Genomic DNA, 288,358 nt, shown 5'->3' with positions numbered 1-288,358 from the left:
TTCTAATATGTCGCTAGGGGTCCTAGTACCCCTAGGGACATATGTCATCATTTCATGGGTGAAATGGGGTCATAGGGTGACCTATGACCCCCTTTAACCTATATGAACTATTCTAATATGTCCTTAAGGGTCCCAGGACCCCTAGGAACATATCTCATCATTTAATGGGTCAAAGGGGGTACTAGGTCACCCTATGACCCCCTTTGACCCATATTAACCATTCAAATGTCCCTATGGGTCCTAGGATCCCTAGAGACATATTTCATCATTTAATGATTCGTGGGGGGCCATAGGTCAACCTATGACCCCCTTTCACACATATTAACCATTCTAATATGTCCCTAGGGGTCCTAGGACCCTTAAAAACATTTCTCATCATTTAATGCATCATGGGGGGTCATAGGTCAACCTATAACCCCCTTTGAACAAGATTAACCCTTCTAATATGTCCCTAGAGGTCTTAGGAGCCCAAGGGACATATGTCATCATTTCATGGACATAGGGTGACCTATGACCCCCTTAAACCCATATGAATGATTCTAATATGTCTTTAGGGATCCTAAGATCCGTAGGGACATATGTCGTCATTTAATGGGTCGTGGGGGGTCATAGGTCAACTTATGGCCCCCTTTCACACATATTAACCATTCTAATATATCCCTCGGGGACCCCTAGGGACATATGTCATCATTTAATAGGTCGTGGGGGGCCATAGGTCAACCTATGGCCCCCGCTCACACATATTAACCATTCTAATATGTCCCTAGAGGTCCTAAGACCCCTAGGGACATATCTCGTCATTTAATGGGTCGTGGGGGTCCATAGGTCAACCTATAACCCCCTTTGACTCATATTAACCATTCTAATATGTCCCTAGGTGTCTTAGGATCCCTAGGGACATATGTCATCATTTAATGGGTCAAAGTAGGTCATAGGTAACCTTATGACCCCCTTTGACCCATATTAACCATTCTAATATGTCCCTAGGGATCCTAAGATTCTTAAGGACATATATTGTTATTTCATGGGTCAAAAGGGGTCATAGGTCACCCTATGACCTCCTTTGACCCATATGAACGAATCTATTACATCCCTAACGGTCCTAGGACCCCTAGGGACATATCTTGTCATTTAATTGGTCAAAGGCGATCATAGGTCACCCTATGACCCCCTTTGACCCATATTAACCATTCAAATGTCCCTAGGGGTCCTAGGACCCCTAGTGACATATCTTGTCATTTAATGGGTCGTGGAGGGCCAAAGGCTAACCTATGACCTCTTTTCCCACATATTAACCATTCTAATATGTCCCTAGGGGTCTTAGGACCCCTAGGAACATTTCTCGTCATTTAATGCATCGTGGGGGGTCATAGGTCAACTTATGACCCCCTTTAACCCATATTAATCATTCTAATATGTCCATAGAGGTCCTAAGTCTCCTAAGGACATATGTCATCATTTCATGGGTAAAAGGAGGTCGTAGGTCACCCTATGACCTCCTTTGACCCATATAAATGATTCTAATATGTCTCTAGGGGTCCTAGGACCCCTAGGGACATATCTCATCATTTAGTTGGTCAAAGGGAGTCATAAGTTACCCTATGACCCGCTTTTACCCATATTAACCATTCTAAGATGTCCCTAGGGGTCCTAGGACCCCTAGGGACATATCTCGTCGTTTAATGGGTCGTGGGCGGTCATAGGTCAACCTATGACCTGCTTTCACACATATTAATCATTTTAATATGTCTCTAGGGGTCCTAGTGCCCCTAAGGACATATCTTGTTATTTAATGGGTCATGGGAGGTCATAAGTCAACCTATGACCCCCTTTCACACATATTAACCATTCTAATGTCCCTAGGGATCCTAGGACCCATAGGGACATATGTCATCATTTAATACGTAAAAGAGGGTTATAGGTCAACCTATGACCCCCTTTGACCCATATTAACTATTCTAATATGTCCCTAGGGGTCCTAGGACGCCTAGGGACACATGTGATTTAATGGGTCATGGGGGGTCATAGGTGAACCTATGACCCCCTTTGACCCATATTGACTATTATAATATGTCCCTAGGGGTCCTAGAACCCCTAGGGACATATCTTGTCATTTAATGAGTTGTGGGGGGTCATAGGTCAACCTATGACCCTCTTTGACCCATATTAACCATTCTAATATGTCCCTAGGACCCCTAGGGACATATGTCATCATTTAGTGGGTCAAAGGGGATCGTAGGTCACCCTATGACCCCCTTTGACCCATATGAATGATTCTAATATATCATGTCCTCATTTAATGGGTCAAAGGTAGTTATAGGTCACCTTATTACCCCTTTTGACCCATATATACCATTCTAATCTGTCTTTAGGTGTCTTAGGACGCCTAAGGACATACCTCGTCATTTAATGTGTCAAAGTTACCCATATTAACCATTCTAATGTGTCCCTAGGGGTCCTAGGACCCTTAGGGACATATCTCATCATTTAATAGGTCATGGGGGGTCATAGGTCAACCTATGACCCCCTTTGACACATATTAACCATTCTACTATGTCCCTAGGGGTCTTAAGACCCCTATGGACATATGTTGTCATTTAATGGGTCAAAGGGGGTCATAGGGTGACTCATATTAACCATTCTAATATGTCCCTAGGGGTCCTAGGACTCCTAAGAAGATATGTCATCATTTCATGGGTCAAAGGAGGTCATAGGTCACCCTATGACCCAGTTTGACCCATATGAAATATTCTAATATATCCCTAGGGGTCCTAGGACCTCTTGTTACACCCCGCCAAGGGATCCAAAAGAATTAACCTAAAGTTTCACTAAGTTTGCTAAACATTTTTTTTTTTTTAACGTAAGAAAGTATAACATACACATCAAACACATAGTAGCGGAAGCAATAACATGTAATCATCGACAAACATACATTGCAAGTTACATTTCTTAAAGATCCCAAGACGTTGAGTCATGTTTAAATTTAATTAAATTCTAAGTCTAACAACTATCACATACATATGAAAGAATAATCAGAAGTTCCATGTCCATAATATACATTTGTTCTGAATGCCTCTTGGCAAATTAATTCGGAATGGTCAATCATCCACTGTACAAGTCACAGGGTATGAAAGGCTTAAAAGAATATACATATGTAAAAATAGAAATGTATCAACCTCCATGAATCCATGATACAAAGTACAGTAAAAATATATGAAACTATTCACTATACATGATACATCCATACATCCATAATGATAAAACGTCTATCATAAAATCTATCTATCCATCATAATAATCCAAGAACATAGTGAAGGTAAATGCCAATCACGAAAACTCTAGCCACGGTGAGCATGGAACAGATCTCAATGGTAAGAGTAAAAAGCACTACCACTCGATCGCGTGGAACCTAAATGGTCCACTCCCACCACACTGAGGAGATAGTCCCAAGTCCCAAACAAGGTATCAAAACACAAAACACAAGTACTCTCTAAGTCTGGGAAATCCTAAAAGTATGCTAACTCAAGGGTTCCTAAAAAGATTGACATCTAAACCCAGAGGTACCACAAGACACGTAGGAAACCTAATATGCAAGCGGGAAAGTGTCATCGCAAAAGTCACGTAGAAGTTACCTAAGCAATCCCTTAGGAATCTCGGGTCCCTACTCATCCCTGCGGCCACTAGTATCCTCTCATAATGATGAGGCATACTATGGAATGCAAGGTCGTAACCAAGTGTTCTCTCTACCCCATCCTAGTCGTACTAGCACTCAAGGCATGGGAGAGAACATACAATTATCTTGTTAGGTTCATTTTCTCTCGTTTAGTGTAAATGTTTTCACTTATTAAAACAACTTACAATGGGTTACTCCAGGCAGCCTCTTAGGGCTCCGATCCCCATTGCAAGCCACTTCCTGACTCTACACATAGATAACCTACCCTAGGCTCATGAAATCACAAATCAAAAATCATAATAAAATCACCTCAGTCCTATACAAGCAACTGAAAAACATCATAAAAGATAAGTCACAAAATTACATCATTTCTTCATGAGCAACAGGTAAGCATCAAATAATAATCATATGATCATGATAGTTCTCTATCAGCAACTGAAGGTATCAATGATAAATCACAAAATCCAATGGTTCTCCAATGAGCAACCAGAAAGTATCTCAATAGTAAATTACAATACTGATCGAAGACTCCAAAATGGTCAAGTCAAAACATGACATCATCAAGAACATAACCAACACTTCAGTCCTCTCAAGCGACCGAAAAGCAATCCAAGTATAACTGATCGAGACTCAAAAATGGTTATCAAATATAATTGATCGAGACTTGAAAATGGTTAAGTCAGGTATCTTAAATACATACATCTCAGCTTCACACAAGGAAACTGGAAAGCAATAACAAACAGTAAATACAATCATGTCATAGAGCACTTCAACACATTACCATGGTCGGGTTAAGAAAAATTGAGACCAAATCATCATGACATCACATTCAAAACCACGAGCCTCTAGTAAAAATCCTAAACAAGTCAAGCTAAAACAACCCCCAACACCCACAAACACAAATAGCATAAACAAAACAATACAGTTTCATAGTTTTGGTTTGATTCCAAAATACACAATAGGGTTAAAAGTAAAGTTTTAGTTTGCATTTCAATATGCATTTCAAGTGTATACAATTCTCAATATTACCCTTATAATACACCCGTATATTTGTTTGAACGAAAATTAAGATTTTATCCCCATAATACTTGAAATCATTTCTTCTAAAATTACTAAGGGTAAAACTATATTAATATTCCAATGATTATCAATCAATTAGTAATTAATAAAATTAACACTAATTTCATTAATTATATTTAACTGCATTATTATTTAAGTTGTTTAATTAATAATAAAATTTATAAATAGCATTATCTAATAAGAAGTAATATTTAAATCTTATTAATACATATTATTAATAAAATACCATAATTATCAAAATATTACAAATTTATGATTAAAAATTGTTAATAACTATTAATTAAACTTTATAATAACTAAATTAATAATCAACTAAAAATCATCATTATTAATAATTAATATTAATAAACTTTATAATATAAAAATGTAACACATTTTTTTTTATTTAAAAAGGAAACAATATGCGATTTATATGGTATCGTTGTGTTTTAATAAAAAACAGCGTCAACCCTTTTAAAAGGGAGGCATGCGCTTTATTAAATGCAGTGCACGACTGCTGTCTTAATTAGCACGTCGTGCGACCTCCTTAAAAAGGACAGCCAGCAATAATGTCGCCTATGAATTACAGGTACGTTGGGTTAGTTTATTTATTTGTTTTTAATTTTATTTTCAATTTAAATAAAACTTCCCCCCCATAAATATACCATTTATTTTTAAATTCATTTAAAGTTTAACATAAATTATATATATTCACTTTATGTATTTTAATTTTAATTTATTAAAATTTAATAAGATTAATTCAAACGTTATAAAATTTAAATTTATATTAATTCAAACATTATATATATATATATATATAAAATTTTCTTTTTCTTTTTTGAAATTATTTTCATCAGTACTCTGATAGAGAAGATATTTTTAACTATCTAAATTTTCAATCTAAAATTTTCATTTAATTTAAAATTCAACCCTTCCCTGATTAAATCCTTGATTTCTTTAATCTAGTGAACGAGGATTCATGGTCACTTTTCTAATATCTACGTATGCTAAACATATTGACAAGCATTTAATAATTTACAATATTGAAATGTTTAAGCTTTCATCGCAAAGAATTTAGATTGACAATCCAAAGACACAAAGAAGACAAGAAAGGATAATTGCGTAATTAACCAGTGATTAAAACACAAGACCCTACCTGAGCCTGATGCTAATATGTAATCCCCAAAAACTGTGAGAGAACTCACTCCTCTTCAATAACTTTCTTCTGAAAATCTTTCTTAGAATTCTCCTTCTGAAATTCGCTTCCAAAAGTTGTCTCCAAAATTCACGATCCAAATTCGTGTACAATATCTGTTGTCCCTCTAAAATGAACCCCCAAGTTGTGATAAAGAGTTTTCTCCTCAAATCGGGGCACTAATTGTGCGTTCACCCGAGAAGACTCTTTGCACAACTGAGTTAACTCCAAAATTAACTTTTATTATCTTTGCTTTCTCTTTTAATGCACCTTAAATGAATTATTAAATAACTTTATTTAATATTTCACTCGACTTCTATTTTTAATCTTTATTACTTTTAATCTCATGCACACTTTATGAAATTAAAATAACATTATTATTTCCTATTATTTTATCTTTTAATTTATTTCTTTATTTTCAACACATGCTCGCATCATGCAATCTTACAACTTTTAATAATTAATATATTTTCACTTTTTAATTTATTTTAGAAACTTAATTGATAAAATATTTAATTAACTTAAATAGCAATAATATTTAGCATTTATTTAAAAATGAACTCTAAATATATTATTATTAAATTAAATAAATATTATAATGTTCTAAATTATCCTTAAACTTTTATCTCCAAATTTAATTCTTTTTATTTAATTAATTTCTCAATTAATTAAATATAATTAAATATTAAAATATCATAATAATTTTTTATTAAATTAAATCATTAATTAATCTTTTTAATTAATTAAACTTAATCAATAGAAAATACATCAAGGACTCATAAAGCAACATACGAAAACCCATCATAGAAAAATACATACTAAATCAAACAAAAAAGGGTTATAATCACGAAATTACATCATTTGATGTATTCGGAGGGTACATAACTCAGATACTTGCCCTAATTATCAATTAGGACAATTGGCTAAAGGGTTTAGGAATTGGACTTAAGAGTTTATCTCCCCTCTCTTACCATTGAGATAATGCGATGGGGTACGCTCATCCTGGCAATTCAGGGAAGTCGATACCCGGTACCTGCAACCTGCATAAAATCCACGCATGTATAGGCACAATATTCTAAGCTAAACAGACAATGGAAGGAAGTGGTGCATCGTGTAGATCCCAACTAGCAGGTGACTACGACTCCCTTCCTTAACCACATCAGAAACACCATACAGAAATAAAACAAACACGCACAACATACACATGTAGTATGGGGTAAGTATCCATAAGAAAGTACGTGTGATAATAAACCATCTAACTAATCGTCATCGATAACTGAAAATATTGAATAATCATCATACATGCATGAAATATAGAGTACCAAGTAATCTCATTATATAATAAACTGAGTGTAAACCAACATCTGATAATCTCTAAAATAATAATACTAATCATCCAACATAAATTGGCCTAAAAGAGTTTGGCAATGATGACAGAAATGCGACTTAGGGGCAGGCACTACACCTCTAGGGACATAACTCATTATTTAATGGGTCAAAGGTGGTCATAGGTCACCCTATGACCCTGTTTGACCCATATTAACTATTCTAATATGTCCCTAGGGGTCCTAGGACCCCTAAGGACATATCTTGTCATCTAATGGGTCGTGGGGGGTCATAGGTCAACCTATGACCCCCTTTGACACATATTAACCATTCACATATGTCCCTAGGGGTCCTAGGACCCCTAAGGACATATGTCATCATTTAATGTGTCAAAGGGGGTCATAGGTCAACCTATGACCCCATTTGATCCATATTAACCATTCTATTATGTCCCTAAGGGTCTTAGAATGACTAGGGACATATCTTGTCATTTAATGGGTCGTGGGGGGTCATAGGCTTTGACCCATATTAACCATTCTAATATGTCCTACATATGTCAATGGATCAAAGGGGTTCATAGATCACCCTATGACCCCCTTTGACCCATATGAACGATTCTTATATGTCCCTAGGAGTCGTAGGACCCCTAGGGACATATCTCATCATTTAATAGGTCAAAAGACCTATGACCCCCTTTGACCCATATAAACCGTTCTAATATGTCCCTAGGGGTCCTATTACCCTTAGGGACATATCTCATAATTTAATGTGTTCCTTTCACACACATTAACCATTCTAATATGTCCCTAGGGGTTCTAGGACCCCTAGGGACATATCCCGTCATTTAATGGGTCATGGGTGGTCATAGGTCAACCTATGACCCCCTTTCACACATATTAACCATTCTAATATGTTCCTAGGGGCCCAAAGACCCCTAGGGACATATGTCATCATTTAATGGGTCAATTGGGGTCATAGGTCACCCTATGACCCCCTTTGACCCATATTAACCATTCAAATATGTCCATGAGTCAAAGGGGGTTATAGATCACCCTATGACCGCCTTTGACCCATATTAACCATTCTAATATGTTCCTAGGGATCTTAGGATCCCTAGGGACATGCGTCGTTATTTAATGTGTCAAAGGGGGTCATAGGTCAACCTATAACCCCCTTTGACACATATTAACCATTCTAATATGCTCCTAGGGGTCTTAGAACCCCTAGGGACATATGTCATCATTTAATGGGTCAAAGGGGTTTATAGGTCACCCTATGACCCCCTTTGACCTATATGAACAATTCTAATATGTCCCTAGGGGTCCTAGGACCCCAAGGGACATATGTCATCATTTAATGGGTCAAAGGGGGTCATAGATCACCCTATGATCCCCTTTGACCCATATGAATGATTCTAATATGTCCCTAGGCATCCTAGGACTCCTAGGGACATATGTTATCCTTTAATGGCTCAAAGGCTGTCATAGGTCACCCTATGATCCCCTTTGACTAATATGAACAATTCTAATATGTCTCTAGGGGTCCTAGGACCCCTAGGGACATATGTCATCATTTAATGGGTCAAAAGGGTTCATAAGTCGCCCTATGACCCCCTTTGACCCATATTAACCATTGTAATATGTCACTAGGGGTCTAGGACCCCTAGGGACATATGTCATCATTTAATACGTCAAAGAGGGTCAATGGTTGACCTATGACCCCCTTTGACTCATATATATTAATAATATACATATATATTAATAACATATATATATATATGTATGTATGTATTACATTATTATATTTAATAAAAATATTACGTTATTATATATATGCTAATAACATACATATTAATATAATAATATATAATACATATTATATATTTATATATAATATATTACGTTATTATACATATATTATATTATTATATATATTAATATAATAATATATGATACATATTTTATCTAATGAAAATATTACGTTATTATATATATTAATAACATACATATTAATATAATAATATATAATACATATTATATATATATTACGTTATTATATTTAGTAAAAATAACAATAATATAAATTATATTTATAGATTGTAATAAGATTAACATAATATATTATTATATATTAATAGATTATATCTTATATCTTTACACTACGTTATTATATATATATAATATATTAATATACATCTTTACACAATAATATCAGTGAAATAATTTATAAATTATAAGCTATAACTTTTAAACGCAATTTTTCCTCCAAAATGGGTTGGGATTTGAAATTTTTCACTCAAATTCTGCTGAAGCATATCGGATATCCGATTAGGCTTGGTATTTACCAATCTTACCTGGTCAACCGAAAAGACGTGTTTGAAGAGGGTTTTAGTGATACTCAGACTTTGGGTAGCTGTCTGACAATGTTATTTTGATCAAAATTGAATGAAACGAAAAAGGTTTTTTAATATCGCTCTCATATTCCATCAATATGATTTCTGTCAAATTCTGAGTTCGATAAGTATTTATTAGTTAATTATCAATGAAGATTATTCTAAAGTGTTGATTGACATATTGATTGAAAAATAGCTATAACTTTCAAATGGTATAACATTTTTTAAATCTAAAAGTTGCGTCACATTCTATGCTTCGCCTAGTATAAGAAAAAAATAATAATAATAAATTTGGTAAAATTTTCTATTAGTTAAGGTGGTTAGACACGAGACTTTTTTTTTTCCAAAATTTTTTTGGTAAAAGATTCATATTTAGTTATTTATTTAAAATAAAAATACCAAAAAATATGTGTCACATCCGGGCATAAGTCTATTTCATATCTATAATTATATTTAAAAAATATTATGATTTAATTTTGATTATAGTGGTCAGACTTACACCTACTTTTTATTTTTGCCCTGAAATTTTTGTAGTACTGCATTAAAATTTAAACTTTTGACCAATCAATTATTTTTTTCTCTTGATAAGGCCTAGTATTTTAGAAACTACATTCAATTTCCTACAGATTATTTTCTTACAACTTTTTGATATAAAGTCCATAACCACTTCAAAATTATGTGTCAAGTTGACATAATCCTGATTTGTTGATTTTTCACTGCCACTTAAGGCCATAGTTTGGTACACCATGATCCTGCACATGCCCCTCTCCTCCAATTTTTTTAAAATTTAATCATGTTCCCTTTTATTTTTGGCATCAGACACTCATGGTATGAAATATTTTGTGAATATGAATTCACAAAATGAATTAGTCACTGATGATATTTTTCTTCTTCTTTCCCAACACTTAATTGGAACAAATTTTGGTTGCTAACAATACTCCTCTGCAATTAACTCTGTCCAGGTATAGATCTCTTCTTCATCCAATCTTGTAGGATCTAATGCACCTATAATAAACTCTATAATACCATACAAATAATATTTTTCATACCAAACATCACTAACAAAATCCGCATTGAAACCATCATCGTTTTCTTTCAAATCCATCCCAAATTCGACATGTCCCATGATCCTTAATAATTTATCTCTTCCATGGCTTCTTATTTATTTATTTTTTTCATGTCTTCAAAAGGGCACGTGAACACTTGACTTGTTTGACCTCCAACTAAGTATTGTACTCTTCCTCTATTGTTGTAGTCCTCAAATCATGTTCGTCTACTTTGGATTCACAAGTTTTGTCATCTTCATTCTCTTTCTCCTCACATGCATGACACTCTACTACGTCTTCTTTCTTTTCCATATCAATGATTATAAACATCTATTTTTTGATGAATGACTCCTCTCTTTTGCAATTTTGCTTCTAATTCATTCATTCGCTTCTGTAAATCCAAGAATGCAAATCGTAATGCTTCTTAATTTCTTTCTATAATTTTCTCAAGTCTAGGAATTTAAAGAATCCATCCAATCACAAAAGTCATCTTCTTCTTTGTCTTCCCCCATACTCAAGTCTTCATAAGACAAATGGTACCCAACGCAAGCACTTTTTACAAACTTCCTCATGCTCGACGATATATCTACATGTTCAAGAAACCCTTCTTTGAAAAAATTCACCCAACCCAAGGTTCTGGTGCAACTGCCTCACATTCCACGATATGTCTACACCCTCAGTAACTCCCACTTTAACACCACTTGACGAAGGGCCACACCACCCTTTCTAATAACTAACCAATAACATAACAATATGGACACAAAGAGAAGACAAAATATTTTACAAAGCATATATTAATACTTGAAATTCCTTACAAATTCTCCAAAATGAGAGAACTTTGTCTTCTTACAATATAAGAAAGCTTCCAAACTAATAGTTTCCACAAGAAGAGTCTTTACATGAAGAGATTCACCAAGAGAGCTTCCAAAAAGAAGATCTTACAATTAAAGAGCTCTCATCCCAAAAGATTACAATTGAAGATCATCTACTAGTACTAGACCTTCTATGTGAAGAGCTTCTTCAATAAGATCTTTCAACTAAGATCTTACACACCACAATCTTTCACCTCCATAGCTTTCTTATGAATGCTCATATTCATTGCTTATATAAGCACTTAAAATACAAGATATTAAAAACAAAACCAATGTGGGATAAAAGGTAAAATAAACTACCTTACAACAATTATTGAATACCCACTCAATGAAAACTAACCACCACCATGTGGCCCAATTAGAAAATTACATTGCCTTTGTCAATTACAACATTTATTAAATGCATGATTTAAGGAACTTTTCACAAACTTCTAAAATGCCACCTACACACCTTGATAAATGATAAATCATCTTTTTTATATTTTTTCTTTTTATTCTATCTATGCACCTTGGAAACAAAAATTCATTTTTTCCATTTTTTTCAATTTTAATTATTTTTCCTCCAATTTTTGTCACTTTATCTCTTCTTCACATTTTTTTATAATTTAATCATTCCCTCTTTTATTTTTTATCCAAGATGCTCCTACATCAATGGTATGCCTGTAAAAAATAGACATAATATAGCTAAAGATACTTTGAATAGATAGGGACATAATCTAAACTAGTATTGAATAATTATCCAAAACTGAATCCCCAACCACAAATTTATAACTAACTTGAACATTACTAGAAGGCATAGTAAAAGGGGCCTTGAAATTTCCTTTAGCTCAAGATACATCTCTAAATCACTTTGAAGAGGAACCAAAAAGTCAAAAGTATCTGAAGTTGAAGCTTTACCAAGGGCTACCAAAGGTTCATTAAGTTTATCTTTTCCTTTAAGATTTCCAACCTATCCGAACCAATCCTCATGAAAGTATTATTTAAGGAAGAGCATGACCCTTATGCTTGCACACAACATCTAATTTGACTTGGAAACTAGCCACTTGACTAGTCTTCAAAATAGTAGACTCTCTTAGTAAAGGTTGAGAAAACTACATAACGGGTTTCTAGGCCCAATGAAGATGATAATCTACCCACCTATCATGGTTGATGACCTATAGAAGAACAAAGTTGAAAGAAATGAGTGTAGCTTTTATATTCAATGTGTTGAGTCTAAGACTTCAACTCAATAGAAACAAGAAGTGTGGAGCCAAGAACCACTGAAGCACAAAATCTAGCGAAGGCACACCTTTCCCTATTCTTCATAATAGCATTAATACCCAAGGTCTTTCCAAATGAACTATAAATCCCTCTACTAATGTCTTCATTCCTAAATTCTAATGGGGGACCAAGAAGGAGAACCCAAGTTGGAATAGCCTTAAAAATATGAGAAAATAGATTAAAACTAAGCCACTATTTACACAGAAATGAAGGTTTCTTGCCAAAGAACTATGGCCTAGTAGATAAGATACAAATGTAGTTCTCCCATAATGAGATGGTGAAATAGAAACACCCTTTAAGAAGAGCTAAGAATGAAATAGAACCCTTCATAACCCATTTGGATGCAATACACATATTGTCCATGAGAACCCTTAAGCAAAAAACCCCCAAACTTATTAACCAAGTTTCACATCCTTACTAAGGACCTATCCAAGGAACAATGCAAAATTGGATGCAAGTTTCCATATTTAATTTTTCAACTGAGACATCCCCAAAGGAAACAAAGGGTCCCCAATATATATATAAAATATTCTAGGGCCTAGAAGGGCCTTTTTCAATCAAAGAAGACTTAGGAGAAGAGGACCTACTAACCTTGATATCCCACTCTGACACAATGTTTAATTTCATTCATGTTTCTAAACTTTGATTTGATAAGATTAGTTGAATGGAACATATTTTATAATATTGAGATAATTATTCATAATATATGCAAAATTAATTAGTATGAAAATAATTATGATATATATAAGTAAAAATTTGTCTCTATCTTAATGAACATAAATTAACTATAGTTTATAAATTCAAATGATATCATTTTAAATTTTTATATAATTTATAATGTTGAAAGATATTGTTCTATTTTATTAATTGAATGTAGGTAATAATTATTCTTTTTATTTGTTTTCTATTTTTGTCTTATGTTTGTAATGCACTTTCTTTATTGCTAGTTCCATATACCTATCTAGTTTCTAATTAAACTTTATGTGTTGATTTGTTGAACTTTATTCTTGTTCGTTTTACTTTCAAATTTTTGTATAAGAAGAAAATATAGATCTATTTTCTTTTATTTAGTAATAAATCCACTTTCTAAAATATTAATTACATAATTATAATTGTAATTATGATCTAACTTTATTAAATATATTTAACACAAATTTTCATTATAGATAAATAAAATTATAATAAAATATTATAGCTTCTAACTAGAAAATTGAAAAAATACAATTATTCATATTTGAAATTTTTATTTTAACTCTAATAATTAGATAAAATGTTTGAAACCAAGACAATTACGACTACTACAATACAACTATGCCTAGCACAAACAATAATTGATAAAAGTTAAACATCTCTTCATAAAGAAAAATGAAATTCATGCATGTGTTTAGATTCGAGATCACAAATATTACAAGCTATAATTTCATTCCTTGCCCTCTCCATATATTACATTAACGTGAAAGCATAATCACAACACTCCACAAATTCCTTTAATTTCAGGCTCACATGAACAAAATCTTCTTTACTATTTATATCATTGTTCATCTTAAACAATATAACCTTTCACAAAATGGCTCAATAATGGATAATAAAATTTGGATTTTATTATACTCCGTGCCAACCAAAGCATATCAATTATCTAATTATTTCTTCACTCAACATAACCCCAAAATCTTGAAAGTTTCTAGAGAACAACCAAAATCACATACTCAATCTCAAGATAAAAAATGAAATACATGGTAGATGGAGAATATTTATTGCAAAGCTTGTGACTATAAAACATTCCTTTAATTCTATCAATTAGTAAAATACATGGTATATAAACAATGCTCATATCTAAAAACTAGTAAATTTGTCCATATAATGACATTTTGTCTACTTGGGTAGTGACCAAAATGTGGATTTTAGGTACAAACAAACTCATAGGGAGTCGGCCAATTAAAAATCATAGTTCTCATTGAGCCCAATTAAAAATCTTAAAGAATCATCCACACATGGGTTTCCTTGGTTGTTTCATCACTTATCATAAATATATGAGTTGGCAGCATATTTTTATTACAATTTTTATGAAATTCAATTAATTTTGTATCTATTTTGAGGAACATGAAAAAGATTTACACATAATAATGAAAGTAATGTTATTTATCATCTAGCATGTTGAGCATAGAGAGGTTTAAATCATGATAAAAGATTGTTTTATTCTATTAATGATTCTCATCGAGAGGTTATAATATTCAGACAAGCACAATGTTTAGCTTGAAAATTTGTTGATTTATTCAATTCATCATAGAAACTAAAATTAATTGTTGATTGTTATTTTTACCAGCAATTCATTATTTGTTATTTTGTAATTTAGTGCTTAATGATCTCATTAACTCCTTGTTGGGTAAGGAAATTTTCTTTAGTTGTTTAGTCACATATTATACACCTTTCATATGTTCAATTATGTTTCTCTATTCAATTCATTTGTTCTCTCTAAGCAGATTATATATTCTTCATGTGTATATTTTGCCATCATCATGCTTTCTTTAGATAAGGATTCAAAATAGTATAGTAACAATTTGGATTGGTAGTTTTTATACAAAATTGTTAAATGTGTCTCTTAATAATATTGTGTTTTCTTTTTAAGTTGAAAACTAATACAATTATGATATGGGTTAATAATCTCGATAGAGAATCACCAATTTTGTCATCTTTGTGTTGTATTTGTAAGATATAAAATAGTTTAGTTATGATCTAAGTTAATAATTTCAATATAGAATCATAAAATTTGACTCTCTTGTATCACTGTACTTTTTTAATAAGATTCAAAATAGTACATTTATGATTTGGGTAAATAATCTCAAAAGAATTCATGCTTCCTTTATGCAATTCAGAATAATATAGTTATGATTTGGGTAAATAGTCTCAAAAGAAAACCATCAAATTGATTTGTCTCATGTTATCACCAAGCTTCTTAATATAATATAAAGCAACACATTTATGATTTCAGTTAGTAGGCTTATAGAGAATCATTAAATTTGTCTACCTCTTGTTATTACCATGCTTTTTTTCTAACAACATAGTTATGATTTGGGTTGATGGTCCTAATTGAGGATCATCAAATTATCTATCTCTTGTAAAAAAGAAATTATTATTTGGATTAATAGTCTATATTGAGGATCACGAAATTTTTGGATCTCTTATCATTTTTTTAATTTGGATTAATAGGCTCAATAGAAAATATTTACATTTGTCCATCTCCTTGTCATCACAATGCTTTCTTTAGAAGATATACAATAGCATAGTTATGATTTAGGTTAATAGTCTCAATAGAGAATCCCAATTTGTCTATCTCTTCTTTATCACCATATTTTCTTTATAGGATTTGAAATAGTAGACTTATAACTTGGGTTTGATAGAGAAAAATCAAACTTGCTTATTTGTTGTCATCACTGTTTTGATTCAACATAGTAGAGTTATTATTTGGGCACGAGAAGAAACATCAAACTTGTCAATCTTTTGTTATCATTGTGCTTCCTTTGTAGTATTTAGAACAACATAATTATGATTTGGATTCATAGTCTATATATATAGAATCATCAAATTTGTCTAGTTCTTGTTATCACTATGCTTTCTTTAAAAGAATTTTAAAACAATAAAGTTATGATTTGGTTAATAATTCCCATAAAGAACCACCAAATTTGTTCATTGACTTGAAATAACAAAGTTATAATATGGTTAATAATTTCCATAGAGAACCACCAAATTTGTTTATTTCTTATTACCCTCATGTTTTCTTATAAGATATATAACACAAAATTTTGTTATAATTTAAGTATTCTTTATAGGAAATCATCAAATTTGTCTATTTCTTTGTCATCACCATGCTTTCTTTATAGGATGTAAAACAACACAGTTATGTTTTGAGTTAGTAATCTCTACAGAGAATCATTTTTTTTGTCAATATCTTTTTCATTGCCATACTTTCTTTCTAGAGCATAAAACAACATGGTTATGATTTAAGTTAATAGCCTCTAGAGAGAATCATTGGATTTGTCTATAAGTAATAGGTCCTATATGCATATAGCTTAACAAATTAAATGATTTTTTTATAGTTTGTATAAATGAAATAAATATATTTTTAATATTTATGTGATTATTTTATTTTAACAATTTGTTTTTAAAATTACAATGAAAGGCTTAGGAATATGATTTTATTTATTTTACAAATAAATTTAATTTAATATTGTGTTTGTTTGGCTTATTAATCTTTTCATTTTGATAATGCATGATAGAATGTTATTTAAATGTACAAAATTCATTAATTAATAGATTACATATACACAAAACAATGATATTAAAACATAGAATAAGTAAATCAATAAAAGAGATTTTCTAATGTTTATGTGAATGTTCTTAAAATTGCACTAAGCTTTATTTTATGCTACATCAAGTATGTAAGGAAAGGTTTGTGGATATAATGTTTTTACTATATATAAAAGTTTTTTTCTTTTCTAATTATACTTGTTTTCTAAATATATTTTACAGATTTTTTATTAAGAAAGGGGTAAAATTTTATTAAAGCTCAAAGAAAATACAAAAAGAGCAAAGTGTCAAGAAAAGAGAGTACTATGAAAATTTATCCCTATCCACAAATCATGAGATAATTGCCCCTAATCCACTATATTCAAGTCCTACATTTGATCTAAAACTTGTTTGAACAAGAAATCAACAACACCATTCCACTCCATAGGAATGTGTGTACAAGAAATAGATTGCAATAAGCTATACAATTAAAGAAATTTTCTAATAACTAAAGCTATGTGCCAACTAAAGCTCTCAAGTTGTTGCCTAGTTAACAAAGTTGCCACAACTTGAGAATCAAACTCACAAATAATCCTCTAATAACCAAGTGCACAATAATGCTCAACATCATAAAAAATGGTATCAACTTCCATTAAATTAATTATAGGAAAACCCTTATAGACAAAAGAAGAAATTTAATATATCATAACTATCCTAACCAACTTCACCAATGCAAACATGCTCACGATTTGCCCAAGATGAACTATTAAAGTTGACTTTTAAAACTTCATGAGAGGGGAGTATCCAATATCCCTCCTAATAGATTTTCCACAGAGGATGTTTGTATCTACTACTTTATACCTAACCCACATACACTAAAGTGCCCCCTTGAAGAGGAAAGTTAAGACAATTAAAATTAATATCTCCAAAATCTACATCTTCAATAATTTCACACTTAGCCAAAATAGTCTCATGAAAAAAGTGAAGAAAATCATGTCACAAGTGCATAGCTACCATCCTAGTATCCTAAACAATTATTTTAATTTTCTTCAACCAAATGTGTCAAACATGAGCCTTTGCTCCCACAAGAGTAGTACTGAAATTAAATCTTAATGACTTCTGGTTGTGGGTGATCGAGATCGAGTTTCCTTTGGTTTTTCTTTAGTATCTAGACGGATGTTAATTCTTTTGCATTGTGTGTGTCTTAGCTTGAGAGATTCTTTTGGAAAAGCCCTAGTTTTTATCTTGATCCATTCCTTATTGTGGAATTCATTGGAATATCTTATGTGACCATTTTGTAAAAGGTTTTGCGCTTCTTCAAAACCTATTATCATTAATACAAAAATATGTCAAATGATAAAGGATGACCAATAGCTTATGATTTTCACACTTGAACGATAGATGATGTTATTAGGATTTTTTCTAATTTATAAATCCATTAAATAATAAGTTATATATACATAAGATTTAAACTAACATAGTATGAATTTTTTTTACATTATATATATATGAAAGATAGATATTGTCTTTATGCTAATATTTTCAAAATAGCATTAAGCTCTTTTTTGATATATTTTTCTGTAATAAAAGGTTAAAAAATATAATGTTTTTATATCTTAAGAAGTTTAATGGTATCTGTTTAGTGAATAAATATTATTGAATCTTTTTTTGTCTTTAAATAATTCTTATGATGGATGATAAAAAATGAATTCAAATATTATCTATCAATAAATATGTTAATATGTTAAGTCAAATGTTACACATACATACAACATAAAGTGACACATGCTATTTTCATATATAAATGAATCAAAGAGTGAATATTCTCAAAATTACACTAAGATTTATTATAACCTAAATCAAATTTCTTAAAATTAAAGATTAGTAAATATAAATTTACATCTTAATGATATTTTTTTTGTAAAGAAATTTGATATGGAGTTTTTTTTTTCTTTTTTCTTATGACTTATTTTCATTTTTATGATGGAAGATCAAATATGTAATCTACAATCTTGTCTAATGTATAAATAAGTTAAATAATAGATTGCATATTTATATAATTTAAAGTTTTATTATGCATTTTTTTTTAATTTTAAAAAATAAATGGAAGAACTTTTTTAATATTTATATAAATGTTTTAAAAACCATATTAGGAATTTTATTATTTTATTTTACTAAACAATACATAAGATAATTATAGTAGTGTTTATATGAATTTAAAATATGTAATTCTAAATAGATTTTGGCTGATAATTGAAACTATACTCATATATTCCTTCTATTATATTCTAAAAAATAATCCCTAATCAAAATTCCTCCCCACATAGTAGCTCAATAGAAATTGTGCTCGCTATCTATATAATAGACATTCATAGGATAAGCGGGTTATGATAGATTTTACCTTTAACAACACTATACTTAAATATGCCACTTACATATTACACCAACCTATGATACATACTCAACCCTAGTATGCATAATAAAGTAGGTATTCAAAAAAAGTATCAAAAAATTTATCCTTATTTGTTTACAAGTGTTGTCCTTTATTGAATGCTGCAAGCCTTGCCAAGCTATCAATGCTCCTTTGATTGAATATTGTTGAGTTGCATTGCCACATCCATTGACACATCCCTTATTTCTCTATCAAATTACTATTCATCCTCCTCAATTTCCTCAACATGCTTAAGAGTCTAAATGTATTTACTGCTTTCCTTCATCTTTGACACTATATGTTTTTGTAAAAACTCTACATTGATCCTAATTATTGGTTTCATAAATTCAATGGCCCCCATGTCCCATATAAAATCATAAGCCACTTTGGAAATGGTCTACTTCCTCCCCTCACCATGAAGTAATCTTTTGGGCTATGGATTCTCAATTATTTTGTATTCAACCTATATTTGTGACCCACAAATATGAATTCTCCACCCAAGATTCTTTTCATAGTATGACCTATCAACTTGTGCAAATAATTCTTAATTGCATTAATTTTCTTCACATTAATTTCCTTCATGAAATACATTTGTCTTGTATTCAACACAAGTCAAATATGACAGTCTACACATACAAATCATAAAGGAGAAGCTCTAGCTATGAAGAGAGAGTCAAAAATAAGTGTGCTTGTATCTTGTTTGAGGGGTCATTTATAGAAATATGTCTCATTTTCTCTCCCATTTTTTGGGTAGTGGTTTCATCAATGTGATATCCATCAGAGGCAAATATATATCCCTCCCACTCATTAGTCTTCATAACTTTTAATGTTAGTTGGGTGGCCTTCTTTAGCAAAGTCTGTAGTGTATATGTCATTCTTTAATTTCTCTTTCACGACTAAGTATTTTCGCCAACCAGAGGGTTTTGAACCTAAGTCATAGCATGTGCATTTGTATAATATTACATAATATTCTCATTTTCAAAAAATATTTCCCAAAACTCCTTTTTTCACATCCATCCACTACCCACCTAGTACACCCAACACTCTTTTCCCTCTATAAAACCTCCCCACCTCCCCCCCAACCCTCTAGAACCTTGGAAAAATACCCCCTTGTATAGATAATAGATTTCCCTACTCTTGTCCAATTTAAACCCCCTAATTTGAATGCATGTGATATAATATTGCTCTATCAATAAAGTCCTCATGTCTCCATCATGACTCTACAACATACCTTTATCGTTATTAGCCATAGTGCTCTAGAATTGAGATTTTTTGGTGATACAACTTCAATTTTTTGTTATTATTGTTTAGAATTTAGTTGGTTTATTCATTTTCAAACTACACTATATTATTATATTTACTTTAAGTCATGCTATGAAGGATATTCATGCTATGATGCCAATCAAATTTATGCACCTATTGAGTCCATATTGTTTGGTATTAGATAATCTATTGTAAAGTACATTTTTCTCCTTATTCACCTATTATAGATATGATAATTGTATAAATTTAAAATAAAATAAAAAGATATAAAGATGGTGTGGTTTTATTGAGAGTATTTTGAGGAAGTTAAAGAGTCTTTGTGCAACTTATTAAGGGTGTTTTTCCTATAATGGCAAGGGTTCTTTTGGTGAATAGGGATTAGTTATTCTCTTTTTCCTTTGTCTGTGCATCTGATTCTCATTGTTTTATTATTTCAAACCTAGTTATGTTTTGGGTTTTTGTAGTGGGTGTTTTGTTTCATTGGTTCGGTGTTTTCTCTCTTGGGATACCTAGTGTGGGAAAACCCTATGTTTACCTATTTCTTCTACATTTATTGCCAAGGGTCTAGATAGTCCAAAGGCCACATCACTATGGAGATTGAAGGTTTATATTAATGAAGACCCCATTGGGTCAAAGGCTAATACTAATAATAATGCCAACTTGGAGAATGAGTTAGAGAAATCGAATAGAAGATTTCAAGAGTTCTATCGTGTGGTCTTAATTTTAATGGTGGACTCTTGGTAGTAAACTCAATGGAACCAAGGTGGTTTTTGGGAACCATAATGAATGCCTAGATGGAGATCAAAGAGATCTTTGAATTGGAGACACTAGAAAAGGAATAGAAGGCAACATGCATCTCCCTTAATCAAAAATTCTCTCCCCTAATGATGATATGTTTTGTTAGAAATGTTTACAATAACTAAGAGTGGTGGGGGGAGGGGGTGGGTGTGAATCAGTTACTCAAGTTCTATATGTACCACAACAATAATTAAACATTAAACAACTCATTGTTCTACTTATCATGTTGTTTCTCGGTCTCTACTCTAAACTATCATAAACATAACTTACATTGCATAATTAAAACATTATCAAATGTAAACATTCATAAAAAATTCATCATAGTTTGACACTAGAAGTTTACATGGAAACCCAATTTGGGAAAAAACACCAGCAATATGTTACTCTTTTTCACTCTTTTGAAGTGAGTTCTGTTAGGAGCCAACCTTATTAAAGGTTACAAAATACTCTATTTAATGTGACCTAGTTAGAGGATATAATAAACCTATTAGGAGTGGCCTTGTAAGAGGACTTTGATCATTCCATTTAGAATGTCACCTAGTTAAAGGATTTACATAGACTATTAAGTCTTCAAATGACTGTTAGGTCAACCTCTATTAAAAATATTTCAATACAAACTAATTACAATGATAAGAAAGAAAATAGTAGGTTTGATTTGTGTGATTACAACTCACTTTTTCTAGTTCAATTATTTGTTTGTTCCTTATGTCGGTTCACTGATAAGCCTTTCACTATCATGTTTGATCTTGATATACTTGGTCACCCTTCAAGAAATCAATCCACTTTTCTCATCAACCTTTAAGCCTTCTTCTCTAATTCTCTTAGATCAACAACATCATTATGTCTACAAGATTTCTCCTTTAGCTTTGCATTCAAACACTTCATGCTTCGTATCAACCTTGCTCTATATGTCTCTCTACATACAAACTTTCTTATACACATATTGGCTAGGCTTGACTAGACACAGATGGACATGACACCAAACGATCAATTATGTGTCTATTTATATAGAAAATTGGTACTTTACCATTTTCTACATCCATTGTAGATCTTAGGGTTTACGATCAGATTCAACTTGATCCAATGTATCTATTCATCTTCTTGATCATCCTCTAGAAACTTTTCTTGAATCCATCTATTAGGTCTTTACCTAATTACCTTCTTGAATTTAATGATCCAACTCATCAATCTTATCTTCAACATGTTTTACATCTCCCAAGAAATCAACTGAGTTGGCTTGATCTTGCAATCTCTTTGAATTTTTTTCTCTTACTGTCACTCGGTAATCTCTAAATTCTTATACTCAATCAACACTAAAATACTTATTCTCTATAAAGTTTCTTGGCCCAACATTAACTAACTTTCTTTGTCAATGCTAATGCTCAGTCAATACTAGATTTTCTTATTATTAACTATATCTCGGTTAACACTAGCATTACTTGGCACTCCTTAGTAGTTTACTCTTTTGCTCGACTTAGCTTAGCTTTCTTGACATAAACAATTACTTTGATTTATCAAATTCTATCTAATCAAATGTCCATTGTAACTTCATTTTCATAACTTCAACCTTCTCCTCTAGGTGCTATAGTTATGAGTAACTTCTCAAATCCTCTTCATCAATCAAATAGATATGATATTTAAATTAGGTAGTAATATGTCTCATCCACAGATTTGGCATCAATGAAAAAACAACAATTATTCCAATTGTAAGTTTCCAACAATCTCCATCTTTGGCATTTATGGAAACATCTCAAACATTTGAATACTAGTGGTAGCTAGGTTACCATACAATCCAAAGATATCACTACCATGAGTGACCAATAGCCTTAGTTTTATTTTGATTCTCATCCATGCAATTTCTAAAAACTCACTCTATCATCATTTTGTATTTTCAAATTGCTTTTACATGATTCTCTCCCTCTAAGTTGTATCATATGTCCTTTCTCAGTAACATATCCATTTTAATTATCTTAGTAATCTCTCCATCTTTTTGTAATCTCTCCCTCTTTAGTAATCTCTCCCTCTTTGACAACAATGCCAAAGATGTGTAACTCTCTCAATTTTAAAACTCTTCATACATCTGAATTATGTAGATTTTGCATGTCTGATTGATACTTGTCATATATCTATGACTGATTTTTTTATGTTGTACTGAAGTATTCTACCTTAGGCATGTCCCAAAGTAGATTTTTATTGTACCACAGTGTAGAATGTTCTGATTGGCACATGTGATGCAATGCACCTTGTCTTCTTAATAGCTTTATTTAGGGGAATCACCCGTAGTTTACCTCTAAGATATTTAGGAGCATCTCTGGGTAATATTTTTGTGAATATGTCAGTAAAATGTTCCTATATATTCACATATTATAACCTCACTTGTTTGTCTTGAACTAATTATCTCAAGTAGTGATACTTGATAGCAATGTGCTTTGTCTTAGTGTGCATCACTAGATTCTTTGAAATGTTGATAGCACTTGTGTTATCACAATAGATAACTATTGGATCTATAATCTTTTCTTTCATACCTTTCAACTATTTATTAATCCACATTATGTTTGAACAATTCACTTTAGCTACCACATACTCAACTTCAGTTATTGATTGGGAAATACAATTCTGCTTCTTGCTTGTCCATGACACCAATCTTTTTCCTAGAAAGAATGCACCTCCATGAGTATTTTTTCTATAATCAATATTTCCAACCCAATCTAAGTCAATGAAAACCTTGAGTTCAAATATATCACTTCTCTTGTAATATAATCCATAGTCTTTTGTACCTTTCAAATATTTGAACATCCTTTTACAACCATCATGTGATTCTCTTTAGGATTTTTTGAAAATCTAGCAACTATACCAACTACCAAAGCAATATCTAGCATTTTGTGAACAACATTTTATAATTTTCCTATCATGAATCTATATAAGGTCTGGTTCATATTAATGGAATCGTCAATCTTGGATAGCTTATTGTTAGAAATGTGATGCAAACTAGGTGAGTGAAACGTTGGGGGCGGGGTGGGGGTGGGGCGGTGAATGAGGAACCACTTAAACCACTTAATTATATTTTTCTAATCTACTTGCATGCATGAAACATTAAAGAATCAAAGTAACAACACCATAACATAATATTTGGTAACCCAAAAACCCTCCAGAGAGAAGGTAAAACTGGGTTAGGGATGATACCCACAATGCTTCACTACTGCATTAATAAAGTTGGTCAGTTAAGGATTAAAAATTATCACTCCTAGTGATCTTACCCTGTTAGGAGTAATAAGGATTGCTAGGTCCACCTTGTGAAAGGATTTATACAATATAGTTAAGTATGTACTCTATTCAGAGTTTCTAGAAGGACTTTTAGGTCTATCCTATTAAAGGATTTGGGACTGATGCACCTGTTAGAATGAATTAGTGGATTGGTCTCTGAAATGCAACTTCATTTCTAGTGAAGATCCTTTGAAGTAAATTGATCATTTGACTACGATAGATGAGTCCCTTCCTTTCCTTGTGATGCTTGTAGCCTTCAAGACAATTTTCCCTTTCATATTCGCTAATGCTTGAATAATGATACAATAAATAATATACTTTGGATAAACACATTATGTCATACTTATATCCATGAAAATAGTTGTTACATAGGTCTTCTACAATATAAATAGTTCCAAAAACAATCACCAAGTTGTTTCAGTGCAATAACTTGGGTCAATGTCTTACTCGAGCAATACTAGAAACACTTGGTCATCACTATCTCCTTGGCTAGCTCTGGCACTTGACATTTTCTAGGTGTTTGGTTCACACTGATCACTTGGTAGACACTTTTGACTTAGCTTGCACTATTCTACCATGTTGATTATTAGCTTGGAACAAGACTACTTTTCTAACTTGGTTCTCATTGGAGCTCGGTAGACATAGTCAACTTGGTTGACACTAGAGCTTGGTGTGAACTGTCAACTTAGTAGCCATGACAAATCAGTTGACACTACAACTTTCTACAAGGTTAAATTTTTTGCTTTGGTCCTCTATGTGCTCGATTAACACTACATACTAGTGACTCAATTGCAAATTTCTTTTCATTATGACTGAGTGTTTTGACACTAATTGACAATATATCTTGTCGTGTGATTAACAATCTCCCCCTCTAGCATTAGTGACAAAAACACTTATCAAAAAAAATTTCAATCAAACTCCCCCTTTGAATATGTTTGATCTGGTAGCTCAGTTTGTTCTAAAGACTCTACAACTTGTTATCATCTAAAAACTTTGTTTTTGGTTTTTCAAAAATTGTTTTTGTTTTTCTAGTTTTAACATATCTTTCATGTTTTTGTACATATTTTCTCCTTACATGTATACAAATATGTGCATATAGTTCCTCTATATTCTTTCTCCATTTTTACACTTTCTTTCCCCCTTATTTTTGTTATAAATGTCAAAATATTTACAAGGTTATGATTAAATGAGAAAGAATATCATGGTGTACCTTCAAAATCATAGATAAAGTCTTATTCCAATTATCTTGTAATACCTTCAAAATATGCATATCAATCTGAATCTTTGTTGATAACTCATACATATGATATGTAATGGATATATGTGTGTCCTTGACTAATGTCCTTGCATGATCCATCCTTTTCTGCATAATGTCCACATAAGGAAGTATTGCCAAGTTTTAGTCTTCCCCTTTTAAAGCTTGAGGTTATTGGTTCAAGTGAGTGTCTTTCTAGTGAGAGGTGTCTAAGTCTGATTTAGGTCACTTACTTCTCATCTTTCCTGAAGTACTATGCTATCTTTCTTTTTTGGGTCTCCCTTTGCCTTACCTTTACCCAATTTTTCTATGCAAGTTTCCTACTTTATTGGTCCACACAGGGATTAGGTAATTTAGGAATGGTTGGGGTGTGATATTGTGTCCTCCTGATGAGAACTAAGTGTTTTGTATTTTATTATCTACAATATTTCTTGAACATTCCATATCCTACAAATTCTAAGATTTTGAGTTGATTTTCCCCTTTTGATAACTACATCAAGTGTGAATCTGACGGATGAAGCTGTGATAGTGATTAATAAGCTAAGAATATGATTTTGTCTACACCCAATGTCTTAAAAAGTTGTGGATAGATGCCAAGGTGAGTTTCATTCTAATCTATGAAGATAAGATCAAGTATTACTAGGGAAGATGGTTCAATGGTTTTTCTACTACATATTCATGAAAATGAGGTTGTTTCATTTTGTTTCTGAGGCTATATGAACTTGATCCAAATCTCAATTGAAATGATCAAATAGTGTGAGCATAATGTTGAAAGAACTATTTAAAGGCTCATAACCAATAAGGCATGCTTCAGATTTAACTTCGAGGCCATCAGATTGAAATATAAGGTTGAATGTTGTTTGTTGTGCTTTAGTACAAGAAATGATGCTGAGAAAGGAGTTGTCCACCCCAAGGCAACAAAAAGGGCTACTTTTTTGGGGGCTTTGAGAATATAAACTCAAGCTACCCTAAAATGTAAATATCTTTCATAGATGCCCAAAAGATACTTCTAGAGAAGTAAGAGATGGAGATGTGAACCCATTATGAAGGAAAAGCAATGTTAAAATCCATCGGAGGAAAGTGGAAGAATGCAGTGTGCAAGCTTACAAAAGGATTACTTCTCATGTTACAATTCTGAATAAAAGGAAAATTGGTTTGCGGAAAAGCTATGTGTTTATCTCTCTCACACACAAATGTTAATATTGTTAAGATTATCTACATTCTGGATTTTGAAGAAAAATGAGGCACTTCCCACAAAGGTAAGAATTTGTGTTTTTTAATGACTTTTAGTCACATCACTTTACTTTGAGAAAAGTAAGAGTTCTTTCAGGAACTTAGTATTTTATGTGTGAATAAATGAAAAGTTTAAATAGTTGTTACTCATGGAATTAAATGCAAATTTGCCTATTATAATAATTGGGAAAACTTAATTTCATTCGTGTGGTGCCAACATTCTAATTCCTAAAGTTATTTCATCAGAACTGCATGTAGTTGGTTTCTACAAGAATACTTAGTGGCTATTTATTCAGAATTGTATCTTGTGCAATCATAGCGAATGGCAATAAGAGCTACAAGTTACAAAAAATTAATTGGCTTGGAGAGTGAGTTAAAAAAAATTATGGATATGTCCTTCAAGTTCTAAAATTTGGGTGATCTATATAAAAGGCTAAATTCCCAACCCATTCACCCAATCACTCTGAAGCTCAACGAGAGCAGATAGGTAGAAGCAATTGGCTTTCCAATGAAAGTTCATGCACCTAAGTTTGTAAAGGAGTGTATAGAGAGATACAACCCAAAAAAAAAAAGTAGATTTTGTTTCCTGATCAGTCCATTCTCATATCAATTAACAAGGCACTAATGCAGTTATAAGGAGAGAAATGGAGAAGTTCCAATAAAGGGTGGCCAAAATTGATGAAATGACAGAAATGCATGACTACCGGATGATCTAAGCTAACAATATCCTCATTATAGGTGTCGAAGATCTAGATAAAGTAATAAAATCCATGAAAGCTTATAGAGATAAGTTAGTTACTTCGAAGAAGGCATGGTGTTCTAATGCTTTTCTAGACATCTTTCATTCTTCTTCTTCTCTTTTCTAATTTTGGCCATTCTTGGCATTTTGCCAATCTTTGTAACAAACAATGACTCAAGCTTGTCTTGTTTTTAGTTTTATGTTTAGAGATGCTTTGCAAATATAATTATCCAATGTAATTGACCAATTTGAGAAGACTTATAAATGTAATCTTTGATGAAGTTAATAACATCGACAAAATTTACTTTGGGCAAACCCCTATAGTTGGAACTATTGTGTGTGACTCTGAGTTCATTTTAAGTTTTATTATTCATTTATTTTAGACTAGATTATGTGGAATGAATTTCTTAATGTTGAAATTTGAATGAAAGTGAATAAACTTGGCTTTATTTTCTTCATTCAATAGATTGTATGTCTTATTCTCTTCAGCATCAGCATGTCTTTTGTTCTCTTTGTTGTTATTGTGGTTTGTGTGTTTAGTTTAGTTCATTGCATAAGGAAGCTAGAAACTAATGTGTGGAGTATCTGAAGGATAAATAATCTAGATGTTGTCAAAACATTAGCTAATTGCATAATTTGGGAATTACTTCTTTCATCATCTCTTCCTGTTGTTGTAGTTAGTTTTGAATGTTTCCATCTCTCTGCATTGTTAGTCTAAGTAGATTGCATTTTGTGAGTTAATCCCTCTTCTCTTCTTAGGTTGTTTGAAGTGTTGAAGTACTTGGTTTTTACCTCTTCTACTCTCTGGTTAAGAGCATACCCCCAAAACCTAAAAGATAAATTCATTACATATATTGCACTCATAAGGGAGTTGTACCTTTCAATTCAGGGGTCTTTGATAGATTACTGCACTGACCTATTTTGTTGTTAACTTCTTTGTTTTCCATTAGCCATTGTTCAAGTCAAGAGTCAAGGTATAAACCAAAATATCAAGGAAGACAAATTGCTAACCAACAATTTTTGGTGACTCTACTGGGGAAGATACTCATACTTCCTAAGTTCTCTTAAGAAAGTTTGTCTATGGATTTAATGAGAAACTTAGAGATTATCTCTATGGCACTCAAATAGTTGAGTCATGCATAATAAATCTTAAGGAGAAATGGTGTTTCCTCATGAGGAACAAATCCAAATAGTAAAACCTAACCTTAGTTTCTAGGGCAAGCAAGAGGATACTATAAATTAGTTGAATACTCTCACCTAGAAAAGCCAAAAGTCCCTTGACAAATATAGAATAGTAAGCTTTAGCCTCGAAAGAGAGGAAGCCAATGTTGAATATTGGGAGGGAGTAATAAAAAAAAGAAGATTAAGAGAAGCACACCCATTGTGAGCTATGATAGTTCACCCTAGATTCTACATATACCTATAGCACTTATGGTAAGGGGCAAGTTGACCCTATGTTTGAAGAATTGCAGAAAGTTGAATTCCCTATATTAGAAGATCCAATAGGAAGAGAGAGAACACACTCTTGAGATCTAGTATATCAAGGTATTTGTGGTGATCTTTTTTGGCTCCTTTCCCTATTGCCTAGATACTTAGGCATTCCTATTCACCTCCTATTTTCCATGCTTAAATCCCATCTTTTTGCAACATCGTCACTGTTCACAGAATAGTTACCTCTACTACTATCACTTTTTGGCCTATACTAGTAATCCTCCCTGCCTCGATGAATAGTTACCTCTACTACTATCACTTTTTGGCCTATACTAGTAATGTTATTATCCCTCTTCACCTTGCTGCCAACAATGATCTTCCTAGAACTACTAGAAAGAAATTCCAAAAGTTCAATGGTGATGGGAAGATTTCTACTACTGAGCACACCATGGCTTTCTTTGCACATGTAGTGTTGTTTGTCCTTAACATGAAGATATAGTAGTGAGGATGTTCATGAAAACCTTGGTTTACAATGCCGCTAACTGGTTTCAACACCTCCTAGTGGGATGTATTACAACCTAGAATGACATGCGCACCTGATTTGAAGCACATTATAAGAGTACAATGGATGATCATACTCTCTTGACTCAACTTTCCAAAATCAAGAAAGAGTGTACAGTTCCTATGAGAGATTTTAATACTAAATTCAATAAGTTGGTCAATGTGATCCCTATTGCAAGTATACCTACTATTAATAACTAGAAGATGTTCTTCATTAGCTCCATGCCCCCTAACATAAGCTTTCAAATTAGACATGCACATGTGGCTAATTTATTGGCTACTTAGAACTTGGCAATTGAGCTAGAGGATGATCTAATAGTGGCTAGAAAATGGAAAAGAAAGATTCAAAGTGAAGCATCTACATGCTCTGTCCTTGGTGTAACTAACAATATTGAAGAAATTCTTCAGAAGCTCTCTAATGAAATGATTGTCATGAAGAGACAAATGGGAAAACTCAGCTTTTCACTCCATCAACCATATCAAGACATTCCTTGAAGGCAACACAAAGTTAGACCATTGTAGTTATAGTTTTCTCAGTAGAAGCTTGCTATTAATGCACCTCCCAAGAAGAAAAACATGTGCATATTGATCTACAATCTGATCATGATGGTTATTCTTGTCCAAAAATGAACAAATATAAGCAGTTCACTACTTCTAATGAGCTAACCATCGAGTATCCTAAAAGCAAAAATGATTCTACTCCACATGGCAACTTAGGAACATTCTTTTTGGAGTATGAATCAGATTTGGAGGTTGGATTTGACTACTTCACCATCTTAGATGGAATTTAGATGATTGTGGCTACAAGAATCCAAAGAGAGAAGAATTTGGTGAACTCTATTCCTTCCCAAAACATAGTTACGGGCCCTTCACTAGCTATAGCTGGAGCATCCACTTCCTCATCCTAGAGGAAATAGTAATCAAAGTTTGAATCAAGTGGTAAGCCTCATTCCTCATTTGATATTATATAATATTGAAAGGATGCTCATATCCAAGTGTCTCCTCTTCATTATCTTAAGACCCATCCTGTTGAATTACAAAAGGTAGTAGATTATTGTAAAAATGATGATAATGCTAGAACTCAGCCTAATGTCAACTTTACCATTAGCAATGACCAGCTTCAATTGGATAGTGGCCCCCTAGCTGGTGAAGTGCATTTTTTTCATGTGCTCTTCAAAGAGGAAGAATAATTAGTTTTAGCTACCTCCCCTAGTTAGAAGCCAAACCCATTCTATGTGTCCTTATATGTAAATGGTCATAAGCTTAGTAACTTCATTATTGATTCTAGAGCTTCTGATAATGGCATGCCTTCTTCATTCGCTCATACCCTTGGTTTGACCCTTACCAGAACCTTTAGACATTGCTATTCCATGGATGCAAAGAAAGTCCTTCTAATAGGTTAAGTGAAAGATGCACAGGTAGCATTGGTTTCTCACCCTACAAAGAGAATGAATCTAACCATCCTAGTAGCAGATATTCTAGCCAATTATGGGATGCTTTTGAGTAGAATATTTTGTAGAGACATAGGAGGCAAAATCAAGATGGATTGGTCTCATGTCATTATTCCCATGGGGAATTGATTTTCCTAGGGAATAATAAAATCAAGTTGGAACCTAAGGAGAAGGCCAAATTCATAGTTTTAAAGTCTCATGACCCTAAGGAATAGATCATATATCAAGAAATGGAGTTCAAAAACTACATGATATTATTTGACTCTAATCATTTAGAAGAACAACTAGATTCTCCTAGTAATTTGAGGATTTGGACCCTAGAGTTTGATGGCAGTTGTGCTACTATCAGATCTAGAGTTGGCATGGTACTTGTATCCCCAAGTGGAGATATAACTCAACTTACCTACAAGATGTAATTCAAAAATACCAATAACATAGCAGAGCATGAATCTATGTTGTTGGATATCATTGCTACAAAGTAGAGGGCAGTCAAGATCTTAAAAGGTCAAGGAGACGTTGACCTTATAGTGAAGAAAGTTTAAGCTCAGTATATTGTAAGGAATGCACAACTTAGGAATTATAAAAATAGGGTCTAGGATGAGATTGAGCATTTGGCCACCTTCTCAATTCAAGCTATTCCAAGGGAGTAGAATACAAGGGAATATTTATTATCTACATCCTGCTCACTACTACTTCCCCATCTAGATTTTGTAGATAATCAATACAAGGTTGAAGTCTTGTTCAAGCCTAACATTCCTAACAACATTGAGACATGGAAAGTGTTTAATGATGATAAGAAAATCCAATCCTTCCTAGAAGGATCTAATCCTTTCAATGACTAGTACTTTGAAGGGATTGAAAATTCTTGCAATGACTTCTCCCTTGACACCAAGAAGGAGTTGGAGCTAGGAGCTAAACAACTTAAAGGTAACAATATTCCTTGACACCTTATTTCCCCTAAGAAATTTTTTGATAGGCATGTTGCATTTATTCAAATGGAAAGAGGAAGGAAGGGTGGAACTTTCAGGGCATATGAAGGAATGAATATTGGCACCTAATATAAACCCAAGATGGTTAGTATCAGTAGCAGTTGCTCAAAGGAAGAAAGTAAAAAGGAAAAAGGATTGTTGATAGAGTACTAGGATGTGCTTGTCTAGGGATATGAGGACCTAAAGACATTTAATAATGGTGAGTTCAAGAATAAAATCCCCCTCAAGCCTGACACCACTCCCTTCAGGAAAAAGAAATGTAACTACAACCCTATGGTCTCTGATGTCATCTTTAGGGAGATGCACAAGATGCTAGAAGCCAAAATTATCTACCCCATACATCATTCAACGTGGATGGCTAATATTTTCCTAGTCTAGAAAAAGAGTGGGGAGATCAAAATTTGCATGAACTTCAAGAATTTGAGTCAAGCATCTCTAAAGGACAACTACACATTTCCTAACATGGATCATCGACTAAAAATAGTTGTCATCTCTGAAATGATGTCCATGCTAGATGGATTCTTTGGTTTCAAAAAAATTGAGGTAAACTTGGAAGATTAGTTCAAGAATGCATTCACCACTCCTAGGGGAATGTTTCCATATAACAGAATGTCCTTTGGGCTCATTAATGTTGGCACCATTTTTCAAAGGACTATTCCTATGAACTCATCCTTCACTAATCTAAAGGGTAAGAACATAGTTATCTACCTAGATGACTTGATAGTATTCTCCAAGTAAAGAGAAAATCATCTAAAGGATTGGAGAACATGTTGAAAAGATGCAAGATGCATGGGATTTCACTCAATCCCAAGAATTAGTCTTATGTATTATAGAAGGTAAACTACTGGGTCACATAGTTTCCTAGGAAGGTTCCAAGTTGAACTAAAGTGTGTTAGATCCATCCAACAGTTAAATTTGTCAGGAAAAAAATCCAGAGTTAAATCATTCTTTAGAGAGGTAAACTTTCTGAGATGCTTCATCCATAATTTCTCTGAAATCACCAAGTGCATTATTGATATGATGAAAGCAAGTCAAACTTTCAAGTAGAACAACTTTGGAAGAGTTCCTTTTGATCAAATTAAGGACACCATATCCAAATCTCCTATGTTGGTACATCCATGTTACACCAAGGATTTCATACTATACTATTATGCCCTAGCTCATACATTGTCTGCAATACTCATGCAAGAGAACAAGGAATGTGTCCAAGTGCCAATTGCTTTCATGATTACCCCCCTTAAGGATCATGAGTTGAGATATTTTCAAATGGAAAAGAATGCCTATCTAGTGGTAAGAGCTCTCAAAAAATGTAGATTATGTGTACTACACTCTCACTCTATTATGTTTGTACCTGATTTGACTCTCAAGAGCATATTGAATCAACAAGAGATAGTTTGTAACACTGGAGGTGCATGTATATCTAAGGTTCAAGAATATGACATTGACCTGAAGCCAACCAAGTTGGTGAGAGGAAGTAGCTTGTGCAATATGATAGCAAAAAATCAGGACTTCAGCCAAGAAGATGAATTAGCTAAGGCACTAATGGTCAGTCATCAAGACCCCAGTTCTCCAATGAGGTAAACTTTAAGAAAGTCGTATCCAAAAAAAAGATATAAAATATTGGTGAATCTTTCACTAATTTAAAAATATATATATTTCTATTGGTGAATATCTCAATTTTTTATTCTAAATATGATTAATATTGGCGATTATTTTTTAATCATAATTTTTTTGTATAAAATATTGATGAATCTCAATAATAATAGGAAGTTCATTAATCACCATGGAATATTAAAAATCAAAATTGAACCTTATTTTACCTCATGGAATATTATGAGATTTGTTACATATACTTTAAATCAATAGTGGAAACTTAATATTGGTGATATATCCCTAAAATAACTAATAATTAAGATAATTATTGGTTAGTTCAATTTAATTTCTCCAATAATATGTTATATTTAAATGACTCAAATCTAATCATATAATGAATATTGTGACGAATATCCAAGTTAAAAAATTTCAATAAAATAAATTATTGAATGATTTTAAATATTCTAGAACTAAATTTTTGCCAAAAAAACCTAAAATTAGCCAATTTGCGAATATTAGCCACTAAAATATACCTTGTTCTCAAACATTTCCTACTTTCTAACTTATAGAGATTGTCCTAGTGGACTGACATACAAGCAAAAACAAGACCTCAAAATCAAGTTAGCTAAGTATGTCATATATGATGACCAATTGTATAAGAGGGAAATAGATGGAACCTTCTTGACATATGTGGATAAGCTTGAGCAAGAAAGGTAGCTTTATAGCTTCCATAAGGAAGCCTATGGTGGTCCTTTTTCATCAATAGTTACAACATATAATATTTTGAGGTAATGTTATTATTGGCCTAGCATGTTCAAAGATGATTATAAGTGCGTGGGAAAGTGTGACAAGTGTAGAATTTTCTCTAACAAGCCTCAATTTGTTGCTCTACCTCTAAAGACATTTGTAATTGAAGTCCCTTTTCAGTAGTGGGGATTTGGTTTCATTAGACCAATTAGTCCACCCTCATATGTCAGTCACTTATATGTCATTACTGCTATAGACTACACCAAATGTGTGGAGGCCAAGCCAACTAAGAAGACTACTTCTAAGGTAGTCTCTGAATTCATTAAGGAGAACATCTTGATAAGGTTTGGAGTGCCAATAAAGCTTGTCATGGATAATGCTTCCTATTTTTCTTCTACAGAAATTACATAATTTTTCTATGACAATAGTATATATTTGAGTCATTCATTAGACTACTTCCCTCAAGGAAATGGTCAAGTAGAATCAAGAAATAAGAATTTGATAAATATCATGAAGAAGATGGTTTCTGAGAACCAGAAGAACTGGCACAAGAAATTGTATGATGCTCTTAAGGCAAACAAAGTTACACCTCAAAAGGCAATCAAGATTTCCATGTTTGAGTTGGTTTACGAAGTTGAACCTAGTCTTCCTCTTCCATTAGAGCTATCCATTTGTAAACCTTAGCGAGTGATAGTGGATCTAGAATTTCAAGATGGATTAGAGAAGTGCATTATGTATCTAACTAAATTAAAAGAAGAACATGAAAGGATGATTGATCATATCATAGAACATCAAAAGTGTGTGAAAACATTCTTTGATAAGAAGGCCAAACCAAGGAAGTTCATGGAAGGTGACATGGTCCTACTATGGGATGGAAGACATGAGCCTAAAGGCATGCATCACAATTTTGACTCCCTCTAGAAGGGTCATTTCAAGATTATGCAAGAAAACCAAAACAATTCCTTCATTCTAGCATATCCTTCTAGAGAGGTTCTTCCATTTTTCTATAATAGCTAGAATCTAGTGTTGTATCAAGTTCACAATTGAAAGTAGGTAACTCCTATAGTTAGCGTTAGTCTAGGTAGGTTTTCTTTGTTTTCCTACTTTCTTATATTAGTTTTCCTTTCTCTTTGCATGCTTAGTTTAGTTTCTCACAGTAGTTTTTTTGTTCTGGCTAATGCGAAACCAAAGATTTTGGGTCCCTTTTTAGACATTTTGCAATGCCTAAGTTGCTAGTCAAAGCTAGTTGTTTCAAAATTTTAGTCTTCCCCTTTTAAAGCTTGAGGTCATTGGTTCGAGTGAGCATCCTTCCAAGTGAGAGGTGTCTAAGTCTATTTTAGGTCACTTACTTCTCATCTTGGCCAAAGTACTACATTATGTTTGTTTTTCAGGTCTCCCTTTGCCTTACCTTTGCCTAATCTTTCTATGCAAGTTTCCTTCTTTACTAGTACACAAGGGGATTAGGTGATTTAGGCATGGTTGGGGTGTGATATTATGTCCTCCTAATGAGAAGTGTTTTGTATTTTGATATCTAAAATCTTGCTCTAGCAATCCATATCCTACAAAAAGTGAGCTTTTAAGTTGATTTTCCCCTTGTGCAAACTACATCAAGTGTGAATTCAATAGATCAAGCTGTGTCAATGAGTAATAAGCTAAGAATATGATTTTGTCTACATCCAAAGGCCAATCAAGCTATGGATAGATGCCAAGGTGAGTCTCATTCTGATCTGTGGAGATAAGATCAAATATTACTAGGGAAAATGGGTCCATGGTTTTTTCGCTACATATTCATGGAAATGAGATTGTTTTGTCCTATTTTTGAGGTTGTATGAACTTGAGCCAAATCTCAATTCAAATGATCAAATAGTGTGAGCATAATGTTGAAACAAACTATTTAAAGGCTCATAACTAGTAAGGCATGCTTGAGATTTAACTTTGAGGCCATCAGATTGAAGTATAAGGTTGAATGTTGTTTTTTGTGCTTTAGTCCAAGAAATGATGTTGAGAAAGGAATTTTTTGCCCCAAGGAAACAAAAAGGGCTAATTTTATGGGGGCTTTGAGAATATAAAGTCAAGTTACCCTAAGATGCAAATATCTTTCAAAGATGCCCAAAAGATACATTCAAAGAAGTAAGAGTTGGAGACGTGAACCTATTATGAAGGAAAAGTAGTGTTAAAAGCCTTAGGCGGAAAGTGGAAGAATGAAGTGTGCAAGGTAGCAAAAGGATTACTTCCCATGCTATGATTATAAATAAGAGAAAATTTGGTTTTTGGGAAAGCTATGTGTTTCTCTCTCTCCTGCACATGTTAATATTGTTAAAATTATCTACATTTTGGATTCTAAAGCAAAATGAGGCACTTCCCACAAAGCTAAGTATTTATGTTGTTTAATGACTTTTAGTCATATCACTTTACTTTAAGTAAAGTAAGAGTGCCTTTAGGAACTTAGTATTTTATGTGTGAATCAATGGAAAGTTTAAATAGTCGTTACTCATGGAATTAAATGAACATCTAACCATTATAATCATTGGTTGAACTTAATTTCATTCATGTGGAACCAATGCTCTAATTCCTAAAGCTATGTCATTAGAATTGCATGAAATTGGTTTCTGTGAGTATATTTAACAACTATTTTTTGAGAACTGCATCCTATGCAATCATAGCGAATGGAAATCAGAGTTGCAAGTTATGAAATATTAATTGTCTTGTAGCGTGAGTTAAAAGATTTTACAAATACATCCATCAAATTTTGTGATTTGGGTGATCTACATAGGTGGCTAAATTCTCAACCCATTGACCCAATCACTCTGAAACTCAAAGAGATCGGATTGGTAGAAGCAATGAACTTTCCAATGACAATTTATGCACTTGAGTTAGTACAAGAGTGCATAGAGAGATACAACCCAGAAACAAAGTAGATTTTGTTTCCTGATCAATCCATTCTCATATCAATTAACAAGGAAATGATGCAATCATAAGGAGAGAAATGGAGAAGTTCCAATCAAGGGTGGCCAAAATCAATGAATTGACAAAAATGCATTACTACTGGATGATCTGAGCTGACAATATCCTCATTCCAAGTGTCAAAGAGCTGGATAAAGTAACTCAAGCCATGAAATCTTATAGAGATAAGTTAGTTATTTCTAAGAAGACATGATGTTCTAATGCTTTTCCAAACATTTTTCATTCATCCTCTTCTCTTTTCTAATTTTAGCCATTCTTGGCATTTTGCTAATCTCTGTAATGGAAAATGATTCAAGCTTGTCCTATTTTTAGTCTTTCTATTCTGAGATGCTCTACAAATCTAATCATCCAATGTAATTAGGCATTTTGAGAAGGTCTATAAATATAATTTTTGACTAAATTAACAACATTGACAAAATTTACTTTGGGCAACTCCCTATAGCTAGGACTACTATGTGTGACTCTGAGTTCATTTAGTTTAGACTGGAGTATATGGAATAAATGTGTTAATGTTGAAAGTTGAATGAAAGTGAATGAACTTGGCTTTATTTTCTTTGTTCAATAGATTGTATGTCTTACTCTCTTTAGCATAAGCTTGTCTTTTTTTCTCTCTATTGTTCATCATGGTCTATTTTTTTTGTTTATTTAATTGAATAAGGAAGTCAAAAACTAATGTGTGGAGTAGAGAAGGATAGACAATCTAGGTATTGTCAAAACATTAGCTAACTATGTAATCTATGAATTACTTGTTTCATCATCCCTTCCTATCTTCCTATTGTTGTAGTTAGTTTTGCATGTTTCCATCTCTTTGCATTGTTAGTTTGAGTAGATTGCATTATGTGAGTTAATCCCCCTTCTCGACCTAGGTTGTTCAAAGTGTTGAGCAACTTGGTTTTTACCTCTTCTACTTGCTGGTTAAGAGCACACCCCAAAAACTTGAAAGACAAAATCATTGTATATATTGCACTCATAAGGGAGCTATACATTTCAAATTAGAGGTCCTTGATAGATTTCTATATTGATCCATTCTATTATTAACTTTTTTTTTTCCTTACTCCATTGGGAACGTCAAGAGTCAAGGTATAAACCAAAATATCAAGGAAGACAAACAACTAACCAACAAGAAGTAACGTACATTGAATGTCAATCAATATTTCCCTTATTATGGCCTCTTCCCTTAGCAATTCTACCTTTAGATCTATTCATAATCTGGATTTTGCAAAATGATTGGAACTAGAGCTTGGATTAAGTGCCAACTAATTTGCATTATCCGACAAGTCCTTGTCAATCTTGGCCAATTTTTCTTTTATTTTCTTGGTGAAATTAGTGGAATCACACAATGTTACAAAAAAAGATACAACATTATTTATAGGAGTTTCTAATATAGATATCAAAGTAGATAGTTCTACTTGATCAATTGTTATCTTTTTTACTACATTTTCTAGCACTTTATTTTCAAACTTTCTCTCAGCTTTTATGAGAAGTTTATGACACATGCAAAGAATGAATAACTAAGGTTCAAAGGCTCACCTAGCTATCCAAACCACCCTACAAGAATTAACACCACGGAAGCAAACACACGGAACAACAACTAAAGTAGGAAGAAGAGAAAAATACTTTTATTAATTCATCAAAACATCTTCATACATGCCCAGCTATAAGGCCTTCTGGGGTATGGCCAATTACAAATACATTCACATTCAAAGATCCAACTGCAAAATTACACTTTTAGTTCTTCTCTCCAGAATTCCTCTTCACAAAAATTTGCCTAACTCTAAGCCTAAACACTCTATATATACTTGCCAAAATGGCGTACAGATTATTCTAGAACATTACATAAGAGGAAGGCTGACCCAACAATGGTTTGGAAACATCCCAAGAAAAGATCTTAACATAAATCTCATGATCGAAATAAATCCTGCAAGTCACCTCGTAGAAATCATGTCCAAATGTTTACACTTGGCATACACTGGGTAACTAGGCACATCAAGAGTCACTTGACATACACTAGGTAACTTAGCACATGAAGGAATTGGTACAATAAATTAGCACATGAAGGAATTTTTGGTACATGAAGGAATTTCTATAATAACTCAGCACATGAAGGAATTTCTAGGCACATAAAGGAATTGCTAGGCACATGAAGGAATTGCTACAATAACTACGCACGTGAAGTAATTTCTAGGCACATGAAGTAATTTCTAGGCGCATGAAGGAATCACTACAGTAACTAGGCACCTAAAGTAATTTCTAGGCACATGAAGGAATTGCTATAGTAACTAGGCACATGAAGTAATTGCTAGGCACATGAAGGAATTGCTAGACACCAACTTAAGGAATGAACAAAAATGAGCAGGATAACAAGGCAACCCAGGATGCTCCTACATTAGACAATCGAGGTTGAAAGAAATAATTATCCTGAATCATTGAGATGTCACAACTTGAGCTAGATCCAACTCAATTTGAGAAATTCATGAAGCATCTTCAATAGGTTTTTTCTTCCACTTCACCAAATATTCATAGTAATATTTTCCTCGTGTGCTCTTGTCAACTCTCTAATCCAATATCTATTCAACTTCTTCAATCTACTTCTTAGGATAATCATCTAATACAATAACTTCATCCTCTGACTCATGATACTTATATAAATCAGCAATATTGAATATAGGAGATATATCCATGTCATCAGGTAACTCAACTTCATAAGCATTACCACTATCAAACTTCTTCAAGATCTTACAAGGTCCAAATTTCTTCATCTTGAGCTTATTGAATGTTCCAACTGGGAGTCTTCCTTTCTTCAGATGAACCATCACCTCATCACCAACTTGAAAATCATGGTGTCTTCTAGACTGATCAGCATTCTCCTTATACTTTTGACTACTTTGTTCCAACCTCAACTTCACTTCCTTATGCAAAGACTCCATAAAATCAAAAAATTCTTCTCCTGCAGCACTTCTCTTTTCTTCACCAACAACATCTCTCAAATCTGATATACCTCTAGGATGCATTCCAGTAACAATCTAAAAAGGTTTCTTCCCTGTACTCCTATTCACAGAATTATTGTATGCAAATTCAACTTCTGCCAATACCATCTCCCAATTACTTGGCTCATTCCCAAGTAAACATCTCAGCAAATTACTCAAGCTTCTATTCACAACCTCTGTCTATCCATCTGTCTATGGATGGAATCTAAAACTAAACTTTAGCTCAGTACCCATCTTTTTCCACAAAGTCTTCCAAAAATAACCAACAAAGTTACTATCTCTGTCAGAAATAATACTTCTTGGTAATCCATGCAATCTCACAATCTCTTTAAAGAAAATTTCAGCAACATGCTCAGCATCTGATGTCTTCTTACATGGTCTGAAATGAGGCATCTTAGAAAATCTATCCACTACAACAAATATGGAATCATACTCTTTCAATGTCTTACGAAATCTAAGAACAAAATCCATACTAATGTCAATCCAAGGTTTCTCAAGAACAGTAATAGGTGTATACAAACTAATACTTTGACTCACCCCTTTTGCAACTTGACAAACTCCACAACTCTTTACAAATTTCTAAACATCCTTATACAATTGTGGCCAATAATACTTCTCTTTTAGCAAACTCAATGTTTTATCAATTCCAAAATGTCTAGCTAATCCACCACTCTGCTTTTCCTTGATTAGATTCAACTTCATAGAACTTCTAGGAATACACAACTAAATACCTTTGAAAAATATACCTTCTTGAATGAAATATTCATCATACTTACGTATGTGATCTATCAGATTTGGTGCTCTACACTCTCTCTACACCTCAAAAAAATTAGAATCAGCATCATACAACTCTTTCATTTCATCAAAACCAAGAACTTCAACCTTCATTTCAGTAAAAAAAGAACATCTTCTACTCAATGCATTAGCAACTCTATTAGTAACTCCACTCATGCTTGATCACAAATGTAAAACTCTGCAAGTACTCAACCCACTTCATATGTCTTTGATTCAATTTATGTTGACTTCCCAAGTATTGTAAAACTTTATGATTAGTATACAGTACAAACTCTTTAGGAATTAAATAATGTCTCCAATTCTTCAATGCTTGGACAATAGCATAAAATTCTTAATCATACATAGAATATTTCCTTTTAGCATCATTCAACTTTTCACTAAAGAAAGCAATGCGTTTACCTTCTTAACTTAATACAACTACTATTGCATTACCACTTGCATCACATTCAACTTGAAATAATTTTTTGAAATTGGGTATAGCCAATATAGGTAATTCAGCAACCTTTTGCTTCAAAGTATCAAAACTCTTATCAGCTCCATGTGTCCACTTGAAGTCCTTTTTATCTCCCCTCATCATCTCAGTCATAGCATTACAAACAGAACTGAAATTATTTATAAACTTTCTATAAAAACTAGCCAAACCATGAAATGATCTTACCTCACCCAAATTCTTAGGTGTAGGCCATTCCAAGATTACTTTAAGCTTCTCAAGATCCATCTTCAAACCATCAGCTGAAATTACAAACCCTAAATACACAATTTCCTCTTGCATGAAAGAACACTTTTTTACATTACTCAGCAACTTTTCCTCTTTGAACCTCTGCAATACTTGTCTAATATGCTCAAGATGTTTTAGATTATGGTAAAAGCAAGTTTTGAAGGGGCCCCAAAACCCTTTAACAAAAACAAGAAAGATAGGCAATTAAGACTACCAGGAACAGTCCTGAAACCTACTGAAAAGCAGAAAGAAAATCAAGTTTTACAGGGACCTAAAACCACTAGCAAAGTTCAATAAAAGTATACAAGTTTTACAAGGACCTAGAACCTGAAACAAAATGTTACCAAAAAATAGGACCAGAACTAGAAACCAGAACCAAAAACATAGACCAGATAAAGGACCTATACATAAACAGAAACAACACAGAAGACCCAAAGCTTCTATTGCAGTTCTGTAATCATCTTGATAGCCTCCCTCCTAATTGTAATAGTGTTCTGAATGGAAGTGGCAGCCAAAGTTGTAGCAGCTTGCAAGGCTTTCTTCCTCAAACTCGGCCTTGTCCTCTTACTCGAGCCCTCTAAAGAAATAGTGTCTTCATTTACTCTTTTTCCAAGGCTAGCTGTAGCGGCACAAATGCTTGATGTTACCTACTCCATTTTTATACCACTTTCCTTGATGAGCATTCTAAGATTTAACTCATAATCTTTAAGTTTTTTAGGGATATCTCCCATTTGCACCTCCAAGTGATTAATTATGGCCTGAACAGCATCCTGGTTGTGTTGCATTATTCCACTTTCTTCTTTAGCCCTATAATATGCTCAAGATGTTCTTCCTTATTATTGTTGAATATCATAATATCATCCAAATAAACAATCACAAACTTACCCAAGAATCTTTTCAGAACTTCATTCATCAACCTCATGAAAGTACTAGGTGCATTAGTCAAACCAAAAAGCATAACCAACCATTCATACAAACCATCTTTTGTCTTGAAAGAAATCTTCCATTAATCACCTTCTTTGATTCTGATCTGATGATAGCCACTCTTCAAATCAATCTTGGTAAAATACTTTGCTCCACTCAAAAAATCCATTATGTCATCCATCCTCACCATAGGAAACCTATATTTCACTATGATCTTGTTAATGGCTTTGGAATCAGTACACATTCTCCATTCTCCATTCTTTTTAGGTGCTAATATAGCAAGCACATCACATGGACTCAAGCTTTCTCTGATCAAACTTTTCTAAACAACTCATGCACTTGTTTGTTAAGTTCTTCATTCTCTATAGGTGTCAATCTATATGGTGCTTTTTTTGGAAAACTAACTTCAAGAATCAAATCCATACAATGACTTATACTTCTTACTAGAGGTAAACCATCAGGAATATCATTAGTAATAATGTCTTTATACTCATTCAGCAATTCTATAATTTATATTGGTACTCAACTATCACTATCTAGTATCACTTAGTCATTACTAGCAACACTTGGTCCTTTAGAAACTATAGCAAAACAAACTTGATTCTTCTTTACTTCCTTTTCAAATTGTTTCCCATTAACCATGCAAACTTTTATTGTAGTGCAATTAACCTCATCTGGACTTTCAATCAAAGGCAACAATATTTACCTCTTCCCCTTCACCCAAAGAGTATATTAATTCAATCTTCCATCATGTATAGCATATATATCATATTGCCAAGGTCTACCCAACAAAATATGACAACAATCCATTAGCATAATATTGCACAAAACTTCATCAAAGTAATGTCCAATTTTGAACTTTACAAGGCATTGCTCATTTACCCATATCTTATACTCATCTTTGATCCATGAAACATGATAAGGTTTGGGATGTTTCAGCCTCTACAACTGCAACTTGGTAACTAGCTCTTCTGATGCCAGATTTGTAGAACTTCCATTGTCAATGATCACTTTGCAACATTTTCCAACCATCTTACATCTTGTCTTGAAAAGAATTCTCCTTAAAATAGGTTCCTCATCACTTCCCTTATTACATAAGGTTCTTCTCACAATCAAATTTTTTTTCAACCTCAGGTCCACTTGGTGAACCCTCATCATCTCCTTGAATCACATCATTTTTGTTACCTTGCCCACTTTTAGAGGATCTACATTCAAAAGATCTATGTCCCTCTTTACCACATCTGAAACAATTACCATGAAATCCACCTCTAGAATAAGAATTACCTCTTCCTCGGTAAGAATTAGTTCCTCCTTGGTAAGAATTATCACTTTTTCATTTGATCTTTCCTTTTTCGTCATTCTTCCATTCAGATTTTCCTTTATCCTACATAAAACTTTCAGATCTACCACCTTCACCATAAGATCTACCTTTGCCTCTCTAGAATCTACCACCTCTACCTCTTTGCCTTTGTTCATGCTTCTTTGCTAAGATCTCATCAGCTTTCAAGGCATATTGGTATGCTTCTTCTACACTTTCCGACTTCATAAAATTTATTTCATCTTGAATTCTAGATCTCAATCAATTTATGTACCTTGCAATTTTCTCAACATCATCATCCACATGTCTAGATCTGATGCCCAATCTATAGAATTCCTCAATATACTCTTTCACAGTCATGGCTTTTTGTTTCAAATTTTGCATCTTTCTCAACAAGCTAACTTGATAATCAATAGGAAGGAATTTGTTCTTTACCTTGTTCACCATCTTTGGCCATGTTCTGATCTTCTCCTTTCCTCTCCTTTGTCTATTAGTTTGCATGTGCTCCCACCATAGTGATGCATGACCTTTTAACCTAGTGACTACAATCTTCACCTTTCTATTAGTAAGAATTTTTTCATACTCAAAGAACTTCTCCATATTAGAGATCCAATCCAACACAGCATTGGTATCCAATTTTCCATCATAATGAACAACTTCTACAGCAGGCTTTGAATTTTCCCTAGACAACACTCGCAACAATCTTTCCTCATCTTGATCTTCTTTAGGTTCTAGATTATGGTTTGGTGTTGCTACTTCATCATCACTTACATCATCAAGATGTGCTCCTCTCCTCTGGGTTGTCTCCATAACATCTAGTCTAGCTCCAATTTGTCTCAATTGATCTAATATAGCATTATCAACATTATTTCCTGTACCACGAACCATCTTTACAAATTAGGTTCCTACAAAATTGTAACCCTTTGCAAGTTATAGGTCAAATCCACATATTTGTAACCCTACAACCAAATTTGAATCAGGGTTCTACATGATCCAATCTCCACAAGGATGAACCTCAAGCTTTGATACCAACTGACGTAGGAAAAGGATGAATAACTAAGGGCCAAAGGCTCACCCAACTATCCAAACCCCCCTGCAAGAGTTAACACAACAAAAATAAAACACAAGGAACAACAACCAAAGGAGGAAGAAGAGATAAATACTTTTATTGATTCATCAAAACATCTTCATACATGCCTAGCTATAAAGCCTTCTAGGTTATGACCAATTACAAATACATTCACATTCAAAGATTTAACTGCAAATTCACACTTTTAGTTTTTCTCTCTAGAATTTCTCTTTCCAAAAACTTACCTAACTCTAAGCCTAAACACTCTATATATATTTGCCAAAATGGCTTACATATTATTTTAGAACATTACATAAGAGGAAGGCCAACCCAACAATGGTCTAGACACATCCCAAGAAAATATCTTAACATAAATGTCATGATCGAAATAAATCTTGCAAGTTGGCTCACAGAAATCACATCCAAATGTTGACACTCAGCATACATAGGATAACTTGGCACATGAAGGAATTGCTATAGTAACTTGACACATGAAGGAAATGCTACAGTAACTCAACACATAAAGGAATTCTTATGCACATGAAGGAATTGCTAGGCACATGAAATAATTTCTAGGCACCAACTTGTAGAATGAACAAAAATGAGCAGGATAATAAGGCAACCTAGGATGCTCCTACATTAGTTTATCCTTCTAATTAGTATCCTCATTGAACTTGTGCATAATATCAATTAATTAATCAATGATGGGAAATTTTTCAATTACCTCTATAGATAGAGTGTCTATTAATATTTCTTTGATGTGTTCCAAGACTTGGCTCCTATCTCTCTTAGCTCTTAGTATTCTTTGCTTTGCCCTTTTCTTCCATAGCTCTCCTAAAATGTCCATTTCCTCTATTGATAGATTTGAATGATCCCAATTTGTGATTACAATCTCCTCATCAAGATCAATGTCATCAACTATGTTCTTTCTGCACTTGCTTTTGGCTACTAAAGAAGGAATCATAGCTTTTACTTTGTCAACAGAATCCTTATGTTGCTCTTGATGTTGTTGCTCGATTGAGACAGAGAGAGTGTGATGCTTGGTCAAGGCTAATGGAGCATGTTTCTTAGTCGATACTAATGGAACTTTTTTCTTTATCGAGACTAATGGTACCTATTCCTCAATTTCCTTTGTGATAAAACTTGGTGAAGGTGTGATTATCTACTCTTCATTGCTAGGTTGAACTAGGTTCAACTCAATTGATTGTTGCACAATTATTTCCTTATGTGGAGTGGACAAAAGTGATGTCATGACTTCTATTTCAATCTTCTCAACATCAAAGTCCTCAATTTTCTAGATCTCTAGAAGATCTCCTTATTCCTTGATGTCAAAAATGTTCTTCCATGTCTTTGTTGTGGACTGCACAACATCTTTTATCTTCTTCTACCATATTCTTGTCATTTTCAGCTTGATTATTTTGTTCCATGACTTCACATATTTTGACTGAGTGGATCTCTTGTTCCCTTTCAATTTTCTGACTTCTTCTTGAGGAATAAGGTTCCTTCCAAGTAGATCATCTATACTTGCATTTTCTTCATTTGAATTTATTTCTTTGCAAATATCTCCAATTTTCTCTTCTTTGTAGAGATTTCCATTCATTTGTGCTACCAATTATTTTCTTCTTCTCAAAGATTGAGAGAGTTGCTCCTTTAGTTTTTTATTTTCTCTATGGTCACATTTAAATATAACCAGGGTAAACTTTAAGAAAGCTACATCCAAAAAAAGATATAAAATATTGGTGAATCTTTCACTATTTTGAAAAAACAAAATTATTTCTATTGGTGAATATCTCAATTTTTTATTCTAAATATGATTAATATTGGCAATTTTTTTAATCATAATTTTTTTGTATAAAATATTGACGAATCTCAATAATTAAAGGAAGTTCATTAATCACCGTAGAATATTACAAATCAAAATCGAACATTATTTTACCTCATGGAATATTATGAGGATTGTTGCATATACTTTAAATCAATAGTGGAAACTAAATATTGGTGATATATCCGTAAAATAAATCATAATTATGATAATTATTGGTCAGTTCAATTTAATTTCTCCAATAATATGTTATATTTAGGTGACTCAAATCTAATCATATAACGAATATTGTGGCAAATATCCAAGTTAAAAAATTTCAATAAAATAAATTATTGAATGATTTTAAATATTCTAGAACTAAATTTTATAAAACTATGGTGATTTAGGTTGTATCAAATCTTAAATTACTAGCCAAATTACTAACCAAAAAAAACCTAAAATTTGCCAATTTTCTAATATTAGCCACTTAAATATACCTTGGATGTAACTTTTCATTCTCAATGGCCTTCTCTAGCTTGTACACCTCCATTGTATCTGATGTTTTCTTTCAAGTTGTTAAACTTTCTGATATGAGAACTTAGCTCTAATACCAATTGTTGGAAATGTAATGCAAACTAGGTGACTAAGAGGGAGGTGAATTAGGAACCACTTAAACTTATTCACTTGAACAACTTTTTATATTTGTCTAATCTACTTGCATACATGAAAAATTAAAGCATTAAAGTAACAACACCATAATATAATATTTGGTAACCCAGAAACCCTCCAAGTAGAAGGTAATAATGGGGTGGAGATGACACCCACAATACTTTGCTACTATAGTAATAAGGTTAGCTAGTTAAGGATTAAAAGTGATCGCTTTTGGTGATCTTACCTTGTTAGGAGTAATAAGGACTATAAGATCCACCTTGTGAAAGGATTTATACAATATAGTTAACTATGTACTCTATTAGGAATTTCTACAAGGACTGTTAGGTCCACCTTATTAAAGGATTTGGGATTGATGCACCTATTAGGATGAATCAATGGATTGATCTCTAAAATTCAACTTGATTGATGGTGAAGATCCTTTGAAGTAAATTGATCACCTGACTATAATAGATGAGTCTCTTCCTTTCCTTGTGATGCATGTAGCCCTCTAGAAAATCAACCCTTTCATATTTACTAATGCTTGAATGATGATACAATGAGTAATACACTTTGGATAAATAAAATATTTCATACTTATATCCATCCAATAGTTTTTATATAGGTCAACTACAATATGAATAGTTCCAAAAACAATCACCAATTCAGCTCAGTGCAATAACTTGGGTCAATGTTGTACTTGGGTGATACTAGAAACACTTGGTCACCACTGTCTCCTTGGCTAGCTCTGGTACCCAACATATCTTGGGTTATTGATTCACACTAATCACTCGATTGATGCTTATAACTTGGCTTGCACTATTCTACCATCTTGATTATTACCTTGGAATAAGAATACTTTACTAACTTGGTTCTCATTAGAGCTCGGTAGACATAGTCAACACAGTTGCCACTGCAACTTGATTGACACTGCAACTTTCTTCAAGGTTAACTTTTTTTCTTGGATCCTCAATAAGCTTGGTTAACACTGCATACTAGTGACTTGGTTGCAACTGTCTTTTCATTATGACTAAGTGTTTTGACACTAATTGATAATATATATTGTTATGTTATTAACACTTATGTCCTATAGACATAGGTGTACTCATTGACCTTGAATCTTCTAAACCAAAAGTCATTCATATTGCCTTGATGCATTTGGATTGTGAAATGAAAATACCAAACTTCATTTGACATACTTTTAATCCAACAAAGAATTTGATCTCACCAAACTTAAACATTTCAAATTCCTTTTTCATTTCATTAGCAAATGACTTACATAATGCTTCCCTTCCTCCAAATATTATATCATCAACAAATATCTCAGGTAACAGTACTTCATTATTCTTACCATTCTTTAAATATAAGTTTTTGTTATCATTTTTCCTTTCAAAACCAATTTTCACTAAGTAGTTATGTACTCTTTCATACCATGCTCTTGGGGCTTGCTTTAATCCACAAAGAGCTTTTGTTCGGTTTATATACCATGTTCCTTTTGTCTAGATCTAAAAATTCTTTAGGTTGTTCAATGTATACTTCTTCCTTGAATACCATTTAAAAATGTAGATTTGACATCTATTTGATATACCTTGAAATTCTTGTAAGCTGAGCATGGAAGTAGAGTTCTAACTCCTTCAATTTTTGCCATAAGAATAAAACTTTCTCCATAATCAACTCCTTCTTGTGCATGACTTTTGCATACAAGGCTTTCCTTGTTTCTTGTTACTTTTCCATTTTCATTGAGCTTGTTCCTAAAAATCAACTTTTTCCCAATGACATTTTTATCTTTAGGTCTTGGCACTAAATTCCAACTATTATTCTTCTCAATCTAGTCAATTTATCTATTCATTGCTTGTATCCAATCTTTATTTTCTAAAGAATCCTTTATTGACTTGGGCTCAAATTCACAAAGTAAGTATGTATTGTCTTTGAGTCTTCTTCTTGTCATTACACTTGATTCAAAATCTCCAATTATTTGTTCAAGTTTATGATGTCTTCTCACATATTTTTCTAACACAAGAAGTTTCCTTCTTGGTTTTTCTTCAAGTTCATTTGGAAAAATAATCTCAAGTTCATTTCCTCTTCTTTGTTCAAGTTTTGGTTTAGGTTTTCAATTCTTGGTGGTTACTATCTGATGGATGGCATTGCCTATCTATGGCTTGACATCTTCAGTCTATTGCTCAACATCCACTCTCTGTTGTTCAACAATTTGTATGTGTACTCCATCATTTCTTGTATGATGAGAACTTGTAGTTTGACTTATTTGTTCACTTTGAGCATTGGGAGCATCATCATCCACATAGATGAATGTATTATAGTGTTCAAGTTCTTTATTAAATGGAGCATCATCTCTTTCTGCAAACTCATCAACTCTCACATTTTCATTCCACAACTTTTTTGTTGTTGGAATTTAAACACTTATAATCTTTTATTTTAGTGGGATAACCTAGGAATATGCCTTCAACACTTTTTGCATCAAGTTTTTCATTCCTACTATCTTTCAGTATATAGCATCTACTGAAATATTTGACATTGGGAGCATAGCCATACCATAGTTTAAAAGGTGTAGCCTTTGTACCTTTCTTGACTTGAACTCTATTCAGGGTATAGATAGCAGTACTAATCACTACTCTCCAATATTTTTGAGGCATGTTCTTCTCCACCATTAGTGTTCTTGCATAGTCCATTATTGATATGTTTCTCCTTTCAGCTATCCCATTCTGAGGAGGGGTCCTTGGTGCTAACATCTATCTTTTCATTTCTCTATCATTGCAAAATGTATTGAGCTCATGTGAGATGAACTCACCACCTCTATCAGATCTCAAACACTTTAGACTCTTCCTTGTTTCTTTTTCAACTCTGGCTGAATACTACTTGAACAACTAAAAAGCATTATATTTATCTTTAAGAAACATCATAGTCATCATTCTAGAATAGTCGTCTACAAAAAGATTGAAATATTGACCTCCATAGTAACTTTTAACACCAATGGGTGCACATAGGTCATATGAACCAATTGCAAAATATCACTAGCAATATATCTTTTACTCTTGAAACTAGACTTTATCATCTTTCCCAATTGAAATTAATTACACATAGCATTTTCAGCCTTCTTTAGTTTAGGAAATCCTCTTACTTTCTTCATCTTGTTGATATTCATGAAATTGTCAAATTTCACATGACATAATCTTTTGTGCCATAATCAAATATCTTCTTGTTGTGCAAACATACATGTCTCACTTGATAGGTCTAGATAAAATAAGTTACCTCTAGTCTACACACTAGTTCCAATTAGCTTACCATCACCATCATGTATCTTGGCCTTTCTATTGTGAAATTCAACTCTGTAACCTATCTTGTTCATCTTTGAAACACTCAATAAATTGTAGTTAAGTCCTTCAACCCAGTAAACATTGTCACATGTTATCTTGTTAGTTAGTTGAATGATACCTTTACCTTTTATAGCACATGGGATATCATTACCAAATTTAACACATCCACCATTGTATGGACCAATATCTTCAAATTTGTCTTTAACACCAGTCATATGATTGGAACATCCACTATCAATTATCCATCTATCACTTTTCTTCACATAAGAAATTAATGCAGTTTTCTCATGTTCATCAGAATCTTCTTTCATATCAACATAGAAAACTTCATCATCATTACTCTTAGATTCATTATCATTCTATTCTTAACAATATAACAAGATTTCTTACCTTTTTCATCCTTGCTTATCCTATAGTCTTTTTGATCTCTTCTTCCTTTGTACTATTTTTCCTTTCTTTCATCCTTATCTTCTCTGTCAAGGCATCTAGTAGCAATATGACCAACTTTTTTGCATGAAAAAAATTTTATAGGTAATTTACCTTTTTATTTACCTTTTCCTCTTCCAAACTATTTTACAATAAGGGCTTCAAGTTCATCAATCTCATCATCCAAACTATCACTTTCACTCTTCACATGCTTTTTGTTCTTCTTGCTAAGAACAATTTGTGACTTGAAATAATATTCAATGGTAGCAGGTGTGGAGTTATCAAAATTAGACATTTCAAAAGTAGTAAGTCTACCAATTATACCTTCTAAGGTCAAGTTGTTACCTAGTGTGCATCTCAACTTTTGGTACACCCCACATATACCCATGATCCTTTAGTTCATTCCCTATGGAGACAAAGGTAGGAGAAAAGCATGCTAGAGTGGAGAAACCAGCAAAAGCCCCCATAGAATTACAAGGCAATTGATCAAGTTTTAGTAGCTACACCTCTTTCTCAAATAAAGTTCGTTGATCACCTGCATATCTAGATTCCCCTACTATTCTAAAGGGCAGTGTCCCTAGTAACAAATTGAGCAGTAGATCTAAATCCTATGCCTGAACCAGTAGCAAGAGTTTGCACCATAGAACTATAGCTTGGAGGGGGGGGGGAGTGGGTTTGATTTTAAGTTTCATATTCATGAAAAACTATCCTCAACTAAACCTGTCCCTGGCTTCTCGATGGAGGGAAGAACCTATCCTTGGATTACAGAGACTTTAATGGCATAGATAAGGAATAGAGTACTCAATACCTTACTTATCATTATTTCATCTTTGATTTCTCTATTTGCACCTCAAATAGCATTAAAAACCTCTTTAATTATTGTGCACTATTGTACTATGTTCTCACCTTCCATAATTCTCATGTAATCAAATTTTCCTCTCAGGATTTCTAAATTGGCTCTTGAAACATTGTCATTGCCTCCATATATGGTCCTGAATTTGTCCTACATCTTCTTTGTAGTATTGCAATATTTTAGGTCATCAAATTTGACATAGCTTAGGGCTGAGGAAATCTCCAACATTTCTTGATTATGATCTAACTTCTATCTTAGTTCTTCAATAGTTCAAGGAGTAGTTGTTACTTCTACATACTCATTGTTTAGAAACTTGATAGCAACATCACTAACACTAGATATGTGCAACTTCATCAGGGTCTGCCATGCAGGAAATCTCTCCTTATTTAGCTTAGGCACATCTCTCTTGTTCATCATGATCTTTAGCTTTAAGTACCTTCAAACATTTCTTTGTAAGCATTGCACTCTAATACCAATTGTTAGAAATGTTTAGAATAACTGAGACGGGGGGTGAATCAATTAATCAAGGTCTATATGTACCACTTGAATAATTAAGCATTAAATAGGTCACTATTTTTTTTATCCTTCTATTTCTCAATCTCTACTGTAAACTATCATAAACATAACTTGCATTACATAATGAAAACATTATCGAATGTAAACATTCATCATAGTTTGACACTAGAATTTTATGTGGAAATCTAGTTTGGGAAAAACCACTAGCAACATTTCACTCTTTTTCACTCTTTTGAAGTGAGCTCTGTTAGGAGCCAACCCTATTAAAGGTTACAAAACACACTATTAAATGTGACCTAGTTAGAGGATTTAATCACCCTATTAGAAGTGGCATTGTAAAAGGACTTTGATCATTCCATTTAGAATGTCACCCAGTTAAAGGATTTACACAAACTGTTAATTCTTTAAATGATTTTTAGGTCAACCTCTATTAAAAGGATTTCAATGCAAACTATTTACAATGATAAGAAAGAAAAAAATAGGTTTGAACTATGTGATTACAACTCACTTTTTTTAGTTTAGATCTCTATTCGATCTTTATGTTGGTTCACTGATAAGCCTTGCATTGTCATCTTTGATCTTGATTTGTTTGGTCACCCTTCAATCAATCAATCCACTCTTCTCATCAAAACTCAAACCATTTTATCTAATTTTCTTATCAACAACAATATCATATCTGCAAGCTTTGTCCTTTAGCTTCACATTCACACACTTATGTGTTTCTAATCAACCTTGCTCTATATGTCTCTCTATATACAAACTCATTCATACACACACTAGCTAGGCTCAACTTTTCTTGACTAGACAAGGCTAGACATGACACCAAATGATCAATTTTGTATCTCTTTATATAGGCAATTCATTCTTTACCATTTTCTACATCCATTGTAGATCTTATGGTTTACGATTAGATTCAACTTGATTCAATGTATATGTTCATCTTCTTGATCATCCTCTAGAAGCTTCTCTTAAATCTATCAATTAGATCTTTACCTAATCACCTCCTTGAATTTAGTAATCCAACTCATCAATCTTATGTTCAACACATTTTACATCTCCCAAAAAATCAACTGACTCGGCTTGATCTTAAGATCTCTTTGAATTTTGTTCTCTTACTATCACTCGGCAATCTCTAAATTCTAATACTCATTCAACACTAAAATATATGGTCACTATAAAGCTTCTTGGCTCGGCATCGACTAACTTTCTCGGTTAATGCTAATGCTCGGTCAAGAATTGATTTTATCGACACTAACTATGGCTCAGTTGACACTAGCATTACTCAACTCTCCTTAGTATTTTACTCTTTTTCTCATCTTAGCTTAGCTTTCTAGATGACATAAACAATTACTTTGCTTTATCAAATTCTATCTAATCAAATGTCCATTGTAACTTCCTTTTCATAACTTCAACCTTTCCTCTAGGTGCTATAGTTATGAGTAATTTATCAAATCCTCTTCATCAATCAAATCGATATGACATTTAGATTAGGTATCAATATGTCTCATCCATAGATTTGACATCAATGACAAAGCAAAAATTTCTCCAATTGTAAGTTTCCAACAATGTTGAAGGCTATCAAAATATATGTTGTAGTATTTTTCAATTAACTAGATATGAATGTGTTTCCATCCAGTAAATTCTTCAACAGCAATATTGCCAATATTTAGAGAAAGAAACTAGGATTCTATGTTACTTTTTTCCATGATGCAAAGAGATTCATTTTTATTTGTGGTCTAAAACCACATGCAAGAACAAGTATAAAGGCTTTTTGAATGTTAGGATATCCTTGTCTAGGGATTTCCCTTGGAAACCTGAAGGGAACCTTGATTATGTATTGGAAAGGTCTCCACCTAATTTAATAGAAATTAGAAATATTCTCACTGAATACTAATATTTTTTCTTGCAAATTTTGAAAAAATTGAGTGATCTTCTTCAATTTGAGGAATCTTGAGTGGTTTTATCACATTTCAAGGCTAGGGTGTTGATTTTTTTAAACTCCAATTCTATGATTCTATAAAAAAATGCATCAACTATTGAGAATTAAACCCTAAACTAGGATGTGGAATTGCTTTTGAATTGTGTTTATATTTTAAGAAAAATAGACATTTGAGAAGGCAATATCGCTCCATTAGGTATTAAAAAAATGGGTTTGTTGATATCCAAAGGCCGTAGTTGATAATAATGATATACATCTCTTTTAAGAGGACTTAAAGAGTACTAGTAAGGGAGTTGATAACATATTTCGTAAAGCTAGTAATGGGATAAATCGACGTAGCTTAAAAAGAAAGTACAAAAGGAAGAAAATCCAACTTCAAAAAAGGGTGAGAGAGATAGTTCTCAATTCTATTTCTCTCTCATTAAAAATATCTTTAAAGAGTTTACATCGATTATGGAAAATTCTACACATATATCCAAGTCTTTCTTTTAGTTACAAAGTTTTGATGCTATTACTTTAGGCATAATAAATTGAATTCTTGACAATTGGCCTTAGAACCTATACAAGCTAGAGTTTCTCAAATCGAGAGAAAGAACCAATTGAGGACGTTTGGCCATATGATCCAACCTCCTCCTAGGGGATGAACATTATGGTAAGAAATTGTTCTTGCTAATCCTAAGATTGAAATATGGGAGGCCAAGCCTTAGGAAGAATTTGAATAACTTAAGGTGGTACTAAAAAAAGGTGAAAATTTGACAAAGATGAATGATATACTATCTCTACTTCTTCTAAGCTCTAATAAAAATTCCATAGAGGAAGGGGAATAAACCCCAAAATTCTTTGATTGATTATCCAAGAATCAATACAACACCCAAGCCTGAAGAAAGAATCTGAATATTTCTAGGTAGAATGTGAGGGGATCATAGATAAGTGAAAATAAATATATGGTTAGATCTTGACATACAAATAATAGATACTTGGATTTCATGTTCCTTAAAGAGAGAAAAGTGGTTTAATATCACTGTTTGAGTGTTCTAAACTTAATCTGGAAAAATGTCAACACTTTTGTTACTAATCATGCTAAGGGGAAGAGAAGTACAACTATCTTAATTAACCATGAATAGGTTGACTAGATTAACCAAATCTAACTTCTCCCCATGAAATATGTTGTGTTGGGTGACAATTCTAATTCATGGTTACTCTATTGGAATTCACTCATTTTATGATTTTAGTGACTATAGAGGGAGTGCATTCTCTATAATTAGATGGTCACAGCTCTCCTAAGAGATCACTAAATTATCATTGGGGATTCCAACATGGTGTGATTCAAACAAGATAAGAAAGGTGGAAACAAGGATTTATGGAAGGGGAATGAATACTTCTTCTGGTCCAAGGCCAAAAGATTGGTTATTATCTTGACCCCTTAGAAAATGAAAACAAATTATCCTTTGGGGTTACTCCATAGTGTGACAAAAATTCACAAGCCCTATTATAAGGATGGTCAATTTCTTGAACCCTGACCTACCCAACCTCCATGTGTAAATGTCCATGTGATAGAAGATTCATACAGATATTTGACTAGGAGGACCATTATATGCACTTGGGAGGACCACAACATGAGTGTTGATGATATAGGACAAAGAAATGATGGCTAAGATCCTAGGTGATTTAGGAAAGACTAATTTTCATAATGTACCTAGTGATATATCAAATGTTACTACCCTTCCATGTTCTCCACCCAACCCATGATGGTGATTGTTCTTGAACCAACTCTTTTGTTTTACTTGATGTAACAGGTGTGTAAATAGACACACAAATTGTATAAGGTGATTTTCCCTGATTATGTGGAGGAATAAGGGGGAATTAATGGAGAGATAAGGATTTTTTTATTCAATTACTAGGAGAGATAATGTCATTCTAAACTACAAGATGGTTCCTTGATCAGTTAGAATATTGCATGGTTTTAATACCAATTAGAAAAAATCTAATCAAATTTGAATATGAGGACCCCAAAAAATGTGGCCTCTTTGGCTCATGGATCCAATCAAAATAATTTACTGATCTAGAAAAGAATAACTTCTACTTTATTTAGTATACTTGGTGAAACAACTAACCTTCTAGTCAAAGGATATATTTTAAACTTGGTCAAGTTTATGTTGATCCCTTTGTATCTATACATACCTGATCTCAAGGAGGAAATGTGATCTTTCTCACTCTTACTTCAATGTTTGACCTCTCTCCTACCTCAAATTTTATCTTGGTTGAATCTTCAATCCTTCCCCAAAATTTTATCTTAAATGTGACACTATAAGGTTAATGTGTCTCTTCTAAATGACACTAATTATCTTGAGGATATCAGGTCACTCCCTTATCTCTCCATATCTTGTAATAGAGATCCTATTTGATTGGGGCAGTGGTGTTTTTTGGTCCTATTGTGGGAGAAATATTTTAGTTTGTGTGAAAGAAGAAATGTATGGACAAAAACATGAATGGGGGAATTTTTCAACTTAATATCATTGAAATTGGAAAAAAAACTTCAAGATTGAGTGCATAATATGGATGTTGAATCCAAACTTATCAATAGAAAATCTTTATCTATGAAGATCCAAGAATACTATTTTTGGGGATAGATAGTTAGGGAAATGGTAAATGGGATAACTATTTTTTTTAATTTAATAATGCTTGGGAGGGTTAATTGGAGATCAAGGTGGTACCAAAGGTGCCTTCAAGAGCTAATATTAAGAACTTTTCACTTTGGATCATAGTCAAGATAACTAAAGTCATTGGAAAGATGTTTATAGATGATTCCTAAAAAAATTTAAATAAAATGCAAATAATTTGCATAGTGGTCTTTCATTACATGAAATTGATGAAACTATTAATCCTGTGGTTAGTGGTAATTCCTCAAGGATGAATGGTCTTCCTTGCTAGTTTTATTAAACCAACATTAAATGGTTAGTATTGAATTACTTGAATTATATGACCTATTTTGGACAAGGAACCTTAGGAAAATATATCATTATTGGGGTCATTAAGTTGGTTCATAAAGAGGGTGATAAGATGCTACTCAAAAAATGACAACCTATTACCCAGATGAATATTTATTATAATATTTTAGAAAATACTTTTGCAAGGATATTAACTAGTATTCTTGGTAGGATCATTACCACCCAAACTATCTCTATTAAAGGGAGGTACATAACTAAAATATTGATCACTAATTAGGAGGTCATGCATTTATCGAAGCTTGATTCTTGGAATATTGAAATGATTCTTCTTAATTTTGAAAAGGATTATGATGGGATTGAATGGACATTCTAGGGATGCTTAGTGCCTTCAATTTCCTAATCTACTTTGTAGATGGATTAAAATCATGTTCAAAGATGCATCTAAATTCATTGATGTGAATGGTGAAATATTATATCCTAATAACCTACAAAATTCTATCAAAAAAGAGTGCACAATTTTTCCTACTCTTTTTTTCATTACAGTTGGTGTCATTTATTATGAGCACATAGGCAATAAACTTGGCCTTCTTGTTAGATGTATGAGGTTTCCCAATAATGAAGAATTGAGAAATACCCAATTTGTTGATGTCATTTCTCTATTCACTAATTTGTACAAATGGGACTTCCATAATATTGATTATATGTTTAAATCATTTTATAAAGCATCTAGGTCTAATATTTTTCCACAAAAAACTTTAGTGATTTGTTGAGATTAGACACCCTCTAATAAGTTACTCTATAATGGAAAGGGTTAGTTTGGACCATCTAAAGTTTAGGTATTTGTGGATCCCATTTTTAATTTTCCTTTCGATAAAAGATATGTGGGACTAGATCTACAAGAAAGTTAAAATGAAACACCTTAAGCGGTAGACTCATAATCTTTATTTGACAAGGGGAATCCAAGTTGTATAGAAAGTTATTTCTTGTAATATTTTATATATTATTCTTAAACTTGGTTATTTTCCAAATTCCAAATTAATAAGTTATAAAGGATGTTGAGATATATTTTTTGGCTTGATTATAATTAGGGCATTAAAAAGAGACATAATATATCCTAAGAATGGTGGTGTATGCTTAGAAAGATTGGGGGACTTGGCATAAGGGGTCTAAGATCTATTGGTATCTCTTTGGCATCAAAATAGATATCTAAAGCTATTAATGGAGAGGAATCTTGAAAGATCTTTATTTAGAAAAATATTGCACTATTTAGACCTAAAAGAGGGAAGGTTTGGTTATTGTTTGTCTAATGGAAATTATTAAAGAAATATTTGAGGTTATAAATTTTGTCTTATTGCTCATCTCCTCTTATTGGAGAGTATAAGTTTAAGTTTTATATTTCTTATGTAATAGAGGTGTTATGAATTTATAGCCTTCTATCTCTATCCTAGATAGATTAAAGAAATTTTGGATTCCCTGTACTCATTAAGAGACATACAGATTGATTTCTAAATATGTGGAGACTTTTCTCCCAAGTTATAATATATAGCAGTGTTCAAGAAAAAATTAACGAAGAAAATGGAAGATAGCTTAATATTTTTGACATTTCTATCAACGATATTTATGATATGATAAAAGGCTTGACACTAGGATATTGATTTAGATTAATTGGGGCTAGGATCTTGACTAAATAGACTCTAAATGGCATATGAATCTTAATTATCTATGACATAGCCCCACTAAACTTATGAAATCTTGTTTTCACTAGATGGTCTTTCTAAAAAATATTTTTTACTAGGAATGTTCTTTGTTCCTTAGGAATATATTCACATACTCTCCTCAACTCTTTTAAACCTAGAACCATTGAACATTATTATTTGAATGTCAATATGCTTCTATTATTAGGTCTATGTTTTTTAATTTATACATTCAATGGAGTTCAAAAACTTTATTTTCCTAGTTTGATATTCTTGTTGGATATGCTAACAAGTTTGGTTCCAATTTGAATTGATTTTGGTCATTTTTTCTTGTGGAGTGTTATACTTTTTTTGAAAAAAGAGAAATGATGAAGTCTTTTGAGCCAAAAAGAGGCAATATACTAAGTCAATACTGAACTCACATACTTGTTGATTATGTTGTAAGTTTCAACAGTTATAGATATTTCTAAAGAGAGATCTATACTACTACTATATGGGGATGATCCTAGTATTTAAGGTAGCTACATTATCTACTCATTTCTTTGTTAAATCTAGAGAAACAAGAGGAAGTTGAGAAGCTAGACTAATTCCTAAGGGAGAAAATCACTACTAATTTAACAAATTGGTATTGCTAAAAATGCACCTAAGGAAGACACTAGCCAAGGACAAGATGTAATCAAAGACCCTAAGATTTATCGATCCCTCATTGGGGGTATATGACTATGGCATCATCAAATATGGTAGAAATAACATCAGGTCATTGGATTAAGATGACCTTTGAAGCCTTCTTTTGGATTTAATAGTATTGACTCCATTGATGACATATGTTTTAAGCTTTGTGTACCCTCCTTGTTATTGACAAACTTCCTATAGTCATAGTTCTTTATTCATTTATTTATTATTATTCAATACTTGATAAACTAATCAAGAAGACCCTACATATAGTGTGGCCCCTTTTTATATTCTATTTTCAAAATATTAAAAAATTAAGGATATCCTTCACTTGTAAATAAATTCTCCAAGTTTTTAGTTTGGTGTTTCATCCTTCCTCATAACATTTATTTCAAGCACTAAGTCTACCTCAATTTCAAATTTGTTTGTCTCCAAGTTCTTGTAAAAAGGTAATTCTTATATGAGAGTTGAAAGTTATACTATATAATATTGGTGCCTTATTCTAGGAGAACTATCAATCTTTCCACAAAATCCCCATTCCATAATCTGATAATGCATTGTGCATTAAATGGCCTTAGGTTTCTTTTGGTGTCTACATAAAAAATTAATTTGCACTATCCCCAAGCCAAGGGCTTATAATATGCTAGATCCCTCCCACTTTGTCTCACTATTCCTTTGTCCCTTATAAATGGGGGAACCTTCAACCCATTCCATCTTAGTTTGATCTTGTCTCCCATTCTAAAAGATTTCCTTTCTTTGGATGCATTGATGTCTTTCTATTTATAGTTTCTACTATATTTTCTCCATCCACACTTAGGAATGAATCTAAGTTTATTTATTTATAATCAAAAAATCATTTATTTTATCCCTTCCAAAGTCCCCAGAAAAGTATGAATGGGATAGTTATCAAATGGCTTCTTAGCGGATCTATTCATATTTTGATTGGTCAGCCTTTAAAATAGGATCATGATATCATTACGTTTCACTATCACCCAACCTAACTTGGTGCATAGACACATCCAACATTTTTGGGAGAAGAGGAAGCCCAACTATAGAGGATACACTAATTATTAATTATTTTTACATAAAATATATATGTGTTGTCCCTCATAACCTCTCTTTCTAAACCTATCTACAATTTTTATTCTCTTTTGTAATGCTACTCATATGAATACCCCTACTTTTGTATAAATTAACTTATTCCAAATAAATTGTGTTATAATATATGTAACCATTTTTTGGAAATCATTTTCCATCACCCTATATTAATCCTTTGTATCAAAATGAAAATTTTTAGCAACTCCCTAAAGAAAATTGTCTCTTACATTTCTAAAACTTGTTCTTTGTTTCTAAAAGCTCATTAATTTGTCATTTTTTTCCTTGGTAGAGGAATGGGGGGATATATCTTTCTTTTTTTGTCTAAGAGATGAATAATTAATAAAGATTTTCACCTTATCCCTAAGAGAATTACTTATATTGGGGGGAGGTGGAGTGAACCCTTTCTCTAATAAAGTTCTGGGGAATAATAGTCACAATTGCCTCAATTTTGTTTAAAGTATTATTTTGGTTTCTCTATTTCCACAATGTTGACTAGACTTGGATATCCACCACAACAAATCTTACAAAAGAGGATTGAGTTTTAATTAGCCACGTCACATGATAAATGGTATATTATTTTTGGTTTACATACCAACATTAAATTTCAAACTTTAGATTCCTCAGATGGATTATCTATTCTCAAAATGGAATTTGAGTATTGACATTCAAATAATTTTCGTACATCACATTTGACTCATTTTTATATGTTTTCTTATGCAATTTATATATGTTTTTTTTCTCAAATGGCCTTATTCTTCAATAATTGATTTCTCAACTCAATTAACCTACTTTGTTTGTGAACCTTTCCCCATGATATTAGATCTACCTTGTCTTCTTTGCATTCTATTTCTAGAAGAATATCCTCATTATTTGATTTAAGAATTGATTAACTCCAATAATTAGTTCTAGACGCAAGAGAAAATAAATTGGAATTGTAACGCTATACTAAACAAAAATAAATAAATATGAAACCATGAACAAGCATAAAGAGCCATAGAAATTTTTTATAACCAACTATTACAAGAACAAGAACAATGATTGAGTCACTCTCAATTCGAAGACCTCAAAATATAAGAAGATATCATCCAAATACATTTTTGTAATGATGTTAATACATAAAGAGTTCAGTACAATAATGAAGAACAATATCATTCTAAGACACCTATGTCCAACATATGGACTTTACAAGTATCAAATTCAGTTTCAAGAAGTGACTTCAACAATCTTCCATTGCTACTAGTTAATCAACTTGAAACGACTGAAAAACACACACATGCAACACAACACAAAAAGAGGGCTTAGTACATATTGAGTTAAAAAGCGTAGTCCACTTTCATACTTGTTAGAATAAACATATATAAAAACCATAATGTAGATTACTGAACCTCATAACATAGTGCAATTCTAAAACTAATATGCAAGAAGTAACCATCTTCTTAACAACGCAAAATTAAACTCGCACTAAGAATAACTAGAAAATGAATCATATATATGCTGAGGTGTCATCACTATGGTGCTAAGATACTGCATCCGTATATGGTAAGCTCATAGACAACACATAGTGGAATTCTCTATGGTACTCATGAAAAGATGCAATAGAGACTTGCCTTGTTCTCCATACTTAACCTTACTGGTTTAAGTCATAGGTAAGGCCAATTATCTTTTATTTATAATTAACCCTCCCAATTCATCTTAAAATTATCACTGAATTAATTAACTGAATAGGATAAATTGATATTTAGCCACCTCGATATATGTTCATAACAGCTATCCTTAAAATACACATCAAATAGATATTCTAAGAATGCACATGCAACGGATAACAGATAGTTTTCACATGATATTTCATTCTTTATCTTTTAAAACTCTCATCTTCTACTGTCAAATTTGAAAGTAAACTTAGGTTATTTTAACAACAAAAATAAATACTACAATATTACGATCTCGTAAATATAACTAAATTGTTACGTCAGTTTAATGATATTTACCAGTCGTAGTACTATACTACTTATTCCTATTGTTATAATAAACTAAACTTAACATTCAAAATGACCAGGATAATAAAACAATGTACATATGATATTCTTGCTTTTAAATGACATATCACCAACATATATCATAATCTATCTCATAACTTAAAATGACTTTCCATTTCATTTATGAATAGAAATACATCTTTATAAAACAAGATTCTATTTCAAACATCTTATTTCAAAACAATCTGTAAATGCTTATTAATACACTTCATAGTAAAATCCAACATTACTAAATCCAAGTGCAGCCAATGCTTAACAAAAGATTATCTACAATGTTACTGAATATCCAAGTGTCTATTGAAGTTTAACCACTGTTTAACAATAAGATACCACCCAGTTATAACTACAATCAGCATATAAAAATATAATATCTGAGAATAAATCAAAATGCACTTCACAAATATGCAAAGTAACTTGCATCATGCCAATAACCAGAAGTAATTAGGATGTAAATCCCTAAGCTATAAGAAGCACACAAACTGTTCACATAATGACCTTGTCGATATAACAACATCTATCTATGTCTATGCTTATGAAAATAATGCCTTATTCATTTGCGAACAATTCCATGAACAACACTTATTTATAACTCAATTTCCATTATAAATTATGGGTTAATTTATGCTGTCGCAAAGAATTTCCTGTTTGAATCGAGCTTCCTTTTAACTATTTGACAAAATGTCATTACTAATAAATGTCACATATTGTTTTCTATGCTACTGTTTTTAATATATATAAAATAACCAAGCTATAGGATTCAAACATACTATTTTCTTTTTAAAAAATGATATAACCCTCATTTTAATCATTTATATCATAAAATAGAGTAATTGTACCATTAATCATTCGTTAGACTGCAACCTAATATAAGCTTGTGACTGTGGCCGAACCGCTCATATCTATGAATTTCAAAATATGGTTCTCTCAGAGCTCGGCCCTGACAAAGCCGAATACCCATAAGCATATATTAAACACTTGCATACATACTGTCACAAATATGAAACCCCAATCGAGTTCAACTTGAAGAAAGAATGTATGGTTAGGGCAAAGCCCAAACAAATATATACGTATAGAAACACTCGATTTAATTTCTCCCTAAATCCACATTCAAAGGTGGATATATACAGAGCTAAGCATTGCACACAGTGCCATGCTCTGTATATACCCATCCTTGAATGTACATTCACAATATGTAAAACTAATAACCATTTACATTATGGTAAATGACATAACATTGCAATTTCAAATAGAGAGAGAGTAGGGTAATAAATTGCCCCTACATGAAAATTGAAGATGGAAAATGCTCTGCAATCCAACTCGATGCCAAAGCCCCAAATGCCGAATCAAATTGATAAAAATCTCCACACAGATGACACATAATAATTCACAAATGACTTCACAATGGGATGTAGCAAAAGAATCCCAACAATAACCAACATTATGTTGATACCTCAGCAACAAGATTACATATGTTAAGCCAAGGAGAGCAATGCAGCCCAGTCTCCGGCCCATATTCTACAAAAAAAACTTGACTCACAACAAGAAATGGCTAACCAAACCCTTAGTGCCATCAATCCTAATAAAAAAGCATTCAATTCAACTGCAACACTTCACAGGGCTGTGCACAAGACAGTTACAAAGCCACCACCATGTTTGGCTTCCATCAAAATGATTATGTTTTTCCTCCTTCATGGCAATCGATGCCCATTTAGGGTTACATAATGCTTAAGAGGTAATTAAACCCTTTTAAAACAAATAGAAATGTTTATGCCAATCACAACTTAGGGTATTTAGCGCCGCCCCCCCCTCCCTTTAATAACAAATATATATGCAATGCAAACTGTGATTCTCTTAAATAACAAGTTAATATGAGTCATGAAAACAAAACCATCTCAAAGTTATAAGTATTTAGAAAAAATCTAATCCTTTTAAGCATATGTCTATATGCTATACTGAAACAAATCTAATGCAATAATTCAGTCCCTTCTCAGTCGCACGTACATAAATACAATGACAAATTCTAAATATATTTATCCAACAGATTAACATTCAAATTAAACATACAATATATTTTTTCTTTCTTTCCAAAGCATTCAAACACAAAATGCAGTTTACAATGAGTTAAAAACATATTGAACATAATCGATATCCATTCAACATGCAAATATTTATATGCCAGTTCAAATCACAAAATCCTAAATCACATTCACTGCTAATAGCATAGTTCTAAATAGAAAATACGTTCAGCATCAGTCTCATCATTCAAAGATAGTAATATAACCAAGTTCTTATAGAAATAAAAACATAACAACAGCAAGGAACTTATAACAACAAGGTCCTAGAAGCAAAAAAACCCAAAATAGTGGCCAGGCATGACAGGAATTGAGAAGACACACTTTCAACATCACTATCCTTCATGCATGTTGAGTTGTCATTTTGCACAATGCTAAATGGTAGGAATCCTTTCAAATTCCTCTCTTGAAAATTTGATCAAAGATCAACTCCAATGTTCTAGATGAGTTTTACAACCCTATTGATTTCTTTGAATTGAAGATAAATGTGTATTTTCATGAGGAGGCCTTTACTAGTTTGAACCAATCTTGGACAATCTATTGTTGTTTGAAAAGTTTAACTAGAAAAGAGACATATTTTTTATTTATTTTTTTATAATGAATATAGTCTACCAATGCAATTATATCAATTTATATTTTAACCAAGTGTTTATAAAAGAAAATAACAAAGATAAGGTAACAAGAGATTAAAGCAAAAAACATGAAAAGGGAATTCCTAGTGGACATAAACCAAGATAAAAGTATGTCTGCAAATTAAATTATCAAAAGGAATTAGGTAGGAAACTGATGAAATTAGGAGTAGTGCTTCCTCAACTCCACTGATGCAATCATCGATAGGGAACTTCAATAATAACTTAAAGATGTTTCATGTTTTATTAAATTGCAAGCCCACAGAAAGTGAGCTCATGCGAGACAAGATGCTATGCAATAACAAAGATGATCCTTTCTTGAATTTATTACGTCAGTAGAATTCATTAACACAAGGAAAATCTAGAACTAAAAGGTCTCACAATCATAACAACACAATAAAACTATTGGCTCCATTATTATTCATGAAAATGCATTCACAAAAATAACACACTTCGAAAAAAATAACTACACTCAGAATGAGAGTACCAATAACATATATTATTGCATCAAAATAATGGCCTAGGGTACATATTACATCCATTTATTTATAAGAAATCATTTCCTCCCTTTGTGTTAGGAGTGAGAGCTCTTCTAATGCAAATTCATGCTAAAAACTAATAAATTAATCTAATTATATATAAATTGACTCTCTAAATGGTGTTAAGTAGGTCTCCACTCTTGTTTATATCTAGTAATTGTTGCATGAGCCTTTGCATGACTTAAAACAATAAAATAATAAGAATATAAGAAGAAGAAAGTTTCAAGATGATTTGGAAGTCTCTGGAAGCTCTAAAAATGGAAACTTGGCCTTCTCTAGGAATTTCTAGGAGTTGAATTTTTGTCAAAATGTGTTTCTAGTGCATGGAATGCTCTAAATTAGAAACTAGAAGTTAACTGTAGGTGCACTATTTCTTCAAAATTGTCAACACACCTGTGCACCTTGGTGATAAGATCCAAAAATCTTCTAAGTGTCAAAACTAAATTTCCAACATCCAGGTTTTCTTCCCCTTTAGACCAAAATGATGTCTAGAAGTTTATTCTTGAACTTCTCTATCATCTCAACCACTTGGCTAGCTTATAGTAAATCTAAATCCTCATACTTATTCTTCACTACTTTTTGGTAATTACTAGCCTCTATCATTATATCTACAAAATCTTCAAGCTTGGTGTCTAGTTCCAATAGTGCTTCTTCAATTTTGAATGTTTTCCTGATGTCATCTTCTGATGAAGCTTCTTCAAATGCCCCTCTAAACCATTGTACTACTAATTGCATTGCAAAAATATTGGTTTTGGACTCGTCCTCAAAAATCTCAAGGTAATCACCATTATAGTACTTCTCAACTTCCAAAAATTTCTCTTAAGCCTTTTCTTTAATTTGCTAGATCTCTTCATGCAATCCATGCATTAATTTATTACCTACCAATATTTTCTCAATCCAATCATTGAGCCTATCTAGCTCCTCTACATCATATATGTCCATTAGCATCTTGTACCTTTGACCTTGTATTGATCTTAATGCTTACAAGTGCTTGGCCCAAGTATGTACTTCATCCATCAACCAAAATCCTTGTTCACTATGGAAACCAACCTATTGGCATTTGATTGGATGTTGTGCAATAGGGTCAAATTACCCTATATTATTTGCATTCCTTTCTCTTCAAAACTATCATAGCATTGCTGACATGTCTACAAAAATGGGTCCAAATGTGTTCCTACTCCTTTTCTTCCTAGTGTCATCCAAGAGATATCTCTAGATTCTCCAGGTCAATATGGCCCACTACTTCATTCAGGTAGCCTGTGAGTAGCTGGTTCTTCTTATGCAGTGTTATCAGTTATGACTCATCATGATCCATGTGTCAAAACATCTCCTCCATGCTTGTGGAAATCATAATTTTGGTTGTTTCCACCATGGACCTTCCCAACATGACCTCCTTGATTTGGTAATCTTTCTTATTCAATTCTTCAATGTCAAAATGAGGAGGAGGAATAGAAACATGTGCTAGAAGGTCATGATCATATTTCTTCATTATGAAGGCCAATGTTCTTGCATCACCTTTAGATGGCTCGGGCCTCTTCACCACTTTAATTAGTTCTTTCATTATGTTCTCTATTTTTAGGTCCAACTTCTTTTTCTACCAAAACATAAGCTCCCTCTTCATCCATTCTAGTGTGGTGCCCATGGGTGAAATGTACTTGGCTAAAGCGGTTAGTTCTCTAGCATGATCCTTTCCCTTATCACTTCTCTTTGCAATTTTCTCATGTCTAAGATATGTAGTAGGAGTATTTGTACTCTATTGGGTTAAGAATCTAGCCTTTGTATCTCAAGGAATTTGCTAAATTTCTTCTAGTATTTGTCCCTCCTTGGATACTTCATTGGCATGAAGTTTTTGGTGTCCCCCTTCCTCTCTTTTTTTCTTGTACTTCTACTTGAGTGAGTGGAGGAAGTGGAGTTACTAACACCTTATCAAGAATGACCAAATCCTATGATAGTGATGGTGTAAATCCCAAAGGTCCTTGAGGTAGAGGAGGAAATTGACTCCAATCCTCTCCTAAGGGTTTAGTCATGGGAGTATATCTGATCTTTTCTCCCACTATCTTAGTGCCCACTTGCATTAAATCAAAGTTTGAGAGGTCAAAGACATCAGTTCTTCACTTTCCATCTCTACTATCCACTTCTATTGTTTATCTTCTAAAGTTGATAGTTAGATAGGCTCTCTTGGAGAAGATGGAGGTGTCTATGTGGAGATTCTTCTCCTCTCTTCTTGTACAGCTTTAGCTAAGTGGGTTATTTGTCTCAAGGGGACAGACTCGATTTTTTTTCTTTCCTTTTCATGCTCAACTTCTAGGATGGTTTCTGTAACCTATGGGGATGGTGTATTTTTTTCTTCAATCTTCTTCTCTGTGTAACCACCTTAGTTAGTTTTTTCCTCTCTCTCTTTGGAGCCAAGGGGGAGGCTTCTTCCTCTACAATAGCTAGCAATGGAACCCTTTGTTCCTCTATTTGTTCCTCCTCTTTCTATTTTTGATGTGCCTACTCTAGAGGTTTATCTGTTAGCTTTTCTTGATGCTCTTCTGTCTTAGCTTAAGGTTCATCTTGCTCTTGTTGAGCTGGTGTTTTTTTGGCCTTAATCGGTTCCCTCTTCCTCTTCATGCTCTTGTCAACCTCAAAATACTCAACCTCCCTCATTTTGATGCACCATTTCTAACCTTACTAGGGATTGAGTGGGGTGGGTTGGTATAGTGACCTTTGCACCTTTACCTTTGATAGGTCTAATTGTGGCTTGCAGGGTTATGACCTAAGGAATTGAATCCATCCACAATGGCTTTCGAACCTATTCCCTTGTTAATTTGACCATGTCTAGCCTAATGATCTATGTCATCTTTCTCATCTCTCCCTATCTCAGCATTCATGATAGGCTTATCATAGATTTTATCTTTGTTATAAAAAGGATCCATGACTTTTTTGGAATCCTTCTCTATGGCCTTAAGAGGAATCTTCATCGTCAATACATTTTTTTCCTGGTATAGACTCATCCTACAATAGTCCCTTATACATACATCATAGTCATCTATCGTATTCATCTAATCATCTTCTAGGGCATCAATGTGCACAAACTATTTCCTTGCCAACTGTTGCACCATCCCAATATTGTCAAAGAATGGGTGAGGGGAGTTGTATTCTTCCAATGGATATTGATCCCATTCCAAGTCGAAGGTGGAGATGTCTTGTTTCTACTTCACCTCAAATGCACATATTTTAATGGGTCAAACCCATGTCTTCTTATGTTGTTTCCTCACTCTATCATATGTAGAAGTGAGTTGGTGGGCTATCTCTAGGAGTATCAGCCTATCTGATGGGTATCTTGGGAGCTTCTTGGGGCATACAAGAGTACCAGCTACCTAAAGATATGTAATGACCTTGTTTTCCATTTACTTGATCTTTCAATTTTTTCCCATTTCTTTCTTTGATCCCCTATTTTTTGGTGTGTAATATTATTATATATCTTACTTAGAGAGGGAGTGTGTCGTTTCATTTAATTTGTTATATTTATTTATTAATATTAGTATTATAATTATTATTTACTATTAGTAATAATGTTTAATTAATATTTATATTATGAATATGTGTAATTTCTTAATCTTTGATTCATATATTTATATTTTAATATAACTATTATGTAAATTATATATTATAGAATTGATTATTATTTCATTATTAGAACATTACATTCTTATTATGTAATATATTGTATCATATTATAATATGATTTTAATTATATCATTATTTGGTATATTATCTCTCTTTGTGTAGTAATTATTGATTTAATTATATAGATCTTTACTAGCGGGGATATCACAATCCTCCCCTCTCAAATTTGCTTGTACTCAAGCAATTGATTTGATCCTCTTTAATTCATAGTTTGGATTCATTCTCTTTCATGTATATGTGTTAGACACTTTGCAAAGTAAACATGTTAATATATAATAGCATGTACAAGAACATATATATAAAGACACAAAGTAGACACATTAATGCATGAAGACACAATGCAAACACAAGGTAGACACACGAATGCATGAAGATACGAAGAAGACACAAAGCAAACATATTAATGCATGAAGACATGATGTAGACACATAGTATACATGTTATTATCTTGCTTACAATTTGAAATAAGAAAAAGGTAAGGAAACATTTTACCACTTTGATCATGAATGTCATGCTCCTTTCCCCTGTCTTGAAATCAAAAGTTCTTGAAGATGCATATTTTAAACAACTTTCCTATAGCTAGTACTATATTCAGATCTTAATCCATATTGGGGTTCTCTTTTCCCAACATAATCAATTTACTCCTCCCCCTGTGCACACTCCCTACCCATTGGGAACATGTTTAATTTTGATGTGGATGGTAGATTTACTGCTTCTCGAGTTTGGACATGCTCAGCTTGGGGCTCCCTCAGATTTTAATCCATATTGGGATTTTCTTGCCCCAATGTGACCATTTACTCCTCACTCTGTGCACACTCCCTACCCACTATGTACATGCTCTTAAAATCCATATTGGGATTCCTATGCCCTAATATGACCGATTTATTCCTCCCCCTATGCACACTCCCTATCCACTATACATTTGGTGAGAAAATTAAGTTACCTTCCATAAAGGTACTCTCTACGTATCAAGATGACTCTTTTGTGTAAGACTTTATCATTTTTTTAATTGTTGTTCTTCCTATATTCCATGGTGGATATATGGTGGATGTATTTCAATATCTTCTTTATGTTAGCCTTATCTTGCTGGATAGTAGGGTATTTGATTACCAAAAAATCTTCACACTAATTTGATTTGTGCGTAAATCCTTCAGTGTGTCTCTATTTCTATCGATCATTGTTCCCTTCACTATTATTTTTAATGGTCGATATACATATTCTTCAGCAACAATATATTATTCTCTTGAGTTTCCCTTTATTTGCTCGCTTAAGAGTTATGCAATTTTATACCTTCAATTCCAATACCATAATTCTTCCTAGTTTCAATGTTGCCATCAAGTCAGACCCATTCCATTTACCTCTAACCATAATTGATGACTCACTTAAGTTTCCTTATGACTCACATTTCAAGGTATCCATGTGAGTAGTCATGTCAAGATAGGTAACTTCATTCAAAGAATCTTCATAGATGGATCTCACTATCACTTTTAATGCCTCTACCTCTCTTGCTTTCATTACCTTTAGTGCCTCCTATAATTTAGGGATTTTTACTTCTTACTTTGATTATTACTTATTTCTTTTGACTTAACATATTGGTTGTATTACTTACCTTCACTCTCTTGGCACTTTGTTTGTACTAGAGATGATGAGTGTAAACATAACACTATTCCTTCTTTTCTTACATAGAACATAAATTCCTTACTTTGACCTAATCCTAAGGTCCAAGGATAACGTGTTGGGCTAGCTAGCTTATTATAATCATAATGTATGATTCTTGTTTGATTTCTAAAAACAAATGATGGTATTTTCTTTGATTGTTTATTTGGGCTTAAATGTTTGAATGTTTATTCCATATGATGTCATTACTTTATTTCCTACATATGATAGTCCTTTCTCTATCTACACTTCTTTTGTTGGTATTTCACAAAATATATGTTTTAAGTCAGTATTGAATGTATATATTTTAGTACAAATTATATCCTTTGTGCACGAATTCAAGCTTCTTATTATATCTACAATATGCATTTCACCACATGTATTATATAATTCACTATCAAATTGGACATTATTCACTATAGTTGCTAAGACTCTATATTAATGTAGGGTATAGTTTTTTTATGTACTCCTCAAGAAATTGTCTCAAATTTTGTTTACCAAAATGCTTCACAATAATATTTTTCTATATTAAAATGGTAGCACTGACTAGTGTCAAGTGTAATTTATAAAAAAATCTGGTGTCTATTTGTGAATCCCCAAATAAATACAAACTAATAAGCTTTCTGAAACCATTTCTTACTTGGTCTCTTTACTATTTATTGAATTTATCAATGATGTCATAATTTAAATTCTTTATTAATTTCAAATAATGGTATAGGCTTAGTGATTGGTTAGTATATATCTTATTTGTTGAGTATGCTTCTTGATAATTGATTTTTTATTTTCCCTTATTGGTTGCATCATGTTGGCTATAGGATTCAACAGTTTGACAATAACAAAATGGAGTCCTTGGCTATTTTGTCCTCATCACTTTGCTAGTTCAAGCAACTTAGTTTTTTTTATTCAATGTTTTGTAACATTTGTATATGTTCTTCTTCAAATATATAAATTTCTTATCAGCTTTCTTTCTTGCCTATTTGTATTCTTTTCTTTCTTTAAATTTATAAGTTCTCGTTGGAAATGTCTATGTCTGATAGGATTTAGAATGCTTTTTCTATTTGTAGCTCTCCTTTCTACTTTTATGTTACAGGATGATAGGATCAAGGCTCTAATACCATTTGTAATGACCCTTGTTTACCATTTACTTGATCTTTTCAATTTTTGCCGATTTCTTTCATTGATCCCCTATTTTTTAGTGTGTAATATTATTATATATCTTACTTAGAGAGAGGGTGTGTCCTTTCATTTAATTTGCTATATTTATTTATTAATATTAGTTTTATAATTAATATTTACTATTAGTAATAATGTTTAACTAATATTTATATTATGAATATATGTAATTTTTTAATCTTCGATTCATATATTTAGATTTTAATATAACTATTATGTAAATTATATATTATAGAATTGATTATTATTTCATTATTAGAACATTACATTGTTATTATGTAATATATTGTATCATATTATAATATGATTTTAATTATATCATTGTTTGGTATATTATCTCTCTTTATATAGTAATTATTGATTTAATTATATAGATCTTTACTTGCGGGGATATCATAAGATACATGAAGGTTTTTAATTTAATTTGGTAGGTGCCTATCTCTTTGATTATGGCTATGACCTCTACTGACATTCTCTTTGTGTAATCCCCTTCAATAAAGTAGATGATTGCAAAGATAAACCCATCATTGACCACTCTATAGTGGGAGCTTCTTTTTTATCAATTGTGGGTATACCACATAGGGCCAAGCATTTTCATCTTTCATGCTTTCCTTCCTATATAGGCCTAGATAATCTGTGGTTCTAGATGCTAGCAAGTACACCATGTCTGATGTCATGTAACAGTGAGGGTCTTATTTAACTACAACTAGCCACTGTTGGGCATTCATTTTGCATGAGGTCAACGGTAGGAATCCATTGTGTAATTCCTCTCTTGAAAAGCAAATCTTTTAAGGATCCACTCCAAGGTTCAGTGTTTGTCTTGCGACATACCAAAATCTGCTCAATAGAGGATAAATGTGAATGCTCACAAGGAGGACTTTGTTGGTTCTAAAAGACTCTTTTATCTCAGAATCAAAGTAAATTTGTTCACTGTCTCAAAATATCACACCAAAAGAACAATATTTTTGTATTTTTTTTTTTTAATGAATGCAATTCTAACAGTGCAACTAAAATGAGTTCCTATTCTAACAAGGGGTTAACAAAGAAAATAACGAAACTAAAAACAAATAACATGAAATTGAAATAACTTGAAATTGAAATCCTAAACAGACATAAGCTACAGAAAACAACATGCTACGAATTAAATTTTTGAAGAAATCGGTACGAAACCAATGAAAATAGGAGCAGCGCTTCCTAGAATCCACTAATGCAATCATCAGTGAGAAAATTTAACAATCATATGATATTTCACCTTTCATCAAATTGCAAGGCCATGAAAAGTGCGCTCATGCAAGAAAAAAGGCTATGCAGGCACAATTTGATGATCTCTTCTCAAGATCATTACATCAATAAAATCCGTAAATTTGTAACAAACACCAGAACTAAAAAATCGCACAACTAGAAACAACACAATAAACCTTTGGCTCAATCACCATCTCATGAATAAAATTCACAAAAATATGACACATTCAGTCAAGAATAACTACACTCCAAATGCGAGCACCAAAAGCATAATTTTATTGCATAATAACGGCAGCCTTTGTAACAATTTACAATGGGGTATTTATCTTCTACTAAGCAAATTTTGGTATGTCGCAAGACAAACACTAAACCTTGGAGTGGATCCTTAAAAGATTTTCTTTTCAAGAGAGGAATTATGCAATGGATTACTACCATTGACCTCATGCAAAATGAACGCCCAATAGAAGTGGGGCTAGAAGGAGGGCCACAAACTAAAGAACATACTCCCGAGAATGAAGAAAATTTGACAAATTTTTGAAATTTTTTGTACCCTTGCAATAATCTACACTTCATACAAGGTCAAAAAGTACTTCTAAAATTTTCAAAAATTTAGGTGTGCAGGTCCGCAGGTCCATAGCTCTGCAGGTCTGCAAGTACATAGCTCCGCATTTTCCTGCAGTTTCATAGGTCTGTAGCTCTGCAATTCAGAGGTGCACCGATAGTTAACTGCATGTTCCAAAAATAGCACTTTCCATGCATTAGGAGTGCATTCTGATGGAAAGCTAACTTTGACACATGCCTAGTGAAGGGCTAGCTTCTATTTTTGGTATCTCTATGCACTTCCACTTCGATTGATGGCTTCCTCCTACTTTCTATCTCATTTCTTCTTTGTTTTTTTCCATGTAAAGGGCTCATGCATCCAATTAATGAATAAAATATGGATGGAGTCCCTCTAAGCACCAAATTAGTTGATAGTCTATATATATTTAGTTTGTTTTATTAGTTAAAAGCATGTTATTGCAGGTCTCCAGGTACGTAGGTCCAAAAAACTCTATGGTGCGCAAATTTTAGATAGGTGAGAAAGTGTACTTCTGAAAGGGTGTGCTTTTTCTAGAATTGATGCAAGTTGGAGGATATTGATCCAAGATCCCCATTTCAGTGAGCATTAAGGTCTACACCAAGTGCACATGAGTTTCTTGAGCTTACCCACTTCCGTAAACCACATAGTGACAAAGGAACATCTCAAGTTCAACCACTTCCTTTCAAACTTTCATCATCTTCTTCAACTCCACCTCCACTCCAACCACCTAGTGAACCACCAAATACTTTGATAGCTACTCCCCAACAACCATTGTTAGGTCCAATAAACCCTCCAATGGCATTTTTCACAAACGTTGTAGACTCACCAATAAATTTGAGAGGCGCACTCCATGACCTCCCAAAGAATCTCGAGAAGTTTTGCCAAGGATTCATCTATGGTGAAACACGAAATACCAAAGATCATGTCAAGGTTTTCAAAGAAATTTGCAATCAAAAGCAAGTGGCTAATGAGGACGTGGTTCTTCATTTATTTCCCTAGCCTTTGGTGGAAATTGCCTTCCATTGGTACGTAAACTTGCCACCAGGATGTATTGGAGATTGGGATTCTTTCAAAAAACTATTCTTGGAACAATTCAAAACTTTCATCAATCCAGCTATGATACATAAACAATTCATATCAATAAAAAGGGACCCAGCTGAGATAGTTTCACACTTCAACCATCACTTTCATATGGCCTACCACAAGTTGGAAATGCCATACCCCATACCTATTGAAGTTGCTATTTAGATTAATTTGAATGCTATGGACCCTCTTACTGTGATCTTTCTGAGAAGACTTTCTGTCGCGAATATTGACACATTGGACAAAGTCTTTGCAAAAGTGATCATGTTCACGAAGCAAGCCAATCCTAATGGAGGAGGAATGATGCTTTCGACACAAGCAGTCCCTAAAATACCAACATAGCCCATGGGAGAACCCATCATGCCTAGCCAGTTCATACCTATGAACCCAATTCCATTGCAGTAGGCACCTGCTCCACAAACTCAAGCGATAACATATCCAGGGTATGAGCCTCCAAAAATAGCTTTCTTTGAATAGAAAGCAATGGTTCCTATAGAAGTAGATAACAATCTTCTTTCGAAAGTTGGTCAAATGAAGAAGACTATGTCACAAATGAACAATGAGCTGACACATCTTAGGTTGTCACAAGGACAAAATAACAACTTCCAAAGAAATAATGTTGGCCCCCTACAACAACAATTTTGGTCAGAATTACAATAGGAACTTCAATAATAATAGTAACAACAACAATGCAGGAAACAATAATAGCGGAGGAAACAACTTCAATCCTCCTAATCGCAACAATGGCTTCCAAAGGAAAAATTGATAATAGAATACTCGATGAAATAATGGAAGCATTCCTTCTGATAACAACAACAACAATGTTTAATATGCTGATATCAATTAGTATGATGATAGCCAAAATGTGCCTAGCAACAATGGTTCATACTACAATGGTAATCAGGAGGTGAATCAAAACTCACAAGTAAATGAAAATCCTCCTATTCAATTCAATGCTATGCTATTGGAATCGTATGATTCTATATAGAATACACAAGTGGAACAACAAGAAAATGAGGAATTCTCATTCTCGTTTAGCCAAGAAACTGACCTTCAACATGATGAGATGTTTGCCTTTTGAAATGACAATCGGAATACATACAATCTCATAAATAGAAAGGATCCCTTGACAGATGGGATTCCTCTAGGTTTGCAACCAACCCCACCTGATCCAAGAGAAAATAACTATCGACCACCTGTAAGACCAGTCCAGGAAGGACAACAGTATCAAAACCAAGTGAACATACCAAAAATACTGAAGAATCCCGCTTGGTCTACTAAAAAGTACAATGCAATAGAAGATCTAAAGAAAACTAAAGCCAATATGTCCATGTTTGACATGTTACAGAATTTTTCACAGCAAAGAGAAGCACTTATTAAGACATTGGACAATACAAAGGTTTCCCACAATATGAATGTTGTCCCTCAAAAGATAGTGTCGCAAAAAGTAAATGTTGCAGAAGCAATGCCTACTATGTTCAAGGATAAAGTTGAGGTGCCCTCATTTTGGCTGAGCATAAGGATATATGGGAAGAATCTTCACAATTGCCTCATTGATTTAGGAGCTTCATGTAACGTAATGCCACTATCAATAGCTCAAAGGCTAGGAGTTAATCCTCAACCCTCTAACTGAGTGGTGATATAGTTGGATAAAATAGAGGTAAAAGTCATTGGAGTATTGAAAGATGTGCTGATACAGTTAACAGTTGATCCTCGAATCTAGGATGTTATTGACATACATGTGGTTGATATCCTGGAGACATATGGATTACTTCTAAGTAGAGAATGGACGAAATGTCTGAGAGGATGGTTCTCTATAGAGTTCACCCAATTATGGTTGCCATGGAAAGGATTGAACAATCAAATCAAGATAGATGTTGAGCCCAAATTGAAAACAATGATCACAGATTACAATGCCCCAAATGAGATAGCATTCTTACAATCGGATTTGAGTTCATACAAACTGATGGTATTGGATATGGTTCCAAACCATACACCACAAGATCAAAATGAAGAACCTAAGGTTCCAGTACCCAAAATTGAAACTATGACACAGTTCATAGATAGTATGATAACTAATTTACAATGTTAGGAGAAGAAGTTGACCCCAGCATCCTCCTCCTTCTGGGATTTTGTCTATTACACAAAGTTAGTTACTCTAAATTTGAATGTTCATCATGCCAAGAAGCAGTTGCGAAGGTATTGACCCACATGATGGAAAACAAGGATACAATAACTTCAATAGATGAACTCATAGAAAGTCAAAATTTTGTGAACTCATCCCACCTTGTTGAAAAGATTGAAGAAGAAAGTGAAGATCTAAACGTATTGTATAGTGATACCTCTTCAGATGGTGGAGTTTTGTCTTCTCCTCCTCTAGGGATGATCAAAGTCCAAAGAATAAGATGATATGTGAAAGGTAAAGGATGGACTTTAGTAGTCATTCATCCTGGACCTAAAGTTGAGGAAATCAAAGAGTTGATAGGGGAAATTCAAGATAAACAAGAAAAACACACACTTCTTCTATCTATGAGATATGAAGGGACTCATCAAGTCCTGCATAAGGAAAGTTACAATGGGTTCCTAAGAAATAGTCATTCAAGGCTCAAGTAAAAGAAAAATTAAGGACAAATAAGCAAAAAGTTAGAAAACCCAAGGAAAATGTAGTTTAGACACTTCGCTTTGATGGTTCCAGATGCAAATTAGGAACCCGTGTAGGTATCGAACTAATCAACCCAAAAGGTAGGCCTTTCTATGCCACATATCAATTAAAATTTAGATGTACTAACAATGGTGCAAAATATGAAGTGTTGATTCGAGGACTTCTCTTTACATTGGAGAAAGGAGTCATCGCTCTCATAATCGAAGGGTATTCTCAACTAGTTATACGACAAGTAAAATCCATATACTCTTGCAACGAAAAAAGATTAATCGCTTAAAGGAAAAGGGTATGGGACATATTGGATGAATTTGAGGCCTTAAACATCAAGTTCATTCTAAAAAGAAAGAACATGGTAGCGGATGCTCTTGCCATCTCAGCTAGTGCATTGCAACCAGTTGAAAGAACCAAGTTGAAAATATTTTCAGTAGAATTGGTTGTTGTTCCATCCATCCCTGATAATATCACAAACTTTCAGGTCTTTCAAGATTATCAGCATATACTTGAGTTTATCATGTGTAGTCATCATTTTGAGGGACAAGAAATTGATGATACACCAGATGATAGACCTGAAGATGATGGACTTGAAGATAAAGATGGGATTCTAAATTTAAAAACTAACACTATTTTGAAAGGGATGGTTGAACTTGAATGCATCTTTGATCATGATGAATCGACACTCAATAGAAGGGAAACTCAAGAAAAGGGAATCGAAGAATGTGATTTGTACAATTTGGGTACTGACAAAGAATTGAAAATGGTACAGATAGGAAAAGCGCATAACTCACAAGAAAGGGATGACATGCTCAAGTTACTCATCGAGTATAAGGATTTCATTTCTTGGAGCTATGAAGAGTTGAAGAGTTACAATCCTAAGATTATCACACATGACATGCCACTGAAACTTGATGTTAAGTCATTTCTACAAAGACAAAGACCGGTAAATCCTCTCATTGAACCATTGATCATGAAGGAATTAAAAAACTTATTGGATGCTAAGATCATATTTCCTATCTTCCATTCCACATGGGTGACCAATTTGGTTCCCGTGCGGAAGAAGACAGGAGAGATTCATCTTTGTGTTGACTTTCATAACCTGAATCTAGCATCTCAAAAGGATAACTATCCTTTACCCTAACTAGATGAGGTCTTGCAAATTGTGAATGGTTTCAAGATGATGTCCTTCTTGGATGGTTACTCAAGATACAACCAAGTGATGATCGATGAAGAAGATCGATTGAAGACTACTTTCACAACCAAGTGGGGAACTTTCACTTATAGAAGGATGCCTTTCAAACTAATTAATGCAGGAGCTACATTTCAATGTGCAATAGATGAAGCTTTCAAAGGATTGATTAACAGATGTATAGTTATCTACATGGATGACTTGACTATCTTTTCAAAAGATTGAAGTACCCATATTGCTAATCTAAGGCAGGTATTCAATAGATGTCGTAAATAAAACATATCCCTCAATCCCAAAAAATGTTTGTTTGGCATTACTAGAGGAAATCTCTTGGGACATGTTATTTCCAAGGCTAGAATCTCCATTGATCCAGATAGAGTTGAGTCTATTTTGAAGTTAGCATCTCCACATAGTCAAAAGGAATTGAAGTCTTTCTTCAGAAAGATAAACTTTGTGCAAAAATTCATAAGTGGATTTGCAGATATCGTTTGTCCCCTTAATGACTTACTCAAGAAAGGGGCTAAGATGAAATGGGTGCCAGAGATAAAAAAGTCATTTGAAGATATTAAGGTTGCCATTTCAACAGCCCCAGTTTTGGTAAGTCTGGATTACAAGTTACCTTTCAAGATCTATTCCTTTGGTTCTGAACACTCTTGCACAGGGATCCTAACACAAAAAAGAGAGAAGGAAGATGAGAGACCAATTGCTTTTATGAGTTGTCCTTTGCAGAATATAAAGTTGAAATATTCAAACCTCGATAAAAAATCCTTTGCAATGATCAAGGCAGTAAAGAAGTTCTGTCACTACATACTCAGAAGTAAGGTGTATGCAATTGTACCTAATCCAGTAGTAAATACACTTTTGATGCAGAATGAACTTGGTGAAAGGAGACGAAAGTGGATGGCCATACTTCAAGAATTCAATCTTGAAATTCAATCTATGAGATTAGTCAGAGGTCAAGGGTTGTCAAAAATGATATCTAATAACCAAGATGGAAATGAAAAGGAATTCAAGTTTGACATTGAGACAAATGAAGATGATCAAAAGAAGATGGTTGTATCACAAGTTGATATTAACTAAGGAGTGGTGACAGATGTGTGGTACCAAGACATTGTTTATTATCTCTTACAAGACCAATGCCCCAAATGGATGAATAGTTCACAACGTAGGGGACTTAAGATGAAGTGTGCCTCTTACATGTTACTTGATAACAAGTTGTATAAAAGGAACTACGAAGGGATCTATCTAAAATGCTTAGGATGCGAAGAAGCTAAGGATGTCTTGGAACATTTCCATGACAAGTATGGTATAGGACATGGTTCAGCAAAAGCAACAGCTCGCATGATTTTAAGATCAGGTTATTTTTGGCCCTTGATATTCAAGGATACTTTTCACCATGTGCATTCTTTTCATATATGTCAAACTAGTGTTAACAAAGAAAGGCACCCAGTAATGCCCCTACAATCAGTGTACGAGGTGTGCCCCTTTGCAAAGTGGGGACTAGATTTCATAGGTCCAGTTAATCCACCATCATCAATTGGACATACATTCATCCTTACAGCTACAAATTATTGCACATAATGGATAGAGGCAAAGACATTCAAAAATTGCATTGCTAAGGTGGTGACTGACTTTTTGGAAGAACACATTATTACCAAATTTGGAATGCCATTCGCTCTTGTGTGTGATAATGGGTCTGCATTTGCATCTACATTCTTGACCCAATGGGCATTTGAAAATAAAGTCATTATCAAATTCTCTTCAAATTACTACCCACAAGGAAATGGAGTAGCAGAATCTACAAACAAGAACTTGATCACAGTGATAAAATGATCGTTGAAGGAGAATCCTAGGGATTGGCATATGCAACTGAAATATGCCTTGTGGACGGATCAAGTGAGAGTCAAAAATGCCTTGGGGACTTCTCCATATTTGCTTGTTTATGGACAAGAACCAATGTTCCCACTCAATCTTAGAATTCTAGTTATGAAATTCATGAGTGGGTATGCTAAAGATGCTGACAAAGTAAAAATTAGATTGATGAATCTCCTAGAAATGGACAAGAAACAAATAGCTGTATTGGAGCACATGGCTAAACATCAAGTTGTTGTAAAAAGATGGTTCGATAAGAGGGCCACGATCAAATCATTTAGGATTTTTGACCTTGTTCTACTCTTGGACAAGGCAAAAGAAAAGTCGGGCAGTCATATCAAGTTCCAACGCTTGTGGATAGGCCCTTATCAAATTGCAAAAATTTTGGGAGAGAACACTTTTAGGCTCAGTTCCTTACAGGGGGAATTTCTTCCCTTACCTATAAATGGGCAGTTTTTGAAGCATTATTTTGAAGCCTAAAATACAAAAAACAAAAAATAGTTAGATTTTATTTTTTCATTTAGCTTATATTTTCATTCTTGCAAGTATGTTTATTTCCGCAAGTGTGTTTGCTTTCATGTTGCGTGTTTGCTTTCAATTGTGTGTTTCTTTTCAAAGTTGTGTCAATCCTAGGGGATAAAGTGTACTTGAGATTTTCTCTTAATATTTCACTAACCACTCTTTGGTTCTGATTTTAGGAAGAGGTATTTCTTTGTCAAAAAATTTAGATGATTGTGTGTCTTATACCAACCAAGCAATGGATATTTCTTGTGGAAATAGAGGGTTTTCAATTTGGAAATCAGAGGCCTAGACCACCAAGTTCTCAACACTTTGCAAATTTAAATATTTGATTGTTTTAGGTGTGGTTGATTTGAAGTCAAAGATGGTGAGAGATGATCCAAATTTCAACTAGTTCAAAGAGGAGGGTCCTCCTTGAAAGGTTACTAAGATTAATGATTTGGCGTGAGAGTTTTTCAAAAGTTCTAAAAGAGGAATGCAAGGGATGTTCACAAGAGATCAAATCCAAGAAACGACATCAATGTTCTCACTACACAATCTAAGTGTAGTCAAGATATGAAAAAAAAATAGAAAATACAAAAATATTATTCTTTTGGTGTGATATTTTGAGACAACGAATAGATTTACTTCAATTTTGAGGTAAAAGAGTCTTTTAGAATCAGCAAAGGCCTCCTTGTGAACATTCACATTTATCTTTTACTGAGAAGATTTTGGTACGTTGCAAGACAAACACTAAACCTTGGAGTGGATCCTTAAAAGATTTTCTTTTCAAGAGAGGAATTATGCAATGGATTCCTGTCACTAACCTCATGCAAAATGAATGCCCAACAACTACTCATCCAAGTTGTCACTTAGGATGGTGGCCCAATAAATGGGCATCTTTGCGGTCCTTATGGTTTCAATGAACTGAACCATCCAAGTTTAAAGTTGACCTACTACTACAAGACGCATGACCCTTCTTAGGAGGACAATTGAGTATCTGATGTCATCTTTCATGTAGCCTCTGGTCATATCCACCTTGCCTACTCTACAGCCAACAAGCGTCATGTCAATGAGAAATGAGGTCTGCACAAGTTCCTTTTCCTCTTTCTCATTTTCTCTATACCATCATTATGACCTATCATATGAAATCTATAGGTATTGTTCTGCTCTTGGAAGGTGAAATGCTTTTTCTATGTTTTGGGGCTAGAGGTCCAAGACTATTTCTCTAGTTACACTTTTCATGACATTTTCCTTGGTCACATAATGCTTTGCTAGTGTCATAATCAATTCTAAATATTGAACTGATGTTGGGTGAGATATTTCATTCATTAGCCCTAACCAGATGAGTACAGATACCATAGTAGACCTTTCTTTGGGCTTATTTCTGATTATAAGGAATGTATTCCAATCTATATGTCCCTACTTTTTGTCTCGAATTTCTTTATGCCTATCCTCGAATCATGACTTCTTAGGGGCTCCTTGATATTTAAACATGATCTATTTTGGTGCCATTTTCTCCACCATGGAAGATGATAAGGATGCCATTCGATTTGTACTGAAGAGGCAAACATTAGTCATACATTATTAGAAGGCAGGAACTTAACATAGAAAGAGCCTAAGCTGACTTTGAAACATATCAAAAACCATTCAAAATACAAGAAAATGTAGTTCCCCCACCTTTAAAATACCTTATTATGCATTTTAGTGCACCTACTACACCCTTACAAGTGCATTGGTGTGTTGAATTAGCATTGAAAAAGGATAAATGTCCAGTTGCACACCAGTGCATGTGCAAACTACACTTGTGAAATGGGGGGAGGGATCCTTATCTCTTTTTATAGTGCAAAAGTGCACACATGCGCATCTCATGGGGGTGCACATGTGTGCACCTTCATAGAGTTCCTTAGGTATTAGCTTTTCTTATTTTTTTTTAGTTTCAATGTTTGGGAAAGTGCACATGTGTGCACCTCTTAAGTGGTGACCTAGGTGTTTTTTTTATTTGTAGGTGATCAGAGGGCATAGGAGCGCACTTGGTAGCTATGAAGAGGTGCAGTGTCAGGGAAGGAGGGAGTAGAATGAATGAAGGAAAGGGGGCTCAGGGTCTTATATAGACCTCAAGGGATGCACACCCAAGAGGGTTGCACATGTGCACACCTCTATAAAGTGCACAAGTGTGCAACTCCAGATGGTGTGCACCTCCAAACGGTGCACATATGTACACCTCTTAAAGGTGCACTTGTGCTCACCTATTACAGAGTGCATGTTCCCCTCAATTAAGACTTTTTCTCTATTTTTAATTGCCTTGACCTCCTAGTCAGAGACTAAAGTTTGATCTAGACTGATGGGAGGGTCCAAAATGACCAAGGCTCCAGACTAGGAGCATGATATAAGAATTTTTCAACTAGGGGGTCCCCATTTTCTACATGAAAAGGGGGTGTGTGTTGTGAAACCACAACAATGCTTATGACAACCACCGCCCTTTCCATGAAGTTAATCTCCTCACAAAAAATTTCAGAGGATACCATAGTTTGGTGGTTATTAGTCATTTATCTATTAGAAGATAATGGCATAGTCATGACATCTTTCCTTTTTCCAGATCTATTATCCAAAATATCCCCCCTTCCTTTCTTGGAGAAAAAAGGAAGTAGAAAAAAATGATTTGTCTTGATTGATTTCTCTAACTAAGACTATTAAGCATTCCTTTCGTAGTCTTTAAAATTGACTTTCTTCCTTCTTTGTTTTTACAAACACCATTTTCCATCTTTTAATTTTTTAATGAGACATCAGATCTAATGTGCCTACCACCTTGATTCCTCTAATTATTCAATTGCCTTCATAAATCTTCTACCATTATCATGAAAAGGAAAGGGGAGAGTGGATACCCCTATCTTAACCCTCTTGATATGGAAAAGACCTCCTTTGGCATACCATTTACCAATATTGGGTATCCTGGAGTAGAAACAAATGTAAAGTTTAGGTTGATCTCCATTTTTTTAAAATGCAAAGTTCACCAAAACCATATAGAGAAACCTCCAGTCTACTTTTTTGTATGTTGATATCTATCTCAATAATCATCTTAGGCTCATTATTGTTTGGAATGAATGGATAGCCCCATGTGCAATAATAACCACATATGATTTTGGTCTTCAAGGAAGAAACCATATTTATTCCTCTAGGATAATGCATAATGCCTACCCCTAGTTGACTTTTCTATTGTATTGTCAAACTCTTTTAGGTTAGTTTTATGATTAGTGGTACTTGGTTACCGGATTTGATTAGATGTATTTCATATTCAGTTGATATATATGTTGAGTTACTTAATTATTTCATGTATTCATGATTATTTTGATGATGATATATGTATGTTCATTTAGTGACTTTCAATTATCTCATGATATTAGATGAATGATTTATATGCAATTTCTATGGTTATTTGCCCCATACTTGCATGTGTATGGTGTACTTGTATATTTTACTTTATGTAAAATGTTTCTGATGTGCTTGAGGGAGGGAGTCGTAGCCACCTACTAGTCAAGATCTACACAATGCACCACTCCCTGCCATTGCCTATTTGGTTTAGACTATATGTGTAAGTACATGCTTGAATTTTATGCAAATTACAGGTATTAGGCATCAAATTCCTTGAATTGCCAGGATGAGTGTGCCATATCGCAATATCTTAATGGTAAAAGAGGGGAGATAATCATTGAGTCCAAATCATAACCCTAAGCCAATTGTCCTAGATAGTAGGGCAAGTATCTGAGTTTTACCCTTCTGAATTCGTCAAGTGACATGAATTCATGATTTTGACCCTTGAGTTTGTTTTAGTATTATGTTCTTTATAATGGGTTTTCGTATTTAGTCATGTGGGTCTGTGATGATTTTCAGTTATAATTAAATCAAAATAAAGTTAATTTAATGATTTAATTTAATAAAAAATTTATAAAGAAAATTCAATATTTAATTATATTTAATTAATTGAGAAATTAATTACATAAAAGATTTAAATTTAAAGATTTAATTAAAGTTCTAAGTTTGGTGTAATCATATTTATTTAATTTAATAATAATTTATTTAGGAGTTTCATTTTTATAATAAACTCTAAATAATATTATTAGTTAATTTAATAAATATCTTATTAAAAACGTCTAGGGATTTAATAAAAGAGAAAAATGAATTGATTTAATGGAGTTATTTTAATTAAATTGCAAAAAGGTTGCACATGAGAATTAAAATATAATAAAATAATAAAGGAAAAAGGATTTTGCATGATTGCAAAATTGAAGCCCTAATTTGGGGAACACTCTTTATTAAGAAATTAGAACTCATTTCTCTAGACATAGGTTTGGAAGAGTTGTTTTCCGAGAAGAGGGTTTCAAAAGAAAAGGAAATTTCTTGCGAGTTATGTACATTTGGTTGATTAGCATCAAATCCATGTAGGATCTTGTGGGTTTTGCGCAATGGTTTTGTTCTTTAAAATTCTTTGTCTTCTCGTACTTGTTGTGGATATGTATGCAAAATTTCAATTCAATTGAAACTCTTGTTTGTGAATTTAATTGTTTGTCATTTTCAAAAACATCTGTATATGAATTGAAAATTAGAAAACCCTCATTTTGTAAATTTAGAGATTGGTATTTTATTTTGGGTAGAGTTTGGAAAGAAATCAAACAAATTTGAGATGTGAAATTTGATTAGTTATTCATAATTTTCCTATCAGATCTATGGTGAAATCTTGATTTTATATATATATATATATATATATATATATATATATATATATATATATATATTACCATGGTAAATAAATTATTGTTGTAATATTTTATTTAAAATGTTAATTATATTCTGGTTTTCTTTTGAAAAGAATATATAATAAAAAAAAAATTTTAATGTGATTTCATTGCAGGGGGGTTACGTTATATATATATATATATATATATATATATTTTAAAATTTATTTATTTATATTTATATATATATATGGTAGGGGCCAACACCCCCTCACCCCCCTTCTCCATTTTTCCATTGGCACAGTTGCGATGGCAGCCAAGGCTATTGTGTAGTCCTTGACTATCACGACAACCAAGGCTGCCAAGGCAACCGGCCCCACACAGGCCTAGGGCTGCGTGGCGACTACCCCACTTTGGTGTTCAGGTAAGTAAAATTTAAATTGTTTTTTTAATGTTTTTTATTTTTATTATTATGTTTAATATGTGTAAAAAAATTTAATAGTTTTATTTTATATATATTAAATATTGTTAATTATTAAATGTTTGGTTATTATATATTATATATTATAAATATTAATAATAATAGTATTTTGTTAAGAGATTTGTAATTATGTTATTAATGATTTAATATAAATTATTAATAAGTAAATAATTATGATCATTAATAAATTATTTGATTATTGTTAGATTTTAATAATATTTAAATAAAAGATTGCTATTTAATAAAATATATTTGGAAAGTAAATTCAAAAATTGTAATTGGGAAAAATGATGATTTAGGTAAACTCGGATTTTGCTTAACAGTACAATTTGATATTAAAATGATTTATAAGACTAGGGAAATTTTATTATTTGAAAACATTAGTAATTATAATACTTTGAGAAGACAAAAAATTGGAACCCTATTTGCATATCAAATCTTATGTTTTTGAAAACTTAATGAACTATGAAAATACTTGTTTAAATACTTGATGAGATGTATGTTGTATTGTATGATTTGGGGTTCAAGTTTTGACTTATTATGTCAATCAATCAGGATGTTTACCAGAGACTTGGGGGGTTTTGTTCTATGATGATGTTATGTATACAATCTTTTATACCTAACCATGGTGATGTGTCATGTGTTTTCTATGATGATTTGTGACTAGTGTTTATTAGTGCTTTCCAATTGCTTGTATAGAACTGAGGTGATTATTGTGACTTTCTTGTTGTAACCTTTGATTTTTTATCAGTCATCTTTTGGTGCTTTCCAGTTGCTTACATAGGACTAAGGTGATTATTGCAATTGGTTTTAGGTACTTTCCAGTTGCTTGTAAAGGGCTAAGGTAAATATTATGTTTTATCTATAGGTTTTTTCCATTTGCTTGTAAAGGACTTAGGTGAAAATTATGATTTTATGAGTTGTACTTCTTATGAGCCTAGGGTAGGTAATCTTTATATACATTGGGAAGTGGCTTGCAATGGAGGTTGGAGCCCTAAGTGGGTGCTTGTGTAACCCATTGTCAATTGTTTTTAAGTGATAACATTTCATTAAATGGGTATAAAATGAATTAATAAGAGTCAATATTTTTCCTTGCTCATGCCTTGAGTGCTATTATAGGCTAGGATGAGAGTGGAGAGGATGCTTGGTTGTGACCTTGCTTCGTTAGTATGCCTTGTCTATACGAAAGGATATTGGTGCCGCATAGAGACACTAGGGGGTTGGAGTCCAGAGAGGCCACCATGGTAACCTTAGATTTGGCTCATGCGATGACACTTGCCCACTTACATAATAGATTTTCTACATGTCTTTGTTGCCTCTAGGATTAGATGATACTTGTGTCTCGGTACCCTTTGAGATAGATTTCTTTCAAGTGTTTCCTTGACCTAGATGTTGGTTATGACTTTTGGATTGATATGCATTTGGGACTTGAGATTATCTCCTCAGCATAGTGGGTGTGGGCCATTTAGGTTCCACAAGGCCAAGTAGTAGTGCATTTTACTTATACCTTTGAGACCCGACAACTAGATGTTGATGTTGGATGTCCTTGTGCAATTATTCATTTCTTTCTTATCTTGTATTTCTGATGGTCGTTATATTTTTTTGTCCTATAGTTGATTTATTAGAGATCTTATTGATGATGTATATTATTTTAGCTTTTCATACCTTGTGACTTGTATAGAGGATGATCATGCATTCTGGTTATGCCAGGAGACATCTTATGTAATTATATATTATTGGTTTGAAATTGTACTTGTAATAACTGTTTGATGTGGATTTGTTGTGTGTTGGATTTAGTATTAATAAAACTTATAAAAATTATTCAACGCCATGGAACCTTTAGGAGATGAAATATGCTTATGATGGTTCTATGTATGTGAGTTATTGCTTCCGCTATATTATTTGTTGATGTTATTATTTTTCAAGAAAAAAAATGTTTGGCAATCTTAGTGAAACTTTAGGTTAATTTCTTTTGGGTTCCCTAGTGGGGCATCACATAATTTGTAGAATTTATTTCCAATGATGTCATCATATTCCTTCATCAAACTTTTAGGAAAAATTCTTAATCCATTCCATTGGCTAATATTGTTGCATTCATATTTTCCAAGTTTTCTTCCCGTCTCATATTAATAATCTTCTTCAACTTTTACACAACGCACAACATCTTAGACTCTTCAATTTTTTCTTCCTCCCACCATGTCTCTATTAGTTTGAAGAAATTGCGATGATTCACCTACATATTTTCAACCTTAAAGGGGATCTAAATAGCTTTTTATTCCCCCTTTTTAACCAACTAAATGGGGATGTGATCTAAGAAAAATCAAGGAAAGATGGACTCATCCAAAAAAATAGGGAAGAGAGGTAGGTCACCTTTAAAATAAATGTATTCAAATTCCTTTCTATATTATTGAACCCTAGTTTCTTATTGTTCCAAGTGTATAAAACACCTCCAAGTTCTATATCCATTAGTTTATTTCTTTACACCTAGTAACTCAAATAATTTTTTTGTTGATTGGTTCTTGTTGTAAGTCATAAGTGATTAGATTATTAAGAGGGGGGTTAGTCAGTGATCAACACACAAGCAATATTTTCAACCTCCTTGACCTCTAACTCATAAACAACTTAATAGAGCCACTTTAAAGTGTGCATCACACAAATTCATCAACACGTTTGACACAAATATTTTGGTTACACATAAACCCAACTTGGATAAAAATTATGGTGGGGATTTGTACCCACAAATAATTTTACTCTTCTAAAGTATGCCATGGTAGGAACTTAATCTAATTAGGAGTTACAAACATATTGTTAGGTGTCACTCTGTTAGAGGATTTACTTCTATCTCTATTATGATATTTACCCTATTAGTTGTATATTTTTCAAAGGACTTTGAACAATAGCTCAAGTGTCACCATGTTAAAGAATTTAAATAAGGACATTTTAGGATCCACTTGATTAAGGTATTTCACCTATTGCAATTGTTTGGGAAAAAATAAAGAATGATCTATGTAACAACACTACCTCTATGTGACTAGATCCACTTAAGCTCAATCTTCTCAACACACACAATGTTTATGTGGTGTGATCATACTTTCCACTTCTTTAACCTCCTTACTTGATCATGATCAACAACATCAAACCTACTCACCTTTCACATGTTTATATTATTTATCCATTTCTACTTACTTAACCAAAACCTAAATGTATTTAATATTGTAAAATTAAAATATATTTCTCAAACCCAACTGTCATAATAAAATATCTTATGTTAAAAAATACTTTACATGACCACACTAACCAATTCATAGAATTGTGTGCTAGAGATTAAACACATTTTGATTTGTCATATGCTTCCTCTAGAACCTTCTTCATACATTCTTGATCATTTTAGTGTCTGAATATCACCTCCACATGTACATCCATGGCACTAGATCATGTCTAACTCATCCATATTCACCATGATTTTAACATCTATCATTGGTTACTAGTCAACTCATCAGTACTCAAGAACTCATTTTTCTTTATATGTCATAGCTTCACTAGTCAACTTTCCATCTGGGAAATGATTTACTTATAATTCTAATGAGTTGTCACCATATCCACATCATCTTTACTAACTTCTTCATCTCATCCTGTGATTGTTCCACTTCATTTAATGTAGATTTGTCAAACCAATTAAATCAAATATTGCTTGTCACTAACTATTCTAATAGCTGCACTATGTATTCACCAATCATCTCAATCTTCTCTTTAGAAGTAGTGGTCACCATAAATTATTGAAGATACATCCCCAATTATCTCTTGATGGTCACATTCACTGATCCTTAATAAAACACTCTTTCATCATCGTTATGCTCAAAAACACACTAGGTCAATAGTTGACATCAATGACAACCCAATAATTGATCATCATACAACTAAATATGTAACATGGCATTACTACCTATCACTCATTGCACCATGTTAACACATCATTAGCTATATCAGTTATGCCAACAATCCCTACATTTGACATTAATGCAAATACATGTTATTCTTTACTCGACTTCATGCACAAACCTTTTCACCAATAATCACTAGAAAAAAAAATCACTTTTGTCTTTACCACAACTTCTACAAATTCCTCCCCTTACATTGAAATTCTCCATATACTTATTCTCCCCCTTTGAAAAGAATGTCAAATTTGTTAGTATATACTTATTGCCTTGACTCTTGATTATGCAAACCCTTTGATTCTTTTGTACTTATCCTCTTGTCTCCAAAAACTCCCCCTAAGGAATAGCCTCCAAAAATCAATTCAACTCATAAAGATATTCAATGGATTCTCTTAAATCAATGCAAATCCATCTTCTTCTAACTCATTTCAAGTAAGGGAATTACTCCTGACCCACCCCTTAGGTATTCAAACATATCCTTAGGTAGTGGCTTTGTGAATATTTTTGCTACATGTTACTTACTTGGCACATACTTGAACCTTCTTTTTCCTGAACATGTTCTCTAAGATAATGATACTTAATAGCTATATGTTTGTTGTTAGAGTGCATTCTTGTATTCTTTGAGATATTTATGGCACTTGTATTATCACAACAGATAGCCACTAGTTCAGTTATCTTCTCTTGTATTATTTCTATAATTTTCTTAATCCATATCACCTCTATGCAATTAAATGTAACAAACACATACTTAGCTTTAATTGTTGATTGAGATGCATAATATTACTTTTCACTTTTCTATTAAACAAGTATATCACCCATAAATAATGTCCCACCACTTGTTCTCTTTATGTTATCTATATTCCCTACCCAATCGACATCAATGTATTCATTTAATGTGAAATCTCCTTTGTGTCCATACCATAACCCATACTCTTCCATTCTCTTGAGATATATGAATATTCTATTAACTCCAATCAAGTGATACTCTTTTGGATCAAAGAAAAACCTTACAAATAATCTAATTTACTATGTTATATCCAGTCTATTGTGCACCACATATTGTAGATTACCAATCATAGATATTAATAATGTCTCACCCATAACTTTAGAACCATATTCATTAGATAGTTTACAACATATTACCACTGCAATACCAATAGGTTTTGATTCCTCCAGTACAAAAGTCTTGAAATGTCTTTCACATATTTGGTATGACTTATGTAGATATCATCCTTGAGTTTATATATTTGCAGACCAATGAAGAAATTAATCTCACAGATCATACACATTTCAAATTATTTATACATTTATTTTGAGAAAGAAATGCTCATAACCTCATTTACTTTAAAGGTAATATCATCAACAAATATTTCTACAATCAAGAGCTTCTCATCTCTTTCTTCCTCTAATTATACATTATATTTGTCACTTGTTCTAGTGAACCTAATATGGATTAAGTATGAGTACAACCTTTCATACCATTCTTTGGGCGATTGTTTGAATCCACATAGAGCCTTTTGTAGCTTGCACTCCATGTTCTCTAAACCTGAATTGGAAAAAAATTCAAGTTATTCTATGTAAACCTCTTCTATTAAGATACCATTTAAAAATACTGACTTGACATCCATTTGATAGACTTTGAGTAAAATAAAAAAGTTCTATCACACTAAAGGATATCTGCCCATGGCTATATAGCCACGAAAATGCACTCCCTTTACAATGTTTTTTCTAACTTTTCAAAAAAAAATTCTAAGTCCTCTCCTTCATAAGGAAGTGCATTTTCGTGGCTGTATAGACGTTGCCAGGATATCTAAGGGGTTTTGGTCAAAGCATTTTCATTCAAATAGGGTATGATAAAAAAAATCCTATTGAACATATGTGGTGCTAGATGGGATTGATATGATGCAAACGTGGCAAAAATGGTTTAGTTGAACCTATTCTAATTGAACCCATAATTCAAAGAAAAAATTTATTTATGAGGCTAAGGGATCACTCTCTCTTGTAACCATGTCTAACCATCCTAGGAGGGGTTTGGTCAAACCCCATTCCACTGAAACCACTTACGTCGCATCCTATGTAGCAACAACACAAGCAAAAATTGCAACAACAAAAAAAAAAAATTTAATTCTAAGGCTAATTTCTCTATCAAAATTGAAGTTTCTTCGAAAACTAAAAATACACTTTTTGTAGATCTCGGAGTCAAGATCATGGTTATATAAATGTCATATTAATTTGATTAGTTATAATATACTATAATTTCAAATATTGCAAGTAGGTATTTAAATACTCAACAAAATGTCACTTCAAAAAATGAAAAAATAGTAAATTGTATCAAAAAAATTAAAACTTTATATATATATATATATATATATATATATATATATCACTAGAGGGGGGAGTCATCTTCAAAAATATGTAATTTGTTTTCAAAATGGTGTATATTTGAGAGGAAAACTTTGGCGGGACGAAAAATTGTCAATTTATGATAATTTCGAGTCTGAGCACTGATAATGAAGAAAATATACGTTGAAAAGCAATCTTTCTTTTCTTGTTCACTATCTATACATGTTAACTATATCATTTATTGAAATTAGAGAAATAAAAAGATCATTCACATAAACAAAACCCTGTATTTTTTAGCATTTTTGAAGAATTAAAAAATGGATTTCAATTTATTTTTTAAATGCATAATTTCTTACTCAATTGTTTTAAAAAAAAATTATAAAATTCATTAGTTTTACACATTTCATCAGTTTACATCAGCTTCAAATTCCAAACACAAATGTCTCTTTTATGTTGTTAAAGTTGAATAGTTTTCCTATTATCATCATTTTCTGTTATAGAAATGTGACATGGGTTTAAGATTTTACCCCATTAAATCATTTGTAAGAAGAAAATGCAAAAAGTATTCTTACCTCTTCAGGTCTAGCTACAAGTGCAAAAGTTTCTCAATAGTCTAGCCCTTCTTCTTGTACATAACCTTTAGAGATTAGTCTTTCCTTGTTCTTGACTAGTGCACATGTTTCACCCATCTTGTTTCTAAAAACCCAATTAGATCCAATTAAATTCTTACCCAATGGTCTAGCACTTATGTCAAAGTCTCATTATTTTCAATATATTTCAATTCCTCCTTTGTGGCTTGTATCCAATCTTCTTGCTTACATGCATCCTTTACTATCTTTGGTTCAAATGATCAAATTGTAAACAAGTACTTTCTCTTGTCATTCTTCTTGTTAGTACACTAGAATTATTATTATATAATCAAGAGATTAATTTAACTTGACATACCTTTGTAACATTGGTTCTTCTTTAAGAGCTTCTTCAGTTGCTCAAATTGGTTCCTTTTTATTTTCATATTCTCTCATTGAATTTATTGTAGCATTCTATTCAATAGGTTGCATGTAGACAAATTCAATGCATCTTTTGGTACCTTTTACTAGATTCATTTATTTTCATAAATTCTTAGGTTTTCACTTTCTATTTTATTTTTAATTCTCTTGTTGAAACACTTATAAGATTTTCTCTTACTAGAATAGCCTACGAATATTCCTTCATCATCTCTAGATTCAAACTTGCTTGAATAGTTATCTCTCTTTATATAGAATCTACTTCGAAACACTTTGAAATAACTTTCATAGGGTGTTCTACCACACCAAAATTCATAGGGTGTCTTATTCATACTTTTTTTTGAATTATACCTAGTTTAATGTGTATACTATAGTACTCATCATTTCTCTCAAAAATATATGAGAAACACTATTTTGTAAAATTAATCTTCTTGTACGGTCAATTTTTGACATATTTCTCCTTGCAAAAATTTCATATTGTTGAGGTGTCTGTGGAGTTGACATCTTCCTTATGATTCATTATTCTTCATAGTATGTAGTGAATTCACTTCCTCAATCCGATCAAAGATATTTCAACTTCTTATCATTTTCTCTTTCTATTCCTTTTTTGAAGATCTTGAAAATGTGAAAAGCATCAGATTTATACATCAAAAATACAACCCACATCATCCAAGAGTAATCATATACAAATGGCATGAAATACATGTCTCCATAATAACTCTAAGTTCTTATTGAACCACACAAAACATTGTGAACTATGTCTAGGATTATTTCATAATAATAACTCCAAATGATGAAGCTAGAACTATTTAATTTCCCAAGCTGACATTCTTTACACAATACACTATCTAGTTTCTCTAGGTTATGCAATCCTCTTACTTATTTCAACTTATTGACTTTGACCAAATTATCAAAGTTAACACGACATAACCTTTTATGCCATAACCACCTATCCCCAACTTTAACAATTACACAAATCCTTTCAATAGAATTTAGATGGAATAAGTTACCTCTAGTTTGTTCAAGGTACCAATCATATCTCCTAATTTTCCAATTATCATCCACATTACTTTGTTGAACTTTGATAGGTGTCTTTTTTATTTAATTAAGAAACACTTAATAAATTATATTTTAATCCTTCAATCAAATACACATTATTGTAGTTTGTTTCATTATTCAAAACAAACATATCTTTATCTCTCACAATAATGTGATTGTTATTTTCAAACTCCATTGGTCCTCCATCATATTATTCCATTCTAATTAGTTTTCTTTTATCACTAGTCATGTGATTTAAGAAATTATTGTTAGTTATCTACTTGTCATTATGACTTGAATTGGAGACCAAATCTTTCACATTACCACTGCAAGGATCTTCTTTGACTGCAACACATAATTTTTTCTTCCTCTCTTCCATCAAAATATTCATTAACTTAACACCTTCCTCTACAATGAAGCATGCCTTCTTGTTTTACATAGGTTTCTTTTCCTTTTCCTCATTTTGCTTGACAGTGCATCTAAAAGAAAGATGTCCAATATTCTTGCATGAGAAACACTTCAAAGGTAGTATACCTTTGTATTTGCTACTTCCTTTATGAAACCTCCTAGAAAGTAATACATCTAGTTCCTCATGTTCCTTCTCTTCAATTAAAATAGAACTACAACTATTAGAGACATAAATAAATGAACTACATAAAACATCCCTTTCTCTTCTTGGAGAAGCAAGAAACAAAGATGTCTTAAATGCATCTTCTATCTTAGTCAATAGACTATTGTCAAAGTTACTCAACTCAAAAGTTATCAACTTTCCTATCAATAAATCCAAAGTGACTACACCATGTTAGTTCTAGTATTTTTGAGTTGCCTTTTAGTCATTTATGGTATCTATCTAAACTGATGGCTTTGAAATGCTGATTCAAAACCAAGTCTTTGAAGACTTCAAGTCAATTATTGACCTTCCTTGAACTTTGTTAAAGAAGTCTCCAAAGGACAAGTCAGTCTTATTTTGGATCATGTTTGTATAAGAAAAAGTTTCCAATTGTAAAGTCCTGAACCTATGAACAATCTCAAACTTTTGAACCATTCTAGATTTTTCAACCATTTGAACCACTTTGAGCTTGGTTGAGAATAGTTTAAATGGGTTCAACAATACTATGTGTATTCAACATGTCGATGGATATGGACCTCGATATGATGAGTTGTCAGTCTAAAGGTTTTCCAACCCATCAAAGTATAAAGGAGTTTGAAACAACACATTAAGTGGGAAGTATGGTGGGTATGGCATGGCATAAGTAGAGGGACAAAGTATTGACAACAATAGTTTGGTACGATAATCATTTAAAGTTAAGATTAAGGGGAAAGGTACATGACAACTATCGGGGATAGGAGAGAGAATTTCACATGCAAACTAATCATGAAACAGTAAGGTCAAGGAGTAAAAAGACAATTAATTAATTGAACCTATTGTAAAATTCCAATTCAAGTTATCTTCATGGGATGTAAGTCTTTATTTCTTAATCTTTGACATTTTTTTTAACTACTCCACCAACCTTAAAAGTTACACTCCCAAGGTGGTAATTTAATCATCTTTCCCATGTATTGGTTGCAAAGGTGAAGTACAAAAGGTTAGAAAGGTTCTCTTTATCCAGTTTAAGTATGTTGAAGGTAATGTTTTGCACTTTCTCCAGTTATTTTTCTGCATTTTTTCCTTTATGTAAATATTAGGTTGTGGTTACATTTTTGTAAGAGGACTATGGGTTGTCCCTTCATTTATTTGGTAATACTAGTAGTTTAAGTTGTCGAGGACTAGTGATCACTGATACAAACCTAAGAGGTGTGAATATAGAGGATACAGATAGTAAGTTGTATGATAAGTTAGGGGATCCTTTTGTCAAAGAATATTTTTATAGTGGTTTTTTGTTGGTTGTGTCTTTTCCTCACATGACTATAAGCCTAGAGCTAATACAATAATGTGTGAACCATTATGATATCAAGTCAAAGTGTATAATAAAGAAGGATGAGGGACATACTGATGTCTTTTGATCGTGAAACTGTGTTGGTCTTCAAATTTCTTGAAATGGATTTTGAAAACTCTACCCCCACGCAATCTCTCACCAAATTTAATGAAGCCCCTAATAAATGTGAAAATTTCATAACTAGACATTGGACAAAGAATTTATATAGAGGTATTTTGTGGTTGCCTATAAATGTAAAAAATAATTATATAAAGCCCCACATACATGATCTTGTGGTTCTACATAGGATGAGAGGTTCCCTTGATGCTCATCTATTTGAAGAATGGATGTTCTTATACATAGACATCATCTTAGGGGGGAAGTATTACTTGGATTGGAGAGACAGCATCTTTATCTATGACTACTACCCCTCATTGCAGACAAATCACATCCTTGCATACTATAGGAAAGTTCATGATGTGTTTATGAGTTTATTATGTCTCAAACTAGCTAGTGTACCAGAGCAGGGGGTCTCACCTGAAGCTTTTGAACTAGTTTAGACCTATGGAAGTGTTTTTAATCAATTTCCTAAGTTCACCTACTTTAGATTAGGGGGTTTTGAAGAGGAACCCATAAGATATCCTAGGTTTTCCTTGGACTATTTTGTGCCAGTTGAAGTATGCAAACAATTAGTTGTCATGGTTAAAATATTTCTCCTTGAGAAGAAGTGGGATATAATGTTTCTTGTTAAGTTTAGAAAGCTTTCCAATAAAATTATTGAAGATGCTATCAACATTAGATAGGAATTGTGTAGTTTTGATTTCAAATTCTACCAAGAGAGAAGAGGATTTTATAATAAAGGATTTGTAAGAAAATCACTTAAACTAGTAGGTCAAATTATGCCCTCTTCTCACCTCAAGGATTATTGGGAAGACTTCCCCAATGAAAGAGAAGCTTCAAAAGATCACTCCATGTTCCTATTATCTCAAGTGACCTCACTCCAATTGAAGTTGAAGATAAATGGGGTATAAAATGATGGTTTGGATATTGTTGAACCAAGCTATCTGAACCTAGGGGGAATAACTCTACCCACTATTGATTAGACTCAGAATGAAGAATATGATATTATTCAGAGAACTAATGTTATTGCAGAGTACACTAAATGCTAGTTAAAATAGAAGAGAAAGGCGAAAATGCCCACGAACTAGTTAAAAGATACAAATAAAAATCCACAACATTCCATAATTTCTAACACAATTCTTTTGAGTGAGAATGCAAATAGAGAAAGAGGTTTGAGGGAACCAATTTCTAAACCAGTTGAAAACCAACCTATAGTGCAAAGGACTAGGTCCACGACTAAATCTCAGAGGAAAAGAAAGATGGAAACTTAAGAACATGGCAAGGCCAATCTAGATAAAGACAAGGAAAAAAATGTTGTGTTTGTGGATCATGAAAATCATGTTCAAGGAGTGATGGACAATGTTGTCCAAGTGGTCAATACAATGGTGACCCCATTTAAATACACAAAGATAAGAGAAGATTCATCATTGGTGTCGAATCAACTCACTAGTTCAGTAAGAAAAAAGTGCAACTTGGTTCTGGTATCAATACTAGTTGATGACATGGTAAGTAAGTATACCACAAGAGCTCCCAAGAAAAAAAGAGTGAAGAATCCATCAAAGGCTTGTTATAGATTCAAAAAAAGGGGTGGTGATTGAAGAAGTCACTCTTTACAAACCTAAAGAGGAATCTAATGAATTGGATGTCAACAATTTTGACATGACCAAAGTAAAATTGGGCAGTCTATATAGAGAGACCAAAGAGCATTGCTTGGAGAATTTGAGTCAACACATGCTCATGCAATCACAAAAAGATGCCAAAGAAAAGAGGGAACTCAAGCAAATAATAAGTTCCATGGCTGAATACATTGATTCTCTTTGAGGGTGTGGAGCATTTCCCTTTGTAAAAATGATATAAAATTATGATATAAATTCCTTGGATAGAAAAAGGTTATTGAACCAACTATAAAAAGGTAAATGGTGGCAACCATTGTGGATGATTGGATAGACAATACGATCAAAGATGGAGTGAAGTTCATCCAAGAAACTAACATGGTCTTCAATGATGTGGAATCTCTACTAGGTGAGGTTCAGACCTAGTTACCAATTTGGGAAGCTAAGGAAGCTAAGAGGATTGCAATAGTCATCTAGATTTTAATAATAGAAGAATATGTGTCACAAGGTTTATAATACAGAACCCCCTAAATATTTTTGATATGATCATGTTGTACATCTTGATAAAGAATATGAAGTAGATGTTCTTGTTATACAAGTATGTGATTTTAGGGGCCCAAACTATTGAGAGGGAAAAAAATTTTTAAAAAAATTGATAGCTTTATTAAAGACATGAAGATCACTAATCCAATTGGCATACCACAATTTGAAGAAAGCAACTAGGATCTAGAAATAATGTTGAATATCTTCAAGGAGGACATGAAGGCTACAAACTATGAAGAAAATCTTATAGCAGTGAACTTCACAAGGGTCTGTCAAGTGGAATCAATATTATCTCTTTGTATGGATCACCAATTTAATTACGTTGATCAAATTGCGAGGATGAAATGGAATAAAGATAGCTTGAAGATACAATTTTTGAGCCTAAAGAACCCTAAATAAAATGTTGTGAAAGATCTCATAAGCACCTACGAAATTGACACGTGATGCATTAGGTGATAATGAATAGGATGAAGAAATAGAACGAGGTCCTTCCACTTTTATTTTTCTTGATATAGTTTGAACTATGGGGATATGTGTCCTATAAACATTTGTTTAGCTATTATAACTATTTTGTTAACCACCAAAAGGTTAGGTTTTCTAGGGAGACCTCTTGGTGATCTAAAACTATATATGTTGAATGTAAAGTAGGTTAAAGGTTAGAAAAAAGGAGGGAAAAAGTCATATCTTAGTTTTTAATAGTTATTGTGATATTTTGTGTGGACAATTGAACTAAGATATTGTATCTATTTTGGGTAGTTTATCTAAAACTTTGAATTATGATAATAGAAGTTGGTTTATGGGAGGATTTGAAATTTTGAATCCTTGAGTTTAGATTTGTGAAATGAATGTTTCTTGGTGAATGTTTATTTTATATATCCTATGTCTTCTTATTATTAAGAGTGTTGATACTTGATTTTCAATTGTTGTTGAGTTTCATATGTGATTGGCAAGTTGTGAAAATTCGAAGACTTTGATCTTTTCTCTCTCTTGTTTTTGTTCCAAAACTATCTTATAACAACCCCTTATCTAAGAATAAAGAAGGTAGCCTTTGTACTTTTAGGAAAAAAGTACATTTGTTAAATTATATTAGGGATTCATTGAAAATCTAACAAGGAATTTTTACCCTATACAATTTAGAAGGAAGCAAATTATTAAATCTTACCCAACTGTAGTGGATACCTTTTTCTTCAATAGAGTCTCAAAAATCATGGTATGTGAGGAGACAAATTTTTTCACTACAACACCAACACCTAAAGATCTAACCTCTTGAATAGTTGAGACTCTAATAGAATATTGAGGCAATGAGGCTCTTAGCATCTTACTTACCACATCATCATTGGTAAGGGTTCCACTAGCACATCTGATAGAAGTAACCACATCTTTTATTCTCTGAATATACTGATCAATGTTCTTGTTCTCCATCATCCTCATTTCATTAAACCTTTATTTCAAACTATCCACCTTTTTCTTCTGCACATGTACATCTCCTACATAAATTGTCTTCAATTTCTCCCACTAGTCATGAGTGGTCTCTAGGTCTTTAACATCATTTAGTTTGCATCTAAAGAAGTGTTTTCAATTGCATCCATGGTAGTTGTGTGTTTTTTTCATGTCCTTAGTTGATATGAATCAAGAGTTCATGTAGGAGAAACACATTGTGTGACTACATGATTCCAATACTACTCTCCCATTCCTCTAAGATAGAGCTTCATACTTCCACAACATAATGGGTAGTTTCCTTTTTTTAACTTAGGAGTATCATTCATTGTCTTTGATCTTTCCCTCAAGATATTAAAATCTTACCACAACCAAGGACCATAGCTCTCATAGCAATTATAGAGACAAGGGGGGAGTGATGTTATTGAATCAATAATCAATTGCACAAACAAAATTGTCAACCTCTTTAACCTTTAACTAATTAACAAATCAATAGAAACATGACATTAAAGTGTCCATCACATGAAATAATTCACACATTTTTTGGTTATATAGAAACCCAATTTGGATTAAAAAAAACATGGTGGGTAGTAATACCCACAAACAATTGTAATCTTCTAAAGTACATGTTCATAAGAGCTTAACCCTATTAGAAGTTACAAAGGCATTTTTAGGTGTCACCATGTTAGGGGATTTACCTATAGCTTTGTTACGAGCTTTAACCTATTAGGGGTAGTCTTGTTAAAGGACATCAAACACTAGCTAAAATGTCACCATTTTAAAGGATTTACCAAAAGGACCTATTAAGTTACACCGAGTTAAGGGATTTTTCCTATAGCAACTATTAGGGAACAACATAAAGAATGATGTATGTAACATGTCTACCCCTACCTAATTAGATCCACTTAAGCTCAAACTTACTTCTGAATGCACTCGACTCTTCCTTGATTGGATCATGCTTTTCACTTCTTTGCTACATTTACTAGACCACAATCAACAACATCAAACATGTTCATCTTTCACCAGAGTATACTAGTTTTCCATTTTCATTGACTTAACCAAACCCTGAATGCATTACTATTGTGAATTTCAAATATCTCACTAAAAACTAACTTCCATAAGAAAATATCTTATGTTATAAACCTCTTTACATGATTGCACCAACTAATTCGCAGAGTTTTGTGTTATAGGTCAAACACATTTTGACCTATTATATGCTTCACCTAGAACCTTCTCCACATGATGTTCTCGATCATTGTAATGCTAGATCATCACCTCCACATGTACATCCACATTACGAGATCGTGACTTATTCATATGGATTCACCACAACCTTAACACATTTCATTAATTACTAGTTAACCAATCATTATTGAAGAACTCTTTCATCTTTAACAAATATTTCACAACTTCATTGTGCACCTTTCCACCCTAAAATTGTTCACCTTTCCATCCTGGAATTATTTACCTATAAGGATAATGAGTTTCTATCATAACCACATCATCTTTACTGACTTTTCATCTCAACCAATGGCTGCTCCATTTCATTCAATGTGGATTTGTCAAACCAATCAAATCACATATTTCTTATCACTAATTATTCTATTAGTTTCACTATGTATTCATTGATCATCTCAATCTTCTCTTCAACAATATTAATCGCCATAGATGTTTCAATACATCCCTACCTCTTGATGATCATAGTCACTAATAATTACGGAAACACTTTATTTTTCATGATTATGCTCGACAACATACTCAGAACATTGGGTAAATAGTTGAGATCAATGATAACACAATAACTAATCATTATGTAATCACATTTTCATTATGACATTACTATGCATCACTCATCACACCATGTTAACACATGATCAATTATGCTAACACTTGTGACTACCCCTCTTTTTTCTCTCTTATTCAATACGGATCTATCTATTATGTTTTGTGGCATTGGATGACATTCAATGAATGAATTATATTCCCACCACTTTTGTTTCTTATTTCCCCAAATTATCTGACCCATACACATTGATCAATTGAAATTTCAAAAAAAAGTTTAGTCTATTAACATTGCATAGATCTAATTTTCACTCTTACTTTTAAAAATTGCTTAGATAAGGAGTCTAATGTATAGTTATATGCCCCACCATGAGTTCAACCCACTTACATCTCCACCACTTTTGAATACTTGAACTGCTTAGTAAAGTTCTTTATTTGCTTTATTTCTAGCTTAGTTTCTTGTAGCATAATCACATTTGCCTTGTTCAAACTAATTATGTGTTTGAGAAATCACCTCTTTTTAGGAGAATTTAATTTTAACATTCTATAATAAGAGTTTCATGTTACTTTGGGAAGGGTATTACCCTACCCTAATCTCATTAACTTGGATTTTTTCTTTTATCTTCCACTTTTCCTACCTTAAGTATGAGATCTTGAAGGGGTTTCCCTCCTACTTATTTGCTATTTTTCCAAAATCTAGCTAAGAGAATGTTTTTTATTAAGGAAAAAATGGGGATTAAAGGGGCCTTGAAACCATGTAAATAATGTAAGATGAGAGAGAATGACCCCACAAAGATAAATTGTCTCCACAGATAGAACCCATACAGTCTAGGAGGCCACGACAAAGTAACAAACAACAACCTAGAAATAATAGATCATTAAAGATAATATGAAAAGATTCCACTTTTGATTATGTTTGTATTTTGAGAATCAACACTTTAGATCATCCTCTATGATCCATCATCACAATCGTCACATATCTTTGTTCTCTCATCCTAGTGATGGATCACGAAGTGTGATATGAAATATTGATGCTAAAAATACAATCACAGTCAAATTAGAAGCTTTTCATATTAATTTATAATGGATTTTGGAAATTTAATAACTTTGACATCACCAAAGCACCAACTACCCTAAAAACCAACAACCGATAGTGAAACAATGAGGCAAATAAACCCAAACTACCCCTAGAGGTTTGGAAAGTAGATTCCTGCAACTTGGAAAAATAGAGGACAAAAGGAACAATTTAAGATTTCCCTTTGGCTCCTTTCTTAAGGGAAAAAAGGGTAATTTCATAAGGAAAAGACTTCTTGGAATAGTTACCTATGATTGGAATCTAACCATCTTCCACCTTAGCAGCCTCATCTTGCTAGGCTAGCAAATCCAAAACAGAGTTCCCATTACCCTTGGGGAGTTCATCACACTACAAAGGACAAGTAGAGTGAAGGCCAAATAGGGGCTTAGTGACAACAAAAATCACTTGGGTAAAACTATAAAACTCATGAACAAGGGCCCTAACATCTACAAAAGTAGGAGAAGCAATAATAGATCCAACATAATAAGTCAAGACCACATTTGAAGCACCCATTGACCCAAGTGAAATCAACTTAGGACTTGCCACCAAGATAGTAGGAGGAGCTTCGCCATCAACTACAAATACAAAAGTAGAGCCAATAACCACATTTGGCCCCTATGAACCTTATATAGGAGGACCTTTCTCAACCACTTGGGAAGAGATTTTATATATCGTATAATGTTTAGAAGAGAGCACCTCTCCACCATGAAGAGGGCTTCTTCATTTTCATTTTCTCTAGATCACACTTAGTTGTCGTCAAGATTGGGACCAACCCAAGGTCCTCATGAGTAAAGCTAATAGCCACATCTGGCCCCTATGAACCTTATACAAGAGGACCTTTCTCAACCACTTGGGAAGATCTTTTAGACATCTTATAGTGTTCAGAAGAGGCACCTTTCCACCATGAAGAGGGCTCATTCATTTTCATTTTCTCTAGATCACACTTAGCCGCCACATGGCATGTCTTGAAACACCTTCTATATCTGAAGGGGATCTCTGTATAGTCTAGGGGTTGGATCCAAAAACCCTCAGGAGAAATAACTTTAATCTTCATAGGTAGTCCCTTAGAAGCATCAATATCTACCAAAATTTGAGCATAATTGGAGTTTAAAATATGAGAAGACTTTGTGTCCACCTTGATAAAATCTTAAAGAACATCACCTGCTTCCTCTAAGAACAATCATCCCACACATAAAGAGGGAGGCAGGGGAGTCTAACTCATATTAGCAACATGCAAAAATATCTTGAAGAGGATTAAAACCTCAGTGTCAAGGTTTGACCATCAATACGAAGTGATTCTCATGTGTGGAAAAACATTTACATTGAATAAACTTTCTATCATTTGCTTGATCAAATATGGCTATAAAGAAGCCCTTAGCCATAGAAAAAATCTAATTGGATATGAAATTATGGGTTCTCAATGCTTAGAAATCCAAGCATGGAGCCTCGTGAGACTAGGCCAATATCCCTTAAACTAACAAATGATATCATAAAAAGAGAGGTCAACAACACACTCGCCAATCTCCATAAGTGTCTCCTCGTCAATATCAATATGGACACAAATAGGAAATGGGTTGGTCTCTATTTTCTTTTAATTAGAGATAGGGGTAGATCCATTGCCACCACCTTTAGCCATAAATTTCAAAATTAGGAGCCCCAACATCCACAGAGGGCTTCCCATGCATCTTCAATCTAGTATTACAAGAAACTTTCCCCACCTCTAGACCAATAGAACCTGACTCTTAGACAAAGAGAAAAGAAATAGTCCTAGATGTTGCATCCACCCCCACCATAGGTGAACCAAAGTTACCTCCCATGGAGAGAACCTTGGACAAAGAGGTGAATGGAAGGGGAGAAACATATCAAACTGGAGGCACAAACAAGGAAACAACCACCCCACATCACATGAACTATCATCCTCTCCACCAGAAAGACCTTTGAAATACGCACAAACCAACTAAGAGATTGTTGACAATGTATGCATAATTTCTAATTTTGTGAGTTCTACATTCTTGCTTCCCTAGACAGAGAGTTCTCTCTCTTGTTTTAAAGAGTGCATCCTATTCAAGGTCTTCATCTGCACCCTCTTCCACTAGGCTTTGCAATAGCCTTTGCTTCTCTAAAATATTTTCTTTATTCAAGGGGTGCTAATGAATTCTCAACTATGCTTGCTCTTCAGTGATCCTATATGGAATCACATTTCTCATATCTATGTTATCAATTTTCAAATAAGCTTCACCTTTGTTCCTTCCACTATTTGTGTTTTTGTTGTTCTTTAATATTGTTCTTCTCCTATTTCACATTCCTCTATCTAGGGAGTCTGTCCATTTACATCCACCTCTGCTATTGCATTTTCTTCAAATCTTTGTATCATCTTGATTGCTAATGGTTGCCATTTATAGGATCTCTCTCTCTCTTAATTGTTGGCTTATATTTGTTTGTAGAGATAATGTATCTCCTAATAGAAGCATGACATCTTGTGAGTGTGTTGTGAACATTTCATCAGTAAATTCTTCATAAATGCATTTTCCATTCTCAAAGTGGTATCCCATCCTTCGAGTATTTTTCTTGCAACATATGATTATCTTTCTTTTTTTAACCTCTTCATTTGGTATTTCCCCTTCCTCTAGGGTATTGTTTGTTTCTATAAGATCTTCCCAATTTTTTAGATTTGGTTTTAATAAATCTATAATTTTTTTCTTATTTATGGATTGATTTTCTCTTTACCTCATTCTTTCCTTTATTTGAGAAAATTACAACAAATTGATGTCCCAAAGTGTCCTTACCCTCAAACCCTTTGTACCAGTATCAATTTTCTAAAGCTAATTTCCCTTCTTACTAATGATTTCTAAATTGTCTATAGGTCTCAAATGTGTGCTCATTTCTACCAATATTTTAGTATTTGTGCTTGGTTTCCCAAAGTAAAATACTTCCTCCACCCCAATGAAAGTACCTTAGCATTCCCCTATTTGGGAGGATGTCTAATTGGATTCATTTCGGGAATTTCTTTAGTGTGTTTTCGTAGGGGTCAAAGTTGGGCTCCAAGTCAATGAAATAAAAATGAAAGCCTTCAAAACATAAGAGTTTCTAAAACAAAATATTGTTCTTAAGTGATGTGTTAATGAAATTTATAACAAGGTAGCCTTCATGATGACACGTAGTGCTTACCCAACCTTCGAACTTTGTTGACCACCACTTAATGATTCTTTTATCTAGCTTCTTGGTCTGCTTAATTTAGCAAACAACCCAAAATGCTTAATATGTTCCCAAACTACATTCAAGGTCCTTATAGGCATGTCAAAGGCCTTTCTTTTGCACTCTTCAGGTGCCCACCATTTTCTCTTGTCTTCATTTTGTGATCCATTAATTTTCCTTTTACCTACCTTGGTATCCTCTTGGTCTTTACAACTAGTGCTTTTCCTTTCTACTTGTTCTTCCCTCTATTTTGCATTCCATCTATCATTAACTAAGTGGTATCTTGTTTACCCCGGTGGAGAATGTTTGAATATTCATGGTTTAACAGTAGTGTTGAATGTTAGAATATTCATGGTTTAACACTGGTGTTGAATGTTGGGGTATTCATGGTTTAACATATGTTATCTTCACATCCTTCAAAATCATGTCATTTAGCATTTTAGCTATCTGCCCATCTAAGCATTGATTGTCACATCTAAAACTATGGGCTCTACCACCTAGTTGAGTTGTGGAAATTTGTTTTGCCCATTTTTTTATTTGTTAAAAAAATTATTTCATAAAAAAATTTCCTAAGAGGCAAGAGCCTGCAACGCATCGATAAATTGTGAGCCTCTCATCAAGGAGGTCTTGGCTTTGAATCTACTCAAGATTAATACATATAATAATTAATCTAATAATTATAAAATGAATAATAAATAATCTAGGCCTCGGTCAATTACTTATCAAAAAAAATTCCTAAGAAAATTAGTAGTATGTAATTCTTAAGTAAATTTGATTAACAGTTTGTTTGGGTTATTTTTTTTATTTTGATAATGGATGATGGCATATAATATGAAAATTTTGTTCACTATGTAAAATGTTAAGTAATTGATGTAAACATAGTGTAAAGTAATGATGTGACTATCTTATAATTTATATAAATGAATTAAAGAACTCTTAAATTTTTTGTAAATATGTTTTAAAATTATATTAACTTTTGTTTTTGGTTTTTTATTAAATTGTTTATAACGAAAGGTTCACAAATGTAAACTTATATTTTAAGAATGTCAATGGTATTACTTTTGCAAATGAGTCTAATATAGAATTTGTTCGCTTTATAAATTTTCTCATACTCGTGGATATTGGAATGTGATTTGAAATTTTATATAATGTATAAACACGTTAACTAGTATTTGACATATACATGAAGTAATGATATGTTGTTTTTGTAATTTATATAAATGAATGAAAAGGATTTTCTAATGTTTGTGTTTATTTCCAAAATTACATTAAGATTTATTTTTGTATTATCATATGTTTTATCATGAAATCTTTGTAGATGCAATCACTTTATATATCTTGAGAGGGGGATCCCAAGATAGTGGTTCCGAAATTGGCAAAACCAAGAATTGCATGTAAGGGGAAAATAACTTTGTATTGACCTTCATTGAGAGGTCCTCCAAAGGCCTTTGTTTGAAGGTTCTCAAAGTGATGTCCTTCATTCAATGGGTTTTACATGTCACATTCAAAGGAGATGTCAATTTCATTTTTTTTAATGAAAAAAGGATGCTATCAAGTGAAGGTAGCCTTCATTCATACATGTTTTGTAGTGCCTTGCCAAGGAGCCTCCTAGGACACAAACCAAGAACCCTGTTTTTGTTTTTCTTCAAATATTTCAATAAAACTTTAACTACAATATTTCAAAAGAAATTTTAAGTCAAAAAAAGATACATCTTAACATAAATAAGAATTCATAGTTTCATCTATGTAGGTGTCCTTAATGCACACAAAAGCACAAGATGTGATGTATGACCTTCTAATCATCTAATCATTAATGGTAGATAAACACAAGGCATAAAAAAACAAGGTTGAGGTGCTTTACCACCCAACCATAAGTCTTACACTTCCTTGAGATATTTTAATTTCATTTATTAAATTGGATAGTAAAATTTGTAGCAATTAGAAAGATAGATTACTAGAAGGTAAAGTTAGTTATTTTATTTTATTAATTATTTTCTTAAATGATTGGGTTCCTTGCTAGATTTATTTTGTTTTAAGTAATAAGATGGTCTATTAGTTGTATTCAATTTTATAGGATTGGAGGGAAAATGTTATTTTATTGTAACCAAATGGTTAACTTAATTATAGCTTATTGTTGCATTTTACCTCATTTTTTATGATAGTAAAATAGTATCTCATCTTCATAAAATTAAAATTAGTAAAGTTAAATGTCAAAGTCATTTATCTAAAAGGATATTAAAAAAAAATCTTTTTATATGTTTTAATGATCTAGTAAATTAGTAAATTAGTTTTATTTTCATACTCAGATCTAAATTGATATCAATTAGAGTTATACTGCGAGAAAAATAGATATAATTCTTTTAAATATTTTCTAAATGTGAGGATAGATTTTACGTGACTATGTTAATGGAAATAAGATCTTTCTTTTCAGTCATTACCTGCAAAAATTATAATTGTGAATTTATCTACGATTAAGATGTTGAGCATAAATAAAAATCAATATAAGCTTTTTTAGATTGTTTGATTGAAGCATGATCTTTGATTGCTGAGCATTCTTCTTATATGCAACTTTATGATATGTGGGTAAGGGTGCAAGGGAGTGAATTTCTTTAACTATTTCGTATACCATGAGTGTAAGATTGATTGCATGTTGAGTTGTGATTGATTTCCTTACCTTGCTTGTAGTTGACTAGTTGTTACAACTACTTATAAAGTTACAACATTGTGCTTAAACCCTATCAAGCTATAGACTCAACATGAAGGATTAAATTGTTGGTTGTTGTTGTTGTTGTTGTTAGTGGGGTACTTGTACATTAAGTTGGATTGTAAGTTAAGACTACTTATAAAGTTACAACATTGTGCTTAAAGCCTATCAAGCTATAGACTCAACATGAAGGATTAAATTGTTGGCTGTTGTTGTTAGTGGGGTACTTGTACATTAAGTTGGATTGTAAGTTAAGATATATGTCAAAATGAAGTAAATGTTTAAATAGTGCATGCACTCTTTTTCCATGCTGAAATAGTGGTTCATAAGCAAATATTGTTTTTGTTGATTACCATGCATCTTAAGTACATTAAATGTCATATTAGATGGAATATATTATGATTTCTTGTGACACTTACTAATTTAGATATGTTCAATTATATGAATTGATCTCATTTGAAAGAGACATTTTGTGGTGCACAAATTCCATTATTTTCCTTTGTTTTTCTTATTTAGACTTCTAAAATGTTTGATCGGGCATTTCATGTCAGAAAAGATTTTGGGGAAGCTTAATAATTTAGTGGTAGGGTGGAAAAACACTCATACAACATTCTTGCCCTTTGTGTATCTTGAGCAAGTTATAGAGCTTCTATTAGAAAGGTCATCATGTTTAGCACATTTTAGCATTCTTCTGACTGACTAACATTCTCTTTGGTATATCAGAGAGTAAATATTTTTAACTTGATAAAACTGTCCTATTTCAAGTTTTGAAAATGTTGGTTTATCTTCTTATATTTATGTATTTATTTCAATTAAATTGAACATTATAAATGTTGATTAGTCAATGTATATTGACCTTGACTTTGACTACTGTTGACTTTTCCTCTTTTTATGGAGATTGCCGACGTGACTCCTGTTTTAAAGGTGCAGTCTTTATAGGTCATATGAAGACCAATCTGCAAGCTCAAATGTTTCAGAGAACCAAAGATTTCACGTTATAATCTTGGAAAGCATAACAATGCTAATGGATGTTGCAGTGAACTTGAGCATCTTATTTGACGCATCACGATAAATGAAATACTGAACTGTTGAATGAGACAAAGATGATATGGTATCTTCCTTCACTGACATATGCAACAATGATTTTCCGCATTAATCATACAAAATATTTCCCTGCACAAATTGGTACGAAGAAATTACAACTATGACAAATATCAAGACGCTGGACCCTCCAGAATCCAATAGGCACCGTCTGTTAAAAATCAAACCTCAATTAAAATTAGATAAATCAATTGGTGATAGTTAAGCGGTCAGATACACGTTACATGGTTTGTGCTATACTCCATCAGCGAGGATAATTTCCAAGAGCCGTTATAATTTACTACCTATTCTAACTGGTGAAGAAAGAGGATTGAAAAAAGTTCCCATGATTCTGGAAGTGTCCCAGACCATCTATAACGAACACCGAAAGACGGGAACATCAAGATGTGTCATTTTTCCTTTGACCACAATTTAACAATTTGTGTAGTCCTTTACCTGGATTAGGAAAGTGGGAGCTACTAAAGCAATTGCCAACTGTAACTCCGATTTTTTAGATTGCTCACTGGATGAATTCTCCTAAAATGCCAACCACTTTTTATAGTAGACACAAGTTTTGGGGGAAATCAAACCATCATCTGTGCACTCATGTATAACCTAGAGTACAAATTGAAACATATTAGATTTCTATATTATAGACATAAGTACAAAAATAATTACCTTGTAAGTTTGTATATTATACACATCTATATTCTAAAGACGGGAGTCTTATATTGCAGAATGCAGTTGACAGAGAAGGTAAGAACATACAGGACAAACTCCACAAGGAATATCTGTGAATGCCGATGACTCTTGAATTCGAGTTTGAGAAACCCTAAAACAAAACTCATTCTGCAAACAAAAAAAAAATTACAAAAAAAATAAAAAAAAGATTGCAACCAAATATTACTCTAAATACATAAACGACGAATTAAAAAGATTAGTTAGTAATTCTATTCAAAATCACAAGCGGACCTGAAGTCAAACTAGGAAGACAGAATTGCAACCTATGAGAGCTGCCTTACCACAGGAATGGCAATAAAGTCCCCAGTTCCAGTGCTTCTGACTTTTTCCACGCTGCCATCTAGCACCAGCATATCCAATATCTGTTTTAATGTTGACCAACATGATAATAGTCAGTGGAATTAGAACTTACAAAATAGCAGGTTTACATCTGTATATTAATTTATCCAAGACGAGCTCAGTCTATATAATCCTAAGTTAATAAATTCTAATTATCCTCATTGATCACAGTAGCCCTCTTGTCACAAAGTTTGGGTTTACCGAGTTCTTACCCAATCAGAGTCTGCCAACCATGTGTTTGAACTTTGACCATCAAATATTGCTGTATTTTGAACATAAATAAATCAATTTTCTTTATCTTTAGCATTTGACATTAAATTACCAATTAGTAGTTGTAACATTAGTTAATTATGTATCTTTTGTGCAAATTATGAATTTTTATTTTATTTTTGATATTTATAGAATATTTCTGAACTGCAACTGCCTTAGGGTAGAAGGTCAGCACTTCACAGTTATCCTCTTTCAATTCCCAGGGTAGGAGAGTAATTCTTGACAACTTCTTTCAATTCCCTACTTTTGATATTAATTCTCCCTAAAACCTTAGTTACCAGATTCGCAAGTCAAAGGCTGGATCCGGATTCAAGTCTGATCCGGATCCCGATCCGCGTGTGGATCCATGAGGATCTGGGTGGGATTCTTGATCCTGCCTGTGGTTCCGCGGGCCGCAGATCTTGACGGATGCATGAGAATCCAGCATGAATCCATGGCCAAGGAAGCAAAAAAACATAAAAAGGTGGGGCCAACATTATTTTTTTATTTTTTTTTTCTAAACCCTAAAAACGGCCCTTCAATTCATTATGCAAGTTCATTTGCTCTCTCATTTTGCTCTCTCATAGTTTTAGAATTTTGTATATTTCTCTTATTTTTTAGTATATATAATCCTTATATATATACACGAACCATTATTGGGGAAAAAAACCCCGAATCCACAGATCCGATTCACGTACCCGAATCAGATTCGTTTCACGAATCAGCAACTAAGCCTAAAACAATTTTAGGTCAATCTTGATTCATGCCTAATATGTCTTGCTTTTCTAATTACTAAGCCCCTAGTATTTTGTATGATATCCAAAAAAAGATCAAACCTGAGTAAGGAAATATCATTGAACTTGAACCCAAACCAACAACATAATTTTAAACAAAGTTGTTTTTACTTTCGGTTGGTTTATTCCAGACTCTGGTAACCATAGCCCTGTGTGGCATTATATGGTTTTTATTAAAACTCCTATTAACTCTGTAGGTTAGATGCTTACTGTCTTAATATGGTTAGAATTTCTATGGTTTTTTACAGAGGAAAGTTTAAGTTGCTGTCATTTTGCTAATAATTTGTTGACAGTTGTTATTCTGCTGATAATCTTCTGATGGACTGTGTAACGGGACAGCACCCTAGTTTTAACTGCTTTTAATATTAAAAACACATGCCAATGGAGAAGCAACTAAATCTAAAACATGTTTAACATATCTCCATTATTATAAACATAAGAAGCTTTTCAAATTTATGAGTGAAGTTACATGCAAGAAACAACATATTTGGGAAAAAAAAAAATCCTAAATGAGGTCACCACAAACAGGATACAATTAACATATTTCAGATATTAAATTCTTAGCTCACAATATAAGATATACTTCGAACCATATATGATACAGAGATGACAAAATCAATTTGGCTCAATCTCCAAGGAAAACATATTGACAAACTTAGGATTGCATTGATCAATGTTTAATAAAAAGTGACAAACAAAAATATGAAATTATGATACCTGCACGTTAACAAGGTCAAGTAACATTTAAATGTCACTAATCCTCACCGCTTGGGCATTGTACAAACTGCAGTGACAGACATTTGCTTTAAAAACCCTATGCCTATAATTCATATGTATGTTTTTTTGATTTTTTGCTGCTTGGTACTAAATCCTCGACTTGGTATTAGACAAAACCAATACCATGTTCCTGTGGGAAAGTGAAAAATTAACTAGGAATCAAGGCGGAAAGACAGTGGAAGAGTAAGGATCCAAGGATAAGGCCACTCAAAGGATCAAAGGAATGCTTTTAAAGGCCAGGGTACTATGGCAAGATGAAGTTATTTGAGATGGGTGCCAAATTCAAGTGAATGATGAAACTTTTGAGTTATTAGAAAATTAGGAACAATAATTGTCAAGTTCAAATATTTTATAAGATCAAATTTTGGAAAGACCATTAAAAAAGGCAGTTTTTGTTTTTCTAGCCTGTAAATCATTAGTTTTGTGCAGCTCAAGTTCGTAAATCTAAAATCTTACTGAAAGAAGTCAATTTTAATCCAAGTCAGAAAAACTGTAGGATGCTAAACATTCAAACCATTTTGGTGGAGATGTCCAAATACACATATTACACCGGGTATTCCAGGCACTATAATAGGATTCAAAGTACACAGCACCTCTTACCACAAAATTTTGCAGGCAAATGTTTCTAAAAATACTTGAATGGTAATCACAAATTTAGGATAGCAAATAGGAGAAAATATTTTCCAGAGATCATTCATGCAGATCAAAAGGTAGAGAAGATAAAGCACACTTGCAGGCAACCGATCAATCTATTGTAGATGCCAGGAATCAGAAGATGATGAAGACATACACCTGTCTGTAAACTTGTGAAGTTATGAAAGTGTGTGTCTGAGAACACAATCTCGTCTTACTTCTGATGTATGCTCTTGCTCTTTCAATGTGAACACTTCTGCTCTTGGAATAGCATTCTGAGAATGATATTAGCGGTTGAGAAATTTGTTTTGTTTATCAAGATTTCTTCAACTAGTTGAATTGGGTCTTTCTGTGTTTTCTGTCTTCCTTTGTTTCGCGTGCCCTTGCATGTGGTTGTATGAGTAAAGATCCTAGGATTTGGGGGCTTGGTCTCTTGAACTTAGTGATGTCTTATCTCTTCACAATCTTGCCCATGTCTTACTCTTTCTTTCTTCTACTTTACCATGAGTATGCATTTAGGTTCATACTCCAGCTAAGGTGAGGGTCAAAAGTAGTATCATAAGTTGCACCCCTATGAAATTTCTTGGTCACCAAGGCCCTATTTTAGCGTGTGTGACCTCCCTTATCTGATCCCATGAAGACAAAATCAGCTTCTATGGAAGCCCTCTCTAGAAAAGAAAAAAGAAACAGATGATGGGCCACAAGTGATTTTCTCCCCCATTTCTCTTGTTTTCTTATTTCAGACTGCCAAACAGGAAAATCCAAAAGACACCAGCCTTCTATACTGCAGATGAAGATCAACTGAAGAGAGCTTGAAGACTTTAATCACTTCAATATGTTATCACATAATATGCTTAAAGATGTTTTTAGGAGTTTGTGGCAGCTAAGATAGTCATTATAGAAAAATCAATCAAATTAAGCCTTTATTAAACTCAATAAAATGAAGAGAAAAAATTCATTCACTGAAAATTTGGTCAAGCCTCTTTAATTTGATGCAAAAAATGTTTGTTTATCTTAGCTAAATTATTAGTTATTTGTGGCCTAGAATACAGTTTAAATTGAATCCTTCATTGACCAGAGAGATTTGTTGAGCTTTAAGATTCTAGAATAGCCTTCTGCTTAAAACCCCATATTAGAAGGACAAATGTTTAAATAAACAATCTAGAAATGCTCATTAGCGACTGTTGAAGGTCAAAAGGGAAGGCACAGTGCTGTAAGGAAAAAGTAAAGCACTTCCCCTAGAATCTTTCCTAACAATCAATGCTAGTGTAATCCCCATAGTGGAGAAAAAAATCATTATGTTTTTACAGACAATTTCAACAGAATAGATCCATCTCATTGGGGAGTGAGACCACAATGACAAGAAGAAGGATTAAAATCCATGTTGAGGGGCAATAAGTAGAGGCATCTAAGTAGTATTGGTATGCTGGGAGAAATATGATCTCCAAAGTCTATTTACTTCCATGTGTGAAATAGAATAAGTACTGGTATGCTGGGAGAAATGTCATCCCATGGGTCTATTTACTTCCATGTTTCAAATAGTATCTACAGGGCAATAAGTGCCACTATTTGAATAAACCAGTAGTGAGAGGTGATTGGCATGGGTGAATTTGTGCCTATAACGACTCATTGCAAAAACCTATGTCAGTGAGTGACACCCTCTCAAAGTAAAGAGCAAAGCACTCCTAGTTTCAATATCTAAATAAAGTGGATAGAGTTCTGCTTGGAACTTTATAGAGGTAGTGATATATCCGCCATTAATGATAACTAAAGGGGAGATCTAAAAATGAAGTATCCTCAATCTGTACCTTGCGGAGGGAGCAATGGCAACAAATCTAATCCTAACAAAGAATATGATATTCAATTTATTGCTGGTTAGAGGACACCTCAATTGGTCAAAAGGAAAATTCAAACCATACGACCAATGGCCTTCGAGATAATGAGAATGAAGAATGATATCATCCACCACTTTTAGGATATGATATGAGTTAAAAGAAAGCTCGGGATTGAGTGGCTTAAAGAGAGGTCTAGGTGGCCTAGATGTATTGTCTAGAGACATTCACTCTAGCAACTTTAATGATGGCCACCTTCAAGGAAAGTAGTCAATTAGGAGCACTGAAGGAGTATATGAAAAAAACTTAGTTTACAATCAAGATACTAATACACAAAAGGAGAAAGCTTGTCTCAAAATAACAACAATGTTAGCATGTAGTGCGGCATATAGATGCAATTCTCTAAAGAACAAAGAGCCAATTGTTGCGTAGAGATAGTCTCGAGGGATAAAGTTGTGTTGGACAGTGCAATAGAGAACAATCCATTTGTGATGGATCATGCATTAATATGAAATCTTGGACCCTTACAATACAAGCCCAATCAAAAGCCCACAAACTAGGTCTCCAAAGACTGGGCCCATACAAAATTATAGGTTCCATGATTGTATCAAAAAGGTCGATCTACAAACATAGACTAAAAAGTGGAAACCCAAAGTGGGTATATGTTGATGTAATCTCCAAAGCCAACCCCTTGTAGAAGAACTACAATCTAGAAAGAAAGCATTTGGAGATTTTTAAAAGCATGAAAATAGTTTTACTAAGGTTGAATAGAACATAATTTAAGCTTGTAGAAATAAACAAGAGTATCAAGTTATCATTGTGGGCCCTTAATAGAATGGGAAGGGAGAATATCAACAAAGCACCCATATGAAAGACATCCATAATCAAAGTCAATATGTTTCCAAAGAAATTCCTTGAAATCATCAATGTAAATGCTAGAGAGGGTTAGTAAGAGAGTACATCACTATTTGATACATCTTCACAAAATCAAATAGATAGTGAGAAACACGCAAATATCTCATAGTCTACAAGCATGAGAGAATTTGGAATACCAACACTAATTAGTTTCTAGAAAAGTAGGTGTCATGCAACCAAGTCAAAGGCCTTCATGAGTTCTATGAAAAAGCAAGGACTTTGGAAGATTGCTGGCACACCTCCTCATAATAACCTAGAGTATAAAGATGTGAACAATAGCCTTGTAAACTCTCTTGAAGCCAGCTTGACCTAGTTTGCAATTAGCCATATCAAAGTGCCCTAAAGTCACATGTCTATCACCATGACATAAAATTTATCGAATGTATGCCCAATCATAATAACTCTATAGTTGTCAAGGTTGTAGACATATTTGGATTTATGAGTAGAACAAAATATCTATTGGGACTAGGAATAAGGAAAACCTAAACCAAAGAACTCACTAAAAAGCTTTTCTAAAGGGAAGAGGATTCCACACCATATTTGAGGATTTTATTTTGGATGACTTCAAATATATATTTCTTTGGTAGTACACAACTTGAAAATAACCCTCTTGATGGCACAAGTGGAGAAAACAATACAAGATATGTAGAAGAGACAATGAAAATAGGTTGAATTGGTACATCATAGAGAGAACTAGCATAAGAATTTCTCTACGACAATATTTTTTTACTAGATAAGTGTGCTAAAAGGTCTTTACATGAATGGTGGAGATTAGCATAGAGGGAAGTTTTCTTGATGCAAGAAACTCTTACGTTTTGCTTTGAAGCAAACAAGGATACTCTCCCAATAGAAGGCCGATCTTGGGCAAGTGAAAAACCAAAGTCTCTAATGAAGGGATTTATATTCATAATTGTACCACTAGTTCAAAGGGCATGATCTACGAGGGAAATGTGAGAAATATATAGTGTGAAAAGTGTGAGCTGGAGTAATGTACTTTGTGAAGCGTACAAAGTGGCATCCCAAAGGGCCCGACATGAACTAAAACAAGAACTTGGTGATGGGAAGAGGCAAGGAGTAGAATTAAAACAAATTAAAGGATTGGCAAGCATCATAGTCAATAAGAATCATTTGTACAGAAGATAATGGTGTGTCTAGTAACAAGTATGTGAGTTAGAAGAGGTTGGTGAAAATAGTGAAAATCAACAAGGGTGATGTCAAGGTAGCATGATCAATTAGTGGAAATTGTGGGAAAATAAGGTAATCAAAGATGCAAAGAATTGAGGGATCTACTAGCGATAACACAGTCCACTATGATTGAACACCTCCAAGGAAAGTAACAAACCTAGTAGATCAAGTAAGAGAGGGGACCCTTTGAAAATGTAAAGGTGTCCCCCATAGGTCATGAGTGCAATACTACCATCAATGAATGGTCTTTGGAAACTGAAATCTTCAAGATCCATCTCATGAAGGCATAACTCATCATACCCTAGATCATGGAGAGGCATCTATTGAGTACTTGAGTAGGTAATAAAATTGCTCAAAAGAACAAGATAACCAACAATGAAGTACATGATGTTGTATGGAAATAGGTCAATGTTAAATCCTTATCGACATGTATAATGAATAGAGAACTAATAAAGAGGAGTAACACACGACAAAATGAATACAATCTAGGTAGAGGATGGACCCCTTTGAGCCCACAACCACATCATCAAAAAAGGACAAATCGTACCAAAAAACTTTTAGACCAAAAGCTATATCATGAGTCCTTATAGTGACCTTCATGGACTTAAATTCCCACAATTCTTAGCATGTCCTTTTGGAGTGCTTGTACTTTCTTGATTTCTTGTCACTTCTCTATGCAGAGGAATCGTCATTGTCGGATGATGACCCATGCTTTATTTTATCCACCTCTCTCTTGCTTTTCAAGTCATTGCTCTATTGTGCGTATCGACGTATGACGGCGGAGGCACAATTTTCATTTTCTTCTTCATTGAGGGTCTCAATCCCTTAACAAACCACCATTTCTTTAGGCTATCCCCTAGTTGGCTATCCATTTCACCCAACAATTCTTTCAACCTTCGACTGCTCGCTCAAATGGTCTTATCCTTTGCCTCTTTGGTAATATAAGTTTTTGCTACAAATTCATTATCATCTTACAGCAGTCAAAACTACGTTTAAAACGTCTTCAAATCTGTCCACAAGGTGACTTTTGTTTTATCCACATCTGAGCACTAATCTATGGCTACTTGTTACATCCCCTATTTTGCTTAATTTCAAAATATTCTATATAGCCTTTCAGACTTCATGCAAAGTTGAGTCGAATGGTTAAATTAGTTATTCATTATGATTTCATGTGAAATTGAAGTGTAAATATTGGTTATCGTCATGACGTTATATGAATGGAAAATGGTTTAGCTAAACGATTATTTGATTTTGATTGAATGATTTGGAAATATGTTATTACCATGGTAAATTTATTTTGTGCAGGAACGCGACGTGGGCGAGAAAGCATTGTCTAAGAGGGAAATGAGCATGAGGGAACTAACCTACCATTGAGCAAATAGGTATGAGTCATAAACCACCATGGCTAAGGGAAAACAGACTAGGCAAGCAAGAGTATACCAAGTGATCACCATGAGCTAACCGGGTCAACACATTTATAAAAATAATAAAAGTATCCATTTGAGCATGAGTTGAACGAAGAACAATTGTTACCTTTACGAAATGGATTGGCAAACATGTTCTAGTATAATGAATAAACATGCACTTATACATACATATATACGTACATAAACGTATATTCAAATATGATGTACATGAATGAATACATTAATTAAAACATGACATATACACAAAAATACATATATTTAGAACACTACATATGTGTATGTATATGTGTACATACATATACAAATATACATAGATACATAATGTTGTCATTATAAACAAGAGCTCTGTTTGAGCTGGAGTCCATGCCTTCTGTGAGGATTGACCAGCAAGGTTGAAAATAGAAGAAATTATTTGCATAGCTAGTGCTGGAAAACTAGTTTAGTTTCCATAGCTCTTCATAATTTCTTGCCTTAACTATGAGTTAATTTAATTAGTTTCTTAAATTATCTCTTTCTTTATTAGCAATATATCATTTTGTTCTAAAATAAAGTGAACTTGACAATAATCAAATATCCTCTTCTTTTATATGAGCATGTTGTGGACATGATATTCTATCCTAAATGATATATTAATTGTTGATACATTATAACAATAAATAATCTATATTCTTTGAGGCATGCATTATAGACAAACATTTCAAAGATAGACTATTATATTATTTTTAATATAGATATTTTGGTATCTTATATATTATATTAGAATATTTTTAGATTTATTCACAAATATTTTTCAATAGAAATTCGAAATTGCAATCAATATTTTAAATCAAAATAAATAATCCAGCATAATAAAAATGGAATGATAGATTATACTTAATTAAATATATTTTTAATCTATATACAATCAATTTTTTAAAAAATCACTCTATTCAATATTCTTAATTTATCTTTAACAAATATATAGATATATATTTAATTACTAAAAATTAAACTCATTTAAACCCTTTAAAAAGTACAGTTGTCATTCAACCATTGGATGTTTGAATGTTTTTCCACATTATATGCAGCATCTAGAGAAAATGGAAAATATTGAAAATAGAGAATGAAAATGAAAAAACGATGTTGCAGGATGATTTGGACATGTAAAATACCTATTGTACAAGAGTGTAGCATATGATTTTATCACCGCCTTCTAGCAAATTTGATTTTGGGCATTTGCTGGTGCAATTTGACAGAGAAATTAATCCATCACATCCACCAACTAAACGAAGAGTAAATCCTTGTATAGTCGTTGTCATAAATGCATTTATGTCCACTGCACAGTTGTCCTCCATTCCATTTTTCTCTTCTAATTTAATTTTTTTAAATGCATTTAACCTCAACAAAATTCCCACTGTCTGATCGAAAAAATAGAATTTGTGGATCGAAATTATTTTTTAAATAAACAGTCCTCAAGCTTTAAAGTTGTACAATTTTTAGGTTTCAAAAATAAATGAGCATGGGAATCCGTGAACATTAGTTCCCTGCCTTATCTATAAGGCAGGGACTAATAAGACATGAGTAAAATTATGATATTGCTATCAGGATTTAACTGTGTGATTTTGAGTCAAACTCAATGACCCATGTTTCATGAGTAGTGATTCAACATGAATCCATCTCTCATGAGAATAAATGGAACACTTAGCACTCATTGGATCTAAGTGATGCTCACAGGGGTGAAGCACCGAGACTTCCCCAGAGGTCACCCATCCTAGTACTACTCCAACCTAAGTGCACTTAACTACAGAGTTTCCTCCATGGTTAAACCCAAAGCTTGCAACCCCATTTGCAAAACCTTCACCAAGTGTTGTGCCTTATGAACCATTCATTAGAAAGCCCCTTGAGCTCATCAATTGATAAGTAGGAGATAATTTCCATAGCAAGTCAAATTGTGATATTGCTATCAAGATTTAACTGTGTGATTTTGAGTCATGTTTCATGAGTAGTGATTCAGCATGAATCCATCTCTCATGAGAATAAATGGAACACTTAGCACTCATTGGATCTAGGTGATGCTCACAGGGGTGAAGCACCGGGACTTCCCGGGAGGTCACCCATCCCAATACTACTCCAGCCTAAGTGCGCTTAACTACGGAGTTTCCTCATGGTTAAACCCAAAGCAAACTCTCGGGAAGTCCCGGTGCTTCACCCCTGTGAGCATCACCTAGATCCAATGAGTGCTAAGTGTTCCATTTATTCTCATGAGAGATGGATTCATGTTGAATCACTATTCATGAAACATGGGTCAATGAGTTTGACTCAAAATCACACAGTTAAATCCTGATAGCAATATCACAATTTGACTTGCTGTGGAAATTATCTCCTACTTATCAATGAGTAAAATTATTATTACTTCCATCTTTTGTCAATGTTTTTATATTATCTCCATCAGTCCTTTAATATTATTTCTTCCATCATCATTTTGATATTATTGGCCCTTTATTTGTGGCTTTTTGGATATTCAAATAAAGAATGTAACTTATGTTTCACCACCTTTCAATTATCTTGTTCATAACTCCTTCCCGGAGAATTATAACTTGTAACCCAGGTATGCATGAGGAATGAGAGCCATTTTTCTATACTTTGCAATAAGCTTCAATACCTGCCACTCAATTCTTTGGCAACAGCCATATTTTTCAGCTCTCTATATTCTCTCTCTGTGATCTATTCCCTTACCAACTTCAAGCTAGTGCAAGCATTATTATACCCTGTCCATAATCAGCTATCTAAGCTATAACAAGAGATTGGATTGCACAAGGATTTGTGCTAGGCCAAGTCACAAGCTTATACCAGCAGACGAGGGCGCCCTACCTCTATTAATACAGCCAGTCGTGCATCAATCTGACCTTCCTTTTTCTCATTCATTAAGAATGAAGACTCTCAGTTTCAAGCTAGTAGCAAGAATGTTTGTTTGATAATATTATAGACAGAGTCAGACGAACTAGGATAGATGATTTGAATGAATTCATTATATATGTCACACCTATTTAGTAGGGGTGCTTATATGTGATCGGTTTCAAATAACTACCATTTATTTTCATGTTTTCATTTCAAAACATAAGTAATTGAGAAAGAAAACCAAATATGTGCATTCTTATACAAGGGTATAAGCCATATGCCTCTGAGATAAGAAGAGGCATCGTCATAGAGAGAGATGACATTGTTGTTTATGAATTGTCTTGAACCTTTTTGCAATATTTGTTAAAGGCCCATGCGTGGCAAATAAATATTGTCAAAAGTAAACAAAGTTAATCAAGAATCATGGACAACCAAAATGGGATTTGTCAAGGATGACCAACAAGGTTGAGATGAAGGGTGTAAGCTGAAAACAATTGATTATGGGAAATAACTTGCAAGACAAAAGGTGGAAAATCAGTACAAAACTAAATAATAAATGAATATAAGAAAATATACTAAACCGAGTCAGCTCATGGTGGTCAAAGGGTATAAGTCTTGTTGTCAATTCGAGCGGTGGGTGATTAAGCACATAGTGTCCATGTAAATCCTTGGCCAAGGTAGGTTTAGTGGCTCATCATGCTGCTATGATCTCTAGGGGTCAGGATAGCATGCAATAGGATGGATAGGTTGATGAAAAGAGTTCACAACCTAGCTAGCTTTGAAGTTGACATTCTAACACCAGGCTTCTCAATGGCAGGATAGAGGTGTTCCCATGCTTGATCTCGTGCAGGGAGAGCCTTTCTCAATTGAGATTGTGTTGGGATACTTAGGGTCCGTGGTTCAGAGGTTAAGCCTCTAAAAATGCTTCTCTCCACCTAATGCCAAGACTTGTTCAACACAGAAGAGTTTGAATTCATCTCTCCTTTCCTTACCAAGTATATTGCTTTTGTATATTTTATTTTCAAATTTCAGCTGAAGTTATGTTTAGTTAGTTGTCAATGCTATAATCTTAATCATGTTCTCAAGTAATTAATTAAGTAATCAAATTAAACTTCTTTTCATTCTGTTGATAAAAACAATTAACTAGAATTCAATAAATATATTATAACCGATAATCTCTTTCATATGAATATGTAAAATAGTTGTTATAACTATCGTTCATGCTTGTGAATATTGAAAGTAATGTATTTTCAATAATAACATAATTATTATTTATGGTTAGGAAAATAGCTTGTTACAGTACTCCCCTCAATGTGGCTGGGAATTACTTCATCAACTCCTCCTGGTTTGTCACCCCATTGGCAAACCAAACAATTTCACATGTCCTACAATGGCATGTGGGGTCTTCCTTCCTATTGCATGTGAATTTTGGTAGTTTTTGTTTTTGAGACATGACTGTGGCTTTTGTTACCACCAATGTTGTGTGGTTTCCGAAAACAGATATGTTAGAGCCAAATAGGTTACTTTGGACATTGTGCCCCTTCTGCATTCGTCACTTTCCTTTGTCTCCCTTTGCCTGTTCTCCTCGAACCTCTGTACGATTTTTTAGTGTTGGTTATCTTGGTTGACTTTCTGATGTGGGTTTTGCAACACCAAGAATGTATGTGCCAACAATCAAGGGAGCTTGCCTATCAACTAATCTACAAGACGACTTTAGACTGCCACACTACACTCTCAAGCACTTGTTCTTTTGCAACCTCTCTTCGCACATGGACATTTATGGACACTTGTAGCAATGAAATGAAGTCAAACGTCAATGCTCGTTCTCCCTCAAACAACTCCTGAAATGTATCATTTTTGTCGTGGCTACTTCCTTCATTGATGGGTTGTCTCATTATGCGTCCTTCACCATGTACCAGTCTATCATTCCCACATTCATTTTAAGGCAACGACGCCAAATGTTTATTGCTAAGAGAAAGGTTGAACACTACAAAATAGATAGTAATAGAAAGCAATATATAATGCATCACAACACTATTATTCAAAGAACTCACCAACGTCTATGCTAGTATCAACAAATGTTCACATTCATATGTTTCAAAGTCACAACAATAGCATTATTTCTTCATTCACAATGATGATGATTGAGCACAAGTACATAATAATATGAAGCGTCAAAGGGCAACAACGAACCATTGTGACCGACCAACTACCCAGCTACCTACCCTTTGGACATGCTAATCATACATTAACTCTTTTACCAACGACACATCTAGTTGTAAGTGCAAATGGAGCTTGTTCGAGGCCATTCACATGAAGAAGAGAAACAACTTCGCACAGAAATAACTCAATGACCTTGTCCGTGTGCAATATAACCTTCGAATGTGTGCAAGAAAGGCGGAGGAAACACTAGCTGGTCCACTTGATTTGGATGATATAGATCCTTGTTGTGATTGGACATCACAAGAGCAGCCTCCATTGTTTACAGAGGATGAGATCTACAACTTGAAGAGGCAAGCTATGGAGGGTGGATCCGCAGTGGGATTGAATGGCATTCAAAAGGATGAGGAGGATGAGAAGGATGAGGAGTCATTGCTAGCATCAACACCATCAACATCCAAAATGGAGGTCAAGTCACTACTATTTGAGAAAAGGGAGGACGCACAACCACAACGGTCTTCTAGGACCAAACTTCCTACCACTTTGATAGTATTTACTAGAACTAATAGGAAAGGGAAGAGGAAGATGTAGACTATTTTGATGTTGTACATGTATTTACTTATTTTACAAAGGCAATTTGCTATATTAGTTTGCTTCAAAGTTCATACTTTCAGACTATGGCTACCAACCATCAGCATTCCACATAAGGATGTAATTTTGTACCCTATTTGCATTTAAATATATCTAGACTCAGTTTGTTTGTTTTGTTTACTCATTTACTAACTCATTAGATGCATCTCCTCATTGAATTTTGCAAAATAAATGCATTTGAAATGAAATTTAAGCAATTTTGTAAGTTCTCAATTTTTTTACCAATAAGTTGCCAATTTATCTCTAATATTTTGCCAACATTTTTATTGCCCTTGGCAATAACTAGCTGATAATGATATTTTGAACGACACATGTGTGTGTGTGTATGAAGCATGATGAAAATATAATAACTCGTGTAAAACATCAAAGAATATTAATATATAATGCTATTGGTATAAATATGCACGTGTAATTTATTATGAATTGGTCTTTACATGTTGCATATATCAGTTCCCTCTTTTATTGCATCACACCAAGCTTGACTACATATGACAGCATACTAAACCTTACGCTTGGGTCAAGGTTTTTCTATCAACAAGAAACATCATAATTGTATTTATTCGATGAGGTGAATTTTTTCCCTATCTAGTAAACTATTGCTTCATTCCAAAATGTTCGACTATTAGTATGATACATAACCTGCAGGATAGTATGAAATTTGAATTGGAATTTACTCCCCAATGATCAACCAGTTATCATTGAATTCAATAGTTGATTAACATTCCCACCTATCATCTCAAAAGCTTACATGATATCTCTAATAGATTTTCTATGTTGCTTTATCTTGGAACATAGCACCCTTGATACAATATGATAACATGTATTTTTTTCCCTAATAATTTGACTCATGGTGTTTTAGGGATCTTGTACATAAACCAAGTCATTTTCATGGCCAATGTTTGAGTGAATAGTTAGATACTTCTAATGTGTAACCTCTTACATTCTTTTTTCAATGAGTTCCATTATATGAGTTGGTGAAATTTATTTTCAACTGCCATAGAAAATGATAAAATCTTAGTCCTGATGGGTCCTCTGCTACCTCTAAAATTTCCCTTACCAATTGTTGTCCAAAAATTTGCAATTTTCACATTTCCTCAAACAGTTTGCAGGCAATTGAATTGCAAATATAATTGGATATTGCCTTCATTCAATTTTCACAAAATAGATTGTTTACTCAATTTTTGTTTTTGATATCGAACTTATCTTGAAAAACATGAAACACTACTTACCATTGATACCACTTAATAAATATATTGAGATTAATGTTCAATAATTCCATCAGAAATTGACCAAAGATTAGTTCAAACCTTAGACACTGACCAAACAGCAACTTCCAAAATCCATCCAAGCTGGACAGCTTCCCCATGCATGTACAACTCCTTCCTTACAAGATATGGCAGCCTTTGGATTTGTACAGCAGAACACTAAGATGAATCAGCTCTCTTTATGAGTGGTGACTTTGCCTTAACAAGAGATGGCAAGGATTCTAGGCATAGTTTATATTTCATATGTGGTCACTACTCTTCACAAACCTGTACCCAATGTTTGAATGTTGTTATTGACTTCAAGAACTTCGACATCACCCCTGTAGCCTCCCTAAATCATACAACTCTCTTCTAAAATACATCAACCAGGGAGAATATTCCTTGAATAGATGTGTACAGGTCTTAAACTTCATAAACTGGGCTTTTGTTAACTGCTAGGATTGTCGTTGCACGAAAAGATCAACATGTCAATGTTTGATACAACCAATAGACTTATAGAAGACACAGGAATCTATTAAACCATGTCAAGAATCCAGCGCAGGATGCTGGCCCACTACCAACAAACCCATTCCTACCATTACTTGTCACGGCTTGCGGATTCAAACATGTGATCAAGTTTTAATACCGCTTGTTAACTGCTAGAGTTGTCGCTGCACCAAAAGATTGACTTGTCAATGCCCAATACCATAGTTGGAAAACTCGCCAAAGGAAAAAACTCGCCAAGCCCCCCAAAAGTTTAATCGGGAAAAACGCATAGTGTGTACAAAATTGCATTCTCATGCAGAATGCTCATGGTAGGAAGCAAAATAGTAAATAGTTTCAATCTGTCAAACTAGAAGTAAATACTAAAAGTCTAAATACATCAATACAATGTCAATGACTCAATCACATCTTCCTCTTTCCACTTGCACTAGCAGGAAAGCTAGGGGGTCTAGTCCAAGAAGAAGTGCACCACACTGGAATAGGGCGTGAGCTATATGACTGTGGACTCTGTGGCTATGAACTCTGTGGCTGTGCCCCCTCACTCAACGTCCCTACTGACTGGCTCGGCATCCTAGAAGAGGATGCATCTCCTCCTAATGGTAATGCCTGATCCTCGCCTGAATCATCCTCGTCGTCATCCTCGTCCTCATCCTCAATGTCATCCATAGTGAACTAAAAATCAGCGTCAACCTCCCCCTCCATGGCCTGCCTCTCCAAATCAGCGATCTCATTTGGTGCAAACAATGGACCTGGCTCCTGTGCTGTCCAATCAGAATAAAGATCTATCTCATCTAGATCAAGTGGACCAGGTAGTTCTAAGAGCTATGACTTTTTTATGCGCAACTTAAGATTATAGTGCACATAAACAAGGTCATTAACCCGTTTTTGAGTCATTCTGTTTCTTTTCTTTGTGTGGATGGACTCAAATAAGCTCCAATTGCGCTCACAATGGGATGAGCTACAAGGTTGGGATAGGACTCTGAGATCAAATTTCCTTAAATTGGGGGTATTGCCACCCCAACTTGCCCACCAAGCATCTCCAAAACAAAATAAAAAAAGTTATAAAGCAATAAAAAAAATAATCAAAAGCACAACTTATCAATTAGCAAAAGTTTTAAAGTTTGACGCTTTACCTGGTGCTTGAGTAAATCTTGCTCTCTTTGCTAGCATAGAAGAGAACAAAGGACCCCTCGATTCCACATAGATTTGTTGTTCGATCACAATAAAGTCTCTCTCCTCTTCACTTGATATCATTCTCTCAATGCATTTAGAGAGACCTTCCATGACCTCTCCATTAGGATCTGAATAGGAATCATCAGCCCTAAAACAAATAGAAAATGATATCAAGTCTTACTACACAACCTTAAAAAGTAAAGTAAAATAAAGTCTTAGTGAAATCCCAACTTCAAGGACAATCAATTATCATGATTCATAGTACCTGAATTTGGGATTGAGGAAGTAGCCTGCTGCATGAATAGGTTGGTGGAGCATATTGTTCCACCTCCTATCAACTATTTCCCAAATGGGGTCAAATCTGAGACTGTCCCCATGATAGTAACTTCTAACAACCTCTTTCGCCCTATCCATGGCCTCATAAAGACCTCCCATTGGGGATTGCTGCCCATCACATATGCGCAAGACTAGAACCAGGGGCAGAGACATCTACATTTGAAATTTGAAAAATAGAAATTAGTTAATAACATAGTAAGTTATGAATTGATAATGAAACTTGAATAAACTAAAAATATAATGTTTTGATTTTTGAAGTTACCTCCACAATCTCCTTAGCCTTTGCAAAAAAGCTATCATCAAAGACTATTTGTGCCATAGCCTCTCCTTCGGGCTTCTTTCAGTAAGGTGAAGCTACCCAATCAGCACACACAAACATTTGCTTCAAAGCCAATATGTGTTCAATAATACTTTGCAACGTCAAGAAGACCGTTGCAAATCTTGTCATAGCAGGTCTCATCAAATCTTTGCCTTTAGTGGCTTTTCTCATCAAACTGAGAACCCATGGGTGATTATAGATATATTTCGTGACTCGCCTAGCATCTTCCACAACTGGACTCACCCAATCAAGTTTTCTTATGTCCTCCAAAAGAAGGTCAAGGACATGTGCTGCACAAGGTGACCAAAAAAGTGTGGGATGCCTCTCTTGGAGGATTCTACCTAAAAGATTAGCAAAAAATCAATAATCAGTAACAAACTTTCCATATTTAGTATTTACAAATTACATCAAATATAAATTAAATAATACCATAGCATTACATTTATGAATCATATTGATTCGAATATAAAAAATTAAATTTACTTGCTGCCACATATGCTGTTGCATTATCCGTGATTATTTGGACCACATTCTCTATTCCCACCTCCATGACAACATTCTCCAACATTAAAGCCAATGTGGCTGCGTTTTTCACTTTGTTGGAGGCATCAACAGATTTCCAAAACACCACATCATCTTTGCAAGCAACCAAGAAATTAATAATGGTTCTACTTCTTCCATCTGTCCACCCATCAGATAAAATGGTGTAGCCATACTTCTTCCACTCTTTCTTTTGGTCTTCTATCAATAATGTTGCCCTACCAACCGCTTTGTCAAGCAACCTACAAAATTTAGGTGTAATATTAAATAAAGTGTAAGTGTTAGTAAAAAATAGGAAATAAGTTATAACAATTAAGATTTAAAATATAACAATAAACTAAAGTGAATCACAATTATTTACAATTACTAAAATTTAAATAGTAAAATACTAAGCTTCCACTCATATCCTTCCGATTAAGCGGCTTGTACCCTTTGCCTGATATTGTTATTGCATTGACCATATTGACCCAATAGGGGCTATCAGCGGCATTCATTGAGATATTGTTGAAAAACCAAAAATCAGATGCTGCAATATCAGTTTGCTCATGCACCTCCTTAAACCATGCAGTGCCCTCTAATGATGGCTGTGCTCCAGGTGTGTTCCTGGGCACAAAATAAGCCCTATCACTGATGGGCATCCGGATGGTAATGAAGAAGTAGGAGATGTAGAAGAAGTGGAACCGGTAAAAGAGAAATTTTGTTTGTGGATCCGTGGGCCATGAAGAGATCCTGGTATGTTCTCAAGTGCTTCTTCTTCCTCTTGCATATCAAAAGGAGCTCCTTCAGATTCAGCTATGGCTGCCCTCATAGCTAATTTTGCCCTCCCCCTATTCAATTTTTTCTCTTCAGCAGCTGCAAGTAGGGCATTGATGAATCTTTTTTCTTCATCAGTTACCTTGAGACAAGTTGAGACAAGGATTTGAATCATGTTTCTTTATGCCTACAAGGTGGTATTTGAGGCGGTTTATGCCTCCAGAAATAATTCTCTCACATGGAATGCATATCACTTTCCCAACATCATTTGGAGCTTCATAGGCAAACCGCCATGTCTTATCTCTTGCATTTTTAGGCCAAGTGCTTATATATCCAGAAGGGCATGGTGTTTGTGGCCATTCTTCTTGCGGATTTGTCATTTTTTTTAATGCTTGACCGCTGCTCTACACATAAATTTATTGAAAAATGAATAAACAAAGTTAGAACTTAGAAGCTAGGGTTTCAAATGATTCAAACTTCAAACTTCAACCATATCCTTAGCAAACAACAAACTTCAACCATATCCTTAGAAGCTATAGGGTTTCAAATGATTCAAAATGATTCAAACTTCAAACTTCAACCATATCCTTAGAAGCTAGGGTTTCAAATGATTGAAAAAGATCTTAAATGATTTGAAAACATTTACAAACAACAACAAAAACAAAAGAACATTTGTTATAAAACTATAAAAAGTTTTCAAACTATGATAAGATGAACATACCTGGAAAGAAATTTGTCTTCTAAAATCGGTTAGAATCCTCTACAATCCACTCAAATCTGCCTTGAATCACTTGCAATCAGCCAAGAATGCCTCCAAACCTTCTTCTCTTCACTCCTCAAGGCTCTAAACAATGCAAATACAAGAAAGAATGAGAAAAAACACTCACTGCCGCTTTAACACGTCACAGGCCACGGGCAAAACCTTCACTAATAAATCGCGAGTTTTTAATAAAAACTTGCTGAGTTTTTACCGATTACTCAGCGAGTTTTAACTAGACTACCGAGTTTTTAAATTGGCGAGTTAACTAGTGAAAAACTCACCGAGCTAGGAAACTCGCCGAGTACTCGGCGAGTTTTCCATCTATGCCCAATACAACCACTAGACTTATGGAAGACACAAAGACTATCAAACCATGTCATGAATCGAACGAGGGACACTAGCCCACTTCCAACAGCTTCGACCCTTCATAAAGTGCTTAACTAGCTTTAATTGAGTTTAAAGATTGCTACAGAAGATTATTTTAGGATTGAAGCCTCCTTTCCATCACATTGACCGTTGTTTGTCTTTAATAAATGGTATGGTAGATGCAATCTCATTCCAATGTTTTCTACGTTTAATGTTCTTCATGAGCCCTATGTGGTCTTCTAACCTACCACACCAGTTTGGTACACATTCCATGGTGTTGTGTGGGGATCTCAAAAGAACTTTTGAGAGTAAGGCATAAAGTATTGACCCCTTGGATATTATTTTGATTGGTACAACACTTTTATGTATAAATATGGTGTTCGGCCAAGAACCACTCCGCAATACAAACTTTAATTATTCTTTTTTTCCTCAAAATGTACACACAATAACCGCAAACTCTCTTTGTTCCCGCAAAATTTGTGAATTCAATAAATCCCACCATATTGGCTAGGAATCTTACACCAATGGAATCAATCTTACTCCACAGCTAAAGTTGTGAATGCCCAAAAGACTCCATGCTCCTTTTATATTATTCACACGAACTTTTTAGAAAAGTCACATTTAGATAATATTAATATTTATTTTCCCTTCACATACCTAACTTTTATATTATTTTATTTTTGGTCCCCAATCTAAAGTCACTTCAAAAATATTCCTGATAATATTTTTTCTATAGGAAGTTGATGTAAAATCATTGCAAATAAAAGAAGCTTCTAACCTGCCAAGCACAAGCAGAAAGAAACAAGGAGACATGAAGTAACCATTAGTGGATAAAAGGCTTGGAAGGACCAAGGAGAGAAGGAAGAGAAATATAGACTCCAATCCTTAGGATGGGTCTAATAAACTCTAAGTTGCCAATTCGGGTTCGGGGACAAATTCAAGTTCAAGGTTTAGGTTCGTGGGTTCGGGAAAAAAAAATTCCCATTTGGGTTCGTGTGTGTGTGTGTGTGTGTGTGTATATACACAAGAGAGACATGCATAGTTGCAAAACAAAGTCATTTCACAGTATGAATAATTGTTGCTTGATTATTGATCAATGTCAATGTCAACAATAGAAAATAAATACTCATTCATTAATCTATCTTCATGATTGTAAAGAAAATCACACATTGAATTATGAAATTGCAAAGCATAGACTAGTTCAACAAATAATAAAGTTTGAAACATAATGATAGATGACAAGTGTTTAGTTGTTTATCAATGATCATAGTATCAAATGCCCTTCAAGGGTCAAATGGATCATAAAAAAATGAGGGATCAATGACTTCATCCCCGGCTGCAACTATATTTAGATCCTCATCATTGGAACCCAAACTGGTTACACAAGTCCCAGATGTTGCTATATCATCATCCTCCTCAACATGAGAGATTACATGAGTAAAATGTTTTTTATTAGGTTCCTTTTAGAGATACATAAAGAAAAATATATAAAAACACTCTTTAAAGTTGTTTTATTTCACATTTTGGACCCTACTGCCCCGAGTCCTCTGGGGTTCACGGTGGGTTTGTTGTGGGTTTGCCTGAGTTTGCTCCAACAAGGACCCGGCTGAACCCACAGTCCAAAATAAGGACCTTGCCCGGACCCATAGCAAACCCAGACATGAATCCAAACTTGCGCAGATCCAGACCCGAATTTGGGCAGCATGGGAGGAATCTAGCTTCTTAGGATAAATTGATAACTGCAAGAAACAAATGACTTGACCAAAAGGCCAATATAAGTAAGCTTTATTCCTATCAATGAGAGAGGAGCATCCACAACACACTAAGAGCCCTCCCAAACAACTTTCTTGCCTTTAGTACAATTTTTTTCTACTTCTAACAAGTGCCCTTTCTACCTCTTTGATGGGCCACAATCTAGTTTGGATTTGCCACTCACAATTTGTACAATCAAACAATTCCTCAAGGAAGCCAGCACAATATCCTGATCAAAATAATTCAGTGGCACATTATCTAGATCCTTAGTTACACCAGTTCAGCTATATGCCCTCCGAACCAGGCCAAGGTTCAAATTGGTACCTGGTTCGACTAGAGTTCAAACAAAGTTCATCCAGAATTCATTTTTTGCCCCTAGTTCAAACTAGTCCCAAACAACATTGAACCTAAGTGAATTGGCATGCTACAGGTCAAACTTCTAACAAACTGCGTCAAATTAGGGCCCATGAAATTTTTTGAGTTCCTTAACCCTAAAAAGTGAATTTGAAAGCCTTATGATGGCTTCTAACACTCATTTGTGGTGTGCAAGTAGGTTATTTTGTCTTCAGCAAGAGTAAGTAGGTCGTTGAACACGAGTTTGTTTGTGCAAGGAGTTGGAAGATTGGTTTGTGATCTATCTCGAAGTGCTTGTCCCTCATTCCTACACCTTTGCAAGCATACAATGACAGCAAGAGGTAAGTCCTTGTTCCATTTTCTCTTTGTTTTGTTTAAGCTTTTTATTTTTTTCATTTATCTTTCATTGGCAATAAGATCTAAGCCATTGTTTTCCCTAAAATTTCATTCTCACTATGCATACAATTTCTTGCAATAGGAAAAGAAACTTCAATGGGATCTACCTCGTCGTCAGTAGGCAATACCAACACCCAACAAAGAATAGAACCCCATTTTGATTCTCCTTTGTGGAAGTATGTGGATATTGTACATCCTCTTCTAGGAGGTGGTGCTTTCCATTGGAAATGTCAAGGTTGTGATGTATAAAGAAATAGTTCATATTTTCATGCCGAGGGCCATTTGGTAGGTATCATGGAAGAGGAGTCAAGAAATGTCCTAGAAAAAGAAATGCAGCTAAGCCAAATTAATTAGAATTAAAATATATTCAAAAGCATGAGGAAGAAAAAGAGAGAACTTAAGAAAAATACCATTGATGCTAGTAGCAATAAAACTAAAAAAGAAAAAAGGGAATGAAATCCACTATAGATGTTGTGATAGAAGATCACCCCTTCTATACTACCTCAGATGCCCTTGATTCTCAGAATGAAACACTCCTTACACACAAAAGAAAAGGACCACTAGAAACTGCATTTCAAAATCAAAGTAGGGAAATTGCAGACAATGATGTAGAAAGATGCTTATATGCAAATGGGTTATCTTTTAATCTTGTTCGCTCACCATATTTCAAGACGATGTTGACAAGTGCTAATGAAGCTCTTGCAAGGTATTCAAGTCCCATTTTGAGAGAGTACAAAGCACCTTGTTGGATCAAGAGGTCAAGTTGATTAAAGAGTAATTGGCACCCATAAGGGATTCATGGATTGAGACAAGGATAACAATTGTTTTAGACGGGTGGAAAGATGCTAGAAATTGTACATTGATCAATGCTTTCATGGTGTACCATGAAGGGGCAATGTTTTTGAAAGTAGTGGATTATGAGGGGCAAGTAAAAGATGGGCAATTTAGTGCTAATATTCTCATCTCTGTCATTGAAGAAGTGGGTGCTAGAAACATTTTCTAAGTTGTAACAAACAATGCAAAGAATTGTAGAGTTCTGGTTTGTTGGTTATGGAGAGATACCATCATATCTTTTGGCCGCCTTGTGCAATTCATTCACTCAATCTTATGTTACAAAAGATTGGGAAGAGTATTGAGTGGAACAAGAAGGTGCATGCCGAACCTAAGGACATTGAGATGTACATCACAAACCACCACTTGACTCAAGGGATATTCCAAATGTTCTCACATTTAGAGTTGCTAAAGGTAAGTGAACTCAAATTAGTAATTTAATTATTAAAAATAATATCTTACAATTTCTGATTTTTTGATTATGTAATGTGTATTCTTTTTTGATGTATCTAATAATTGTATTTTTGTTTTGCTCTATTTTATGTTACAAGTTGTTGAGACACGTTTTGCATCAAATGTAATTGTCTTGAAATGACTTATGGAAGTGAAAGAGGTGCTTTCTAATATGGTAATCAACAAAAATTGGGCTATATGGAGGCAAAGCAATAGTGAGAGGGCATCCAAGATAAAGCTTAGGATATTGAATGACTTATGTTAGGAACATGTGTAGTATTGCATTAAGGTCACCGAGCCCATTATGATCATTCTTAGGTACTCTGACATGGATAGGCCTTGCCTTGGAGATCAGAAAGATCTATAATGGCATAGACTCAATGCTTAAAAGATCAAGCGAATTGTAAATGAAAAAGAGCAAGATCCTCAAAAATCCTTCTTCAAACAATTACCCCACAACTATTGCAGAATGATAGAACAAAATGACCACTCTACATTTTCTTGCCTATGCATTGACGCCCAAATACTATAGCACCCAATATACTGATCTACCACGAAGGCTGCCACCCTATAGAGATTTTCAAGTGTCTAATGGATATAAGGCAGCATCTGTCACTTGAGATGTCACTTCCACAACCCTTTTTTCCCACATCTCGGGAACCCAAATTGCTAGAAATTCTAAGATTTGAGATACATAATTTTAATTTAATTTTAATTTTTTACTTGGTCATGTCTTCATAGGTTGCTAGTTCATTGACTTTGGAAAGAAATTGGAGCACCTATTCCTTCTTCCACTCAATGAAGCACAATATTTTGCAATCAAAAAGAGCGGAGAACTTGGTATTTGTGTATTACAACTTGTGTCTCCTCTTGCACAAGACTAAAGAATACAAAGAAGGGGAGACAAAGAGATGGGATGTAAATGCAGAGTTGGCAAATTTGGATGGCTTTGCTTCTCGGCTTTCAATTGAAGATTTTGATGCCCATACTATTATTGCTGTCATTGATTCCATTGGCCATAGCTTTGTTGCTGAGTCAAATAATGTCGAAGAACTAGGAGGATGAGAAGAAGAAGATGATGAAGAAGAAGATAAAGAAGATCAATATTAATAAAAAATTTAACCATTAGTTGAAACTTGAACTTGAAACAATCATGCTTGATCTTGTTGTTATGAATCATGATTTAATTTTAATGTTTTGAATCTTTATGATGAACTTGAAATATGTGATGGTATAATCACAATTCGTGATGCTATGATTACAAGTTTAAAGTTTATATCTATGGTGTTTATGTTGTTTAAATGATTATTACATGATTTTATGATAGTAAGTGACATTCTAATTTTAACTTATGCTTCTAGGCTTCATAAATATGTATATATTTTTTTTTTACATGTTTTTGTATGAACGAACCTAAACAAAGCCAAACCCCTTTCCAAAATTTTGCAGTACCGGCAAACCAGTTCTTCAAACTCGTACTTCGAATTGAACTCAAACGAGTAACTAAATCTAGATCCTCCATAAAATTAAAGATACCCTCAGAATCAGAACCATCATCCTTCATTTTGGGACCAAAGTGGAGGGGTTAGTGTTTGAAATACATAGGATCAAGCCTTAAATCTATCTGAGATTCCAAGAACTTGATATGATTATGCCATATGAGAGCATAAAGAGACCTAGACTTCTTGATCAACTTTTTGAGATTATTTTTTTATCCATGTGTTCTTTTAGAAGTGCAAGCTCCCACTTTGTGAATCAATATATAGCAGCGAAATCATTCGAAGAGAAGACTGTTGAAGATTAATAAAAGTGAGACCATGTCTTGGAGGAATAAATACTAACAAAATGAGGTAGTGGTTTCAAGATTTCTACTGAGGCACAAATCCTGATGAATTTGCACTGACCCTCAACATATTGCTTGACAAAGGTTCCAACCTTGTTCATCAAGTTTTTGGTGAGATCAAAAGCACACATAATTGAACGAAGATTATAAAGCTTGATCTAGATAGGAATGACAATGATTTTGCAAGAAGTTGGATCAAAGAAAGAGGCTGATGGAGCAATAAAGATGCATGATTGTACAAAGAACTAGGATCCATCCTAAACCACAAGAATGTGTTTCGCAATACACTAGAAGCAAACAGGAAAGAATTTGAAATCCAAATATTCTAAAATAGGGGTAGATGAATTGCTCCAAGAAAAATTACCTCATACAAGAACTTGATCATAAGACGAGAGGACCAAAGGGAAGCTTCCCGCATCAGTTGTGATGTCGTCATCTTCAAATACTGAACCAGAAAGAGTGATTGTGCCTTGCAAAGCCAACAAGGGCTTGCTTTGGTTGGAGCAAATTGAATATCACTTCTAGTTATCTAGGAAATTATCTTCATCCCTCAACAAAAGCCAGACGATTGAGGGCAGCGTCTGTGTGTAGGCTCTTGATATTTGAAAAAGAAATTAAATGTCAAAATTTAGAAAATCAAAAACGAAATTATAGACAAAGACGAATTGACGATATCGTGGATTATAGTGACAAGATATGAAACACAAAAGGAACGAGTCCATGCACATGGTATGACAATCCACTAAAAGGACGAAATAATTCATTTCCAAAATAAAGTCTATGATTGTACGCAACATATAGAATTGAGACTATGTTCCATGTCATTGTTTAATGACAAGACTATAGATAGTGAAGGATTGGGAAATACAATCAGTCATTTAAACAATTAGGAAAAGGCACCCGAGGATGTTGGAAGTGATGAACAAAAGTAACGTGGCAAGTTGAAACTCATGACAATATTTCATTTGTGATACTCTGAAGTTGTGGCTGCACAAAGTCACCTTTCAATATTTTTTCTCTTTCGTATCTGTTCAGGGTACAAAGAGGGGTGATTAAATATCCAATGAAGGGTGAAAATTGATTCTTGCGTTATATTATCTATATGGGCTCACCTTATGAAAGGAAATATTTGAAACTCAAGGATGAAAGCATATGAAATTCAGATTCAAAGGGAGATTCAGAGAGAGTCTAGAATCTTCAAAGACGTCAAAATGTCGATGAACTCAGGCTTCAGAGGGAGCAGATGGATTCGGTCAACTTGTGACAATCTAGATCATAGTGATTGAGAGGGAGTTTCACTATTGAAGGTGAAACATTTATGAGGTAAACTTGATTTAATTGATTATTATCCTTATAAAATCATTGAATTTCTTATGGGCTTTGTGTAAATCATGAGGAAGTGACAACTTCCAAATGATTATCACTTGTATTTGTTGATGTTATTGGAAGATGACAATCTTACAATAACTTAATCTTCTATCATCATGTGATGGCTGTAACAAATCATGATAGATGATTTCTAGCATAGTGGATTCAATTCCTTAATCAGACCATGACTTTCTAGATTGTAATACACATCGTGTGATGGCCGAAACCGATCACAATAGATTATGAATCTTCCTATGGTAAGTACACATTACCTTTGAACATTTTTGAGTTATGGTGAATATCATGAGACTTCATATTCTTGATCGGACCATATCTCTGATATCACGTGTTAGGTGATATGTAAAACTAGGTATCACGTGTTAGGTGATTCCTCATATCACGTGTTAGGTGATTCCTCATATCACGTGTTAGGTGATTCCTCATATCATGTGTTAGGTGATATGTAAATCCAGGTATCATATATTAGATGATACTTCATATCATGTGTCGTATGATCACAAGATATGTAATATGATTATACCATTTATCTTCCCTAGCTAAGAGGGAGTGTTAAGAATTGGTAGCTTTAGTTGGATAAACTTTTAGTGCGAATATATATATATATATATATGAGATATTTATTTGTCATTATATTAATTACATTCTAATGAATAGACATGTCCCGTGAAGAGACATGTCTATCCATACTTTATCCTATATTAGAGAGATGGCTGCCATTTGGAAAGTATATACCAAATAGAATGGCAGTGCTATTACATTTGCAGCAAATCTGGAAAACACTAACACCTCGCATGCACCATCTGATCTTTAGGAATGCATCACGACCTTTGATCTGATCTAAGCAAGATATTGATCCTCCAACATAAGAAATATTAAACCCTTGATCTTTAGTCGAGCCAATGACTGCTAGGCAAAGATCAATAACTCCATGACCACAAAGGCTCAAATTGTGACTTAAGCAACTGGTGCTACCCAGTCAACAAGCAGATAAAAGAAAAGTAATCCACCCAAAACTGACACTTACGATTTTAGGGATATGGCAATATGAAAACCCTAGCCAAGCTAGAATGCTCGAGAAAATGAATTTAAAGCCAAAACTGTCTGATCCAACCAAACCAGAGTCTGTGACATCATGCCAACATCTTCATGCCTTGTTCTGAAAATGTGATAAGGGAACAACTTTCTGTGACGGTCAGAGCAGATCATGATGGCATTGCAACTTTGCATGACAACATTTGCAATTGCACCGCAAGCGAACCCCCCCCTCCCAATGAAGAAGACTTCATAACAATGACTGCCCACAATCTTCCTTCAGCTATGCAGACTTGGCATCAATGACAATGACTTTTAGCCACACAATATCTCCACCAAATGCCCACATACATGGTGTTTCTGTCCAGGGTATGTTTCCCATGAATCCGAATATAATGGCTTTTTTATTTAAAAATTATACATTTTCTATTGCATTCATGGTAAAGTGTATTTCTACAGGGCTTTTCAGTTTTAGATACCACTTTCTCTTCCTTTCTTTTAAGGAAAAATTGGCCTAATAGCATATTTCCATATATGCTGGTGCATATGTTTGTTGGGTTCTCTATAGAGACCTAATCAGATTCTTAAGAGACTACAGATCAGAATCTTGGTTAAGATTTGCTATGGAGAAGATAACCTCTTCTTAGGACTTTCAGGTCTATTCACACAGGATGTATTGATCTGTGCTTGCTGATGTCCAAATTGCAGTGGTGAAACTTGGCTGGAGGCATGGAGGTAAGGACGTGGTAGACTTACAAAGTTGTACGAGAATCGTTCTAACCCTCCTGGTTTATATAGTTCATTCACAGGAAAAATTGAAGCCAAAATTAGAAAATTTACACCACCACTCATGCATACTATAAATGCATAAAGTATGTATTCACCTGAAGAAATGTTATTGAAATGAAGAAGATTCAAAAGGTTGTTTGTTTCATACTTGCATCAGTTCATCACTCTTCAATTCCACGTTTGCTATCCCCAACTTTTTAATATAATCAGCAATGCTCCCAATAGTTGCTACAACCTGGCCCAAGAAACCATGAGTGTGTATTACTATAAATATCAAAACTTGATTTGACATCACAAAAAGCCTCTCCTATATACCTGCTGCCTGACAAAGCGCAAGCACTGTTGCTTAACAACATTAGTAAATTCTGCATCAAAAGTTTGTCCAGTGTACCATGCTCCTCCAGTTATTTCCTTTGAAGGTGTCAATTCTGCCAGCATATAAACCTTCTTTGCTTGATTCTGCAAAACATGGAAACATAATTGAAAAATATTAAAAATTGCAGTCCTTACATTCAGTTTCCATTTGTTGTAATATGTTAGCATTAAATGTTATCAAGCAGAGCACTATTTTTCGCAGGAACTCAGAAAACCCATTATAGGAAGATGGGTAGAATCGATCTCTCGATAACCACAATTTCAGGTGACTACATTTATATATAACATAGTCATTTCCTTATTCATTAACTCATGTACCTTAATTTGAATCACATCCTCTTTTTAATAGCTGCACCCCTACAACTCCGAGTAGCTGCATACTTTGTTTCATAATTATCACACAATCTATTTATTTAACCAGAAATATGAACAGAATTTGACCCATACAAGGTGGCCGTACTGGCATGCCGCTTAAAAATGGAGCAGTATCTTTTGTAGATAACAAATTCACATAATGCATATTGAACTTGCATATCTCAGACATTGGTTAAAAACAAAAACAAAATGTTAAAAAAGATTATGATTAAACAATGACTAATTTACTTAAACCTATTTACAGAAATTATTACTTGTGTCAAATATGGTTACATACAGATGTCTGTATCCAAGTGACCCTCATTTTAATCCATTCTATATGTTTTTGATCATTAGTTCACAAGTGTTCTTCACCAGAATGTAATGCTATTTTTATACAGAGAGCATAGAACAAAAACTTGGCGATGTACTCACTGGCTGGTAGATATTCACAAGACAAACAAAGCTAGTGAGTTGCACGAAAATTTACAGAAAAATCCTAACAAAAAAATAATTGAGTAGTTGAGGAAGCGCTGAAAGAATCCATCCACTAAATATTCAAATTTAGTTATTGTTCACACCATTTCAATTGACTTCTGACCCAATAGGAAAATTCACTAGGTTAAGAAAAAGGAACCAATCTGCCCATTAAGATAATCAAATCTGGTAACTTTTACATCATTTCATTTGAACTTTTGATATATTTAAGCAGGTAGCATTTGTTTGCAGGTGTTACTTAATAAGAGCTTGAAAGGGTTTTTGTCCAAACTTGATGAGAGCATGAAAGGGTTTTTGTCCTTCCAATTCTCATGAGCTTGGAAGAGATTTTGCCCTTCCTATTTGTAAGATCCTTCCTCAAAGCCAATATTGATGGCTTACTGTATTTGTAAATTTGTCTTTGAATGCCTTTGATGACTAATACTTCTTCATGGATTGACAGGTCAATGTTTGAATAATGCTTGAAAACTTTTATATATGATTGATAGTTCAATTTATTTTCTGAAATAATGAATTGATTCCCTGAATGAATCCTTCAAATGATCTCTCTTTTATACTTAATTGGTGAAAGAGTCGCCACCTTTAACAAGAACAGACTCACCGGGCTTGCTGCCTTTTAGAATAAAAATATAATTCTAAATTGATTTACTCATTCCAAATTGATGATTGATGGCTCAATAATCTTTCTTCATTAAAACAAATGTCCCTTTTATACCTTATGTTTGAGGGAGTCAAAACTTTTAACCACTATGGCCTTTGAAAGAGCTGCAACCTTTCATCCTCAAACAATATCAATCATGACTAGCTTAAATTTGATTTTAGTTAAATGCTTTCTTTTAAGAATTGCTACACATGCCAGCATTTCTTTGGCATCAGCTTCATTTTATTGTAATCAGCTCTGTTACAATTTCAAAGGGCTGCAATCTTGTTTTGGCACGGACATGACAGTACCATTCCCTGAGGCAGCCACTCAGTTTCTCTGACTCCAACTTAGACTCTGATTTTGTTCCAAACCTACCAGATGCATAAGTTGATTAGGGACAGCTATATATTTTTATGATATTATCATTTTTTAGTTAAACTATGCAGCTCTTGGGCATTTGTTGTGATTCTTATACAATATATATGCACGCTAACAATACATTTCATTAATTTCTCCATCTTTTCTCATGTGAAATATCCAATCAAGTCCAATGCCTTAATCAAACTTAAATCTGAAAACTGAAAGGAAGCAAAACTGAAATCAGAAAGTGATGCAACCACACAATAAAAACAATGCACCGGAAATACATGGACACCTAGGATAGGGAAACCCACAATGAGAAATTCTAGTAGCATCTACTGTCCTGATCCAACCTCTTAAATAAATTTGATTACAATGTTTAAGGGCAGCAAGCTCCTACTTTAAGAGCACCAATTTTTTTTATCTAAGCACCCACCCAGGAGCCTTTAGGCACCAACAACAGCATATTACAAAACAAGCTTTCACAAAATTTAAATCTGCAACTTCAACCCTTACAAAATGATGATGTACAATAATAAATTACTGCAAACTGAATTACTCAATCCTTTCAGATATTTTGATCTGAATTACAAAACACTAACTATTCCAATCTTCTTAACAATTTGCATTCTACATGTCCTGTTGAACTTGCTTGGTTAATTCCATCAAACAGAATATAGGCCACTGCACTATCACATCTTTTCACAAACAATATATGCTTTTAAACACTGTCAAAATAAATAAATTGCATATAAATAAACTGTATTATGCACGCAGTATTCTGTGCTTGATTAGACTCTTTGACTTTTCAAAAAAAATTGCAAACCACATCACAGCATTCTAAAAAGATATTTCTGTCACACCAATAGTTATAAACCATACTAATTTGGTAAAATAATCGATTGATTATTAACAAAGAACAATGCGTTCTTATTCAATTTCAGGAAATGATTTCTCATAAAAAGATCAACTAATAACAAGAGGAATAAATTAACAAGAGTCTACAACACAACGGTAAATTGTGAGCCTCTCGTCTGAGAGATCATGGGTATGAATCTAGTTGAGCTTAACACGTAATAAAAATTAATCTCAATAGATAATTATAATAAATAAATTACCTAGCAAAAACAAAACAAGAGGAATAAATTTATTGCAATTTAAAGAACCTGGAATAGATTTGCAGCTTCTATTTACTGCCTCAAAATGACTGCAGCTATGTCTATAGATAAATAACCTTGGGCAGCAGTGTAGAAATGAATCAAATGGCACTCAAAACCCAAAAACGTGTCTTGCGAGATACTAAATGTCACCTTCTACAACCCTCGTGACTTCTAAAGGATGGTGTGGCTATCCAAATGAATGCCAAACACTGAATTCCATGAGCTGCAATTTTGCTAATTAGCTGTTCCTTCAACCTCCACATACAATTTGAAATGAAGCTTTGATAGAAAACCCCAAATTCATTATCGATTATCACAAGCATGACTTGAATGAAACCATGGCCAATTTGCACAATATCATTGGTTTTTTCACCAGTTCAAAGTGCTACTAACCAGATGAGATAAAATTATTAGTGTCCAACAAAAGACGACAAAAGGTCTATGGGAATGAGAATTTACAATTAGATAGCTGACAATAGCAGGAGCACCAAATGGTGTCCAAGAAAAGCTAACAACAAGAACCAAGAAGAAAGAGACCAAGGAAAGACTAGGAGTCCTTTCTTGGTAAAAAGGAATCAGTCACAGAAGGATAGGAGTATGAGCAAAGAGGAGCCCTAAACTATCTCTGTGTACTCATGGAAGAGTGTCGCTGATGCAAGAAACCGCTGTGGGGTCTGGAAAATGTGGAATAGCTAGTAGAACTGGTAGAACTAAATGGCTTTTTCACACCCTGTAAAGGAGATAAGGGTGTGAAAAAAGGCACTAATAAACTGATCATAGGTATGTCAATGAGAAAGTAGTGACTATAAAGTACTATCATGGAGCAGAGTGGCCTCCTGAAGATAAAGCACTAGACACCACTGGTCACAATAACTGAAGAAGGCTGAAAGGGAAGAATAGTCCTGGAACAGACAATAGAATCTCCCTTTGATCTCATAAAAGATAGGGCAATGGAAAATAAAGGGAGTCTCTGTCTCGACCTCAACAAGATAACACAACTTACAAATACGTTCACCTCTGTCAATATGATGATCGGCCTTAGCACAAAGATGGTGAGAACCAACTCTGAAAGACCCCAGAGAGATACACAGGGCATGACACCACTGTCAAGAAAGGTAACTAGGATGAACAATAATCCCATCACAGATCTCCAGAAAGTGCTCCACATAGAAAGCCATCTTCGACCGTAAGCCACCATGAGGGTTAGTCCATGTAGTGGTAATATACTATCTATAGATATCAAGTTTGACATGCTCATTTAACTCCTGTTGAGAGGGGAGGAGATGAGTAGGGGCATTCAACAAGAACTAATAAGGAGGGAGACGATCAATATCAATCCCAATCGAGTTCGGCAGAGAAGATGCCTGAGCATACCAACAATGAGCACGAGATCTAGTATCAGAACTCACAGTAGCAACAGAAGAACAATACGCCAGGCAGAAGTATCTATCATGTTCACTAGCCAAATCCACAAAACCACGCAAGCGATGAAGGAACCAAATTAGATCAAATATGGTCACAAGACTGAAGGGATGAGCACCAAACTCAACAAAAATGATAATATGAGGAGTGAACCTGTGACATCTAATGATGTGGCATAAAAGCAATGTCTAAACCCACTCGATCGAGGCCCAGTTAGATCCAAGGAGAGAAGGCCCCCAAACCACTAAGCCATAAAGAACAATCAGCCAAACAAGAGAGTCCAAAAGGGATAACTTGGACGAGGTATCCTAGAAATGGTGTCTAAAACACTATTTCTCAAGCATAGCAAGAAAACCCATCCCCTTACTAATTTTGGACTATATCACTGGTCTCATACTGAAGCGGGGCCCCGAAAACTTCACTCCCAGACACATTTGGGATGAAGTGATCTCAATCTCCTGTCCCTGAAAAAAGAAGTGAAGATGAGAAGTCTTTAAGCAATTAAAGATCATAACTCGAGTCTTACCTAGGTTAACTACAAGTTGTCTCTAAACACAAAAGGAAGCCAAACCATCCAGAAGTCTTTGTAAACTCTCTGGAGAAGAAGCAAGAAGAACCACATCATCTGCGAAAAGAAGAATAGAGATCAAAACCTGGTGTAAGTAGCAACCATCTCCTGGGAGCAAAGATTTCAGAAGGAAATCCTCAAGCTCGTCAATATACAAACCGAACAAAGTGGGGGAGAGTGGACATCCTTGTTTAACCCCAATGGTGCTATGGATCAGAACTGAGAAGCCATAGGAGTTCTGAATCTACCCACCACAATTTCGTATAATCTCATGATAGCAGTTAGTAACATCTTTGAAATCCCCATCTCTTGAAGCCTCTGAAATAAAGCCATCCTAGGAACAGAATCAAAAGCCATGTGAAAATCAACAAAGCAATAGTAAACTTCTTCCGATTTGTGTCTAGCCTCCTAAATAATAGCTCGTAAAGTTAAAATGTGATCCACTGTTTGATAGTTAGCTCAGAAACCAGTCCTCTAGCTCTACAACCTTTCCTCTCAAACTCTCTAGATAACATAGAATTGAGGGTTGTAGCATACAGTTTGGCAAATGTGTGTCCGATCATAATAGTCTTATAATTCCTAAAGTCAGAAATAGGACCGGTCTTATGGAGTGGGTAAATCAGATGCCTGAACCAAGAAACCAAAAACCCAGTACAAACCACCTTATTAAAGAGTATAGAGAGATAGGGGCCTAGAATGGAGGCACCAAACTTCAAGAGTTCAGCCTGGAACCCCTCCTCATCCACCGCTCTATTGCATCTCATGGATCTGATGGCCTCATAAATGTAAGAGGGGGTGAACACATGAGAGAAAGGAGGTTGGATGGGATGAATAGAAGGCTGCCTGGTAATGTCATAAAGAGTCGTGATGTGAGTGGTAAGGGAGCAAAAGTCAAGGATGGAAGTCGGAGGAGTACAGCGAGGGAAAAGGGTGCACCAAAAAAGCTAGGGATTGTGGATCGACATGGAGCAAAGGGATTTACATTGGGAAACAGTAAAGGATCGTTTCTTGCAACGAAGAAAACGAAGGTAAGACAATCAAAGGTGAGTGAACTCAGGAGAGTGAGCCTCAAAAGTGGAAAGCACTTAGCGATGAAAAGCTCTGCAGTCCACATCGAACCATTTGTTCACAGGGCATGTATTACTGTAAGAACCCTATATGGTTTAGCTAAATCAAGCATCAATTTCTTTCACATTTCCGATTGTTTGACATTTTGTCAAACACTTGGCAAGCAACTTAATAGCACTGATATGAATTCCAAATGCTTTAGAGATAAAGGAAATTGCTAAATAACAATAATGATTGCCAAACCAATTCAGATTTCAATGAAATATTTTGCTAACTGTTTGCTAGGCCAAATGAATGCTAAAATTATGAAATTCTAAACGAACACTAGTTCTGAAATTTACTGCAAATATATTCTTCAAAATAATAATGAAATCAGAATTTCAACAGGAATTGCTTGGACTTGATGTTCACTACATACCAATTGCAAATTATTACACCACTATTAAATGAGCAGCAAATCTGAAAATTTCAAACCCCAAAGAAAAGAAAGCAGACCTCCACAATTTTGAACGCAGGTCTGCAATTAAGTTTGCAGATTTCAAAGATGCCCAGAATGTTGATTACTTGGGCTGCCAAATAACAGTGTTAATCTAGTGTCCAATGCCAAATCAGTCCACTCTCTGAATTATCAGAACCGAAACTTCAATCAGTAATTTCTTTAGCCAATAGCCACCTCTCAACAACAGCAAAACACAGATAAAGAGACGTCAAATGTATATAGATTCAATCGCCCAACGCAATTGAATTCAGCTTGACCAATCCACAGTATTACATCTGCCACAAACTCTCAGCACCAGCGATTTACAACACAAGAAAAAGGATTCTCAATCCAATGCAATCAAAGTCGAACTCCAATCTGCTATACCTCAGCAGCAGATGAAATGCAGAACTCAGAGATTCACAACCCTCTTAGGAGATATCAAGCAATAAACAATATCTCCCAACCATAGTATATACAGCAAGAGATATCGATAATAACTTTTAGAACTTTAATCCACAATACCTCAAATATAGATTAAAGGCACATCCCAACTTCAAAACCCTTATACCTCAGCAAGGGCATCAAAATTTAGAACTTCAGAAAAAGCCATAAAGGCAACAAAAGAAAATAAATTATTTAAGCGTGTTTTTCTCAACAAATGGCCTTGTATTTATAACCTCCAAATTCCCTTTTGTTGCCAAAATGTAACTTCACTCAAGAAGCTTCACTACACAACATTAATTAGAAGCTTCCTTTAGATTCTTTCCCATTAACAGACTCCCAGTAACAAAGGAATAGTAGACTCCCATTAACAAACTCAATCTCCAATACAGGTTCTCAGCAAAGGCGCAAATCTTCACACCTCCAAAATAATTTAGTACAATTTCTCCAAGCCACAGGAATACAGCAAGGAGACTCGGCAAATTGTTTATAACAACACAATTTGCAATGAAATTACCAGAACAATCTCCCAAACACAGGAAACACAAATAGGAGATTTAGATAGTAAAATCACTATACATCAGCAGTGACTTCGAACATCTGTGATGTCCCATGTTGGTTAAGCCAAGAAATCGAGACAACAATCTTGTAATCCAATCTGCAAGGCACTTCCTCTAAAAAATTTACTTATTTGCTGATATAGATTTTTGGCTTATGACTATGGAATGTAGATAATGATATAGGATGGGTGTTTGTTATTATCTCAAAGACATATAGATAGGGATCATTGATATGTCAAAATTATAGAATTTATTTTTTATTCGCACATCCAAAATATTAGTCTTGTCTGATATACCATGGAGATGCTTATCAACTTTGTCACTTATAGCATATGGACTGATGTTTGCTTTGATCCCTATTTGTACTTGGTTATATTGGTCCAACGGATATCTATTTGTTTGTAATCAATTGTGCAGAGTTGACAGGAGTATGGTGAGAGCCAGTACTATATACTTTTCAAACACCATATCTGCTTCAGATCTATACATACAACTAATTATTATTGAGGTATTCAAATCATGTCGCTGACTGATTAATCATATTCAATCTCTGTTGTAGATCATCGTTATCTTTTAGTATCTTGCTCGATGTTTGCTCTGTATAAATATATTGCTGAGTATATTCCCATTACTTAGTAAGAAATGTTTATATTGTATGCTGCAATATTTCTCTCATGTGTTTGATACCATGGAGGAATTCTACCCAAAATTATGCCATATCCTTATTCGATGCTTCCTCCTCCGTTTTCTTTGATGGTGATCAACGGATTGGAATGGAGATCTGAATGCTTCCCCTGTAATCAATATTATTATTTTATTTTTTTTCTGCTTCTGTTGGCTATCCCTGCTAGTATAGTTACAGACGTATATCCTGATTGCCATGTATATGGAGTTGATGATGCCAGCAACCATTGGCAGATGACATTAATGGGAGTGTTGATATGTAATAATAATATAGTCCACGCTCACTCTCTCAATGGAAATGATGATCATGTATCATTCTGAAGCAGTTGTTCTCTTCTGATATTGTTTATTGTTTATTCAGATATTTAATCAAAAATTGATAATCTCTTTAACTTCTGCAGTGATAATCCTCTTCGAACCTTTTTCTCAATCAACAATGGACCTTTGTCTTTGACGGCACAATTCTGGGATTTATTTGTTTCAACCCTTATATTGATTGCAGATGGAATGATATATGTAACGCTGACTGTCCTTCCCTCCCTTTTGTGCAAGATCTCCACCTTTATTTATATGGGTGTTTATATTTGCAAGAGACATGTCTCTTTACTCTTTACTCAAGCAATTAGGATTATATATTCCTTAAATAGAATATTATTATCTTTTCAACCATTATTATTAATTTTTGTTTTTTTTTTTTTTATCGATAAGAGGCCGAAGCCAAGATTCATCATGTAATTTATTAGTATTTATTAAGCTTGTGGAGAGTCGAACCCAAGACCTCTCGGATAAGAGGCTCACAAATTACCATTGTGTTGTAGGCTCTTGCCTCATTATTAATAATATATTACTATTTAAGATAAATTATTAATTATATTGTTTTATTTATTCATATTGATATTTTATTGTTCCTACTATAATGCAATGTCATATTATTTTATAATAATATTTTATCTAATATTATTATTATTCTTATATTACTTTCTTCATATTGTATCCTCTTGTCTTATTATATTTATAATATAGACAATTTGTTATTTATTTAATAATAAATTATATTATAATTTATTATTAAATTGATTCATTTATTTTATTATTAAATTCTACTAACAAAATAGGGGACATGACAACATTGGAAACTTCAAAGACCCTTATACATCAACAAGGGCGTACAGTTAAGAACCCAGGAAAAGCCACAAAGGCACAAAATCAAATATATAATCAATGCGTACTTTTCTCAACAAATGGGCTTGTATTTATAAGCTCCAAGTTCCCTTTTGTTGCCAAAATGTAACTTCACTAAAGAAGCTTCACCACACAACATTAATTAGAAGCTTCCTTTAGATTCTTTCACTTGACATGGCTTAACTAATTAATAAATGACACTTTCCATGATAACTCAAGTCTCAACTTAAGTGAAATTATAAAGTTAAATTATAACTTTATAATAAGCCATTTAATAATTAATAATAATTTGGCCATTGAAAATATAATAACTCCCAAAATATTCAACATTTAAATATGTCATCTGAAATAGGAGTCATACCTATTATTTCTCTATGTCACCAAATGCATTTTCGAAAAATAGAAAGGCTCCGTCTCAATCAACACCAACTTACCACAAATAGTAAGTACACAAAACTAAGCCCAAATGGAGTTCAATCTGAGCCAAACGAAGACCAACTTGTAGGTTATTGGATGCGGAGAAGATAAGACCCTCCCAAGCCAAACCACTACCACATAAGACCCTCTATCCACAATAATTAGCCTACGAGGATCACAATAATAGGCTAATCCCAAAAATTCCAATGCTGGAAAAAATGGGGACATTACAATTATGGCGCTTGCAACGGAGGGAGAGTGAAAGACTACGAGGTATGGAAAGGATGGCAGACATCCAAATGGCCATCACAAGCAAATCAAACATGGAGGAGGCCTCACAAGAATTAGTAAAACATGCAAGATTGAGGAGTCTCGAAAGATTAAAGGAAAAAAGCTCACTATCACCATCAAGGAAGCGGAAGCGAGCGAGCAATGGAAGAGAAGAGATGAGGCGATGAATGAGGAGAAGAATCCACAATACTTCAGGCAAATGTTGAAACCCTTAAAAACTCCAGAGACTTTACAAGGAAAAGAAGCAAATTCATTCACATGATAACAAATTGATTTTTCCCATTCAGCTTTTATAATTCCTCCATAACAAATAGATCCATTAGCCTTCAAAAATAAGATTCATTAATCACTCAATAGCATTGGCTTTTCATACAAGATTAATTTATGAAAAATTAATTAATCCCTTGACTTTGGCGTCAACCTCCATAATACAATTGATGCCCATTGATGAACACTTTGGCCTCACTAAACATATAAACTTAATAATATTGTTTAAAACAATTGATGCCAAATCTACTTGCGTTTGAGTTGTCTTTAAAACATTAAGTATTTTCCTTGATACCCCATGTTGACTTGGGGAAATGATAAATAAATAGGCCCCCTTACTCATTTAATGCACTTTATGTCTCAAGGGTGTCATTTAAATAAAAAGTTTATAATAGTCTTTATTAATTATTTATTAATAATAAGAATCTTGATCTTGAGCCAATAAACTTATTCCACTTAATCAACTAGTGAAGTCTACTAATACCAAGTCCAAGTGCACTACCAAAAATAGAAGAATGGGCATAATTTTGACTTACTATAACAGTACATCCCTCAAACTAAGGCAACTGACAAATGAGTGAATCATGGCGCATACCATGAGTTCGAGTGCCCCTTCTAGACATAACAATTCCACAACAATGACTTACTATGAATCGTAAGTCTCTAATTAACTGCTCTAGCTGTGGTAAGGTTTTCACACCATCGGTCCCCATTACAAATGGAGAATCCCTCCTTTTTCTTAGCAAGTAGGACTCATCTTAGGTGGTTTTAGTTGGGAGTATTTTCATGTCTCCAATCCTAAGGGTGAGTATGAAAATTTTTGGTCTGCTAAGAAGTAATATTTGTTAGGGGTTTGTGTGAGGGTTTTGACCGCCTTTTTGAGACAATCTTGCCACCTAACTGTTGGTAAAGGGATAGAGTTTTGGTCTACGTGAGAATGGTTTATAATGCTTGGAAAATGGAAGAAGAATTGTGAGCAAATTTGAAAAGTAGTAGAAATCCTCTAATCTAAGGATTTCCCCCATTGAAAATCCTATAACTCAAGAATTTCCACCAGCTATCGTCTCTGACCAAAACTTTTAATATTTCTCCTTAGGACAAAGGGATGTGGTGCAAACTTGGTTGTGGGATCCATAACAAGGGAACAAGTGGATTCAAATGCACTATTAAACAATGAAGAGAATGAAGAATGGCGATTTTCCCAAGGATAACTATTGTAATCATGCTTGGTGGAAATCCTTTGACCAGTGGATTCCCACCCTTGAAATCCTCTCTCCCTAGGATTTCTAACCTTCTCATCAACTCAAAATTGATCCAAAATCATGCTAAGGCATGGCAACTTCAAAATGAATAGCATGAGGGGTGCAAAACGGGAAGTTTTGGGAGTCTAAGTCGCAAAATCATGTTTGGTGGAAATCGTCTCTCAAAAGGATTCCCACCATGGAAATCCTTCCAAGACCGAAATTCCACCACCCTCTAAGGTGCTCAAATGTGGTCTAAGACATGAATCCAACCTCGTGAATAACAAAGGAGGAATAAATTGTCAAGGAGAGGTTGAAATGGCATAAGTTTTGGTAATGACATTTCAAGAAAATCACGTTTGGTGGAAATCCTCTGATCGGAGCATTCTCACCTGCTTAATCCTCTCAAACCCGAATTTCCCCATTTCCACTTTGCACCAAAATTGATTTCAAGCAAGTGTTAGAGATGAGGGGTGTTGAGTTGAAGTGAAATTGGTGGACAACGGTGAAGTTTTGGAAGTTATAAGGAAAAGAAGTGCTAAGTAAATTTGGTGGAAATCCTCTAACCAGAGGACCCCCACCATGGAAACCCTCTTTCTAGAAGATTATCACCACATAAATCCTCTTAACCCTAAATTTCCCCCATTTTTACATTCAACGAAAATTGACCCCAAGCAAGTGCTAGAGGTCAAGAATGATGATTTGAGAAAAATTAGATTGATAATAAGGGAAGTGTTGACAATTGATGAAGGGTAAGCTAAATCTTATTTGGTGGAAATCCTTTGACCAGATGATTTCCTCAATGGAAATCCTTTGACCAGAGGATTTCCTCAGTGGAAATCCTCTCTCCAGAGGATTCCTTCTAGAATAATCTTCCAAACTTGGAAATTCCCCCTTTCCCTTTTTTCTCATGCAAGAATGAAAAAAAAATATTAAAAGGGTAGATTGAAGAGTTGTAGAGGAAAAGAATTTTAGCAGTGAGTGAATAAATTTGAGATGATTTTTGTTATCATACTTGGTGCACTCGCTTTAGGATTTCCCTCAAGAACTTTGTCTTCCATGCCTCTAGAAACATCTAAGACATTGGTCATTACAAGACGATAAACCATTTTGTTCATTATTGATGTGATTTTATTTTCAGATTTCTTTCATGAACTTAATGAAGCTTTCTTTTTGCTTTGCAAGGCGAAAGATGGAGATGATATCAAGCTTGAGCTTGAGATTTCAAAAGGAGAACAAAGCAGATACTACAAGGAGATGGCTCAAGCTCGAGGACTCAAGTGAAAAGGAAAGATTCATGTTCAAGCTCTTAACCTGAAAATTCAGATTTAAATCGAGAGGAAATTAAGGAAAGCAAAGAAAATCCAGCCACATGAGAACATCTTCAAGAGGAATCAAGAATTACATCTAGCTTACATGTCCTAAGTACAAATTCAAGTCAAGACCATGAAAAAATTTCAGAGGGATGGAGGAGATTCAAGGGAAGTAATTTGAAAGCATACATCATCACTATCATCCTCAAAGAGTTGAAAATTTAATCAAAAGTTACTTTCTAACAATCAAGCAAGAAATGTTTGCAATTTTAACAAACACATTCTACAAGCCAAGAATCCAAACACAGGATACGGATGATAAGGCGGCAAGTGGTTGTCTCCTCCAATCAAAAAAATTTCAATTCCAAGCCAATGACTACATGTCAAGTGTCCTACTTTGTCATTGACTATCAAAATCAATGTAATTTTCTTATTGGCCCATGAATTAGTGGCCTCATGCAATTGGTTATAAGTTTGGCAACGTTAATTAGGGTTTGTAGTAATAAACCTTCGCCCTTGATCTTGAATCTATCTTGGCCCTTCATTGTAATAGAAATAGTTGATATCCATTGAATGAATAGCGTAAGTCCCTTTGTGATAACCAACATATCACATCATAAAACTAAGTGAAGTCCACGATTAAGAAGGAACCTTGGAGTCATTTCATGATCTCACTTTGCAAGCTTAGCATGAGAGATGACCTTATATCGTGAGAGTATTGAGTAGTTGATGTTTCATCTCGAAACATTAAGTATTCAATTTTGCATGTTGTAGTGGAATAAACCTCACATAAGCATCAGCCAACGATACTAATTCTCAACACTATCCCCAAGTTGTTCAAGTGCCCCCGCTAAAGATAGAAACCCTAACTTTCCTTCATTAGAAATTTACCATAAATTGTAAGTGTGCTAAACTGATCCAAACGAAGAGCAATATGAGCATCCCTGACCTCTAGAGTGGGAATTGACCTTTGGTTGTGACAACTGCAACCCTCTAATCAATTGGCTTAGCCTATGAGGGCCACTAATAGGCTAATTCGAACCACCAACTATGGTGAGCTTAAATGAAGACATTACACCTTGATTGTCGTAGAAGAGGGCTAATAGGCCTCCCTAAGACATGGATATCAGAAAGCATTCTTCAACGCCAAACTAGCTCACAACCTGCATTCACAGTTCCCTAATATTTAACTTCCATGGAGGAAACAGTTATTGTTTGTTGCTTCTTACTGGTCCAAGTGATAGCACATGTGCCCAAACTGAGTCGGGAACCTTTGGTTTGTCCATAAATGATACCAAAGTTTGGTGTGCCCTTGACATAGTATAGGATGCGCTTTGTTGCAGCCCAATGATCTAATGTAGGACTTGTCACGAAGTGAGATATGTAATTGCAAAGTTAAGATTAAGTCTAGTGGTGGTGAGATAGATCAAGCTACCCATTAATTGCTTAAATGTAGGAATCATTCTCAACAAGATAGCCAAATTTAGTTGGCAGTGTTAGACCGAACTTAATGGTGTAGATGTAGGTTTGCAGTCCTGAATTCTGAATTTGTCAAGCAAAGCTAGTGGATACTTAGACTGACAAATAAAGATGCCATGTGACTGTTGCCAAATCTTGATATCTAGGTCAATACTGTAGAAGTCCAAGGTCGGTCATGTCAACAAACTAGCATAAATTTTCTTTGGTTTCTTGAACCAAAGATGTTGAATTGTCAATAATGATCATATCATCAACATAAATAACCTGAAGGATGATGTCACTTCTACTAGTCTTGACATACAAATTAAAGATAGGACTCCTTAGGAAGCCATGATCTATAAGGTACCTATCAATTCTCATGTATTGTGCCCGAAGAACTTGTTTAAAGCCATAGAGTGCTCTCACCAATTTGAGTACCTGGTGTTCTTTACAGACAACCTTGAATCCAAGAGGTTGCATCATGTACACATCTTTCTGTAAATCATCATTTAGGAACGCACTTTTTATCTCCATTTGATAGACCTTCCAGTCATACTAAGCTGACATGGCTAGGCCTAATCTGGGTGCACATCTTTCTTATTGGAGAAAAGGTCTCCTCATAATCAATCCCTTCACGCTGAGGAAAGCCTTTGACAATGAGACGAGCCTTATCTAAAGTACCATCAACCTTGTATTTGACTTTGTAGACCCATTTGAATCCAATGGGTTTCTTCCCTAAAGGAAGATCTGATAGAACCCAAGTGTTATCTTTCAACAAATCACTTGGCTTGAGCAGCTAAGTGTTAACAACACTCCAACTTAATATGACCAAGCTTACGGCAGTAATTGAGCTGAATATTCTTCTTCTTCAACCTTGATGAAGACTAAGTAGAGGGATTCTGCTGAGAAGATTGAGAGAATTGATAGTTGCCTATGGATTTAGATGAGAAGGCTTCTGTGTTTAACAAATGAACTGGTACCATTGCCAAATCGTTGTTTCCAATGATCTTGTTATAAAAGCATGATGCAAAGATCAAAAAAAGAAACATCAAGATGAGTGGAAGCAATTTTGAGAGTACAATAAAGTTCTCATAGGAAGATGGAAGACTCTTCAGGGTAATCACCACCATGTCTTTTTCTTCCATTTTGCACTAATGGATTCCAACTGATCTTGAATGTCTTTGATTTTATTGAGATGATCTTGCAGAGACACCTAATCATCCATTATGATTGTGAAATGCATGTTAATTAGGAACACACAACTCTTATCAAAGGTTTCATGTAAACCTTTGAGATGCATCCAAATTTCAATAGCCTTTTAGCCAGAAGTACCCTACAAGAATTGACCATCAGTCACTAAAAGTTTGATGAGCAAACAAACTTCTTAGTCTTGATCATCTAATTTATCCTACTCTTTACCTTCTTCCTCGAGACTATTAGTCTTGTCCAACACACTTTTGTCAAGACATTTGTATTCACAAATCATCATTATACACTACTTCCAAGTACTATATTTTATACCATTGAATTTTTTACTCCCCCAAGCAAGATATTTGTCAATGTTTCCATTGTAGAAGACTGAGGTCAAAGGTGGTTGACTAAATGGTGGGAGTAAATGGTGGCATGAATATCAAGGCAGTGTATGTTCAACAAGTGAAAAATACTTGTAAAAGAGGACTAAGGCAAAAAACAAGAACTAATTTTGAGACTAAAAATGAGATTTTTGGGCACAGATACCAATGTAGAAATTTTAGGAAGACAATCTTTTGAAAGATACCCCATTATCCCCTTGAAAAACCCACCAAGAATCTATTAGCAAAAATTGAATCCAACTGGAATAGTAGAGGATTTTGAAATAACCCTAGTCAGTTGTGAAGAGGTCTCCATAAAAAAGGCAATTGGAGGAATGACATGTGAAAGAATGCCTTCTTATAGAGACTCAATTATAAGAAAAATGGTTGTCCATGCAAGAAAAAACGATCACTGGTCTCAGATAATGGCTGCAGGAAAAAAAAAGGACTAGAAGAATGGTCGAAATGCACAGGTCACATGCTGGAGAAAAAAAAGATTCTACCATTAAGGCAGAGAAAACCATGCCACAGGTGGAAGACGTTGTTGCATGGAGAAAGTGTTACAAGATTCAAGAAGAGTTGACAGATTAACGGATTTCCGGATGATTGATTGATTAACAGAGGAACAAATGTGTTCCTTATAAAGTATTACAAGGACGTTGTTTCTAAAAGAAACAATGTAGACTGAAGACGGAATTAGAAACAAAACTAGAGACAGGATAGGAAACATTCCTATCTGGACTGAAGAAAAATGAGACGGGATAGGAAACATTCCTATCTAGACTGAAAGACGGACTATAGACAAGTAGTTGACTATTATAAAAAGTATAAGATATTATCTTAATACCCTCCCTTAATGGTCAACGTACGAATGTCGGAACATTCTGGGATAATTGAGACCCTCCCTGGATCTACAGAATGTTGAAACCAAGAAGCTTTGCTAGAAGAGTGCTATGACTCAAAATAGGTGGCAATTACAAAACTTCATTTTTGTGGAAAAAATGGTAAAACCCAGAATCTCACGCAACCTTGCGTATTACAGGCAATTTGAAATGATTTTTGAGGAGAAAATCAACAAACCCATAATCTCAGAAACAAAATCAGAAGGTGAAAAATGCAGCTTCGCCTTGATCAAGAAGCTCGACAACTTGTGCTGTTGGCTGGGAAGCATTTTGCCTTGCTTGGGCAGCCAAACGTTTCCGGCACTCGAATTTCATATGGCCGAACTTGTGACAGTAATTACACTGTACATTTTGCTTCGTAGAGCCATCCAAAGATTGAGCAGAAGGTTGATGCTGGGAAGGCTGAGAAGACTGATGGTTGCCAATGTTTTGTTGAAAGGATTTCGCAGCAAAGGCTTGCTCAGTGGAGGTGGAACTGGAGCTGCTACCAAACTGTTGTTTCCACCGATCTTGCCGAAGCAGCAGGGTGCAGAGATCAGTGAACTTTAGATCAACACCAGTAGATGTGATGTTGAGAGTCTCGATAAAATGCTTATAGGATTTTGGTAAACTCCGAAGAGTGATTACCACAATATCCTCTTCCTCCATCTTGCGACCGATGGCAAGTAACTGATCACGGATTTCCTGAATCCGATTCAGGTGTGCCTGGAGCGAGGTGCGCTCATCCATGACAATAGAAAACAGAGTGTTTTTCAGAAAGAAGGCTCTGCTCTTGTCGGAAGTCTCATGAAGACCTTTTAGATGTGTCCAGATTTCGGCAGCTGTCTTGCCGGATGGAATCTGAGAAAGCTGGTCATCAGCTACGGATAGTTTGAGAAGCATTACTGCCTCTCGATTATTCAGATCCCATGTATCTTGATCAGGACCCGAAGAAGTCGGACGCTGCTTAACACCCAGAACAAGTTGATCGGTGTTTCGATATTCGAAGATTGCGATGATGCGCTGCTTCCAGGTTCCATAATTGCAACCATTGAATTTAGAATTATGTTCGAGCAGAATATTTGTCAGAGATGCCATGGCACGTTTTTCAATGAAAAACTGTGAAAATCCGTGAAGGCACGTTCTTCGACGCAAAAATACGAAAGACCCAAAAGAATCAGAGAATGACCCAGAAGAGAACTCGAAAAACCCAAAAGGACTCTGCTTTCATTTTCTAGATCCGCTGGCTCGAAAATCGAGGCACCCAGAAAAAACGAACGACAACCCAGTTGAGCTCTCGAAAAACCCACCAACAATTTGCAAACAAAATATTTTTTCGAAGTCAAAAAATTAGGGTTTCGAGCAGAAATAACTGTCAGCGGCCAGGGAGGTCGGATTTGCAGAAAAAAATGGCGGATTTGGATAAATGAACACCCGAAACGCTGGCAAAGATAGGCGAAAGGGCTGGATAGATAAAAACGACCCTTCAGCAATGATTATAGCAGACGAAATACCAGTTTTTTCAAGCATTTTTCGGCTCCAAAAAAACGATTTGCAAAAAACGTGAGACGTTTTTGTTTGCAGAAAACGTGAGACGTTTTTGTTTGCAGAAAACATGAGACGTTTTTGTTTGCAGAAAATGTGAGACATTTTTGTTTGCAGAAAACAAATGTGAGCAGCAGAAACGTGAATCACGCGTTACAAATTGAAACGAAGCTCGCAATTTTCAGACTGAGCCGCGATAGGGTTTGTAAAAAAAATGCCAAGAATCTGCCCGCAATTTGCATGTGAAAAAACTCCAAAATCTCCCCACAATTCTCAAAAGAAAAAACCCAGCCGAAACTGAGATTTTTCATAGATGAATTTCTCAACAAAAACAAAAAACCCTAGACGGGCTGTTTGAGAAAAACCTCAAAATTTAGTTCGAAAAATTTTAGCAAATAATTTCGAATGAAATTATAAATTTTTCAAAGAAATTCAAGTATTGGCTCTGATACCATGTTACAAGATTCAAGAAGAGTTGGCAGATTAAAGGATTTCCGGATGATTGATTGATTAACAGAGGAACAAATGTGTTCCTTATAAAGAATTACAAGGATGTTGTTTCTAAAAGAAACAACGTAGATTGAAGACGGAATTAGAAACAAAACTAGAGACAATATAGGAAACATTCCTATCTGGACTGAAGAAAAAAGAGACGGGATAGGAAACATTCCTATCTAGACTGGAAGACGGACTATAGACAAGTAGTTGACTATTATAGAAAGTATAAGATATTATCTTAATAGAAAGTAGGCTGAAAAGGGGCAAAAAATGTTATATACAAATCATGTAACTTGCAGAAGAAATATGCTCAAACTGTCACAAGTACAAAAAAGGGAAAAGAATATGATATCTTTCTCAGACAGAGATACAAGAGCAAAAATAAGCAGCCACAACTTGGAGAAAGGAAGCTGTGGGTCTAAAAAAACACAGAGAAAGCAAGCGTGGTTTGTAAATGTCTCAAAATTGTTGCCAGTGCAAAAATGACCTTCGTTTTTTCTTAGCCAAGTACAAATTTGTGGAACGAAACTCACGAAATTGGGGGAAAAAATTCCAACAATTCCTTGAACGAAGATGCAATGGAGATGGAAGAACAAGGATTTTTCGAAAATTATAAACTTGGCTCTGATACCATATTAATTTGGTAAAATAATCAATAGATTATTAACAAAGAACAAAACATTCTTATAAAATTTATGAGAGATTTGCTAAAAAGAAACATGCAAATAATAGAAAGAATCTATTATACAAAATATCTACGATATCTAGAAGTGACCATTAAATATAGAAACAATATAACTAAGGAGATATTGTTCCAATAAACCATTCATCTCAGAAATAATGTTTCATTCTCTATCTATGGTATTCGATATTCAACAACACCTCTTTCATTGGACTTGTAAAATATATCTCTATTTGGTGACCCCACTTCACACACCCTGACACCACACTCACACCACTTTCATTAATTCTAAGCCTTCTATAAATACAAGTAACCATTAAATATAGAAACAATATAACTAAGGAGAAATTGTTCTAATAAACCACACATCTCAGAAATAATGTTTCATTCTCTGCCTATGGTATTTGATATGCAACAACACCTCTTTCATTGGGCTTGTAAAATGTATCTCTATTTGGAGACCCCACTTCACAAACACTCACACCACTTTCACTGATTCTATGCCTTCTATAAATACAAGTAACCATCAGTTGGGTGATCAAAAAATAGTTATAAACTACTTAAACTGATTATGCAGTTATACATTTCCAGTCAGTTTGCAGTAATCACCAAACAATTGGTTGGCAGTTACAACCAAGTTTTCTGATCAAAATAAAACTGATCCAACCAAGTCTTCTAACAACCTGATATATGTGCAGTTAAATCAAATCTACTTTGATCACTTCAATACATATAGATTGATTTGAAAAAAATACAAAATCATGCAGACTTTCCATTTAGAAATCCAAGTCTGATAAAATCAGACATCTCTGTTCATACTCGATCTCTTCAACAGCAGATTCAGAACTATTACTGTAAGTTGTTTATATAAATAATATCTATACTGTTAAAGCACAAAAAAACCCAATGCTCATCAAGTATAACACTGTTCTCTGCAAATGTCTGCGAACACTTTTACACCTGTTATTTGACATCAATGACAAATCCTACCTTTCATACTGTGCAGACCAAAAGCACATCGTTCTTATAAATCTGATCTGAATGATTGTATTTTTCATAAGCCAAACCAATGAGAACAATAAAGTACTCTATGAATATCTAAAGTACATATACAGATTGCATAGGTATGGAGTACTAGACTTCTACATCTAAAGATTACTTGGCATCAACAAACACTCTTAACAATCTCCCCCTTTGGCAATGATGTCAAAACTCTATTATTCCAGCAACAAAACAAGGTTAACTGTACGAATTTCAACCCTGCTAAATCTTCCACCAAATACCAAAGTATCTGTAAACAACAATCTGAAATATACATTGAATATAAAAGTTATCCAAAACAAATACTCCACTTTCTCCCCCTTTGACATCAATGAGAAAGGATCAGTGGCAACAAATTAAACACTAAAATACTTCCCTTAAGCAGATGCTTCGAAGTGAATTGAATTTTAGATAAGGAAAAATTCTGGGCTTCAGCCTATGCCAATACCAGCTTTTATCAACTTGTCGAAATAAACAACGTTTACCTTTTACCTCTCTAAGATCATAGACATCGTCTTTTGTTCCTATTCCTTTAGTAATCAACTTTCCTGTTTTGACCTTTCTGATTTCACACCCATGAGCATTAAACATTACGAAGTACCCATTATTACATGTTTGACTAACACTCAACAAATTATACTACAATACCTAATCCTACAAAACATTATGTGGTTTTCAAGTACCATTACTTCTTAAGGAACCTTTACCATGAATTTGCGTCGATGGTCCATCACCAAACTTTGATGCTCTACCATTTCAATTAGTAAAGGTATTAAGCTCAGTATTATCATCTGTCTTGTGATTCAAGCAACCACTGTCTATTATCCAAAGATTTTGCTTCTTCACATGCAATGTAGTCTGAACAATCATGGACTTATTTTCCTTCTTTTTCCATACTTTGTCTGCATCTTTATTCAAGAACCCACTCTTAGCCCTATTCTTTTCTACAAAACTCATATGAAAACTCTTTACAATATACACAACATTCTGACATCTAAAAATAGATCATACTGAAATCTTCCAAGGAGTCAAAAGGATTTTTACTAACAAAACTGATTTTCCTTCTTGACACTACCTTACAATCAACTACTTTGTGACCAAAGTAATTACAATAGCCATAAAAAGGTAAAATCGTGTTTGTTGTCATTCATCTTGTAGGAGGATGTCAATGTGAACCTTTTATGCCTCTGAACCTTAACAAATCCATCATTAGTGTCCTTTTCACTGAAAGAATTACTATAACTTTGGCCTTATCAAAACCCAAACCAGATTTACTATTGTTTACCTTTGTTTGGCTAACATTCCATCTAACAAATCAGAACTCATCTCAAACTTTTTTCTATTAGAAGCCACTTCAATTCTCTAAGTTCATTCTTCAAAGTCACTACTTCACTATCTCATTTTTATTAATTTTCAAATTTTAACAAGAGTTCAGAACAAAATACCTCAATTACAATCTATAGATTGATAATCATCTAGATTCCTTCTGCAAGTTCCTCATTAGGGCTTCATTTTCCTTCAATGCTGAAATATTGTGATGAGAGTTCTTCAATCTCTTTATTTCTTCTATAGCACAGATTAGTCCTCTTTCGAGATCTATTTCACCTTCTTCAACAACATCTTCAACACTCTGATTTGGTGAACCAATTGCCATGAACACTATGTCACTATCAGATTCATCATTGTCCTCTGAGTTTGAAATTTCTTCTTTAATGCACAAACTTTTCTTCTTCTTTTAGAAATCTTGCCATTTGTAGCAAGATTGGCCTTTGTTCTTCTTCTTGAAGCCTTTCTCATTGTCTTGATAATTTTTGGGATAGGGACACTAAGAAGTGAATTGCCAAATGTTCCTGCAATCGAAGGCATTCAAAGGGTAGATTCCCTTTGTACTTTCCAAACCCCTTTTTGAGTTTCTTTACAAGGTCTGCAAGATCTTCATTAGTATCCAGTCTAATTCTGAACTCAAACTATCTTGCTTTGCTTACTTTATTGCTTTAAACCAGCCTCTTTCTTAGTATCTTCTTTGCCAACCATCCTCATTTCATAAGTTGTTAGGATGCCATGCCATATACCTCATCAACTACAATCTTGTTAACAAATCTTGCTCCATTTATGGCAGGAAATTTAGCATTATATTTAGAAGGTAAAGATCTTAACAACTTTTGGACCAATGTAGAGTCTTTCATTGTTTTCTCCAAGACACTTGATTGCATTTATTATCTCATCAATTCTCAAGAGATTTTCTGCAATTTGTTCTTCTTCCTTCATCTTCAACCCTTCAACTTAGCCCTGTAATTTCGTCTGCTTCACTTTATGATGTAAACAAGATCAAAGGAGTAAACCAAATGTTGGGATACATGAGTATCCCTTAAAAATCCATGAAATAAATTTCATTCTTAAACATCTCATGAGGCAAAACAAAGCATTTTCCAACACAAAGTCATCAACCTTTCTTGAATTGCATATCCTGACTTCTATACCCGTGTACATTATTCATAACTTTCAACTCTAAAATTTTCTTTCAAAACCTTTTGTAGGATTTGTTTCAAATTAAGAATACTAAAACATATCCAAAGCTGAGCCAAAAATAATCAATCCATTACATGTTATAGTCTCTGCATGTAGACCCATTTTCTCTGTCATAAATCAGAAGTAAAACCAGTAACCCTTCTTTGGGCATCTAATAACTTTCTCAAAACAACTCCAAATAAAACCAAACCAATTTTCAATCAAACCTATATGAGTCTAGTTTTTGAATATATAATCCATTAAATTTTTCAATTCATAAATTGTTCTACAAGCACAAATCATTGCCTGTAACTTCAAAACAAATCCTTAAAAACAAGTCTTCATTAAAATACACATAACTGACACATATCTGAATGAAAATGACTCAAACCAATTGGAAATCAAAGTTGGTTCATATATCTTTCCAATGAATACAACTAGAGTTTTTGTTTCATCCAAATATGCCCGTACCAAACATATAAATCCGACTGTAGCTGGGCATCCTCAAATCTGCAAATGACCACTTTTACCAAAACTAGCATAACTTCTTCAAAACTAAACAAAATTGTTCCAAACCAAGAAGAGAAAGAAGATTATTCATCCTAATCTTCAAATGTATAGAAGCTACAAGGGTTCCAGGCTGTACATGGTCGTACAAGACCTGGAACCAACACTAAAACAGTTAAAACCAATCAAAATGACAAGTTCTTGAAAACCCAATTGTTTCAAAATGATCTATTCTTCTTCTCATTCATCCCTCTCTATTTGGAACGACCAATACAATGATTTTAAAGTGGTTGTGGTGGTTTACAACTTCCCAACCACCTTTTTAACCAATCCAACACATTCTTTTAACCCTTGTACATTTTTCAATGCTTCTTTAAGCACTCCCATTACAATGCAAATGTATTTTTTTCTAATTTTTAATACATCACAATGCAAAGTTAAGAATTTTAACCATTTCTTCAACATGGTTATAGGAAAATCTAAATGACTTAAATATTACAATATTTATGAAATTCATCATAATGTATGACGGGTCAAGATGCTCCCGCATCATACTCCCAGGCTTAAAAGATTTCCATGTCCCATGGAAATGTGCAGTGGAGAGTTCGTCAAACAAATTTTTCACTTCCTTGTCTTTATCACTGTGTCCATGCTTCTACTGCATACTCTATCTTTTTCAAAGAACTCCCATCAATGGAGTAAAAACTGGTTGCATGTTAGCCATCACGCTTCATGCTGCTTCTTCATACCACCTTATTGTCATCTTACCCAATAGTAGACTCGGTCCGATGATGCACTTCCCACTCTCGCTCAATGGTTGCTCTCAACATCCTACTCTAGACGTATCTCTGATGGAGACAATACCGAGACCTCTGCTCACGATATCTTCACATACACAATTACAAATTCATCCTTCTTGTAGCTATGATGGATCCACATACTCTACCCACAAAAACGCTAGATCTTTCGCTGGCTCTAATACCAATCTGATGTAAATGGAATCAATGGAGTAAACCAAATGTTGGAATACATGATCATTCTGTCAAAATCCATGAGATAAATTCAATTTTTAAAGACACCTCAATGAGGCAAAACAAAACTCTTTCCAACACTAGTTTACAATACTTCACTGTTCACATGATCTGACTGCTATACCCGAGTACATTCATCATAAATTTCAATCCTGACATTTTCTTTCCAAACCCTTTGGATAATTTGTTCCAAATTAGGAATACTAAAACATATCCAAAGCTGAGCCAAAAATAATCAATCCATTACACATTATAGTCTCTACATGTAGACCCATTTTCTCTGTCATAAATCAGAAGTAAAACCAGTAACCCTTCTTTGGGCATCTAATAACTTTCTCAAAACGACTCCAAATAAAACCAAACCAATTTTCAATCAACCCTATATGAGTCTAGTTTCTGAATATATAATCCATTAAATTTTCCAATTCATAAATTGTTCTACAAGCACAAATCATTGCCTGTAACTTCAAAAAAAATCCTTAAAAACCAGTCTTCATTAAAATACACATAACTGACACATACCTAAATGAAAATGACTCAAACCAATTGGAAATCAAAGCTGGTTCATATATCTTTCCAATGAATACAACTAGAGTTTCTGTTTCATTCAAATATGCCCGTATGAAACATATAAATCCGACTGTAGTTGGGCATCCTCAAATCTACAAATGACCACTTTTACCAAAACTAGCATAACTTCTTCAAAACTTAACAAAATTGTTCCAAACCAAGAAGAGAGAGAAGATTATTCATCCTAATCTTCAAATGTACAAAAAATACAAGGGTTACAGGCTGTACATGGCCGTACAAGACCTGGAACCAACACTAAAACAGTTAAAACCAATCAAAATGACAAGTTCTTGAAAACCCAATTGTTTCAAAATGATCTATTCTTCTTCTCATTCATCCCTCTCTATTTGGAATGACCAATACAATGATTTTAAAGTGGTTGTGGTGGTTTACAACTTCCCAACCACCTTTTTAACCAACCCAACACATTCTTTTAACCCTTGTACATTTTTCAATGCTTCTTTAAGCACTCCCATTACAATGCAAATGTATTTTTTTCTAGTTTTTAATACATCACAATGCAAAGTTAAGAATTTTAACCATTTCTCCAACATGGTTATAGGAAAATCTAAAAGACTTAAATATTACAATATTATGAAATTCATCATAATATATGATGGGTCAAGATGCTCCCGCATCATACTCCCAGGTTTAAAAGATTTCCATGTCCCATGGAAATGTGCAGTGTAGAGTTCGGCAAACAAATCTTTCACTTCTTTGTCTTTATCACTAGATCCATGCTTCTGCTGCATACTCTATCTTTTTCAAAGAACTCCCATCAATGGAGTAAAGATTGGTTGCCTGCTAGCCATCACGCTTCATGCTGCTTCTTCATACCACCTTATTGTCATCTTACCCAACAGTAGACTCGGTCCGGTGATGCACTTCCCACTCTCGCTCAGTAGTTGCTCTCAACATCCTACTCCGGACGTATCTTTGATGGAGACAATACCAAGACCTCTACTCATGATATCTTCACATACACAATTGCAAATGCATCCTTCTTGTAGCTATGATGGATCCACATATGACCAGTTATATCTCTACCCACAAAAACACTAGATCTTTCGCTGGCTCTGATACCAATCTGATGTAAATGGAATCAATGGAGTAAACCAAATGTTGGAACACATGATCATCCTGTCAAAATCCATGAGATAAATTTCATTTTTAAAGACATCTCAATGAGGCAAAACAAAACTCTTTCCAACACTAGTTTACAATACTTCACCGTTCACATGATCTAACTGCTATACCCGAGTACATTCATCATAAATTTCAATCCTGACATTTTCTTTCCAAACCCTTTGGATAATTTGTTCCCAATTAGGAATACTAAAACATATCCAAAGCTGAGCCAAAAATAATCAATCCATTACACGTTATAGTCTCTGCATGTAGACCCATTTTCTGTCATAAATCAGAAGTAAAACCAATAACCCTTCTTTGGGCATCTAATAACTTTTTCAAAACAACTCCAAATAAAACCAAACCAATTTTCAATCAACCCTATATGAGTCTAGTTTCTGAATATATAATCCATTAAATTTTCCAATTCATAAATTGTTCTACAAGCACAAATCATTGCCTGTAACTTCAACGCAAATCCTTAAAAACCAATCTTCATTAAAATACACATAACTAACACATATCTGAATGAAAATGACTCAAACCAATTGGAAATCAAAGCTGGTTCATATATTTTTCCAATGAATACAACTAGAGTTTCTATTTCATCCAAATATGCCCGTACCAAACATATAAATCCGACTGTAGCTGGGCATCCTCAAATCTGCAAATGACCACTTTTTCCAAAACTAGCATAACTTCTTCAAAACTAAACAAAATTGTTCCAAACCAAGAAGAGAAAGAAGATTATTCATCCTAATCTTCAAATGTACAAAAAATACAAGGGTTCCAGGCTGTACATGGCCGTACAAGACCTGGAACCAGATCTAATCTTCTTCTCATTCATCCCTCTCTATTTGGAACGACCAATACAATGATTTTAAAGTGGTTGTGGTGGTTTACAACTTCCCAACCACCTTTTTAACCAACCCAACACATTCTTTTAACCCTTGTACATTTTTCAATGCTTCTTTAAGCACTCCCATTACAATGCAAATGTATTTTTTTCTAGTTTTTTATACATCACAATGCAAAGTTAACAATTTTAACCATTTCTTCAACATGGTTATAGGAAAATCTAAATGACTTAAATATTACAATATTATGAAATTCATCATAATGTATGAAGGGTCAAGATGCTCCCGCATCACTTTATCATCTCCTTCATAGATACCCTTCAACATGTCCCATATAGCATTAGCTATCTGACAATGCATCATCCTAACAAATTCAGTGTTAGATAAACCACAAAGGATGGCATTTTGCTTTAGCATTGTTTTCACATTCTTTCTTATCTGCAGGATCATTTAAAAGAGCTTTAGGCATTGTATAAACCATCTACTACTGACATTCATACATCAGACACTAGAGAGGACACACAATTTTCTCTTCTAGTACTCCAGATATCATAGTTGGTGCCATAAAACAAAGGTACCTTATTAGAAGATCCCTCCAAACAAGCCAAATGTTTTATATCCAAGATCTACTTAGACTGATAAATTATTTTCCAAGTACTTGGCTCTGATACCAATGGTAGAACAAAATTCTTTTGCTAAGAGTAGGGGGTGAATCAGTAGAAGATATAGAGTTTTGATACTTGACCAATCAAAACTTTTGATGAACTTAAACAAACTTCAATTTGAAAACTAGAAGGACTTCAAACTGAAATCAGAAAGAGATGCAACCACACAATAAGAACAATGCACAAGAAATATGTGAAAACCCGTGCTGGCAAAAACCACAATGAAAAATGCCTACTAGGATCTATTGTCCTAATCCAACCTCACAAATAAATTTCATTACAATGTTTAAGAGCACCAAACCCCTACTTTAAGACAACCAACTCTTTCTGATCTAAGCACCCACCCAGAGTCCTTGAGGCACCAACTGTAGGATGTTACAAAATAGGGAACATTACAACATGCTTGCCTATTGCTTGATAAAATGCCTATCTAGCTGAATGGGTGAAAGAAGTGTCAAACTTTGTTTAAAACAGAGGTTACTTCATAAAGTCGTAGCATTTAGCAATCTGGTTTGGCAATAAAGAGAGGAAACATGATTGAAATAAGGCAATTGTAGGTGGACAAAATTGCAGGTGACAAAGATCGGAGTTATGAAGAACTTGCTGCTACCCATCTGCTGTGTTCTACACTCTTCAGTTGCAAGCTGGTGGTATAATTTTGAGCACTACATTAATATAAATTTCAGATTGCAGTTTCCATTAAAGAACAGAAAATAATCTATATCTAAACTGCACTATTAAGGTTTATGGTGTTTTCCTTCCTGGTGGTACTTTATCTATTGTTCTATGATCTATCAGTGAGTTCTTTGATCATATCTGCTACCTGTACATAAACTATTAAATGGTGTTCATTCTCAATATGAATATGTGAATGTGAATTATTGAAATCACTTCTTAGAAATCATATTTGAACTCGACCATCCAAACAGAATTCAAGCAAACTATTTGACAAAATATCTCAGAGTTGAATTTGCGAAAAAAAAAATAGAGTCAAACAGGGGTGGCATCCTATAGTGGTATCAAAACTTGCAGCAAAAAAGGGCACGACACTACAGTACTCATCAGAAACAATGTTCTTGCTAGCTTCAGGAGTTTTTGTAAGTGTGCATCAGTTTTGGTAAATTTCATCTCAGAAAACAAAATGAAGACAATGTAAAATGAGAACAGTGATATTTTCTCAAAAGCATTCAATGGCAATCAGCAAGGGGACTTGCAGAAAGAAAAGTAAGTAGGGAATTGGCTTATATAATTGGCTTACAATTAGAGTCCATTAATTTCCCTGATGATGACCTCTCTAAGTTGGAGGATTTAAACTCATATTTTTCCAAAATAGACCTGTCAAATTGGAGGCTTCTGGATTGGGTTTTGCAGCCCTCAATGCTCGCTTGGGTCCAGTTCAAATTTATGGAACATCCTTATGAAGAGGTGAGAGCTGCAGTTGTTTCTTGTTAAAGTGAGATCATAAATATAATAGCTCTCATAGCTCCCTATAATGATCACATATTGAAAAAGGTTCTATAGCTGATTGTAGAGAGCTTACATCGGTTACATGATGTCAAAGCCCCTACTTTTGATAAGAGGGCTAAGATTTCAGAAATTGTGGCAAGAACCATATCATTTATCTTTATGTTGGATCTCAAATGTGAAAAAATGATTCTTCAAATGTTTCATTGCTTCTTAACTAAAATCAAGAAGCATCATCCAGACAGTGTGAGGGCTTGTATGCAAACTATTCTGCCCTTAATCTTAGATGAGGATGATGAAATATGTAAGTAGTTGCAATAAGACTTGTTGGCCATTTGGAGAAAGGAGCATAATATCTCACCTATGGCTTATGAGTTCTCAAAAGGATTGATTGAACAGAAGGTTGAAGGGTTCAAGAAACAGATGACTGAAGATGAATCAATCTCAAAGGGCTTACAGGTTTCAAGGTCTTCCCAAAAAAGTAAGAACTAAATGAGAAAGGAGAAAATTTGTTTCAACAGTCAAGGGACTTAGACACCTACAATTGTGAGGTTAGAAAGAAAGATAAGTCAGCCAAAGAAGATTGGACCAGTGATGAAGAAAATAGGAATTCCACAGCTTTGTTCCAACAAAATAACACATATGCCCGTAAAAAGATGGATTCAAGCATTGTTATAGGTAAGGGATATATGAACTACATTGATGACTTGGAAATTGTGATTGACAAACATTTTGATGAGGATGGTCTTATTCAAGAACAGAACATGTCAAAGTCTCAAGATGTTTCCAATGAGGTACATGAATCTTCATATGGTGAGAAATTGCTTTAGAATGATGACATAGCAGCAACCTTGACTTTGTATGCAGATCAATCAAATAAGGAATTCCAAGCCTATGATGACACCCTTGGAAGGTGTGATGAATCATGTGTTCTTTATAGAAGCAGTTCACTTATGCATGATAGTGTTTTCGAGAACCATGAAACATTTCAAAATGATGGTGTCGAGACACACACTTTGAAGGAACAGTCGTAGATCACGTATGATGTTGTTTTTGCAGCTTTAGTATATTATGATGACATTCACAGGATCACTGAAGATATCTATGGGAAAGCTCAAATTGAAAGGAGACAAAAGGGCATGGAATGTGATTTTTATTTTCCAGACTTGAGTGGTCAAAATTGCTTTGTAACCAATCAAATCTGATTATTCGTGCTTGCTTTCAAACAAGGATTGTATCGTAAAGATTTTTTAGGTATATGCTGATAAATTGAACAAAAATGAGAATGGGGTCAAAAAACTCATCATGGAGCTTAACGATATGCATGGGATATTGGAGAATAAAAAGATGGCTCTTCAAGGAGCGAACATCAGATTGTTGTTGCTAATCATTTCAAGGAGAAGGAAAATAGAGAAAGGATTGATTTTTTCAAAGGTGAATACAACACTTGACGGCATACAACAGACTTATGATTTGGATAACTGTCCCAAATATCAAGTACTATATTTTTAAACCAGCTAGAGTTTGGTATGAGTTGGAAATAAAAGATGATATTCAGTTGCTTTACAATTCTTTGTTCGAGGTAGATGTTAATTGGACACTTGATAATCTACTCTTTAGGATGAGGAAGTTCTTTCGGACCCCAATGATGAGAATGAAATTGTTTGCAGAATTTGGCACCTGGGTGCAGTTTTTAGTGATGAGTTTTGGTCACTAGATTAGAATAGTGCATCAATTTCTGGAGCTAGGATTGTTGACCACTTTCCGATCAACTTACACATAAGTTCAGATTTTGATCTACAGATGAGTCAGATGGAGTCTTTGGTTCAGTAGATGAGCAGTTCCTGGTTTAAGGTGGATGGTAGGTATAATTTGATCATAGGAGATGGATTTTCAACTAATTCCATTCTCATGACTCATATGTATTCAACAGTATTTCAGAATGTTTACTACTGTAATAATTCCTTCACAATGTTGATGTTGACCTCAATCTGAGCAGTTTGATTTTGTGCAATTGCAAACTTCAGTGCAATTAATTGTGGGACATCCCTCGAGCACAGGTCAGTTATTCTTCACTTCCATTTGGGACAATTTGAGTTATTGTGGTCAATTCATACCATTATTATGTTTTCTTTCAGATGATGATGGATCGATTGCAGTGAGTTGGGATTGTTGGGATACTTGCATCTAGAGGTTAAGTATCAGTGTCATGCGTTTAGTAGTTGACCACATAGGCAATACTTGGTTAATTAAAGTCAGGGTTAATTATGATGACTTCTATTCCAGGACCTTGACATTGATGAATCACATTCGTGTTTGGGAATTCATGAGAGGAGATTTTGAGATTCGTACTTTTTGGTTGAATGAATTATTCTTTTTGTTACCAAGGATCCTGATAGGCAAGGAATTTGCTGATGTGGCCTTTCTTGAGTTACCTCAGCAGGATATATTGTGTGCATTGATTTCAACTCTCTTAGAGTTTTCACACGTGCAGGAGTTATTCTAGCTTACACTAGCAGCCTAGGATGGGTTGATAAGGTTCCTTGTGTGCCTATGTTGAGTGTTTTGCACTTAAATGCAAGGTGATTTGGAGTTGGAGAGTTGTTCAGTATTGATATTTCCTTGAGATACTACTAACTCTTCGTATTTGACAGTTGTGATAGCGTAATGATTTGGTATTGGTAGTAGAATATTCGGTACACTTTCAGCGGGGTTCTAATGAGTGGCTTCGCAATTCCAAGTATGGTTGTTAACATTAGAGTAGCACGACGGATTGGCAAAAAAACACTTTTGAGGTTGATATGGGATCCAGGTTTTCAGTTTCAGCATACACGTCCAAAATATTTAAAAGCAGCCAATCTTTGGGAAGGGAGGACTGTAATGTTCCCTTTTTGGGACAATAACAGTCAATTAAATTATTAAGTTGTCAAATTATATCAAATTTAATGACAGGTTAGTTTAATTATTAAAATGCCTCTAAGGGAGCTAAGCGAAAACTAATAAATTCATTTTCATTTGAAGGGGAATAAAAAGTGATATAGGAAAGGAATACCAAGAGATGGGTGGTATTAGAACATTGTAATGTTTCCTTAATGGTCATCTTAGTTACTCTAGTTTATTAAGTAGCTTCTATTTCGTCTTAGTTCATGATTGTTTTTATTAGAAATATCATCTTTGTAAATCTATATAAGGAGCTTTCATCTCCTTTGTTTAATACAACACCGATTTACCATAATTGTAATGTCCCCGTTTTGGAGGTAATTTGATTTAATTAATTTAATTAATTAAGTTGTCCAAAATAATGAATATTTTATGAGGATGACTAATTAATTATTTTAATTAAATGAATAAGTGGTATTAAGTTAATTATTTATAAAGTTATCAAATAAATAAATATTAAAAGGTAACTTTATATTTAATTAATTTAATAAAGTGATTTGAATTATAAAATATCTTATAAAGTCACTTAATAAATAAAATAAAATAATGTTCTAGAAGTTTCTAGAGAAAGTGGAGAAAAAGAATAAATAGGCATCTTGGGCTTCATTCTCACCAGGCAGATTTGTTGTTGTTGATGTTGATGTTTGGTGGTTGTAGAGCCTAGGGTTTCTGCAGTTGTTTTTGGCCATTGAGAACGAAAACTCTCAATTGGTGAGCAATTTTGAGAGTGTGAAATATCACTTGAATTATTGCAAAGTTGAGGAAGTTGCTTCAGACTTTTTACTTGTACTTCAAAGCAAAATTTTATGGCCCTTGGCCAAATTTTGGTGGTATCGATTTGAGGAAATCTATTGCAGATTTTGGAGGCATTTTGGAGCTTTGGAATTTCATCATTGGGTCGATTTCATTTATTGCACATTGCTGTTATAGTTATCAGTCTTTTTCGGATTTTAATGGAGGACAATTTTGCATATCATATTCAGATTTTTGCTTGTATGGCCTCATTCGGGTATTGTTTCTTTGTGGGTATTTGAGCATTCATCTTGGGAGAGCTTGGCAAATGTTTTGGCATATTTTGGAGTAGCTATCAGGTGCTGGTAAATAATTTCAGTGGTCTGATATACTACAGAAAGGGCACCATTGGCAAGACATTTTGGTTCATAGCTCGTCATTGAAGCATCCTATGGTTCTAGGTATTGTTGCATTCAATTGCTATCGTCGAGACAATCATTTCAAGGAAAAATTCGAGGAGCCTAGAGTCTGCATTTATTTATCTAAAGTATTGCCAGGCAAGAATAGGGGCAACACTTCAAGAGAGTTGATTTCTTCATTTGGAGAGGTCTTCATCATCAACAAGTGTTACAATCAAGTCTCTAGCTCTTCTACAATTTGTGTACCAAGTTTCTCAAGTCAATTGTTGCATATATATTGCATTTTAGATTTCATACTAAGGCTGCATTTGTCCTTAGAAAATTACATAGTTTGCATATATTGTAATGCCAAAAGTCTTGGCCATTTCATACTAGCATTGTAGTTGACATTATATGTGCAATAAAGGAGACATAAGTTGCTGGTCTGAAATAGTTGTAATTGAATATGTTTTTATCATTCATGATCAGCTTATTAGTTTGCATGCCAATTGTTTGACAAAATGTCAATTGGCTGTAGGTTCTCTTTTTTGGCATAAATAATGTTATAATTTTGCATACCAAGTGTTTGTATTAATGCCACTTGGCTGTAAGTGCATCAATGCCATCTTAGGTTGCATCCAAAGTGTTTGTCATAATTACTAGTTGTTGTAGTTGCATATTGCAAGTAGTTTCAATCACATATATGCAAAATAAGTTGCACATTCATGTTAGGTCATTGTTTAGTGAATTTTAAGTCTTCTTGCAAGCATTCTCATTGATGCTAATTGAAAAAAAGAGTGATTAAAGCAAACTGAAATGTTATATCAGTCATATGACCCTTGTATGTGAAGTGTTCGACAAAATTTCCAAGGCCAAAAATCAAAAGTTTTCAATCAGATTTGAGCAGGGTCATTACAATAATACGGTACTAGAGTAGGTCGATTATTATGTTAACAATGATAGCTTCGGTCAGATTAACATCAATGAAAATTATATCAATAGAATGATCTTTGATTCTATTACATGCATGTATGTATACCAATATACATTGAGTATACTGATATACATTCATACATAATTAAATATCAAATTACAAATCATTATATTGGTTGCCTGAGAATTAAATTATCACTTATATTAATCGACTTGATGAATGATTATCATTACTATTTCTCTACCAAGTATAAATCTGTATTTATCGATCTACAAAAAATCAATATTGAGTATCATTACCATTGACATTTAATGTGTATCAATTTAATCAATATTGAGCATTAGTTATTGCCATCAATAATGTGTATCAATAAAAATATTTGTACTAATTAAGAATCTATTTGTATATGTTTGCATTGACAATATTACCGATTGTTATCGGTTGTTTAGATTAATTAGAATGTTGATTATAATGGACATGTCAGTGGAGAGACGTGCTTCTCCACATATGTGAGGACGCGATCTCTCCATCAATATGTCTCCTCATACATACATACGTACATACAAAGATATATATATATATATACCACAAGATCGATGAATGATAAGTACAAAAATACATTAGTGCAAGTCATTTGGAGATCTCTCTCTCACACACACACACATACTCAGAAAAATTTGTGATTCAAATTTAGTAATACTTAAGTATTATCGGTATCCAATTTATCAACATTCTTAGTGAAATACTATCATCTCCTTATTCTAGCAGTAACCTGCAAAGATGTATAAGTTAGTAAGAGCATCATTTAAGAGATGATGAAATTAAAAGATATCTAATAATAAATATACTCTACATTAATACCGTATCAGAGCCAAGTTGAGGAGATTTGATTAGATTTAAGATAGCAGATTATCTAGACTGCCATTTTTTGCTCTTAAAGGAGAAATCACATTCCACTCTTCATAATGACAAGCGGAATCAGATTTGAAGATCATCTTGAAAGAGCGTCAAACTTTGTAGCACGGAAATTCAGGGTCACACTTATCTTGAAGGAAAATGAGCTAAATTCATTTGTAAAAGTAAACATACCTAAACGAGACAATGATGCTGAGAAAATTCAATGGAACAAGAACAATAACATGGCTATTAAAATGATCATGGATGCAGTTAGGGACCATATAATTCCAATTATATCAAACTGTGACATAGCATACCGCATGTTCAAATCACTTGAAGATATGTACGAAATAAACAATACCAGCACAGCTCTCACATTGAAAAGACAACATCATGTGAAGATGAATAAGGGAGAAACGGTCACATCATACTTTATGAGGATCACTGAATTGAGAGACCAACTTTCTACAATTGGTCATCAAATCAACAACAAGGAGTTAACATTGATGGCTCTGGATGGAGTCACATCATCATGGGAATCATTTATTGAAGGAATAAGTGCATGTCCAAAATTCCCTAAGTTAATTGGTTGAAAATAGATTACATTCAAGAAGAATCGAGATTGATTACTAGGTGGATCAACCAAAATACCATCAATGAAGACATTCATGTATTGAACTCTTAACTCTCATAAGAAAGGAAAGAAAAGGAATTACAAAAGAAAGAAGGCTAAAAGCACCTATGGAAAAGGCTCTTCTAAGAAGAGGAGGGACATATCTCAAGTAGAGTGTTTCTGATGTGATAAGTATGAACATTATCCGATGAACTATCCTGATAGGACAAAACAAGAAGCCTCCTTTGTTGAAGTTGGAAAAGCTAACATAGAAAAATGATTCAAAGAAACATGTTTCTACACCTTATCAAGCCATGTTTCAGACAAACTCAACACCTAGGAGATTGATAGTGGAGCCTTATGCCATTTTATCGGATTCAAAGAACACCTAGACACTCTGGTGGAAAATTTTGATGAGGAAGTGACTATTGGGGATGATTCTAACTACCCAATCAAAGGGATTGGAACATGTACCATAAATTTGAAATTAGGCATATCTCTTCACCTCTTAGGAGTATTATTTGTGCCAGGACTTTAAAAAAATCTAGTTTCCATCTCTGTACTTGAAGACAAAGGCTATAGTTATGGAAGGCAAACTTCTAGTATGGCCAAAGAACTCCACTATCAAGAAGACTCGTACTATAGGAGTTAGACATGGATGTCTTTACAAACTATGCTACAATCCCACTCAAGCCCTAATTCATCAGACTTCAAACTCAAACAAGAGTTTACACAAAAGATTAAGGCATCTCCATTTTTGTGTTCTTCCTACAATACAAAAAATGGTGATTGATTTGCTCAAACTAAATCAAACTCATGAAGGCACATGCAAGAGTTGTGCCCTAAGGAAGAATACAAAAGGAACTTTCCAAAATAGTGATAGCAAATCTAGAAATGTATTAGAACTAATTCATTCTAATTTATGTCGAACTATGTCTATAACCTCTATAGTACTCTTCTACCATAAAAATTTTGTAGATGATTTCTCTAGGAAAACCGGGATATATTTTCTTAAATGTCAAGAGTCTAAAGAAACCCTTATGAGGTTCAAAGAATTCAAAGCCCTCGTAGAACACATGTTAGGGAAGAAAATCAAAACATTAACAATAGATAATGGGAGGGAATATACTTTAGACATTTTTAAAGATTTTTGTGTGAATGTTGGGATTAAGGAGTTTATTATACCTTATAATGCCCAACAAAATAGGGTATCAGAAAGAAAGAACAAGACCATAGCAGAATCGACTAGATCTAAGTTGATTGATCAAAATATAGAAAATTTATTTTAGGTTAAAGCCTCTAGGACAACTATCTACATCCAAAATCGATGTCCTAATTCACTTGTAGGCAATAAAACCCCTGAAGAAGCATTCATTGGCATCAAACCTGAAATAAGTCATCTAAGAATCTTTGGTTGTCCTATCAACATTCACGTGCCTAAAGAGAAGAGGTCTAAGTTAGAACCCTCAAGTAGGAAAGGAGTGCTTGTAGGCTACAGTGAAACATCTCAAGCCTATAGGATATTAAGACCTGGACAAAATTTAATTGAACTCAACAGAGATGACATTTTTGAGGAAGACATTTCTTTTAGGAGATCGAAGAGCTCTCATGAGATATAAGATCAAGATCCTCAACGATATGGAAGAGGATCATGTTCCCTTAAATGAACTCAATAATGACCGAAAGAGACCACTATGGGCTAGGAAGATGATTTTGGAAGCAGAAAAGTGTGTAGCACCAAAGAGAACCTTCAAGGAAAGCAAGAGACCTCACAAATTCTCTAGTTATGTTGCCTTGATGAGTGAGATCATAAATTTAGAACCATCCCATGTTGAAGAAGCTTTCAATCAAGTATGGAAAGATGCTATGTCAAGAGTATCAGCCCATTGTAAAAAATGACGTATAGAACATCACACCAAGACCCCAAGGAAAATTTCTTGTATCATCAAAATGCCTCTTCAAGATCAAACATGTTGTAAATTGTAGCATTGAGAAACACAGAGCTCGGTTTGTTGTCAGTGGTTTCTCTCAAAAAGAGGGAATTGATTATGAAGAGCCCTTCTTGCTTGATACACTTCAGTTAGATCCATAATTGCTATTGCAATATTTAAGGGACAAAAGATACATCAAATGGATGTGAAAACTGCATTCCTCAATGGCACAATTGAAGAAGTCTATTTCAAGCAACCTCAAGGTTTTGTCATACATAATGCAAAATCGCATGTTTGCAAATTGAAGGCGGCCTTGTATGGACTAAAATAGGCCCATGGAGCCTGGTACGAAAGGATTGATCACTACCTCATAGGATTAGGGTTTTTCAAGAATGATGCAGATCCAAACCTCTATTTTAGGGTAATTGATGGTGATATGTTAATTATTAGTTTATATGTTGATGACTTGTTAATCACAAGAGAAGATCATCTAATCTCCTAATGTAAAAAGGATTTACTTCAGAATTTGATATGAAATATTTGAGTATCCTACATTATTTCCTTGGATTAGAAGTTTGGCAACATGCAAATGGCATCACTCTTAATCAAGGAAAGTATACTATTGACATTATGAAGAGGTTTGGAATGATGGGGTGCAAAGCCATGTCTACACCCATGGAAACAAACTTGCACAAATTAAAGGAAGCAGCAATAAACTTAGAATTTGCAGATCCCACTCTCTAGAGACAGATAATTGGATTCTTGATGTATTTGGTCAACACAAGGCCTGATATTTGTTATGCGGTGAATGCCCTTAGCCAATTTATGTGTAAACCAGAGGAGATACTATTAGAAATAGGAAATACTGAGAGGGAGGGGTGAAGTAGTATAGCAACACTTTTTGCCAAATTATGGATAGCTAAAATTAACTACAAACATGCATAAACAATTAAACTGAATAGCAATAAAAAGCATCCCACAAAGAAACTCATAAACCATATTTTGTTAACTAGGGAAACCCTTGCCAAGGGAAAACCCCGATGGAGATGGTACCCACAAAATGATCCTCTAATCAAAAAGTACCTTGTGAAAGGTTTTCACCCTGTTAGGAGTTTATTACACATATAGTGTATTTGTCCTTGTTAGAGGACTTTGACCTTGTTACAGGCCTCAACCCTATTAGGAGTTATATTACAAAATCTGCTCACTATACTACAACAATATACAACTTTACAAGTAGTATAGAGAAATACCAAAAGTTTGACTATGCAAATATCTCACTTATTTGATTAGTCCTTTGTTGTTCCTTGCATCAAATCATGCCCATCCACAATCCCTGCTCTTCTTTTATCATCAAAACACAATCTATCCAATATAAACAAAGCTCACATATCATAACATAACATAGCATAATCATTGGTAACTTTGCTTATCAAAATATTATGTGTTTGTACCCTTTCCCTTAACTCTCTAATATGTTGGCCTGAATAACCAATCAACACATTACCAAAACATATTATTAAAATCTGCTCAGTAAGGGTTAACATCTAGAATGTGATCCCTCTATTACTAAGTTCTGGAATTGACAAGTCAATTCAATGCCTTAGCCAAATTAACATCTTTGTCTCGTGTACTATACTTCTGCACTAACAAACTATACTATGATTATACATCCAAAACATGTACCAATTGTCATATCAACATAAACAATCATAGATATATCAAGTAGATTCCTCATTCTACCATATTCCAAATTATAGCTTTGTATCGGCTCACAATTAAGCTCATTGATAAAAACAATCTGATTGCACCCTGTTTTCCTCTCATATACTTCGGCAATTTTATCACTTGATCATACCAAAACTTTATCTTCAATATAAGTCAGCTTAGCCGTGCATATTGTTGCCATAAATGACAACATCCACATACTCACCTCAGCGAACTTGCCAATAGATACATCTTGTTGCAGAAAAACATATTCTAAGATACCTTTGAGGTACAATTGGATATGGTCTTAGATACAAACATGTAGACCTAGATCTACATGAATACACTAACTCAGATTGGGCTAGAAGTGTGCTTGAGAAAAAGAGCATATCAGGATGTTGTTATAGTTTAGAATCAGCAATGATCTCATGGATCAGTAGGAAATAGTTCTCACTTGCTAAAAGCTTTACAAACGTTGAGTACATTGCAGCTTTAATGGAAGCAACAAAAGCTTTCCAAGTATCTTCTAAAAAATTTGTGGTTTTGTTGTCCACAATTTTGGGTTCAAAAAATTGAGGCAACCTTGCAAATTTTTCTTATGGATTCGTAGGTGCATCCTTCTTGTTTTAACGGATCAATAAAGTATTATAAAGACAATTCGTTATCCCTAAACTGTGCTTTGTGCTGCTCTATCTATGTATTTCTTTTGAAGATTTCTTTCGAGTTGAATCCCAAATTGTTTGTTAGTAAGAGTTTTTTCTTCTCTCACTACAAATGCTCGATTTTTGGACAACCTTTGCTTGCTTTCTTCGTTTTTCTTTGTGTTGTAAATAGTTTTTAGTCTTTTTTTCGCCTTAGGTGAATAGACCTCGCAATTTCGCTCATTTCAAGCTAACTTAGGTCAAAATCAGAGTTGTCAAGCAAGTTATAAGGGAAAAAGTGGGATTTTTCAGGACAACTGCATATCTCAATTAAAAAACCTCATAAAAATGGGCTTTTTATCAGACATTGCATGATATAAAAGTTATATTTAATATCTAAAGTGGATTTTGTTATCCACTTTGAAATTTCAACTCATTCTGAGTTGATTTGACCATAGTTTTTTGTCTTATGAAAATAGTCTACTTGAAGACTATTTTTCATACTTTATTATAAACTATAGTTAGATATTAAATTAAATTACATAAGACACTTAAATGCACTTAAAGTGGGGTTTTTATTATTACTCATTGCATATATCAACATGCAAATCACTATGTGAAACCCACTTCCAATAAAATATAAGTCCCGACATTAATTTAAATGGACTTTTTCAATGCAATAACACATTTTAATGTGTTAAGTGGGTTTTTAATACACATTTGCATATTTAAAACTTATTTAATCAATGTAAGTGGCAAATTCTAACCCATTTACATATGTTTTTGCATGTATAAATTTATTTTATATATTAATGCATCCAAATCAAGTTTTTCTAGCCCATTGCATATGCATCTTTGAAAGTGCCACTTAGGTGGACTTTTTAAATCAAATTGCATGTTTTTATAATATGTAAATGCATGTCTAAAGTGAGTTTTCAATTAACTATAATGTCCCTTGTTCTGTTTGATTGTACCTTTCGATTTCCTCAATATGAACCTGCAATAGGTGTTAGTATTCTTATAAAGACAGATATAGAATTATTAGATTAGATCTAGTTACTAAATTTAGAATACAAGAATGTAAGAATATATATACTACTTATTTCTCTTCTTTGGGAGAGCGATTATGATCAGGTACTTAGTTCCTGAGGGACTGCCTCCTAGGGTTCTAAAAAATTAGAACATCTCTCCACTAAGCACTGTCTTCTCACTATATTCCCTCACTTCAAGCCTTATGGATAGCCCATGTCGCCCTACCCATCCTTCCTAGAAGAGGTTTCCCTCATGCTAGGTCTTATGGATAACTTGATGAGTATATCCATCCTTTCATATGCATATGACTTAAGCCTTTCAGTTGACTGACCTTTGGAGATAATTTAGCCCGTCTGATTTAATTTTGGCACTTGACTGTTGAATATTTGAAGGGAGTCCTTCAGGGATATAAAACCCCTGCTTGGTACCACTGAGTGTGATTCTGATGCAATTATTTTCCTTTATGATAGCGTAGTGTTTCCTTTGAGAGTCTATAAATCTTTAACTTAATTCTTCATAGGAGTGTATCTCAAAATTCTAACTCTGAGATTATAACAATGCGGTGAGATTTAACTTCTTTATAATGTGTCTTGATTCATGCAAGGAGAGCAATAAGAGTAGGTTATAGTAGCTTCAACTGGCTCTAATGAAAAGAAACGGCTTCCCTATTGTTAGTGGTGGACGATGGAATGATAGATATTGGTTATGTAGCAAGGGATGGCCTGGAACTTCTGTTGTCATTATAGTTTCTCTGGGCCTGTAGATTGTTTTCTTGGTCCTTGATGTCTTTAATATTTGCTTGATCAATGGCTGATGCTGTGGTATACTTTCCACAATTTTCTTTTGTCGAGCTTTCTCGGACGTCCTTAATGGGAGTCCATTTCCCCTACCATTTGGTTGCTTCTAGAATTCCGTTAAATGATTGCGTTATTCAAATCTCACTCTATGCGATTACTTGGTAGCCAGTTAGAATTCTTACCTTAATTTATGAACTCCATTTCCCAAGTTTCTTCGTGTGTTAATGATATCTCTATGTGAGATGACTAGCAATTTTTCCTACACAGATGTATATGCTATGTTGATGGTTGAAATCATCTTTTATGTCCTTTGTTGTTGAGGTTCTAATTAAAGAGATGGCTTTTGTTTTCTTCCTATATTTGTCTTATTCTTTCTCATGCTCCCATGTTCTGCCCCCTGTTCTGCGTATCCTCCTTGGTATAAATATTGTTGGGGGGGGGGGGGGGGGGGGGGGGGGGGGGGTGGTCTTTGAAGAGTCACGACCAATTGCATTGGTCGAGATTCTAATTTCTCTCTTTTATTCAATTTTCATTTATCATTATGTTTTAATAGTTTGATAGAATGTTTATTAATAATTATTATATTTAAACATTTATTGTTAGTGATAGTTATTATATTATAATATGTATCTGAATAATGAATTGAAAAAAATAACAATTATTATATTGATAAAAAGGAAATTGACCACTATTATTTTGTTTAATAATAAGTATAAAGAAATTATAAAATTTACAATCATGATTTTTTATTATTATTTGAAAGAAAAAAATTGTTCTTCTCCTAAGTCATGGGGGTCATTACATTAACTTAGACAAAAGTGGCTCTTTTGAACCCAATTGCATGTGTATGTGATACTAAAAAAACACATTTCACTTAGCCTAAGCCAAAGTGGCATTTTTTGGCCCAACTACATGCATTTTATAATTGTTTACATGTTTTAAAACCTCATCAAGGCAAAGTGGCAATTTCGCCCAATTGCATGTCTTTCAAATACATGTAATTGGTCACCAAAAGTGTGTTTAAGTGACTTTTAAAGCGTTATAACTCAAGGTGGTGACTTCTGGCTCAATTACATGTATTTTAAATTATGTAAATGGTCTCCAAAAGTGCGTTTTGCACTAAGTCCTTCATGAAAAACACAAAGTGGTGATTTTATGCCCTATTGCATGACATTTAAAATATGTTTTTGCTCCCAAAATGCTTCTAAAGGCAGCATTTGAATGCAAGAGGCTTAGTGGCAATTTTGGAGCACATTGTATGCATTACAATACATGCATTTGCACAAGGAAATCCCTATTTAACTTTCAGCCTGCATTTGGAGGATTTTTGGGCACATTTTTTCACATACAAACATTCCAAAAAAGGGCCTCTATGTATTGATAACATATTGGCATATGTAATCCAGCAAAAAAATCTTGGTGTTTTTGGGCGTTTTTGAAGAGTGGCGAATTTGGGAGTGAAAGCATGTCCTTCAACAAATGCATTTGGGCAAAAACAGCCCATCTAGGGCACGTTTTCTACCAAGAATGTTGCATTACTTGGTGATTTTTGTTTTTCAATCACTCCAAGAAGTCTAGTAGGGTATGTATTCCGATTTACAGCTTGTTCTTCATCATTTCCAAGCTTAAAATGATGCCCTACATGCCATTTTTGAATACATTTGCATATTGTGCTGATTTGGTCGAAGTTTGCTGCAAGTTTTGGGCATTTAATCTCTCTAGCTATCTCCACATGTCAAAATTCAAATCTTGACTATCCCCAATGTTTAAATTTTGAAATCAATATAAGTCTTATGATATTCAAAGTTGTCAGTTTGGGTTCGGTTACAAGTTCGAAGTTCGAGAACTAATTTGCAAGTTTGTCAAAATTTTGGAAAGGGGTTTGAGTTCGTTAGTACAAAAACATGTAAAAATTATAAATATATATATATATATATATAAACATATTTATGTAGCATGAGTTAAAGTTAGAATGTAGCATAGTAGCTAAACACATTTAAACAGCAAAAAAACCATAAACAATTAAACTTGTAATCATAGTGATCATACCATCATATAGCTCAATCAACTTCAACACCAAAGATTCAAAACATTTGACAAAATACCTCTATTAGAAACATAAAATGACAATGAGAAGCTACCAAAAAAAATTCATAACAACTTTTAGGGTTGTGGATGCCAACAAATATTTAATTCTTTCCCAAAAAAAGCACTTTCCAGCCATCCATGTGGCCCAATTCACTGCTGGTTCGAACCTAGTTCGAACTTTTTGGTGCTAGTTTGCCCGGGTTCGAACCTAGTTCGAACTCGTAGGGCAAAAACAGTAACCTAGTCAAACCAAGTAGGAACTGGACAAGAACTGCGAACCGGTTCAAATTTTTCTTGGTGTCGGGGGGGTAAGTACTCATGCAACTTAGATATTAAACAAATCTTAATCCAAAATCTCTTGGATTTATTTTCAGATTTGTCAAATATTTGAAAAAGAATCATTATTTTGTGGTTGGTGGAGAGAGGTATGTTTATCCCTTATTTTCCTTAAGGCATTTTTGGTTTTGTTTAATTTCTTATTGCAAGTCCTTTCAATTTCCATTTTCAGATTTGCGTGTCTCTTCTTTTCTTCTATCTACTTCTCTAAGTTGCATATGCAAGGTTTCATTTACTTGCATATGCAATCAGGGTAAATTCCCGTTCTAAAAAAAGACAAGTTCTTCATTTCTCCTCACACAAATACAAGTGTAAATCCCACCAATATGCATCCCATGAACCTCCATATGGCTGGCCTGTGTTTGAAAAAGTATTTCCCACATAACCTATTGAAGTATGCTAAATTCCCGTTCTAAAAAAAGACAAGTTCTTCATTTCTCCTCACACAAATACAAGTGTAAATCCCACCAATATGCATCCCATGAACCTCCATATGGCTGGCCTGTGTTTGAAAAAGTATTTCCCACATAACCTATTGAAGTATGCTATGCTTTCATTTCACTATACTTAATCCATCATTTGCACATTTTTAAGCTCGATGTCCGCATACATAATGAACTCAAAAAAAAACCCTTTTTTTGACATTTCTAGTCATATTTGGGCCTTTATGAGCTTGACCCATTTGATCATACGCTATCCCAATTGTTCCTAGCAGTATTCCATATGCAATGCTTGCAAAGCAGCCCCGTTTCTAAGATTTTCCCCATTTAAAGAGTTGGTTTTATGCATGCAAAGAAGAAACAAGCATGATCACCTGATGGAGCCTACAAGGAGGTGAAAGAATAATTACAAGCAGAGAGTATTTTCAAGCTTAAAAAGGTCAATGGACACTTAACAAACAATCAAAGACATGTATTCATATTTCAGTTTGAGATGCTTCCACCAAACCTGAGCACAACAATCATAAAACATGAGGCATCTTGTAGCAGCATGAAGACCTATAAAGCTTGATGTAATAGAATTTGTCTTGTGAGGCGCTTAGAATATTATTTGTAATTGACATATTACATGTGATGGAAAAACAAGATGTAATTGCATGTGATAGTATCACGTGCAAAGTTGTAACATGTAATCATGTTGCAATCACATTGGGCATGCAACTTTGAACAAGTCAAATTAGTTAGTTAGAAGTTTGTTAGAGAATAAGTCAAGGTGGTTGAGAATTTCCCCTTTTTCCTCCACCTTTCTCTCTTCTATTTCCCTATATAAAGGAGGGAGCTCATTGTAAATAATCATCTCTGACAAGTCAAGAAAATTCTACCAGTTCATATGTGCATTCTAAGACTTTGTGTCGGGATGTAAATCTAAATTGCTACCAATAAAAGAGGCATCTTGCTTTCAAACTTTGTGTTGATTCAAGGTGTTATGTGACGACACTTTCTAGATATTGATTGTGACTTTTAGAGCTTTGATCTAGAGGGATTTGAATTTAATCGTGCAGACATTGAGTTGCCTATATATTTAGAGCCAATTTGAACCTTTGAAGACTTTATGCTGCAGGAGGACAAATTACAATAGATAGTAGTGGTTGTAATCACTTAGATTTGAAGACTTTGGGCTTCAATTGTAAGTGTTTTTTTTTGAATTTGAGAGGATCCAGTAAAAGACTTTGTGCCTTACTAGTTATTTAGCTTTAGTCTTTATTCAAGACGAATGTAGGAAACTTTAGGTTCCTATTTTTGTTTCACAAAAAATAAAAAGTGAACAGCTGCCCCAAGTGTTGTTCTTACGTCAATTCCAGGGTCACCGGTATTATCGTAGCAATAAAGTTTTTTCTGTTAAGTTGGAAAGTTATAGTTGTATGCAAATCATTCCTAAAAAAATAGGATTTGATCAAAAGAACCATCCTTTTTGTAATTTTAGTTAAGTTCATTTTAAAGCCACCTACAATAAAAAAGGGAGCCTCCCCTATTGCTGAGAGGAGAGAGAAATCTCATGAAATGTTGCCTAAGGTCACAATTTTGTAAGTTGTAGTCAGTGACGTACAAAAATTTCAGCCAACAGTTTTTGGTGACTCTGTTGGGGACACGATGCGCATTTGAGAGGCTCACACTTTCGTTTATAGCATACCCCATGTCCTTTTTCATTGTAAATATTCATTGCAATTTATCTTTCGTAGTTGTTTTAAGCTTTTACCAAGGAAAAGTGGTCATTTCTCACCCAATTGCATTTATTTCAAATACATATTGGTCACCGAAAGTGTGTTTAAGTGACTTTTATAGCCTTATAACTCAAGATGGTGATTTTTGGCTTGATTACATGTATTTTAAAATGTAATGGTCTCCAAAAATGCATTTTGCATTAAGTCCTTCATGAAAAACGCAATGTGGAGATTTTGTGCTCTATTGCATGACATTTATAATATATTTTTGCTCTCCAAAAACGCATCTAAAGGCAGCATTCGAATGCAAGAGGCTTAGTGGTGATTTTGGAGGGTTGTGAGCACATTTTTCACTTGCAAACATTCCAAGAAACAGTGTCTATGTATTGATAACATATTGGCATAATGTAATCCAGCAAAAAGCCCCCATTTTTTACCAAAACTCAAGGCATTTTTGGGCGCTTTTGAAGAGCGGGAAATTTGATAGTGAAAAAATGTTCTTCAACACATACATTTGGCCAAAAACAGCCCGTCTAGAGCACATTTTCTACCAAAAATGTTGCATTTCTTGGTGGTTTTGTTTTTCAATCACTGAAAGAAGTCTAGGGTATCTATTTCAATTTCCAGCTTGTTCTTCATCATTTCCAAGCTTAAAATGATGCCCTAGACGCCAGTTTTGAATACATTTGCATATGGTGTTGATTTGGTCAAAGTTTGTTGCAAGCTTTGTACATTTGATCTCTCTCTAACTATCTCCACATGTCAAAATTTGCATCTTGACTATCCACAATGTATGAATTTTGAAATCAATATAAGTCTTGTGATATTAAACAAATCTTAATCCAAAATCTCTTGGATTTTTTTCCAGATTTGTCAAAGATTTGAAACAGACTTGTTATTTTGTAGTTGGTGGAGAGAGGCATGTTTTTCCCTTATTTTACTTAAGGCATTTTTGGTTTTGTTTACTTTCTTATTGCAAGTCTTTCAATTTCCATTTTCAGATTTGCACATCTCTTCTTGTCTTTCGTCTGCTTGTCTAAGTTGCATATGCAAGGTTTCATTTACTAGCATATGCAGTCGGGGTAAACTCTCGTTCGAAGGAAAGAAAAGTTCTTCATTTCTCCTCACATGAATACAATTGTAAATCCCACCAATATGTTTTCCATGAACCTCCATGTGGCTGCCCTGTGTTTAAAAAAGAATTTCCCACATAACCTGTTAAAGTATGCTATGCTTCCATTTCACTATACTTGATCCATCATTTGAGCATTTTTAAGCTCATTGTCTGCATATGTAATGAACCCTGAAAAATCTGTTTTTGGCTTTTCTAGTCATATTTGAGTCATTCTGAACCAGACCCATTTGTTCCTTTGCTGTCCCAAAAGTTCCCAACCATATTCCATAAGCGATGCTCGCAAAACAACCTCATTTCTAAGAGTTTCCCCCATTTAAAGAGCTGGTTTTATGCACACAAAGAAGAATGGAGGACAAGAAACAAGCATGATCACATGATGGAGCCTACAAGGAGGTGGAAGAATAATTACAAGAATAGAGTGCTTTAAAGCTAAAAAAGGTGATTAGACACTCAACAGAACAATCAAAGATGCATATTCATATTCCACTTCGAGATGCTTCCACCAAACTTGAGCACAACAATCGTAAAACACTGGGCATCTTGTAGCAGCATGAACACCAACAAAGCTTTGATATAAAAGAATTTGTGTCTAGTGAGGCACTCAAAATATTATTTGTAATTGACATATTACATGTGATGGAAAAACAAGATGTAATTGCATGTAATAGTATCACGTGCAAAGTTGTAACATGTAATCAAGTTGCAATCACATTAGGCATTCAACATTGAATAAGTCAAATTAGTTAGTTAGAAGTTTGTTGGAGAATAAGTCAAGGTTGTTGTGAATTTCCCCTTTTTCCTCCACCTTTCTCTCTCCTATTTTCCTGGAGGGAGCTTATTGTAAATAATCATCTTTGGCAAGGCAAGAAAATTCTACCAGCTTATATGTGCACTCTAAGACTTTGTGCTTGGATGTAAATCTTAATGGCTATCAATAAAAGAGGCAACTTGTTTTCAAACTTTGTGTTGATTCAAAGTGTTATGTGACGACATTTTTTGGATATTGATTGTGAGTTCTAGAGTTTTGATTTAGAGGGATTTGAATTTAATCTTGCAGACTTTGCGCTGCCTATTACATGCAGAGCCAATTTGAACTTTTGAAGACTTCTCGCTACAGGAGGAGAAATTATAATAGATAGTAGTGTTTGTAATCACATAGATTTAAAGACTTTAGGCTTCAATTGTAAGTATTTTTATTGAATTCAAGATGATCCAATAAGAGATTTTGTGCCTTACTAGTTATTCGGCTTGAGTCTTTATTCGAGACGAATGCAGGAGACTTTGTGTTCATGTTTTTGTTTTAATAAATATAAAAAAGCAAACTACTGCCCCTAGTGTTGTTCTTATGTCAATTCTAGGGTCATTGGTATTATTGTAACAGTAAGGCACTTTTTGCTAAGTTGGAAAGTTATAGTTATATGCAAACCATTCCTTTAAAAAAAGGAATTGATCAAGAGAACAATCCTTTTTGTAATTTCAGTTAAGTTCCTATTGAAGCCACCTATGGTTAGAAGGGAGCCTCCCTGTTGCTAAGAGAAGAAAGAAATCTCATGAAATGTTGCATAAAGTCATAGTTTTGTAACTCAAAGTCAGTGAGGTATAAAAAATTTAGCCAACACATTCATCTTGAAAGATTTTTGCTGAAAATCACAAAAGCCTGGACAAGGGTTTTGATCACATAATTTCTTGGTTTATGCAAGTCTCTAATTTTCAAATGTTGCATGTTCTTGCATGTGCATTTTGAGAGTAGCATGTTGCTTTCATATGGTCCCATGTTTTGTTGTATGAAGGTTTCTCTAATGGGTTTTCATAATTTTTTCCCTTAAAAAAATTGATAGGTTTCATAACTTTTTCTGTAAAAAAAATTGGTGGGTTTTAATAAATTATTCATCAAAAATTATTTGTTTTTAATATTTTTTTCCTAAAATCTTGTCTGTTGGGTTCTTTTAATTTTTTCGTCAAAAAATATTCAATGGGTTTTACTATTTTTCCTCAAAACGAAGTTTTGTGTTCTTTGATCCATGTCTTGGATTCCATCTTCTGGTTTTGATTGAGTTTTCACCTAAAAAATTATGTCTAGCTTTTCAACTCTTCTTCGTAGAAATTGTTTCTAGTTTCTCTAATGCACAAAGTTCACATGGGGCGTTCCATTACGAATTCCTGTTTTAGGAGTTTTGTCTTTTTGTTCTTCTTTTGAAAAATCGATACATTATTAACTTAAAATCATGGAATCGTGCAATCTGTTTTGAGGCATCATGGTCATCTATCGTAATTTGGAGGGTTTGACAATTTTTTCCTCAAAATTGCAGTAATTGTTCTCAGTGTCCTACAAGAATGATTTTGTTATTCAACATTAAGTTGGACATTTTATGTTGATTTCTAGTAAAAAAAAATTGCATATTTTGGGAGGGTTAATGGCAAACTCACCTCAATGGCAGAGTTACTGGCAAGATCGTCTTTTGTTGCAGAGCATTCTGAAAAGGGGGGCAACCTCTCTTTTGTTTTCTGGACAAGTTTTGGCTAGTCTTATTCATAACCATTCTGTAGAAGTGACAGTCTTAGCAATAACTGAATGTTCAGAAGAATTTATGACCACAACACATGTACAGTGTTTAGTAGGGTAGTTAGATGATGACCACCAAGGGAGGGTATTAGAATATTACAATGTTTCTTTAATAGTCATCTTAGTTAGTCTTTAGTTTATTCAGTAGTTTCTATGTTGTCTTTAGATCATGATTGTTTTTTTAGAAACATCGTCTTTGTAAATCTATATGAGGAACTTTCATTTCCTTTATTTAATACAACATCTACGTAATATCCCCATTTTTGTCAGTATCAAAGTTTCATGGATTAGGCTATTAATGTGATCCTCGTAGGCTAATTATTGTGGATAGAAGATCTTTTAAGGTAGTGGCTTGACTTGAGAGGGTCTTATCTTCTCCACAATTCAGTAAGCTACAAGTTGGTCTTCATTTGGCTCAGATTGGACATAATTTGGGCTTAGTTTTGTGTACTTATTATTTGTGAGAAGTTGGTGTTGATTGAGATGGACCCTTTCTATTTTTGGAAAGTGCATTTAGTCACATGGAGAAATAATAGGTATGACTCCTATTTCAGATGGCATATTTAAATGATGAGTATTTTGGGGGTTATTATATTTTTAGTGGCCAAATTATTATTAAATAATTAAATGGCTTATTGTAAAGTTATAATTTCACTTAAGTTGAAGGTTGAGTTATCAGTGGAAAGTGTCATTTATTAATTTGTTGGGCCAAGTGAAAGAATCTAACGAAAATTAATGTTGTGTGGTGAAGCTTCCTGAGTGAAGTTACATTTTGGCAACAAAAAGAGATCTAGAGGTTATAAATACAAGCCCATTTGTTGAGAAAAGCATGCTTGGATATTTTGTTCGCTTTTGATGGCTTAGTGGTTTTTTCTGAGTTCTGATTTTTGTGCCCTTGCTGAAGTATAAGGATATGAATTTTGAGTTGTTCCATTGGATCTACAGCTGAAATATTGTAGATTCAAATCTAAAACTTTGTTCTGAGTTTGCATTGGTAATTGTGCTGAGGTATACAATTGGCCATTTCTCCTACTGTTTTACTGTGGCTAAGGAGAAGATTAATTGTTGGAGCTGATTATTTTTCAAACTACTACTGAGGTATAGTAGTTTTGGAATTTGAGTCTTGTGAATTAGTTTGGGAGTCAGTCTTCCATTTCTGCTCCTATTGTACCTTGAAAGACAACTACTGCGCTGGAAGTTTGTGACATTTCTTATTTGCATTTGGGAGTTTGATCTCACTAAATTTTGACATCCATCATCCTTGGATCACTGTGAATGATATCTGCAATTATAAACGCCTAATATCCTTTTTGATTGGCGCAAATTATGTCCTATGTTTGGCAATCAAATCCCTGCTACGAAATGTCAAATTGCTGCACATTTGGGTAAGCTTTCAGTGTGGTTCGATCTGCATATATAAGCTATGTTGGACGCTTCAGTGCCCTGCTAAATGCAGTGACTTTGGTCTGCTTCTATGGTCTGTTAAATCTGCATCCAATGAACACTTGATCTTCTGCTATTGGGCATCACTTCGAGACTTCTGTAGCATTACATTTTAAGGCTTTACCTGTGAAAGTTACATATGACCAACTTATTTTGGGATATCCTAAAGACTGAATTGATCACTTAAGCTGAATTTCAGATTCTTATAATCAGATTTTTCTCTCATCTATGCATATCCCCACAAACCCACCCTTGCCTCTCATGCAGACATCTAAAGGTGTAGATTGCAAAGTAAGGTAATATGCAATATCTACAGAAACAAGCTTCACGTCTTGTAATGATAAAATATTATGGTTAACTTTAAGCCTTTACCCATGAAAGTTACATATGACCAACTTCGTTTTGGAATTTTAAAGCCTAAATTAATGGGTAAAGATGAATTTCTGATTGTCTACACCAGATTTCTTGCACTTATGCCCATCCACATGCACCACAACCTGCCTCCCATGCAGACATCTAACAGGGCAATATTACTATGCATCAAACCATAACAATATACATTACATAGAATTTAAAATGCAGTACTTACAGAAACAGACTTCACTCCTTTTATTAAGCCACGGGTTTCGAGATTTTTTATTGCTTTTGTAATCTGTGGTTGTTGCAAATTTGTTTCATTTTTCATATCCTTTGTCCATATACCTGAAAGAATCAAAATTCAAAACGAGATTGTGAGAAAAGTATATCATTATCACCACTATTCAATTCTGTCACTTAAGTAGATTTAATAAATTAAAAAAATGCCGAGACATTAGCTACAAAATAGAAATTAAATATAAGTTGGGTGTGCACTGGCCTAGTTGGCAACCCAAAGTTTAACATATACAGTTGGTGATCCAGCTAGTAGCTCTAGTTTTATGACTAGCCCAAGTCCCAGAGCCTATGTTCAGTGGCGGCACAAAAACCAGCAGTTAATTCAATCGAAGCCTCTTGAGTCTCAACATTCTGTTGACATGTGATGGTACAGATGCTTGACCTCAGCCTATTCAGTTCACTTTCCTTGTAAGACAAAGGTCTCAATATGACTCGATATAGCTCTATGATATAAAATAGAAGATGTAGGGTTTAATGCTACGTTACCCAAGTTTCTAGGACAGGGGGGACACATTTCTGGGACAGAATTTGTTTTGGCCATTTTTGGGGACAGAAGAAGGGATGCCTGTATTAAAAACAGGGGAAGTTATATTCATATAACATTGATAATCATTCATCACATACATTGTACATAGCAATTGAGTTGAATTGATATTTGAAATTCATAAATTTCAAGGTTGCATGGGGACAGGGGTACTTGGGTACTTCAGGTACAGGTATGGGTTATTTTTCAAAATAGGGGATGGGGGTACTTGGGTACATCAAATTTGTTTTTAATATAATTTAATATTTACAGAAAATCTGAAATATGAGTCATGACAATGGTTTTCAAAGACAAAAACAGTGATAAAGTTTGCAGATGTAATGTATTGTTTTCAGTTTTGGATTTGCAATATGTTTATACTAACAACATTGGGGCCATATTGGCCAAGTCCAGGGCCCATCCTTACAGGCTCTAGGGCATATTCGATCCGGTTTGGTTCCTACACCATCTTTGGGGGTGTGGGGATATGGTTGGCAAGCAGCGCGGACACTCTTACTTCTCTTACTATTCTTCTAAGGTTATCGTCGGTTCTAGCCCTAATGCTAGGACCCATTGCTGATATGCCCAGACTTCTTCTTTCCTGGGCTCGATCGGGATTGACATTGACCAACTCCCTCCCTTTCAATTCTCGCTAGATGCTCCCACTCACCTTCTTCCCTCTTAGCGGGAGTTGAACAGGCATGTTAGACTTCACATTTACACACAGTATATTATCAAAACTTGGATTAACCTCAAGGGGGTCTCCACTCTAGGATGGCCTTTTATACTGAGCACTACATGGACATTTAGGGCAGGGTCATTGTGCATCCTTCCTACCTGACTCAGCACTCGAGTCATGCCCTTAGCATCTCCTTAGGTTCCTTTAGATTCAATTCTCATCAACTCCGCACTCAGATGGCCCATCAACTTGACCGTGTTGATCAGATATGTTGCCTTTATGCTTTGACAAAGGCTAAGACAAACTCACTTCATCTTCCATTGTCCCATTTATTACGAGATCAAGGCAGGTTTCACTACTTGTTCAAGAAGTGCATATTTCTTTCTTTCCTTAGATACACTAACTAGCAGTGTGTTGCACTTTAATTCCAAGAAGTCATTCAGCTTCATGATCACACCTTGCAAGTTCAGTTAACCTCGGATCAGATTTCGGACCAGCTTATCACTTCCTTTTTCTTTCTTGTGTCTCCTACGAAGGGCACAAAGCAATCGCTCGGCCCTCCTCCTTCCAGTCACACTAGGTCAATCAGACCTCGAAATGGGTACACCCGACAGCACCACCCTATCACTAACAATATTTTGAGAAGGTATGGAGGTCGAACCGTATACTTCGGTGTTGGACTACTTACTGCCCAAGAAGGACCTCTAGTGTTTCCCTTTTCGATTTTTTTCTTTCGCACTTGCTCTTTTCCCAAACACCATTTGGTGCTCCTCTTGTTGGTAGTTGTCTTGGTTGTATACTTTCAATCCCTTTAAACCTTTTGTGGTCTCTTCTTGAACATTAATAAATTTATCTTATCTTAGCTATAGTTTCATTTTCTTTCATTATTGCTTCATACGCAATGTCTTTTCTAGCAAATATGTCAAATCTTATGTTGATGGATATCCTATGGAGTATCTTGCCCTTACACTTGGGGGCAAGGTAGCTTGTACATTCTATCTCTTTGTCTAAGGGTCAATTTTCTTTCATATAGGGGCATTCGTTCATCATGTGACATTCTTTTCCTATGAGGAATTGTTGTCTCGATCAGGATTATCTCTTCCATACAAGAGGCATATGTCCTTAATCATCACCTCTTCTTTATTTGCAAAACTATGTTCACTGTAAACATTTTCACTTACAATGTGCTCTTTAAGTTTTTCATCCTTCATCAAGAATCCCTATTTCACTTGGACACAGGGGCCTAAGTGGGTGCATTTTTCTTCTCTTCTCTTTCGTCTTGAAGTTGTTATCTTTGTCCACACACTCCTCTTGAAGGTAGATGTCTTGTCAACAAGGTCTCTTCCTTTCAAGGGTCTCTTCTTATAAGTGGCATATCCTTTCATAATTATCTATTTTCTTAGCTAACAAGAGCCAACACTCTAGCATACATTATTGCTTAAGGATATCTCCTTGTTGATAGAAGTAGTCATCCTTGATTCTCTTCCTTATGATGTATTTGGCTACACAATCATCATAAGGAGGGGGCATACATATAACCTTCATTGTACACTATTTATGCAGTTTTCCTTTTTGTTGCAAGCAGTCATTAGCGGGTATAAGTGGCCCTTTTCCTCCCTGGATTTACATTTACACACATATCTCTACGGATAACGGACCCTTGTCCATCGAAAGAGGGCATGGACATATTTACATTTCATGGTGCTACTAGGAAATTGATCCATGGGTGTACGTCCAAAAACATGCATGCAAACTTTGTATGATTGATTATCGGGCATACAACCCTGCTAGACTATTCAATTCTACTCCTTTTCATAGGATTGAATATCAAACATACAACCCTACTAGACCATTTGATCCTATCTTTTGTTTTTTTTTTGTGGGATTGACTATCAGGAACACAGACCTAGTAGACTAAAATTCCACCCCCATCTAGGATTTACTACCAGGCATACAACCCTACTAGATTATTCAATCCTATACCCTTTGTGAGTTATAGCAAGACACAAATCTTACTAGGAAAATTAATCACTTCCTTCTATCTCTTTTGCTTTCATGCTAGTAGGATAGAATCATGGAGAATATTATCCTTTGCGGTGTCCTTGTCTTTCCTATGTGACCATTCATGCTTTTGTAATAGCCTTCCAAACATGATATTAGTGGGTGAGACATTTCTTCAGCTGGGGTATCTTTCACTAGTTGATTTGGGTTTTAGTCTAACCCCTTTGAGTCTTTTATTTTTGTGTTGTTTTGTCTTTCTTTTCTTTTATTTCTTTTTTCTTTGTTTCCATGCCCTCTTTGCATGGGAATGGACTTAGGATCTTTGGTTTAGGGGCTTGTGTCCTTAAACTTTATGATATTCTATCTCTTTGTAATCTGTCAATTGCCTACTCCATCTCTTCTTCTTCCTTTCCCAAGAGTATGACTTACCTCATACTAGTTAAGGTTTAAGGTAGCTATGCTAGAGATCTACAATAAGGTTCTCTAAAACACTGTTGTGATAGTGATCTACATTCTTTGTTGACAAACATTACATTCTTTGAAAAAGGCTATCACCAGATCCGCTACATAAATTATTGTGTTTGCCTTCTTGATATGTCTGAATCACGCATTATGATTAATTTGACTATTTTGTTGCTGAAAGGAAGAGGTGCTGAAAATTTTTCAAGAGGATCCAAAGCTTCAAACATGAGGTCCCTGGCAGGAAAAGATATGAAGATTAAAATATGAAAAGGCATTGCCAAATTTATCAACAATAAAAAGATAAGTATTTCATACCTTTTCGAGTAATGTTCATGATTCATTTGTGCAGTTATTGTTTCTTACAATGAATCATATATACTTCAAGCATTTGTATTTTGCTTCAAATAAATTGATCCTATGAACCACTAGTAATCTCTATTAATTGGTTGCAGATTATTTCAAGGAGCATAAGGATGTTAAGTAGATTGCATAGTTAGAAGGGTTGTGAGCTGTATCAGCTCAACTTGCTCAGAAAAAATTATGTTGGTAGATTTGAGTGACACTTAGTATTCTCCTATTATGAATATTGTCTTAGTGGAGTTTGGTACACCCGTAATGGTGTTTTCTAAGTTATTTCAACAGATAGAAATGGTAACTTTGTTTTCCCCTCAAGGGTTAATAGGAATTTAGTACATGAATGCAGAAGTAAAGTACTAAACACAGAAATATAGAGAACTCAGGAATGCTTCATATTCATAAATCATCAAGTACCACATTACATCCAATGATTCATACTCATAACATAACTCAATATAACACGACATAACATGCCTTTACTTGTGGCTGAGACTACTACATATAGTAGCCAAGGGCTGCAAGGCAAACCGTCACATCCATAACTTCCCTCGGTTACACAAAATTATCTAACTACCCGATTGCCCGACGACATCATCTCCACCAAAAAGAAAGTCATCTCCGGGCGACAATATGCAAAATGTTTGGGACTAAACACAACAAATTAGAGATGATAATACTACATAACACTAAGGAGGAGGAGACTTAGAAGACATCCCTGTAGACTCCAATATCTCCCGCAGCTAGTAGACTTTCTCAATGCGAATCTGAAAATCTTCTTATGCTTGTGAATTTATCTCTATAGCTTCCTTCAACATAATTGCAACCTCCATAGCTCAGCTTTCTTCTTTGCATATGCTGCTCGAATTGCAGTCACCTCAGCTCAAACCTCCTCTAACTATTTCTCAACCATGCTTTTGTCTTGTTGGAGCGTTGCTCGCTCTGCTGCCCACTCTCCATGTGTAGCCAACCGGATGGCTAACTTCTCTATTGTCTCTCTAGAACTCTCAACCGCCACTCTATCAGCCTCGGTGCTTTGCTGAGCATAGTAGGTGCCTTTATACGCCTCTACTACCTCGTGGCCAAGCCTCTCCATAGTGTTGTTGTCTGGTCCCACCTCCGGTTTCGTGATCCAATCAGCCATCATTTCTGGTGTCTCAATTGTTAGCCATCCTCTTGCATCAAAGCAAGATTGAAAGCGTACAAGGCATCTCTTTTGTATGATGGCTAAAACAAGCTGCAACTCGTTCGTTATGGTCACTACATCACGACCAATCACACAGCCCATGGCCAACACATTGCCAAGAGTCTCAAGGTATGAGGTCACTCTCTCATTATCTAAATCATAGTCCATCTCTTCCTCTTCTACTTGTTCTATCTATAGTAGAGTCTCTACCTCTCTTCCTCCTGATGTAGCTATTTCCACATCTGGTGCGGCCTCGTCATCATATGGGGCATCCTCAAACTGTGGTGTCACAATATCTCCTACAATTGTAGTCATTGATGCCCTAGCCAAGATATCCTCCCTTCTCGGGAATTGAATAGAGGATCCCCTTGCCACAGGGGCAAGCCAAAATTGTTGTCTCAAGAACTCACTCGCACAGCTCATCCATGGTGCGGGTTACAATGTCGTTGGCAGTGTCATCTCCATATAGCCAACTCCCCCTAGCATAGCCAATAGTGTCATGTCTATAGTCACTGTCGCCTCTGATTTGATCACCTTAAGGCGGACCTAAGGCTCTTGCAGCTCCTGTGATGTATTGTCTTCAATCTCTACAATCCCCATTGCTCCTGTATCCTGGGCTACAGCTGTAAATGGTTGCGATGCAATATCCCCTTCTTCTGTCGGGATGACATCACTCTCATGAGGTATATCACTTTCTATCTGAAGATCCATATCTGCCAACTATGCCTCGCTCTCTATCTATTGAACTGCTACTATGGCATCCTCTCTTGTAGTCGTTGTCTGGGATACCTCTGTAGGAATGCCCTCTGTTAGCACAACTGCGGTCGTCTCAGGTATCGAGGGCACTGCCTCAGGAATGGCTCTTGGCTCAAGAATCACCTTTGGTGCTCTCTCCACCACTACTACAGCCTCAGCCATGTCAATAGGTCTCCTAATATGTCTGAAAGCAAGAATGTGTGTCCTTAGAGTGGTGGTCAAATGAGTTGTCATGGAAAGAAGAGGTCGTGGGAACAATAGTGGCGTCATTGTGATTATATCGACCTCCTCATCCTCCATCTGTATGCTGGCCCCATCATTTGTATCAGTGGCACTTCTAGATGAGTTGTCCTATCTGCCACTATCCATGTTCCCGTGCTCAAATCCTGAGTCCATCCCTTGTTTGCAGCTCGTGTGCCCCGCCATGGCCTTTTGTCTGCCTAGTGTATCCAAATGTCGTTAGTGCATAATGGGAGGTTCTGGAGCTAATGATCCTGACTTGATCTCAAGCCTATCAACTAGGATCAATCTCGTTGTCGCATCTAGAAACAGTCCAATAGCATAGTGCGGCATATAAAATGTTTTATGCTACAATGTCATAAATTCATACATACGATATGAAAGCAATGTTACCCAATCATATACCTTTCCCGTCATAATCCCCTTCATCAAAGCCACTTGCGGAAATGACATGTCTGAAACATAGATGGGCCTTGTAAGTCTACTCTTTACCAAGTCCATAATGCAGCACCATGATCCCTCTCTAATGTCTGATTTCTTTAGCCCTCTTCCTTTGGAAGTCCTCGTTAGAGCTTCTTTTTCTGCCTCAGATAGGTCTCTACACACCATGTTTATGAATAGCTCCATTGCCTCCTGTTTCATTTTCTTTGCTTTTAAATCAATCTTTTTGCCCCCTTCCGCATATCCAAGTATGACAAAGACCGTGGTAAAATCTTCTACCTTGAAGGAGATTTCTACATCATGGTCCAGATAGGTAAAGGTACTCATTTTCGAGTGGTTGTCATAGGTATCTATCATTATCCTTAAGGAACCTCAAATTCCTTAATGTAGAAAACTGGCATTTTTATCATCCATTCTACCTGTGCTTTCCTTATGCTATCCTTTACGAAGTCATTATCTTGAGTTTCGTGCTACCACTTTTGGCACTCTAAGCCATTCAACCCTTCAAACAATATGTTCTGATGTGTTACATAAGATGTTGTAGGCCTGTGTACTTTTGGTTGTACTTTCTTTTTCCCTCTATCAATCCGTCCTGCAACTTTCACTCCTGAAGGTAGTATTTGGGCATTCTTGGACATGTTGTTGCTCAAACTTGAACTGTTGGCCTGTGTCTATAGTTTTGCTTTCCACAGTTGCTTGTCCATAATAGTTTCTTGATTTGTCTGTTGTGCAGAAAAGGGAAAGGGAAAATGGTTAGGGCTTAGCCTCTACAGCTGCAACTCTTGGCTATACCAGAGACTTGTAGTTGTATTCTAATTTTGCCACTAGTGTACAGTCATCAATGCCTCCAGCAAACAATTTTGGCCTTCTTCTGCCACCCAATACGCCTAGTCTTTTCAAATACTAGCTGTCAATTCACTATTGTAGCCTGTTGTTTCTCTGATGTTCAATCTCTAAGGGTTGCCTTCACTGCCCTCGCGATTGCATATAAAAATTTGCATATTACTTCTTCACACAACTTTGTGAAGTCCACCAACCCTTTGTTTTTGCAAATAAGCGTTGTCATGGATGCCATTCTTCTATGCACAGTACTTGAACTTCTACTAGTTGAGCGTCATACGACTAATGCCTATATATTTCCTAAGATGGTTGTAGTGAGTCAAATTCTCCTTCCCAACATGTTGTACAGTGGGGATTTTAATTGGATGCCTTCACAATGTCATCCCATATGGTGTGCTTCTTTTCCATACCCTTAGTCACTTAATGTTTGACGATACATGAATACCACATGATGCCTATCCTCCCCTTGGTTGTCATACAATAGTTCTATTTAACACCAGTGTTTCCTATCTCCCTCCACTACGTTGCTCTGTGTCCAATTAGCTCAATACAATATTGCAGTTGTATAGCATAGAATGTTTGCCTTTAGCTCACTGTACTGTGTGCTATGAATTATAAACCTTCATTGTGCTTCCATGGCATACAGTGACTTAGAATGTCCTCCGCAAGGTCGTATGGTGTCATGTATGTCTCCAAATTTGTCTCACGTTTTCCAATATTGTCGTATGGTACTGTGATATTGTCTACGATGTTCATGCGTCCATACGGACTTAGTTTACTTGCAATTTAATTTGGTTCTTTTTCTTTTATTCCTAAGTCTAAATTATTCCTCTTCTCAGTGGGTGAACCATTATCCCTTCAGCCTTCCTGCCTTCAGTGGTAAATCTTGAGTTTCAAATCGTTCATGATGTCAAGGATTTCTTGACCATCAAGTGTCCACAATTTGATCGATCTATTGACTCTAACCTCCCAAACTTTGAAGGGGGCTAACCATTTTACTTTGAATTTACCAAGCTTGATCTCGTTCCTTCCATTAAACTTCAAGACTAGTGTGTCTAGTTGAAACCTCATCTGACGAAGATTTTTGTCATACCAAAATTTACACCGCTACTGTGCCACGTCAGTTGCCCAACGCGCCAATGCCCTCTTCTCATCTAATTTGTTCAAGGCATAAAGTCTCTCCCTCAAGCTCTCCATGTCGCCACGCTTGTTCAATAGTTATTTGCAAACTCGGTACTATTAACTCTGTTGACACTACAACCTCCTGCCCATACATCAATTCGAATAGTGTGTGCCCAATGGTCACCTTGTATGGGGTATGATAGGCCCATGACACAAAGGGTAATTTTTCCTCCCAGTCTTCGCCCTCGACTCCTCATGACTTATAAACATAGTAACGAGAATCATGACAATTCATGCAATCCGGCAGTTTGATTCAAGCTAGGCTTTTTTTTGTGAATCGGTGAATCGAATCAACAATTTCTTGGCATGAATCGCCATGAATTGGCTGAAAAAATCGGGCATCCCAATTGGGCAACTTAATAACATTAAAAAAATACAACTTTTCTAAAGTTTTTTTCACATTTCTCTTTCTTATAACTCTAAAAGGCCTTCTATTTGTTGAGTATGACAATAAGAGAGGAAAAATGAGAGATAGACTTGAGCAACAGCTAGAGCAAATAGACTTGTCTTTTCATTTTGTTTACAGATAGACGTGTTTCATGGATCTTCATCTTACATACATTTATCATTTCATGTCATCGGTTTTATGGATCTTCATCTTACATACATTTATGACTTGACAACATTTATAATTCTCTCTCTCTCTCTCTCTCTCTCTCTCTCTCTCTCTCTCTCTCTCTCTCTATCTATCTATATATATATATGTCGTAACCCATTATGATCCTATGATTTCCTTTTACTTAAGCTAAAATTTATATTTTACATGTGTGATGTATTTATCATTTATGTTCCTTGTTTATGTATGTTAGATTCTATTTGATGATGTTATAGTGTGTTTAAGTTATATTCAATAAAGGGTGCATGAAATAAGTTTTAAAATGTTAAAATCAGTAATTTTAAGGGTTTTTTTATTTGTCGAAATAAGTTTTAAAATGTTAAAATTAGTAATTTCAAGAGTTTTATATTTTGCTGATTCATAGCCGATTTGATTCTGATTCATGGCCAATTCACGATTTGATTCGGCCTTGCAGATTCCAATCTAATTCTGATTCTTGTTATTTTTCTTATAAATAACTTTGACCAAAATCTTGTTAGTTGCCTCTACTTGTCCATTAGCCCGAGGGTAGTATGGACTTGACAGCGTATGGAAAATCTTGAATTCGATAGTGAGCAGCTTGATAACATGATCCAAAAAGTACTCAACCCTGTCACTTTTCAATTGGATTGGGATTCCATACCATGTTATAATTTGTTCATAAATGAACTTCGTAATGCTTAATGTAGAGTTGTCTGGCAATGCTCACACTTCTACCCATTTTGTTAAGTATTTTGTGGCCATCACAATATATCGACACCTTCTGGCCCGCCTAACCCATAGGGGTTCGACGAAGTCAAAGCCCCACCTTTCAAACAGTTCTTGGGCATGTGACCGATTGAGCGGCATGAAGTCTAATTTGAAAGGATTCCCCGCTCGCTGACAAGTGTTGCATCCAACAACCCATTATCATGCATCATTGTGCAATGTCGGCCACCACAAGCCCACCAAGAGCACCTTCCTCAATGTGGTGTCAAGATCCATGTGTCTGCCTGCTAGTCCTTCGTGGGTGCAACTTTGGACCTTCGAGGTCCGGTATGTGGCTCGTAATGAGAATAGGAGTATCCTCATGCCCAACACAAAAAGGTTGGCAAAAGGTACAAACAATGAAGCAGAATGCTTGACGGCAATTGGGGCAATTTTGATGGCCAAAAAATTGGGAGTGCAAAGGCTCTATCTTGAAGGTTCACAACATGTGGTGAATGGCATAGTGAAAGGGAAGATGGATACATGGTATCTCAGCAAGTATATTCAGAGGATTTGAGACCTTCTGAGGGACTTTGTTGATTTTCGGGTGTCTCATGTTCTTCAAGAAGCCAACAAAATTATAGACAAACTATCTAATGTAGGGGTGAATGGGTCATTGGTGGACAAATTCAAACTTTTTGAGGGCTTTAAGTTTCTGCAGAATGGTGTTTGCACTTTGGAAGGAAACGATTATTTAAATCATTTTCCTAGTGTCACATTGTTGTGACATCATGGGATTTACAAATTTGGAGGCGGATGAAATCCTTTTGATCTGTCCTTTTTTAGTGATGAGTACGCTACTGGTTGAAGTGGCGGCATGCAAATAGTCTAGGCCCGGATTTTCTATAACCCATATCTATTAAAGTGTGATTATGATGTGATGTTTCGACATATTGCTTGGAGTTGAGGTGTGCTTCTGAAGGCTTCAAAATTCAAATGCCTTTAAAGGCAAAATTGTTTGGTTGCGCAATGTGGTGTTTAGTTAGTGCTTTCTTTTGATTTTGGGGTTGTTGTACGAGTGAGTATTCATGGAAGCAAACTTATCTTTGCAATCGTCGAACAAGCTACTTGGCTTCAAGACAGCGATTTCTATGTAGCAGCTGAGGAACATCTTCAAATGATATTGTCGCTCCTAGTTCGGGAGACCTATATGAGACTATTGACATCATGTTGGGGAAGATGAAGAGAATTGTTGCAGTAAAAGATCCTACATTGGGGTTTTATGATGAGCATATTAGGCCAATTGTGACGCGGAGGTGGAACATGATGAATACCCCACTTCAACTGACAGCCTTTGCTCTAAATCTCAAATGGTATGCACAATTGGGTGGAAGGAGCCTCCCATGTGATGATCTCGAGGTATTGGATGGCTTCATAAGAGCCATTAATAAGATGTCTTCAACTCAAGAGGCCTCTCCTCTTCGTGCAGAGTTCCTTGACTTTATCAACCTTCGTGGCCCAAACTTGTGTAAGCCAAAAACAAGGTCGAATACAGTTGTTTTGGCACAGAGAGATCCTATCGAATGGTGAACTTGGCATGGGAGAGATACGCCTAAGTTAAAAACACTTGCCACTCGCCTCCTTGCACAAGTTGCTAGTTCCAAAGTTGTAGAAAGGAATTGGTTCACATATTCATTTATCCACTCTATCAAAAGAAATGGACTTACCTCTAAAAGAGCAAAAGAAGCTAGTGACAATGCATCATGCTCTTCGACTTGTGGATTGTCAAACCCAAGAGTATAGGCAAACACAAACTTTGTGGTGGGATGTTGAGCCTAAGGATGTGGCCAAGATAGATGAGGATGACACAATACCAAGATTGGTTGAGGTTCCATTAGATGAGACTACGCTTCCTATGGAAGATGATAGTGAGGATGACTCTAATTTTGATGCCATGGCGGCAAAGGCAGAATAGGAGCAGTAGTTTGCTTCATTTTTCTATGTTGAACTTGAACATGATGATGACACATTGATACTTTATGGCATCCCTCTAGCCTTTGGGCATATTTAGATTTTCAAATTTTTCTGATATTGTTCACTACTAAACTTATATTTAATTTTTTCAATATTTTTGTTCACATATTGATATGCATATTGACAATTGAGTAGTGAAATCGGTTATTATTTCCTAGATGGCATTCAAATGTTGTATGTTAAGGTTCTATAATGTTTAAATGACATGCTTTGTTCTTAGTTTCATATGAATGACATGTATATTTGCAAATTTCAGTGTATATTTTAAATTTTCCCTATATATATAGCCATCCCCATTTGTCGTCCGCCCGTCCCCAACATTGCCAAAAAGAATTGTCGTCCTGAAAACCCGTCCTACCCTCCCCATCCTAAAAACTCGAGGGAACATAGTTTTCAATGGTAACATTTGTTACTCTAATCGAAGTTTTCCTTTATCGATTAGAGTAATGTGGGGCTTTTCAGACCCTGGTAGCTTATACTCAGTTAATCCATTATTGGTAGCTCACACCATCTCTATAAAGAAAGGTGAATGGGCAGCATTAAATGGTATTTCATTTTCATAAACGAATTGTACAATCGCTGCATCAACTACTTCTCGGCCTTGCATATCAAAAGTCTTTCAACGAAGTTTGAGCTACCAATGTGTGGTCTCTTGTGTGTCTATGAATGTTGTTCTTGTTGGCAATTTGGCTAAGTAGATAAGTTGGAGTTGTCATTTATGGCAACATAAATCTAGTATTAAGAATGCAGATCTTGAAGATGAAGATTTTGTGATTAGAACTTAGAAAATTGTCTAGGTATCAGCTAAGTTATTTGGCAAAATAGATACAATTTTGATATGTACAGATGACTGAGGCATTATAGGCACATGCGCAATTAGGTACAGACAGTACAGAGTGTCAGGATGACGTGTTCAATTGTGTGACTCAATACTGTCAATACGGAAGAACATATAACAGTTTTACCAGTTGCGGCAATATACAGACAAAAACATAGCATAATAGAAAATCGTTAATTATGAGTTAAAGAATTATTTTGATTACGAAATAATTACTTGACTAATTAGGGACGACATCCTAGATGTCAACACTAATAGAGAAAGAGTTCATTTTGTATCTAGCCAAGCGTGTGAAAGCTTGATGGCCGACTGGACAATGTTTTGTGAATTACAAAGGTATAAAGACATTAAAATATGCAAAGTAAAGTGTGCTTCTAAAGAAGACTATGTGAACTTTATGTGATGTGAATGCTAATGTATGATCAGAGGATTGCGAGTTATGTGATGAGCAGCAAATGCAAAGATCAGATAATGAAGATATCAGCATTGTAAAGAGGTTTTGTAATTATCTCCTGTATTAAAGAACTTGATTTGTAAGTTACATGTTTGGGCAATGGGCTCCGCTTGTACAACATTTTGTATATGTATATGTACCAATTCCTAACAGGATTGAAGCAACTCCTAAAAGGGTTGAGGCTTCTAACAAAGCCTAAGTCCTCTAACAAGGACCAAGACACTATATGCATGTAATAAACTCCTAACAGAGTCAATATTTTTAACTAGATACTTTTGATTAGTGGATCATTTTGTGGGTACCATCCCCACTAGGGTTTTCCCTTGGCCAAGGTTTCTCTAGTTAACAAAATATGGTGTTATGAGTTTTCTTATTGCATGGTTATGGTTACTGTTCATTATAATTAGTTTGTTTTCATATGCAAGTTATAAGACAATTAATAATATTCAGTTTTGGGCTAAAATTTGTAGAATATTTATTAACCCCCCCTCTCAGTATTCCCCATTTCTATCAATTGGGATCAAAGCATAGTTAGTTAGAAGAGACTTAACAACTTGAGTAAAATCCCTACGGATATGGAACAGTTACGAAGAACCCAGAAGAAACTCTTGAGAATATTGATATTCTCACAGAAGAAAGAGACAACCTGAAAGAGAGATATGAAGATGCAAAGGACTACATTGGAAAATTGACAGATGAGATTCATCATCTCAAATCCAAAAAGTAATCTAAAGATCAAACAAAAGATAGTTATGAAGTTTCAAGATTGATTAAATAAAATGGGATTTTGAAACATGAGTTGAAGATTACTGAACTGAAGCTAAGTTTGAAGAAAGATGATAGCAAAGTTGAGTCAGGTTTGAAATCTGAAAAATATAGATCCAAGATCCCATCTTACAAAAGTGACATCTGAAAATGAATCCATCAAGTCAAAACATGCAAAACTTGAGAATTACAACACTATTGTGAAAGGAGAGTTAACCCAGACTAAGCAACAATTAGAGAAGTTATATTCCAATAGTGAGAAAATTGATGAGCAATTATATTTCCAAAGACCTTCCTATGATAAGACTGGTCTTGGATATTTTACTGGAGAAAAGTCAGCCAAGAAATCTGAAGCAAGAAAGGAACCAGCTCTAGTTATTAAGCAACCTAAACATAAGACAGATGAGCAAGATAAGATTGAATCCATTCAATCTAAAGATACATCAAAAGAAGTTGGGCAAACAAATCAACCTATGAAAATTGATGAACCGAAGCAAACTGAACAAGCTGAATCACCCAAGGAAGTAAGTTATGAATTCAAAGGTAGATACTTTGCATGCAATGAAATTGGTCATATGAAAAGAGACTATACAGGTAAGTCATTTAAACATGTTTCTAATTTTTATTGTTACAATTGTCATGGTTTTGGTCATAGAGCAATTGATTGTAAGAAACCTAAATTTGATTGTAAATATAGCAATAGTAGAATGTTTAGAGGTACTAACCCTGCAGGAGAAAGAAGGAGATCAAATGAAGGAACTAATGGAAGAAGGAGCAACATTGTGTGTTACAAATGTAACAACCTTCAACACATTACCAGAACTTGTAGAGCACCTGTTAACCAGCCTGGACCTAATTATAGCAGCAATGCACCAATATGCCAGCTATGCAATAACTTTGGTCATACAGCAAGATTTTGCAGAATGGATATGAGTAACATCAACAAGAATCTGAATTTCAGAAGGAACAACAACAGAAATGTCAGGATAAATGATAGCAGCAATAACAATCAGAAAGATGAGTTAAGAGAACATGTGAAAGAATTCAAAGAAGTATTTGTCAAAGCAAAAGATCCATCAAGCTCGTATATAGTATTGGAGAACAATCATTTGATGCACCTGAAGGAAGATTGAAGTCAACAATTGTTTGTGATTCATCCTATTTAGGTTGAAGTCAGAAAGATAGCAGATGAAGAGTTAAGGCTTGCGCAATTAGTATGAGATAGTGCATGATGAGTCAAAGCTACAATTAAGAGTACATGTCATTTGGAGATCGTATGTGAGCGCGCAAAAGAAATCAAGTTTAGTGGTAACCATAAACAACTTTTTACGAATTGCATACTTGCGTAATTAATGCGGAGATTGATTTGGTGAGATTTAAGGGATGTGAATGAGATCCTGTGTACCATTTGATCGTGCGAAGAGTTAAGAAGCAGTTAAGAGAAAATTGAAGGCGACTTGAACTGCGAAGTTCAGAAAACCCTACATTTCGCGTAATCAAGTTATTTTCTGATTTTCGAGAGTTAGTTTGTCAAGTAAAAACCAGAATTTGTGATAAACATGGATAAGTCTTTGATTCATAACGTTGAGGAAGAAGCAAGACCTAAATGAAAGTTAATCCAACAAAACCCATAGTGGACGAACTTAGTGTCGTGTTTTCAAAAGTTTTGGAAAGCATCATTCACTTCAAAGACATATGCAGTTATCTCAGAAGTAAAATTGAGATTGTAGGAGAAGAATATGTTTATAATCAGGCTATGAGTTTTAAGCAAGAGTTTGATCATCTGAAGAACAATAATTTAGTGAAATTCCTATTTCTCTACAAGTTTGACAATGAAGAATGAACTAAAATCATACTTAACAGAATTCATGATGGAAAGTTTTGGTTAGTGGATCATGTAATTGAAATATCAGCTAACCTAGTTCATGAAGTTATTGGTTTATGTAATGAGAGCAATATACCAGTTAATGAGAAAATTGTTAAGATGGTACTTGACAACACTAAATATGTCCATAATGGAAGAGGGATAGTGATAAGAAAAATCAAGCAAGATGATGTTAAAATTATTGCAACAAAGATATGCTCTAGTTCAAGAAGTGATGATATGGCAGCAGGGTTCATTCAAGCAGCCTACAAAGTCTGTATTGAAAGAGAAAAGGTTAATCGAGTCAGATCCTAAGAGGATAGTTGATTGAGAACCTTAAAAGAATCAAGAAAGTTAAGGGTAGTCAATTCATATTCCAATAACTAATAACTCACATGTTTTTCCATCTGATTAAAAGATTTCCTTAAATATCAATAGCTAAGTTAGTGGTAATAAGTGTATACCATGGAAAAGATAACTGAAATGCATAACACGTATCCTATTGACAAGATTGTTGACAACGCAAGCCCTATTACGAAAACCTTTCAGAATGAAATGAAGGGAAGATATAGAATACCAACCACTATGGTGGAGAAGTATAACAATGATATTTGTTTCATGATTGATACTGATTGCACATATATTGAGGCAGTTGAGCCTAGATTGTTGTATGTTGAGCCACTTGGCTATGAAGTGACAGGGGAGGAAATTGAGGGATATGTAGAGAGATAATCCTCAAATATGATAAAGATGAAGAATTTGACAGGTTTGGAACATATGATGAACTAATGCAATTAGTCAGCCAAGCACAGATTGAGAAGACAAAAAAGAAAGGTTGAAACTATGATGAAAAAGACAATGCAACAAGCAGGAATGACAGCAGAATATGTGACTACAATAAGGTAAACCATCACAGGTATGAGGTAGATAGGTCAGCAAGGGATGGTGTATGTATCACCCTTGGCTTCAGTAGGACCATTTGAGGAAGTCACAATAGCAGCACCATCTACAGCAGCACCTCTACCACCATATGCAGCAGTGTCACAAGAACACACACCTATCACACCTGCTATTCCACTGACAAAGCAATCGGAAGAGGTGGAAGTAATTGAAGTCAAGAGCAAGTCAGTAAGATTGGTTGAGGTAAAGCAAGAGTCACCTGACTCTCATAGAAAGAAAAGAATGAAAGCCATGGCAACTGGACCAGGAAAGAGGCATAAGGAAATTATTCCAAGTATACCGAACAAGAAGATGCAAGGTCAGACAAAGCTTGAAAAGCCAATAAAGAAGCAACCAGAAGTTGCGACCACTAGAAGAAAGGCATGAAAGCCTAAGATTGAGAAGCTAAACAGCGCAATCATTGATGAAGGCAATTTTGTATAGTTAAACAAATATTATCGCCTTTATACTAGAATAGACGGATTGGACCTTGAAAATGCTATTATTAGGCATATGATCTTTGTAATATCCCTTTCTAGATATTTTACCAAAAACCCGTGATATAAAAGTGCAGATTTAAATCCGAACAGAAAACCAATATTCAATATAAATTCCAGAATTTTAATCGATTTCTAACCAGCAGATTTACATATAAGACAACTCAAAAAAGCTTATTTTATTCCTCCAATATTTAGAAAGTACATATATAAACCAGGAGTTAACTCAGATATCCACCAAAGACATTACTGTATTATATAAAAGCAATACAATAACATACAATAATCTAAATAATCCAATCTTATAAACAGAAATAACAGTTAAATTGGCAAATGTAGATAAAACCTGTAAGAAGGCTATGTTTGTGTCCAACCTCCAAAAGCTCCTTCAAGGGTTTGCGTTTTCGAAGAGATAACCAATAATTGTTTCCAGCTCCTAGCTTAATATGTGTTTTAAATTTATAATCTTCATATCTTCCCATGTGGGGCTACTTGTATCTTTATCACTTTTCCCAATGTGATGCACACTCTTTTAAGCAATGTGGGATAAAGCACCTTTTTTGTCCTTTAGTCACTTAAGTGAACATAGTACCTTTTTTTAAAATAAAGTGACAAGTTAAATGAACATTAATAGTTAGTCAATAAACCATATAATCATCATGCATTAAAATAACTGATCAAACGAACTTGGATAAGCACGTGCAATAGCTCGTTGGAAAGCTCTCGGCAAAGCGCTTCCAAATCAACCCTAAGATATCAAGAATACTAAGCTCTGTTTACTTACTAAAAATAGTAAGTATCCAAACAACCTACCAAAACTGCTCTGATGGGTCTGAAATTGGAAATGTCTAGGCCAAACCTCGAACTGAACCCTGTAAAAAACCTTTTCACCCCCGAAACCTAGGCGAAGTGAGCTGGGAACATAGAATTATAATGTCCCAGAAAAAGGAGACATTACAAAGCCTCCCTTCTCAAAGATTGCTTGCCCTCAAGCAATTCGCTCATACCTACAGAAACTAAATGCCAGGATCCCATACTCACCTTGAGAATGAGATTCTACTCCTCAGCCGATGTAACCCGGCATGCGTCTTCCCAAATTCGGAATGGTGAAACAATCAATAAGAATCAATATGCCAAATAACTGAATGCCAGGATCCCAAGGCTCACCATTAAGGGACACCAACTGCCATGTGCTACTACCCTGTGTACCAATACCCTCTATCAGAATGAATGCCTCACTCCATGAGTGACCCTACAAGTCTCTACTATCAAGTGATGATGGGAGCTCGGCAATATACCAATATCCACCCCAAGATGATAACGACTAAACTCCCCTCCTAGCTCCCCGATAAAAGGCAATACATAGGGATGCTCCCCCTAAATCCCAAGTGAGAACTCATGCACTGTTTGAGATACTACTGACCAGCGCCTGTAATATTTGTACCTTTGTACCACTATACCACTCCTACAATAACTATACCGATAACAATGACAGATCCAGCCAATCTGACTCCACCATCATATCACCCTGGTGAAAACGGAGTAATCCTAATTCCTAGAACTCTGATGTGTCTGAAGGCTGAAGCACACATATCATAATCATGTCACTGTGTAACAACACAGCATAATCCACCAGATGTAAGATACTATTAACACATAGATCCCCGATTACCCAATCAACATGATTCTGGGTAAAGGAAAGAGTGGTTGGTAAATCACCAACATCATGAGTGCTAACATTGTCTTCAATATCCCGCTAAATAAAAAATGTAGACACCTCATGTGGAACATACGGCAATGTGTGTTCCCCCCACTCATCTGCAAATAACTCATTGACCCTTGAAGGCCAAATAGAATCAGTGAATATATTACCAACATACACAGGCAAATCACTGATAACTGGAATATACCATCAAGAAAAATCACCAATCAAAAAGTAGGCCGTGGCCATCTCGTAAGAGCTGGGTGATAAAACTCTGGGTAAGCTGAAAAATCCCTTAGAGCATGCTAAGGATAAATTTGAACTTCCTATTCCACCATAAGTACCCTTGCTTATGTCAAAGCCTTCATAAAAGGAAGATTCACCATTAATTGAAATCTCTGAATTATCCTCACTTGTTGTATCACTATCCATGTGCTCCTATGAAAATGTATAGCTGCTATCATAAAAATCAGAATTTTCAGACTCATCAACTTGCTGATCCATAGAATTTTTCTCACCATAGAAAGTCTCAAACAAGGAACAGGTGATTGAATCACATTGTTTGCCTTCACATCTACCCACTTTATGAATTCCTTCAACGATTTCCGTGATTTCTTGTGCCCTCAAACTACGGTTATCTTCTTCATGAGTGGCTGCCCCACTCATTTGATTTTCAACTTTGTGGATGGAGTAATGCGTTAGCTCAATTAAAGGCATAGCTCATCTACCTCACTCTCCTTGTCCTTTCCAAATGTTATGGCTAGATCTCTATCCATTAATAATTGCAAGTAATCATATTTTATCATTTTCAAGGTTCCAAAAATAGTATGTAAGAGAGGACTTGTGATACCACATACACTACCATGTCTCTCTTCTGTCACAATCTTCCGCATGAGATCCTCAACCAATTTGGAAGAATCATCCATCCTTGTCAACACTTGGACAATCTTGTTCTCTTTGACCAAAAGCATATCCAATAAATCAAGGAGCGATAATGGTTTTTGACCATCTCCTTCGAACACAAGTGGGCTGCTCTCCATAGAATTTTCTGATTTTTCATCACCTAGAGGATCAACATTTTCAGATGTCATCTAACTCAACGTGTGCTTGATCATCTATTATGCCAACATTGCGGTCCATTTGCTCCCCAAAATCTGACATAATTTCTAGTCTAGTATCACCATAAAATTTACCCAAGTTAATTTCCATGTCACCAAATAAGAGGCTAGTGTTTTCCATGTCTAAATAAGATGGGGAGTCGCCAACTTTGGCGGTTTAGTCAACTCTTCTACCTAGGCCATCAATATGCTCGTCAAAAGGACTAGCATAAACAGCTCCATAAGATACTTTTGTCTCCCAATTACCTATCAATATACTTGTGTCATTATCATGCAAAGGTTGCTCTTCCTTTTTAGTACTATTATCAATTTGATTGATATCTTCCTTATGCAGATTTTTGTAATTGTCCTTTGCAAGAAGATCTCGAGCCAAATCAAAGCCTTTATGTCTTATCACATCCGTCTTGTTTTGCAGCTCTAGCTGAAGGTCCACATAATCAATGAAAGAAAATTCCTTTTGAAGCTTTGCCGAAAATTTGTTATAATCACCATACAATCTCCTTACTTTAATTTTACATTCATAAGGATCTTTGACTTGCCCATCTCGAGTGTACCTTGAATTCTTATTTTTTGAAGGTTTGTCGTAGCCATGTTTTGCGTCTTCAACAACTTCCTGTCCTCTATACTTGTATTAAAAGACTGATCAAAATCTGCTTGTACTGTTGCTTGTATGAAATAGCTATTGAACTAGCACCTGTGGATAACTTGCACTGAGATATGCCCCTGCGAAAAATAGATGGCACCTTCCAACTTCTTGAAATTGCTTCTGACTGAATGCCAAACACTGTAATAAACTTCCCAAATTTTGATCAAAGAGTTATGATCTGGGCTTAAAACATCTACAATGAAATCAAGTCAGTCATAATGCTGGAATGCATCATAATGGTAGGACTAGTTCAACTTCTAAATTACTCCCAATGCACTCGTCCTAGTTCCAAGGTTGCCTGCAACTTAACACCTGCTGAACCCGACTATTCATGCTCATTCAACACATTTCTACTGTTACTCCTGCGGCTGGAATACAGAACTATGACTGGGCAGATGGTAATGGCATTTCAATCTCCAGCTATTATACTCTTATTGCTTCCCAACGTGACCACTTTTTCCAAAAATACGGCTCCCTCAAGAGGAATACCTGTTGTTATCCCGTCCAACAACACCTATAGGAGATCCTCTTACGCTCCAAATTAACAGTTCCTATAAGTGGCAGTAGTTTTATTGCTGCCTCTACAATCTTTTCAGGCTTAGCTTCATCTAGATTCAATATAACAAATTTCTTTCACACAAGTATATCATCATTATTACAATTTCTTACCAATGAATCAACTTCAACTATAATTAGGACACAATGCATCTTGTTTGTGACAATAGTTTTAAATTCTTAGCAAGGAGGGACCCCTAGCTTTAAAAACTATTATAATGTACACAAATGTACAATTGTTGTAATATTGTTCCTCATAGATTCCATTTACACAATTCTTCCACACTATTGCATGATAATTTTTACAATCCTCGCCAAGGAATCAACTGCAGGTATCAGTAAGACACAATGCATTACCTCTTTATTTTGTGACAATGGCTATGCATTCTTACCAGGAGAAATTTGTGTCTCAAAAATCTATAATAATGTACAGAAACGATCACAACCCTGAAGGGGCATTCTAGTTTTATACAGAATCAACAGCTTCCCTACTTCAAGAAATTTACTCAACTTGCACAAATTCTAAAGCATTCCATCAGGGTCACGAGCAAATATAGCCAATCTTCTAGAACGACCAAGTGTATAAGGTACACCTCTGCTATTAAATTCAACTGAGCTAAAGGAAAGGCGCTCATAAAGTCATTACCTTACTGCTTAAGTTTGAAAGGAAACGGAACACTACACCACAATTTCCGTAATGTTGAAGACAAACATATATCGGGGTCTCTTATTGCAAATGACCACACCCGACATTAGCCTAGAAGACAACATCAAGAACAGTATGTATCATGCAGGCCAGTTCTAATATGTTGTGGTCAGAAATTTGATGCCATGAGTTACCTGTCTGGACCAGCTCTCTTGCTGCGATAACTGACTCTCCTCATGTCCTTGCCACTGTGGAAGGACCACCGATAACCAAGACCACGACTGGAAGTGAGAATATTTTGCAGAGATGGCTAAGCTTGAGAGATATCTAGATTCAAATTGCCACACATGACCCCCTATAATTTCGTGGCCTCCAAGTTATGACCCGACCCTAACTCGAGGGAGAAATACTTACTGTCAGCCTCCAAATATTGCCACCAGTTTACAGTATACAGATGAAAACACCTAGTTTTGCAAGTGCTCCAAGTAAGAAAATCTCTACAGCACTATGCTTTGAAAGCCTAGCTTGTTCAATGCAAGTTTGGCTCTAAGGCGCTTTAATAAAGTCTCATAAAGCATAAACGGAATGAATGGATTGCTCACCATTATAAGAGTTGGCATTACTCCTTTCTAAAATCCCATAACTCCTGCTTCATCATAAACCCCTTGTACCGCATGTGTTGTTCCAAAACGATGAACTTCTGTCAACTGTGGGGCAAATATATTAGTTGTAGAGGTTGCTGGAAGCTCGGTAATCAGTTGATGTTTGGAGTGTCGTCTCTCTCTCTTCTTGTAGATGTCCTCCAGCTACTATGATGGTGCTCACGTAACAAGAAAAACTTATTTACTATTATCACCCAATATATTTTCCACTGAATCAATAAAACTCGACACCATAACCTGCTATTTGCTATATAGTCCCATTCGACTATGAAATCTGAAGCAAAAATATGATCACTAGATTCTCGAATAAACTTCACAGGCTAGCAGGAAAACCAGCTCTGATACCACTGTAATATCCCTTTCCAGATATTTTACCAAAAACCCGTGATATAAAAGTGCAGATTTAAACCCGAACAGAAAACCAATATTCAATATAAATTCTAAAACTTTAATTGATTTCTAACCAGCACATTTACATATAAGAAAACTCAAAAAAGCTTGTTTTATTACTCCAATATTCAAAAAGTACATATATAAACCAAGAGTTAACTCAGATATCCGCCAAAGACGTTACTATATTACATAACAGCAATACAATAACATGCAATAATCCAAATAATCCAATCTTATAAACAGAAATAATAGTGAGATTGGCAAATGTAAATAAAACCTGTAAGAAGGCTAGGTTTGCATCCAACCTCCAAAAGCTTCTTCAAGGGTTTGTGTCCTCGAAGAGATAACCAATAACTGTTTCCAGCTCCCAGCTTAATATTTGTTTTAAATTTATAATCTTCATATCTTCCCATGTGGGGCTTGGTGTACCTTTATCACTTTTCCCAATGTGATGCACGCTCTTTTAAGCAATGTGGGATAAAGCACCTTTTTTGTCCTTTAGTCGCTTAAGTGAACATAGTACCTTTTTTAAAAATAAAGTGACAAGTTAAATGAACTTTAATAGTCACTTAGTGAGTAAACCATATAATCATCAGGCATTAAAATAACTAATCAAATGAACTCAGACAAGCACGTGCAATAGCTCGTTGGAAAGCTCTCGACAAGACGCTTCCAAACCAACCTTGGGATATCAAGAATACTGAGCACTGTTTACTTACTAAAAATAGTAAGTATCCGAACAACCTACCAAAACTGCTCTGATGGGTCTGAAACTGGAAATGTCTAGGCCAAACCTCGAACTAAACCCCGTAAAGAACCTTTTCGCCCCCAAAACCTAGGCGAAGTGAGCCGGTAACACAAAATTATAATGCCCTAGAAAAAGGGGACATTACAATCTTATCTAATAAGATATTTGAAGATATTAAGGATAAGATACCTCAAGATCTCTATGAGAGACTAATGAACAGAAGAACAAGAGTAGCTGATGAAGACAAAGGTATAAGAGAAAATCAAATCAGAAAATTATAATGTCAAATTGATAGAGATAAACACCTAGCCATCCTAATGAAGAATCTTGAACCTTACCTTAAAAAAAAGACGAGCCATACTAATAATGGGAGGTAATTATCAGGAAGTCAATGAAGAGACAGAAAAGACTATTGTGCAAATGATGGTAGATCTGAATAAGGCAGCAGCAGCAACACCTCAGATTACTATTGGATCAGACACAATGCAGATTGACAGCACAAAGGTCATGGTTGACATAGTTGAAGATCCATTTAAGGATTATAACCCCAATATTGGCAATTTGACCACTGACACCAGCTCTGATGAAGAAGATGAAGAAAGAAGAAGAAGAAAAGAAAAGGAAAGAAGAAGAAAAGAAAAGGCTAGAAGAAGAGTAGAAGAAGAAGGAAGAGGAAGAGAAGAAGAAGAGAAGAAGAAGAAGGAAGAGGAAGAGAAGAAGTGGAAAGAAGAGGAAGAAAAGAAGAAGGAAAAGAGAGAGAAAAAGAAGAAGGAAGAGGAAGAGAAAAAGAGGAAAGAAGAGGAAGAAAAGAAGAAGGAAGACGAAGACAAAAAGGAAGAAGAGAAGAAAAGAAACGAAGAAGTGGAGAAGAAGAAAAGAAGGCAAATGTACCTAGTTCCTCTAGGACACCCCTCACACTTGCAGCACTGACAGGTTCTGATAATGATGATCAAATTGAACTGATCACATCACTAAGCAAGATCATTGATAAAAATAGAAAGGTGAAGAGCTTACAAAGATCTCTTATGGATGTAATGGAGAAACTTCAAACCACCTTGACTGTAAAATTGATAGAATCAGACCCAAAGGACAGAGCAAAAGCTGAAGTACAAGCTTTTGATGCTGAGTTCACAAGTTTGTCTGACATTGCAGTCATTCAATCCCAGAGAAAGCATGATGCTTATATGTTTGACACTATCTGTCAGAAAATCATAAATGACCTTGGAGCTCTTGACACATGCATCAAGGAGCTAAAAAGATGTGAGCAAGAAGGTAAAGCGTTGTATGCTAAGTGAGCAATGTCATTTAAATTCACCAAGGATATAGATAATGAACTGAAGAGAAAGCATGAAGATCTACAAGCATTGGTAGATCAGCTTTAGCAGCCAGACCGAAAGATTGAAGATATTGAGGTTCAAATAGGAAAGACTTATGATGAAATAAGTCTTATTGAAATGAACAAAGGAAGAATAACCAAGAGGTTCTCACTTCTGAGAGAACATTTATCTCTATAGATAGCAACTATAGAGTGGCAGATTGAGGAATGTCTCAAGGCAAAGACATCTTTTAAGAAGTTTGTCTACTCTGACCTGAATGCAATAGAAGTAGCATCCTATGGACTTTATGCTCTTCTCAGCATATCAGAGGGAGTCAGAGACTCGTGGAAAAAGAACTTTGAGAGCCTGAAGACAAGTTTTGATGACTGCATTTCACACCTATCCACCTGAGTACAAAGGTATAGATTCACAATTTTGACTTGTATATAGATTTTGACATCTTTGTCATTGATGTCAAAGGGGGAGTAATATAGGAAAATTATATTATGTATAAAAGGGGGCAGTAATCGTGCGAAGTATTATAGTCAAAAGGGAAATTAAAATGTAATAGAAGATATAAGAAAATATGGTTATAAAATATGATGATCCACAAATTTTAAAGTTTTGTGAAATTTGTTAAGGCCAAGTTTTTGTAAAGTTTTGATCAACATTTTGGGACTTGGCCAATTTTCCCATATGTTGCCATCAATGCCAAAGGGGAAGATTTTTGGCAATTTGGTTAAGTAGATAAGTTGGAGTTGTCATTAATGGCAACATATATCTAGTATTAAGAAAGGCAGATCTTGAAGATGAAGATTATGTGATTAGAAGTTAGAAAATTGTCTAAGTATCAGCTACGTTATATGGCAGAACAAATATAGTTTTGATATGAACAAATCACTGAGGCATTATGGGCACGTGCGCAGTTAGGTACGGACCGCACAAAGTGCCAGGATGACGTATTCAAGTGCGCGAGTCAGTAAGGTCAGTACGGAAAAAGATATAACAATTTTACCAGTTACGGCAGTATACAGAAAGGAATAGAGCATAACAAAAAATGGGTAATTATAAGTTAAGGAATTATTTTGTTTATGAAATAATTACTTGACTAATTAGTGACAACATCCTAGATGTTACCCCAAGAGAGCAAGAGTTGATTTTCTATCTAGCCAAGCATGTGAAAGCTTGAAGGTCGACTGGACAATGTTTTATGTTACAAAAGTATAAAGGCAGATTACAATATGCAAAATAAAGTGTGCATATAAGGAAGACTGTGAACTTTATGTGATGCGAATTCTAATGTATCATTAGAGGATTGTGAGTTATGTGATAAGCAGCAAAGGCAAAGAGCAGATATTGAGGATATCAGCATTATAAAGAGGTTTTGTAATTATCTCTTCTATTGAAGAACTTAATTTGTAGGTTACATGTTTGGGCAGTGGGCTCAGCTTGTACAACATTTTGTATATGTATATGTACCAACTCCTAACAGGGTTGAGGCTTCTAACAAGGCCTAAGTCCTCTAACAAGGATCGAGACACTATATGCATGTAATAGACTCCTAACAGGGTCAATATCTTTAACCGCATACTTTTGATTAGTGGATCATTTTGTGGGTACCATCCCCACCAAGGTTTTCCCCTAGCTAAGTTTTCCCTAGTTAACAAAATATGGTATTATGAGTTCTCTTACTGCATGGTTATGTTTACTATTCAGTATAATTAGTTCGTTTTCATATGCAAGTTATAAGGAAATTAATAATATCCAGTTTTGGGCTAAAGTTTGTAGAATACTAATTCACACCCCACCCCCCCGCCCCAGCCCCGCAGTATTCCCTATTTCTAATAGTGCTGCCACACCTCTACTATAAGATGCATTTGTATCTATTCAGAGATTGAGTTTCAATCGTGGTGCTAGTAGGTGTCCCTGTTGTTGAAGCATGAGAGGAGCTAACATTCAGATATACTCTCCCATTAGCCCTCTCTCGATCCCTCATGGCCTCAAGACGTATTGCCTCATTTTCACAAGGCTCAACACCTTTTCCAGGTATACTAAGGAAATGAGCCTTTGCCCTTATGTAAGTTCCTTGCCATTCTGTTGGACAATGTTTACATTTGATTCTAGCTCATCCACCTGTACCTTTATTCCTAGGAATACGATCACAATATTCCACAACGGATATCTTCCCCCACTTGACATTCTGCACATAGAAAATAAAAAGTTGAAAAGAAATCAGATTCAAAAAAAACTGCAAATCAGACCAGTATAATGTTTATAATATGATAAAAACTAAAAAGAAGTTAGTTTACTAACATACTGTATACAGTATAGTAGACTGTAGTATATTGTGTAAGTTTATTGTATGCATAAATCTTGGAATGGCTTGTTTTATATCTGCATGTAAATTAGTGTCAGTGATTACTAATTGGCAATTTGCTGTAAAAAACCTTGAAATGTCTTGTTTTAGAACGCATGTTTTAAATTTTTGCTTCAAACTGTATCTTTTTTTCTTCAGAATGTATGTGTCTACTTGTGATGACCCCTTCTATTAGGTTATTTAAGAGTGAGCTTAGAAAGAAAAATGTGATTCTTTAGAAGTCAATTCTTAGTATAATCAATCGTATTTGAACTACTTGTAAGTAGCATCACTAGACTCTATCAGTAATTATAGATAGGATCCATATTCCCCATATAGTAGACCTCGTAAAAGACAGTAGATTTACAGCTACTCAAGTTTGGACATGATCTATGTGAAGTTCGCTTTCTCCCTACATGAGTAATTTACTCCTCTCCCTGTGCACACTCCCTGTCCAATACATAACTAATATAAAAGTTCTTATAGACTCATCCATCATTTACTAATACCATCAGTTAATATATTAGACTCCTTGTAAACGAACAACTTATAATCACAGTAAAGGATAAATATACTTAGACTCAGTCCTATTCTCATAAATATATTTCGTAAATAACTTATTATGAGATCAGTCTTACTAATAATAATATTATTGAACAATATCTCTTCAAAATGATATATTTATTTTATTTTTGCTATAAAACTCCTATCTATATTCAATATTATGAATTTCATTCGATACTAACAAACTTCTAAAATATATATATAATTTGAAATCCACTCTTACATTTAATATTACCTTTATACCCTGATCAAGCCCATACACATAATAATAATAGAAAAACAAATAATACTCACCTTATTTGACCCAATGGGTCTTGTTGTCAGTTGTCCTTGATAGAGAAATTCGTTTAACTCATACTATGGTATGAGCAATTGTCTTGAAATCCACAATGGCCATGTACTATCTTCTCATCTGGTTCATATTTTTCGCATATTACATATGCATTTCACATAGATGGTGTTGCCCAATATTTGTTGTTTGATCTCATTTCCCGCCTGCACACTCAAGGAGGATTCATTCCTTAATTTTACTATGTGTCATTCCCTTATGCTTGTGTGATTGGGTAAAGAAAAATGAACCTAGAAATGGATTTCCTGTGTCCAAGCAATCAGTTCTTTTTACCCTGCATCGTTGTTTACACCCAACCTCGTTGTTTATTCCTTGTGTCGTCGTTTACAACCTGTGTCCGTCCAAATCTATTCCCATCTTTGTGCAAGCTAGAGAAATAAAATATCTCCAATGTTTTAAAAGGCTAGCCGCTATTGTCATTTTAGGTTAGAAATATAATATTATATTTGTGAAAGTAAAATTGAAAATACCTAAAATAGTAAAATACTTAACCATTTAATATTATGTTTTAAACTACTGAAAGTAAAATACTAAATCATTTTTATGATTTGGGATTGAATGTTTTGCAATGCGACCAGTTGTACCTCAAGCTTGCCCTCAAGCGATTATCTACTTGGATAGTGCGAGTTTCTCTTGAGTTAGTACAGGTTTGCTCCCACTTTGGTTTTGTAACCGAATGGCTTCATTTTATGAATTGCGACTAGCTGTTTTGTTTTGCTACCGGGTGTGGCTCAACTATCATGCCAATGACCGGCTGTCTTCTTCCATCTGCTTCTAGTGGTCATTATCTCCATACCCTGGCAGTGGATGCCTCCAAACTTTCAACCGTTTAAGTCCTCATTGACAGCTTGTGGGAGAGTGAATGATCTCGTCTCCGTACCTTTGGGCATTCAATGAGCTTTATCATTCTTCTACATATGATACATTTATTACATATCTTGTTGCAAGTACAGTGGGTTTTTTGTGGAGTTGCTCGCTTCAAATCACTTTATTCGCTTGCTCTCCAGTAATGTGAATTTGCTTGTAGATGCAAAGTACAGATAGAGAAAATAAATCTCCTCACTTAAAAGAAGATAGTAGTTTGGCATGTGGGTAATGGCTTTTCATCTTTCCATGCCACCTTGGTCATTGAAGTACATTTTCGACACATCATGCTACATTTCCCAATGTCATTCCATGTGTTTCTATTTATACCCACTCTTGTTGCGTATTTTTCATTCTCACTTGTCTTTTTCCTCTCTCCAAAAATGGAATATTGTCCAAGAATTTTAGAATCCACCTACAACTTCTTGAGAGGGAAAGGTCGTTCAAGGACCCCATCTCGAATTTCTAAGTGGCTCAAGTGCTTATCTTCTCGTGCTTGTTTTGCTTCAACGCTATAAAATGCATTGTTGGGGAGGAGGTGCTAGCGCCGTCTGAAAGAAGGTTTATTTTTCCAGCTCAACTAGCTTCAATCTTTCTCTATCATATCATGGACTTCGTTCAATGCTGGGAGGATCTTGATTGCATCATCAACTCCACACTACGCACTCAAATTGGGACCTCCATAGCTCTGTTCCAACTCACTAAATAGTATGACATTGGTGTGGAAGTGAATTGGTTGTTGTCATTTTTCCGCGGGACCCTCTGAAAACTAAATGGGAGTTCAACCTTATCATGGATAGTTTGAAAAGGTCTATTCGAATTCGTCATACTCATCCACTTCAATACACTTTACAGGATGTGAGACAGGTACTTTCCTTTGAAATGTGTCTAGCAACTTTCTCCAAGCTCCAAGCCATCTTGACCAACCTGGGTCACAAATTCCATCTTCAGCCATTGTCATGTCCCCATTTCCAATAATAATTAAATAATAAAATATTATTAAATAAGTATAAAGAGTAAAGTTAAATAAAAACATATGGAATTTTAATTAAATTAAATGGAATTCAAGCCATGTTCATAATATAAAACTAACTATATTATTAATATAATAATATAGTATTTATAATTAAATAAATAAACGAATAATAAATCAATAGATTAACTAAATAATAATTATAATAATGATAAGAAAATAAAATAATCATATTATACATTAACACAAGACTATTATTTATTAAAATGATAATATTATAATAAATAAATAAAGGTATAATATAATACAAAGTTATAAGAATGCATAATATTAATCAGTATAATATCCGAAGGTCAATTATCTCTTCATAATAAGAGGAGGCATCTATTATGGCATAGTGCCTCTTCAATCGGTTGATGATGAATATAAATCCAAAGGGGATTAATTATTTTAAAAAGGATACCAGCGCATATAATTGGAGAAGGAGGCAGCAATAACATATACACAGCAAACACTGAAGCACCATTTGAAGATTAAGGATTTCATCGCAGCTATTTATTTAGTAACTCATACTACGTGCACAAGATTGGAACGACAAGTATGAAGACCTGCATCGGATTCCACATTCGCTTAACAAGGTACGGCAGTAGCACTCGGGTGAAGTGCCCACCAGCACCAAATCACGTTGGCAGGAAGCACACTAAAACAAGGAGCAGCCAGTTACATTGAAGAACTTGGAGGACTGCGAAAGACAACATCCCTGTAGCAACGTGGAAGGAACTATTTCAAAATCACTGCAGATTATAAACATTACAAAATACAAATATTATCACACTAGGAGGCAGTGAAGAATTGCTATTTGATAACTTATATATTCCCTTGTGGAAAGCGCTCGACTGAAGAGCATAGAAGGTGGTTACAGCAGCCACTGCTGCAAGTTATTTAATTGTATATCAAAAACAACTTCCATTAGCGAAGCATAAACCATATTTACCATATTAGAGACAGCTTCACAATCCAGAGGATCAGTGCATAAGTCATTCAAAGATATATAACAGACAGCCTATATCTCTGCCCCCGAACATCCTACCAGCCTGTATTTGCAGCGTGGATATTATTAAAAAAAGGGATACACCAAATATTTATATATTCAAAGCATTGTATAAATCATTCCCTGCACATATATAGACATTGGTATATTTTGGCTACCATAGTGTTTATATTCAGTGATTAAATTTCCAAACTATACATAATAGCATAAGGATTCTGTCATATTGTCCCATATTCCTAAATAACCAATATGGGGGCATTACAGCCATTCGCCTAGTCTCTAGTTGTATCGTGTGAATCTTGTGTTCCTGACAATGCCTCTTCTCATCCTCATTTGACTGATGCTCTTTCTGCGGTTGCCCACCGGTCTGGTGGATTTGATGGTAGGTTGACTTTCCACCAACATGACAGTTTTGAATTAACCGCAGCTCTCTCTAACCTGAAAATTGTTGAGGATGTGGAGGGGTGTCATGTGGTTCCAATGGAAGAATAGGTCAGCCTTAGCGGAATTTTTATTTGTATTGGTTGGTTTCTAGCTCTCATCTTGCAGACTTCATTTCGTGATGCCAAAACAATCCCTATCTTGCCAGTTGATGAATGTCTCAAACTGTTCACTCTTCATCAAGGTTGTCTGACCAGACTTTTGGTTGTATTGTATCTCTATCAGATCTTTAGTTGTGGCTTTTGGTCGCTTTCTCCTTTCCCTTTTGTTACCGGTCTGGTTCTCAATTCCACTCCTATCTGGATTTGATTTTGTTGAGGAGTTTATTTTTTACATTACCGACTGTGGGTTTTGCTTTTGGTTCATGGCATGTTTTCCTTTGCCGACTCAAAGCTCAAATGATCAAGATACATTGTTTTTGTTTGTCTTTTTGGATGCGTTCTCACTTGCTTAGTACCATACGTTTAATTCAAGCGCCGTGTTGATTACTTACTACAGGCTATCTTTTGTCTTCTATTGGTTGGATTGGCGGCAAGAGTTTAGCAACAATGACTAGAGCCCATATTATAGGGGCATTTTAACCATGATGGTTCCTCTCTCTTGCTTCTCACTCTATTGTAGATCATCTGTGATCCGCAAATTATGTAATTTCAGTATTTGGTAAGGATTGAGCATTTTCTTGCTGGTTCTTTCCTTCATGAACCTTGAACAAATGTTATTTATTAATATATCAGTGGCTTGTCACTTTTGCCAAAAAAAAATATTATGTTTTAAATTGATTTTCAAGCAGGAGACACTGTATTTTTTGTTTGAAGACATGGAGACTTAAACTCCGTCATGTAGTCTCCCCCTCTTTTTAGAGTCTCTGGAAACTCCAAAAGTGCATCTTGGAGGAGGGGAGACGCGTCTCCCAATAATCTTTGTTTTTTGTTTTAAAACTTCACTTGTCTTCTCATTTTTTTAATCATAAATTCATAGAACGAACCCTAGTTTTTTTCTCTCTATTAATTAACAAGTCCTAGTTGTTTTTCTCACTTCTATGTATTCTTAGCAAAAAATATAGCTGGTTAAACATTTTTCTGATTTTTAAATTAATTAACTAGAAACCTTATATGTTTGTTAAATACTTTAATTGCCTGTAAATTTCTTGTTATGTTTCACATTTATATATTGCTCTTCTATCAGCCCCGATTGAAAAGGATCCTTGTTGGAACATGTCATCCTTGGCTCAGAGAAAAAGAGCTCACTGGAAAAACTTGCAAGGTGAGAATGCATGAAGGTACAATCCAATTGAAATATCACTTTGCACAATTACCATGCCCAAATACTAGATTTTTCACACTTGCACCTGTTAAAGTTGTGTGAGAGTTCCAAATAGAGAGACCTTTGACCAACAACAGAACATTAAAACAAGTTGTTGAGTTTTGGAAGATCGCTAGAAATATAATAGCACAGCCAGATTGGTATGTGTTTTCCAACGGCAACTTCCCCTTATATTTACAAGAGAGTGAAAGAATAGACACGTCACTTTATGGAACATTCCTGTTCATTATCATAATTAAACTCTTTTATTTATTTATATATATATATATATATATACATACATATTTTGATGAAACTTATTTGAGTAAAGCTACAAAATGTCAACACTCCCTCTTAGCTAGGGAGGATAGACACATGACCATATGTCATGTCCCCTATTTTCCGTCAATAGAATTAATTAATAAATGATAAATAACATTATCCTATTAGAATCACAGCTTACATTACCCCCAATTATATACAATAAAGATTTAATGATAATCTATTATAAAGACAATAATCTATAATAGTTATAAGACTACCCATATAATGAACCATATATAATGGTATAATTCAATAACATAAATAAATAATAAAATATTACTATTAAATTTGATAAATAATAATAATTAGTACCATAATACATAAACATAATAATATGAATATGAATATATCAAAATATGCATACGAATAATATATATCTTCACATAATATAATATAGTTAAATATAAAACATAACATAATCAATAGCCAATACACGGCTATCAACATAATTATAATTATAAATTAAATCAATGCAAAACAACCGAGCCAATAGTCACGACTTTCCTTCCATAAGTATCACCTATATATGGAACGATTGAGCGATAAGATGGGGGGAGACATGACTTATAAGAATACACAAATCTATCTGCAGAAAGGAATTACCATCACATATCAAAAGATGACAAATCACCTTAAGTATTGTAGACGTGATTTGGAAGGGAAAGGAAGAACAAAGAGACGTGGGCTATACAATCAAACAGTAATCATAAACAAGGAAGAAGGCATCAAGTGGCAAACCTAGAAGCACAAGTCAGTGCTGAGTGCAGGAGCAATCACAAGAAGCAAGTAACGTCATGCGTAGTCTGAATAAAGCACAGATTGAAAAAGAAAAAAAACACAATCATATTTCTAATAGATCATCGAAGGAGGAGCAAAGCAAAAGATAAATAACACCAAGGAAAAGAATCCCGGTAAATATTCGCAAGAGGAGTGAGAAGCAATTAAGGGAATTCCAACACCCAAACACTACATAATACCGGCCTCAAACTACTAACAATCAATAGAGGAGAAACCGGTGGTGATCGTGTAGATTCCTGAAGGAGAACTACTAAGTCAAATTGCTAGCCAAGTATGAATAAGAGTCCTTCACAACGACATGCATATGAGGAAAGACGATATTATATTCACAATATAGCACATCAATACAAATTCATTTAATCAAATAATTTATCTCAACTTACATTTAAATGATAGCTATATTTGAGGAAATCTCGGGAGTGAATAACATGGCTATATAGAACAATGGTAAGAGTACGATTTCTTGGTGTTCTAGATAGAGAGTGCTAGTCAAATAGGAAGATAGACATTCTACTGAAAATAAGAATGATCAAAGTTGGTGAGGATCACTATCTTGAATCAAATAAAAGTCAATCAAAAGATCCCACTTCATTTAACGTAGCATCCATAAAGAGGAAGAACGATACACATAAATCTCGCCGCTACTTACTCCAAACTCATATTAGCAATTATTATTATAGAATCAATGCCTATAGAAGCACGATTATCTTGCAGTGAAGGGATATAGAGAGGGATGCACCCTTTGGCAACTTCAATCACATAAAGCCCAAGCACGAAGTTAGAAGATTTACCATGAAGACAAATCAATTTCATACTACTTGCCATAGAGTACACAACCTCCTGACAATGATTTTCATATTTACCAAGAAGGGAGATCTCTTAGTATTACATGTTTAATGTATCGAGGATCACCAGGACCCACTAATTGATATTGATCTGGCAGAGCCCGTTGAGTTCTATTAGTTAGCCAATGGATATTCAATCAGAAGGAGACGTTCAACATCAGATTCCAAAAGACATATCTAGCAAATTATATATATATATAAACAAGGTATTAATGATTAAGAAATGACAAATATACTCAAATTAGTTGGACAAAAAATCCTCAAGAGTACAACACACAATAAGCATTAAGATTATATTAGATAAGAACAATCATCAATTTTGGATAGACAATCTATAATCTATGGGAGATCCTCAGAACAAGTTAATACATTAAATCAGGAAAGAATAGAGAGGAAGATCATCTGATCAACATCCAATCAAAAACATATAGGAATTTCCATAAAAAGGAAAGCAACTTTTGCGGTATTCTACCTTATCTATGACACTAGACAAAGGTTATTAATAACATATATCTACAAGCAAGTCAAATGTTGATAATTCTTGCATGAGAGATCATTTATGACAATTGTTCCCAATTCTCCAAGGTATTCATTCTAGGGACATCACACTATATATTACCTCAATGTAGTATAAGGATATCTTTGATCAGAAGAGATTCAACATTTTGATATCCAATTTCATATCATGAGAATTGGTCTTCTAGAATATCAACACATGATATTCACCGAGTGCTCAAAAGGTCTAATATCACATCTCATATCATGAGCATTGGTCTCCCAAAATATGGACATTCAATATTCACCAAGTACTCAAAAAGTTTTGATATCACATCTAATATCATGAGTATTGGTCTCCTAGAATACATAATATTCACCAATTACTCAAAAATGTTTGATATCACATCTGATATCATGAGTATTGGTCTCCCAAAATACTTGATATTCACAAATTACTCAAAAATGTTTTATATCACATCTGATATCATGAGTATTGGTCTCCCAGAATATCAATGATATTCACCAAATACTCTTTGAGTGATGCCCTTCTTGAATGTTGAGATGCAAGATATTCACCAAGTACTATGAGCAATTGCCTTACAGAACATCAAGTCGCATGATATTCACCAAGTACTCTGTGTAATGGCCCACCAGAACATCAATTTGCATAACATTCACCATGTACACAAAAAATGTTTATAAGGTATATGTTGTCCTGCATTTTGTCACCACAAAATGTAAGTAACAGTACGAAACTTTTTCAACTTAGTTTCGCATTTCTCTAAGTTAGTTCATTATCTAATTGGAATTCATTATCAACCAATCGACTCCAATTGTTATAATGGATTCTTTTATTGAAGGCTTTCGTGAAGTCTTTTTAGTTTTTTTGTTTGTTGAACCTATGTTTGATTTTTGTAGACTTCATTGTCATTTTCTTCGTTTTTTAGTGTGTTTGTTAGCTTTTGCTCTTTTGGCTTTGCTCAAATCATTGCTTTCACTTATCCCTTCGATTCGATGTATCTTAGGGCTTAATCGAAGTTGGCAATCAAAAGATATGATCATTTTAGTGTCCAAAAGGTGGACTCTCCAAGTGCAACTACACGATTTAAAATATCATGTTATATTTTAAAGTTGATATTCCCTTCTTGAAAAATACAACATAAATTCACTTTATGTTATGTTTTTTAATTACTTTATCACTTAAGTGACTATAGTGCACTTTATGTTATATTTTCATGTTGAGTTTTTTTTTTAAGTTTTCACTTAAGTAACTATATTAACTATATAGTTTGATTTAATTTTTGAGTTTTAATTCAAAACATCTTAATAAATATTACTTTTTGAATGATATTTGCACATTATATATTAACAATATAGTGTAAATATTATTTATGACCCAATTAAGTAATATTTCTTCAAAATTTTATTAAACATGTCCTTAATTGGTCATTTAAGTTGTGCAAACATGTCTTTTAACCCATTTGCATGTAAAATATGCAAAGGCTAAAAGGCATGCAAATGATTTTAACTTAAAATATGCAATGGACCTCCTAGAGTGAGCTTATGCATATGCAAGTTTTTAAAATATGCAATCACCTCTGGAGAGTACAATTTGCATTAAAAGACTCATGCATTTGTAAGTTTTTAAAATATGCAATGCTCCTCCAAGAGTGTGTTTTGCATCTTGAGGGTATAAAGCATATTTTTAAAACATGTCAACACCCTCCAAGAATGTGTTTTACATGGCAAGTCATATTACATATTTATAAATATGTAATAGCACTCCAAGAGTGCATTTTAAACCAAATACATGTTTTTAAAACATGCAAACACCTCTAGAGAGTGTGTTTTGCATGAGAAAGCCAGAAGACATTTTAAAACATGCATTGCCTCTCCAAGAGTGCATTTAGACTCTCAACCCATGCATTTGCATCTTGAGTCCATGTTTTGCTTCCAAGGGCAAAAACGTCCATGCTTGTGCCCTTGAAAAACACGTTTTTGGTGATTTTGCCCAGATTCAACCATTAGGTGTCTTGAAATCTCTTCCTCAAGAGACGTTTTTGCATTGCCATGCATTCTCCTTTTCAAAAACATTGGATTCCTTGCAAAAAATGGTGCACTTTATGGCATTTTAAAACCATATTTTTGGCAAAAAAAGGTCCACTTTTTTATGATTTTGATCATGCTTTTGGTTAAAGAGGAGGCGTTTTGGAATTTTAATCATATCCTTGCTATTGAGAAACACATTTTTGTATTCCAAGGGTAAAAATGATTCATGTCAAAGCTCCAAGAGACCACATTTTTCCTAAAAACAGGTTTTCCTTGGAACATTTTGCCAAAAACTACCCATGCATTGGTGATAGTTGACCATGTTTTTGGGCATATCCATGAAAAACAGCTATTCATTGCTCATTTCCAATTCATCATTGCAAGGTTGAAGAGATCATAGTTTGTTTTCAGAATTTTTCAAAGTTGGAGCTTCTTTCTCCATTTTTGGCTCATTAACCTCCAAGTACATGGACATTTTCCATCTTACTCATTAATTCATGTGTATCTTGCTATTTTAATGCATGTTTTAGCTTATTGTAGCACACTTATCCATAGAGATGCCATGAATAGCGCATTTTTCCTTTAAATATGATGAAAATTCTCATTTTCATACTTTTGCATTTTCCCCAAGTCCAAATTCTAATTTGCACTTTAAAGTACCTTGTCTTTTGGCATGTTTGAGTTTAGAACCAAAGGTACGTGTTTATTTGGTGCTTAATTTCGTTGTTTGTTTGCTTGCTTTCTCGTTTTTCTTTATTTGAAAGAAATTGCAAGCTCTTTCCCAAGAACTTGAGCACGTTTCACTTCACTCCACCTTCCACCTCTTCGTGCAAGTGCATCATTTCATTCCATATCCACTTTCCATGCCAAGGCACATTTGCATCCATTTCTTTATATGCAATTACACTCCAAGAGCAATTAAATCTAATTTAGCTTTCCATGTCTTAGCATACTGCATTTCATTATCCACATGCGATTACATGTAATCTCAACATCCATCCGCATTTACATGCAATCTCATCCTTTGTTCCCATTTACGTGCATTTTCATCCTTTGAACCCAATCGCATGTTACACTTACATGTAATTCACTTTATGTGCAATGACATCTTGAGAACCTGTTTTTGACTAAAGGTTACTCTTTTAAAGCCAAAAATCATCATTTACACACATTCCCATGTGTCCAACATTCACTCCTCAAACTTTTACATAAGGACTCATCCTTTACACATGTTTCCATCCTCCCACATTGTACTCCAACCTTGAATATTTGTGCTATTTCCTTTCAAGATCATTAAACTAGATCTTTAAAGTATTCTATCCATACTCCAAACCTTTGTTGCTGGTCAATAATCAACACTTTTATGGAATCAATACCTTCTAATGATGTGTTCACATCTTGGAATTTTCATGTTGCGGCACAAGAAATGCCCTCATCCACAGAGTCTAAAGGAAAGATGAAGTACCAATTCAACAAACAGTTAGCTCATGCAACTACATCTCACGTTTCGTCACCTCTTGATAATGTTTCTAACACAGAGATCGGGCATGCTGACATGGCTGATTTCTTCCAAAGGGTTGAATCTCCTTCAATACATGAAATGAGGCACATCAAGACAAGTAATATTCATTTGATATCTATTTTTTCTATGGCTACCTTGGAGCCGTAATTCGTTTTGGGTTGTGCACGAAATTTCAGTCCAAAAACCAAGACAATAAAGAATGCAGATGGAAAGGTCATCATTAGCCTTGATCCAGAGGTTATTGAACAAATCTTTAGAGTTCCTCAAAATGCAGAGTGTGTGCATTTGTCTAAAGATATTCTTTAGAGTTGTGGAATGAAAAGAGAGCGGATTATCAAAAGTATGTAAGTGCATATTGGTTAAAGGTCAGAAGAAGCAATTTTTCAAGATGACCTAAACCATTCATAGGTCAAATCTCAAATTAGAATGCAAAGACTTGATAACTCTTCTTAGCAGGATATGCAGCCTCAAAGATTCCAATGACTTTGAGCCTTGGATGTATAAATTCATTCTCCAAATCTTTGATAATGAAGAACCTATCTTCTAGGGAGAACTTATTAGCACTTCTATTTGTGAGCAGTTGCTTAATGTAGGAACATCAACGCCATTCTATATGAATTCCTATCTAATTTACATAGTTGCATCCATGGGATCTTTCTCAAGTTTCTCAACCAAAGGGGACCGGTTACAAGTTCCTATCAGGGACTACTATGATCAAATCACCTAATCGCACACCAAAAATCATTTTAGGAGAGTCCAAGTTGCATTCTTTGGATATTTCTGTGTTTGTTTGATAAAGAGTTGGTAACCAAGCGAGTGTCAAATGAAGCTTGGAATAGAGTTAATCAATTTGGTGCTATCTTTCTATAGTTCCCAACTTTGACTTATTTGAGGGTTGGTTATTTTTAAGGAGAGCCATATACTCTGCCAAGATATGCTATAGATAAGATCATACTAATGGAATTAGCTAGACAACTCAGAGAAGTGAAGTCTTATCATAATTTTCTGCATAGGCCAAGTTTTGGTATCACTATAGCCAAACCCTTGGTAATTGGTCAATATATGATCAATTCAATTTACAACACAAAGAATATGGAGGCAGAACTTCAGCTTATCACAATAAAAAGGTATAAGGCTAGGTTTGATTTTGATTATCGATGGATGCATTCAATGATTAAGAGGGCATTAGCTCATGTTCATCGCATGGAGAACGTATGGATTGACCTGCGCACAAAACTAGATATTATGAGAATGGATTACTGCAAGCTCACTCTACAGCAACTCATTGATCTTAACATGCTTGAAATTCGATCTAATCTTCAGATAGAGGATGATGGTGATATTCTTGATCCAAAATACCATCATGTTGGTTTTGATAAGCAATGTCCTTTCCCTATCTATGGCAATAGAAAGAAGGTATATCCATTTTAGATAGGTTTGAATCTATCCTGGTGAATACCAACAAATGGCTGAAGATCAAAGGTCTCAAGAGAGTGAATCCCAAACTTCGGTTAGATTGTGGAAGTTTAGGATTGCCCGGAAGGAAATCTCAGCTGGAAATCTCAAACAAAGATGGTGCATCTTCTTCTGTTGCAATGCAATCTCTCAAGTTCAAGTTAAAAGATGGAAAGGGGTCTAAGTCATCTCAAGAACCCTCACAAGCACCTATGCAGGCTCAAGAATCTAATGAGGAAGTTGAAGAAGAAACTGCATCTGAAGAAGAATCTGATGAAGAGGAAGGAGAGGTTATGATCATATCTCCTCCGCAACCAATAAATCAGCAAGGTCCATCCATTCAGGAAACACCTTTTCTTCCTATCGTTGACTATGGCGTGGATTCATTCTCCACTGTTTTCACATCCACCATCCCTGCTTTAGAGGTGAATACATTGGCGCTTCCAATCTCCTCAGCAACATCTCCTATTCTCATAGCTGAACAATGTCAGAACTTGGGGAATATGTTTGAGGATTTTCTGACATTCACAGAAGGTCAAGTTTCCCAACTTGATACTTCACTAACCGATTTTAAAGTATTCATGACAATCTTCTCGACAAACACCTCTTGGTACAACAATACACACTGAAGCCTGCATAGTTACTACAGAAATACAATTCTAGATCAATGTCGATGGTTGTTACTACTCCTAAATCAGTGGATAAGGTTTTTAGTTTGCCTACTTAGTTAGGCAAGATTATTATGAAGAGAAGGAAGGTTCTGCTGCCCCATGATAATCTTCCTATTAAGATAAAATTGTTTCAAGGATCATCGTTGATTCTTATAACACTAAGTTTGTGGAGGTTGTTGAACCACTAGTAGACAAACTAATTGAAGAATTTAACTATTTAGATTACAAGTTCACCAAAATCAAACTTGGTAAGCAATCTTGGTTGAATTGTCTACAAGATGCTCATGATGCAATTGCTAATGTATCAAAGAGCAATCACGAATTGTGGGAGAAAAAGAATCGGTTTAAGCAGGAAGTTGCTCGCCTGAATGAGGTTATTCAACAGCAGTCTTTGCAACATTCAGTCGTTGCATCTCGGACACCTCAAGAGAAATTGATCATTGAAGCAACGAAAACTTGGTTTGGAGAAGTTGTCTCTGAAAGAGTTCAGGCCATCACAGATGTGGTCAAAATTCTTGAATGTATCGAAGAGATTGAAGAAATGTCGCATGACTTAATTGTATCTTTGAGTCAAGAAGTTGATATTCTAAAAGAAATTCTGAATGATTGGGATGAGATCACCAAATCTAATTTGGATAACAATGTCTCATGCGATGTTGTTCCATCTTGAGAAATGTTCTACAGATGTCATGGACTCATGGGCTATATAGAAGAAACATTGAGAAAACTTGTGACAAAGTTGCAGGCAATCTTAGCAAATTGTCAAGCAATAGAAACTGGGATCATGTGAAACTTGTAGGAAACAGGATGTCAAGTTCTTGACAAGCATGATAATTTGGTTGCAATTGCTGAAATGACTTCAAAATATACAATCATAGTTAATGTCGATTTAGATTCTGAAGATTTTGGTTCTCATACAATGAATAAGTTTGCTATGTACAAATCCTTAGCAAAGTACTTAAAGGATTCTCTTGCAATGAATTGCAAAGTTGTGAAATCAGCATATGCCAATAGTATGAGAATAGAAGCTATATCAAAGACAATGGAGATTTCAAATCTTCCTACGGTGCATGATGGTGGCATCAAGTTCAAGGCACTTAAAAATAATCCTTAAGATTGTTTCACTTCTTTTTTATCTTCTTTATTCTCTATTTCATGTTTGTAGATTGAAGAGGATGTATTACATGAAAATGTGTAGTTACATGTAATACGATTTATATATGTAATGGCATGTAATCCACTAATTTCTCTTGTTAGTTAGACCGGCTCAAAGTTGGTTGAGTTGCTCCCACTTTTTGCTCCTTTTTCTCAACTCCTTTGCCTATATAAAGGAGTACTCCTCCATTGTAAAATCATCTTTTATTGTATGCAACGGAGCTCTGGAGAAATTGTGCAAGCATGACTTTGATTGTGTAGTGTTATTTTCAAAGAAAAGTGAATACAAAGAAACAATTGAAGCTGAACTTTGATTGAGTGCAATTCTTACTCGTGCGAGTTGGAAGCTTTAACTATGATTTGCATTTGTTATTTTTGATTCATGTGTTTTTGCATTCTTGATATTTGAGTATAAAGAATTAGGAAGCAATTGAAGCCGAAGCTTTGACTGGGAGTAGTTGTGGAGATATATAGACTAGGAGCTTTGACTATAGCTTGTATCTCTTTCTTAATTCACAAAATAGTTAGAATTCTTTACTTCTGGAAGTCTTTGTGCCCCAATAGTAAAGGTTATTCTTATATTGTAGATTAAGACTGGACTTAGAGCCAAACTTGTGCGCTTTCAGCTAGCCTTTGAGTTAGTGTTAGTTTATCCGTATCACCGTTTACAACTCTAGATAAAAGTGTAGTTCAAGGTTTCATCTTGCCCATTACTCCCTCCGCAAGTAAGTAGATTATTTTCTGAAAGCTAAGAGGAAAGATTATTGGTAATATGATGCAGAGCATCCTACAAATTAAACAATTAATAAGATCCTTTCTAATCCATTCATCATCAATTCAATAATTTCATTATATAGAGGCACCTTACGAGGTAAAACACATGTTTTAATACAAAAACATCAACCCTTCTCCATTTAGATATCCTGATTTCTATATCTGATTCCATTATTCATAACTTCTATTCTAAACGTCTTCTTGAAAAACCCTTTGGTGGAATTGTTCCAAATTAGACCTATTAAAACATATCCAAATCTCAGTATAATCCAATACACCAATTACAAGTTATTCTGTCTGCACCGAGACCCATCTATCATAAACCAAAAGTAAAACATATAACCCTACCTAGAGCATCCAATATCTTTCAGAAAACAACTTCAAATAACCCAAAACCAATTCCACATTATCCATTTGTGAGTCTAGTTTCCAAATTTGTAAGCCATTAATTTTTCCAATACATAAATCATTGTATAAGCGCAAATCTTTGCATGCAACACCATTGAAGTCATTTAAAAACTAGTTTTCACTCAAATCTTCATAACTTTCACAAATCTGCATAAAAATGTCTCAAACAAAAAGAAAATGGAAGGTAATTCACCTATCTTTCCAATGAATCCATTTAGACTTCCTTAATATGTGTCCATACCAAATGCTGCAACATGATTGTTTGCAAGAGTTCTCAAATTTGAAAACAATAACTTTCACCAAAATGATCATAACTTCCTCAAAACTGAATGAAATTATTCCAAACCAAAGAGAGAAGAAAGATAATTCATACCACTATCAAAATATACATATTATATAGGGTTTCCAGGCCGTACACGGCTGTACAAGGCCTGGAAACCAACACAAATCCTAAAAAATAAATCAAAAATAGCAATAGTAGAAAACACCAAAATTGCTCCAATATGACTCTTTCTTCTCCTTATTCTCATTAATTGATTTGGAATGACCATTACAATGCTTTTATAGGATTTTTTATAGTTGATAACTTCCCAACCAACTTTTGAACCAACTAGTTACATTCTTTAACCCTTTTTTGCACTTTTTGCAAAATTTTAAAGTTGCAACATTTAAGCAACTTTTACATTTTAGAAATTTTGACCTCACAACTTTGTTCCAACCTTACAAACATGTCATAATGAAATATTAATCACCATTTACAATACTTTTACCCTTTCTTGGGTTTACAAACAAATTTTGACCTCTTGACCAATTCATGATCTTACTAGGACAACTAGGGCAAATTCATAACTTTTACAATTTATGACAAAACGGCTTCATAAACTTTACATCTTGACCCAAATACAACATAAATGACTCAAATGGATATAAATATCTCAAATAAGGAATCTTAACATTCTCATGTTCTTGTACTTTAGGTGCTCCTGACCATAATACCCTTTCAAATCTCTCAACTTCTTGCTTACCTTGAGTTGATCCAAAGAACGGTGAGAACGGAGAGCCCTCCCTTTAAGATAGGAGAGACTCTGTCACAGACGCTGTGGCTGGTCATCCTATTTTGTGACTAGATTTTATTCAAAACTATTGGTTGCAAAATATCCACCCAACAGTATGTGCACACACATTCTCATAATGCTTACCATATAAACATCCACCATGCAAAGTATAATCTATCATAATCTACATAGACATTGTAAGAAGTCCATCTTAATAGAAAATTAAGTTATTGTAAGATCGTCACCTTTCAATAACTTCTGCAAATACAAGTGACATCATTTTGGAAGTCATCACTTTCTCATGATGTACATTGGGGGTAAGCCCATTAAAATCACATAGTCATGAGATATATTCATGAATCACAATCCTCTTGACTGCTACAATTTATTGATCACTAGAGAATCCATCTCAACATGGTTTACTTCCTCTAAATCAATAGGAATGAGCTCATCGAAAGTTGACTAAATCGTATCCTCTATCGGCTCCCTCTCTTTCAAGGTTGCCTAAAATGTCAGTCTCCCTCTGAATCTCGATATCCCTCTTTTCCCTGCAAGAGCATTTTTGGAGGAAAACATCAAGGGAAAATAACTCTTATAGTAAAAATCACCTTTAATAATTATGTATGAACATTTATATCTCTACATATAAATGAACATAAATTCATATAAAAATGAAATAAATTGATAAACTTACCTCTTATATCCTTCCATGTGAACTTCACCTCTCTTCTTTTCAAAATGAAAATTGCATATATTTTCTTCTTTTAACGTAAGGGATATTCTTACTATTATTTTAACCCTTTCACCTTTTAGTCTTTGATGGCTACAAAGGACTAGTCTTTCAAATAATCTATGTGCCTCTACTGAACAAGTGCAGAATACTTTACCAATCATGAAGAGTCAATTGCACCCATTTCGTTGGATATTATAACTTTTCTGATGATCTAAGTTACTAGTGGGTCATCTTCCCACATGGCTGAAATCATTTATTATGACTTTTGCAGCCCTTAATACTTTTGTTTCTCTTTACATATACTTGCCTTTTAATATCTATATTTTGGTTCTAATAGTTCGTCATCACCTTCAAAGTTACATTCGACCATGTCCATTTGAGCTATCATGCATGGTCAACACTAGTTTTGATAGGTTTGACCGCTACGATTTTCCACCTTATCCGCTCTCTCTTGTCAGTTTTGACCTCTTCAAATATATTTTCACATTCATCCTGATTTGATCAATGAGGGTTGCTCTCCCCTTCATCTTCCATATTGTGAGAAGTGATGTGCACTCAAACAGGGTTGAAGAGAAGAAATGACAATGTTTTATGGAGACGTTTTTCATCAGACGATATCCATAATTAAGAAAACATAATTCTCTTTAAAAAACTCATTTGATTTGCAGGGTACTCAACCAAATTAAACATTTATGGGAACGTTTTTCATCAAACAGTATACAAGTCTTGTTCTTTTCTTGCATGAGCCTATTATGAAGTAATTGGTAAAATACTTGGTTATTATTAACAGAGACCAAGAGATCTATATATACAAAAGAATGGAACGATGTTTCCTTAGGAAACGATCGTAAAGAGTAGAAACTTTCTATTCTAGCTAAGAGAAAACTAACAATTATCTACAGCTAACTAAATATTAGAAACATTCTAATATTAACAATAGATTATAAATAGATTACCATTAACTAATAATAGACGTTTATCTATTATCGTAATACCATCCCTTAATGGTTAATCTATCCACCAAGTTGTCCTCTGAATTTGACAAACTTATCAAGACCAAGAGGCTTGGTGTGAATGTCTACAGTCTGATCTGTGGTAGGAACATACTGCAAGTCTATTGTCTCGTCTTCAACCAGCTGTCGTATGTAGTGACAATGACCATCCACATGCTTGGTTCATGGAAGACTAGATTTCGCGCTAACTTGATAACACTTTCGTTATCAACAAGCAAAGTAGTTGGTCCTGTTGGTGACATCTCCATACCCTTGAGCATCCGACGAAGCCAAACAGCTTCACATCCTACCTTAAAAGTCCCTCTATATTCAGCCTCTATAGAGGAGAGAGAAACTGTGTACTGCTTCTTACTGGTCCACTGAAGCAGAAGTGTTCAAAGATCATTGAACTTCAGACCAACACTAGAAGACGTGATGTTGAGTCTCGATAAAATGCTCATGAGACTTTGATAAACTCTGGAGAGTGACAACCATAATGTCATCTTCCTCCATGTTGCAACTGATGGAAAGCAACTGATCGCGAATTTCTTGAATCCTATTCATATGAGCCTGGAGCAAGATTCACTCATCCATGATAATAGAAAACAAAGTGTTCTTCAAGAAGAAGGCTCTGCTTTTGTCAGAAGTCTCATGAAGAACTTTGAGATGTGCCCATATCTCAGCAATTGTCTTGTCGGATGGAATCTGAGAGAGCCGATCATCAGCTACAAATAATCTAAGAAGCATCATCGCCTCTCGATTATTCAGATCTCATGTATCATGATCAGTACCAGGGGCATTCGGACGCTTCATAACATCCAAAACAATTTGATCGGTATTCCGATATTCAAAAATTGCTATGATCCACTGCTTCTAAGTGCCATAATTTCAACCATTGAATTTTGAGTTGCTCTCGAGAAGAATATTTATCATAGATGTCATTGCACATTTTCAAATGAAAAAGCACATACTTCGAGGAAAAAAAACAGAAGACCCACAAATTTTGAAGGATAGCCTAGAAGAGAGCTCGAAAAACCCAGAAGGAATATGTTGTCAATTTCAAGATCAACTAGCATGAAAAGTGGGCACGAAAATTGAGGCACCTAAAAAAAAAAAAGATGACAACCCAGTTGTGCTCTCAAAAAACCCACCAAGAATCTCACTAGAAAAAAAATTAGAACACAAAAATTAGGGTTTTCGAACAAAACCCTAGGCAACAGCCATGAAGGCAAAGAAACCCAGAAAAAAATGGTGATTTGATGGAGATAATGCCCAATTTTTCACAAGGACTAGTGTGGCTTGTTGAGGTGCCACAAGAGTTTGCAGAGATGCCAAGAGCACCAAAAACGCTCAAGAAATCACACAAAAAATCGCGAGTTGTAGGCTGAATAATCGCGATTTTTCCAAACGTGATTTGTAGAGCAAATCGCAAGCAAACCTGTTAAGTATCAGAATCTTGGGCACTGTAGATGAAGCCGTGATTTGTGCCAATTTTTAGCAGGATAAAAAATGGCCATATATAAAAAAAGACCTTCATTATTTTGTTTGTATGGATGCGATTTGCAGACACGTTTTGCAGATCTTCAAACCCAAACACATTTCAGTATTCGTATTCCTTAAGGTAGAAACCCTAGGTGGGTTGTAGAGAAAAAGACTAAAATAATTTTGAAAATTTTGAACAAATAATTTCAAAAGACATTATAAATTTGTCGAAAAATTTTGAAGTATTGGCTCTGATACCATATTACAAAGTAATTGGTAAAATACTTGCTTGTTATTAATAGAGACCAAGAGGTCTATATATACAAAAGAATGGAACGATGTTTCCTTAGGAAACGATTGTAAAGAATAGAAACTTTCTATTCTACCTAAGAGAAAACTAACAGTTATCTATAGCTAACTAAATATTAGAAACATTCTAATATTTACAATAGATTACCATTAACTAATAATAGTTTTCGTAATAGAGACTTTGTAAAAGTCTTCCATTGACAAGCCCGTAGTCTTGTCCTGTATTAAAGTTCTATATACTCCAACACCGATCTTGATTCATTACTTGTATAAGAAATGTATCCCATCACATTTTTAACATTTTTCCAACAACGATTTATTGAGAACATGGTAAAGCTCAATGACATCTATTATTCTATTTTTTTTAAATTGAATCCATTTGGTGCAAGTAAAGAGGATGTGGGCTAAGTTTTATGTGACATGACTTTACAAGTGTCTATTCTAATTGCTTGAAAATTCTGAAATATCCCATGTCATGATCATGCTTTGAAACATTTATAGGCTCGAAGTCATCTCTATTCCTTATATGCATACCCGATCAATTATGCTCGAAAGCCTCTACAACCTTTTCTACAAATCTATTCTATACACATCCATGACAAATATAAATTCCATGAAATGACATTTCTTTGATGAAGTTTGTCAAACAGTTTTTGTTCCTGGTGCTTCAAGTTACAATGCATCCATTTGTGGGTGAGATAATGGTTATATATACACTGCGACAAGAAGCCACATGGCCATTAATATATCTATTGTGCCATGACCGTTATTGCAAATTTGGAATGAGCAGTTGTTTAACAATAACAACAGTCCATAAGAATTCTTTGCACCCGATATCAAAAGGTTGGCGGAAACAATGTTGGAGTCACCATAGGAATGTTGATGTTGCCTAGATAGTAGGCGACAAAATTTGAGACTTTGCCTAATCAGAAACAATCACTCCCATTGTACAAGCATTCAATGAGATTTCTGCTGCTAATGTCCCTCACTTCCATTGGGTTCTACTTGTGAATTCTTTGTTGCTGCCATGAATCTTTGCTCAAAATTTTTCTGTAAAAGAATGATCTGCTACTTCTGATTTTATTATAGGATCCCTCCATGAATAATCTCATTATTCCTTTCTAGCTTTCATACATCTGCAGTAGGCTCTGATACCATGTTAGTTTTCTGGGATTGCTGCAAAAGTACTAAGCACTAGGGATAACTTTAAGAAACCCCCCTTTGGAAAAAAGTATAAAATCTTGACGAATCCAACATTATTTTAGGGGGGAAATTTTAATTTCTATTGGTGATTTTTTTTTCAAACTTGAAAAAAATTAATTTCATTGGTGATTTTTTTTCCGTCGTATGAAAATTCTATAAAACCCTGGTGAATCTTTAATTATTGAAGAAAATTGTCACCACTAGTATGAATACCTAGAAACCATATTTTATATCCTCTAAAACATAGTATCTTGTTTTAATAACCATTAGATGATCGTAAATCAACGGCATAAATCCTAATTCGGGCCTAAATGTTCAAGGACAACAAGTTTTAGAGAAAATCTTCGAAGTAATGACACTTGTCCACAATCAAATTCATTTCGGGCCAAAGCTTAAAAGGATAAACACTTACTTGGAAAGTCTCCCGAATAGAGACACGTACCAAGTATATGTACTTATCATATAACCTAACTTAAAGTTTTACCAAATATTGGCGAATGTGACTATTGAATAAGAAAAGCTTCGAAAATTGTGGGCGAAGATTTAATTTACCATGTGGAAACATTAAATTCCATTGGCAAAGTCATCATCAAAATAAAAATAATTATGTATCATTATTGGCGATTGGTCCGAGCATGGGACCCAGTTTCTATAAAGTGCGGTCGACGTCACCACCCCAAAAGTGCAAAAAAATTCACCAAATTCAAGGTCCCTGATGAGTGAGATTCACCATTTGGCGAATATTCGCCACTAAAGTAAACCCTACTAAGCACTGCCATTTAATTTTTGGTATGTTTTTCTTTCTATTTTATATGCAGAGTTGGCTCAGATACCATGTTAAGTTTTGGAAGATCGCTGCAAATGTAATAGCAGTGTCGGATTGGTATGTGTTTTCCAACTGCAGCTTCCCCTTATATTTATAAGGGGGTGAAAGAATACATATGTCCCTTCATGGGACATGTCTGTTCATTATCATAATTAAACTCTTATAGTTATATATATCTTGATGTAATTTATCTGAGTAAAGCTACAAAACATCAACACATGTCATAGAGAAAGAATGAAAGAACTACAAGCATCTTGGGATTGAAATTCACTACAAGATCAATTGGGAGTCTTGAAGAGAAAAAAGGACATAGGGGGTATGACGAACTTATGTTTACCCTCCAGGGTAACAGGAATTAATGCATAAGTATATAATAGGATATTGAACACAAGAAGTATAGATAAATCAGAAGCAACTCAGGTATTCATTAACTATCAAATGCAAGATTACATTTCCAATGCACATGTCCTTTTAGATAAAGAGGATTCATACATATATTACCATAGGGGGAGAGAGGCAAACCATCGCACCATATAACTTGACTCGATTATGCCAAACTATCTAACTACCCAATTTCCCAATAAAATCATCCCCCCCCCGAAAAGACAATCATCTCTGGACAACAAGATATAAAATGTCTGGAGCGAAAAACACAAAATTAGGGATGATGTTTTACATTCATACATCAAAGAAAAGAATTATAAAGTAGAGGTGGCATCCCTAGAACTATGTTGGAGGGTTCAACCTCATCCAAAGCTAATACACCTGTTGTGTGCGGACGTACAAAGCTTCTCGTAGCTTTGAGTTCTCCTCCACAAGCTCTTTCAACGCAATTGCAACATCTTTTACTTTAGCCTCCTGCTTCTCACACGATACTCGAGCCTCTACTAACCATGCCTCTGTGACGGACTTCTCCTGTGTGAGCTCAGCCAATTGTCTCTGTTGCAGTCTTATACTGTGTGGTTGCATCCAACTAAGTCTTCAATGCCTCTCGTTCCTTAGCCCATTCTGCCTGTTGGGTAGCAATCTCCTCTCGAGATCTCTCTACAACTACCCTATTCGCCACATGTCGCTGAGCATAATAAGTGTCCTTATACACTTTCATTATCTCATGTATGATCCTCTCAGTGCGGCTGCTCACTCCCACTGAATCCTCTACAACAGTCCATTCCGCCATCATCTCTAGTCTCAATCGTGGCCATCCTAGTGCTTCAATGCAAGTACGGAAGGCTGAAAGGCCTCCTATCTACATAAATGCTTGAACCTTCTTCAACTCCCTTGTCTTAGACTGTGCCTTGGATGCAATCTCTCGTCCTTTCTTAACCACCTCAGTAAGAGAATCAATATATGAGAAAAATTCTATATCGTCAAAGTCATATTAATCTACTTGCTCCAGCTCCTCCTCTATGGTCTGCATCATGCCTTCTCCGCGGGGACATCCTCTGACTACCTTGTTGTTGGTACCCGTATGGACCTAGTATTTAAACTTTCAGTGTGGAATCTTGAACCTCTTTGAACTAAGGTTCAAAGTGGTTCAAAGTGGTTCGAAGTAGTTTGAAGAGGTTCGAAGTGGTTCAATTTGCCCTCGTAGGTTCAATAGTTCATTCTGAGTAGATCAGATGTATAATTCATTGGCTTAGGTTCAATGATTCATTTCCAGTTCAGAAATATAGTTTGTCAGTTTACAAATTCGAAGATTCAGCAATGCAAGGTTCATGTTTAAGGCCAAGTTCATAGATTCTCCTTCATACCATTAATGCAATCACGTGCAGAAAAAAGGTTCATAACTTTCCACACTTTTTGTGGCTCAATTTCAGATTGGTTTGTGTAAATGTTTTCAAGACCATCTCAGAGGATTATGAAACATGCACAGGTAATGGAAGATTGTATTTTTGCCAAAATTAAGCAACCATAAGTTACACACCAATCAAGCAAAGGATCTCTCAGTTCAAGTATTTAAACTCTTCCATTGTAAATGCCAGCAAATGATGTAAACAACAAGCAATCTCTGTGCACATGGAAGCATACCCAATATATACAAATTGTATGATGTGATACCCATACCTCAACAATGGAAATCATGAAGGACTAGTTTTTGAATGGTTTAGATAATGAGATACTAGAATTATATGGAGAAGATTATAGAATGATTGTGCAAATGAAAAGAATCAGAATATTTAACAATCACAAAATTTCTGGAGTGATAAAATTGGTCTCAGTAAGGGGACCATAACTCCCAACTCCTCCATTGGATCTTTCTGAAATTGAAATATGTTGGACGTAACCTAGCGATCTAAATTCTCACCGGAGCGATCTTCAAAATTCAGTCTGGTTTGTGGATATAGATAAATGTATGCGGGTCTATCAAAATTACCCAGAACAGTCACAAAATGCAGAGCACAGTAAAACAGTCATGTTGCAGGGGTTGTATCTCACAATCCAACCGTTGGATTGACCTGAATTTTGGATATGTGTTGTAAAACCTAATTCTACAAATCCTTTTCAAACGGTTTGCCCAGATTCATTACAGCTCAAAAGTTATGCATGATTGAGTGAGACACTATCAAAACTGTCAATGACAGTCACAAAATGATGATAGAAAAACAATCATATTGCAGGAGGCATAACTCATAATTCAGCCGTTGGATCAATCTCATTTTCAGATATCTTTGAAGAAAACTAATTATCTGAACCTTCTTCCAAATGGTTTGGAAATATTCCTGATGGATAGAAAGTTACACATGTTTTAATGCAATACTGTCAAAATCATCCATGACACCCAAAAAATGATGCCAGAAAAATAGATCTTATTATGGGGGTCATAACTTTTAATCCAATCCTTGAATTGACTTTATTCTCAGATATACTTTAGAAATCCTAGTTTTCTAAATCCTCCCCAAACAGTTTTTCCAGATTCATTACAGATCAAAAGTTATGGGTTTCTGAGTGCAGCACTGTCAAAAATGTCAATGACAAAACAAATGCTGTCAACACTACATCTCCAACAAAGTGTCATTTGTCCCAATTTAATTAGATTGTTTGGGACTTTGAAGAGTTATATTTTCAAGTTGTTCATTTAAAAAATTATAAAGAATGTGGAGATTAGGTAAGAGATAAAATCAACGGAGGAAAGGAAAAGATATAAGATAATTTAAATAGGTAATATTTTCAAGAATTGGTTACATAACAGAAAAAACAGAAAGAATGTTATTTAATGTAATCAGAGAGACATAGAAGGGGTTCCAGTTTTCCTGAATTTTGCTGGGGAGACTTTGGGCGACAACAGAATAAGGGACTGTGAATATAGGGAGAGAAGGGAGACAATTTTTCAGATATTAGTTTTTATGTGTATCAAACAATAAAATCAGTTTTATTTTGTTGTGTTCAAAGGAGGAGTGTTCTAATACATCAGAACTTTGAGTTTGTGTTTTAAATCTCTGATCAATGTTGATCTTTGTATTTTCTTGGTTATCTCTGAATGCAGTTTTATACATATGATTACTATCACAGTTATATTTTGGACTTTGTGCTTTAATTGTTTGTGTGTTTGGAAAAGACCATTTGTCTTTCTCTCTACGTCCGTTATGTAATGCAGTATTCAGGTAAATGAACTTTGTGTCATTTACTGTTTATTTTCCTTTCAGTCACTTAGTTTCTTCACATCTACGTTGTGTTTACGAGTGGATGTTTGTACACCTTTTGTGCTTTCTGGTTAAAAGCATCTGTATTTGTATTTCTATAAATTCATTGTAAATCATATACGGGGAGTTGTACCCAGATAAATTCAAAGGGCACTTACCCTTTTCAATAGCGAAGTGACCCAACTGTTAGTGCATATTCAGTCTTCCTATCTGGGCTTTTCCAGTTAATTTGGATGTATTTCTTTGGAGGACAATCTGTTCACTAACACTTGTCTATCACAATTGCCTTCTCCTTCCCTTCTTCTATATCACCCAATGTCAGTACATCTACCTCCCCTGATGCGATACTATCTACTGCCATCGCCTGGGGATGGGAACCCTCTTGCATAGCAAACTAAATAGAGGGTCCAAACGTCATAAGGGTCATCTGGAACCGTTGTGTTAAGTATTCGCTGGCATGACTCATCATCTGACTCGGCTCGGCTCGGCAGAATGCTCTCCAATCAGGACAGTTAAGAGTGCATCATCAATGGTCATCATGACATTGGAGTCAATTTCCTCAAGCCACATTTGCGGCTCCTATGATGCGTTGCCTTCAATCTCTACAATCTCTATCTCCTTAACCATGTTTGCAGAGGTTCCTACAGGAACTATGTCAACTAAAACTGCATCTCCCTGAAATGTAGGTGTCTCACTCTCCTACTGGGGACTACCACCAAAGCTTCTTCTCCAATAGTCTTTGTCTTTCCAATAGTCTCTGTCTTTGTTGCCTCTAGGGGAACTATCTCCATTGTCACCATCATCTCAACCTCGGCTACTATGGACACACTCTTTGTGGTTACCACTAGTGGCATCATATCACTTGTGCTCAACTCTAGCCAAACTTAAGAATGGGAAACGTACTCGTAGTAGGCACCAAGTGTGTTGAAGAAGATAACACAAAGGGTGTAAATAATGAACAAGGCATCGATACGGTGTCTGTCTCGTCCTCCTCCTCAAGCTATGTCTTGTCCTCCTTTGAAGCACTCTCACTCTCTAAGGTATCTCGTTGTCCACTATCCATGTCTCCCTATGTATCCTATTTAACCCTCTTCTGACCAGTCAGCTTTTGGTCGTGCAAATAATGACCGAGGCGCCGACACAATGTCTGTCTCATTCTCCTCCTCAGGTTGTGTGTTGTCATCCTTTGAAGCACTCTCACAATCTGAGGTATCTTGTCGTCCACTATCCATGTCTCCCTGTGTATCCTATTTAACCCTCTTCTGACCAATCAACTTTTGGCCGCCAGGTGTATCCAAATGCCTCCATCTCATAACGGAGCACTCACTTGGTGCCAACGATCCCCCACTAATCTCCTTGGGCAATTTATCATCCAGTATCTCGCTCACTATAGCATAAATAAGGAAGCCAATAACATAATGCAACATGTAAGACATTTTATGCTAGAGTGTCATAAACTCATGCATGCACTTAGCCAACAATGCAGCCCAATCATATATCCTACTTGCCATCAAATTGTTCATGAGGGTTGCTTGTGGAAAAGTGAAGTCAAAGGCACGACTCGAGCCTATCAGTCAACTTTTCACCACTTCCATCAGGCACCTCCAATGTCCCTCCAAGATAAAAGTTTTCTTCAATCCTTTGTGATGTGACAAACTATGGAGAGATGGCTTATCTGTGTCTATAAGGTCCTCCCGAAAAATCATGTTGATGTAAAAATCATTCTTCTCTTGTAGCATCTTCTAAGGCTTCAGCTCAATCTTATGGCCCTTTTTTGGCAGCCCAAATACACTGCACAACTCTACTGCTATGAAGGAAATCACCAACAGGTGGTGTAAATGATTGTGCTTCATCTGGAAAATGCAACTGTATCACCTAGTGAATCTAAGCTCTTTGTAAGTGCTCTTTGGTCAACCGATTATCATAGGAGCATTTGTTGATGCCATCTTTGGTCTCACTTTCTGTTTCTTTCTTTCGGCAACTCACACCCGAGGACAAGGTTTGGGCGGGTTTATTTGTATTCATACTTTGGCTACCTGAGTCACCTACCTACAACTATGCTTTTCAACGCCTCTAACTAGCAAACTCCGTAATGGTTTTCTATTTGGTCTTTTGTGCAAATGAGAGAGGGAAAAAATGGTTAGGGCTTAGCCTATACGGCTATAACTTGTGGTTGTATGCAATCGGTACAAGCCTCCTTCACGCAGCTTGTCTGCCTCCGTCCCTTTCTTGCAAGTGCATGCCCTTGCTATAAGGTGTTCCCTATTGCCGTGTCTTAGGACTTATATTCAAATTTCGCCACTGGCATACGACCATCATTGCCTCCAACATATGATTCTAGCCTTCATTCTGTCGCCCAATACACCCAATCTTCCCAAATATTGGTTGTTAATTCGCTATTGTAGCCTATTGTTGCCCTAATGTTCGATCTCTAATTGTTGCCCTTACTACCCTTGCAGTTGCATATAAAAATTCAATTATCAACTTCTCCTACACAACTTTGTGGAGTCTGCCAGCCCTTTGTGTTTGCAAATAAACATTGTCATGTATGCCTTCCTTCTATTCACAGCAATTGGCCTCCTTCAACACATCACTTCTAATCTTTTGTTCTCTGCCTTTGCTTGGGAAGGTTTGTTCTCTGCCTTTGCTTGGGAAGGCGTACGATGGCATTTCTTCTTGTCTAGATATTGTGCAGCATGATTTGCCCTTACACCCGACACAATTGGATATGTTAGCGACTTCTTAGTTTTCCCCTCGCTTCCTCTTAGCGATTACAGTACGGTGCCTTGCAATTCCTACCAAAGGAGTCATTCGGTGAGCCTACTTATGCCTCCAAGTCTCCTCGTGGTTGTTAGATGATGGATTGATGAGTTATAACACTTCCCTCTTCATCACAATGACTGTGTGTTGGCTTTGTATGCCTTTACAATGTCCTGTCGTATGGCAATCAACCTTGCACCTTGGACTATTAACGTACTCCATATGGTGTTTAAGTTATGTTCCTTGCCGCACATGTATTCCTTCTAGTTTATTGTACGGTGTTTGCATATGGATGTCTTTGGTTGTGTTTTATAGATTATAACACGTCTCTTTGCTTTAGTAGCCATATGGTGACTACTTTATATGCCTTTCATATGGCGGTATTACATGCCTTCCCCAATATTGTCGTACGATGATCTCTTTTTTCCAACTTGTGTTGTTCTATGTGGTCGTATGGCCTCTAATTACCCTATTCATTTATTTTTTATTTTTTTTCTCTTTTTTGTAGTTAATTCCTAAGTCTATGTTATTTCTCTGCCCAACATGTGAACCATTACCCCTCTGTCCTTCATGCCATTGGTGGTAAATCTTGAGTTTCAAGTCATTCACAACGTCCGGGATTTCTCAACTGTCAAGTGTCCACAATTTGATCGATCCATTGGTCCAAACCTCCCCAACTTTAAAACGGCCTAGCCATTTTACCTTGAATTTACCAAACTTGATCTCATTTCTTCCATTAAACTTCAAGGCTAATTGGCCCGGTTGAAACCTCATCCGTCGAAGATGTTCATCATGCCAAAAATTTCTTCGTTGTTGAGCCACATCTGTCATCCACTGAGCCATTGCCCTCTTGTCATCTAATTTGTTCAAAGCATATAGCCTCTCCCTCAAGCTATCCATGTCAACAAGCTTATTATCAATAGCTATCTATAGACTTGGTACCATAAACTCTACAAGTACTATGGCTTCCTTCCCGTACATCAGTTGGAAGGGCGTGTACCTGTGGTCGCTTAGTAGGGAGTGCAGTATGCCCAGAGTACGAAGGGTAGTTGTTCCTCCCAATCTTCACCCTCGATTCCACATGACTCATAGATGACCCCGACCAAAATCTTATTAGTTGTTTCGACCTGACTATTAGCCCAAGGATATTACAAATTCGACAACATGTGGGAAATCTTAAATTCCATGGTAAGCAACTTGATAACATGGTTCACAAAATATCCACCCCCATCACTTGTCAGTTGGATCGGAATTCCATACCTCGTTATGATTTGTTCATAAATGAACTTGGTCATGCTCAATGTAGAGTTATCTGGCAGTGCTCATGCTTCCACCCATTTTGTCAAGAATTCAATAGCCACTACTATGTATCAACATCTTCGGGCATGACTAACTCCTAAGGGTTTGATGAAGTCTAGCTCCCATCTTTCAAATAGTTCCTATGTGTTTGAAGGGTTGAGTGGCATGAAGTCACGCTTAAGAGGCTTGCCTACTTGTTGAAAAGTGTCACACCTGAGAACCCATTCCCTTGCATCATTATGTAGTGTCAGCCACCATAAGCCGGCTAGGAGCACCTTCCTTGTCGTTGTGTCAAGACCCATGTGTCCGCCTGCAGGTCCTTCATGGGCCTCTTAGAGTACCCTCGGTACTTCTTCCATCACGCATCGTCTAAGTACTTGATCTGCCCCTATTTTATAAAGCAATCCATTGATCAATTGAAAAGTCTTTCTCCGCAGCACCAACTTTCTTCGTTCTCCTCAAGGCATCTCTTGTGGAAATTGGCCCGTAGTCTCTAGGAGGTCCTTGACCTTTACCGGTACTTCCAATTGCATCACCTGCCTTAAAATATTTTGTTCGGTCGTTGCTTGGGTGGGAGTACCCTTTGTATCTTTGACTCTTTGCGTGCCAACAATTTTTTCTCGATTTCAGTCTTTGTCTCTAATGCCCTTTGTTTCTCTATACAAGGGTCAGGATAGACTACCTTCTTCACTTGTCCATGTGTGATTGCCAAAACATCTTCCTCCTCGTTTCTCCCTTCAACGTCAAGGAGGTTGATGACAGGCTTCAGGCAAGTGGCATCTTCATGGTTGCCAAGACCGCGCCACCTATATAGCTTATGTGGTGTCTCTTGTTTTTCGCAGTCCCGGGCAAAGGTGTCCCCATTAATTGCAATTTTTGCATTGTATCATTGGTCTCCCTTTAGCATTGAACAGGACACGAGTACAATTATTATTGTTATTGTTCCCTCAGCCTCCCCATCATTATTGTTGTACCCGCTAGAAGTGGCAATATTGTTATTTTGTTGGATAACCATCCAAGAGGTGGAGGGTTGTTCTCTGACCCTCATATTGTAGGGACATTCTTTACCGGAATGTCCCAGAAACTAGCAAATGTCACAGAAAGACTTCTTAGGACAAGAATCCTTTGTGTCTAGCTTTTTTGCAGTGTGTACACCATACTTCACCTTCCTCATATTTGCTCGACCCTCCATTACTTGCCTTCAGTTCCTTCATCATGCACTGAAGATCCTTCTGCAGGGAATGTACTTTTTTGCTTGAGCCCTCATAACTATTTCCTTCTGAGGACTCATCTTTTGATGATGATTTGCTCGCCTTCTTGGAGGTCTTGTATTCGCTTTCCAAATCCATGGCACGATTGTAGTCATTCTTGTACGATGTGGGGGGTGCAATCTTCATTTTCCTTCAGAGAGATGTTCTGAGTCCCTCGACAAACCACCGCTTCTTGAGTTCGCCTACCAATGCACACTCAATCTTACCCAATAACTCCTTCAGTCGTCGTCCGTAGGCTCTAACAGACTCGCTCTTCCCTTGCTTGGTGTCATAAATTTCCACCAATATATCATTATCATCTTGTAGTAGTTTGAACTCTTCCTTCAATGCATCCCATGTCATCAACCCAGTCTTATCTACACCAAAATACCAATCAATGGCTCCCTCTTTGAGTGTAGCGTGAAATTTTTTAACCTATTTGTCCTAATCAGTAACTCCATTTGGAGTCCAAATCGTCTCACGTGTTCGGCAATGGCAGATCAGATCCTCCTACCCATTGCTTATTTACCGACATGACTGTCAGTTGTGACACTTGTACCATGGTTGAACTATCAGTTGTGTCTATTGTGCCCCTGTGGGGTTTGTTACAGCGCCTGTGCCTGTGGACCCTTGTTGCACTATGGTGTGGTAGACTCTGAAAACGGGGTTTGGTTACCCAATTATACTTGCTCCTTCGGTGTGTGAGGAACAAATTGAGTGTCTCAATTACCCTGTACTCATGTTGCTTCGACACCTCTAGCCACGTTGGTTCCCTCTTCACTCTGCACCAATTCTCCACCCATGGTGTACAATACAAATTTATGAACTCCTCCCTCGTTTCCTCAATCCAACTTAATCTTTGTCGTGTTTTGTTTAATAACTCCTCACTACTTCTCACCTCGCAATCTTCCAGCGTACCGCTTTCCCCTTCAGTCCCTGTCTCTCCTGTGGTACCACCATAGTCACCCTTCGTGACATCTTCATGGCTCCCTTCGACGAGTTTCCTAAACCTTCGTCTTCACTCGGCTGCTTGTGCAAGAATTAGGGCTTGATGTGTGGCATGTACGGCAACATTTGGATCCTTATTTCTATCCTTAGTAGATTGGGGACTAATTCCAAGAAAACATCATAAATAACAAACATAACACTTTTTATTTACTTATATCTCCGTACAAGACAAGTGGGTCGACTATGCGACCTTTGCCATTACAGATTTACAAGTGTTCTTTGCCACCCCCATGGCTTAAAGCTAATGGGTTGGTCTTGCGTGGGGATGCACCACGGTCCTCTCCATCCCGACAGTTGCTTTCAACAAAGTTTCGAAGGATCTTTTGTCATTATTGTTCACGCTTGACTTCTTCATGTCAGTTTCGCTATGCAATAAATGTTTGCACCAATAGATGAGGTAATTAGTGCAAAAGCATATCCACCGCGGGGCTAATGTTCAATCCATCCCACACGAAGTCCTCTGGAAGTTCCTCTAGTGCGGTCTCTCGTCATAAGAATGTCTCAATGACAGCCCACAGGAAAATACGAAAGTCAATTGTCAAAGAGTGCTCCCCTTCAAAAAGTTTTGTGATGTCTTCTTCAGAGACTTCGTGAGATTTGGATCTCGCATATGTTGCAGACTGCTATTATGAGGCTCTATGAGAAGGTAACCGGTAGGCTCAGGACTCTGGAAGGCTTTTCGGTTCCAATTCAAAGCACCATTGGAGTGAAACAGGGTTGTCCTCTTTCTCCTACTCTGGTTGGCTTATATATTGACGAGTTGGAGGATTTCCTTGTGAACTCCTCTCAACCAGATGATGGGTGCTATTTACATCAGGTTTTGATCTCCATTCTCCCGACAGCTTACAGAGACTCCTTGATGGCTTGGCTTCTTTTTGTGATCAGCGTCAGCTTGTGGTCAATTTGTCTAAGACCCGGGTTACGGTCTTTAACTGTTTAAAGACCTCTCATCTTCATTTCTTCTTTCAGGGTCGGGAGGTTGAGATTACCCCCTCTTATATGTATCTTGGTGTGAACTTCTCAGGGTCGTGCTTCAGCTTGAGGCCAGCTATTCCGTCCAGAGTTAGTAAGGACATGGGTTCCCTGGCTTTCCTGGAAAGACAATGCTTCAAGCATCACTTCCAGGATATTTCATCCACATTGTCCCTTTTTGACTCTTTGGTCCGTCCAACAGTTCTCTATGGCTCGGTTGTTTGGGGGCCTTCTCTTATTGCTTCTAATTGGGCTTCTATTGAGCAGGTTTAGATGTTGATGTTACGATGGATCATAAGATGTCACAAACTCACCCCTCACGGCATTGTCTTAGCTGAGTTTGGAGCTCATCCTCTCAAACTTGCCACCATCTTTGACTTGATCTGGTTTCTTCATCGGCTTCGTGGTTTTATGAATTCAAGTGTTGACCAGCATAGATACTCTCATCTGGCATATTGTTCTTCTGTTGAGATTATGAGATCCGACACTTCTACTAGGTCTCGTTGTTGGTACGCCCAGGCCACTTCTCTATTGGGTTGGATCGGTATTGAGATAGATTGTCTTCCTCTTTACCAGTTTCCACCAGATGCTCCTGCTCATCTTCTCCCCTCACATCAGGAGTTGAATGAGCATGTCAAACAAGATATTTATAGATAGTACATTACCGCTACCTAGTGTAATCCCCCGGGGGGGCTACGGCCTAAGATGGCCTTCTATGCTGAGCATTTTCTTGAGATTCAGAATGGTATTATTGCTTGCCCTGCTTATCTCTATCGACGTTGGAATCATGCCTTACGGTTTTCTTTAGGCTCTTTCAGAGTTGGTTCTCACCGCCTTAGGGCTCGAACCGATCACGATATGGATCGGACCGATTGGATATGTCAGTTATGTACTTTCACAGAGGTTGAGACCGAGATCCACTTCATTTTTCGATGTCCTCTTACTATAAGATCAAAGGGAGGTTTTACTGACTTTACAGAGACTGTTCTTCTCTGTCGATGTTCTTCAACTATATTGATCAACGATGTCTTGCACTTTATCTTCAGGAGGCCACCCATCTTCAGGAGATTACCCTGCAGTCTTCTATACGTCAAGGACGTACTTCAAATCAGCTCATCACTGCCTTTTTCTCTCCCTTGTTTCCTTCACGGGGTTTGAAAAGGCCTTCCACTATTTCTCATTCCAGATTGGTTAGACATTGCAACAGTCTCTCCAAGCAGCAACAGTCCTACAGCAGTTCTACACGGCATTCTCAAAGTTTGGATTATTCACGGGTTTACCCCTCTATTACTGATTTTTTTGTGACAAGAAAGGACCCCTAGTCCTTTTCTTGTCTTCTCTCTTATTCTGCTTCTTTCTTTTGTTTCTTCTTAGTCACCGTTTGGTGCTTCTGCTTGACTGGCTCTTCTATTTGTATGCTCAGTCCCATAAACCTTTTTTGGTTTTTTCGTGGACATTAATATTATTACCTTTTCTTATCTTATCTTATCTTCATTGGTTCTTCTATTGTAATTCACAAGTGGTCCCATCTATTCCATTACCGTGCTTTTCTTCGACAATGGTGCCAAATGTTTACCCTCTAGGGTAACAGGATTTAATCCATAAGTATATAACACGATATTGAACACAGAAAGTATAGCTAATTCAGAAGCAACTTATGTATTCATTAACCATCAAAAGCAAAATTACATTTCCAATGCACAACATCTCCTTTCAGGCAGAGATGATTCATACATATAGTACCCGAGGGGGTGTGAAGAAAACCATTGCACCTGTACAACTTCCCTCAATTATGCCAAACTGTCTAAATACCAAATTTCCCAATAACAACTTCTTACCTACGTCAAAATAGGCACAGGAAAGCTGAACTTGGAAAACCAAGAAAATCCTTTTCAATTTTCTAGTCACAACAATTGTTCTTTGTGGTTACGAAGTTTAAGGAAGTAGCATGTCAAATTGCAGTTCAAGACTATTAGAAATTATCAAAAAGCATCTAATCGTAATAATTCAAAAGTGTATTTTGTTATAAAGGATAGTCCACCTCAAAACCTTGATTTTAAACTGTGTTTGTGTGGTCTATACTTGTGTCCTGTACATGTTAGGCAGTGGAAGTGCGAAGAATTTCCTATAACAAAAGTAAAGCTAATGAATTTCACTCTTAGACACCTACAATCTCCATTACTATTTTCATTCTAAATACATTGTACAATAAATATTATAAAAGGAAAGCACGCTACATAACTATTACAAAACTTAACAGATACGTACCCATATTTCCAGCCTTTTGAATGGCTTGATATACAAGCATGTCTTCAGTTGATAGACCCTTAAACCTGGATTTCAAAAAATGCATATAAGAATGTGTAAGATCTTCATTTAGGAATGCTTTGAAGTTCTCAATTCCTATTTCTTGCACAGCAAACCTTTCAAGATAGAAATTTAGCAAAAGGTTCCTTCCTTACAAAACTGAAGTCTAAAACAAATGTTTTCTTGTAAGAATTACCCACACATTTTAGACAATGATTATTCTAGATTGGGAACATACTTATCACCCCATTTTTTGAATTGTAAAGGCTTAACAGATAAAAATATGCAAAATAAAAATATAAAACATGTTTATATGTGTGTGTGTACAATATAAGCATGTACATCTCTCCGCAATGGTGGGTTGGTGAATTATCAACAATTAGTTCATCATGCACATAATTACTAATGTAAGAAAAAGATTACATAATGGTCACCAAGTAATTTGCAACTATTTTACATGATGGCCTTGTAAAATTTCAGGAAAAACTAGCACAACTTTTTAAACTTCAATTCAAAATCTTATGTCATACTTAACAAAACTCTTTTGTCTCTAACTTAAATGATACAAAGTGAGAATCTAATAGAGAGCCACAACTAGGAAATATTATTTTTTATAAAAAAATCACTGAAAAATATGGTGATCAAAAATATAATTTATATATAATAAAGAATGTACATGTCTCTAGCTATCTGGTTTATATGCATGCTAACAATTTTTGAAGTCATTGGAAAATATTTGCTTGTTATTAACAGTGATCAAGAGATATCCTTCTTGAGGTATCTATTGTACCTTAGAAACTGATGAAAATATATGCTTCAAGAAGGATATCTCTCGGTGTGTTTTGTATATATAAGTATTTAATATATATTATATGTTGCTAGTTGCATACCAATCTCTTGGCATATTTTAGATGCCTCAACAAGGATATCTCTTGGCATATTTTATATTTAGTAATATTTAATACATGTATGCTAGTTATTAGCCTTTTTTCCAAATATAATTTCAACTATCGAATTAGTGAAAGAAATCAACGGCAATATATAAGTATTTAATATATATTATATGTTTCTAGTTGCATACCAGTCACTTGGCATATTTTAGATGCCTCAACAAGGATATCTCTTGGCATATTTTATATTTATTATTATTTAATACATGTATGCTAGTTATTAGCCTTTTTTTCCAAATATAATTTCAACTATCAAATTAGTGAAAGAAATCAAAAGTAATGCATATCTTATTAATACTCGCCTAGACACATACTATAGTGTACCATACACAACTTTTCTTATTATTTTTTGAGCCTTGCCCAACTAGTTATTAGCTTGTTCTCCAAATATAATTTCAACCATAGTTCAAAATCTCGTTCTCTGCCACTTATCAACGAGGCAAAAAAAAAATGTCGGCACATACCAGAGGAGAGAAATCGGCAACTTCTAGGGAAAATATCGAGAATTTTTAAAATGACTTAAATTTGATTTAAAATGCATTTTTTCTACAAAATTCAATAAGTAAATGCATGTAATGAGTCAATAAATGAGTAAACAAACCCAACAAGCTGATCTAGACATATATCAGAGACTTTGAACTCTAAAGTAAACTACAAATACTGAATTGTCTTTGTAAAAAGATAAGCAAATCCAAATGTCACGTACAATATGAAACTAGTCTACATCTTCCTCTTCCCCTCCCAGTAGTTTTAGATCACTGCCAAACACTTATTATCTCCTCCTAACCCTTCTCCACCCAAGACACTCAACGTTGGAATAAAACTATGCTTTGCCATTTTGCTGGGCATGACTATTTTACTTGCAAACGCCCATGAGAACTTAACAACTTCTTGGCCAAAAGTCGCCGAGAAGTTAACAACTTCTCTTTCCAGATTTCTCGCACGAAAATCACAAGTTATCATGCCAACCTCAAAATCTTGCAAGAAAACGAGATATTTCAACCATCAAATAGTGACAGGAATCAAAGCAATGCATATCATATTAATACTTTCCTAGACACATACTATAGTGCACCATACACAACAATCTTGTTATCCTTGCAAACCTTAACCAATCATTCTACTGAATTTTTATTATGATTAAAATTTTAGTGTGAGGAAAATTGATTGGTATTCCGTATTAGACTATACCCACTTATTATAGATTTCACGTATATCTATGCAAGCATTAAATAATTCAAAGTTCAATCAAAATTAATCCATGACTAAAATCAAATCGTTGGACTAGTATTCAATATTACTGCACACTCAAAATGAAATCAATTTCATAAAAGCAAAAGAATATTTAGCACAATTCATCAGTCATCTTGATGGCTAGATGGAGTTTTATCATTACTATAATTTGTGTTTACTTCCATATCACTTTAAATAGTCCCTTTTGGCAAATACAAGATTAAAACTAGTAAACGTTGCAAAATTATTTGTTAAGTTTTAAGAACTCTGCAAATGTGTATACAATGACAATTCAATATTGATAAATCCTAGATAATATTTGTAATTCTGAATCTGAAATTTGTATTCACCGAAGTCCAAAGGGCAGAACATATCTTGATTTTGATGTCTTTCCTTGGGATGGATCTGCTTTATAAAGGATATGAAAAGACATATACATGAGAAGACATGTCTCCACAAGGTAGAGACATGTCGGTTCATTGGTATGTCTTATGAAAAGGTGCCTCTTCATAACCGCTCTCTAATCGGGTTTTAAGTTTCAACCCTTAACAACAAATGATTTCCTTAAGAATAGTATTATTTATATATATATACATATATTCAATATAGAATTTATCTAACTAAAGCTACAAAACATCAACTCTCTCTCTTAGCTAGGGAGGATAAACACAGGATATGACATTACCTCGACGTAATATCAAGAATGGCATGTTTAAGAATATCCTCAATCAGAAGATATTCACCATTGAATGAATGAATGACAGATTTTAATAACGTCCACGAGGCCAAAGCAGCCTATGGGACCACCTAGAAAAGCACACCACCCGAGAGGGCGGGAGGACCCTAAGTCTTTTGAAACTGCTTCTTTAGGTCCATTCTTCTACAATGAATGTTGATCATTAAATTTGTTGTCTTGTCCAGCTGTGTTTCCTCAAAAATAGAATCCAAATTGTCAGTTGCTAGGATATCATCGTAGCTGGAGCAAATGTCAATGTACATTGGGCATTCCATGATAAAATGTCGTTCTGTCTCCATCACTCCAATGTTGCAAAATAAACATATTCTTTCCTCCCATTCTTCCTTTAGTAGTGTCCACCTACCCATTTCACACTTCAAGCGATGGGAACCCATTCTAAGTTGAGCTATGAGCATTTTTGCTTTTCAATTGATATTTGCTCCTATGTATCCTTTCTCCATGTGTTGCATCTTTAGATTAAATCCTTTGATATAATAATCTCTTTTGCGTCCTTTTTGTTTTGACCATGTTAGACTCCTAAAATTTTCATTCACAAACTTTTTTGTTTCCTCATTGTTATCTGGACATTCTTGCCTATTGATATTCCACTTTTCCATTCATTTACCATTTTGTTTCATCCATGTGTTTTTTCTTCTGTCAAGTCTTTCTTCTATGATCAATTTAGGCCATTGCTGATATTCCATTCTTTGAGTTTGCTTTAAATAACATAATATTCGAACCATGGCAGCAGCCTTTAACGGAAAAGTGTCTGTTTCCACCAATAAAATCTCGTAAGGAACAGTGGTTTTAATCTTGAGATTACAGATGATTAAATGTTTTTGGATTCTTTCTATTTGTCTCCATTTTTTATCTAACAAATTGCTGCCCCAAATCTCACATCCATAAAGGATCACCAAGGTAACTTACAAACCGAAGAGTATCTTTTTGGTTTTCTAGTCCCATAATTATGCATTCCTACATCTGTTTTGTAAAGAATATAATGCTTTCCATCGTCCCTGAATTCTTTTTGCTCTACAAGTTTTCCAACTGAGTTTGTTATAGAAGTTGATTCCAAGATACATGTACTCCTCCACAGTCTCCAATGGGCTGCCATAAAAAAGGAAATTGTTTTGTTGCTTCTTGTTTCTTTTCAAAGAAAAAATCATCACTTTGGTTTTGCTAGTGTTCACTTGCATCCCAGCCAACTGACAAATGGTATTAAGCGCATTCAAATGTTCCTCCAAACCCTCAGTAGTTTTAGCAATTAAAATGAGGTCATCTGCATATAGGAGTAACTTTATCACGTAATTAGCTAGTTGAAGCCCATCTCAATTGTTCTTGTCTAAACATTAGATATCATCTCATGATATCAAGAGTAATGGCCTCCTGAACGTCAAGATGAATGATATTCACCAAGTACACTAAATAATGGCCTCCTGAAAATCAAGTCACATAATATTCACCAAGTACTCTGAGTAATGGCCTCCTGAACATCAAGTTGAATGGCATTCACCAAATACTCAAAATGTTCATAAGGAATGTGCATACGTATCCTTAATAATACTTACCATATGAACATTCATGGTTTGTTTAAGGAACTTAATCCACCATGCAAAATATAATCTATCATGATCTACTTAGACATCACAAAGTATCCATTATAATAGAAGATTAAGTTATTGTAAGATCATTACCTTCCAATAACTTTAACAAAAACAAGTGATAATCATTTGGAAGTTGTCACTTCCTCATGACGTACACAGGGGGAAGGCCCATTAAAATTATGCAATCACACACATGGATTGTCAGACTCCCTCTGAATATCAATCTTTTGAGCTCCTTATCCAATGTTGCTTTTGATCAAGTGTCAGACTCCCTTTGAATCTCATATCAATCTTCTTTTTCCTACAAGAACATCCCCAGAGAGAAAAGAAAAGATCAAGGCAAATAGCTCTTATAGTACATATAGAAATAGTGAGTAGATAAATGTAATATTCAAAGATAATGAATACTTATCTGTACATCAACATCCTTGATGCAAATTGCTCCAATGAAGGCTCATATACAACAAATGAGAAAAGATTTGTGGTTGCACATATATTAGATCTTCAATGTTAAAATTTTACAATCTATATCTATTAAAGATCATTATTTACTCTCCCATGAATATAACTAATAATAACAAAGAACTTATCATGAATATGTATATAGGATATAAATTGTCCTTACCGATATTAAGTGTCTTGGAGTTTGGTGCAGGTATTTTACCACATGCAAAGACAATGTGGTCCTCTTCTAATCGGTCAAAGACCACTGCAGATTTTGGATTCCCTTGTTTGTAATTTGTTTCATCTTTCACTCTACCCAATCACCGATGCAGACTTGGACATTTGTACTTTATTTCCATTCATATTCAGTCTTGCAGAAATATACAAGTTTGTCTTATTATATTTTCTGGTGCCCATGCTTACATTTCACCCGGTTTTCCTAGTGGGTGGACATCACCATATAAATGTATGAATAACATGCAGTCGTCTCTACCTCCTATTTTGATGGTATCAATGTGGGGTATCTTGTAGAAGATGTGGAGATGTTTATAATTTGTTGACCATCCTCAATGGAAGTGTACTTTAATAATATAGTTTCAATCCAATGCTGTTTGTTAATGATATTTGCTGAGTCATATACTTCCCTTCCATGCAATTGTAAGAATGGTTTTGGAATATGTTCTTTGTAGTGGCATTCTATTTCACGTTTCATGCTTGTGGATGGGTCCACCCTTACCCACGTGGTATGTGAACCATAATGTGACATATATATCTTGTGCAGTTTCCATATATCTCCTACAGTTTCCTTCATTCATTCCTTTGACTGCTCGGCGAATTTGTATTAATTGGGTCAACCAATTTGCCGCCCTTTAACCATATGTGTATCTCCCTTTTAAAACTGATTTCTCATATATATATATATATATATATATATATACACACACACACATTTGGGAGACAAATCTTTGTGTCTGTCTCTAATATAGTTGTTGTTGCTCTTTATAAAATATATTTGAACACTTTCTTACATTTGCAGCCTGACTCTGATACCATGTTAAGTTTTAGGATCTCTCCAAATGTGTTTGCAATGACAATTCAATTTTAATAAATTCTTGAATCTGAAATTTGTATTTCACCGAAATCCAAAGGGCAGAACATATATTGATTTTGCTGCCTTTCCTTGTGATCAGATCTGCATTAAAAAGGATTTGAATAGACATATCCATAAGCAGACATGTCTAAACAAGGTGGAGACATGCCCATTCATGAGTATGTCTAATGAAAAGGTGTCTCTTCACACCCGATCTCTAATCAAGTTTCAACCCTTAACAACTACAAATGAATTCCTTAATAATAGTATTTTATGTATATATATATCACATAATATTAAATATAATATATATACATATATATTCAATATAGAATTTATCCAACTGAAGCTACAAAACATCAACATTTTCCATACACCTCCTAAGAGCATCTGCTAGAAAGTTTCTTCATATGATGTTTTGCAAAATAATCCTGCTAACATGCCTTGTCATACATGTCTGCAAAGCCAACTGTGAATTTAACATTTGTACAAAATCATATTTCCTTTATGATTTCATGTATGTGCCTGCCCTATTCCAAAGTGCATTTTATAAGGCTGTAGAATTTGTTTTACACGTGCTAATTGCATTTTCTTGAAGATTTCAAAAATTGTTTCAATAAATCCTTTTTGAAAATAACTTGCAAGCATAGTTGTCAATTATAATAGATATCTAAAGCAGTTTTTCTAACAACTAATATGTCGTCAATCTATGACTAAAGCCATAAAAAGTTTCCATCTGAAGCTTCTATTTTACTTTTGCTTATTTCTTGATTTCTACTTTAAAGTTCTATTAATACAATTTCAATGTTACAAAACAAAAGTAATAAAATATTAATTATTATTCAAAAAATATTTAGATTAAAAAGAAGAATTAAATTTTAAATTTGAAAACATATTTATATCAATTTTTTTCAAAAATTTAGTTTTTTTTAGTTTATTTAATTCAATTTTCAATGCCTATCAATATAATTTGAAAGTTGGCATCTTTTACTTGCATCTCAAAAAAAAATTAATCTTTACAAATCAAGTACTAAACATATACTACTTTCTTTTTTCATTTCAAGTTCTCAAAACAATTTTATTTGAGTGTACGATATAATGTTTGAAAATATTGAATTTGAAATCTACAGTCTTGCGCTAGCAAATTGTTCAACCACCACTCCAAAAGGAGTTTGTTGTCAGCTATAGAGCAAGGAAACAAATATTAAATAAACTAAGAGATACCAGGTTCGGACCTTGCCAGCCAAGTCTAGGTCTAGATTGCATTAGCTCCATTGTAGAATGGAAATACTACTCAAGTTCACAAAATAATAAAGATATGTATACAAAGCAAAACATAGAATGTACCTTATTACCAGAATACCAAGTTAGCAAGGAAATGATTTACTTTATTCATACCAAAACATCATGAGTCCATTGACAATATTCCAAGTGCTTATAAAAGGGTCGGTTGGTTGGCTAAACCAATTGACACATTCTCTCACCTCCTAACTACCCAACCACTCAAGCTTCAACAAGCACTAACTATATCTGTGGTAGGTCTAGGCAAGGTCTGTGGCACAGAGACTACTGCCCAAACCCACCACCGACCTGAGGGGTGTAATGTCCCCATTTTTAGCAGGTTCCTGCAAGTGGCCAAGTCAGTTCACCATTACGACCCTCGTAAGCTAACAGTAGGATTTGAGGCTCTCAATTGTGTGGTTATAGGCTTTCCAGCAGCCTATGGTGTGTTTTGGCTCCATTTGAGGGATTTACTATTTATAGTAAGTCGATCTGTTAGTTCGGATGAGCTCAATTGAGTCAGAGGAGTTGGAGGATGCTCTCAATTTTGATTTCAGACTTCCAATTTGGGCTCCAAGAAACTTGGAGGGAGCGTCTATTTATAGTAAGTCACCCCGTCAGGTTCATTCATCATCTTTCATCATCAGGATTACTTTGGTGTTGTCAGATTTCGATTATGATGCTTCTTCAATTGTTTTCGCAAGATAGGTGAATTATTATTATTATTCATCTAAATAAGTTGAGGTTGCTATTCTTGATGGTGTTGTTGGTTAGTCACCTCAGTATCACAGCTCGTTGGAACCGAAACTAAAAGTTTTAAATCATGGGAACAAGAAACAGTGGCCTTACGTGTCAGAATTTGAAGTTATGGTGGAATAGATCATTTTCGGAGCCAAAAGCAATTAATAAATTAGTTTCTATTGGTACTTTATTATGTTTTAATGTTGTGTGTAGGAAGCTTCTTAAGTGAAGTACATTTGGGAAACTTTGTGCCATTTGGAGATTATAAATATGAGCTCATTTGATGAGTAAAGCATTCGATTGATTATTTGCATTTGTTCTCTGTGAGGAGCTTTTGAGTTTGTGCCCTTGCTGAAGTATAAGGGTTTTGAGATCTGAGAATTGCATTTGCAATCACTTTGCAATTTAGCTACTGAGGTATAGCTAATATTGCCCAACTTCTCTACTGTTTCACACTGTGGCTGAGAAGAGAATTATTTTATGTGAGCTTGTTAGCATCTCCTTTACTGTGGTTGACTGTGGCTGGGAGATACCATTTTGTTGAGAAATGCACTTGTTGGAGAATTGATATTTGGAGTCTTTTATTGTTGGTGCTTCATTCTTCTATTTGAAAGACCTGATCCGTACATGTTGGCATTGCCAAGGTTGGCATATTTGGCAGCTTAAAGGCACTGACACTGCCATTTTTCAGACCTGCTTTTGACTGGGAAAGCCTGCAATTTTGTTAGAGGGCTGTGTTGGATGGTGCAGGGCCTGCATTGGATTTTAATGGGTCTGCAATCAGACCCTAAGGGCCCAGGAAGCTATTAGAGAAGGCTGCAACCAGTATTGGAGGCAGCACAAGTACTAACCCTTCCTAACGTGGCTGCCAAAAGTTACTATCAATCACTGCTGTAAGGAATGTTGGAGTATTCAGGACTGCTAGGCAGATTGTTGCATCTTTTGGCCTTTGCATTCCTGCATCCATCATCCAAGTTCCATTGTAAACACATTCAGTGTATGCAATTTCAATTTTCAATTGTTAACTGTCATGTAAGCAATCAGATTTGCATTGAATTAAGATGGTTAATTTTTTATGTTATTGTGTTAGTTTCAACATAGGCATTCACTTGAAAATTGTGCTTACAAAGTTGAGATACCAATAATGATTTCAGTATTCAATATATATGTTCTAAATACAAATGTAATTAACTCAAACTTCACGAGAGATTTGTATTTACAGTTGTATTTGGAAAACAACAATCACACGCACACATATTCCTTTGATGACTGGTGATGACTCTTCAATCATCTTGAGGTGCTCTGCATCATACAGAGTCTCGATTAAATGAACGGACTGACTTAAAGAAGTCTTACAGCCAACGAGCATAAGAAGGATCAATTGTAGACAATAAGGAATGACAGCCAGCATAGTCTTTAATAGAAAGATCACATACATCAAATTTTCTCACAATTACCATACACAATAATAATCACATTAGCTTTAGACACTGTCCTTTTATTGCTGTTATCAAGCTTGGCTCTATAACCATTGTGGAATTGCCCAGAAATAAACGATAATCAACAATAAGAAAGAACTAAACAAATGCAATAAAACACCAGAAAAAACCCTGGGAAAACCTTTCTAGAATGAAGGGAAAAACCTAGCCACACAACAAAATATCATTTTATTGAGAGAGAAATGTTCAAGTGTACAATGTCCTTCCCTTGATGCAATATATATAACAAGAGGAGAGACTCTTCACATTACAATCAAAGGTCTCTTGAGTTTCCCAAAATATGACACTTTATTTTCTACTATAACTCTTCATTTTTCCATGCCTCAATGCATGTTGAATAACACATGACATAATATTTAATATTACAATTTTATCATAAGCGTCCTCTTCAGCTGAAGGTGACCATAATGATGATAATGTCCATATTTCTAGAGATAAAGATCTCTATCTCAGCTATAATCTCCAACATGGTCTATGAAATTAGAAGCAGAACTGTCATCTCTTTCTACTGATATGTTTCCTGCTATTGAGGACTATTTTGTTAAGTACAATTTGTTGACATCTCAATTAACAGGTCGTGGGAAAGAGAAAACTATAAGGAATATATACTTCCAAGTTTGTATAAATAAAAAGATCCTCTACTTCCTTTTACTCTACTATAAATGGATTAGGCATCAATTTTCATGGCTTCATTTGAGACATTTTGTGAACAATAGACTATGTAAAATCTAAGCCTTGTCAACTTGATGCCACCCCCAAGTCGCATGCATTGATAACTACATCACTTCAGGGAAAAGGTTAGAAAAAGAATCTAGTGAGACTTCCACCACCTCTTCTAAAGAGGGTCAATCTAAGGAAAAACCTAAGTGTACCTTTTGTAAAGGGATTGGCATAGTTTGTAAGCTCTGCTAGTACTCTCTGAGTTGCCAAGTACTTTCTAATTTTTTTGCCGGGCGAGTTTTTACAAGTTTGACACTCGCATTTTTATAGAAACAATGAAAGTGTGAGCAAAAATGCCAATGCAAGTAAAACTCTGGTTAAAATGTGTATTTCACATTTATTTATTTTGCTATCAAACCATGCATTTTCTCTTTCAAGATGTCAAAATCTAATCTAATACATTTTGTAATTGAATTTTGCAAGAAAAATTGTTCTTTTAAGAGATTTTAATTTTTAATATTTTCTAAGTTGCCAAGTTTTTGGCAAGTTTTCATCAAGTGTTTGCTGAGTTGAAAATTTTTGGCTTGTCAGGTACTCTCCATGTTTGTGAACTACAGGGATTGGGCATACTCTATAAGTTTGTTAGTTTGTTATTATAAGGAAATTTATGAGCTGAAATAGCCTCATAAGGATCATAAAATTTCCAATCCCTTATTTACTTCCAACAATGGTTCCTTTCCTGCACACAAGGGTCAGCAGTGTTGATGGGGAATTGAAACAAAAGGGTCATGCATTAATCACCAATCATGATGATAGAGATATTTGTTGGAACATTGATTCGACTGCTTCAGAACATATTGCTCACTCACTTGATCAGGCTATCCCAAAGTTTATTAGACCATCTCACTATGATAGGATCCTAACTGCAAACAATTGGTATGTTGATGTTGCTGCTATTGCTAATGTTGACATGAGTACAGGGCTAATATTTTAAGTTCTTTGTATTCCTGAGATTACCCATAATCTTCCTTCAGTTTATCCGATAGCACAAAGAGGCTTTGCACATGCAATCCATCAGTTTTAGCATTAAATCATCAGCATCTTTATTCAAATTGTGTAGTTGTTCCTTGCTAAGGATTGCAGGTAAGCTATAGTTTTTGTAAATTTTCCTATTATAGTAGGTTAGTTTTTCCTAAATCCATCAATTTCTTGGAATAAGAAACAGATTTTGGGTAACGGGTGATGCCTATGTACATATATACAGTAAAGCATGTTTGTTAATATGTGCATGAATAGGTTTTCACTAGTAAGCTCATTGGTGGAGACCTTGTTGACAAGCATTTGTTCTATATGTTGCTACCAAAAGACAGTTAAGTAAGAAGCAAACTCCTAGATTAGACTTTGTTGACAAGCACTTGTAAAGACAATCATGTCTAATGCAAATAGTGGTAGAAGATAAGCTAACAAATGAGAGGCATATTTCCCTTTCCGTTACTAATTACTACATATCATTTAGACTGAAACAAGGTTTATCTGTCTAAATATTTTAATTTACTTGGCACATATATCTCAAGGCCATATAATTTATAAATCAAAGATTGTCCAAGATCGAGTAGAATTGAAAAAACTTATATGATTCCTTGAGCTTGTTTATGGAGAGATATTTTACAAGGGTGTCCAAGATCAAGTACAACTGAAATAATTTTTGAAACCCACTAAGGATGCAATGAATTTTCTATTTAACCCCATTGCCATTAAGTAGAACAGACAAAGAACATTTATGTTGATCATTCATCCAATTTAACAACTATTTGGAGAAGCGGGATATTCTAAATTGGAGGGTAAAGACCACAGAGAAATGGCAAGGGTGACTCAAATCATATCAACATTGTTTCAATATTTTGATGTATCCATTAAGTTGGAAAATGAGGTGGTGGAGTGTACCTTCACTCATCACAAAGTAAATATTATACTTCATAAGCTAGTCTGAGCAACAAGACTGTAATATATCCCTCATTATCATTTTATAGTTTCCATGTTCATTAACAGTCGTCCACCAATGATCTGCCACTAAGAACCAACTGGGAATATATTTGAATTTTGCAATTAATTTTATATGGCAAATTTTTACTGCTTCCCTGGTATCTTTGACTAAACAAGAATTTGAGCATATGGAGATGTCACTGATCCTAGATGTGTTTGAACTTCGCCATCAATATGTATAGATGAACAGGTTGTCAATTGTTAGTACATTGAAGTCCTCATGAGCAAGCACAAACTACTTGCCAATTCAACAGGTAGCTATGCAACAGGCAAAATACTGAGTTTGTGCAATTGCCAGCCTATCAGCATTATGATAATGTATAATGTCTACATTTGTAAAAATGTGGTGGAAGCCAATGTAAGAAATGTTCATTTTCTCTATTCGCTATGATGAATACACATTGAATTCAGTTTAGCCTCCTGACTGGAACGTCTGCACATTTTCTCTTTAAAATGAGTAGGTAGACAAGCAAGCTCCTATCTGTTACATGGACTGTGAAGGTGTTTAAGTTAATAAAATCCTTCAAGATAGTATGCTTGATTTATGCCTTAGTCAAATGTGTTTGTCATGTATTTGAGCATTTTTGTTCTATTATGAATTTCCAATCCACGATGAAACTATCCCTACAGACTTCCCCATGTAGTCTGCATTGATGGTATGTCCTGGTCAGTACTGTGTGATGGGATTTATTTAGCTCTTTCTTTAAAAAGTGTCTGTGTTATATATCAACTTATGGTTGCAATCCAAGGCAATTCTATCTAAAACAGGTCAAATGTGTGCATGGCTGTAGGAAGAGTTGTGAACCTATATTACACCCAGAAGTAAAATTGGTGCTTTGAAACTCCAGATTGGGGTAACACAAAAAAAGTGGAGAGTGAGACAACTGGATCACGAAACAGACTTACATCAAAAAAAAATCTCACCAAAATGAAAAAGTTACAGGAAATGTTATTTGACACATAAAAACAGAATTAGGATATGTAGTTGGGATTCTAAATGGCACATCAGGTTAAGCACTTCTAGTTTACACTAGTTTTACCATTTAAAATGACTAAAAAAGAATGGGAAGTACAAGAAATGGGTCGAAACGCTGTTTCTACGCCAGAAATGTTTCCAGCTTAAAAAAACATCTCCAGCAGTTTCCAGCTCCAACCAAAGAGTATTCAACATTGCTGAAATGGGGCATTGATTCAGGATTCCAGCAATGAGGAAATAAGTTTTCAGCTCGCTGGAAAAGGGTCCAGCTTTCAGTAAACTAAAGCTTGAATTATTTTAGAGAAGTCGTGACATTCAAGGCTATGTGTAGAAAAAATGGGAACCATGATATTATCTGTGCATCTGATTAAATCAGTTTATATCCAGATCTTGAAGGGACCTAAGAGTGAAGGGCTGTGCAATCCATACAAAAATATAGAAGATAAATGTGTTGAGGCCTTTCAAAAGTGAGTCTTACACATTAAATTGGTCTCACTACATTTACCTTTATTTAAACATTAGCATCAAAACTAAACATTGCATCATATAGGACAAACAAACCAAGGAAAAGAGTTGAAAATGACTTATTAGTCAAAATATGCTATTCAGAATTTTAAAATATACAGAAATGACTTTTTATATGATAGAAAACTGACCTTCCGGATTCATCTTTTGCTTGTCTCTTATATACTATGAAATCACCCTGCTTGAACATTTGGATTTGACGCTATTCACAAGTGAAAAAAAATTAGCCAGATTGAAATTTCATGAGCTAGTATGCATAGAATATGCAACAATTAGCAAATACCCACTTTTTGAAGTAGCGTGTTGATTGCCTGAACTCTGACCTCCAGTTGAACACCTCTAAGATTTTCCTCCATAATTTTATCTGTCAAGCCCTGTCAATTATCATTAGTTGAGATATTATTATAAAATTTGAACAACAAAGGTATGATCACAAAAATATATTCAGGGTAAAATTTCTCAGTCTAAATAATACAAAAAATGTCATTTCGCAACAGACTTATGCTTGTCCTTACTTCAGGAAAACTAGTGAACAGGTCCACTATTCGATTTATTGCAGAAGGCAATTGAGAAGCTGGGGTCGCCATGTCGCAAATCTGAAACATAATCTAGTTCATCAGAAAATTCCTCTCACTACACAAATTATTATTGAATACCTGAATGATACAATTATCTAAAAAATCATTAAACGTGACAGTAATTTAGAGAGTGAAGGAGGTTCCAAGCATCCCTAATAATATCCTGATATACTAATGACAAAATAGCAGATGTTGTCACCTTTCTATCAACATTTAACCATCAAAAAAACTGCTGATGGCGAAATGAGAAATATCATAATGTATACATCTTTCAAAAAAAGTTAGATTTGTAATATAGGTAAAGCATAAGAGCGTTTACAAATCTGTACATTAATTACTGAAAAATACTCCAGCAATAAGCTGCACAAGAGTAAATATAAATGGGGTCTGCATGTTGCTTTTCGAAGACCTATGTACTTAATTGATGCTTTTTCGGGAAATTTCTAGCCTTTCACTTCCTCTTTTACAAGAAACAGAGCTACTATATTTAATTGCTCTTCAAAATTTATATGAGTAAAAAAATTACTTTAAAACAACTGATTTTCCTCAATTTCGTTCTCAACTCTTAGACCTAACATGCGCACCATGAGCAAGCAGGAACTAGGCGCAATGCATTCCTTGTTGTACTTGAGAATTTAGAGAAAAGAGGCAAAAGACAAGTTGTCTCTGAAAACCAGCATGTAATTGCAGACAAAAGCCAAGTCCTCTTACAGATAATCCTATGTAATCCTTTTAAAAGTTCAGCATAGCTACACAGGTTCTACAGAATTATGCCCAGACGTATAATTACAGTAGTACCAAGAGGTTACAGTGGGTGAGTGCTGTCTAACTACAGTAGTACCAAGGGGTTACAATGGGTGAGTGGGTTCACAAAAATCTTTTTATTATCAGTATATTAAAAATTTAAATAAACTGTGCTCTTGGGCATAGTAGTTCAAACTTATTAAAGAAATGTCAATATAAAAGAATAATTACTCTCATAGATACCCGATACACAGAAAAACAGAGCAGGAAAAAACACACAGAAAGACAGAGCAGGGAAGAACTAAGTAGAGGTGGAGAAAGATCAGAAGATGCATTTAGTATTTCTAAAAGGCGACAATGAAGTGGTGAAAATGGAACTACGATACAGCAGTGGATTGCTAAGTAAACATTGATCGCCACCGTCTAAGTAATATCAAATTTCCGTCACGTGACATTCATTAGAATCAAAATCAAATAAGTAAGAAGATGAAAGCTAAGGCCTAAACCTTTTGTCACCTGAGTGGTGAGTGGAGGCTAATAATTTATGTAAATCCTTATAAATTCGGCTAACATAATCTTGAAAAGCGACGTCCAAAATGACGAGAAATCGAAAAAGCGTGTAGAACTGGCAGCATTATGTTTCAAAAACTCCTGCTCTTCTCGTCTGACCCTCTTCAGGGCAACCCAATGCCTAGATTTTCCGATTGCGCGCCACACCGTCACCTGTGCAATATTTTTAGGTTTTATTTATTGAATTGTGGAAGAAAACGAATCGTAATGTTAGCAGCTGAGTTCACCCTTGCCTTGTAGAGGAGATAGCTACTGCGGAAAATACTCGGCAATGCCTTATAAGTCGTTTTATATTGCTTGCAGAGCACCAATCCGCCCTTCGCAGAATATTTCCTCCTTCTGTTTATATGCCCTTTAATCCTTTGGGGCCATGAGAAATGGCGGCTATACTCGGGAGACTGTACTTGTTAATCCACTATTTTGATGAAAGTTATAAAATAGTCAAAGGGCTCTTGGTCTACTGGTGAAGTTGAATGGCTCACAAAGAGCCCACCAGGGATCAAGTCTTGCTAAGTGCAAGGTCCAAAGACATCAAAAAGAGATGAGGCACGATCAAGGTCCAAAGACATCAAAAAGAGATGAGGCCGAGATCGTGCCCCGGGCGAATTTGGCAACGTGGATGCTCCTCCGTCCTTGGCTCTTAGCTGAAGAGGTTTCCGGCATGCGTGGGTCCTATCAGGAACCTAAAACGTCTTTGTGGATGACCTCCATAAAAAAAAAAAAGTTATAAAATAATGTTGATGTGCAGGAGAGGATCTATAGTGGGTAACCTATTTTGAAATTTGTGTAGAAAGTCATGGGAATGAATGAATGATTTTATTTTGATGATCAAGATATCAAGCGGTTTAAGGTATCGAGAGCTTCACAATTGATATATATGTGTATATTCATTTATTTATTTGAAAAGAAATAATGTTTTTTTTTTATATTTTATCTTGATTAAGAAACTAATAGTTTTGTCAAGTCTTTTAAAATTATTGTATTCAAATTATCTATCTTTAAGTTGTTTTTGGATTGTGCATTGATTGCACACTATATGATTGTCATTTAGTTTTATCTATTCTTGTAATAGTGTTGTAAAGTTTTGTCTCTCCAAATTGTTATGTTCAAATTATCTAAGTTGTTTTTGGATTGTGCATTGGTTGCCCATTATATGACTGTTATTCAATTTTAGTTATCCCTTTGCTACTTTGCTACACCAAATGCAAGTCATTTCTTACCAATCTTCAGTGTTATGAGAAGATTTTTTTGTCTCATCATCTATGAAGTATGGTGTAAAGTTTTTAAAATAACTTTCAAAGGTATCTAAGTCAGTTGTTATGTGGAAGATGATGAGAAGATGTGATTGTAGATTTTATTGTGATTTTAAATGTTGTAGAATCCTCAATTACAATTCTCAATCGCCCTCGTATGTGAATGTAATGCCACAAAAAGAAAAAGAAAAAAGATAGATAGATAAATATTATTTGAATATGGTAAGATTTGTTTGGCGACCTCACAGTCTATGGCCAACTCGTTGCATTAATTTTGCATATTGCAATCTTCAAGATGGCCTTGGGTCCTAAAATAATGCAACCTTCAATGTAATCTCCCGATGTGCACCAAATGTTAACGTACAATAGAGCACCTATAGTGGGGTATCCTATTTTGAAGTCTGTAAAGAATGAATGAATTTTAATGCTCAAGAGATGAAGCAGTTTAAGGTATTGAGAGTTACAAAATTGATATATATTTGACAAGAAATAATGTTAATTTTTTATATTGAATCTTGATTAAGAAATTAGTAGTTATGTGAAGCTTTGTTTCTTTAAATTGTTCTAAATATTCCATGAAATAGAAATAGGTTAGTAATCTAATTCTATAGAAAATTTGTCATATTAAATTAAAAAAATGATTGGAACGTTATGTTAATAATGTTAAAATCATAGTTTGGTTTATAAAATTAATTTTGATTAAATGAATAAACAAAATAGAATGAATAAAAAATTGTTATATTTAAATTATCTATCTTTAAGTTGTTTTTGCATTGAGCATCAATTGCACACGATTAAGTGGCATTCAATTCTAGGTAGTTCTTTGCTACACAAAATGCAAGTCATTTCTTACCAATTTTCCTTGTAATATGAAGACTTTTTTGTCTCTTCATCTATGAAGCAGGGTGTAATGTTTAAAAAATAATTTTCAAGAATGTCTAAGTCAATTTTCATGTGGAAGATAATGAGAAGATGTGATTGTAGATTTTATTGTGATTTTAAATGTTGACTAGGATCCTCAATTGCAAGTTGTAATCGTCATTGTATGTATGTAATGCCTCAAAAAATATAGATAGATAAATATTAGTGGAATATGGTAACATTTGTCTGGCGACCTCACAATGCATGGCCAACTCATTGCATTCATTTTTCCACATTGCAATCTTCAAGATGACCTCATGTCTTGAAATAATGCAACCTTCAATGTAATCTCCCATTGTACATCAAATATTATTCAATTGTGCTCTCCTTTGACCATGGCTCTTAGGAGATTTCTCAACATCAACATGAAGTAAATGGGTTTGTATTTTGAAACGAGTTTTTTAAACATAACTAGAGCAATGAACAATAGTTTTTAAGATTTGAATCTTAGCTTTTTAAGGCATTTATTCAAATCACTTCTTTATAGTTGTAAATTGAATGTTGGATCATCGTATATTTCTACGTTATTATCTTGTTGGTTTTTGTATATTTTTTGTAAAACTAACGAGTAGCCAAAACAAGGGAGTTGGCCCTTACACAACCACAATGTGAGGGTTTACAGGATATCAACAACACATCACAAAAGGTTATGCTTGTTATAAGTTAAGGCTACATAGATAACATTTTAGTTACTTACTCACCTCGTTAAAGGGTTGCATACAAAATGAAGGGCCACAATTAGCCACTTACAATGTAGTGGCAAAAAGAGACCATAAACAACTAACAACTAACACTCATATAGGTGGTTGACCACATACAATACAGTGGCAAATAGGGGCCATATATAATAGACAACCAACACTTATGTAGGTGGGATAAATAATAGAGGGGTTTTGAAATATTCCCCAAGCCTTCACAATAAGTAACAAAATTAATCTTGTAGTAAAGAACAACACATGTTCAACCATAGAATTGCCCCATTTTTGCAACATTTCATTCCATGGCAATTGACAATGAGCTCACCTTAATAGGAGTAGAAAATTTATATATTATTGGACTTGAGAGCCAATCATGAATCCATCACACATCTAAGTAGTCATAGAAAGGCAAAGACTACCCAAAAGTGGAAAACATACTCCGTCGTGAAACAAGTCCTCACCTCCATAAGAGAAACTTCCACCTCTGTAGGAGTCGTGAAAGAGGAAGAAACACATTGAATGTGTCAAATCTTTACCATGGATAATGGAAACACCCCAACAAAACAAGGTTTAGAATAGCCTCAAAGCTAATAGCACACCTGAACTAAAAAGAGTAATAGATCATAATATGACCAGAGTGGGCCCTTGAAAACTATTATCAACTAACTGGCAAATAGAAGAAAAAAAACTATTGTCTTTACTAACTAAAATAGATAGTTTAAACCAAAAAACACAAAAAGAAGAAGAAAAATAGTACTAAGAGTAGCATCCATCAAAAGCCAACTACAAAGGGTGAAGAAACTCAACCCCAAAAATTGTGATATGCACCAGTTTCAAGCTCATGGAAATGAGTGAAGATAATAAGAAAGTGTCCCTAGCCCCTTAATGAACTAGAGATCACCTTACCATCAACCAAAACACAACCTACCAAACTTCTAATTGCCACAAGAGCATTCTCTCTATTATCACATGACCATAAAAAACCTTGACATGAAGCAAGGTGAAACCACATAATATGAACATTAAAAATCTATGAAACCCAAAAAAAATGTGTGAAAATCCCTCACTCAAGCTAAAGCCTTCTAGTAGGAAAAACCCTCTACTTTGAAAGATTATAATTGTCTAGCACCACAACAACATCAAGCCCCAAAGAGACATAGTCCCATAACCAAGAGCTCTCCAATGTAGACCCAAACTTGTGCAACCCAGATCAAAAGTATCGCACATCAAGCACCACCAACTTGTCATGAGAGGCTTCACCCACCACCACTAAGCAAAGGGAAAGATTGTGTTTGTACCATCACAACCTAGAAGATAGTTGTAACAGGGTTACAAAACACCCATGCAATCTAAGGAAAACCCCTTGTAGAAGCATACACAATATAGACAAATGAAAACTAATGAGGCACATTCTTTGACACATCCATAATAACAAGAAATAATGGATCAATGAAACACAAGACACCCATAATAATAAAAAAGAATAAACCCCTTTAGACAAACTTCTAAAACCTCTGAGGACAAGAGGTTAGAAATTAGCCATAAAAGAGACTGCAAGCAAAGAATATGCACTAGTAGAACTAGGTACAAGAGAAGACCACACACTCGTAAAAAAATCACATGCAAGAAGCACACCAAACACCTTGATACAAGAGCATCCCTAGTTGGTTTGCAATCCTACATGGTTGGAGGTATTTGTAGGATTTGAGAAAATATGCCAATCAAATCCACGAAGCCCAAGAATAACTACATGCAGAAAACTTGTCACGATGAAGAAAAAGACAAGAAAATGCAAGGGTTTGATCTGAAAAACATGCAAATTGTATATTCAGAATAAGAAGAGATAATTATTACAAAGAGATCAATCCTTATAAAAGGAGATCGAAACCCGAAAAGGTTAACCTAAAGCCTAAAAAAGCTAGGTTGCACATTATAATTAATATAAAATATTAATTATATGCACCTAAGAGATAGCTTAAGAAAACTAGAGTAATAGGAAACTTATTTAATTAAATCAAAGTGATTTAATTAATAAGTGTAAACAAATAATTACTCTAATAGTATTTAGCTAAGTGTTGTGGACTCGGTCACCAAACAGTGGTGCTCGATCATTGTTGGTTGCTTGGCAGATAGTATGTTCGACATGCACTATAGGCACTCGGTCATTGAAGGCCCTCGATGATGCTTGCGATAACTCAGCACAACCTAGGAGCTTTGTGAAGCTTGGTTACAATGTTGCCTAAGTTGCTAGATTACTTTTGGAGGACTCGTGTGTTCTTTGGCTTGGTTTGCTATGGCAGGCATATTGCATGTAATCAATTATCTTATGAATAAAGAGTTGTGGTTTGGTATCAAATCTTGCATTATTATTGCACTTTTATGGTGTTTCTATCGTGTGGTTATTTGTTGGGGGCTAGGACATCTCCTTTGGAGATGTTCCTACCTTGCATTGTGTTAGGTGGTATCAAAGTGAAGGTTGTTCCAACGTGTGTGAACTGGTCACTGAAGTTGAGGCAATTTCGCACCAAGATCTTGGGTTGGAGAAGGTTGATCTTGTGGAGTTGATTGATCTTCTAGATTGGTGGATCTATTGCTTTGGGTTTGCAAACAATTTGGAAGATGCCTCCAAGAAGATTGGATCCTAGGGAAATTGATGATCTTAGTGATGCTATGGAAGAAAGGATCTCAAAGAATATTAGAGCATATTTTAGATCTGAGATAGCATCGATGAAGAGTGACATGATTGTTGAAATTGTGAGTGCTTTAGGTGATATACGTGGTCATGTTGGTACTGAAGATGGCTATTAGAAAGTTTTTGAAGACTTTGAAGCTGTTGGATCTAGTGGTGAGGACAAAACTGATTGTGTGGAGAGACCTATTGGAACTAGGGCTGGTTAGTTTGCTAGACATGGATCTTAGTTGAAGCTAAAGCATAAGGTGGAGGTTTCTAATTTCTTAGGAACTTTGACTCTCGAAGACCTAATTGATTGGATTGGTGAAATAAAGATCACTAGATGGAGGTTGGTTTAGTGGTAATTGCTTTAGATGTGGTGAAGAAGGGCATAGATCTTTTGAATGTCCTTATGGTAGGAAAGTAATTGTTATGAATGAGGTTGCAATCCAAGATGGGAAACCTAAGTAAGGAGAGAGTTTGCTAGCTTGATGAGTATTGGTTGGTCAGAGGACACTGGCTTCTTGTCAGAGGTCTAGTTTGTTCAGGACTCATTATAAGTTTGATGGTAAAATCTGCAATGTGATTTTGGATGGTGGTAGTACAAATAACCTTGTTGTCAAGGAGATGGTTTAGAAACTTGGTTTGAAGAGAGTGAGACACCCTTATCATTATAGGATTGGTTGGTTGCAAGGTGAAAATGCTTTGGAAGTAAGGGAGCAATGCCTTGTTGATTTCCAAATTGGGCAGTATAAGGATCAAGTGTTGTGTGGCATTATGGATATGAATAGTTGTCATTTGTTGCTTGGTAGACCTTCACAATATGGTGTCATCGTTGTGCATGATTGTGTCAAGAATGTTTTTACTATTGAGAAAGGTGGCAGGAAGCATTTTCTGATTCCTTTGCAAAATGAAGAGCTCGGTAGGAGGAACCTGAGTATTGGCAGCTGAGTTGAGTTGGCAGATTCTAAGAAGGTTGGAGATCAATATGGAAAGAAGACTTGTAGCACACCTAGAATGGGTGTAAAGAAGTAGAAGAAGAACAAGGGAAAGAGTGCACAAGTTAAAGACTTGGAGGATATGTATGTGAAGAACTAGTTTGGGATTTATGTGTTGAATTCCAAAAGATGTTCTTCCAACTACTGAGAACATCTTTTCAAACCTGGGGTGTCTAATGCAGGAACATCCCTAGTTAGCTTGCAATCCTGCATGGTTGGAGGTATTTAGCTAAGTGTTCTGGACTTGGTCACCAAACAGTGGTGCTTGGTCATTGTTGGTTGCTAGGTAGATATTGTATTACGCTTGAAATATAGGCACTCGATCATTGAAGGTTCTTGACAATGTTTGTGGGAACTTGGCACACATTAGGAGCTTGGTAAAGCTTGGTTACAGTGTTTCTCAAGTTGCTCGATTGCTTTTGGAAGACTCGGCGTGTTCTTTGGTTTTGTTTTCTTTGGTGAGCTTGGCTTGGTCTGCATAGTTTAGGTTACAATGATGCTCAAGTTAGCTTAGTCGGTGAAGGAACTCAATTATGTTTGGTAGAATGTTGACACTTGGCTTGGTTTTCTCTAGCACTTGGCTTGGTCTTGGTTCCTACTGATGTCGAGTTGTCTGTGAGCAGACTTTGGGTATTTAATTTGTGTTGTAGCTGACTTGTGGCACAATATATATTTAATGTTTAATTGAATTTGTAATGAATTGGACCAACTTGTGGCTTAGTTGGGTATAAGTAGGGGGTTTTGTGGAGCCTTTAGGCTTTATCATCCAGCTCAGAGAAGACGATGAAGACTAGAATTAAACTTTGAAGAGCTAATGGTTGCAGCTTGAGAACCAGAGTATTTCTTGGTGGACCTGAGGGTACAAGCGTGGATTCTTCTTGGTATTTTTATCCAATTGTGGATCTAGACTAGTTCGGATTGAGATTGTAGGTTGGATCTCATGGGATCTTGTAGAACTAATATTGTAATTGTTGTTTTTTTGGCCCTAACTCATAAGGCCTTACAACCAAGCATATTGCATGTAATTAGTTATCTTATTATTAAAGAGTTTTGGTTTGGTGTGGTGTTTCCATTGTGTAATTATTTGTTGGGGGCTAGGACATCTCCTTTAGTGATTCTCTTGCCTTGCACTACGTCAGGTGGTATCAAAGTGAAGCTTGTTCCTGCATTTGTGGACTGATCATTGAAGTTGAGGCTATTTTACACCAAGATCTTGGGTTGGAGAAGGTTGATCTTGTGGAGCTAATGATCTTCTGGATTGGTGGGTCTATTGCTTTGGATTTGCAAAAGTTTTGGAAGATGCCTCCAAGAAAATTGGGACCCTAGGGAAATTGATGAACTTAGTGATGTTGTGGAAGAAAGGATCTTAGAGAAGATTAGAGCAGATTTTAGATCTGAGATTGCATTGGTGAAGAGTGACATGATTGTTGAAATTGTGAGTGCTTTAGGTGGTATATGTAGGCATGTGGGTATTGAAGATGGCTATGAGGAAGTTGTTGAAGACTTTGAATCTATTGGATCTAGTGGTGAGGATAAAACTAATTGTGTGGAGAGACCTGTTGTAACTAGGGTTGGTTAGTTTGCTAGACCTAGATCTCAGTTGAAGCTGAAGCATAAGATGGAGGTTTCTTATTTCTTAGGAACTTTGATTCTCGAAGACCTGATTGATTGGATTGGTGTATTGGAAGACTACTTTGAGCTTGAGGATATTGAGGATCTACTTAGAGTGAGGTTGGCACAAACTAAGATGAAAGGACATGTTGCTCTTTGTTTGAAAAAAAAATCAGAGAGACAAAGAGGAGGAAGGTGAAATGAAGATCACTTGATGGAGATTGATGGTGACTAAATTGAATGCTAAATTCATTCCTGTTGATTATGAACTTGAGTTGTTTAAGAGGTTGCAAAATTTGAAGTAGAAAGATATGACTATGAAAGCTTATACCGAGGAGTTCTACAAGTTAACTATTCGGTATGGGCATGCAACATTGTCAAAGAAGAAGGTAGCTCGGTACATTAATGGTTTGAGATTCAATATTTAGGATGATGTTGGTATGTTGAATATTTCTTCAGTTGAGGATGCTTATCAGTATGCTCTGAAGGCATAAGATAAGTTGAAAAGGAAAAGTCAAGGTAATACTAGAGGGAAGGAGAAGCAGGATAGCTCAACAAAGGCTAAACTAAGTGTTGAAGATTAACCAAAACCCATTGATCAGAAGAGAAGGATAGGTGGAGGTGGGTTTAGTGGTAATTGCTTTAGATGTGGTGAAGAAGGGAATAAATCTTTTGAATGTCCTCGCGGTAGGAAAGTTGTTGTTGTGAATGAGGTTGTAGTCGAAGACAATCAACCTAAGCAAGGAGAGAGTTTGGTAGTTCAGCAAGTACTAGTTGGTCATAGGACACTGGCTTCTTATCAGAGGACTAGTTTGTTCAAGACTCATTGTAAGTTTGGTGGTAAGGTCTATAATGTGATTACAGATGGTGGTAGTATAACCTTGTTGTTGAGGAGATTGTTCAAAAACTTGGTTTGAAGAGAGTGAGACACTCTTATCTTTATAGGATTGGTTGGTTGTAAGGTGAGCATGCTTTGAAAGTAAGGGAGCAATGCCTTCCTGATTTCCATATTGGGCAACATAAGGATCAAGTGTTGTGTGACATTGTGGACATGAATAGTCATCATGTGTTGCTTGGTAGACCTTGGCAATATGATTGTAGGGTTGTGCATGATTGTGTCAAGAATGTTTTTGCTATTAAGAAAGGTGGTATGAAGCATTCCCTAATTCCTTTGTAGAATGAAGAGCTCAGTAGGAGGAACCTAAATATTGACACCCAAGTTGAGTTGGCAGATTCAGAGAAGGTTGGAGATCAGTATTGAAAGAAGACTTGTAGCACACCTATAATGGATGTAAAGAAGTAGAAGAAGAAGAAGGGAAAGAGTGTAAAAGTTGAAGACTTGGAGGATATGTATGTGAAGAACCAGTTTGGGATTTATATATCGAATCCCAAAAGATGTTCTTCCCACTACTAAGAACATATTTTCGTACCTAGGTTGTTTGATGTAGGAGGATCCCTTTGGCTTGCAATCCTACATGGTTGGAGGTATTTGGCTAAGTGTTGTGGACTTGGTCTTCAAACAATAGTGCTTGGTCATTGTTGGTTACTCGATAGATTCTATTCTTGGCATGCATTATAGGCACTTGGTCGTTGAAGGAGCTCAACAATGCTTGCGAGAACTCTGCTCATACTGGGAGCTTAGTGAATCTTGGTTATAGTGTTGCTTGAGTTTCTTAATTGCTTTTGGAGGACTCAATGTGTTCTTTAGCTTGGTTTGCTCTGGCTAGCTCAGCTTGGTCTGCATAGTTTGGGTTGTACTGATGCTCGAGTTATCTCGGTCAGTGAAGGAACTTGATTATGTCTGGTAGAATGCTGACACTTGGCTTGGTTTTCTTTGGCACTTGGCTTGGTCTTGGTTCCTGTTGGTGCTAAGTTGTCTATGAGCCGACTCTAGGTATTTAATCTGTGTTGTAGCCAACTTGTGGCTCAACATATATTTAATGTAAGGGATTTAATATAATTTGTAATGGACTGAGTCAACTTGTGGCTTAGTCGGGTATAAGTAGGGGATTTTGTGGAGCCTTTAGGCATTATCATCCGGCTTGAAGAAGATGATGAAGGGTAGATGCGAACTTTGAATAGTTAGTGGTTGTGGCTTGAGAACTAGAGGATTGCTTGGTGGATCCGAGGGTACAAGCATGAATTCTTCTTGGTATTCCTATCTAGTTGTGGATCTAGACTAGTTGGGATTGAGATTGTAGGTTGGATCTTGTGGGATCTTGTAGAACTGATATTGTAATTGTTGCTTGTTTTTGGCCCTAACCTAGAAGGCCTTACAATCAGGCATATTTTATGAATAAAGAGTTGTGGTTTGGTATCATATCTTGTATTGTTGTTGCACTGTTATGGTGTTTCCATTATGTGGTCATTTGTTGGGGGCTAGGACATCTCCTTTGGGGACTCTCCTACCTTGCATTGTGTCACACCTAAGCAACATCCCTTTGAAAATTTGTTATCTCCTTTTAAATAGGGTAGAAAAATGTATCTTTAACAATGCTTATAACATTAATCTCTATTCATTTATTATTTTAAAGTTGATATGGAATAAGTAATGGAAATTCTTGGAATTAAACAAGATAAGGTACATACCTCAAAATATAACCAATCTGGATATACCTATTTTTTGATGCCTGTGCACAGTTTCTAGAAATTTGGCAACCTATTATGGACTGGAAATGTTGAGACAAAGAAAATACAGAAAACTTTATCCTTCTAAAGGCAGGTTGACCTTGACCAAAATAGCAAGGCACAATCTTACCCCGAGGCACAATTGTGCCCCAAAAAGTTGACCTTGACCTGCATTGTTCCAATGAAAATTTTGTTCGTAGATCTCAAAAGTTTGTTGAAAAGGGTATCCAAATATATACTTCAATCTTCTAAATAGCACCTGCATATGTCTGAAAATGGGGTTTTGGGGTGGCTATATAGGGTTTTGCCTTAGTCAAACCCCCATTTTGGTGATTTCCACCTCCACGAATAGCCGAATACAATAGAATGTGTGTGTGTATTGAATGTGTAATGCCAAGATCTAATCCATGAATATGTATGAGAAGCAATGCATAGATTTTAATAAGATAAGAAAACATACTAAGCTCCCAAGGCTAAAGTACTCCTACCAAACTCATAATCTGTAATTGCTACCCCATGATTGTATCTTTGAATGCTTAAATATTGATAATGTTAGATCAAGGAAGATAGGCTCTCTCTTGTTCCAAATAGATGTTCACAATAACGTGTTCATAAAAATGCTTGATATCCACAATAACTTGATCTTCTATATCATTCTCTTGCATCTTCATTTCACCATCGCTTTCATGCTTCTTATGACCTCTTGTTGTAAATGAATGCAAAATGAGAGTCTTTATATAGAGGCTTCAAGGTGAGGCTCCTACAATAATGTGAGGACCCATAATTCAAATTTTATCTCAAATTATGGTCCAATTACAATAACCAATTAAGGAGGAAAAGAGATAAATGAATCTCAAATTAAAATGCTTCTACATTTCGATCTGAAAGCCTGACATTGATTTTGGGGCCCTTTGGGACCAAAATTTAAAAAGGGGGATAAAATCCCAAAGAAGGTTAAAGACAACCTCAACCCTGACCTAGGTCAGGGTTAACCTAAGGGTCCAAACCCAACTAGAGTAGAAAACAAAAGGTCCCGAGGATGCCCAGAAACCTAGAAATGATATTAGAACATGACTAAATGCCAAGTATAGGCACAAAATCCTATAATGAATATGATGAATTCTAGGAGGACCTATGCCTAAGTCTTACTTAGAAAATAGAGCCATAGAGGACAAAAGTTAAGAAGAATCTTCAAGATCCTAACTCTAATTTCACCTAGAATGAAGGAATCAAGTGCATAATGCATCCTAAATGTAAATCTATCATAATAAATGTACTAAAAGAGGGTTTTTAACTTACCAAGATGGAACTTATTCCATTTTAAGATGATACATTTAGCCCCCACTTTATCTCAGATATGTCACTACGTGAATATGCAAGCTAAAGTAAGAAAACATCATAGCAAATAAAAAGGATATAGCCAAGTCCTCGATGTAGAGATCCCGCAAAAAGCTGTTAGAACCTAAAAAACACAAGGTTAATGAAAATACATAATTCTTCTAAAGCTTAATAAATGAGACCTGAGAATTGTACAAATCCCCTTATGCCCCCCTATTTTAGATTTCTACTTTTGAAGGGTGAAACAAGGTGATAATGACAACTCGAGACACTAGATATGCAATTTATTGAAAAGATATTTCTTAAACCAATTAGGAGAATTTGTACCCATCCTAAATTTATTCAAGGAGTTAGATATCTAAATCACGATTGCAATGCTACTAATGGTACTAAAAATAAAGTTACTAAACTCAAGTTATGATGAAAAGAGTAAATGTCAATCTAAATGCATGAGAAAAGGGGAATATGAGTTTACAATGAGTAAACCCTAAATTTTACCTATAAATAATGAAAAGGAAGTCATACTTACTCATTCTTACCTTTTTTAGATTCAAAAAGAGGAAGCAAGTTGTTGAGGAGAGAAGATCTTTGAGTGATACACATGGAGCTTTTGAGACAGTGCTTAGCTACCTGACGATCACTTCTCGAGGTGAGTTTTTTGTTGTTTTTTTTTGTACTTTGAAATTTTTTGATTTCTGTAGGCAAGGTCAACCTTGAACCTTAAATGTTGACCCTGGCCTAGCAATGTTGACCTTGACCCAAGAAGGTTGACATAGATTGGCAGGTCCCCACTCATTCTGGGATGAGGTCATCCTTGACCCAAGAAGGTCAACCCTAACCTAAGTGAGGTTGACCTTGACCTAGTCAAGTTTAATTTGCAAATTTGATGATACAAAATACTGATATGATGTTTTTTTATGCTTATAGGACATGATTCATCTTTGAGAGCATCTCTTTAGAGAGTTTCTTGCTATCATCAAAGAGAGATTGTCTAAGCTTGATGAGGATGAGATACAACTACTGAGAGACATAGGACTATACTAGGTAGCAATCCTACCACAGATCAGGGTACACTGAACCATGTTATTGGTTATGATAAAGAGGTGGGATGAGGATACATGCTCCTTTCATCTTCCCTCAAGAGATATTACAGTGACATGAGAGGATGTCTATAGGATCCTATCGCTTCCAGTTTGAGGTGACACAGTCAAACCTAGAGAACAACAGGTTTCTAAGGAGATCCTTGCATACAAGAAGTATTTCTTGGGACAGGTTCCATAGATGCAGACCCGATCAGATCATGTCCTTCTATCATCCATACTATCAGGCCCTACACCTTTGGTACAAAGAGTGATGCTCGGTATAGTATCCTTGGTTGTGTTATCCAACTCATAGGGTACCATATTTTCTACACCTCTTACGCATGTTACATAGAGGATGGAGAGCAAGAGGATTGTGTCCTCATGGGGTTGCAACATGTTAGCCCAATTATACCATGAGCTATGTCAACTGGTGAGATATCAGAGAGAGAGTCTGTTGATATGCACAGTCTTACATATTTGGTTGTTTGAGCACTTTACATGCACACGTCCATTGGGTATCCCAATGATGGTAGATGCAAGCACATTGAGAGTCTTTTTTTAATCCTTTAAAGAATGTCTGACAATTTGGAGATATCATCTATTGGAGAGTATCTCTAGACTGCATTTCGAGTGTAGATGTGATGTGGAGACCCTACTGTCAGATGACAGAGTGACTTGATACATGATTCAAGATGAGATACTCACAGTGGTGAAAGCTAATAGAGGGTCATAAAAAACATATAGTGATGCCATATTACTATGATCGGGTGATGAGATAGTTCAACCTAGTACATGGAGTCCCTAGAGCAATACCTCTCTATGTACATCTGATGAGGCATTATCAGAGACCCAACACCATGCATCGATCATCAACAACAGACATAAAGGATGGTGATGCCGATGATATTGAGGATATAGAAGTACCATCAGATGTGACCTATTCAGGTATGAGCCAATATTACATTAGGTACTAGAGTCTACAAGGGTCCTACCCCATCTTCCCTGAGGATTATCCTATAGGTGATCCAAGTTTTTTAAGCAGGACACACCGAGATGATGGTACAACATAGGAGGATGGGGATATCAAAGATAAGGAGGAGAACATCTCTGAGGGAGATGCCATGGAGGAGGAGAGAGAGGAGGAGAGAGAAGAGGAGAGAGCAGAGGAGATGCCCCCAGTTGGGGCATCTAGTGATATTGGTGCAAATGTACACATCTATCACATATCACCACTCAGATCTTGACAGCTCCCGTGTGCCCACACAAAGAAACCACCAGTGAGGCCTAGACATTGTGAGCATGGAGATAGTAGTCACTCAGATCTTGACAGCTCCCGTGTGCCCACACAAAGAAACCACCAGTGAGGCCTAGACATTGTGAGCATGGAGACAGTAGTCACTCCATGTCCCCACCATTGAGATCTTTTAGTGATGTTGAGGAGAGAGATCCAAATATGAAATATGAGATATGATTAAATATGTAATTTGATTTGAAAAAGTATGAAATTAATAAATGTAATTTTTGTTCTACAACTAGCGTAGTAGAGTGGAGGAGCTTCGTATTTGAGATTCTAAAGGATACATACATATCCTACTAACTACCAACGAGCAAGCAAGAGTCCTCTCTTGGCTATAGAGATCTCGATAGGCATGCCAATATCTTTGCAGTTGTCCAATGAAAGTTAAGGATGTGCAAAGAAAGGGAGGAGAAACTGATAGCTATGCTACAAAGTGCCTAAGAGTGTTCACATGGTATGAGCATATCCAAGAGCCATACACAAACACATAGATCTACCTCTTCCTATTATAGGCTAGAGAGATTCGACAACCACGGTCATAAGAGTGCAATGATAGATGAGGCCATTGGCCATATATGTAATAAAAATTGAATCATGTTTTTAATGAATGAAAAACTTTCTTTACTAATTAGTTCTATGTTTGATATAAAACTTAATAGAAAGAAAGAATCAGTGCATAAATATATCTAATACGTAATTTTGCTAAAACTACATAACCTATAAAACAAAGTCTATAAGGAATATATAAATGCAAAAAGAAATAAAGAATAAATTTAAGGATAATTACATTTAAGATGCATAATATTAATAGGTTCCTTCAAAAAATACCATCCATATCAGCAATTTTATAAGCACCTGAACCAAAGTATTCAATAACAACAAAAGGTTGAAGCCAATCAGGGCTAAACTTTCCTTTTTCACCAGCTAAAGCATTCACATTTTGTTGATTCTCATATAAAACTAAATCACCAACCAAAAATGTTCGTTCAATTACCTTATGATTATATTGCTTTTGTAGAGATTTATGATAAGCTTTTATATGTTCTAATGCATGTATTTGTTGTTCATCCAACATTTCTAGCTCTTGTAAGCATTGTTCCCAAAAAGTAACTTTGTCAATTATCCCATGAGATGAAACACGCAAAGAAGGTATTTCTAATTCCAAAAGCATAATAATGTCTGTACCATAAATAAGATTATATGGGAAAGTGCTTGTGGTAG

At 34.8% G+C, this 288,358-nt stretch overlaps 1 protein-coding gene across 7 annotated transcripts; it reads right to left on the bottom strand.

The window, feature by feature from the left end:
* Positions 1 to 111,512: 111,512 nt before the first annotated feature.
* LOC149557446 (DNA binding / DNA-directed RNA polymerase) lies at positions 111,513 to 273,042 on the bottom strand. 7 transcript variants are annotated; one of them, XM_089832097.1, is made up of 12 exons: positions 272,874 to 273,042; positions 272,577 to 272,793; positions 271,264 to 271,344; positions 271,036 to 271,122; positions 270,880 to 270,950; positions 256,928 to 256,992; positions 193,543 to 193,655; positions 141,190 to 141,333; positions 141,023 to 141,109; positions 112,483 to 112,563; positions 112,229 to 112,309; positions 111,513 to 112,075 (listed from the first exon to the last, which is right to left on the bottom strand). In XM_089832097.1, exons 3-12 carry the CDS (start codon positions 271,333 to 271,335, stop codon positions 111,998 to 112,000), a joined length of 879 nt encoding a protein of 292 aa, XP_089688223.1. In that variant the 5' UTR covers positions 271,336 to 271,344; positions 272,577 to 272,793; positions 272,874 to 273,042; the 3' UTR covers positions 111,513 to 111,997. The 7 variants fall into 7 exon arrangements, with proteins under 7 accessions (XP_089688223.1, XP_089688224.1, XP_089688226.1 ...); XM_089832098.1 differs by having other exon boundaries at positions 272,587 to 272,793; positions 272,874 to 273,018; XM_089832100.1 differs by having other exon boundaries at positions 271,036 to 271,112; positions 272,874 to 273,012.
* Between the last annotated feature and the right edge of the window lie 15,316 nt (positions 273,043 to 288,358).

The sequence above is a fragment of the Cupressus sempervirens genome, chromosome 5 (genome assembly GCF_028749045.1).
Source record: "Cupressus sempervirens isolate cs-2001-9-10 chromosome 5, ASM2874904v1, whole genome shotgun sequence".
NCBI classification, from domain to species: Eukaryota; Viridiplantae; Streptophyta; class Pinopsida; order Cupressales; family Cupressaceae; genus Cupressus; species Cupressus sempervirens.
The sequence above is the reverse complement of the archived record's forward strand: the minus strand, read 5'-3'. Positions and strand labels throughout refer to the sequence as shown.

Bases quoted from the DNA above. Each gene is read 5' to 3' on its own strand.
- LOC149557446 (XM_089832097.1), bottom strand. From the start codon at position 271,335: ATGGCGACCCCAGCTTCTCAATTGCCTTCTGCAATAAATCGAATAGTG. The intron at 112,310-112,482 runs GTAAGGCAGCTC...TTTTGTTTGCAG, and splicing joins ACTTTATTGCCATTCCTGTG to AATGAGTTTTGTTTTAGGGT. The intron at 112,076-112,228 runs GTATGTTCTTAC...TTTGTACTCTAG, and splicing joins TTCCTTGTGGAGTTTGTCCT to GTTATACATGAGTGCACAGA.